Source organism: Lynx rufus, unplaced genomic scaffold (genome assembly GCF_022079265.1).
Source record: "Lynx rufus isolate CCGP_SWC_20201006 ecotype Redwood Valley unplaced genomic scaffold, mLynRuf1.p SCAF_19, whole genome shotgun sequence".
Classification (NCBI taxonomy): domain Eukaryota; kingdom Metazoa; phylum Chordata; class Mammalia; order Carnivora; family Felidae; genus Lynx; species Lynx rufus.
In genome coordinates, this window is record NW_025814833.1 from 35,020,516 (window position 1) to 35,308,873 (window position 288,358).

Below are 288,358 nucleotides of genomic sequence, written 5' to 3' on the forward strand. Positions count from 1 at the left end.
CCCTCTCAATATTTGCTCTTAGAGCAATGAGCATTTGCTAAAGGTCCGTGAAAATTCCCTCTAGATCAGATGTTATCACAAGAGATTTAAGTTTAAAGACTGGTTCGCTCATTTTATTGCTATATGCCTTGGGGCAATTTACTGAATCCCAATGGCCACATCTGAAAAATGACAATAAGACCATTTATATCTTAGATCTCTAAAAGGTATTCTAAAATGCATCAATATGTCCAGGACAGTGCGTGACACAGAATAGTGTTTAATACGTGGTAGCATGAATAACAGTATTAGTGGTAAGAGCGTTATCATTCTTAAATGGCCAAGTGACCTTAAACATGGTTCTTAGCTACCACCTATAAAAATACAAAATCCAATGTTTTTCTCCATATGGAAATTAAACTTAACTTTAAAATTCCTGATTCTTTTGCACACGGTCACTTATTTTTGATACAACTGAACGTAACGCACCCCTACCCAACACCGCGCAGCTTGAACGTGGCCCCGCCGGGACAAGGGGAGGACAGGGAAGCGCTGACATGCATCTCCAACATTCCCAGGCTGCAGTCCGGATTCCAGGCACTGGGATACGGCAGGGCGCGCGCCAACCTCTCAGGTTATGGGGAGGGGGGGTTCTCTGCAGAGTCAGGGACTCCGAGGAGCTAGTCCCAGGTTCAGGTGCTCATTTGTCTGCCCCAGTCAGCACGTCCCCCTCCACGAGGAAGGGTGAGGAACCATGCAGGGAAGTGTTTTTCTTTTTATGTTCGCACGTAAGGGGTAGGAGTATCGAAATTGACAAGGGGAGGCGACAGGCAGGACCCCAGCTGGTCACCGGCAGCTCCCGGCCGCAGGATGGTGGCGAGGGGGACAAAACCCCAACGCTAGTCCTGCCCTTCTCATCCCCTTACCACTCGCAGATCGTGAAGAAAATTTTAAATAAAATTTCTGACTCTCAATGTATCTTGAAATACAGAAATTATCAGTAACTTTCTGAATCAACTCAAACTGCATTCACAGTCTAGGCACAGACAAGCTTTGAATCTGGCCATTTCTCTGGTCATGGACATATTTAAAATCGTTTGATATTTAAGCTTAGTTCATACTCTAAATTCATCCGGAAAGCATCAGATAAAAATATGAGTAAGAAGTGAATACATCTGTATAGGACTCACAACATTCAACACGCACAGAAACCAATTTGTAATATTGGTAAACATTTAAAAAGAACTATCGATGGCAAATTAATATTACCATGACATGCGCTTCAAAATAAGTAGGTCAGGGGCACCTGGGTGGCTCAGTTGGTCAGGCGACCGACTTCGGCTCAGGTCATGATCTTGCTGCTTATGGGTTTGAGTCTCACCTCAGGCTCTGTGCTGACAGCTCAGAGCCTGGAGCCTGCTTTGGACTCTGTCTCCCTGTCTCTGTTCCTCCCCAGCTCGCATGCTGTCTCTCTCTCTTAAACATTAAAAAACATTTTTATTAAATAAGTAAGCCAAGGGATTCTGGTTTGGTAGCTACAGCTTTTTTTTTTTTTTTCATGTTGTTTATTTTTTGAGAGAGAAACAGACAGAGTGTGAGTGGGAGAGGGGCAGAGAGAGAGGGACAGAATCTGAAGCAGGCTCCAGGCTCTGAGCTGTCAGCACAGAGCCCGATGTGGGGCTCAAACCTACAGACCGTGAGATCATGACCTGGGCCGAAGTCGGATGCTTAACCCACTGAGCTACCCAGACGTTCCTCGTAGCTACAGCTTTCTATAAACATCAGTTCTTTTATCAAGTTTAATATTGATTTATAAATCTAAATACATTTGGCTGTGACCTTAGTCTCATTGGTTCATGATATAAACAGGAAATTTAGAATTTATATTAAAGGAGACATACTTCTTTTTGAGAATGTTCTCATGGAAATGAGAGAAATACCTGAAATCTTCCATATAAATTCTCTTATAACTCGGGTATCTTTTTTTTTTTGGTGTAGGATTTACAACGTAGTTTCTAGATAGAGAATTCACCTATTCTCCATTGCCACATTTGCTATCATAACTTATGAGGATTAAGCTAAAATTGTTAAGCTCTTTTGATTAGGATGTATTTATCATGGAAATCTAAATCTGCCAGATGATCACTTCAAACAATTTCACACTCTTTTCCCAACCATACTCATGAATTGAAACATCCTTCGAGTACCACACTATGATTTTCATGGGACACACTTTGAAATCCGTACTAAATTTTAATGAAGGATACAGAGCCAGACAGCAAGAGAAACTGTATGCCTACATAAATCTTGAATGGAGTTGGGAGGGGGACAGTGAAACAATGACCTGACGCAGAATTTTATGAATTACTTCTCCTGTAAAACACTGACTTACACTTGCATAGTAATGTGTGGCCTGAAATCATTACTACAGTATTGATTTCTAGTCACTAGAAATGATAGAGTGACATCTTTTTTTTTTTTTTAATTTTTTTTTTCAACGTTTATTTATTTTTGGGACAGAGAGAGACAGAGCATGAACAGGGGAGGGGCAGAGAGAGAGGGAGACACAGAATCGGAAACAGGCTCCAGGCTCCGAGCCATCAGCCCAGAGCCCGACGCGGGGCTCGAACTCCCGGACCGCGAGATCGTGACCTGGCTGAAGTCGGACGCTTAACCGACTGCGCCACCCAGGCGCCCCTAGAGTGACATCTTTAAAAAAATAATGAAAATAATAATTTGTCTGTGCATTTTTTTATTTAAAAAAAATTTTTTTTAACGTTTGTTTATTTTTGACAGAGACAGAGACAGAATGCAAGTGGGTTAGGGGCAGAGAGAGAGGGAGACACAGAATCCAAAGCAGGCTCCAGGCCCTGAGCTGTCAGTACAGAGCCTGACGTGGGGCTCGAACCCCCGAAACCGTGAGATCATGACCTGAGCCGAAGTCGGACGCCCAACCGACGGAGCCACCCAGGCGCCCCGAGTGGACATTTATTTTAAGGTGCAAAAAATACTGACATATTTTAAGTTTGCACATATGTATTAAAGACATTATTTAAGTTGTTTTTTCACTGGTTATTTTGAGTTTTCAGGAGTTTACAACAGTAAATATGGAGAATAGTGATTTCCTGTTCTCAAAATTCCATAATTCTAAATTAAACATAAAGGAGAGCAAAAAAAAAAAAAAAAAAAAAAAAAAAAACAAACAACAACAACCAAAAAAACAATGGGTCAAAGTCATTTCTTGACACTCTTAGTGCCTAGCACATTGTTATTGTAATTATAGGGACAAGCCAACTGTTCCCTGAATAGAGAACTGAGGCAGCCTCCACGGTGAATGGATCTTGCCTTGGAAACGAAATCCTTAATCCAGAATTTTACTCTGCCTGAGGGCCGGGTTGTATTTTCGCATGACGCACAGTAAGAAACACATGGTCTGTGGCCGGCAGCGAGTTGTCATTTAGTGAATTCTGATTACAGAGCTATAGCTGGTACCCTCGTGGACTGAAAAGAAGCACCAGAGCTAGACCTAAATTAATTAGATGTAGACAAGTGCACAATCCGAAAACGCCATCTTCAAGTACAAGTCAAGTGTTTTCATGGTCTCTACCTCGCTACCTTTGTGCACGCCCACGCACCATGATGCTCTGACACCGAAAACTATTACATCCTGACAATAACGGAGTACTGAGCCAGGCATTTCAGTAGCTAATATAACTGAACTTCAGGGACCATATCAAAATAATGGACTTTCATAATTGAAATCAACAGCTGACATTCCAAATGTTTCACAAATTTAACATAGGAAAAACTACATGAATCCTAAAAAATAAATATCAATAAATAAAGCTATTCACTACACCGGACTAAAATTAAATCTTGGCCCAACCTTTGCCACTTCCATGATAATAAGTACTGATTAGGGCATTTTTATATCAGATTATTCTAATCATAAAAGAATACCTTTCAAACAATCAGAGGTCTTCCCAATTGCATCCCTTAAAATATCTACTACAGTTTAAGAAAGAAAATTTACTGGGGCACCTGGGTGGCTCAGTTGGTTAAGCCTTTGACTTCGCTCAGGTCATGATCTCATGGTTCATGCCTCGCATCAGGCTCTGTGCTGATAGCTCGGAGCCTGGAGCCTGCTTCAGGTTCTGTGTCTCCCTTTCTCTCTCTCTCTCTCTCTGTGCCCCTCTCCTGATTGTGCATGCTCACTCACTCTCTCTCTCTCAAAAATAAAAATAAATAAAAAGAAAGAAAATTTACTGCTATGCTGTAGAAGCCAAATATACATTTAAACATACTGAAATGTTGGGGCCCGTGGATGGCTCAGTCGGTTGAGTGTCTGACTCTGGACTTCAGCTCAAGTCATGATCCCAGGGTCATGGATCAAGCCTCATGTTCAGGCTCTGTGCTAAGCGTGGAGCCTGCTTCAGATTCTCTCTCTCCCTCTGCCCCTCTCCCCACTCGTGCTCTCTCTCTAAAATAAACAAAAAAAAACATACTGAGATTTTTTTCAATTTTTACTTTAAATAAATATAAGTTTATTAGAGGTATTTCATTGCCATTGAGTGATGTCATTTGTCAAAAGCCATACTTTGCTACATACATTAAAATCAATTACCTCCACTATCACTTACTTATTATCGCTTATTAGCGACGCTAAGTGTAAGTAAGAATTTGAGAATTTTTATTCTTTTTAGTGATTCATTGATAATTCACAAAGGAAATGCAGATTTTATGAGTTAAATGTTAAGCACAAAAAGAATACACCTGTCAAATACACAAGATTAGATATAAGGTCCAAAATTGTCAGCAAATGAATTTCAAGAGTCTATTACATTGGCATTTAGGCCTGTAGTACACTAAGATTCTGGCTGCTTAAGACAGTAAAATACGATTATTAATCCATCAGGTACCAATTAGGTTTGACAAATGACTATATGAGACAGCCTTTTCTAAAAACTTGGGACCTGGGGCGCCTGGGTGGCTCTGTTGGTTGAGCGTCCGACTTCGGCTCAGGTCATGGTCTAGCACTTTGCGGGTTTGAGCCCCGCGTCAGGCTCTGTGCTGACAGCTCGGAGCCTGGAGTCTGCTTCCGATTCTGTGTTTCCTTCTCCCTCTGCCCCTCCCCCACTTGTGCTTGCTATCAAAAACAAATAAACGTAAAACAAATTTTTTTAATAAAAAATAAAAACTTGGGACCAAAGAGACGAATTGTCGAGAAATCATTGCCTTTCTCATTCCAGAGGTGTTGGGAGAATAAAAGACCCAAAAAGGCACTTTCAGATTTTCAATGTGAGGAAATATTACAAAAAATCAAAAAATATATATATGAAACTGGGTTACATTTCCAAAGGCTCATCGGTACAACCAAGGCATGCATTTTATTATTCTCTGTCATAGGGTAGTATAACCCATTTGTCCTACAAAGGGTCTGGTATAATAAAAAGTGCCTGAAATTTGAGATCAAATACAGTTGACTCCTGAACAATGTGTAGGCTAGAGAGACTGGACCCCCACACAATCTAAACTCTGTGCATAACTTTTGATTTCCCAAAAACTTAACCACCAATAGCCTACTGTTGCCCTCAAACCATACCAATAGCACAAATAGTAGATTCACATACATTTTGTATGTTATAGGCATTGTATATCATATTCTTAGAATAATGGAAGCTAGAAAAGATTAAGAAAATCATAAAAGCCATTTATGATACTGTTCTGTTTGTATGAAAGAATCTTTCAATAAGTGGACCCACACAGTTCAAATCCATATCATTCAAGTGTCAACACTGTATGTAAGTTCTGCCTACAGGTTTATAACTTACTAAATGTAAAACATCAGACATCTTACCATTGCTGAACTTCATGCCATGTAAAATGAAAAGATCTTATTAATATGGGTATAGAAGATAAGGCATGAAAATAATCTAGCACAGTATTTAGCACCCATAGTTGGAATATAACATACAGTTATTCCCTTTATCCCTTTCTGCTTTTTATATGTATGGATAAGTGCTCAATGGATCATGCAACAGATCTTGAGAAGAATCTTAAATCCTGCAAAAATTTAATTCTGTTCCACGAGATGTGTGGTGGTTCAATATTTGCAGATCAATGTGATACATCATATTAACAAGAGGAAAGATTAAAACCATGAGATCATCTCTATAGATGCAAAAAAGCAATCAACAAAATATTTGTTCATGATCAAAATTCTCAAGAAAGTAGGTTTAGAGGGAACATATCTCAAGACAATAAAGGCCATACATGAAAAACCCCCAACTATCCTCATACTCAACAGTGAAAAACAGAGATTTTCCTCTCAGATCAGGAATAAGACAAAAGATGTCCACTTGCAAAACTTTTATTCCACGTAGTACTGGAAGTCCTAGCTGCATCAATCAGACAAGAAAAAGAAAAGACCTCCAAATTTGTAAGGAGGAATGAAAACTATCACTATTTGTAGATGGCATGATACTATACACAGAAAACCTCAAAGACTCCACCCAAAAACTATTGGGACTGATGAATGAGTTCAGTAAAGCTGTAGTATACAAAATTAATATACAGAAATCTGTTGCATTCTTATATACTAATAAGAAAGCAGCAGAAAGAGAAATTAAGAAAACAATCCCACTTACAACTGCACCAAAAAGAATCTGAGTAAACTTAATCAAGGAGGTCAAAGACTTGTACTCTGAAAACTAGAAGACACTGATGAAAGAAACTGAAGATGACATACACAAATGGAAAAATATACCTTGCTCATGGACGGGAAGAATTAATATCATTAAGATATCCATCCTACTCAAAGCAATCTACAGGTTCAACGAAAGCCCTATCAAAGTACCAATAGCATTTTCCACGAAGTAGAACAAATAATCCTAAAATTTGTATGGAACCACAAAGGACCTCAAATAGCCAAAGCAATCCTGAAACAGAACAAAACTGGAGGTATCACAATTCCAGATTTCAAACTACACTGGAAAGCAGTAGTAATCCAAACAGTATGGTACTGGCACAAAGATACACACAGAGATCAATGGAAGAAAATAGAGAGTCCAGTAACAAACCCACACGTACATGGTTATTTAATCCACACCAAAGGAAGCAAAAAATATATACACAATGGGGAAAAGGTGGTCTTTCCAATAAATGGCATTGGCAAAACTAGATGGCTAACGTGCATAAGAATCAAAATTTCTTACATCATATACAAAATATGAATAAGGCCACTTTCCTACATCATAGACAAAAATAAACTGAAAATGGATGAAAGACCTAAATGCGAGACCTGAAACCATAAAACTCGTAACAGAAAACATAGGAAGTAATCTCCTGGACAATGGTCTCCGTGGGCACTGGGTAGAAAATAACCTATGTGAACTACACCACAGTGAAAAGCTTCTGCACGGGAAAGGAAACCATCAGAAAACAAAAAGGCAACCAAATGAACGGAAGATGGTATTTGCAAGTAGCATATGTGGTAAGAGATTAATCTCCAAAATGTATAAAGAACCCCTATAACTCAACACCAAAAACAAACAAACAATCTGATCTTTACAAAGGGGCAGAGCTCCTCTTCCTTTTATCCACCATCGTGGTGTGTGCGATGGACCGTCCCTCGCCATGTCCTCTCAAGACTTCCAGGATCAAGTAGTTCCCAGCCAAGAAACAGAAGCAGAATTGTCCCATCCCCCAGTGGATCTGGACGAAAATGGAATAAAATCAGGTGCAACTCTAAGAGGAGACCTGGGACAAGAACCAAGCTGGGTCTATAAGGAGCCACATGAGATAGTACACAAATTTATGCTGCACGAAGGTCACTTGGTTGGATCACATCACTCTGTAAACATCACTATCACCTGACAACAGGCACGTTTTATTTTTGTTTCAAAATACATAAATAAAATAAATAAATAAAATGGGCAAAGGACCTAAACAGACATTTTTTCCAAAGACATAAAGAGGGCCAACAGACACACAAAGAGGTGCTCAACATCACTCATCATCAGGGAAACACAAATCAAAATCACAGTAAGATATCACCTTATACCCGTCAGAATAGTTTGTATCAAAAAATAAATAGGAGGGCACTTGTTGGGATGAGCACTGGGTGTTATGTGTAAGTGATGAATCACTGGGTTCTACTTCTGAAATCAATACTACACTGTTAACTAACTTGAATTTAAAAAATTAAGGGTTTTTTCCCAAAAAAAAAAAAAAAGAAGAAAGAAGTGTTGGGGCACCTGGGTGGCTCCGTTGAGTGACTCCTGATTTTTGTCTCAGGTCATGATCCCAGGGTCATGGGATCGAGCCCCATGTTGGGCTCTGCACTAAGCTTAGAATTCTCTCCTTCTTCCCCGAACCCCATTCTCTAAAATAAATAAAAATTAAAAAGAAATAGCAAGTGTTGGTGAGGATGTGGAGAAAAGAACCCTCCTGCACTTCTGGCGGGAATGTAAATTGGTGCAGCCACTGTGGAAAACAGCAGGAAAGTCTCCCAAAAAATTAAAAATACAAATGCGATATGATCTAGTAATTCCACTACTGGGTGTTTACAAAAAAACAAAAAACCCAAACACAATTCAAAAAGATTTCAAAACACCATTCAAAAACAATTCAAAAAGATGTATGTTACCACTATGTTTACTGCAGCATGATTTACAGTAACGGAGAAATGGAAGCAACCCAAGGATCAGTCAACAGATGAATACCCACACACACGCTGGAATATTGCTCAGCTATAAAAAAAAAACAATGAGATCTTGCCATTTCCAGCAACATGAATGGACCAAGAAGGTATTAAGTGAAATGAGTCAAAGACAAATACCATGTGATTTCGCTTATATATGAAATCCGGGGGGGGGGGGACTTAAAACACCAACTCTTAAATACAGAGAACTAATTGTTGCCAGAGTAGAGATGGGGAGGGACTAAGGGGCAATAAAGATAAAGGGGATTAAGAGGTATACATTTCCGGCTATTAAATAAGTAAGTCGTGGAGATGAAAAGTAGAGCATAAGGAATACAGTCAATAATATTGTAATAATGTTGTATTGGAACAGATGGGGACTACGTTTATCATGGTGAGAACTGATTAATGCATAGAATTTGGAATCAATATATTTTACATCTAAAACATAAGACTGTATGTCAATTATTCTTCAATAATATAAATAATAAATTACATAAATAAATATCTGCTTCCAAATGCGTAGCCTTCCTGGAAAACATACTAAGCTTTGTCTTTATGCGTTTTCATGGTCTATCATGATTCTTGCTCTTGTAGGCATCTTTATATCTGCAGTATCAATATTCTCCTGGGGGCATCATTGGAGCCATGCTTTCCATGCTAGACCATCCATCCTTTCTCCCAGCGTGTCGTATACTTCAAACGTAAAAACGAACACAGAAAACTTTTTGAAAATCTCAAGTACATCACAATACATCCATCTTGAGAAGACACTGCTTCTCAATTGTGAATTTGATTTCAAAGTGAAAACAGTACAATCGCTGGTCATTTGTTCATGTGTGCAATGTGGAGAAAATCTTATTGCCTAATTTCTGCAATGAACAGAATTACACAGACACAGATTTTTGGTCTAATAAGCTAATAAGAAATAATTTGTATTCTAGTAATTAGTATTGCTTTGAGACCACACAATGACTTTGTCTTTTTCATTTTGAGAAAATCACTTTTATGCATAATTTTTGTATGCTTTCAAATTAAAGTAAACCCATTCAAACTTCAATGTTACTCATCTTATTTTTTCCCTAACCCAAATGTACTTCAAACGGTAACAGGCAATAACGAAAGTACAATGATACGTGTAAGAGAATCCAGAGATATACTTTATGAAGGACTCATTGGTAATTAAATGTTTTATCTTATTCTTAAAAAGAGTCACAGTAATGAAAGGCTTATTATGGTTGATTACTACTACTGCTAATGAATGATTAAAACAATTACACCTTACATTTAAATATCACTTAATAATATACAAGACTTTTGTACATATTGTTGCTATTTTGTCAGAGCAGTACGAGTAAATGTGAAATTTGAAATACTATCCATATTAAGTTACATGAGCACAGACTTTAAGACGGCTCGCTATTGTTTTCAAAATAACATGCAAATGTACGGTCATTGCATAAAAGACCAGGGTTCCACAATGGAACATGCACTTTCTGGCTTCGTATCCTTATCCGTACTATTTCGTCTACTTGAAACCGTTGCCTACGCTTGTTTAAATCAGCCAAAAGAGCATCAAGGCACGCTCCCATGGTAGGCATCCTTCCTCAGACATCAGTTCCGCAAGAGCATTCAAGTGCCTGCTTCTAACTTTTCAGAGTGCTTTGTTGCGGTTCTCACGGCACCTTATCAAGATAGAATACGTGTCTCTTGCCACTATTGTGGCGGTATCTCTTTTCAAAAGTATCTCTGTTCCCTACTTCATCCTCATACTGCAGTAACCAGAGCAATGTTTGAAAACCCAGATATGATCACATTACTTCCTACTGAAAACCTGATGATCACACATCTTTGAACTCTCGCCTCACTCTCTGTACTTCAGCCCCATTTGCCCTCTTTCCATTCCTCATAATCAGTCGATTCTTAACCACCTCAAGGACTTGAGGCATACGAAGCCTACAAAAAAAAAAGGGAAAAAAAACAAAATGGAAGGAAACGGAGTATGTAATATCTTTAGAACCGCTGTATCAACATTGGACTTACTGGAACCATTTTTCTCGTCACTTGAATGCACTTAATCGAAAGTGACGTGGAGATCTCTCACGACAGAGTCCATTAACTGAAATTTAATGGAAACTATATTCAATGAACATTTTCTTTTTTCAATCAAACCCAAGCTCTGACCGCTGCACTAAATTAGAGGGCCAGAGCCCAAATGGTGGGGGTGGGAAGCACACAGAGGGGGTCAACAAGGAAAAAGAGTGTAGGATGTACCGGGGATCTGCCAGGTTATCCATGCAGGGATTCAGTATCTCAGACACAGGTGAACGAGGTAGTAATCCCCTGTTTTGAACTAACCGTCAAGGTAACAACAAGATATCTGGATGAGATGGTAAATGTGTGTGATTACCACTGCTCCTACTCCTCCCTCCAGGGCCACAAAAAGTTGTTACTAATGGATGTCGCGTTGAGAGGAGCTCAGACTTGGTCTCGAGAGTTCGTCACAAACCACTACCCGAGATGATCGTATTACCAATCGAGCATCATTGCATTCAAGATTAAACCTGTTGACATCCTGTTTACAAATATAGGAACTGAATTAACTGACATGGATCAAATAACCAAGTTTCACGAAAGAACATTGAATTTCAGAGACCAAGAATGAGGCAAGGACGGATACCTTCTTCCTGTTTCCTCTTGTTCGCCCTGCTGCTATTGACTTTAATGTCCCCGCCATCCTTTCTAATTGTGACATATAAATTCCTCTCTCTATACTGACTGACCCACTTGTGGTTTCGTTCACAGATACTGTATTCTCAGGGCCGGGCTGCAATCCTATCCCACAATCCAGGCAGCGGCCGTGTTTGTCTATATGCCTAACTGATGCCTCATTTGAACATAATATTTTCATAAAGTACACTTTTCACTTTGAACTGGAGGCTTTAAAAATCAGTGTTTTGACACTGGCATAGCGTGTTGGGGATTGATGCTTCATCCTAGAATAAAAGAACAGTCAAATACATCTAAAAATTTCTATAAACAGCTAGTGTATGGAATTGGAAATCACTTCACACAAAATCAGGACGTCTTGGTAAAATAAAAAAGTATATACACCTGTGATATGCAACATTCAACAACACATACCAGGATCTCCACCTCTGGGTGTTATCCCCATGACTGCATTACATTACACAGCAACGGTAAAGGGATTTTCAGATACAATTAAAGACCCAAATCAATGGACTAAGCTAAAAAGGAGATGATCCTGGGACTCCCTGGGAAAATGGCAAGGTAGGAGTACCCTGAGCTCACACCGTCCCACTGACACACCCAGATGACACTCACGTCTGTATAAATAGCCCGGAAAATGACCTGAAGACTGGCAGAACAGACTGCCCACACCTCAATGTAGACAAGAGGCCATACTGAAGAGGGTAGGTCTAAGAGGGTAGGAGGGGCAGAGACAAATCCCCAGAACATCTGGCACTGAAAATCAGAGATGCCAAACTTCCCAAGTCCTTACAGTCAGTAGGGCTTCAACACCTGGAACTTTCAAACTCAGTGGGCTCGGCTCTGGGAGAGCCAGAAAGGCAAAAACCAGTCCCCATCCTTCGAGAGATAGCACAAAAATAGTCCCATGGAGTTACAGCAGAGAAGCACCAGTTTCAAAACCTCCTGGGGGATACTGGGGAGAGATTTGTTTGTTAATCTCAGAGCATGCGCTAGAGGGGCAGGGATCATCAGGAGACTTTTCTAGGAACAAAACAGCTGACCGATGTCATTTCCGTCCCCTGGCCCCCAGCAGAGACACACTGAACACCTACAAAAACTAGCTCAAAACCACCGAGTGGGCTAATATCATGCCCCAACTGCATTTTCCTATGGACGCAGCCCTTCCAGACAGGCGTCTGGTCCACGTCTGCTGTCACAGAAGAACCGCACGAATCACGCTACCACCACACTCCCCGCCTGGGCACACCCGTGTGCAGATCAGGCCCTCCACCCAGGCCCGCCTCATCCGAGAGGGCTGCGAGTCCCAACGTACACCTTGCTGGCCACCCACACACCCTGCCGCCACATCCTCCTGTGGACCTGCCCCCGAACTATGTGCCTTTAGCCAGAGCCAATCCAAAGCAGTGCCACAGTCCTGACAGTGTTTAAGCAGCCTTCACAGGGGCCGGCACAGCTCCAAAGTGACTCCTGCCCCTGAGAAAAGGGAAGAAAACCACAAACGTGAGCCCGGGTGAAGCCCCAGGAAGGGCCTGGGGCGGGTCTGGAGGCAGGCCCCACCCACCAACAAAAGCCTTCCAGAGGACAGCAGGAAAGCACCAAGCAGACAGGAGCAACTACATCTATGGCAAATGCTTGGTCTGAGTCAAGCCCGACGTGGCGCCAGAGTGCCTCGCTAATAACACAGGCACCAAACCACACCCACAAAAAGCAAAGACAGTCGTTGCAGAAGACTGGGATACAGGGAAAAGCGGCTCAGACACAGGGACTTAGACAGAATGAATATGGGACAGAGGAATATGCCCTAAATGAAAGAAGAGGACAAAGATCACAGCAAGAAACCTAAATGAAATGTAGATAAGTAATACACCTCAAAGAGAATTATTTTTTTTTAATTTCTTTTTTTAACGTTTGTTTCTTTTTGAGACAGAGAGAGACACAGCATGAACAGGGGAGGGTCAGAGAGAGAGGGAGACACAGAATCCGAAACGGGCTCCAGGCTCCGAGCTGTCAGCACAGAGCCCGACGCGGGGCTCGAACTCACGGACCGCGAGATCATGACCTGAGCCGAAGTCGGCCGCTTAACCGACTGAGCCACCCAGGCGCCCCCACCTCAAAGAGAATTTAAAGGAATGGTCATAAGGATACTCACTGGACTTAAGAGTGGGATACGCTTCACAAAGAAAGTAAACACCAGAAAGAACCAATCAGAGATGAAGAACTCGGTAACTGAAATTAAACATGCACTAGATGGAATTAATAGGAGACAAGAGGGAACATAAGAAACGGAACAGCAAATCGGAGGACAGAGTAATGGAAAGCAATCAAGCTTAACGGCAGAGAGAGAAACAATAATAAAAACTAAAAACAGACATAGAGAACTCAGTGACACCATCAAGCACAATGTCTCAGAAGGAGAAGAGAGAAAAGGGGTCACAGGATATGTTTGAAGAAACAACAGCTGGAAACTGTTGCAAATCTGGGGAAATAAACAGAAATCCGGATCAAAGAGACACAGAGAACACCCTCCCCCTCAAAAAAACAACCCAGTCAGATCCATACCAAGACGAACAGTAATTAAAATGGCAACAAGAAGTGATGAGAGAATTTTAAAAGCACCAACAGAAAAGAAAAACAGTTACCTACAAGGGAAATCCCAGAAGGCTATAAGCTGATTTTTCAACAGAAATTCTACAGGTCAGAAGGGAGTGGCAGGATGTATTCAAAGTGCTGAAGGGAAAAACATCTGCAGCCAAGAATACTCTAGGCAGCAAGACTATTATTCAGAATAGAAGGAGGAAGAAAGAGTTTCTCGGGCAAATAAAAGTTAAAGGAGTTCATGACCACTAAACCAGCCCTACAAGAAATGTCATTTCCACTCTTTGAGTGGAACCGAAAGACTGTTAAGTAAGACAATTAGGGAACACAAAAAGAATAAGATTAAGTACATCTATACAAATCAGTCAAGGGATTTAGAAAATAAAAGGATGTAAAGTATGACAACCATACACCTAAACCGTGGAAAGAAGAGAAGTAAAGGTGTGTTCAAACTTAAGTGACCATGAAGTTAACATAAAGCCATGTGCAGAAGATGTTATGTACAAACTGAATGGTAACATGTATCCAAAACCAGTTACCGATATGCAAAAAAATAAAGAGAAAGGAATCCAAGTATATCACTAAACAAAGCCAAAAAACCCTGAGAGAACAGATCAAGAGAAGAAAGGAACAGAAAAGAACTATAAAAGCAACCATAAAACAAGTAACAAAATGGGCAGAAGTACATACCTATAAATAATTACTTTAAATGTAAATGGACTGAATGCTCTAATCAAAAGACAGTAACAGAGTGGATAAAAAAGCAAGACCCATCTATAGGCTGCCTACAAGAGACTCATTTTACACAAAAAATACACATTTGGATTGAAAGTAAAGGGATGGAAAAGCATTTACCATGCAAATGGGAGTTAAAAAGAAAGCTGGAGTAGCAATACTTACATGACACAAAATACACTTTAAAATAAAGACTGTAACAACAAACAAGAAGGACACTATAAAGTCATAAAGTAAACAGTCAAGAAGAAGGATAGAACAACTGTGCACCCAACATGGAAGCACCCAAACACATAAAGCAGCTAAGAGCTAATAACGAACATAAAAGTAGTACCAGATAGTAATACAGTACTAGTAGGGGGCTTTAAAATCCCACTTGCATGGAGTGCCTGGTATTCAATCAGTTAAGCATCCAGTTCTTGATTTTGGATCCCAGTTCATGAGCCCCGCAGTAGGCTCTGTGCCGACAGCATGGAGCCTGCTTGGAATTCTTGACTCTCTCTCTGCACCCTCCCCCACTCATGCAATCTCACTCAAGCATTTAAAAATAAAAAATAAAACAAAATGCCACTCACATCAATGAACAGATCATCCAACTAGAAAACCAACAAGAAAACAGTGGCTTTGAATGACACATTGGAACAAATGGATCTAAGAGATATATTCAGAACATTGCAGCCCAAAAAAAACAAAGTATGCATTCTTCTCAAATGTATATGGAACATGGTCCAGAACAGATCAAATATTGGCCCACAAAAAAAATCTCAACAAATTCAAAAAGATTGAAGTCCTACTATACATCCTTTCCAACCACAGCACTGAAATTAGAAATCAACCACAAGAAAAAAAATCTATAAAGAACATTTATACATGGAGGTTAAATAACGTGCTCCTGAACAATGAGTAGGTCAACCAATAAATCAAAGAGGACACAGAAAAATACAGAGCCAAATGAAAATTAAAACACAAAATCTTTGGGATTCGGCAAAAGCTGTTCTAAGAGGAAAGTTAAAAGCGATATAGCTCTATACCAAGAAGAAAAATCTCAAATAAACCACCTAACCTTATACCTAAAAAAAGCTAGAAAAAGAAAAAACAAAACCAAAAATGAATAAAAGGAAAGAAATGATAAAGATCACAGCAAAAATAAAACCGAAATTTCAAAAACAACAGGTCACATCAGTGAAACCAGGAACTGGTTCTTTGAAAAGATCAACAAAATTGATAAACCTTTAGCCAGACTCATCAAAAAGAAGAGGAAGGACTCAAACAACATTGGAAGTGAAAGAGGATAAATAACACCTGAAACCACAGAAACACAAAAGATTATAAGGGATGTTAGGAAAAACTATATGCCAGCAAATTAGACAACCTAGAAGAAATAAATCAATTCCTAGAAACATATAACCAACTAAAACTTAAGCAGGAAAAATAGAAAATTTGAACTGATTACCAATAATGATTGAATCGGCAATCAAAAAAAACTCCCAACAAAGATAAGTCCAGGACCAGACAGCTTCCTGGGGGGAATTCTACCGAACATCTATGAGTTAATACTCATTCTTCTCAAACTGCTCTAAAAAATAGAAAAGAAAGCTTTCAAACTTGTATTATGAGGCCAGCATTACCCTGATATCAAAACCAGATAAAAACACGCCAAAAAAACAAAACAAAACAAAAACAGAGGCCAATATCTGATAAACATAGATGCAAAATTAATCAACAAAGTATTAGAAAACCAAATCCAAAAACACATTTTAAAAAAATCATTCACCACAGGGGCACCTGGGTGGCTCAGTCCATTAGGCGCTCAACTTCGGTTTAGGTCCTGATCTCACAGTTTGGGAGTCCGACCCCCACATCGGGCTCTGTGCTGACAGCTCAGAGCCTGGAGCCTGCTTCGCATTCTGTGTCTCATTCGCTCTCTGCCCCTCTCCCACTTGTGTTCTCTGTCTCTCAAAAATAAATGTAAATATATATATATATGTATACATACATATATGTATGTATGTATATATATGTGTACTATATATATATATATGTATATATATATATATATATATATATATATATATATAAAGTCATTCACCACAATCAAGTGAGATTTTCCCCTGTGATACAAGGGTGGCTCGATATTTCCAAATCAATCAACACGATACCTCATATCAATAAAAAGTAAAAACCATATGATCATTTCAATAGATGCAGAAAAAGCATGTGACAAAGTAGACATCCACTCATAATAAAAAAAAAAAACCCTCAAAAAACAGGTTTACAGGGCACATACCTCAAGATAATAAAGATCTTTGATGAGTAAAAGCCCACAACTAGCATTATACCGAATGGGGAAAAACTGAGAGCTTCCCTTTAAGGTCAGCAATGAGACCAGGATGTCCACTCTCACCCACTTTTATTCAACACGGTACTAGAAGTTCTGGCCACAGCAATCAGACAACACAAAGAAATAAAAGGCCTCCAAATTGGTAAGGAAGAAGTAAACCTGAAGGGGCATCAAAGAATCTACCCCTGAAATCATCGCTGCACTGTATGCTAACTTGGATGTCCATTTTAAATAAATAAATAAATAAATAAACAAACAAACAAAAATTTCAGAAATGTTCAATAAAATTATAAACTCCTAAAAAAAAAAAAAAGTAAAACTGTCACTATTTGCAGATGTCATGATACTCTATATACAAAACTCTCAAGACTCCACCAAAAAACTACCAGAACTGATAAATAAATTCAGTAAGGCCGCAGGGTACAAAATCAATATACACAAATCTGTTGCATTTGTATACACTAAAAATTAAGTGGCAGAAAGAGAAATTAATAAAATAATCCCATCTCGCCCACTTATCATCGCGCCAAAAATAAAATAACCAAGGTGAAAAACCTGTACTCTGAAAACTATAAAACACCGATGGAAGAAACTGAAGGTAACACAAACAGATGGAATGATATTCCATGCTCATGAACTGGAAGAATGTTGCTAAAATGTCAATACTATCCAAAGCCAACTCCACATTTAATGCCATCTCTACTAAAATACCAACAGCATTTGTCACAGAACTAGAACAAACAATCCTATGATTTGAATGTAACCACCAAAAGACCCCCAGACAGTCAGAGTGATATACTACAAACTTTTAGCAGTCAAAACAGTATAATGCTGGCACATAAACAGACACACAGATCAAAGGAATAGAGGGCCCACAAGTAAACCCATGGTTATATGGTCAATTCATCTTCAACAAAAGAGGCAAGAATATGCAATAGTGGGCGCCTGGGTGGCTCAGTTGGTTAAGTGCCCAACTCTTTTTTTTTTTTTTTTTTAGTGTTTATTTTTAAGAGAGAAATACCCAGAGTGCAAGCAGGGGAGGGGCAGAAAGAGAGGGAGTCAGAGAATTCAAAGCAGGCTCTAGGCTCCGAGCTGTCAGCACACAGCCTGATGCGGGGCTTGAACTCATGAACCACGAGATCATGACCTTAGCCAAAGTCAGACGCTTAACGGGCTAAGCCACTCAGGTGCCCCAAGCGCCCAACTCCTGATCTCGGATCAGGTCATGATCTCCCAAGTTTGGCTCCTGGGATTGATCCCTGCATCGGGCCCTGTGCTGACAGTACAGAGCCTACTTGGGATTCTCTCTCTCCCCCTCTCTCTCTGCCCCTCCCCCTGCACACACATTCTCTCTAAATAAACATTTAAAAAGTATGCAACGGGAAAAAGTCTCTTCAACAAATGGTGTTAGAAAACCTGGACAGCTACATGCAAAAGAATGAAAGCAAACCACTTTCTTATACCATACACAAAAATGAACTCAAAATGGATTAAAAACCTAAACGTGAGACCTGAAATCATAAGAATCCTAGAAGAGAACATAGGTAGGAAGTTCTCTGACACTGGCCATTGCAGTATTTTTCTAGATAGGTCTCCCGAGGCAAGGGAAATAAAAGCAAGAGGAAAGGGAAATAAAAGCAAAAACAAACTACTGGGACAAATCAAAATAAAAAGCTTCTACAGAGAAAAGGAAACAATCTGGGTGACTCGGTCAGTTAAGCGTCCAACTTCAGCTCAGGTCACGATCTCACGGTTTGTGAATTTGAGCCCTGCATCGGGCTCTCTGCTGTCAGTGTGGAGCCTGCTTCGGATCCTCTGTCGCCCTCTCTCCCCACCCCTCTCCTGCTAGTGCTCTCTCTCAAAAATACACATTAAAAAATTTGTGAAAAAAAAAAAAGGACAGAAAAGGAAACAATCAAGAAAGCTAAAAGGCAACCTACTGAATGGGAGAAGATATTTCATAAAGAGATATCTTGATAGAGGGTTAGTATCCAAAATATAAAGAACTTCTACAACTCAACACCAAAAAAAAAGACCCCACAAATAATTCAATTAAAAAAATAGAAGACATGGACATTTCTCCAAAGAAAACCTACAGATGGCCAATAGACACATGAAAAGATGCTCAACACCACTCATTACCAGGGAAATGCAAATCAAAACCACAATATCCTCTCACACCTGTCAGTATGGCTACAGTCAAAAACAAAAGAAAGGCACCTGGGTGGCTCAGTAGGTTGAGTGCCAGACTCTTAATTTCAGCTCAGATCATGATCCCAGGGTCGTGGGTTTGAGACCCATGTCAGCATGGAGCCTGCTTAAAGATTCTATCTCTCCCTATACCCCTTTCCCTAGCTTGCAAGCTCTCTCTCTCTCATGAAAACACCCATAAGAAACAACAAGTGTTGGCCAGGATATGGAGAAAAAGGAACCCTCTTGCACTCTTGGTGGGAATGCAAACTGGTGCAGCCACCGTGGAAAACAGGAAGGAGGTTCCCCCCAAAATTAAAAAGAGAACTACCATCTGATGCAGTAATTCTGCTACCAGGTATTTACCCAAAGAATACAAAAACACTTATTCAAAAAGAGATATGCACCTCTATGTACACTGCATTGTTATTTACAATAGCTGAATTATGGAAACAGCCCAAGTGTCCATTAACAGATGAATGGATAAACAAGATGTTGTGTGTGTTTGTGTATGTATGTATATATACACACAATGAAAGATTACAGAACCATAAAAAAGAATGAAATCTTGCAATTTGCAACAACGTGGATGGATCTGGAGAGTATAATACTAAGTAAAACACATCAGAGAAAGACAAATACCATATTTTATTCACATGTGGAATTTAAGAGACAAAACGAACAAAGAAAAAAACAGACAAAGCAAAAACTACAGAGAACAAACATGGTTATCAGAGGGGTGGTACATGGGGAGATGGGTGAAAGAGTTTAAGGGGATTAAGAGTACACTCAACATCATGAGCACTAAGTCATGTAAAGAAGCGTTTAATCACTATGTTGTACACCTGAAACTAATGCTGTATGTTAACTATACTGGAATTAAATTTTTTTAAAAACTGAAAGCAAAAGAGGATATAGTCCGAAATGGGCCTGATTTGACAGTTGGAAGCCCTTCGAAAAGGGTCTAGGCTTTCCCTTATGTCATAGATGCTCTTCTGCTCACTTCCAGCACCACACCGTCGTAAGTTTTACGGCAGCAAGAAAGTGCATTGTGCCCACAACCACGTGAGCATGGGGGAGAGAACCCGGAACCTTATCTGAGACCCCCAGCCCTAGCCAAGACCTTCACTGCAAACCCTTAGCAGGGGACCTAGGCAAATTGTTCCAGACTCCTGATTCACGACGCTTTGAAATAATAAAGGAGTATCGTACTAAGCATAATGTCTGTTGTAACTCATAAAGCTGAGCATAATATACCAAAAAAAAAGTGTTCTTTTCCCCAAATTATATGTATGTGTGTTTAAAAAAAACATCTAGTGCTATGTGTAGTGAGCTGAACAGTGGCCCCCCAAATAAGTCCATATTCTATCCCCAGAAAGTGTAGTTTGACCTTATTTGGAAAAGGGGTATTTATAGATATAATTAAGGATCTTGAGATGACATCATCCTAGATGTAGGATCAGCCCTCAATCCAATGACTGGTATCCTTACAGGAGGCAGGAAAGGGCACTTTGAGACAGAATGACACAAGGAGGTGAAGGCCACGTGAACACCTAGAGCCAGCAGAAGCTGGAAGAGGAAGGAAACATCCTCTCCTAGGGGCTCCAGAGAGTGTGTGGTACTGCTTACACCTGGACTTTGGACTTCTCACCTCTGTAACTGTCAGATACGAAGTTTCTTTTACGTTCATCTACTAAGTTTATAGTAATTTGTTATGGAAGCCCTAGAGAACCAGTATGTTCTGTGTGTAGCTACACGAGAGGTGGGTGGAAAGGGAAGTTGAATGCAGAGTCTACCCTCTAGGAATTCCTAATCTAGTACTACATCTATGACAGACACCAAAATGGCATGTGCCCAAAGAGAGATAGAGAGAAAACGGTTCTGGTGTGAAAAGAGGGAAGGTCTCCTTCCACCCAGGACCAACAGAAGGTCTCCTGGAAAAAAATAATGGTTAATGGAAGTCGATATTTGGGCATAAAGATATTATGAGAAGCACTTTCCAGATAGGACAACAGGGAGACAGAAAAGTAATAAGCACCTGTGAAATCTCCTCTTTTTTGTTAGAGCAACCTACCACCAGACATCCATTAGACATTAGTTGCACCTAGCATGCCCGCAGTCAAAGTTTCAATATCATGTTCTCATCTGAAAGTTCAAATGTTTGGGGTGCCTGGGTGGCTCAGTCGGTTGAGCGTCCGACTTCGGCTCGGGTCACGACCTTGCCATCTGTGAGTTCGAGCCCCGCGTCGGGCTCTGTGCTGACAGCTCAGAGCCTGGAGCCTGTTTCAGATTCTGTGTCTCCCTCTCTCTCTCTGCCCCTCCCCCGCTCATGCTCTGTCTCTCTCTCTCAAAAATAAACATTAAAAAAAAATTGAAAGTTCAAATGTTCTACGTAAATTCAAACAATTCTAACAAAATCTAACTCTACGATTTCATATGAATCTAAGAAAGCAAATTCTTCTCTTTTCCAACTATTAGTCACTATCGAGTGCCATTAGGCAATACCAAACACACATATAAACTTGAAACTCTATAGCAATGAGAATATAGTAAATAAGATGAATGTACTTGCCTGATGTTGTGTATGTACACGTACGTAACGATACCAGTCCAACACTTACTGACCTTTGTACGTTCAATCTTTATATTTACTTAATTCAAAATTTTTCATTTAAAATCATGCCACATCATATCACTTGATAAGTTAGAATCAAAAAGTAAATTATGGGTTCATTTTTATTATTACAGCCACCCACCATTTAAAATTAATAAACCAATCTTCCCATGAAAATTGAATTCTAAAAATTATTATTGCTGTGGTAACAAATAGGAAAGAGAAAGCATATTGCCTGGAGCTTTGTAAAACACAGGTGTCAAAATTAAAACAGAACTAGTCAGAAGATCTAATATAATCATTGGTTCCATCCATGCACACACACACAAAAAAAACCATTTTATGATAGTATACTTTATGAAGATGAGACTTACATTAGACCAAAGTTTTCCACATATTAATCCAGTAGTGATTTCAATTGGTAAAGAAAAAAATAAAGGATGGAACAAGCACCACACACAACATGCACAAACAGGTGATTCTAAAAACACTTTGAGTCAAGCCGCTAAACTACTTATCTTCACTTTCTTCATCAGTAAAATGATGATTAAACAGACACACAGTTTCTCTGTTACCCTAAATATGGTGAAAAGGAAATGAGATTATGTGTGTACAAGTGCATATAACTCATGATTGCATTGAATGAGGAAAGATAGGGGCGCCTGGGTGGCTCAGTCAGTTGAGCGTCCGACTTCGGCTCAGGACATGATCTCACGGTTGGTGAGTTCGAGCCCCGCGTCGGGCTCTGTGCTGACAGCTCAGAGCCTGGAGCCTGCTTTGCATTCCGTGTCTCCCTCTCTCTCTGCCCCATCCCCACTCATGCTCTGTCTCTGTCTTAAAAATAAATAAAAAACATTTTAAAAAATTTAAATGAATGAAGAGAGATAAAGAGTCCAATAGGAGAATCCGTTAAAAACACAACCACTTTGACACATTTCGACCCTGTTGATTTTCCTGCAACAGTGAACAAGTAACACATCTAGTAGGTTTGTACCTCATATCAAATATTGTCCTCCTTTAATGTTAACTAAAGTCTTCCTTATCTATGGTAAAATAGCTTTTGGCAGTAAGTGAGGGACGTCAATGAAAATGGGCATAATGCAGATAAAGCTGGACATTCTCTTCCCCGTTTTCAAGCCTGTTTCTGGGTACCTGGGTGGCTTGGCTCAGTCAGCTAAGCAACCGACTCTTGATCTTGGCTCAGGTCATGATCTCAAGGTTCAGGAGATTGAACCCCATGTTGAGTCTGCACTGGTGGTGAGGAGCCCGCTTGGGATTCTCTCTCTCCCTCTCCCTCCCTCCCCCACACTCTCTCCCACAAAATAAAGAAAGAAACATTAAAAAAATAAAGCCTGTTTCAGCATGGTGACACAGGGAAAATCAAACTCAAATTGCACTCCAAAACCTGGTTGAGAGCAATATACAACTTTTCAGATGTTTCTATCAAGATGCAGTGAAGGTAGTTAGCAGCGATCACAGAGCCAAACTTCCTAATTTTTATTTCACTCCTCCCTTTATTTTACACCCCATACGGAATCAAGGCTGCTCTCATCTCTTCTTTACTTCCCTCAAAACTGTTTACTTGGCTTTATGGGTTCACATCTCCATTCAGGGTTTCTGACTGCACCATCCTGCTTCCCAGATTTCATTTTTCCTCAACCTGTGTCTCCATATACATTTTCCGTTGAACATTCTTCTCATATCCTGCTGTAAAATATTTCAATTTTGTCTCTCAAAAAATTGTGCCCAGCAGACAAGGTAATACAGAAACATCGTTTCCTCCTCCTTAAAAAGTAGAGCACCTGGGTGTTGCAGTCAGTTACGCATCCAACTCTTGATCTCGGCTTAGGTCATGATCTCACGTTTTGGGAGTTCAAGCCCCACATCGGGGTCTGTGCTGATGGTGTGAAGCCTCCTTGAGATTCTCTCTCCTTCTCTCTGCCCCTCCCCCAACTTGTGTGCTCACTCTCTCTCAAAATAAACTTTCTAAAAATAATTTCATAAGTAGAGCATATGTAATTTTTCTACTATAATATATATATGTGTGTGTGTGTGTATTTTCCTAGCATATACAGATGTCTTGGGAAGGCGACTTATCTCTGTCAACTTGAACTTCCTAAAATCCAACTGATGACATAGAAGACAGCAAAACAATGCCTTGCATCTGCAGCTCACCAAGTTCATGCGTTAAAGGATGTAAATTCCACCTCCCCGTCCTCCCTTTCCCTTTCCAAAGGGGTAAGCCCCTCCAGTAGAGGCTATATTTTACCATTTAAGCAAAGTTAGCAAGTTGAGAAATACACTTATATGTGCACGGTAATTTTTCTGTATCAATATTATAATTTTATTATAATACCTATTAATATATGACATATAACAAAGTTATAATTGAAATGGAAACTGCAATTTTAATTAAATTACCTTGAAACATTTTTGAAATAAAAAACACCTTGGTTTATCATATACAAGTAAATGTATTCCAGAGACTTAAATTATTATTGGAATAATGTTTCCAGAATTCCGCATATGTAAATTTGGAACAGAGGGTACGGAACCAAAAGGAAAATAAATGAAGGGTTCGAGCATATAACATTATAAAAACAAGTCATGCTTATAAAAGGCATTATCACACAAAGTTCAAATACAAATAAATCTAGAGAAATGATCCAATAAAAAGACAATATGACGACAAGGAAAACGGAATGGATGTGTATCTCCTGTTTGTGCTCCCTTATCCACTCCTGCTCTTTTTACGGCTCTATATCCAGGTATGTTGATCCGTGCGGATTAACGTCAATGGTTTCCATTGCCCCCAGCTTCTGGTGGGGTTTGGCACACAGAGGCACTCGAAGTGGTGCAGGTCAGAACAAAATGAGAGAGGCTTATTTTCCTCCCAAGACGTCTCCTTGCCAGGTTACTATGGGTCGGCTACATCCCTCTGTGAAAGATCACAGGTCCTGTTGAGCACTCCTCCCTACAGCCTAGGCCACTCTTACATGTTAAGTCCTCCTTGTGGTTGAGAGCTCTCTGTTGTTACTACCCTCTGGGGTACTGCATTATCCCTGCTTTCCTTAAACTAGATACACTCAAAATGTAGTTCAAAGAACCCCTGGGACCCTACAACATGTGAAGAGACTATATGAAGCCAAATTTATATTCATAAGGATGTTGTTACTTACCTTTCCCACAACAGACTGAATGCACAAGTAAATATGCAGCTATACCCTCTTAAACCACACATTAAAAAGATCTGTAAAGCTGTAAAACAATACAACTCTTCTCAGTAATCATGGTTTGCAAAATGTAGTTATTTTTCATAAATTACATTTATATATTAACATATAATGGGTTTCTGAAGGCTTAAATGAAACAAGGATCATGCAAATACTTGATTTTAAAGTTTAATATGTTAAATATGGATAGATAATGGACACAGATAAAAGTTCATTGAGGTCCTCAAAATTTTTAGAATATAAAGTGGTCTGGGGTCTAAAAACTTTGATAAACACTACCTAAGACACAGTGCTCACCTTTACAAATAGACCCTTTTTTAAAAAAAAAAGTTTATTTTGAGAGAGAGAGAGAGAGAGAGAGATAGAGAGATAGAGAGAGGGAGGGAGGGAGGGAGGGAGACCAAGGGAAGGGCAGAAAGAGAGGGAGAGAGAGAATCTCAAGCAGGCTCCACACTGTCAGTGCAGAGCCCAACGCAAGGCTGGATCTCACGAAACAGGAGATCATGACCTGAGCCAAAATCAAGAGTCAGATACTCAGCCGACTGAGCCACCCCAGGCACCGCTATCAACAGACCCTTTTATTTAACCCTCCGACCTTTGGCTCAGTGGAGTATGACATGTTCCTAGCCAGGACACTGAGTGAGATATAAATTGCCAGGAAACTTCACTAACAGTTAATGAAAAAAGTTATACAAGGAAAAGCTATCATTTTAGACCCCACAAACTTTTCCTGAAAGGTTTAAAACATCCAATATTGTCAGAGTGTAAGGAAACAAGCATTTTCACTTTTGTCGGGGGGGGGGGGGTGGGTGTTGGGAGTGTAAACTGGTACAAATTTGTGGAAAGCAATTTTTCAGCATCTCTTAAAAGTAGAACTGTGAATACTTTATGACTTAATATTTCAAATTCTAGGAATTTATCCCTCAGAAATTAAATTGGGAGGATTAAAAATATCATTACAGTAATACCCACTATAGCAGCTTGTAAGAGCAAAAAAGGAAATAAAAATACAAAGGAAAGATATGAATGTTCGTTAAAAAATTAGATAAACTATTGTATAACCACATAATACCATGGAAGTGCTTTAAAGTAAACACAAGTTAGATTTATACGTACTTAGTTTACAATTATAACTATGATATATTCAGAAGCCGAACACTGCATATAGCATAGATCATTTTCATGTACAGATGTATAAATATGCACACGTGTTTATCTTTCTGTATAAATATGACAGTATCTAGAACAAATTATTTAATACCCAAGACAGGAGGACTAGACGTGGAGATTTTCATAAAAGGCTTTTGTTTTTAATGAAAATACAAGAACTTGGGAGTGGGCGGGGGAAGCAGTCCGAGGTTATTATTTTTTTTTAATGTTAATTACGATTTATTTTGAGAGGGAGAGCATGCACGCGCGCCAGCAGGGGGGAGGCAAAGAGAGAGAGAGGACAGAGGGAGAGAATCCCAAGCAGGCTCCATGCTGCCAGCACAGAGCCTGAGGCAAGGCTCGGTTCCAGGAAATGAACCCTGAGATCATGACCTGAGTCAAGATCAAGAGTCAGACACTTAACCTAGTGAGCCATCCAGGCACCCCTTAGGTTATTTAACATATGAACAAATAACCCACCAAAAATCAGTCTGAGGATATTGATATATTATTGATTTTATTGAGACTCAGATGATTATGGCTTAAAAATAATTTTATGCTCCTTTACCTTTCTACAGATTTATAATTATGCTAGTATACAACAAACACACACACATTTTATTTACTTAGACCACAAAGACGAAGGAAATACCGAAAGAAGTTAATGATATTCAGGGTTCTGCTGAGGACTAGGAGTTTCAGAGGCCACGACAGAACATCTTGGAAGGTCAGGGAAGGACGTGCAATTGGGTCGGATTACATTACGTACAAAAAGCCACGCACAGATAGCGTCGGGACAATTTGGGCATGTGCTGGTGGGGTAAACGGGAATTAGGGGCAAGCTGAGATTAGTCCAGATGGCCTCTTACAGGAAGTCACCTCTCAGCCATCACAGGTAAGTTAAGTTGTGTCTGTTGTACGCTCTTAAGGACGGTTAAGAAACATGTTCTGGTCTCTACGGGTACTCATAGAGATGTGAGGTCCATGAGGGGCGGTGTAGTGCAGAACACCTAGACTCCAGATTCAACTTTGCCACCTGGAACAGCAGCTGGACAAGAGACAGTGGGCAAGAGATCTGTAACGCTCTGGGCTTCAGGTTCCTTAGCCGTCATCTGGGGACCGTGATATTACCGACCTCACGGGTCTGGTACAAGGATGAAATAAGTCCATGTATGTAAGGTTTTCACCACCATGGTACCTCAAACAGAGTAAGGCATCAAAATGCGAACGTTGTTACTGTTATCAAAACACAATTTTCACTTTTAGGGCAAATGAAAGCGTAGGCTCGTTCTTATCCCCTAAATTCTGCACAGATGAAGCGCTCTCCCTCATTTGTGCATCCCGAACGACCCGAAGCAGGGCTAGCTCCCGTAACAAGCCACGTCTATCCCTCTGTACTCTTCCATGTTTTCTCCTCTTCCTCTGCAGATCATTTAACCGTACAAAAGGGAATTCCTTTCGCCTTCTATTAGCATTTAAATGTTTGCTTTTTTCATTCCGGTAACTTTCTCGAAAGTGACCTGTCTGTATTAGCTTATCGTACTGAGGGACACTAGGGTACTAAAACCTGGTACCCAGAAAGCTGAGGGGGACAAAGTGTCATAGGAGGGCCGTTTGGTAATTCTATTTTGGTTAATCAAAACAGTTTCTTCAACCTTAATAGATCTAGTCAAATATTCTTCCAAGACTAAGAGGATTTTTAAATCTTTAGAATTTACCCTGAAGCATTTTAATAAAATATGGTGTTTTATTAACAGTTTATAGAGCTCTTAATTATTTAACAGACTTACGCTATTTGGTTCTATGTGTTTTCTCCATCATTATATAACGCTTAGAACACTGGAAGATCGATACATAGATTCATGCCCCCACATCCCAGCCCCTATTCGGACAGTGTCTCCAACAGGTGACAATTACGTAACTCTCAATAAAATAGAGACTTTGGTGTTCTAGAAGACAATGGAAGAAATTAGATGGAGAAAACACAGTCATTCCCAGATTTCAATGCATGTTTTAAATCATTTCCATGGGAACCAACATTTGGCACAAAGGCCACTGTTATGAAAAACAGTTAGAAGGCAGCTTCTACCAAGCCAGATGGTTAATTTTTAACAGGGGACTATAACAAGGAGGAGCTGGATTATATAACCCCTAAAAACCCTTGATAAGGGATTCAAGTGGACCAAATCACTGGGCTCTCTTCCAGTTCTCTGCCAATGTTACTCTCCGTGGCAACAACATCATCAACCACAGGAGAAAGCACTACTAATTGCAAGGTGTTTAAAAAGTTAAATGCCACAGGTAAAGAAACAGGACTAAGTATTTCTAGACCAACCAGGGAAGTTAAGGTCAAGAACCCTGAAGTTCCCTAAATGAAGTTATGGGAGCAGAAGCAGCAAGGCAGAGGGAGAAAGTGTGTTGGCTTAAATTCCCACTGCAATTAGAATAAAACTCATTATCCAGGTTAACTGTCAGTATACCTTCAAGCCAGCATCGTGTAATGTCACTTTGTATTGTATAGAACTGAGCATTCTCTGATTTTAGCACTAAAAGCAACCCTAGATATTCAGCAAGTTGCTCAAAATCACACAGCAAGTTATTAACACAGCTGGGACATGAGCCTCGGGACAAAGACGTATAGATAATCCATCCAATGAGATTTGTCTGGACACACTGCTCTGCTGAGGAAAAGCTGAACTCTGTCCTTAAGATAATTCTTGGAACAACTATTTCCCAGGGTCTTTTACCAGATTCTCATGAGACTACCTAAACTTACATTACCTGTAGCCACATCGCCAGTCCCAGACTTTAAATTGAGGTGGGACATTATTTTTCCCGTCCTCGGAGGTTATCTTTGGTTACAAGGGTTACATAATATGAGGAAATAACTCAAGACATACATACATACATACGCACACACACACACACAGACACACACACCTCACTCAAATAAACACATACCATAGTATATTACTTTTCGGGAGCAAGACATCAATACCTTGAGGTTCAATTCTTGAAGCTACGACTTTAAATTTGTTGTGATGTTGAGAAAAATCAGTTTCTGTATCCTCAATTCTCCTAGGTATAAAATTCATTTACTGATGACTATCTCAAAAGGGTATTATTATGAATCTAATAAATCCCTTAATTACGAGAAAACATATTACAAAATATCTAACTTGACAAGAAACACATTGTTCGTATGGCTTCATTAACTGGTATACGATATTTTTTCTCATTATTTCTTTCTTATAATTTATTGAGTTTATAAAACTAGTATAACAATAACCATATTTTAGTATAAAAGTGAACATAAAGAAGGTGATGTTTAACATAGAAATGAAATATGCGTGTTGGCCAGTAAAAGTATTTCTCTGCAAATTCTTTATCATGTAAGAAATATTTTTAGAAATATGATAAATATGAGCACTCCAACATTTGTGACTCAAATTTGTTTACTTCTACAGTAATTTGAAGAACAGACATTTCTTTTTATTTTTCTTCTCATTCCTGAACGACTTATCTGTAAATGTCATTGAAAGCCTCATTATCTTACTTTGGATGACTAATCTATAATAGCAAAGAAAAGGCCCATTTTGATTACTTTGCCTATTAGAGAAGATACTTAAATCGATAACCAGTTTTGTGAATATTAACTATAAGAAAATACTTTGGCTTACTCCCTAAGCTCACTCAAAACGCCAACAAGACAACTTTATCCCCGTGACTGTCTACTGATGCAACAAAATTGGCCCCAATATCATTGCTTGTTCATTCCTAGTGTTCTCAGTGGGCTCTCCTGGAACATTCCAGCACAGCAGGCATTGTTCCGTGCCTCCGGCCATAAGTTAACGGAGAAAGCTGTCAAGATAGACCCTACTTGGGAAAAAGCATCAATGGAGCATCCAAAGGTGGTTCCTAACTCCTGTGAAAACATGTCTTGGGAGCCAGACCTATCTGCTCCATGGGACTCATTAAGATATATGGGGCCACATTCGGTCTCAGCATCCTCACACTCACCAATGTGGCCATCACAAGTGCTACAGGCATGATTCTGAAAAGAGACAGCAGTCTCTGGGAAAGAAACTACTCTCCAATCCACTGAACCCCCTTCCCTCGGTCTTGGTGTCCTCTCAGGAGATGTGCAGATATTGACAGGGTTTCGGAGTGTGATCCTAGTGGCCAGCTGCAAAGATGGATGCAACCAAGCTCCAAGGGAAACGGCCTCCAGAGCCGCCTCTCAACTACTCCCTTTTCTTGCCACCGCATTCCTAGCACTCTGATTCACACAGGGCAGATTCTTTACTCCTGCCTTGCCAGCTTCCTAAGTCACCATCGAAGCCTCCTACTCCTCCTGTCTGCACATGAATTCCTGGGGCTGGGAGGGGGTGCCTCTCCATCACGCATGCTCCCGCCCCCCCCCCCCCGCCCCCGAACAGGGCGCCTCTCAAACCCCACCCTTGTCATTTCTCTTGGCTCTAAGCCATTCTCAAACCCTATCACTAGGCCATCGGAATCCCCTGCCTGAATCCATCAGAGGCTATATGTGTGCAACGCATTTATGAGTATGTTCAAGCAGCAGCCTTTACCGTAGCAGTCCATACCCTGACCGCACAATCCACACCTCCAACACAGTGTTCTCTAAATAGGATTTTACTCAAATGCAATCTCACATTCCAAGACTGACTTACCCTAACTTACAGCCGGGGCTTAAGGCCAGAAGAGGTGCTCCCCTCACCGACTCTAAAATAATATTGTCACAAGCAGTTAGAAGGCAGTGGTTTCATGGAGAGGTCATAGTTGCTTTGATCAGGGAAGTAACCGTGGAGACGGTGGGAAGTGGTAGACTTTTTGATATATATGAAGGTAGAGCCAGTTAAGACATACTAATGGACTGGATGTGGGTCATTAAAGAAAGAGAGGAGTCAAGGATGATCCCCCATGTATGGGAAGAACGGGCTTGCCATTTGTTGAAATATAAAAGAAAATGGGAGTAGCAATCTGGGTGGTGGAAAAGAACATTTTGGTCCTGAAAGGTGCGAAGTTTAAGCGGCCTAGGAGATACCTGATTTATCCACAAAACTGGATGAGATCACCGAGCAGGTGAATGGGAATCAAAGACCAAGGAAGGAGACCAAGGTCATTACGTTTAAAAGCCACAGACGCATTATTTGCAATAGCCAAGACTTGATGACAACCTAAGTGTCCATGGATGGACGAACAGATAAAGAAAATGTGATGTATACGCACAACATAATTATGCAGTCATCAAAAAAGTGAGGAAATCCTACCGCTTGTGACAACATGGCTGACCGTGAAGGCGTTATAGTAAGTGAAATAAGTTACAGAAAAACAAAGACTGTAAGATATCACGTGCGTGTGAAAACAGAGGAAAAGAGATCAGACTTGTGGTTACCAGGGCTGGGTGGGAGGAGGGGGCGAGGGTAAGGGGGAACTGGAGGAAGGTAAGCAAAAGTTAGAAACTAGGAGATAAATAAGTACTAGGGATTTACTGTACAGCGTGATAACTATAGTTGACATTGCTGTATGATATATAGGGAAATCGCTGACGGTAGATCCTAATAGTTTTCGTCACAAGGAAATTTTTTGTTCTTTTTTATTGCATCTACAGAAAATGGATGTCAGCTAAACCTACTGCAGTAATCATTTCACGGTACATGTAAATCAAACCATCATGCGGTACGCTTTAAACTTATACAGTGACGTCTATCAATTATTTTTCAGTAAAACTGGGGGAGGGGAAGCTAAAGATAAGTGGAAGCCCCAACATAAGGGACTAAGAGCGAGCATCCACTGATGTAAGACCAAAATGAAACGTAGCTGGCATCCTGGAACCCATGTGGATATAGTGTATCAAAAAAAAAAAAAAAAAAAGGAGGGAGTGGTCCATGGAGTCAAATGCTGGGCTCAACGACATGAAATTGAGAAATGAGTAATGATTTCACAAATGCCGACATCATTGGTAAATTTGGTAAGGGCAGTTCTGGTAGAGTGGTGGGGGCAAGGACCTGACTGCAGGGGGCTGACGAGTAGGAGACGAAAAACTGGAGACCATGAATATGGATGCTTCTCACACAAGAAGTTTTGCCACAAAGGATAAAAAAGAAATAAGGCAGTGACTACAAGGGGATCCAAGAAGTGTCGTGTTTGTTCACTTGTGAACTGTGATGGAAGAAATTAAAAAAAAAAAAAAATAATACGTGTCCCAGGGCTGCAAATCAATCTGCAGCTAGAGAAGTATCCGTGGCGTACTGAAATGAAATATTTGGCATCTAGTGCCCAAGTGGCAGGCTAGATAAGAGCACAGAAATTTCCTCATAGTCAAAAGGCCAGAAGACAGAGTATTTGATTGCAGATGGGTAGATAGGGTAGAGCGTGTCTACAGAAACTCTCTTCTGACTGCTTTCGTTTTCTCGCTGAGGAATGAAGTAAAGTCATCAGCAGAGCATGACAGGAGAGGAGGAGGAAGTTTTAGAACTAGGAGTAGAGAGGAAAAGGTATGAAACAGAGACATAGAAAAGAGGGAAAGTGACTTGCCTAGGGAAGTACAGTAGGACTGCTGTCCTGAATAAGACAGGTGGGAAGTGAGAGCTAACTGGCTAGAATCACATATAACCTGGGGTATGCCTGTGCATGGGGAAACGTGCAGGACAGTATTGCTTATGTGGGTACAAAAAAAAAAAGACAATTGGGAAAACAGACTGTGGAAATGGAAATCCAATAAAATGTTTATAAACCATTCATAGTAACAAGGAAAACGTTAATCTAAAGGTGAGTGAAAAGGGACACAAAAGTCCCATAAGCTATATGAGCTTAAGTATGGGGAGAAAATAGAAAAACAAAAGCCTGCAAGGGAATATGCCCAGATGTCATCAGTGACCATTTTGATGGGCAGATTTAGAACTATTTTTTCCTAACACTTTTCTACACTAAGCTTGCTTACTTGGACAATGGAAAAAATGACCAGACATATTTGAAGGAAACCAGTCAAAATTCTCAAAGAATTGCTACAATTACTTGAAAGTGTGAAAGTAATGTCTAGACAGCAAGCATTTTTGTCTAAACTTGCAGGTCAAGCTTTCTCAAGGGTCATCCTCGAACCACTGGTATCTGAAATACTCTGGATACTTTTTAAATTGCAGATTCCTGGGCTAGAGCCAAACGCTACTGAATCAAAATCTCTAGACGTGAAGCTCAGGAATCTGGACCTGAACTAAACGTTCAACGAGGGATCTTTTTGCCCTTGTCAGGGCTAATCCCTCCACCTGTGCTCTGAACCTCTTCCCCCTTTACAGGAACCTGTCACTATCAACTATCCCCAAGGTCTCTGGAAACATGAATCTGTTCCTCTCAACTAGATTTTTTTTTTTACGTGAGGACTTAAATTTAATTAAGAATCTAAAAAAAAAAAAAAGGTGTTTGATTCCACGTTAGAGTTACAGACTAATCTCATTCCTTCTTTGCGGTAATTATCAAAATAAACCCATCGTTTCTATTTCCTCATCTGCTACTCCCAAATCACTACAATTTGGTATCTTCCTCCATTATTCAACTGAAAAGCTAATGCTATTAACGTTGCGTAAGCCAATGGACATTCTCCATCCCCATCCTGCTTGACCTCCTGGTAACATATGACACTACTGAATGCTCTTTATAACATTCTCTTCCCCAGGGCGCCCGGGTGGCTCAGTCGGTTAAGCATCCAACTCTTGATTTCGGCTCAGGTCATGATCGCGTGGTTCACGGGATCAAGCCTGCATGGGGTTCTGTGCTAACTGCACAGAGCCTGCTTGGGATTCTCTCTCTCTGCCCCTCCCGGGCTCGTGTGCGTGTATGCGTGTTTCATTCTCTCTCTCTCTCTCTCTCTCTCTCTCAAACATAGATAAACTTTAAAACAAAACAAAAAACATTCTCTCCCCTGGGTTTTCACGTTACCATAAGTCCTTGGTTTTTGTTTTACCTCTCTGGTCCCGGTCGCTCTCATTCGTAGGCCTACTCTCATCTATTCAGCCTTCCGATTTTGGAATGTCTTAAGACTTGATGTTCTTTTCACCCTGTACTTTCTCCTCAGGCAATCACATATTCACTCTGGACTTCAGTTACCTCCTATGAGCAGGTGACTCTCAAATTTATATCTTCACATACCCTAGTACGTTGATAGGTCAGGTAACAGATCTGTAATTTGCTTCAGAATGATCCAAGATAGGAGCATAGTGTGTGTAGATGAAAGGTATAAATGAAACAAGATTGATCACGAACTGATTATTCTCGAGGCTACAGCTTGCATATATGGGATTCTACAGCTCTATTTTTATAGATTTGGGGGAGTTTCATAAGAAATAAATATACCTCTAGCTTTGATGCTGTTCTCAGCTCAACAGCCCTATATCCAACTGCTTAATTCACATCTCCTCAGATAATATTAGTAAACATAAATAAAATTTTCTATTTATTTCTCACAAGAACTACACAAGGTGGTTACTATTATTCATGTGTTACAGATGAGGAACTGATGACACAACAATACTAGATAATTTTCCCTGGGTCCCCCAAATGGAGGTTCCAGGATTCAGATTCAGGCAGTCAGCTGCAGAGCCCTACTGAAGTAGCTCAAAGGTACTTAAAAAAATTTTTTTAATGTTTTTATTTATTTTTGAAGGAGAGAGAGACAGAGCATGAGCAGGGGAGGGTCAGAGAGAGAGGGAGACATGGAATCTGAAGCAGGTTCCAGGCTCCGAGCTGTCAGCACAGAGCCCGATGCGGGGCTCGAACTCACCAACGATGAGATCATGACCTGAGCCGAAGTCGGACACTTAACCGACTGAGCCACCCAGGCACCCCAAAGGTACTTTAAACTCAACCTGTCAAAAATGACACATGATCTCCCCTTCCCCCCTCCTGTCCTTTTCCACGGTTCTTTATCTTTGTGAAGGTTACTTCCATTTATCCCATATGAAAAATCGGAAACGTAACTGTCAATTTGATGTTTTCACTCTCAGTTATACCTATGAAAAAGCTACAGAATCTTCTACCACAGCACAATTTCAGACCAAGCTACTGTTGCCTCTTTTCTCCACTGCTGCAGATTGGAATTTTCAAAAGGAAAATCTGATCACGTGACCCCCTGCTTAAAACACTGCAGGGCTATAAAACGAAGTTAAGATTTAGACTAAACTCCTGAACGTGGCCTTTAGTTATCTGTAGGATCTGACCCCCTCCATCCTTCACTTTCACTCTGCACTTAGGCAAACTGGATTTATTTAAGCTCCTTTAATGCACAATGGTCCCCTGATAAAGTTCTTTGTCCATGCTCTCACCCCTCATCTAGAAGGCTCCATCCAACCTTTGCTGATAACTCTGCCTTATCCTTTACATCTCAGCTGTAGCTGCTTCCCTCACCCTTCCCGGTATCGGTTGGTCCCTCTTATGTGCTTTTATAGAAGCACATTCCTTCCAGCCCTTATCATCAGTTTTCTTATTTCACCGTCTGTCTCCCCATCAAGGTTCTCAGCTCTATGAAAGCTGGCATCGTAGGTGCCACAAAGCAGGTGCTCAATTTGTTGATCGCACGAATGAATGAATACACGATGACATCACTAGATGCACACAAAGTTTCAGAATCCCTGTTGTACAAATGCCGTTCCTCTCCCTTGCTCCCATATTCCTTAAGACTGCTTACAGGAGTAACAGCTCTCCTTGATTCAGGCCCGTCCTAGTCCATAAAATGAACGTGTAGAAAAGCAAAATCTATATGAAGGCATCTGTCAATATCCAACGTTGAAGAGAGTGGAGAGCAACAGAAACTGTTGCTCGTAGATTGCTGAATGGAGGAGAAGTTGCTACAACTATTTTCAAAACTGTAGGACAGTTTTGGGATCCGATGAGCAGGCCACTCCGTGGGTGCCCAATGACTCCGGGTTAAGAATTCCTACTCTAGAAAAATGTGTACGTATGCATGCCACAAATGCACGCAGGTATATGAAAAGCAGCATTGCTCCAGAATCAAACATTTGAAAAAAATCAAACGTCAGTCAACAAGATAAACTGTAGGATACACACATCACGGAATGTCACTTAATCAAAATGAACAACGCAAAGCTATATAATGGCCCCACGACATAATTTCAGACTCTCATTTCTATCAGCAGATACTCCATCTGGAATTGGTTTTGTTTTTTGTTTTTTTACAGCTTTGAGATACAATTCACAGCACATACGACGTGTCTGTTTAAAGTGGATGGTGCGGTGGGTTTTAGGATATTCAGAGTTGTGCGATCATCACCACAATCGATTTTAGAACATTTTCCTCACGTCGCCAAAATAGGATTGTGCCCATTAGCGGCTATTTCTTATTTCCACCAATGTCCCTGGACCTTGGCAACCAGTGATCTGCTTTCCGTATCTACAGATTCATCAGCTCCGGATATTTCCAAATAAATAGAACACCTACTCAGGTCAATAGGTCGCTTATCGCGGCTAGCTTCTTTTACTTCGTGTAAGAATGATTTAATTCCTGAAGCCCAAAAGCAGGAGACACTCAGTTTGGGCACTTAAGGATACATGCATAGGTAGTAGAACAGGAAAATAAAACATCACAGAAGTCCCAATAAAATCATCTGTAGGATTTAGAGTTTTAAGGGTTAACGGAAATTTGTGATCCGGTAGGGAAACATGAGAGACCTCTGAGCTGCTGTCAGTGTTATTTTTCTTGTCTTCAGTTAAGACTACACGGAGTGTTTAATTTAATAGCTATTTATTAAAGTAGACATTTATGTTTATGCATGTTTCTGAATGATGGATATTGTATCATTAAAGATTTAAACAGTAAATATTTAATCAGAAAAAACTATGCCCAGAGCCTCATGATCTGCTCATTTTCAGTGTAATTGAGTCAGAGTCCCACAGCGTCAATCTAGCGACCTTGTTGAGCCTACTGGATTATTATGAAGATCCCTAAACCACTATACTGTCACTTATTGATTCATCTGGCCATTCATTCATTTATTCTCAGGCTGTTAGAAATGGGAGGGCTGCTGAACATCTTCTAGTACAATTCCTTCACTTCGCAACAGGGAAATTAAGATCCCAAGATAAAACTGCCCAAGGTCAAATGTTAACTTTGTGGGAGAAGCCAGCAGCGACTTGCAAAGAGCTACTATTCATTCTCCCCTGATATCCGTTCTCTCTTTTTCGACAGTCATCGAATTTTTGTCTGAGAACGTGGTCGCGCAGATAGAGACTAAATTTTCTAGCCTCCCTTAAAGTTACATGGGACCAGGTGATGAAGTTCTGGCAAAATAAAGCGTGTGGGAATGCTGTACCTTGCGACGGCTTCTAAGAAGTTCCTGTAAGACAGCTGGGAGAGCCACCTTGTCTTCTATCCTGCGGCCTGAAATGTAAATGCCATCATCTTAACCCGCAAAGATGCACAAACCGAGCACGCGGCCGGAGGACGGTGACGTTCCCGAGGACCTCTTGGAGGACAGATGCCACATCAAGCCAGGGTCTGCTTCCAATGGAACGTTATGTGGAAAGAAATTACGCTCCCTAGCATTTAGCCCACCGACTTCCCTGGTTTTCCTACTACTTACCTTCCAAATAATCCTTACTAATGCAGAGACACCAGATACATACTGAATAAATTAAATTGGCCGATTCTGTGACGTACGCGACCCTGTTCTTTCTACCACACCATGCTCATCATCCTTGTCCTACCCTATCTCCTTAAAAAAAATCACAAAAACGGAACTCCCTATGCTAGGTCACCTCTCGGTTTTGAACATGCGCTCTGGTTCTGTTATCAAAATCGGATATACGAGGGATAAGATACTTTAATTTAAAAAGACGGTCCAAACCAAGCTCCAAACTCATAAGTAACTTCACTGTGGACGTGGAAGGTGTGTGGATGATGTAGAGATAGGGGCCAAGTTACTGTAAATAAGTCCAGAAAGTCCAGCTGATGGCTCCTCAGATATTGTTTTCAATAAAAGTTGTTCCAAGTGAACGTGCAGCTTTGAGGCTGTGGCAGTTACGTCTCACAAATCTATCTTCCAAGAATGCTGTGGGGGCTGTTAAATAGTTTCCTGCTCAGTGCTTTAAGCTTTTGGGGGGGGGGGGGGAATGTGCCAGAAATGTAAAGTGTTATTAGGATCACTACAAAGTGAGACATGAAAAATAAATGCACATAAACATCTCTCCTGGCCACCGTTCAGTAAATCCAGGCTGCCAATTAGAAATCAGCTGTATGTACCATACAGGTACCCGAGGTTCACGATGCAAGAAAAGGAGCTTGAGAGACGTGATGTCAACAAATAGGGGGAAACGACAACTTGGAAACGCAGGACGCGCTCACACTTTCAGACTCCTGGTTTGTGTGGACTCCTCTGCAGAACTGCCGTAGGTCCCATTTGAGACTGAACCCACAGAGACCCAGAAATGTGGAGAAGGCGTAGGTGCGTCTCAGGTCACTCTGGCCTCAGCTGCTGGAGAAGGACTGAGCGGTTGGGAAGCAGCAGGAGCTCTGGATTTTGCAGAAAACCTACACTTAGAGAAGGATGTGCAGCAGGTGCTCCAAGGAGCTGCCTAATGACTGTCAAAGTCAGGTTCCCGAAGCAGTGGGGTTTCATTTGTTTTTAATGTTTATTCATTTTGGAGACACAGAGAGTGAACAGGGGAGGAACAGAGAGAGACAGAGGGAGACACACAATCTGAAGCGGGCTCTAGGCTCTGAGCCGTCAGCGCAGAGCCCGACGTGGGAGAACCGTGAGATCATGACCTGAGCCGAAGTCGGACACTTCGCCAACTGAGCCACCAGGGTGCCCCAGAAGCAGTGGGCTTTAGGAGACCCTACGGTATTAGCCTGGCCTTGGTGTTTCAAGCTGAAAGGGGAGGCTAACGGGAGGAAACAGGGTGGCAGTGAGCCAACATCAACGGACCCCCTAACGTCTACACAGCTTCTGATCCACATGCACACAGTCCCCTTGAGAACCTTAAAGCTGACTAAACCCAGGCCGCTCCTCTTTGCCATCCATAACATGCTCAAAAGGCAAGTCCCATCCCGTGACCCCAACCTATCCTGTCTTCTCCCAATCCTGCTGTGCCCTTCTGGCCTCTCCTGACTGACCTTAGTCCTTCCTTTGTGCTCTCGACACTTAGAATGCTCTAGAAGCTTAACTTCTTAATTGTGGATTTCCTTCAACTTCCACCTAAATTAAAACTCAGCTCTCCGCTCAATCCACCTTCACATCCTGCAGTAGTAGCAAGTGCCACTGGGACAAGAGGACAGATCTGCGTCTACCTCAATCTCCAACACCATTTCGACCGCTGTAAAAATCGCATGCCAGCTATACGCACACCACTTTCTGTTCTTCTGTGTTGCTTTCATCTGTAGTTGCCACGGTCAGTCCTGTAGGTTAAGACTTGGCTACCTAGCTCCCTCCCTACCCCAAATCCTGTCGGTATCTTGGGTGCCTCCACACTTATGGCCACAACGTATCTAATGCCTTGGCCTCAAAGTTCCTTACCGATTACGTCCCCGGTGACTTCTGGGCTCCTCTATACTTCCATCACCACAACAGGACTTTGTCATCAACCCAAACTCCTACACCTTTCATATCACAAATCTCTTCTCCACCTGCTAATTCCAACCCCCCATCCTCTAGCCCTTTCACTCCCTAATTGTCCCTAGATGTGCACCTTGATTTCAGAGAAACTGCCTGTCATCTTTCATTCCCTTTGTCTCTCAGCCTATAGATAATGCCTGAACATGCTCGTTTCTCTATCCAACTCAGGATCCATCACCAATCACATAAAAAAGTCTCTAACCATTGTCTTCAACTTCCAGAAATACTCAGTTTCTTGGAGACACCAGGTTTTCCTTTGCCTCATTGCCTTTGTGTTTGCGATTTTCACTGTTGATACTTTCCCAAATTCTCTGCCTGATTAATTCATACTCATTCTTTAAGACTCAACGGTCTCCTAGGGATGTTTTCTCAGTCATCCTGCCCTCTCCCTTCTCCTCAACCACGCTGGGATAAACATCCTCCTTCTGTGTTCCCTCTGTGCTGTTCTGTTATTGCCCCTTTCAGAGTGCTTATCACACTCTATTAAATTTCCATTTAGGTGTCTGTCTCTCTCGAAAGACTGCAACATGCATGAGGTTAAAGATCTTGCCTGTCTCAACCGTAACTGTATCTCCACATCCTAGATCCATGACGGGCACAAATATTCACTGAATGAATCCCGAAACACCAAGATTCCTCACGTTTCCACGTCTTTGGACTTTTCTCTCAGCCTAGATGTATCATGCTTTGCCTCCATCCACTTCTTCACCTGATTCTTGCTTTCTCCTCAGTCATCAGCCCTGGTCCCATCTCTTCCAACAAGTCTCCTCTGATTTCTCCATCCTTCTCTGGTCCCCACAACAACCTGTATGTATTTATTATCATCATGTCCACCTATTGTTGATGATAGACTCTTCTGTCTCCTTAAAAGTTAGTGAATTGCTGAAGAAGGTCCATGGCTTCTTCCTATCTTTCCCCATCAACTAGAATGAGACCTACCCAGAAGAAGGGCTCAATGAATTCCAATTTAGACATAGAGGCAAATTGTAATTTCAAGTTCTTCCATCTAAAGCATAACTTTTAACACCAATCAAAAGCTCCCTATTACCAGCCTTCTCTCTGCAGGGTCTGGGTAATCCACAGGGGAGTGGATTTCTTCCAAACTGAGAACCATATCAATGATCTTGATCTGAGCATTTGGTTGTTTCTCAATGCCCAAGTTGGTCTGCAGGCGTTTTCTCCCCATTCCTGAGTATTTGCCTGGAGAGTTAAATCCCCACAGTTCTCTCTTCAGCTCCTGTGGATGTTAACGCTCAGGCTTGCCTACATGTTTGACTTCTCACTTTCTTTTGTCCTCTTATCTGTCCGCCTGATTTCTGATACATCATCCCTAGACCTATACGCTTAAAATGAAATCCCCGAGCTCTTGAACTTGAATCCAGTTTGCAACTGAATTTGCTTTGACTCAAACATCTGCAACACTGATCTGCATTTTAGTAGACACAGCATTATGTGCAGCTTGATGCCATTAAATATGTTTTTCAAGAACACATCCCATAACAGATCTCTTCAGGAAGACCTCACCTCAGGTCTCAACGGAAAGAACAGTTACCAAAGTCTCTGATGCCAGAACCCATGTTTGCTCCAATAAGGAAGAACCTCAAAACCTGCCAAATTGACCGAGGTTACACAAGATCTCATCTGGGAACCAGATGGAAGACATGAGCCTATGGTCACAGTCCCCAAGGTTTTTAATAGGTGTCCTCTTCCGGTGCCAGCGGTCAGCACCAGTCCTGGCACGGCCTTTGGGTCGTGAATTCCTGTGCAGCCAGCAATATCAGGCACCTACTTTAGCCATGAATGCTCTCTAGGGACTTGCTAAAGATCTTGAACTCCTTCTGTTCCGCTTGATTCTGTCTCTATCATGAGGAGAAGGGAGGGTGTTCTGTGCATCGTAGGACGCTTGGTATACCACCCCTCACTTTTATTTCTCCAGAGGTTACCAAATGGCCCCCGGAAGGCAAACCGCCCAACTGAGAAACACTGCCCTAGCAGAAGGTGTCTGTCCACCAGGGTGAAAGCAGGTAGCCACCATTCTGTAGTCTGGCCCCGGGAAAAGGGAAAAAAAGGGAATCCAGGCAAATATACACCTAGCTTCAAGGGAGGCTGGGAAATGCTGCTACTAGATGGGACATCTGAGAGAGAGAGAGAGAAAGGGAAGGGAAGAATAAATATTAGGGGGTAAAAGGAGTACTTAGCAGAATGCTACACGCGTATAGTAAAACAAACAGTATTGTGCTCCCCTCTGCTCCTAAGAGTTATAATGCCTTACAAGGGAGCAACGACTTAAACTGCATTCACATACCAGGGTTTTCCTCTTCAGGTGCTTACTCAAAGATCACAGAAACATATGGGAGAGCTGTGACTAGATAAGGCGCTGACTTTCATTCACGCTTGTTCTTTTTTGTTTTTATTTTTATTTATTTTGAGAGAGACAGAGAGAGCACGCGCGCCCAAGCGGGGAAGGAGCAGAGAGAGGGAGGCACAGAATCCCAAGCAGGCCCCGAGCCCCGCATGGGGCTCAATCTCACAAACCGGGAGATCGTGACCTGAGCCGAAGTCAAGAGTTGGACACTCAACTGACTGAACCACCCAGGTGCCCCTCATTTCACTTGTTGTTTAGGAAAAGGACAAAAGTATAATTGTAAATGTAATGAGTAAAAAAGAACATAGGAGGGAAAGGGCAGGGATAGCCAACAAGGAACCACAGTATAATTCAAGTTTGAGAATACTTTTTATGATCACGTTGGACTTTTCCTTAGATTATTCTCTTCGTTGTCAGGTTATATAGAAGTATTTAAAGCACACCATGTTTTAGCTTTGTTGAATATTAAAATATTGACGGGCCATATTTTAGCACGCTGCTCTGACAACATTTAGCCTTTCCCCTGCATATTCTATTGAAAATTGTTGATCAAATTACCAATCTGCACTATTAAACCGCGTTTACTTAAAATATATACCAACACACAGCTCATTATTCCCTGATTAAATCTGCAGGGACTACTGTCACTTGCATCTAAACTCTCCAAAGTCAGTTGAGCTCATTTTCCAATAAATGCAGAGTATACTTGAAATACCTGCATGGAAAAACAGCAAGTCCACAGACCACATATTCATGCAGGCTCTTGGAAACCTTTCTCCACATTTCTATGTCATGCCCATCCTCCCTGTGTCCACCCCCCATGATTGGAACCTTCCTAGAGAGCAAGGTAATTCTAATTAGCACTCTTTCTAGAAGATTAACAGATGTACCTCATGACTTTCTAGTCTAATAAGTACCAGAGACTCTCTACACCGACTGTTACTTTAGATGATTTTGAAAACCAGCAAAATGATAGCTTTTTATCACCACCGTTTCCTGGTTAAGAAATGGAGTCATGTAGACCAGACTGGTCACAAGGACATGATCCAACGAACTGAGGAATGGTGAAATGATCTGGGGGATCTGTGGAAAGCTTTCAGAAGGATAAAGAATCCTATGTACTAGTCTGCTGACCCCACGGAAGATGGGACCATGTTTCCCATGCTGACTACAGTATCGCTTCGCATAGTAGCCATCAATAAATACGTTGTTGATACGTGACAAGGAAGGCAGGCAGGCAGACGGATGTGAGCCAAGTATTAAAGGATGGCTCACCAGACAAAGCAAGAAGGCACTCCAGCCCCTGGAACTGGCACAATGACAGTGGCACTGAGGCCCACAATTTGCACATCAAAAAAAAGGTACCCAGCTGATAGAAGGAAGGGAAGCCCATATCCAGCCATTGCTCTGCTTACCGTGGACTCTCCTCGGGGGCTGTAATAACTGCCCAGCATGTTACATCTTTTTCCCAGTTTGTCAGACGAGAGGGCGTGCGTTTTTCTTATTTACGCAAAAGGATCGTGTAGGCTTCTGTATGATGTGTTATATATGATGCCGAATGCTGCTCCAGTGGGATTTAAAAGTACAACGCATTCCAGGAAGAGCTTTTAGTATAGCAGAACAAGGCACATGAGGAAGGAAGAAAACAAAGCTGGAGAAGCAGGTTTGGGATCACTTTCAAACCATAAATTTTATCATATAGGTAAGTGATAAGAGACAGAGTGCTAGAATGACCAGCTTTTCATCGTGCCTTCACTACTTTCTACGGCTTAACACTCATCGTCTTCAAGATAGGGTGAGTAACAGTACATCCCCCATATGGCTATTGGGATCGTTGCAAGGGACCGTATGGACGACTGCTACAAGCAGTGTCTAGAATTTGTTTAATGCTCACCAGAATCATAGCTACATAAACGTCAGCATTTTTCAAAGACTTGTCTGACTGCAGTATAAGGTGTTTAAGAGAAGATCAGAGGCTTGAAGACCACTGAGGGGACGAGGATAACGGTCTAGGACAGAGATGGTGACGACTGAATGAAGGAAGCAGCTGGGAGGAAGGGAAGAGGTGGTGGATGGGAGAGAGGTGAGAAAGCCTATTCACAAATTGCGTCCAAATGCCAAAAAAACGATCCTCTCCAAATTCTAAATGCCAACTCCACAAAATCCAGTATCCATTAAAGATTTCAAAATACCCTTGCATAATTGGTATGTGGAGCCGAACTAAGCAGGGCCTTGAAAGCCAGATTAAGGAGTTGGGCATTCATCCTGAAGATCAGTATTTTCAAAAGTGTCATTTTTTAAACCACCACCATCAAAAATCACCAGGGGACTTATTAAACATGCAGATTCCTGGGTTTCACTCCAGGTCTCAGGGATCAGAGTCTTTGTGGTGCGTCTGCTTATTATAAAGGACCCAAAGGGATGTTAAAGCGCACAAAAGCTTGAGAACAACCAGGGGAGGCTCTGATGCTCTCTATGCTAGTAGGTAATATTCTAATTTGTGTTTTAGAAAGGTTACCATGGTGACGAGGAGTGGGGAGGGAACAGGGTAAAAGGTGGGTGGAAGGGTGAAAAAATTAAGGGCAGGGGCCACTGTTATTTCCCGCATGCTGCATTTCTCAGGACAGACTCCAATAATGGCACTGGCATTTACAAGTAAGCTTTATAGTTATGATGATTCTAATGACGGAATTTAATTCACAAAAACCCACTACGAACCCTGGTGGGGTTTTCAGCGCCCTTTCCTTAGTACATCTGGGAGTGGAAAGATGAAAGCTCTAGACACGGAACGCCTCAGCACGTTTTATTTTTTCTGGAAATATAATCTTTCATTTCAAAAAGAACAGGCACTCGAGGCCGAACTAGGAAGCTAACCGCAACAGCCAATTTGGCTTCTAACACCTCCCTGACTCGTACACTTTTGCAGTTGGACGTGCTGAGGTGCATAAATATTTGTACGTTTTGAAAGAGCTAAGCCAACTGCTCTTAGTCGAGGGGGCCAAGAGGAGCGCACTGAAAGCTCTAGAACTGCGGAAAGCGAAACTTGTTGCGGTTTTGGAACCTGCGGCAACTGGGATCTCCGGGGGGCGGGGATGTCCCGATTGCTCAGCCGGAATACTAGAGTTAAGAGCCTTTGCAGTCAGTGAGACCGAGTTTTAGCTCCGTGCCATGACGTAAATGGTTCAAAATCCTCAAGCCTCTGTTTCCTACTTGGAAACTGTAATGTTACAACAGCAAGAAAATGTTGTCAACGTGCAAAACGGAATACCAAGGACACCTGCCCTTTGTGGATTCAAGGACACAATCCTGGCACCATGTAAGTACTCCAAAAGGCCACTTATTATGGAATATTAAAATCCATGTCTATGCAGTATCCAGTAGATGAGTGGCACGAGGGAAGCGTTTACTAATTCGGTTACTACCAACAGTTATATTACAACCAAGGTTAATAATAAACACTAGATAGGGCTTGGCTTTCCTTAGAGCATTCTATTTCTGTAGACTTACCTTCCTGCATTGAAGAGCGCACTATCCTTTTCCTTTGGTGGCTAACTCCATTAACAGGAGCCCTGAGCTGAGATTTACAGGGAAGGGAGAGAATACACTTCATTTATACATGGAACTTACCGAACCCCTCCCGTGTGCCAGGCCCCGTGGTAGGTACAAAAGACAAAGAGCTAAGTCACGTTTCCTTTCCCGAAGGCACTCAGCCTAAAGAAGAGAAACGTAAGGGGGATCATGGACACACACGCTCTGCAATCTACCAACACTCCGAAATCATAGCCAAGTCAGCGTTCTTGTGTATTCGTCCACGCTTACTACAGGGCAGGCCCTGTTCTAAGTGTTGACTATATATGAACTCATTTCACATCGACAAAAACATTACTGAACATGTACTATTACCATCATGCACATGTTGCAGATGAGGGAACTGAGGCCCACAGATGGTAAGCAACATTCCCAAGGTCGCACGTTCGGGTGGCAGAGCTGTGATTCAAACTTGGGCAGGGTGTCTCCAGAGTCTATATGCATAAGCCATTGCTGTCCATTCTACAGTTCATGTGGCTCGAGTCCAGAACTTCAACTGGATTTTTACAGGTTTATGTGACACAAAATATGATTACAAACTCAGTCTTGGGGAAGAAAACATAGAAACTAATAAGTACAGCAATGTGACATGTGCTATAATCAAGATTTATGGCAGGTGCTACGTGAGAGAACACAAGGGAGAAAAGACCCAAATGTCACTGAATGAGTAGAAAAAGGAGAAAGTGGGAAAAGAGTATTCCAAACAACGGGCAGTGTTAAGCATGCCATTTTAGCAAGTTTCTCGTAATTTTGTTCTCGTAATTTAGACAGCAGGACAACACAAACACAGGCATGCCGTTTTATCCTGATTTTCCAAACATTATTGATATCCATAGACTTCGGTGATGTCACTGTAATTTAACTTTGGAAGCAATGGAGTCAAGGGGTCTGTGGGATGAGAGTCTGGACTGGGCTATGAGACCACGTGATCACCCTTGGTAGCAGGTTTAACCTTGGCAGGAGTCCCAGAAGCCTCTCATAATCCAGCGTCTGAGCATATGTCAGTCCTTTACTATTTAGGGTTGTTGCTGCATCAGATGTTTTTGGTCAATATTTATGTTGCTCTTGTGTTCTACATAATTGCTTCAAATTTCCACGTTTTGTACGTAAAGAATTCCCAAATGCAGAAATGAGGTAAATGCAAGGATGTCGTCAGTTCATTGTAAGGTATACCCAAGAAGCAAGCTACGGTTTAGGGGTGCCTGGGTGGCTCAGCGGGTTAAGCGTCCAATTTTGGCTCGGGTCATGATCTCGTGGTTCGTGAGTTCAAGCCCCACACCGAGCTCTCTGCTGTCAGCACGGAGCCTGCTTCGGATCCTCTGTCCTCCTCTCTGCCCCTCCCCCACTTGTGCTTGCTCTCTCTCAAAAAAAAACAAATAAACATTAAAAAAAAAAAGATATGGTTTAGATTTTTTAGCCTTTGTTATTTATGAATCTGTAAGCTTATATGGCTATAGTCCTCTATCAAATAATAAGGAGCCCGCATCTCCTCAAACTTGGTAGTCTGCATAGTTTGCAACTATGTATCCATACAGGGAATATCCTTCTTTCCATCTGATATCAATCAATGAGTTGGCATCAATATGGATTTGTAGCTTCTTCATTAATATGCCATTCTAAGGCCCTACTTGGAAAATATTTTCAAAGGTTATCTTAAAAAGTACAGTAGGGGTTGGGGCGCCTGGGTGGCGCAGTCGGTTAAGCGTCCGACTTCAGCCAGGTCACGATCTCGCGGTCCGTGAGTTCGAGCCCCGCGTTGGGCTCTGGGCTGACGGCTCAGAGCCTGGAGCCTGTTTCCCATTCTGTGTCTCCCTCTCTCTCTGCCCCTCCCCCGTTCATGCTCTGTCTCTCTCTGTCCCAAAAATAAATAAACGTTGAAAAAATAAATAAATAAATAAAAAATAAAAAGGCAATAAAACCATCGCATTCAAACATGAAATAACCACACTTCCAAAAATAGAATAGCGAGGAGGATAGCATGGCTTCACGTTATTACAAATCTCTTCAATGCTTCCTTTAAAAGCAGGTTCGACTCTCTTCCCTGCTTCTGCCTTCAGCCTATTGCAATATCATACCTCAAGTAGCCTTTCGAATAGTCTATTTTTTTTTCTTTTAATTGAAATCCAAGTCAATTCACATACAGTGTAGTATTGGTCTCCGGAGGAGAATTTGGTGGCCCATCACTTACATATGACACCCAGCGCTCATCCCAATAAGTGCCCTCCCTAATGCCCATCGCCCCCCAGTATCCCTCCAGCAACCCTCAGTTTGTTCTGTGCGGACTACTCTATACTCGTGAGAGAAGGAGAAAGCAAAAGGAAAAAAAAATGATTTTGAAGTTTTCGTGGACACCCTAAAAATATCTCCGGGCCCCCAGTGGTCTCTAGACCACAAAGTGCAAATCAATGCCTTAGAATATACTGCCTCCTGACATGAATGTTCGATGCTGGCATAATATTAATTGTGCTAAGAGTTCGGTTTCGGCTCCAAGGCGATAGTACGAACTTACTCCCCAAGTCAGTGGCCGAGTGTTTGAATGCACAACTTCTTTTGCAGCCTAGGAGATCTAAAAGCTCCCAAATGAGCACACAGTAAGCAAAACAAACTGTTCGAACTGCCGCAATTTGCCGGCTCCCTCTCCGCCGAAGATTCCCGACTGCCTGACTTCAAAGGGAACACTGTGTGAGGAGAGCATCTGCGGGGAGAAGATAGCAAGGCAAACGTGGCAACGAAAGAACCATCGGCTTGAAACGTTTTTGTAAAATGCCAAGACGCTTATGCGTGGGGACACGGTGTCACCGGAAAGCATAAAAGAACGCTGGAGCACGACAGTTAGCCGTGACTTCAGAAGGAACCCCTTAACCCTTCGGAGGTCTCTTCCACCAGCCTCTGCTTCAACTGCCGCTGCCGTGGGACGAGGCTGGAAGAGAAAGCGCTGACATTTAAAAATCAGAGTGCAAATCTGTATTAATACCCACTTTGGCTTGGCGGTAGATTCGCTCTCATGCTGGGCAAGAGATGCTCGGCGCTAAAGCTGGAGGAATTTACCGTCAACTTGGGCCAATGCCAGAGCTCGGGAGCCCACGATCCACTCCAAGTGGCCGGCTGAATACACCAGAGCTCGAACAGTGTGGATACAGCGAACAGAAAGCTTCCTACATTCGACATTCAACAGAGCAATTGGGAGACCCTGAAACAATTAATGTTAGAAGACATTTAAAGACCAGAGGAAAATACTCTCCAAAGTCTAACTTCCGTGGATGGAATTAAATGAAGGCTGATCATGAGTTGTGCCTTCAGCCTTTATAGCCCAAATAACTTTCCAAAGTGGGTTTTACCTCCCTGAAACTGGTATTTCTACACTTCCAAGTTTTTGCTTAACTAAGTTTAATAACACCAACTGTTTACCGAGGGTATGATATTTGCCAGACGCTTTGCTAGGGACTTTGTTACATTAGCTCTACTCTTCACAAAATCCCTGACGAGCAATTGCCATTTTTCCTATTCTATGCCTGAGTAAACTGAGTCTCAGAGCCCATAAGTGCCTTTGCCTTGCTAATACAGTGAGAAGACAGAGGAACTGATATCCAAATTCCAAGCCACGTCTCTTACCTCCGAAGCCAGGATATCCTATTGCTTCTTCCTTATTTCTGTGCATTTAAGAGGATTTTCAGGTGGGCTTTAGGTAATTGCCTTAGTTTATACTAAAATTCCTAGCCCTTCTGGACTCTGAAGGTATAAATGATGAGAGGCAAAAATAAAGTTCTTAATGTGCTTTAATGCTTCAGGCTATAAGACTTGACCTAGGCTCCGGAGAGCTCCCCAACTCTTAGCCACGGAAGTTCCTTCAATTCAATTGGTCAAGATCACTTGAACATGCTAATGAGAGCCTCTCTCCACATTTTCTAAGCCACGGGTCTGCTTGGTGGTTGAAAACAAGAGAAAATCCATCTCTCACAATCAATATTTGACTTCCAGTCTTTATAAGCTGTGGGTAGGGTCAAACTTGCTCGGAAGGCTCTAGGAGAGAATTATTGTGGCTTCTTCCTAGTTCTCTCAAATGCCACCGATCCCCGAGAGAATCCCTCATGTCCTTGGCTGACGCAGGTGCATCACTCCAATCTCTGCCTTAGTTGTCCTGTAGCCTTCCTCCTGAGGCTCTGTGTGTCTTCATTTGGAGATCTCTCCTGCGTGTGTCTATGTCCTAATTTCCCTCTTCTTTTAAAGGACAGTCATTGGATTAGAGCCCATCCTAATCCACTATGACCTCACTTAGTTTAAGGAATTACTTCTGCCAACACCTAATTACGTCACATGCTGAGGTTCCAGGTGAAAGGTTTTGTTTTGTTTTTTTTTTTTTTTTTTGAGAGAGAGAGAGAGAGAGAAGCGTGCACACGGGACAGGAGCAGAGGGAGAGAGTCAGTCCCAAGCAGGCTCCACGCTCAGGGCAGAACCCAACGTGAGGCTCTATCCCACAACCCTGGGATCGTACCTGAGCCAAAACCAAGTCTGACGCTCAGCCAACTGAGCTAACCAGGCACCCGCCAGGGGAAGGGATTTCTGAAGGTAGCTATTCGACCCACTACAAGCAATTAGCAGAAAAGAGCAGAGAGGGAAGTCCCATTTTAAGGATTTGTACGGCACTTGGCTTTCGTAAGGCCAAGGAGTGAGCTCAAACATTTTGTGTCATTTCACTCCTACCCTTGTTTGCAAAACTAGTTGGTGAGTAGACCTCATGTCAGTATCTCTCACATTAACATAATTACCCTATTTCCTGCTTGGGCACATGCCTTTGTGTGAAAACATTTTCTTGGAATGCTGGCTTACTGTTTCGCCACTCTCCGTTAGAACGTAAGCCCTCCGATGCAGGAAACTTACCACTCTTAGTTGCCGCTATAACCCCAATACCCCAAGAAGAGTGCCTGGCATGTAGACATGCAGTAAATGCTCAGCGAATGATTGGATGGATGTGTAGGTGACTTCTGGCTCTTAACAGCTGACTGATTAGGGTTTTCACAGTGCCGTTCCCTCACTCGTTCGCTGAACATTTAGGGACTGCTTTACTATTTTGCCAAGCACTGTATTCAGCACCGGGTATATAACAATACAACCGCAAGCCTAAGCAGGCTTATATTCCCAGATCTCCTAGAACATTAAAGAAAGAACCTTCAGGGCACCTACAAGGTATCAAGAACTGTACTTGGTCCCATGGGTACATATACTACCATAGACTTAGCCCTCGTCCACAGACAACCATTGTATGTAAGATTAAAGAGTTAAGAGAGTGTATGAAATTATGCCTATATTCAGAGTCCATAAAGAAAAATAAGAATAGTCTTTTATAAGTTGGTGAAAACAGAACTACAAGTAAATGTTTTGACTAGGCAGAGGGGGAAAAAGGTAGAGATTCCAGGCCTACAAGTCTGATTTGCGCAACGGGATAAAATACACTAAGAAATGAAGCTGAGTCAGATACAATGAATTTCCATATCTTGACGGAATGATATTAAAAAAGGTACTTATTTTTCCACAGATGATTAAATAATATTTTACAGGATAGAGTGATGACAAAATCAAGTTCCCCGGTGATCCTCCTGGACCACTAGGCTGAATAAAGTCAACATGATAGACTCTAAAGAAGATACACGAGGGGTACCTGGGTTGCTCAGTTGGTTGAGCGTCTGACTCTTGATTTCCACACAGGTCATGATCTCACAGTTCGTGAGATCGAGCCCCACGTCCGGCCCTGCGCTGATGGCCCAGAGCCTACTTGAGATTCCCTCTCTCCTTCTCCCTCTCTGCTCCACCCATGTTCATGCATGCTCCCTAAGTAAACATACAAAATAAAATTAAAATGATACATGAAAGTTTCACCTTTAGCTTGCTTGCATGGAATAGATTTTTGATCAATTACAGTAGACCAAATGGAGGAAACTTCTTGTCAGACAGAAGCTCCTTTGAAAAATCACAAAGTCAACCACAATGTCCAATAGTGTTCTCGGCTGTCTCTCTAAATCCAGTGCAAGCATCCATAACAATAACAGAAAACCAGGCCCCAGATCACCAAACTAGTAATCTCACTGTGCTTGGGACCAGTCAGATCACAGCTAGAACATGGTTTAAATCAGAGCTCTCCCTTTTAAGATGTACATACACATACTGGACTGCATTTAGACAAAAACAACCATGATGCTACCTGGTTGGAAAACTGTAACAGAAAAAGTTAAAGAAAATGGACAAATATACTAAGTGGAAATAACACAATGGCCGATTATTAATTTTATGAATTAGAGGGCTATTATGTGGAAAAGAAATAGACCTATTTACAGTTGCTCAAGAAGTATGGGGCACTGTGATCAAAAGGAAAGCGCTATTAGAGCCACTAAGATCTAGATTTCTGCCTCGATCACTTATTGACTGTTACCAGAGATGAATTACTTAACTTCCGTGAGCTCTCAGTTTCTTAATCTATAAATAAGAGTCATGATTACATACGCTTCCCGCATTCACAGGGTTGTTGAGAAAATCAGAAGAAAAATAATTCTACAAAGAAGGAGGCTATTACGTTGAGGACAAAGATAGATGTGAGGCAGGGTTTTCTTTTTTTATATTCCAGTGTGGTTACCATACAGCGTTAGATTACCTTCAGGTAGACGACACAGTGATTAAACGTGATGGAGTTTTAGTCAACAATGGAGGCATATTTGAACAATCGGACTTGCTCCAAGTTTATACGTTCCTTCAACAAAAATTCTTAAAACTTACTATGTTAGGAGCACAGTCCTGGGCACTAGGGATGCCACAGTGAATAAAGCAGACCAAACCCTTGCCCTGATGGAGCTAACGTCCTGGCAGGGGAGAGAAACAACACCGTCACGTTATAACAACAACGTCTGTAACGTAATACCAGCCAGCAAGAAGAGCCATGAAGAAACAAACCACGGGTGAAGGCCTCCGTGGCAGAACATTTTATATCGCGGGGTCAGCAAAGGCTTCTGAGGAGGTACGATTCCAGCACATTCCCACATGACAGTGTGAGAAAATACCCGAGGGAAGCGCTTTGCTGGGAGACACGCTGGCAAGGGTATCAAGCTCGGGGATGGAAACAAGCTTGGTTGTGTTAGAGCAACAACAAGGCCAGCGTGGCTGGAGCAGAGTCAGTGAGCGCAGAATGGTAAAAGCGAAGGTAAGGAGGTGTGCCGAGGGCCACGTCATGCCGGACTCTGCAGGCTGGTGAGGAGTGCGGACTGTGTCTGAGTAGTCGAAGTGTTGAGGAAGCCATTGGGGAATTCTGAGCTAAGGGGAGATATGATCCGATTTAATATTTTAAATTCTCAAGTGGCATGGTTGGAGGAGGGTAATAAAGATCGCGAATAACATCTATGGCTTTATCTTCCTCAAGTGAGTGCGTTCACTGGCATACAAGCTCTGCTCCTTGCAGTTGTCAGGGCCGGTGTGAAGGTGTGGTACTCTGTAGCGGCCAGGGTCCAGACTACGTGTGGCTCCTGTGGCTCACACATTCTTAGCTCGTCGCCCTCATCTCCATGATTGGGAGCATCGTGTACAAAATGTTATGAAAACAAAGAAGCCAGGGAATTAACTCTTCCTGAGAAGCTGGGGGTTGTTTCACAGCGTTGATTTAGATTGGATCTCCTAAACAGAACTTCATCAGGTAGGACATACAAAGGAAGACAATGATAATCCTAGGCATGCCGGTACATAATGGGTACGGAGGAAATAGCGTATTTTGGCCACAATAAAAGGCATACTGGGAAGGCACAGCAGGTAGTAAGCAAGGCAATATCCATTTATTGAATTTCTATTGTGTTAAAGGTTCCATGATGGGAAAAACTACATACAAAATTAAGACCTTTAAAACTTAAGTGAGGAGACACGCACGCACACATCTTACCATATAAGACAGAAATTGGAGCAATGAGAGAAATTTTATCGCATTTTCAGGCTGTAGACTTCCTACATGGGATGATGATTTTTTTATTCCCTTAATCGAGTCACATTTTTATTCTCAAGAAGTAGTTCTAGCTTATTCATGTAGATCCTGAACAACAAACTTATTCCTAGGTGTTCCTATAGACTTTATATATGTTTCCTTCACGTTGGGCTCTCTGAACCCAACTGCCTCTTGAAAATTATGTAATTACGCAGTCAGTGACCGTTTTGTGCCAGATAATATTCTGGGTGGTAGAGATGTAGCAGTAAGCACAATAAAGGAAGAAAAAAAAACTCACCTTCATGGAGCTTATATTCTAGCAAGGGTTCTCAGAGAAATGAACGTAATGGATAGGTTAACATATGTAGTATGTGAATAGTGATCAATTTTAAGGAGAGAGATAAAGGAGGGAAATGGGAAGAGATGTCAGGGGTGTGTGTGTCTGTCTGTCTGTGTGTCTATTTTTCAACGTTGATCAGGCAATGCCTTCTTGAGTAGAAAATATCCCAGTATTGACTTAAAGGACATGAGGGATTTAACACTGTGGATAATATCTGATTTGAACAGTATATTTGAAACAGTGCTTTTAATAAGACAGGTACAAAATCCCTGAGACAAAAGTTCGACTGTGCAGTTCAATGAAGACCCAGGATGCCAGTGGACTTAATGCCAAGCGCGTTGGGATGGAGGGGCAAGCATCAGGACGCAGGGACAGAGTAAAATTGTGACAAGACTCCAAGGCCCTCAAAAACTATTATAAAGACTTGGGTTATTACTTTGAGATGGGGAACCAGAGGATTTTCAGCAGAGGAATGACAGGGCCTCAGATATGTTTGTAAAGGATCAACCTGGCTGCCGTTCTGAGAATAGGCTTTGAAGAGACGTAAGAGTGAAAGCAGGGCAGTGGGTAAGGCTGAGGGAGGAGCAAGTTTAGAAGAAATTTCTGGAGTACGATTCAAGATAGTATTTGGGTGCTCTCATCATTACCCTTACTGTCTACTGGCAGACAGTCATTAGATGTTTGTAGAATGAAAACAGACGTTCGTGAATGGATGAGTGTGTTACAGAGTGAATGAATTAGCAAACATATTAAGAGGAGATGCCCTAGTTTTGGCAGTAACTCATGAGCGTTGACTGGTCCGCAGCAGGAGTCAGAGTCAGGTGATATGCATCTGGGTATGACAAACCTAATAAAGGGATTAAATAAAAGGTGGAGACCGTAACCAAGCCCAGAAGAGACTGTCCTCGCCAATATATCAAGTCAGAAGACTGTTAAAAGAGAGGACCAAGAGCGCACAGTAGAAATGTTGCGAATGACTGGATGAGTAGTGAAGCAATAAAAATAAAGGCACATAAAAGAGTGAGGCTGAACTAGAGTCCCTCCGATGTGGTTTTGACCTTGAAAAATACTTTTGATGTGGCACAACATATCATCTAAATTATTACGCGCCAGTCTTAAAACAGCTAAAACGGAGGCAAATTTTGGACTTAAAAAAAGAAAACAATACAGGGATGTTGCTCTCTCTTCCTGCTTAGCAGGTCTACCCTCTTTCAAAGGCATGTCTGTCTCTTGCAGGTAGTAGGCCAAGGTAGTGAGGATTTGCAACCTGGGAAGAGCTCAAGATCCATGTATTATTGAGAGAAAAATACCCAAAATCCTTTAGCTTCTAATTGACATTTCAAGGACAATTTTAAGAACTGATCCATGAGGACGAAGGACTGGAGACCACCCCATAATGTGCAGAAGATAACCTTTCTACCTACCATGTTTGTTAATGAGATGTATCGACCTATAGCGTAACAATTACATGACCTAGAAAGATGAAGTAAAAGAAAGCCCATTCTTTCTAGCCCAAGAGCGTAAAGAGAAGAACAGAGACATGCGTGTCTCAGACTCTCCTCTCCAGTCCTCAACACTGAAGGAAGAAATATAAATAAGTTGAGGCAAACACTGAGGGCAGATTTTTCCAACCTACTTGGGATAATGAACGGAGACAGATGTGCTACACGGTTGGCCTTTTGCTACTGGTTAACAGTGTGGAGTGGTGTGGTTAGGCCGAGAGAGGTTCTAACGTCAAGGAAAAAAAAATGTAAGAGGGGAGAAAACAATAAAGACACGAAAGTATGTTTTTCATTGATTTTTGTCTTCTTTCTCTAGAAACAGATATAAATTCTCCTTTGAGAGAGCTCCTTTGTTCTGGGATTCGGGGAAACCAATGACGACCCTTTTAGTTTCGCTGAAGTAAAACTAGATTCCATTCTAAAATGGAAAGCTTCAAACAAGAAAAAGCTGAAGTGTTCGGATAATACAGTAATAGCAGAGCAGTATCTCTGCAGATAATATAAATTTAGTTTTACTATCTAAATCTTAGGATTTGAGTCCAGCATACTAGAACAGATAAAGCCTTATATTAGAGCAACCAGAAAATGCTGGCAGGCCAGGGACTAAGATGAGAAGAGGAATGTACGAGAACCTAGACTATGTGTGCAAATATGTCTGATTTACACTTTTAGGACTCTCATGCATTTGGGCTCATTTGTATTCTATATAAGTCTGGAGTAAATATAATTAAGTATTATAATCTGACCCCATCTGAAAGAGAAGAAAATTAAGACAACGATTTGTATCCGCACAAATGTCACATCGGTAAAGGTGACAACAATCGATACCAGAAGGAATATTGTCATCAGATGGCTACAAGTGATAATGCAAATTAAAATCAGGTAAATCACAACAAAGAAAATCCCAGGCCCAGGAGGGGTCGGTGGTAAATTCTAGCAAACATTAACAGAAGAATTAATACCAATCCCTCAAAAGTTTTTCCAAGATCTAAAGGAGTAAGGAACCCTTCTTCACTCTGCCAGATCTGGCTGCTATGACAAAAATACCATAGTATAAAGAACAAAAATTGGTTTCTCACATTCTGAGGGCTTAAAGTCCAAGATCGGGATGCCAGCCCAGTTGGGTTCTGGTGAGATCCCTCTTCAGACTTACAGACCAGCAACTTCTCACTGTAACCTCACACGGCAGAGAGAGGAAGCAGGCTCTCTAGGAGTTGCTAAAAGGGAACTAATACCTTTCATAAGGGCTCCACTCTCATGACTTCATCTAATTCTGATGATCTCCCAAAGATTTCAGCTCCTAGTACCATCACAAGAGGGGGTCGTGTTTCCACACAGGAGTTGCGGGGGCAACATTTAATCCATCACACCCTCCTACAAAATTCAAACATATCACGAGCAAAGTATGAAAAAATTCCTGTTTTAATATATGCAAAAAAATTAAAAAATCAACTAGTAGCAAACCAAATTCAGCAACAATTACAAAGAATTATATACAGTCGACCAAGTGAGATTTAACCCAGGAATCCAAGTTTGTTTTCATACCCCAAAATCAAGCAGTATCATAACAAACACCAAACAAAATATAAATATGGTAAGAACTTCCTCAACCCAATAAAGGTCATCTACAAAAAACCCAAACATAACATCATGCTTAACTGTGAAGATCTGAAATATCGCGCATCGAAAATACGGAGGCCTGTAGAGGAAAAAACATGCCCACACCTACTTTCTTTTACATGGACAACAAAACATCACCCTGGATATAAAAGATTAGGAGATGCCCAAGTGATTTCTTTGGGATCAGTGTACAAGCATGAAAATCAGGTGCTACACCCCAGGAACCTCCACACAGAAATCCCCAAAAGGAGGCCTTCTGACCCACGGCAAACAGGCTATTTACCCCCTCGAGAGTAGTGAGGGCTGTAGAATTTCAATAATTGAACTCACTGGCTAAACCAGCATTACCACACAGCTGCAAAACCCTACAGAAATTACAGACAGGCTATTAAACTAGGATTTATGAAGTCAGCTTTTGTCCAACCAAGTGATTACAATTTAATAAGTTCGCCTACTTAGCTCTGAATTGGACACAACCGGTCAGAAGAATGTGTGAAAAATAAGCTTATGAGAAGACTCGTGTCTCGTATCCGAATAGGCCATTTACTCAATTATCAAACAATTCTTTAAAGTCCAGTTATAGGCACTTTGGGGAATGTAAAACGGTATTAAATGTGGGCTCTGCCCTCTGGAGGCTTATTGTAACCTAATACGTGAGCCAAATTCGTACACAGATACCTATATCCAAGCATCATGGAGGCACAAATATAATACCGTGGAGGTCAGATTTGGGGAAAAGTACTTACTACTAGCTAGGGAGAAGGCATTAAAAAAAAAAAAAAGTAGCACTTAGGCAGACTTTACAGTCTGGACAGAAAGGAGGGCAGAAATGCACAAAAAACGTACATGGAATAGAATGTACATCACTTTGATTAAAGTGTGTTAAAAGCGAGGTAAAGAGGCTGGACGTAAGAAATATATAGGTCAGATAACGAATAGCAAAATACCTCTGAGCTGGGATTATGACAATATGTGGAGACTAGCTTTAATTGGATTCAATTAGCCAAATACTTCCTGTGTGCCGGACATGGAGAACTGGGGGACACAGATACAAGAGAGGAGGGCAGATATTAGACAACTGTAATACTCCAATGTCAGTTAACGAGGGCCAGAACGAGGATAAAGATTAGAGAAGTCAAAAGTACCCAAGGCAGGTACTTCATCTGTCCTGTGCAATTGTCCCCTCTCTGCACCTCAATAGCTAATTTGAGAAATCTGAAGTCTCTTTGTGTATTTTAACCAGGTCAAAATAAATTTTAGAATCCGTTCCTAAGATTTCCAAGAGAATAGATAATGAGTACCATCCTTTTGTTCTCTTCAGATTGGAAGAAGAATGCTAAATTAAGGGTAGCACAACTCCTCGTACAACAAACCCTAGCCTTCCGGGAGCCTAAATCATTCATTTCATCTTCTGGAAGTTTTGAGGATAATATAGTAGACACAGTTTACAAATCCACCCGTTCATTCCATCATTCATTCAGTCAGTATTTATCTTCAAAGTGCTGCATGACTCCAAATGTTCTATGCGGTGGGATAGGAGGAAAACAACCCAGATACCTTTCCGTCATAGAGATAAATAGTCTAGAGAAACAAACCGAAAATGAACGAAGATTACATCAGTTTGTATAAATGCTACAAAGCAAAATAAGTCAAGATGCAGGCAGAGAGAATGATGGCGGCGCTACAGATAATTCAGATGTTCTTTTCATGATTGATTTTAATGTAGGATTTTTCACCTTTTTAGATGTACAGGTAAAGTTTTCATGAAAAATTACAAATAGAATGCATGCACACCGTACTGGTTCAGTTACCTAAACTTATTTGATGATTATCATTCCACTAAGTGATTTGTTGTGTGACCAAATCATTCACATCAGTAAGTTATTTTAAACATTTTATAGGCACAATCAACATGAATGGTTTGGAGAAGTCACATTCTTTACTCTCTATACTAACAGATAATGTTCTCATACAGGATTGCATCTTTCCCGGGCTACATTGCACACTGCATTCTCTGTTCACTAAAGAATCCCCTTTTCTTAGTCACTTTCTCTAAGATGTTGAAAAGAGATGTAGCTAGACTAATCCAACAACATAAAAAAGAAAAAAACCTTCACATATTCCCTGCCCTGTATCCAAATTTCTTGTAAATTTCCCCACCTATCTTTCCATAGTTAGTACTGCCACACTCATTATCTCCCTCCTGAAATAATTATTTCTCTCCTTGTTGATTCACCTTTCCCAAAAGGACTAGATTAATATTCCCAAGATGACTCTAATCATGTTTCTTACCTCTCGAAATCCATGATGCCTCCTCATTGCTCATGGAGTTACCGACATGTCTCCAACAGCAATTACGTAGTGTGTTGCTAAACCTCCAGTACCATTCATCCAATGCAGGTTGGCTGTCACACTATGTTTACTCTCAACTCAAGTGACAATTGATAATCTGTGTTTTTATTGTAGTGGTTCATCTCTCAACTCTTCTAAACACAGTACGAGGAAAGAAGAAAGGCTTAAACTGATAAGTATCAATCTCAAGATAAAGAAGAGGAAAACAAAACCAAACAAAGATGAAAAAGAAAAATCAATGAGATAGGGAAAAAAATGTACAAAAAAAGAATTAGCAAAACCCAAAGTTGATTCTTAGAAAAGACTAACACAAATGATAAATCCTTAATAAGATCACTCAAGAAAAATAAATAGGCAAGAATCACCCATGTCAGTAATGAAAAGAAAAGTCTATACAGGTTCTATAGACAGCAAAATAAAAATATATCAGGAAAATCTTTATGAAAATATAAAAATTTATTAAAAATATTAAAAGAGGGGCGCCTGGGTGGCGCAGTCGGTTAAGCGTCCGACTTCAGCCAGGTCACGATCTCGCGGTCCGTGAGTTCGAGCCCCGCGTCGGGCTCTGGGCTGATGGCTCAGAGCCCGGAGCCTGTTTCCGATTCTGTGTCTCCCTCTCTCTCTGCCCCTCCCCCGTTCATGCTCTGTCTCTCTCTGTCCCAAAAAATAAATAAACGTTGAAAAAAAAAATATTAAAAGAATACATTCCTAGAAAAGCTCAATAAACCAAAACTAACAAAAGAGAGAAAATGCCAGGCTAAGATGGCTTTACCAGTTCATTCTCCAGAGAATAGAAAAGATATTTCCCACTTCATTTAATGAAGTCACCATTACTCTGATAGAAAATTTTACAATAACACCAAAAAAAATTATAGGGCAGTCTCTCTCATAAACACAGATGCAAAAATCCTAAATAAAATATAAGAAATGCAGTATTATATGAAAGGGATAAAATACAAGCAGACTAACTAGGAATGAAATATTACTAACATTTTTATTTATTTATTTTTTTTAATTTTTTTTTTCAACGTTTATTTATTTTTGGGACAGAGAGAGACAGAGCATGAACGGGGGAGGGGCAGAGAGAGAGGGAGACACAGCATCGGACTAACTAGGAATGAAATATTACTAACATTTTTAAAAAGATCCCAATATACATATATACACACACACACACACACACACATATATATACATAGCGTGCTTATAGGCTGTGACAATGTCCTTTATCCACAAGTTGATCTATAGATTCAATGCAATTTGAATAAAAATCCCCTTGAAAATATTTACAAAATTGACAGGCTGATTCTACAATTTATATGGAAATGCAAAGGGACAAGACAATCTTAAAAGAGGACTGCTGGATGACTTACACTATTGTCTATAAAGACATTTTACAGCTACAATAATGAGAAGTACGCATTTGGCTTAAAGACAGATAGGCTAAAAAGGAGAAACCAGAAACACATTCATACACACATACAGTCATTTGATTTATGATACAGGTATCATTGCAAGGCAGTATAAAAGGTATTGTTTCTTCAATGAATAGTTCTGGGTCAATTTACTATATACTTGGAAAAAATAAGCCTTTATCAGTACCTGAAACTATACATGAACGTCAATTCCATATGTTTTCCAGCATGAAAAGTGAAACAAGTCTTCACACACACACAAATATATACATATATTGGAAATTATCTTTGTGGACTTGAGGTATTCAAAGATTTTTTAAAAAAATTTTTTAACGTTTATTTATTTTTGAGACAGAAAGACAGAGCATGAACGGGGGGGAGGGTCAGAGAGAGAGGGAGACACAGAATCGGAAGCAGGCTCCAGGCTCCGAGCTGTCAGCACAGAGCCCAACGTGGGGCTCGAACTCGTGAACCATGAGATCATGACCTGAGCTGAAGTCGGACACTTAACCGACTGAGCCACCCAGGCACCCCGAGGTATTCAAAGATTTATGAAGGCTATAAAACAGTAGTGGTAAGAGATAATATTCATAAATTGAACTTTTATCAAAATTTATCAATGGGAATATGAAAAGGCAAGCTACAGCATTGAAAACAATATTTCTAACATTTCTGGCAAGATTCATGTACGGGATATATAAATACTCTTACAAGTCAATAAAAAAAAATTAAACTCAGTAGAGAAATGAGCAAATGAATTGAACAGGCATTTCACAAAATATTCAGGTTGACAATAAACATGGAAAGCTGTTCAACATCTTTTGCCATGAAAATGCAATTCAAACTACAATGGGATACCATCATATACAGTCACCAGAATAGCTACAATTAAAAAGATAGCCAATATCAACTGATAGCAACAATACAGAGCAACTAACATTCTCATGCACTTCTGTAATGTGTTCATTGGCCTACTGCCTTTGGAAAACTTTTTGTTAGTGTCTACTGAAGAGATCCTACAATCTGGCAATTGTAGTCCTAAATGGATAGCCAAGATACATGTGTGCACGTGTGGATGAAGACACGTACAAGAGATTACATAGAAGCACTATTATTTTTAGCATATGAAATCATTTGTTGGAAGACCATTGCAGTTTACCATAGGGAAAGACTTGACGGCAGATGAACAGGAGCATTATTGTAATAGCTCCAAACTGGATACAACCCTGATGGGGAAATAATTTTCATATAGTAATCAACGGAGTACTATACATCAACGGAAAATAGATGACTCCATGCTACATGTAAACTATGGATGAAACTTGGAATAGAAGAATGAGCAAAGAAAGAAGTACAAAGTAGCAAATATTGTATGAAAATGTAATAATGTCCTTTTGACATTACACACACAAACGTAACATCAAAAACAGACAAAAATAGTCAATGGTATTGACTACAAAGATAATGGTTATTTATGGGGAAGATAGGCGAATATCTACTAAGGGTAGGAAGGTATCTTATGACATTCTATTAATACTTTATTTCTTAATCTCAGTTATGCGGGGGAATGTAGAGGTGAACTTTGACAGCTATGTTACGAGTGTGGATTCTTACAACGGCCTCAGTCATTCTTTCATGTGAGCTCATCTGTGGAAGAATTCATGAGCTCCATTGGGAGAATTTCCATTACTTGGAGGATTTTGTTTTCCCTTTTCTCATATGTCTATCTCTAGAGAACTCTGGAACGTATTCTCACATTTCAAACATTTCTCTGATAAATGGCATTATTGTGATTGTTCTCCACGGAAGACTAAGACACTGGGGACCACAATACCTCCACTTACCCACTGCATCTCATTACTCTAAACAGTACCCGTTCACTCTAGGTCATGGCATACATAAGTTACATACAAATGTTATCTTTTTAATTAAAAATTTTTTTGAATTGAATATTGTTTTTATTAAAAAACAGATGAAGGATGGTACAGCCATTATAGGAAACAGTATGGAAGTTCCTCCAAAAATTAAAAATAGAACTACCATATGTTCCAAAAATTCCATTTCTGGGTATATATGCAAAGGAAATGAAATCAGGATCTTGAAGAGATAACTGCACACCCATGTTCACTGCAGCATTATTCACAATAGCCAAGATACAGAAACAACTTGCATGGAATATATATTTTGTATCCTTATATCAATCCCCATAACTTAAATCCTAAAATCAGGATTTTGGTTATTGTTTTGAATATTTATGATTGATAAGCAATTACATGTATAAGATAAACAGAAATGCATTCATTTTCCTGCACAATATTTGTTCAGTGCTTATTATGTGCGTTAATCTTCTCTAATTCCCACAACAACCCTGTGGGGTTTTATTCTCACAAGTGTGTGAATGTGGAAATTGAGAGAAAGCTTAAGCGACTTGCTCAAGGTCTAACAGCTGCAGTGTAGATATAAAAATTGTAGACCCTGCATTCATCTCTCTGCCTTCAGAGACTACTCTTTCCACTGTGATGCACACATTCTCTCTCTCTGTGCTAAGAGTGAATGGAACAGAGGAGTACCCCAGGAAGAGGTGATCAAGGAAAGCCTGGCAGAGTAGGTGGCTCAAGAGGAAAATTTAGAGAGTTAGAGCAAGCCAACTGAACAACTGACAAAAGAGAAATCCACCTACAGACAGACATTAACTTGTTCCGGAGTCGGCTACGTTCATAATGTAGGTTTGGGCAGTAGGTTTCCTCCCCAAATTAATACAGTGAAACCCTACTCCTCAATGTGATAACATTAGAGAAGGGAGAGCCCTTAGGAGGTGATTAAGATTAGAGGAGGTCATAAAGGTAGAGCCCTCACGAATGGGTTTAGTACCCTTTTAAGAGTCAGGAGAGTTCTTGCTTCCTCCGCTCTCCCACCACGTAAAGATACAAGTCAGCAGCCCAGAGCTCAGAAGAGGGCCCTCACCAGAACCCAACTATGATCTTGGACTTCCAGCCTCCAGAACTGTGAGAAGTAGCTTTCTGTTGTTAATAAGCCCCCCTCCCCCAGCTATGGCATACTTGTTATATGCCTGAACAGACTAAGACAGGCATCATAGCTAAAGTTTAGTGTGGAAGGGAAGGCATCTGATTCAAGGTAGGGGTGACATCATAAAGAATACAACTATATTAAGGGCTTTGAATGTCACCCTGATGGTGAAAAGCCAAATTCAGATGGTCTTTTAAGTGATCACCACCACATTAAATGACTCCACACTATTTCAATAATCCGGATGCTGAGTGCCTTTAAAAACTCAAATATACTACTACTATATCCAAATATTGACCAATTATTACAATTGTTCCAGAGTACCCACCACTCTTTAGCCCCTTATCCTCAATAATGATGGCCTACACTCGACGACCTGCCCACTCCACGCCTACAATGAACATGGAAGATTACTAACAACTCCATGGGCAATTATCTCCCAAATTATGATCAATAATTTTAGATTGGGCCTTAATGCTTTCAAGTAATCCTAGTATTTTTTTCTTTTTTGCAGTCAGTTCTTTCTCCCACCTTTCTAGACTAGTATTCCAAACTTTTTTCCATCTTTTCAAACTTCCCACACCCCCTCTCCACTTCTCATTCTCAGCAGATAATTCTGCTTCCTATTTCACCAGGGATGTTGAAGAATTAGAAAAGAATTTCCAAATGCTCCCACCATCCACATACACCCACCTACCTACATCTGTGCCTATGTAGTCTGTGCCAAATTAGAGACATCTCTACGGCAATTGTTCCCTATTTCTTCTACAGAAACAATTGGCTCTCTCTGATGGATCATTCTAATCAGCATTAAGACACACACACACACACACACACACACACACACACACAGATCAGTTCTCCAAATTAAAAATATACCCTTCGTAAGCTCATTTTTCTTTTATTTACAGCTCTAGTCCTTCTTATATACAGCACAATTTGAAAGCATTGTGTATAAGGTGAGCGCAATCTCTTCCCCCCATCCTTTCTAGAACCCATTTAATCAGGTATTTTTCATCTATCATTCTCTGGATGGTCGCACCCGATGTCCTGACTTTACCATTCAAATGCTGACTTCCAAATATATACTTTCGAGCACTCTCCTGATCCTCTAGACGCATATGTCAAACGTCATTCTTAACATCAGTACTTGAATGTCTAATAGACGACTTAATATAACCAAAGGCCCTGATGTTCCCTTCAAATGAAGTCCTTTTGCAGTATTCCTCATTTCAGATAATGGCAAATCTTCAAGTTGTTTATGCCAAAAAATTGTTTAGTCATCCCTGACTTCACTCACTGTCACATCTCACATCTAATGTTGTACAAAATTTTGTTGACTGTAACTTCAAAAATACATCTAAGATCCAATCATTATTTATCACTCTCTGTAACAGTACCACCCTAGCTCAAGCCAACAATCATCATTTCTTAATTGGATTATTGCAATAGCCTTCAAATTGATTTCCTGCCCTCTGTTTTTGGAAGTCTTTTCTTTCTACGCTCAATACGATAGCTAGAGTAATCACATTAAGTGTAAGGCAGGATAGGTTATTTCTCAGTTTGAGTCCTGCAAAAGCAACCAATTCCCCATAAAGTAAAAGGTTAAGTCCTTACTAAATCCCACAAGAGGCATATTGGCCTCTGTGTACTTTTCCAACCTCCTCGCCAACAACTCTTGCCATCCCTCACTACTCTCCATCTACACTGGCTTTCCTACTATGCTTCCGCCACAACGAGCAAGCCCATACCTACATGTCTTTGTCCTTTCTATTCCCTTCCAATTTCCTCCCTGCAGATATCCGTATGGCAACCTCCCTCATTCCACTCAGTTCTGTACCCAAAGGTCACCTGCTCAGGTCATCTGCTTCCAGTTAGGATGTAGAAATCTGTAAAAACAACACTGCTCCCACCCCAACAACTAAAGAGAGCCAGGTAGTCTATAAAAATCATAGTTTAAAACCAGAAACAAAAACAAAAGCAAGCAAACAAAATATCAGAAAGCTGAGATCCAAGAAACCTCAATGAACTAAATTCCAGAAAAAGAAAGGCACTTCATGGAAGAGAAGAGGTCCGTGATTATTTTTGTCCATGGTGGAATAGTGGTGAAAGAAAATATTTTTCCATAGACTGGGATAAAAAACCAGCCAAAAGTTTACTAAGCTGTAATGCCCATACATTGGCTGGGGTGATCAATTAGAATTTCAAAGATCCCTCAAAACAGAATGAGATTGAATCCATCTGTCAAATCTTTCCCAAGAGTCTTCACGGAGTACACAGAGGTGTCTTCACAAAAGCTAGGGTAATAGCACAAAAATTAAGAGAGATCCTTTGTAGCTACTCTAGTTCTTAGTAAATCTGAAGCAAGGCAATTTTTTTTCTGAAGACTGTTGGCTGGGCAGATCCCTAAAATACAGAAAGCCTGGAGCAGGAATGGAAAGCAAGGAGAACTCTGAAATTACCCTAAAAGGTGGCAGCCATGCTGGAGAACAGAAAAAGATCTCGGACAGTCAGGAAAACACAAAGGGAGGTAACCCATATTCATGGATAGGAAAACTCAACACTGAAATATTTAGTCTCCCTGCATTTATCCACAGATTTAATACAATCCCAATAAGAATTCCACCAGACATTTTTGAAGAAATTGGCAAGAGGATTCAAAAGTTCAAAAAGCAGAAGGACGTAGAATAGCCAAAACAGTTTTGAAAAAGAACAAAATTGGAACGATTATCTGATTTAAAAACATATTATAGAGCTACAGTAATCAAGACACTGCAGTACTAGCTTAAGGACAGAAATAAAGGTCAATGGAACAGAATAGAAGGTACAGAAAGAGACCAATGTATGTTCCATGAATACACCAAGTAATTTTAATTGGGAAAGGAAAATCTTTTCAGCAAATGGTACCAGAACACATGGGTATCTGTGTGGAAAAAAAGAGAACTTGGACCTTGTACCATAAATCACAATCCAAACATAAATCCCAGGATCATAAGCCTTCTAGAAGAAAGCATAGAACACTTCCCTGACCTTCGTGTACGTTAGATTTCTTGACAAGTTAGAAAAGCACTAGTTTTAAGAAAATGTTTAGATAACATGGGCTTCATCAACTTTAAATCTCCTTTTCAACAAGAAACCACAATAAAATAGGCAAACCCCATACTGAGAAAAATAATACATATATCTGATAAAGACTCTTATTCAAAATACATACAAAACTTCCAAAAGTCAAAAACAAAAAGGCAAATAATACGAGAAAAATTATGCAAATAAACAGCTATTTTTTAAACAAATGGCCAATAAACACACGGAAAGGCATTCAACGTCATTAGTCATAAGGAAAATGTACAATTAAAACCACAATAAACTGTCACTACATACTCTCTAGTACAGCTGTAATAAAAAATTATCCACAATACCAAATATTTGCAAGGATGTGGAACAAGTGGAATTCTCATGCATTGCTAATGAGAGCATAAAATGATGATTTTGGAAAACAATTTGGTAGTTACTCGTAAAAGCTAAATACACATATACCCTACGATAAAGAAATCCCAGTTGTATTTACCTAAGAGAAAGGAAAACATGAGTCTACAAAAAAACTTTAATTGCTATGATCAAAGCAGTCCTATATATAAAAGCCTAAAACAGGGGCAGGGAGAGAGCCTGGGTGACTCAGTTGGTGAAGCGTCCTTAAGCGTTTCAGCTCAGGTCATGACCTGGCAGTTCATGAGTTCGAGCCCTGCACGGGGCTCTGTGCTGACAGTGTGGAGCCTGCTTGGGATTCCCTCTTTCCCCCTCTCTCTGCCCCTCCCGCACTGATGCTGTCCCGGGTGTCCCTCAAAATAAACAAATAAATAAACCAAAGCAAAAAAAAAAAAAAAAAAAGCCGAAAACAGAAAGAACGCAAATGTCCATCAACACAAAAAAAAGTTATGAAAAACTCACGTTGAATGCTATCCATCCATGTGAAATAACCAACTGGTGCAACCTGCACAACTCAGAGAATCTCACCCACGTTATCCGGAGCAAAAGCAGCGCGGTAACTACAGGCGCATGTACACGTAAACATACCACCCAAACGCTGCACACTTTCACTACCATCAAGTCCAAGAACAGGCAAAACTCTGCTAGAGTCATAGATCAGAATAGCAACTGCTTGGGGAGGGGGGGGAGGGAGAAGCACTGACTGGTGCTAGCAAAGAGATCTTACGGGGACGTGGAAACGTTCCGCATCTTGCTTCAGGTACTTGGGGCATGAGCATATACAATCGTCAAACTTCTTAACTGTAAAAAACTTAAATGCACATGTTAATTCTTGGAAGTTAAGCCTCAAGAAGTCAACCCGTTGCTTTTATCCTTGAACCACTTATTCAAAATTTCAATGTCAATACTTCGTAACCCCTTTCGTCATTTCTTTCTTCAGGCCTTATCCCTTCCAGATAGGTTATATGTAATTACATATTTCTTTTCCATCCTCCCCCTGAATATTCATTCCAGGAGGCAAGAAAGTTTTGTTTTCTTCACGGATATATACGCAAGCCTAGAACATTACCTGAAACATAGCAGGTGCTCAATAAACATTTGCTGAATAAGTGGATGGGTTCTCAGTAAACTGAAATTTGTTAAAAACATCCATTGCAATGAATCTGTAACATCATCCCTATGCAGTCCAAGAACGGAAGCGCTTAGAGGGGCCTCGGTAAAGGGTCTAGTGTTTTACCGATCGCTGTCACATCCAGAATGGGTACACTGCGTTTTCTTTTCCAGACACAAATGGCTGCAATTTTTGTAAGCATCGGTGTCTCTGGATGGCATAACTATTCACCATCTATCTGGCACTGAAGTTTGGTTGAAGGACGTGCATCAAAATTATGGGGTCGATTACGGAAAATAACTCCAATTATCTCATGTTATATTGAATAAACAATTATAATGAACATTTCATTATTCAAGTCATGAGTTGGTAAACGTCTAGGTGAGATCCGCCTAAGGCCCCAGAGAGAATCAGTGAATAGTATTTATGCCAACTCATGTGTCTGAATGAGAGAGGTTGGGGAAAGCAGACCTAGGGGTTCTTTTCTTCTAAAACTTTGTCTTTATTAGATGTTAGCTTTGAGCCCATGAGAAGAATATTTGCACATTTTCACACGGATATCAGTATGGAAGTGGCCCAGGACACCCCAATAGATTCCCCAGCAGTTAAATCACAGACTTCCCTTTTAGGAACCACCTGTGACCCTGCCATCCATGGTGTCTCACTATTAACATGTCGATGTACTTCCCGCCAATCTCGTATGAGTTTTCAATAAAATACGAACATCTAACTATTGGTACACTGATGACCACGGTTTTAATGGTCCATTGTTTTCCACTTCTGTAACTTGATCTTTTATCCTTTTTTTTGAAAATTTTGTCACTTCCTTTATTCATTCATACTTTAAGAAACATTGTGCTGGAGAGTACAACTTATATGCCCATAACTTCATGTTCAGCTTAAGATTCAAAGCAGGTCCCAAGATCAGTACATTCCTTTCTTTTTCTTTTTCTTTCTAATTTTTGCGACATGCCTGGAGGGAGGAGAGGGACTCCTGACAATAGCAGATGGGATTACTCCGGAGTACTGATTCTTCAAAGGGATGATACGCTTTGTGTCAGTCTCTTTTCTTGTGAGTGACAATTCTGATCATGGTACAAACCCAACCAATCAACACTGCCAATGATATTGTGTTAATACAAAGAAGAGCACTCCTGGGATGCCTGGGTGGCTCAGTCGGTTAACCGTCTGGCTCCTGCTCTTGGCTCAGGTCATGATCTCACAGGTCATGAGTTCAAGCCCCGTGTAGGGCTCCGCACTGTCAGTGTGGATCCTATCTCTCCCTCTCTCTTTGCCCCTCCCCTGCTGATGCTCGCTGGCGCTCTCTCTCTCTGACGTTCAAAATAAACCTAAAAAAAAGAAGAAGAGCACTCCCATGGGCTGTTCCCATTGAGAGCCCCAAAACCTCACCGCATACACACAGTAACAAAGCTCTTTAATAACCATGGAACTAAAATGAAGAGTCTGAAAGGCTTTGCTTTGCAGAGCAAGTTTTTTCCTTGTATGATTAACCTGTGCTTCTATTAGAGCTTTCTGTAGCACAGCGCCTCTGACAGAAACAGTTAGGCTTAAGGCTTCTCCTATACCCCTTCTATTATAAATCTTGGCCCCTAGAAGACATGAAATTTCAATATCCTGAAATTTCTCAGTTCCGTGACCTCTCCTTATCCAACGATCTCATCTTCCACACAGCGTAGACCACTCACGTCCACATACCTAAGGATTTGCTCAAACCAACTATTGCAATCTCTCCATAATGTCAATTTCACTCTCTACCACGTCCTATCTTTCCAGGTTGTTTCCTCCCGTGCCATGATGCCAACAAAATTCCATCTCCACTTGTTCATGACCCTTTGATGTCATTTCTCTTCTCCATACCCAGCTTGTTATTAGTTCATTCAAATTTCTGGTAGATCATAAGAAGAACCCCCTCACGTGTTCCCCTCACTCCCTCCCCCCGCTTTACTCACAGTCTTCTCAGAGTAAAACCACAAAACTACTTCAATCTAACGTTTCCTACAAAAATGCAGGAGAACATGGTTGGGGAGCTAGCCATGATGACTGGTCTCACGTAAGATTCATGCTCATTAATCTCAAGTGAGTCTTCAATGCTGCCTCATAATTCTAATACATTTCCTAGTCCATTCTCTCCCAACTCTGAGGAAATGATCTCGTAACTTTTTCTTCTTCCCTCAAAACTCCCAAGGCCTACTTTCTCATCCTTTGCAACCAACTCGTGACTTTGCTTCCTGTTTTCACTAATAACATTGAAGTAATCACAGAATTTTACTACAGCGCTCCTCTCTGACTTCCTTCTACACACACACACGTGTATATAAGAATATACATATATATACATATATACATATATATATACGCATATACATTTGCAGAACAGTGTCCATAACTCTAAACCAATAGATCCTCATCACCATCTCACTTTGAATACCAAACAAAAGTCATAATATATACAAAGGTGAACTACTGATCCCTTCAAACCTGCTCCAGCTATAGTCTTCCTCACCTCGGTTTCCAGCAACATTTTCCTTTTTCGTTGCTGTACCAAAAAAGCTGAAGAATCCTCTTTGACTTGCCTACTTTTCTCCCACTCCATGTCAGTTTGTCAGGAAATTGTGGTGTTGTGGGTTCAGTCGTGTCTACCTCAAAAGATATGCTGAAGTCCTTACATCCTCCCAGTACTGAACAATGTGACCTTATTTGGCAATGAGGGCATGGCAGAGGCAATTAAGATGAGGCCATATGGGAGGAGGATTGGGCTCCAAACCAGTTTGACCGATGTCCTTTTAAAAAGATTTCCTTAAGGACGCCTGGGTGGCTCCGTCAGTTGAGCATCCCGCTCTTGGTTTCGGTCCAGGTCATGAGCTCGCGGTAGCGAGGTCAAGTCCCACCATCGGGATGGGGACTGTCAGCCGGGAGCCTGCTTGGATTCTCTCTCTGCCCCTCCCCCACTTGCCCGCGCACGCACGCTCTTTCTCTCTCAAAAATAAACTTAAAAAGAACAAGGATTATTTTACAAAAAGATGGCCGTGTAAAGACACAGAGATACACAAGGAGAACACCATGTAATGACAAAGGTAGAAAACTGGAGTTAGAGAACTGTAAGCCAAGAAAACCAAAGACTGCCAGCAAACCAGCCAACCACCAAAAAAGTCAGGCCTAGGCAAGGAAGGACCGATCCCCTGTAGGTTTCAGAAGGAACATGGCCTTACTGACACCTCGCGTTTGAATTTCTAGCCTCCAGAACTGTACAAATCATAAATCCTGTCATTTTAAGCCCCCTAGCTGGTGGTACTCTGCTACAGCACTCCTAGCAACTAATACGACTGCCAACGTCTCCGTTCAAACTCCGTCTGCAACCCCGTCACCTTTCACCATCTCCACTGCTACTTCCCATCTAATACTTCCCTGCTGGGATGTATTTAATGACATTCACCTATGACTAGAAACGTTGCTTCTACATGAGAAGTCATTACGTTTCTGAGGAACGTCAGTACCGAATAATTAGGAATTCCATGCCAGCCAACAGTATCTAAATATCTACCACAGAAAAAAATAACTTGAATAAAGATCAGCTGGGGCACCCGGGTGGCTCAGTCAGTTAAGCATCTGACTTTTGGCTTCAGGTCAGGTCATAATCTCACACTTTCACGGATCCGAGCCCCGCGTCGGGCTCTGTGCTGGCGGAACCTGCTTGGGATTCCCTCTCCCTGCCCCTGCCCCACTCACGCGGTCTCTCAAAAAACAAATAAACTTTAAAAAGAATAAAACTCCAGTTTATGGAAGCAATACACAAATTGCAGCTTAAATTCATGCATTTATACTATGTGCAACACAGCAAAGGTTTGTTGTACTTGCCAAGGGAAGAAGTAAAAACTTGACGGCGGATGGCGGTGGGTGGATTAGAGACAGACTGTGATCCTTCGCCAAGTGGTGAAAATGCAGGTAATTGACTTCTAGGCAGCTAATCAGTATCTTCTCTCCAGCACAGTGAGCTAATGCTGGAAAGGTCAATATCACTGCTTTCCACATCTTTGCAACTGCCCTTGTCATATTTGTCACATATTTTGCTTAATGCCTAAAGCTGTCCTCATTCTTCTAATTTTTGCACTCTTTTCTTCACAAAATTTCACCGTTTGGGAGTTCATAGTACTCTTGCACTCAAATTGCTTTAAAAAATAACATTAGAGCACAGAAAACTACCTCAGGGCAAAATAAAGGCTGAATATGAGAGCACTTTTAATTCCATGGACAAAGGTAATGTGTATGCTCTCTCTTTACTCCATTCACACGCTGTGCCTATACCAAGTAAAACTTTTTGGGCTTATGCAAATATGATATATGACCCCAATGTGTCCCATATATTCTGACTGGAAATTGTTGCTTGAGTAACTAAGAATGTGTGCCTGAAAATCTAAGGGCAAAATGTCATTTCTTATAATGTATTTAATTTGTTTTTGGTGAAAAGCCTTCATGGCCCCAATTCAACACCCTCCCCCCAAAATACTCATCTTGAAAACGATCTAGGTTTTTAACGGCTGTTATGGCAAAATCATTAACTGACTGGGCATTACGTGAGCTAAGTTTGTTTTGTTCCATGCTACCCACACATCACGTGACTCTAGTGCTTTTAAGAAAAAAAATTCATTTCTGAGAGAGAGAGTGGGGGAGGGGTAGAGAGAGGGCAAGCGAGGATCTGAAGCCGGCTCTGTGCCGACAGCAGGAAGCCCGATGTGGGGCCCAAACACACGAATCGGGAGATTATGACCTGAGCCGAAGTTAGACGGTCAACCGACCGAACCACCGAGGTGCCCCTCCCAATAGTACACTGAAACCTTGGTTTACAAGCATAACTCATTCCAGAAACGTGCTTGTAATGCAAAGCACTCACATATGAAAGCAAATTTCAAAAACCGCTGGCTCAGTTGTGACCGCGTGGCATTCGGCATCACATACTACTTGTATTATAAGACATCGCTTGTCCGTCAAGTTCAAATTGGTTAGAAATGTTTGCTCGGCTTGTGGAACACTCGCAGAACGAGTCACTTGCAATCCAAGGTTTTACTGTACTTCTGACAAGGTTCAGAGATCTTAAGACATCCTGCACTAGCCAACAGCTGGTTCTTTCAGCAGAGGGCACAGTTCTTTCAGAGAAGGACTAGATCAGATCAGGGTAGTTCCAAGCTTTTCTTACTTTGTTCTTACAAAAAGAGTAAGGACTTTTTAAGTTAAGAACTTTGAACTTTTTACGGAAAGTTCAATCACACTCAAGGTAGCAAAGAACACAGGTAGCAGGTCTTTAAATTGATTATGCTCTAATTGCATAATAAAATCCATCAACTCATTTGAGTGAGGGCATGCTCTCTGGTCCCATGCTCCACTGGGCAACCCCATCCTTATTGATAGAGTTGTCCAATTTAGAGAATGAAATGCAGGAGGGACAGCTAAATTTGAATTTCAGATAATCAAATAATGAGACATGCAATAATTGGATGCAGTATTTGGGATATAGTTTTACTGAAAAGATTTGTTTGCCTGAAATCCAAACTTAAGTATCCTGTATTTTACCTTAGCAACCTCATTACTAGAGGATGAGACATCTATTAAAGAATCACACTGTAGCTCGCTATAGTCTGCCAAACCACTTCAATAATCCCTCGCGACATCACTCCCACGAGGCACATAACCCCCAATCACCAAGGGTTCTATAAACATGCAATCCACTCAACACCCACTTACAGAAACTTGTAGATCACTTACTAAGTGCTGGGCGCTGGGGACACAGGATAAATAAAGCCCACTCCCCAACTTGGAGAAGTACACCCTCCAGAGGAAGAGGCAGACATGTAAACAAATACAACACAGCGTGCTTAGAATAACAGCATTAGCAGATTCTGAGGGGCAACGTGGTGGGGGTGGGGGGATTAAAAAAAAAAAAGAACATAATTAACAAACTGTTTCTGAAACCATAACTAAGACTCTGAGTTTGTGAAAGTCTGTAATAAGAGAAACAGATGCGTCCGACTTTTCTGTGAATGAGATCTACATGTAATTGTTAAAGCACCTCTCTGAATCTTTAAATGCTGGGACATTGCTGGAAAGCCCAGGCCCTCGACTAAAGAAAATGACATTCGCCTGCGTTAAAGACAGATGGTTTAGGCCTCTTTAATCCATGCAATCTATCTAAATATATCTTTATTCCCAGTGTCTATGCACACTGCTGGTTTATGGTCCTTGGTTGGAATGTTAGCCAAGTCATTTTGTGCAAAAAAGGAAGTGCGTAGGCTAAAGCTTGGATGAGCTCACTAGAAATTACTTTCTATTTTGGGTCTCTAAGTGACTGCGGTTTGGGGATCATAAAATAAGATGGCTTTGTCTTTGGTCACAGCCTGTGTAAGCTTTACATACAGAAAAAAAGAGAAGGTTGTGTAGACAATAGAGAGAAACAGAAAAAGAAAAGGCCTATGAAAGAAGTCTCTTGAAATCGCTTTTCGTTAGCATACGAGCCACCTGGTAGGAACATCTTGAATTGATCAAGCCCTACTTACACAGGAAAACATATTTATGTTGATTATCATTTATCTTGATAGCTTGAATTATTCTTCCCTATTTTGGTATTAGATAAATATAGATTAGCTAAAATAACCTATAGACTACTACTGTTCCAAAGAGGTGACAACAAAGAATGCTAAAATTATTTCAGTTGCTCTTTCGTTTGCAGTGACATGGAACACGTTGAATTAATAATCGGTATTTGTATTTCTATTATTAGTGGGGAATCTAGACTGCATCATTTTCATCAATCATAGTTAACAGGGTCAAAATAACCTTCACCACAAGTCATTCTACAAAACGAAAGCGTCACTATACAAATCTGGTAAACTTCTCTCATGCTCTCGCCCTGTCTGTACTTCTGTGTACCTCCTCTTACAGAGGCACTCATGACCCAAGGGGTTTCGGTTAGTTTTGGAGAGGTGACCGACATCAACTTGGCACCTTTAGAGACACGAAGGTGCTTCTAGGCATTCTGACCCTAAGCTGCAAGAAACATCTGGTAACCGTGAAGAGGTACCAGTATCCTTTGAAGGGATGACAATTCAGTGAGCTGCATACTCAATCCAAATACATACAGGTCAAGGTCCCCAAAGCCTATCTCTTTCTCCTTATGTTGACTCCGACATCAAACTCTAATCTTGATGAGGCACTCTCCATCAGACCTGCACATAAGACCAGTGTGGTTGCTAGGATTAAATACATCACCTGAATCCTAAATACAAATTATTCTGTGTGTTTATTTCATAAGACACCTCTCTGAAAGACTGTAAAATTGATAGGTCTTTGTGGTCACGGACTGACCTGGTCTTTCTGGTACTTTTTTTTTTTCTCTATGGATATCTATCTTTTCTTTTCTGAAGAATGAAGCAAGCGTGTGCAGATATATTAGACGCAAAGAAAACAATTTCGAATGTTTAATTTCCAAAAGACAGAAGCAAATTTAGTGTTTAAATCTTTACTAATATTCAAGAAAAATAATGTATTTTGTTCAATTCATTCATTCATTCATTCATTCATTCAACAATGTTTATCTGATGTCTACGAAAGTGGCAGGCATATTTTCAAATCAAAACAGTGAACAGGGTCGCCTGGGTGGCTCAGTTGGTTAAGCATCCGACTCTAGATTTCAGCTAAAGTTATGATCTCACAGTTCATGAGTTCAAGCCCCGCATCGAGCTGTATGCTGACAGCATGTAGCCTGCTTGGAATTCTCTCTCTCTCTCTCTCTCTCTCTCTCTTTCTCTCTCTCTCAAAAAGACAGTGAACAACATAGACAAATATCACTGTGCTAATGCAGGCAATATTACAGATGATAAGTCACTGGACTACAAATCGGGATTCTAAAATACCGTTTTACAATAAAAATCAAAAATTTTTAAAACAAATACGATAAGCTTAATTTATTATGTTCTGAGTACCAAAAATAAGCCTGGGATTGACCAGATGGTGTAGAAGATATTATCATATATTTTAAAAAATTAGAGAAGACAAAAATAAAACCACGTGGGACCTTTAGGAGAAGGCAAGTTGATTATTTTTACTACATAATGCTTTAGACGGTACTTCTACTAGGATTCCTACGTTCACCCATTTGCCTCTCAATACCCTGGCTCCTACCTGGCTGGTTAGGAAAAAGGTCACCTTTCCCCCTTATCTAATGGTATATACATAGTCACAAAAAAGGTGAAAGTGAGAAGTTTGAGTTGCAATGGGAGCACATGACAGGATAAATAAAAGATAAGCGGGTGGGGGGGGATGCCTGGGTGGCTCAGTCAGTTAAACATCTGACTTTGGCTCAGGTTATGATCTTGCGGTCTGTGAGTTCGAGCCCTGCGTCAGGCTCCGTGCTGACAGCTCAGAGCCTGGAGCCTGCTTCAGATTCCTTGTCTCCGTCTCTCTCTGTGCCTCCCCTGCTCACACACTCTCTCTCTCTCTCAAAAATAAATAAATGTTAAAAAAAAAAAATGAGCATGGGAACTTCAATAATTACAGCTCAAGAGAAGCTACAGAAACAGATATGGAGATCTCTGGCTATAAGTAAGTGACTCAGACACTTCATACTTGACAGTAAAAAAAAAAAGATACAGAAAATTAAATGCAGATGATGAAGTGGCCTTTATGTAATTATATATGTATGACATGAAAGTATGTTGGAGAAGGTTAAAACATCACTTTCAAAGGGTCCAAAGGCAGAAGCAAAGCCATCATGGTCATCAGTAAAAGTTTCCTAGAATTCTATATAAGAATTCAGATTCAAGAGTTTCCTAGAGTTCCATAGAAGAATTCAGATTCAAGAATGGATAGAACGCTCTTGGTTTTGAGAGCACACGGTATACACTGTATGTTAGCTAACTGGACAATAAATTATATTTTAAAGAATAAATCATGTGTTCAATGAAAAAAAGGTACAAACTTCCAGTTATTAAATAGATAAGGCACAGAGATAAAAAAAATATAGCATAGGGAATAAAGTCAATAATATTGTAATAATGTCGTATGGTGACAACTATACTTACTGTGAGCAATGCAAAATGTATAGACTTGTGGAATCACTATGGTGTGAGCCTAGAACTAATATTGTACATCAACTATACTTAATTTAAAAAAAAAAACATCTGAAAAAAAAGGATAGAATGCTTCAGCAGAATTTGGGAACAACAGAATTCTCTCGCCTAGAATGGCATTAGCTACATCACGTATGCAGGGAAGTACAAGGTGTGTTTGAGATATATGGAGCAGGCCATTTGGTGGGAACACAGGGACAAGGGGGGAAACAGTACAAGATAAAGCTGGAAGCTAGAACTGAGAATCATACTACCAAGGACCTCAAAGCTGGGGGTAAACATGGATTAAGTTGATGAACAAAAAGTAACATTGAGATTATGGCCAAGTACCAGTATATACGATTACCTGTGTCATACTGGGAATTTACTCAAAGTTTTCATTTTCGTGTTATGTAATGAATTTCCTGATAAGACAGGTCTAATACAGTCACATGGTCTTTAACAAAGGAGGAAAGGCAACTAAATGGAGAAATGATAGTATCTCTTTTCAATAAACGGTGCTGGTACAGCAGACATCCACATGCAAGCAATGAATCTAGACATAGACCTCACATCTTTCACAGAAATTAATTCAAAATGGATGACAGAGCTAAATGTAAAAGGCAAAACTATAAAACTCCCAGAAGATTACGTAGGCTAGGCTTAACCTGTAAGGTTTTATGTATTATTGAGCTCCATTCTAGGACTGGCCAGGAGTACAGAAACAATAAGCTTCTAAGAATCAAAATCCTCTCCCTCCTGCCCTAGAAGACAGAGAAATAGTGCGATGAAAATTCTTCAAGAACGGGCGCCCAGGTGGCTCAGCTGGTTAAACATCTGGCTCTTGGTTTCAACTCAGGTCCTGATCTCGAAGTTTCGGGAGTTCGAGCCCCACGTCGGGCTCTGAACTGACAGTGCGGAGCCTGCTTGGGATTCTCTCGCCCCCTCTCTGCCCCTCGGCAACCCATGCTCTTTCTCCAAATAAGTTTTTTTTCTTAAATTCTTCAAGGAGATGTGCACCTTAGTGGAATCCTGTGTCAGTCTAGCTAATTTGAATATGCCACTTGAACAAAGGATCAAAAACTCCTGGATGGTTCACATAATTTTTTTCATTTGTTCACTTTGTCATTCATTTATTGAGTATGTAGGCTACTTGTTATGTACCAATTCCAGTGCTACATGACGGAGAGAAGGAGATAGATCAGATAAAGCCTTTCCTGAGGGAACTATCAAGTTCATAAGCAAACTTGTAAGTAAATAATTGTGGGAGCCAGAACACCACAATACGACCATAGGTGCGTATTCATTTAGGCTCCAAGATCTCTGAGAAAACTTGAGATGGAGATGGAGATCGAGATCGTAAGGTTAAAAATAACTGAAAGGACTTGAGTGAATTGCCCTTGGGAAATGTGGTCTGTTCTTTAGTAGGCAGATAGGGAGGTTTTGCTTAAAGGAAGCCAGCTGTATATATAGCACAGTGCATTCACTCCCTTCTTTGTCTTTGCTTCTATCGTAAAGATTCTGATTGGAACACATGTATCCGCAAGATTGCTCTCGTACGCAAGATACGTACGATAGCTGAATCAGATGTACATTGTGGACATGCTTTGCTAAGCTTCGGTTAATCATCGCTGATCCGTTTTTCCTGAAAATGTATATAAGAAGGTGTGCAGTAAACCTCGGTGCCTCGGGCTGTTGGCTCGGGGAACCCTATGCCTCGCTATACCGTCGTCTCTTTTTCTCCGTTCCTTCGCCGCCCCAGGTCCGCGGCCCATTGAGGTCGACAAATAATGAAAAATCAGATGTGAAGAGTGCCAACGTAGGAGAAATACAGGATCCTGTGGAATACGACCAAAAAAGGTGGAGTGCCTCCGTTTGCAACTATGTGCATGGAACTGGAAGGCATTATGCTAAGTGAAATTAGTCAGAGAAAGACAAAAAGATCATATGACTTCGGTCATATGAGGACTTTGAGAGACAAACGAGATGAACATAGGGAAAGGGAAGCAAAAATAATATAAAAACAGGGAGGGGGACAACACATAAGAGACTCTTAAATATGGAGAACAGACAGGGTTACCAAAGGGGTTGTAGGAAGGGGGATGGGCTAAATGGGGAACGGGCATTAAGGAATCTATTCCTGAAATCATTGTTGCACTATATGCTAACTAACTTGGAGGTAAATTTAAAAAATTAATCAAATTTTTTAAAAATGGGGGGGGGGGCTTGGGCGGGAGTACCCAATCCACACCGGAGAAGTCATGGAAGGCTTCTCGGAGAAAAGCTGGATGTGGAGCTAACAGGGAATATACTTGGCCCTTCCTTCCACCAGAGCAGAGAGAAAAGGGGAGCAGGTGGCAAGAGGGGAGGCTGCAGAAGTTGGCAGCCCCAGATCACAAAGGGCCGCGTGTGCCTGGAAGCTTCTGAAGGTTCTCCAAAGAGCAAGCTATTAAAGACTTCTATGCAGGGGCGCGTGGGTCGCTCAGTCGGTTGGGCGGCTGACTTCGGCTCAGGTCATGATCTCACGGTCCGTGAGTTCGAGCCCTGAGTCAGGCTCTGTGCTGACAACTCAGAGCCTGGAGCCTGTTTCAGACTCTGTGTCTCCCTCTCTCTGACCCTCCCCCGTTCATGCTCTGCCTCTGTCTCAAAAATAAATAAACGTTAAAAAATAAAAAAAAAAAATAAATAAAAGACTTCTCTATGCAGGAAGAGGACACTATCTGGCAGTTAAAAAAAAAACCCTTTCCAAAACCGTCTTGTGGAAGGGACTCGATGAAAGAGGACGCAGATCTCCACTGAGGACAGGAAGACCATTTACAGGAGATTAATTCATTCAATGCTCAAAGGGTTGAGCTCAGCAGCACTTTGATTCTGAAAACCACTCACCCTGCTGCGTGAAGTTAGGGTGAGAAATCAACCTAAATGGTTTTGTGGATGCAAACCGGTCCCCACAGTATCTCCTGGAGGAATTTTTATATCCAGCAAAAGGTATTCAGGGTCTTGGGCAACAGACGCCTTCCCTGAGCTAGTCTTCGGCATTCCCTTCTGTCTCTCTTGACCTCTGTCCTTCTGAGGGTGACCTCTAGGTACCTCCTGCCTGCATTAATTCCTCTTTTCTGAATTCAATCCCCACTTAATTCAATGCCTATGCCTCAAATTGAGCCATGATCTGGTCCCCCACATACATGAGAGGTTGAGAAACACCAGCCTTGTGAGCACAAAAGCACTGGGTTGGGATGAGGTACTAAATCGCCAGGCGGGAGCACAACAGCGGAGGGTTAAGAGTGGTGAAACCCAAGAACGACACCCCTTCGCGAGACAGAGCAGGGAATCTCCTGAGGACTCACTGCGGTTGGTGTGCCATGGGTGGCCAGAGCCAGAGAAGAGATGCCTCCGTGCAATCTCCAGACAAACCAGACAACAAGCCCGCCAGTTTTACCGGCTCAAGGGAAAACATTTGCGAGGCATTCCAGAACCCACGGGGCCACTTACTTTTACCATGGACTTAAAACCAGTAAACCTGCACGGGGTCGACATTAGCACACGCCTAAAAAATCTTTCCGAAAGGTAAAGTTCGTCTTGTTTACCGCAGGAACACCTATTGCATCCGGATTCAGAGCGGCCTCGCTAGAAGATTAAGGACTGATGTGGAACCCACCAAAATATCGTGGGCAGTGATCCTGTATCTTACGTGAACAGGACACTGAAGTGGGCTTTGCAGGGAATGTTCCTCAACTAAGCAGCACCGTCCAGGTGGGCTCTCTGTGGGAGACAAAAGGCTTCTATTCATCACCTATTAAGAATGCCTGTTGTCCGGGGGTGGGAAAAACCTGTGACTGCAAAGTCCCCTGTTGGCCTGTGACTGCAAGCCAAGTCCCCTGTTGGCCTGCTTCCCGATTCGATTCCCAGCGCCACGGTTGAAGGCGGAAGCTGAAAATGACGCGGACGGACAGCTCGTAGGGCGTGCTGACAAACCTCTCACATGGGTCCCAGGGCCGTTTAGTTTTTAAATCCCATTCCCTTCACTTTATTGTCGAAGCACTCTCCTTTAGGACTGAGAAGCTTCGGCACAACATACACCCCTAATATCAGCTTCCGTCTCCTACCCGCATATCTCAAGCGTGTGGGACACGCACGGTTCCTTTTACTGCTTTTCTTAGAATTCGTGTTTCACATAAGCAACGTTGCCGTGCTCTTGTCTGATTCACGTTCAGGTAACAAAAAACAGCAACATGCCTCTGTTTAAGAAAGTTGAAGAAAACGCGAAGATAAGGAGTGGTTCAGGTTCTGCAGGTCACAGAATGCAAAACAAGGCAGAATATTGGAGGGCAGGGGCACCCGGGTGGCTCAGTCAGCTAAGCGTCCGACCGACTCTTGGTTTCTGCCCAGGTCATGATCTCACGGTGCCTGGGATTGAGCCCGCGTCAGGCTCTGCACTGACTTGGGATTCTCCCTCCCTCCGTCTCTGCCCCTTCCCCACTCACACACACACTCTGTCCCTCTCAAAATAAACAAACTTAAACAATAGCAATTAACACAATATTGGAGGGCACAAACTTGCAAATAAACAAATGTCACAGATACTCCAGAAAGCTAACCGTTAGTAAAATAAGGCTACCGCCTAAGAAACGTGCAGTGTTGGGGCACCTGGGTGGCTCAGTCGGTGAAGCGTCCGACTTCGGCTCAAGTCATGATGTCACGGTTTGTGAGTTTGAGCCCCGCGTCGGGCTCTGTGCTGACAGCTCGGAGCCTGGAGCCTGCTTCGGACTCTGTGTGTGTGTGTGTGTGTGTGTGTGTGTGTGTGTGTGTGTGTCTCAAAAATCAACAAACATTAAAAAATAAAAAGTAAACAACGTGCGGTGTTGGTTCACATTTTACCAATATGTTCATTCTAGACCCTGTTCTGCATTCCACTGTCAACGACCGTTCATGAACAGGCACTGAGCAACCATTTACGCAAGTCTGCTTCAGACCGTGTCCTACATACTGGGAATGCACACACAGTCCCTGCTCTCGTGGCCCCGAAGTTAAGCAGGGCAGTAGAAAGAATGGCAACCAGACTACAATGTGAAGAACTGAGGAGGATGGGGTAGGGGATGCTTTGCCCAGGAACGAAGGGTGTCCTTTTTCCATTGGGCCGCTTTCGACCTCATCGCCCACCAGCCACCATTAAACACCAGAAGGTGAACTGCCATTCACCAAAGGATACTTGAGGTTTCCGAATCTTCTTTTGCACACTGGGTAACCAAGCACAACTGATAAACCGTAACGTGTCTGGTCAAGACATTTTAAATATTAGGATGCTTTGAGTTCAATAATGAGGATCACTGCATTCGCTAAATACTCTTTCTACTTTTGGTACTTAGAAGATGCTCATTCTTTAATCACGTGGTTCTGCTTCTCATCACATTGGGGGCAACTTGGGTATGCAAAACCTTTAGCACCTTGGCAAGCATACAGTCGGTGCTCAATAAATGGAGGCAATATTACTGAACTTTGAACCATGTTGCCATCACACATTACTACGAAGTAAAGGGACACATTTCACAAGGCACGTTAAGCAAATGTGCCTTCTTATTTTATAGTTACTCCCCACATATATAAAAATATTCATATCCCACAGATAAAACTCGTTCCACTGTACCCACATCTGCTCCAAAACACACGGCTGTCTTGGGTGGCTTAAGCGTATTAGTCTCATCACAACAATTCATAGAAGGAACAATTTGAGATAACAGTGAATTATATCCCCCTAGCAAGAACTCTGAAATAAATCTAAGGGTGCCCAGTGTATGTAGTATCTATTCCTAGATAACTGAAGGTTAGAGCAGTTATGCAACTGTGCAAGAGTTGGCCTTTGATGGATTCAACCCATCAAGAATCCATGTGCTTTGGAACAGATGTGGGTGCAATACCAAAAAAAAAATTTACAGGGTGGTTACAAAAGGAAAGTAAAGGTAGAACACATTTTGACAGTCCCAAGCAAGGCAATGGGCTAGCTAGTCCGGCTTTGTCTCGAGAGAGGGGGATGTGCTAAATAAAAAGATGAAGGAATATCACATATCCAGGTGAACATCAACTCAGCTTAACTAAGTTTAAGGAAGGAAAGGTTCCATTTCCAGACTGGAAATGCAAAGAAAGAGCTCGAGTTTTACTTTTCTCTGTCATCTCACGGCAAGTGGACTGAACACAATAAGGCAGAAGAAAGGTAAGGTAAGGTAAAAGAAAAATCAAAGATTATGTACAACGAACATCTCCCCATTTCCGCCACCTATCCACCCCTAGGAACCACTCTTCTACTTCTATGCGGCTGATGGTTTTCGATACTATATGCAAGTGAGATAGATTATATAGGTTTTTTCCTCCCTGTGTCTGGCATATTCACTATGAATGTGTGTATCAAATCATCATAAATATACAATCTTTGTTTAAATCATTTTTTTAAAATTTTTTTTAAGTTTAATTTTGAGAGGGAGAGAAAGAAACAGAGACAGAGAGAGATTGGGGGAAGGGCAGAGAGAGAATCAGAAGCAGGCCCCACACTGTTAGTATGGAGCCCAACATTAGGGCTTGATCGCACAGACCAGGAGTCAGGACCTGAGCCGAAATCAAGAGTCTGATGCTTAACCGACTGAGCCACTGAGGCGCCCCAAAACATTTTTTAAAAAGAGAAAGCTAAATCTCAATTTGAAGAGGAATATTTGGAAACAGCCCATTTACTGAGTCCCAGATTTATACCCAAAGGAAGAACATCAAGTTTTTCCTCTCATCTTTGAACTCCTAATAATAAAAACAGGTAGTATTCATAAAGCACTTCGAGTAGTGCTTTGGATATAGTGACTCATTTAGTCTTCAACAACCACCATATGGGAAGATATTAATCACATCCCCACTTTGCAGATAAGGAGACCAAGGCATGGGAAGATCAAGGCCACCGTTAGTTAATGAAAGAAACAGCAATTAAAATAGAACGTCCTTTGGTCCCTTAATTAGGTTCACTTCTTGTTACTTTTCTTTGTGTGCAAGTTTTTTTACCCTAAGGTGCCTCCCATAATTTCTTCAACTGTACGCAAACCTTGTTCTGGTTTTACCTTTCATTCGTATAACCTCCCACAGTGCAAAGTGCTACTATGATGTGTACAGTTAAAAGAGTGGAGTAATTACATTCTAATGTCAAGTATCCCCTTACTTACAGAAAACCAAGCATCAGTTTGGACTCGCTGCAAAAAGGGACTATCTCAAAATGGTGGTCTAAAACACCCATCTATTGCCACAGCATAAACCAGGTACTGATCTTGACGGAGAGAAGATGACAGTGTTGAGATGGGAGAAACAAACCTGCCGTAACGCATGCCTACTTCCAGGGCTATGAAGGGGATATTTCAAGGAAGCAACGCTGTCTATATAATTTAAATAATGCTAAGGACTTCGAACTGAAGGCTGTATTTAAAATACCTATGTAGGGGCACGTGGGTGGTTCAGTCAGTTAAGCGCCCAACTTCGGCTCAGGTCATGATCTCATGGTTCACGGGTTTGAGCCCTGCGTTGGGCTCTGTATTGACAGCTCAGAGCCTGGAGCCTGATTCGGATTCTGTCTCTCATTCTCTCTCTCTCTCTCTCTCTCTCTCTCTCTCTCTCTCTCTCTCTCTGCCCCTCCCCTGCTCATGCTCGCTCACTCTCTCTCGCTCTCAAAAGTAAATAAACACTAAAAAATTGAGTATAACTCAGCAATCAAAAAGAATGAAATCTTGCCATTTGCAGCTACGTGGATAGAACCGGAGTGTATTATGCTAAGCGAAATTAGAGAAAGACAAATATATGACTTCACTCATATGAGGACTTTAAGACACAGAAAAGATGATCAGAAGGGAAGGGAAGCAAAAATAATATAAAGACGGAGGGAGACAAAACAGAAGAGACTCTTAAATATGGAGAACAAACAGAGGGTTACTGGAGAGGTCATGGGAGGAAGGATGGGCTAAATGGGTCAGGGGCATTAAGGAGTCTACTCCTGAAATCATTGTTGCACTAGATGCTAACTAATTTGGATGTAAATTTACAAAAGTAAAATTAGAAAAAAAAGTTATATGTAACTAAATAAAATACCCATGCAAAGACTGAGTTTTTCTACCTTAAAGACACCACAGCAACACCAAACCAAGGTTAATAAGTACGATGCAGGACACGCAAACAACAAACAGACTAACAAAAGTCTTTCCAGGGCTTTCCTAAGGATTACCAGCCACCCCTTAATGAGAAGGCATTCTTAGTGACAAGAACTTCTCTACACCGTGTAGAGTCTGTGGCATAGAACTATAGACTTGGAACTGAATGGAATACTCATGATAGTCAACGTTGGGGTTGTATGCCCTCACATTACACGTGCTTTGCCATCTTGTGATGACCCCAGTTCAAAAGAACACTCAAATCATGCCAAGCATTAATTACTGAAGTTGGGGGAGGGGAGGACCTGCCTGAAGAGTGAGGTCAGATGCTAAGGACCAGAGAGCAAACCCAAGTAAGCCCAGACCCCTTTCAGAATTTGTTCTTCCATCAGGGAACGGAACAGATCTTCCTCCTCTTCCAGAAGTGTCCATTAGTGCTTGGTGAAGAGACTTGTTGAAAAGTCTCATAGCTCACTCTTCTGGACTCTACAAAAATAGGCTGTTAGAGACAACTCGTGGTACAAGCTATGGCTGGAGTTGAGGTCTCTGACCTACTGTCTCAGTTACCAAGAGACATTGAGGCAACAACGAGCTCACATTATTTCTTCATTTCAGCAGATAATAGAGCTAAATTTTTATTTAAAAGTAGACATGACGTGTCACGTATATTAATCAGTGGCACATTTCCTCGAAATACAAGGTAAATGCTGTGGTCAGATAACAAATGAGACAGAAATAAATAGGTTTAGTTCCTTGCCCAAGGCCATTCTGTATGTCAGTGACAGCCACAGCTTTGACACTTTGCCCTAGGCTCAGTCTCCAAAGATATGTTTCTGATCTTTAATAATTACAGAGTCGCTAGAGAAGAAACATTGTGCCTATTTCAAGATACTGAAACAATTACACAGAAAAACATTTTTCCCCCCCAGATACTGACATCTCCATTTAGAGCATCCAAACTCCTATTTTTCCCCAAAATGTATTGATCAACATTTGGTGGATGACACTTCCTAATCTATATGAAAATGTGGTGATCAGGTCCCGGGCATGGATTGAATTTTCACAGTAATCACTGAACAGGCTGAGTTAGAACTGTTCAGTTTTAGAGAAGCAGAAGGCTTTCTGCTGAACTTCGACTGACCGGTAATTTCATCGAATGCACTTAGCTCAGCAGCTAGATTAAGGTGCAAGTGAGGCCTGCACGTACGGTACGGTCCTCCTCAAGTTCTCTTCACTTCACTGTCAATACAAACACCTCCCCAAGGCACTTGAGGAGCTTTTAAGAAACACATGCCCATACCCTGCCCTTGACTTAGTAAATCAGGGGCTCCGGTGGAAGGGCCGAGGAATCTGTATACTCACCAAGCACTGCGTTAGCCAGGGCCCCTATACTCAGACTAACTCCTAGTTTTCCACATGCAGATCCTTAAATGTTTGTCGTTGGCCACAGGAATCCTACACGGGAGATGCAAACTACCCTTGCTACTGACAAGACCAAAGACGAAGTCTGAGATGTCATATTCATTTTGACTTTGGGAAGACACCAGGGGAAGGTCTTCATGGGAAAGGCAAGGTATCATCCTTTCTGTGTTCAAATGGTACTGCATGGTGGCTATGAGCAGTCTTCCGGCACTAGAATATCTGCGTTCAAATTCCGGCGATAAATCTCACTAGTTTGCGCAAGGGGACAAAGCAACCACTTCTCCCCTCTCTGTCACACTGTCTCCACCTGTAGAATGGAGACAATAATAGTATCTCCTTCCTAGGGCTGTAAGGTGACTCACATTAAAAGTTATCTTCACATTCTAACCACTTCAAAAATACTAGGTTCTGTTGTACATCGTTCATATTTTCAAAAAAGAGTTTTGTATATAAGCCTGTGGAATAGGTTCGGGTCCATCACCCCCACCACGGAGATGACCCAACTTAAAGACAGAGTAAATGACTTCTCCGCCATGGTGCTCTGAAGATTCATGGTACAGATGATAGTAAGCCCAAGGCTCATGAGTTCTGGTCTTTTCCTCTTCCTCACATGCATGCTTTCCTTTGACTCCCAATTCAAGATCCTCTTGGACTAGGAGTTATTAGTATGTAGACTACAGCCCACAGGAAGATGGAATTCGATTCCTTCATACATGACCTTTCTTTCACCAGCACATGAAGAACGTAGCTCAACTCCTGACACTGAATAGGGCAAAGTTTCAGTAAGTGCAGAACTCAGCTACGCAGATTTCTCAACCATGTTAGATCCGTTAAATGTTTTTGAGCTTCACAGTGGAAGAACCACGCTGCTATTAATCTACTGTCTTGTGACATCCGCAACCTGCATGACAACAGTTGACAGACGGTTGGCCAAGATGATAGGCAGAAGGTCTTGGGACTCTAGGTATTTCAAGAGGCTTTGGACCAGAAGTTTTTGGGGAAACAGATCTCAAACTGCCCTGAGTACTGACGGTTTTTACAGAGAGACATTTGGAAAAGAAATAGAAGTGAATATACCTGTCTTTAAACTAGAAAGTGGCAGCAAGTCGACACTGTCTTGAGCGTTGGTCCTGCCGCTGCGACCAATGCCATGGTCTTTAATAAGAGCCCAATTTGTGCCATGCACGAATTGGCTGGATGCCAAGGAGGGGCAAACAGTTCAAATTTGTTCCATTTGAATGGAGTCTTACAGCAGCATAAGTTCGCCAATTATGGGCCTCTCTCGGCCTTATTCTATTGTCAACCCAGTGCTCCAGAGGACTCGGAAATCACTGGATATGCCACCATACAGACTTCTGCCCAATTAACTGGGGACAAGAGAGCTGGCAGAAATGCTTGCCTCAGTGGGGCAGGAGGCCAGCGTGGGCCTGGGCTGTGTGCGGGGAAGGCTGAGCAGTAAAGGCTGAGCAGAGTTATTGATTCATTTTATTTTTAGATGCTTTAAAGAAAACTCAATCTGGTTGGTCAAGATTAATTCAGCAAGAAAATAATTAGCAAGAAAAGTACAGACCAATGTTTTCCTCCAGGTGCACATGGGCATATATCTACCTGAAGAGAATTAGAACCCCACTTGTCAAAAGACAACCTTTTTAGACTGTAAAATGTTTTCCAGTCTAAGTTTTCCATTAATACCCCTTCAATCTTACATACTAATTCTTATAATACTACCGAAAAATCTTGCCATTGCTGGCCAGTTTGCAATTTACTTATCTAAAATACTTTTTTACTTAATCACATATGTAAAGGGTCAACATAAAAAAAGTCACTTACGGCTTGTGTGCAGGCGTGTGCCCACACACACACACACACACACACACACACACACAACACAGAGAAACGCAATATTAACACATGCATCAACACGTACGACAGTGGAACAAAGCTAAGGACCAAAGACCGATCAGTGATAAATAGATGTGAAGAGGTGAAAAGTATAAAAAAGTCATTTGTTAAAGAGGAACATGCCTAAAAGATTAATGTCAGAAAACCAAAACTTTTCCCCACAGACCACTTTTCTACATAGCTCCACTGACAGTCTTCAAAGGGCTAAATGGATCAAACGGAATATGGCTAAAAGGAAATGGAATTCATTATTTTGTTCAAAGGAAACGGAGAGTAAACAATACTAAAGGCAAAACTGTAAGGGTGAGCAGTAAAAAAGAAAGCATCACCTAATTATGCTGGTCGAGACGTGAGGGAGGGCAGGACGGGGACAGAAGAAGCCCCATGTGGTCCACTGTTGCTTTTCCGCCACTTCCACGCCTGACGGCAGCGTGGCCAGCGACACCTTTTCCAGCCCAGCCCCAAATAAATCCACACATGTCACAGCGAGACACAGCGACCTGGATAACCACACGCTATAATGGAGGTTAAAGAAAAGCAAATGTTCCACTTCACACGGCCAAATTTGCTTAGAAGCACCTTTTCAAAGACAACAAGCCCAGCTGTAACTTCTTTAGGACACGTACAATCTTTAGACGAATTAATTGACAGCCTGGTTTCTGGGCTTCAGATTTTCGGTTACAAAGAGGCAGCATAAATTCGGGCCAACTCAGTATGTCAGCGTGGCTGATACCTTAAGTAGTCCGGCCACTGACTACGCTGTCATATGAGCCATCAAGAATGAGGTACTTCCCAGCAAGCTTGAACAGGAAGCTACTGCAATTCATTTCTCAAATAAGATCTAGGCAAAACATATATACCTGCTTTAATGGCAGTAAACATTTGGAACCGCAGCTTACAAATGAGCACGGGAATAAAGTACAGTTCTAAAACAGCCACGAAAGAAAAAACAAGGAAAGAAATTGTTAATTACTTGAGTGGCCAGAAGCCACCGTGGCACTTCATAAGGGCTTTTAATTCTGACCTTAGTCGTAAGGAAGGTAAGAACAAACATCTATTTAGGAATTACTCTATCTCAAATAGGAAAGGTCCAATGAATGGTTATTACTATTTCATTACCACCTTTACTGTCTCACTCAGTCCTTATAATCACACAGTAAAGAGGCAAGTATAACGATCATGCCCGTTTTTTGTTTATTTTTTTAAGTTTATTCACTCTGAGGGAGAGAGCATGAACACGCAGGATAGGCAAAGAGAGGGACGGAGAAAATTCCAAGCGGGCTCCACACTGTCAGCACAGAGCCCGATGCGTGGCTCAAACTCACAAACTGGGAGATCATGACCTGAGCTGAAACCAAGAGTCAGACGCTTAACTGAGCTACCCAGATGCCCCAATCATACCATTTTAGATAGGTAAACTGTGGTGGCTCATTTTAAGTGACATAACCAACTATTGCAGCTAGAAAATTGTGAACTCCAGGCCTATCTGGTACCAATCATCTTCCATATGCACTTCGGACATCTGACCTCTGAAGCTATAGAACAGATTTGTCTTGTTTTAAATCACTAAATTTGCGATGCCTGCGTGGCTCAGTCGGTTAAGCGTCCGACTCCTGATTCTGGCTCAGGTCATGGTCTCATGGTTCAGAAGATCGAGTACCACGTTGGGCTCTGTGCTGACGATGCAGAGCCTGCTTGGGATTCTTTCTCCCCACCCCCCCCTCCCCCTGGCCCCTTCCCCACACTCATGCTCTCTCTCAAAATAAATAAACATAACAATTTTTTTAAATAAAATAAACCATTATATTTGTAGTAATTTGTTATAGCAACAATAGGAAAGTAACATTGACTGTATCACTAAGCCTCCTGAAAGTGAAACAAACCATATAAAATGACATATGCTAAATTTCTACTGAGCTGAGAGCTTATACAACAGATTAGAATCAGACTATTAGAAAAATTTCAAGTTAATCAATACTTATAAAAACACATTAAGTATCTTTGCATATAAATGGTTCGCACAAAATTCATTAACAGTTTAGTTACATTCAGATTTCAAATAGGAAACTAGATCCCAGGAAGCTTAACTACGTATAAACACATAGAAATATGATCAAACTCACTCCTCCACAGAGAAATGAAAACTGAAAAAAGATTCTACTTGGAGACTTTATTTTTATGAAGTTTGGAAAATCAAGTCCTGGCATATCCTACCACAAACAGTGTCTTGAACAAAAATTTCCTCTCTTACAGATTTGGAGGTGATAAGTTTGAATCCAGTCTTAAGAAGGCTAAAATTATGGGGGTGCCTCGGTGGCTCAGTCAGTTGAGCATCCAACTCTTGATTTCAGCTCAGGTCATGATCCCAGGATCATGGGACTGAGCCCCACATTGAGCTCCACACTGAGTATGGAGCCTGCTTAAGATTCTCTCTCTCTTTCTCTCACTCTCTCTCTCTCTGCCTGTCTCCCACGCTTGTACTCTAAAATAAAAAACAAAAAAGGGCTGAACTCACGGTGGCTGCAGGGATGAAATCCTTCTTGAGGTTCCAGGAATCGAGAATCCCTTTCCTGGCTTTTTCCAAACCTTCTAGAGACCACACACACTCTTCTCCATGAATCACATCTGCACATCTCTTACTCTGATTCTAATCTACTCTAACTCTGATCTTCTCCCCCTCTCTTACCTTTATTGTTTGTTTTGTTTTTTTTTTTTTACATATTCTTGAAATGTATTTGTAGTTTTTTTAATATATTCTTGATGTCTTGCAAGACATACATTGAGATTATTTTTACCCCAGTCTTGATTTGCCTTTTCAATGCCTTTTTAATGATGCCTTCCATTAAGGTGAATTTGAATTTTTTTTTTTAAGTCCGGCTCATCATCTGTTACTCTCTTAGGATTATTCTTTCTGTGTTCTAAGAAATATTTTCTTGTCCAAAGTGGCAAAGATATCCCCCCTAAAGTTTTGTCCTAGAACCTTTAGAATGTAACTCTCATCTTCATTATATTTGTAATTCATTTCAAGTTAATGTTGGTGCACGATGTGATCTAGGACTGATCACTTTTTTCCTTACCAATATCTAGTTGTGCCAACAACCATTCCTTAAAACGACTTCTCTCTCTCCATTAAACTACACTGGTGCCTTTGTCAACAAAATATTGAACAGACATGTAAGGGCCTATTCAGGGACTCTTTGTTTTACCAACATATATGTCTGTCCTTTAGGTCAACACATACCTACCACTACCACCACCGTCACTCCTGCTTCTGTTTTAATCACTCGAGATTTTTAGTGACTCTTAAAATTGGCATAAATTCTCCAAACTTGTCATTTTCCAAGACTGTTTTATCCTGGATTTTCTACCTGCACACACATACACCATTGTAATCTTGACCATTTCTACCAAGGTAAGCGTTGGAGTTTGGGTTGTAATCGCAATTAATCTACTGGTCACTTTGGGATTGACAAGCTAACAGTAATTAGCCTCTAATGCATGAGCACAATATCTGGATTTATGTAGATTTTCCTTTATTTTTAACGTTTGGTAGTTTGGGGGTAGAGGTCCTACACGCTTTTTTCGGTCAGATTAATCGCCAAGTATTTTGGGGTTTGAAGCTATTATAAATACTAGTATTGATAGTATTTCAAGGTATCATTTTCCTTTTTGAATTATGAGTAGACACAATATATTTTATATGTTGACCTTGTCTCCTAAACTCTTTCGTAATTGCAAGTGATCCTTTGACTTTTCAATATCCAAAATCATATCGTCTGAATAGAGGTTTACTTTCTCTTACCCAATAGTTATGCCTTTCTAATACCTCCAATATAAAGTTGAACAGAAATGGAAAGAGTGTTCAAGTATGGTGTTTCCTGTAGGATTCTTAAAAATTTACTTTACCAAATTGAGAAAAGGTCCTTCTATTCATGTCTTATCGAATGGATTTTCATGAAAGGGTTCTGGATGTCAATTTGTTAAAGATCAATAGATATGACCATATTTCTTGGCTTTATTTTGTTAATGTGATTATTAATTTTCATGTGTTAAACTAATCTTACATTTCTGGGGTAGATCTGATTTGGTCATGATGTATTAGGCCTTCTTTTTATGGATAGATTTGATTTACTAATATGTAATTAAAAATTTTTACATCCATATTAATGAAGGATGAAGAATCTAACTTTCTATACTTATCCTTTCCAAGTTTCGGTATTATGGCTATACTGGCCTCATTACAACTTAAAAAGTGTACTCCATTTTAGGAGAGGATTTGTGTAAAAATGGTATTATTTCATTTATTTGATAGAGTTATGCAGTTAGGTCTCGAACCAGATGTTATAGTAAGCTTTGATAATTTCCTTATGTCATCTTATGTGCCTAAGAAAACCTTGAAACCAAAAATCTTACAATATTTTTAAAAAGAAAAAGTAGGGACGGGGGGCCTGGGTGGCTCGTCGGTTAAGCGTCCTACTTGGGCTCAGGTCATGATCTCACAGTTTTGAGTTCGAGCCCCGCATTGGGCTCTGTGCCGGCAGCTCAGAGCCTGGAGCCTGCTTCAGATTCTGTGTCTGATTCTCTCTCTGCCCCTCCCCAGCTTATGGTCTGTCTCTGTCTCAAAAATAAATGTGAAAAACAAAAGAAAAGGAAAGAAAAAGATAAAGTACAGGTCAATCACACTCATGAAATTGATTTAAAAACAAAACAACACAAAAAACAAAAGCAACTTCAGTAATCTATAAATTAGACCATGACCTAGTTGAAGTAATTCCCGGAATACAAAAGTTTGGTTTAACACTACATAATTAATTTGTTCACCACACTAATAGAATAAGTTGAAATAATAACTCAAATATAGAAAAATTAATTTTTAGCCCACTTATACTTAAAACAAAAATAAAACTTTTAGCCTAGGAGTGAAAGATCTGCCTTAACGTGAAAAGTGGATCTACAAAAACCTTAAAGCAAAGATCGTACTCAATGGTAAGATGTTCCAAGTTTTGTTTCCCTTTGAGATCAGAAACAAGAAAACCACGCCCACCACAATTATTTCTGCTCACCACTGCCATAGAGTTCTTAGCCAGCCCAGTGAAAAGCAGAAAAAGGAATTCGATTTTTTTTTTAATTTTTTTTTTCAACGTTTATTTATTTTTGGGACAGAGAGAGACAGAGCATGAACGGGGGAGGGGCAGAGAGAGAGGGAGACACAGAATTGGAAACAGGCTCCAGGCTCCGAGCCATCAGCCCAGAGCCTGACGCGGGGCTCGAACTCCCGGACCGCGAGATCGTGACCTGGCTGAAGTCGGACGCTTAACCGACTGCGCCACCCAGGCGCCCCAAGAATTCGACTTTTTTTTTAAAAAATTTACTATTTATAAATGGTATTACTGTTTTCAAAGGAAACTCAAAAGTATCTACATTACTACATTTAACAACAAAGCACGTTTAGTGGATGATCAATCAATTTAGGAAATCATTTTATTTTTGCATACCAGCTATAAATGATTAGAAAATACAATTTTTAAAAGAGAACTTTTAAAAGACCTCAAAAATGTGAAGTACCAGGAATAAATCTAATAAGTGCCAAATCCTAGAGAAAATTATAAATTTTATTGAGATATATTAAAGAAGACCTAAATAAAGAAGTGTTCCACAGGGTACCTGGGTGACTCAGTCAGGTGAGTGTCCAACTTCAGCTCAGGTCATTATCTCACAGTTCATGAGTTCGAGCCCCACACTGGGCTCCGTGCTGACAGCTCAGAGCCTGGAGCCTGCTTCGGATTCTGTGTCTCCCTCTCTCTCTGCCCCTCCCCTGCTCACACTCTCTTTCAAAAATGAATAAACGTTAAAAAAAATGTGAAAAAAAAAAAGAGTTCCACTATATTCCTGGATTGAAAGACTCGATATTATAAAAATGATCTAAGTGATCTAAAGATGTAATACACAATCCCTATTAAGATCACAACAGATTTTACTGTTTGCAACTTGAAAAATCTAATTCTAAGTGCTTAAGAAAATGCGAAGTGTCTAAGCACTGCCTCTCAAGCAACTCATGTACAGGATGCACTAGAATATATTACCTTTACAGCACATTGTAGCCACCCTAATTTGGAAATGACCCAAATAATTATCAAATGGACAAACAAACTGATGTATTTGTATCGAAAATCTTATTTATATATACTATATATACATACATATACACATGTAAATATATGTATATACATTTATATATATAAATACACACGCACACACAAACACACACACACACACACACACACAAAGTGTGTGAACCACAGCTGTATTAACATGTTTTAGCCTCACAAAAAAAAAAAACACTGCATAAGAGACTTACTTAAAATTATGATTTCATTTATATAAAAGTAAAACCAGCCAAAATTCAATTATATTTTAGGGATGCATGAAAAAACAGTAAAAGTGTCAAGATACAGAAGAGAAAAGATGATCACAAAAGTCAGGATCACAGTTATTTCTAGGGCTGAGGATTATGATCAGAGAGGGAAATAACAGAGTGTTCTAATACACTAGTATAATGTTCTATTTTCTCGAACAGAGTGGGGGTTACAGAGATTTCCACCTTGTAATTGAATATTAACTTAGACATATTTTCCATACATGTCTATATGCAGATTATATTTCAAGTTAATGCAAGTTGTTTTCATATAAAATAACTACATGATAAGGTATGTGATCTTATAAAAGGAGAGAAGAGCCTGATAATCATTAAAAATATCTATTCTCCCTAAATGAATCAACACACTCAATGTAATTCCAATTAACATTCCAAAAGCTAATTTCTGATACTGCAAACTGATTCCAAAGTTCATATGGAAGAAAAATGTTCCAGTAATAGCTGGAGCAATTGTAAAAAGAACAAATTGGAGGGACTATTCCTATCAGGTGGTGAGCTGTGGAACGCACATCATATAATTATAATGATCAAGACACAATTGTACTAGCACATAGAAAAGTGAAAAGACCATTGGAAATGGAAAAGACAATCTAGAAGTACACCTAACGGTATTTGGGATCTTGATAGAAGAGTATGGCAAAGAAGCTAAGCAAAAGTACAGCACAATGAAACTGACGTGCTTTGAGCCTTTTCTCCAGTTTACGGAGACTGAACATAAACATTGTCACGAGATTAACACTGCAGCATTATTGACGTTAGCCAAGATATGAAAACAACCTAAGTGTCCATTGATGGATGACTGGATAAAGAAGATGTGGTATATTATATATACACATGATAGAGTATTACTCGTCATAAGAATGAGATCTTGCCATTTGTGACGAATATATAAACCTAGAGTGTATTATGCTAAGTGAAATAAGTCAGAGAAAGACAAATACCATGTGAATTCACTTATGTTTGCAATCTGAAAAGCAAAACAAAACAACAAGGGAGAAACAGAATGTATACAGAGAACAAACTAAAGGTGGCTAGAGGGGAGGAGGTGGAGGGAGGATTGAGAGGTGCAAAGTTGCAGTTAGAAAATAATTAAGACACAGGGATGTAATGCAAAGCATGAGTATGGTAAATGATACTGTAAAAACTTGGTATGGTGACGGATGGTAAACAGACTTATGGTGGTCGTTTCCTCATGGGTATAAATAGCAAATCACTATGTTATACATCTGAAACTAATAACTTATTAATTTTACTCCAATAAAAAGTGATGGACAATTGGATACCCACATACTAAAGAATGAAACTGGATCCGTATGATCTACTACTTACAAAAATTAACTCCAAATGAATTAAAGACCTAACCAAAAGACCCGAAATCATAAAACTCCTGGAAAAATACAGAGAATAAGGTCCTTGACCTTGGTCTTGGTAACGACTTTTTAGACAGACACAAGTACAAGCAACAAAAGCAAAAATATACAAGTGAGGCTACATCAAATTAAAAAGTTCTGCACAGCAAACGGAACAATAAAATGAAAAGGAAACCAACAGAATGGGAGAAAATATTTGCCAAGTACACATCTGATAAGGGGTTAATATCCAAAACATATAAAGAACTCTTGTAAGTCAACACCGCACCACCCCCCCCCCCCCCGCAAAAAAGACCCAAATAATCTGATTTAAAAACAGGCAGAGGACCTGACTAGACATTTCTTCAAGGACATCCAGATGGCCAACAGACACATGAAGAGATGCTCAACACAACTGACCATCAGGGAAATGCAAAATCAAAACTACAATGAAGTATCACCTCACACCTTTCAGAATGGCTAAAATCAACACAAGAAACAACAGATGTTGGTGAGGAGGCTGAGAAAGGGGAACCCTCTTACATTGTTGGTGGGAATGCAAACTGGTGCAGCCACTGTGGAAAACAGTATGGAGATTCCCCAAAAAGTTAAAAATAAAACTACCCTACGACCCAGCAATTACACTACTACGTATTTACCTAAGGATACAAAAATACTAATTCAAAGGGATACATGCACCCCTATAAACACGTTTATAGCAGTTATCTACAAGAGCCAAATTATGGCGACAATCCCAGCGTCCACTGACTGATGAATGGATAAAGCGGTGGTGTATACGTATACACGTACACACACAGAGGAATATTAGTCATAAAAAATAAAATCTTGCCACTTCCAACGACATGGATGGAGCTAGAGAGTATTATGCCAAGCGAAAGAAGAGAAAGATAAATACCTTATGATTTCATTCGTATGTGAATTTAAGAAACAAAGCAAATGAGCAATGGAAAAAAGAGAGACAAACCAAGAAACAGACTTTTAACTGTAGAGAACAAAGGGAGAGTTACCAGAGGAGGAAGGTGGGGGGATGGGTGAAATAGGTGATGGGATTAAGGAGGGCACTTGCTGTGATGAGCACCGGGTGATGTATGCAAGCGTTGACTCACTATATTATACACCTGAAACCAATATGAAACTTAAGGAGGTGGATTACAAATGTAAACATTAAAAACAGTTTTAAAATAGAATACAGGACTTTCCGATGGTAATGGAATTCTTCAATAAAACGTGAAAACAAAGAAACTACTGATAGAATTGAAGCCCACTAGAACCAGATTTTTGTATGAAAATCAACAGTGTAACAAAGTTTAAAGAAAAATAGCCTTGGCGAGGACATTCATACAACCTAGGAAATTTAAGGAAAGGTTATCCAATTTTTCCACAGAACAGAGAAGTAATCAACCCAATGGCAAATAAGTAAAGGATATGGCCATGCAATTCATACAACTCAGACGTAAAAATGACAAACAACAGTAATATACTATTTTACACATACTGTATTTTGCTTCAAATGATGGATCTTTAATAAATCGATGGTCATAAAGGCACGTGCAGGTTTTCAAAAATGCAGGCAAGTGACAAAACCAATAAAATGCTGATGAGTTTTATGCTTTAAAGAAGACTTAATATAAATGGCTTTCAGCGAGATACTGGATGAACTGGGTTATACACCGACACTTAAATATTATACAACAATTAACATCTGTCTAGGGACGCCTGGGTGGCTCCGTCAGCTAAGTGTCTGGCTCTTGACTTGAGCTCAGGTCACTATCTCAGGGTTCCTGGGTTTCAGCCCCATGGGGGGCTCTGCACTGACAGTGCGGAGCCTGCTTGGGATTCCCTCCCCGCTTCCTCCCCCCCTCCCTCGCTCCTGTGCTCTGTGTCTCTCTCAAAAGAAATCAACTTTAAAAATAAACGAGTATCTGATCTGTCTCACTCTCTTTTATGTAAAAATATGTAAATATGTAGTATTTATATGTACGTTAATTGTTGAAATATATCTGACATAAAATTGGGCAAGTTTAAGGTGTACAACTCGCTAGTCTGATACATTTGTATATTGTAATAATTACCATCATAGCAATAATTAGCACCTTCATCACATCACATAATTATCATTTCTTCCTAGTGGTTAGAATTACTAGTCTCTTAACAAATTTGATTCTAATAGGACATTTATGTATATAAAAAAATACTAGAATTGCCTATAAATACACAATACAATAAAAGCGTGGATTACATAGACACAGTACAGGAGTACAGGAAATCAGAAAGAGAAGGTAAACAACGGAATTGTTCAGATTTAGAACATAACTTTTTTTTTTACCTCCTCAATCATTGCAAACTAGATGTTAAAAACTAAAATGTCATTTTTAGGAATAGAACCAAAGAATCATGAAGGGTTTTCTATGTTCTATGTCAAAAGACTGTGGCACTATTTGATTTACTACGTTACTTCGATTAAATAAAAAATTTCAGAGCGAAACAATAAAGTTTAAGAAGTAGGAACTTCTGCTTGGGCCATAATGGAGTAACAGGGACCAGCTGAATGTTCACCTTAAACAACTAAAATACAAGACATAAGCGAGTATACGCTGCATGATTCCACTTGTATACATTTCTACAAAATATACCAGATCACTGATCGCCTAGGGAGGATGATAGAGGCAGGCTGGACTACAAACAGACTTGAAAACACTTAAGGGACTGGAGATCCTGGTTATCTTTACTGTGGTAGTGATTTCACGGGTGTATAACGTATGTCAAAATTCAAAGTATATACTATAAATTATGCTAATTATCAGTGAAGCTATTTAATAGGTAAGCGATTTGATTTTACCCTTTCTATACATCCCATCCTTAATTTTTCATAGTGGAGATTATAAAAATAATACCCTTTCTATACATCCAATTCTTAATTTTGCATAGTGGGGATTATAAAAATAATATAAAAAATATACATTATAAAAATACCATTTTGAATTATAACTTAGTATGTATGCAACATTTAGAAAACTGAGATTTAATAAATGCTTTATAAATTCTTGCTATTATTACATACTAGATATTGGCACATATCTCATTTAATCTCAAGTTACCCTAATTTCTGTAAGAGGGGTGTTTGTAGGCTCATTTGACAGATGACCTAACAGAAGTTCAAATCAATGAAGTGAAATATCTATTTATACGGTTCACATCTGGCAAAAACACAATTTGAACATACACGCACCTGACCACAAACCCCTTGCTAGTCTCCATGGCTTTTGCATACATTTATTGATGTCTTATTGTTCAATACTCTGACTTGATAAATTATAAATATTAATTTCTCTATCACACAGGCACAGTCATCCTGTGCAGGATGTTCTTTATGGGAAAATTCCCAAGCCTAGCATTTCCACACATGTCTCATGTATAGACAGCCCTTGGCCATCAACACATAGGACAGATTTTCTTGCCTCCAAACCCTGGGAAAGCCCAGACACTACAATGAGGACAACCGGAAGTACTTCCCTTCATCTCCTTGAAATCCCATACCTAGTGTTCTAAGAGTTGAAAAGTCTGTTTGGTTTTCTAAAATCGTGTCACAGATCCCAACGATCCTGGTTACTGAATGCGTCCTCACTGGATAAATTAAGTTTTACAGACATTTATTTGCTTTATATCAACAATACTCATTCTTCTGTGCAAAGCCATAGATCTTAGGATATAACATTTGTATTTCGCGCGGTAGCGCGTCTGACTCCAAAACTCAACTTTCACTCAGTGTTGTTTTGGTAGTTACTATGCAGTAACTTAATGTTCATTCATTAGTCACTTAAATACTGAAGCACCTACACTGAGTTTACAATGTTGAATACGATATATTCCCTGATCTCACAAAGCTTATAGTCTAGGGCAGGATCTACGAATTAAGGACTGCTAGCATCATAGTTATTGCAGTGCTTGTTAAAATGTAGGATTCGAGACCTCACCCGGACCTTAGCTAGCAGAATCTCTAGGGATGGGCCTCAAGAATTCATAGATCTACAAGCCGATAAGAGCTCTCAAGTGATTTTGATGTAGGGCCAAGACCATGGGTTAATGTCAAACTCATAAAATAGCACAGCACTAGATCAAGTATTAGCCCTTACAGCTGAAAGATAATTTGGTCATCTTCCAGTGTCTCAGAAGCTTCATTTTACACACGAGGCTCCTGAGATCCAAACAGTGGCTTGTCCAAAGTCACCTGTCCCCCGGGCACACACACAACTGGCCAGTCCGTCTCACCCTAGACTGACTACATATTTTACTGTCCACATTGGTATGATGTTGAGTGTGGAGGAGGTGAACTATTAGAACTACCCTGGGACGACAGATGTAAATTGGAACTTTCTGGGCAAACCAAGACCCAGGACCACATTACCTAATCCCCAACGTTTCATCATTTTTTATTCACATACAGGTTAACCTATACCCAAATGTTTTCCTTCTCTTGGAATCAGTTTTGTATTCTCACGTATAGCCATTTATAAGTCCCCCCCCCCCCCGCACCTCCTATACATTTCAATTTAATGGAACTGTATTTCTCCTCTTCTAAGAGACATGACACTTCCCTTCCCCTGTCACCTCCCCGCTTCATGGTAGAACATGGGTTTTAAGAATTTGGGCTGTGTAATCCTATAGACCTGAGTTTAGTCAAGATGTGTGACCTTGAGAAACCTACTTCGTCTTTCTGTGACTCAGTTTCCCCACTGAAAAATGAATTGAGAGCATTAAATATGTTAATGTAACTCAAGTGATCAGAAGAGGGGTGCCCGGCTGGTTCAGTCGGTAGAGCATGCAACTCCCAATCTCGGGGCGAGGAGTTCGAGCCCCATGTCGGGAGTAGAGTTACTTTAAATAATAAAAATGAAGAAATGATCAGGAGTATATGGCACACAGTAAGAACTCAGATGTTCATCATTATTGCTATTAAAACTTGCCACGTTGATATTTTAAAACACTTTTTTTAATGAGAGATAGATGTAGGAAGACTAATCACAACATCAGGTACTTTATTTTTTTTTCAATGTTTATTTATTTTTGAGACAGAGAGAGACACAGCATGAGCAGGGAAGGGGCAGAGAGAGGGAGACACAGAATGTGAAGCAGGCTCCAGGCTCTGAGCTGTCAGCACAGAGCCCGACGCGGGGCTCGAACTCACCAACCGTGAGATCATGACCTGAGCCGAAGTCGGACGCTTAACCGACTGAGCCACCCAGGCGCCCTCAACATCAGGTACTTTAGAACAGAGGTCGTTTGTGTTCCCTCAGTGGCTTCAAATCAGGCCAATCTAAGTCTGAATACTGATTTAACCATTACTTGTATGTACCTGGTCGAGTTACCTCACAACCCCAGAACCTCAGTTTTGTCACCTATAAAACAGTGACAATTCTACCATCGGTCTTACGGTCACGTTGCCATGTTTAAAACACAAGCGATTTCCACTGCACCGTGAATAGTAGGCACACAATATCGGGTCCTATTACTGTTAAGTACTGATCTTTAATAAACATCCTATTTGATTGTTTTAAAAGCACAGAGAATTATAAAGACACAGCTAAGAATGTTTGATAAAGATCCTTATTCAAAACCTAACAGACGAGGGGCGCCTGGGTGGCTCAGTCGGTTGGGCGTCCGACTCCAGCTCAGGTCATGATCTCGCGGTCCGTGAGTTCGAGCCCCGCGTCGGACTCTGTGCTGACAGCTCAGAGCCTGGAGCCTGTTTCAGATTCTGTGTCTCCCTCTCTCTCTGACCTTTCCCCATTCGTGCTCTGTCTCTCTCGGTCTCAAAAATGAATAAACGTTAAAAAAAAAAAAAAAAAACCTAAGAGACGGGTGGCTTTTGCACACATTTATGCTGCTGCATTCTCATAAATGCAACTCCCGGCTCACCCATTCCAAAATTTTTGTAAACCAGTGAAACTGGACAACAACATAGTATTCAGAATGTATTACTCAAAATAATATAGCTAAATGTTCACTCTCATGTGTGCAAGGATTTCTTTTCTTTTTGAGACACTTGATACATAATGTAAGATTCATTTTACAAGTACAAACCAAAAAAACGTGTTCTGAAAATGACTAATCCCTCTAGAACACCGCATATCAGAATAATCTACTTGCAACCAACTTTCTATCCTCTAAATATTTTAGCAACACCAGTGTGATAATGAGAACTTAACTAGAAATTATAAATTTTTGAAATGTGCATTTTTTTAAATTTGACTACAATCCAAGGTCAATGAATGAGATCATTAACAAGCCCTCATTACTTAGCAGTGACCTCTAATGGTATTCATTTTAAATTTGCCTTTGGGGATTTTAATTGTTCTTACGCAGCTGTGGTTCCTCATTATTTGAATATCATACATGTCGTTGTAAACATTAAAAATCTTATTCAGGGGAATATTTCAGGAGTGACATTAGAATGAGACCATGTATTTGAGGGCATTGGAACGGTACACTGCTCCCAAGAGCGTGCCTGCGTGGGGTCATATACGAATGTATGTATGGCTCCAATCCCATACAGTATGAAAAAGACCATTTAACCTTGAACGTTGAGAAAGAAAAATTACATTTTTCTAACTGTATTGGTTATTATCAGCTTGGACTATGAAACTCTCACTTATTATCCATTCTATAATAATACATGAGCTCAGAGTTTTTTGTTTGTTTGTTTGTTTGACTCCAAGGTTGGGGAGGAATTTATACAAACAGATTTGAGGGTTATAGCATAAAACCTTTTTGTAGAAAGGTTAAGTGCCCCATATGGAAATTTAACCAACATATTTAAACCCAAGAGTTGGTCTTCACTAGCTCGAATTCTTACATACATGAGCATTCAGAAAGGTCATTAGAGGTCTTAGGATTCATGCAGGAGTATTTCTTTCCTAAACTTGTATTCCCAAGTTTATGTATTGTTAGAATCTTTAATGATCAGTTCCCTCAAACTGACATTACCTCAACGATTACTTGCATGTTTCAAGCAAGGTCTCATAAGACGAAGTTTAGATTTTGGATAAAAATGCTTGTTTAGCCAGTATCAATATTTTAGGGCCATTCTACCCAATCCGACATATGCACTAGCAAGTGCAAGCAGAGTTCAAAGTCCTTGCCATGACTGTTCTGCTTAAGCTACTGAAGACATTCATGAATATTTCATAGGAGTACATAGTCTTAGGAATTTCTAATTGCCAACATAATTTCTTGCAAGGTAGAATACAGAAGTGCTATGTCAGAAATAGAGGGCATTTTTAGAGGCTGCTAGAGCATATATCTGCTATTTCCACTCTATAACCTTGAGCTATTAATTGGGATAAACAGAGGTGTCCTTTATCCAAATAATTCCTAAATGCCCACTATGTACCAGGTGCTTTAAGTGCTGAGGATAGAAAGAAGAAATGGATATAGTCAAAAACTTTGAGGTTGTGTTGATCAGTTTTCGATTTCGTTAAAATATTTGCTACCTCTTGTTATAAACAAACATTCCCAAGTCATGGGACTATACATCAATCGTACTTCCTCTTCACTGGGGACAGAATCCCCCGGAAAGAAGGTTGAGACAATTATCGACAAGAAAATAGTGTTGGGAATGCTCGGCACCTCCTAAGTTTTAGAAATGTTGAACGGATTAAAAGATGTTTCCTCATCTGCCTACTGCTCTTTGGCAGTCTGTGTCTTCATCTTAATTCTAGGAGCTCTCTGGTTCTTTTCCTCCCTCACCAGTCCCGGTACAAACATGACTTTTAGCCAAACAGCTTTGGCATATTTCCTTCTTGGGAATTCCAACTTGGGACAGATGTTTCCTCAGCTTGTCTTTTAGACTCTGGGCTGAAGTTCAATCCAGATTGCACAGTGAGTAATATCACCCACAGAACATTCTAGTACCCCAGTAAAAAACGATCAACAGGTCATCACCAGAAAGCAAAAAAAAAAAACAAAAAAACAAAAACACAACAGCAAGGACACAGAATTATGTTGATAAATTTACTCTTTGCCGTAAAATTTGTTCCACTTTTTAATCCAGGCTTGTATGCAATATGAGAAACCTTGCATCTGGAGGTTTTGTTAGTAAAATTTCAATTAGGAATTATCATGACATTATGTGCTTAATGCATTCATAGTAAGTCATGGAGATCCTGGGATATTAAATCTATCATACAGTCAATGCTAAATATTAAGTGGGAATAAAAACTTTAGTAAAGATCAAATCTCAGGTAGGTCTTATATTCATTAAAGCAAATGATATGAATAATCATTTAAACCTCTGAAAACAAGTAAATGAAATATCATATAAAAAGATGTATTAACCCACCAGTTTGGTGAAAAATTAAACACACAAAAGATAAGCATGTTGGTAGGGCATTAAAAAGGGTTTAACCTTTTTGGAGGAAAATTTTCAATATTCAGATTACTTAGAACTTGCACATACTTTGACCCTGCAACTCAACTTCCAGTATTAGGTCTAAAGAAGTTTAACACAGGGGCGCCTGGGTGGCTCAGTCCATTGAGCGTCCAACTTCGGCTCAGGTCACGATCTCGCGGTCGGTGGGTTCGAGCCCCGTGTCAGGCTCTGTGCTGACAGCTCAGAGCCTGGAGCCTGCTTCGGATTCTGTGCCTCTCTCTCTCTCTCTCTCTCTCTGCGCCTCCCCTGCTCACACTCTGTCGCTCTCAGAAATAAACTTTTTTAAAAATTTAAAGAATTTTAACACAAAAGATTATGATAAAGGAATAAATACCACCACAGTCATCAAATTACAAGGCAAGACAGCAAAAGAAGGAACAGAAGATCTATAAAACAGGCAACAATTACCAAAGTAATTGTATATACTTACCTATCAGTAATTACTTAAATGTAAATAGATTAAATTATCTAATCCAAAAACACAAAGCTATAGTAATCAACAAACTATGATGCAGGTATAACAGACCCATAGAACAGACTGGAAATCCTAGAAATAAAACCACACATGTGCAGTCAACTAATATTTGCAAAGGGACCCAAGAATAGTCAAGGGATAAAGATAATTTCTTCAATAAACAATGTTGGAAAATTCGGATGATATTTACAGGCAGAAGAATGAAACTGTACCCGTATCTTACACTACTCACGAAACGTAACTAAAATGGATTAAAGACTTAAAAGTAAAACCTGAAACTGTAAACCACCTGGAAGAAAACTTAGGAGAAAAAGCTCCCTGACATTCGTCTCAGCAATGATTTTTTGGATGTGACACCAAAAGCACAAGCAAAAAAAAGAAAAATAACAGATTACATCATTCAGCATAACGAACAAAAACACAATGGCAACCTACAGAATGGGAGAAGATACTTGCAAATCATACTTGGTAAAAGGTTATTAGGGAAGGAACTCCTACAACTCAACAACAAAAAACAAATGAGAAAACAAGAACACAAAACCTAAATTTAAAAAAAAAACGGGCAACAGACACGCACAGATTTGTTTCCAAATGAGACAGACGAATGGACAACAGATGGGTGAAAAGGTGCTTCACATCAACTCATCATCAGGGAAATGCAACTGAAACCACAATGAGATATCACCTCACATTGCTCAAGGGGCTATTATCAAAAAGCCACAAGATAAGAAACCCTGGCACCTAATAAAACACTGTATGCTAACTAACCGGAATTAAAATTAAAAACTTTAAAAAATAAAAATAAAACAATGTTCAAAACAAGAAGTCCTGGGTGGTGCCAGGGGGGTACTCTGACTCTGGTTTCCGCTCAGATCACGGTTTCCGCTCATGGTTCGTGGGGCGGGGTGTGGGGAGCAGGGGAATCAGGCTCCACGTCCGGAGGGGGCAGAGAGAGAGAAAAAATCCCAAGTAAGTTCAGAGCCTGCTTGGGATTCTCTCTCTTCTCTCTGTGCCCACCCCCCAAAATAAATCAACATTAAAAAAATTTTTTTTGGTTAAACAGGAAAGTCCTGGCATGATTTGAGAAAAGGGAACACTTGTATACTTTGGCAGGAGTATAATTTGGGAAACAAATGGAAAACCATATGGAAGTTCCCCAAAACATACAAGAGAATTGCCATTGGATCCATCATCCCACTTTTGGGATACATCTAAAGGAAAAGAGATCATGATCTCTAAAAGATATCTGTATCCACATGTTCACTGCAGCATTATTTACAATAGGCAAGACATGAAACCAACCTGAGAGTCATCCACTGATAAATGGATGAAGCAATTGTGATATATAGAAAACGTGAAATTATTCAGCTATGTTAAAAAAAAAAAAAGGAAGTCCTTCCATTTGTGGCAACATGGATGAAACTGGAGGGCATTACACTAAGTGAAATAAAGTCAGACACTGAAAGACAAATACTTATTATCCCACTTTTCCGTGGGATCTAAAAACAGGGCAGCTCACAGAAACAATAGGTTAATGGGTCCCAGCTGTGGGAGTAGGGGGGCAATGGGTAAAGGTGGTCACAAGGCACCAACTTCCAGTTACAAGATGAGGAAGTTCTGAGAATATAACATACAGTATGGCTACTATAGTTAATACTATGTTGTATACTTGGAAGTTCCTAGGAGATGTTAAAAGTTCTCACCCCCGACAAGAAAAACATGTGAGGTGATGAATGTGGTAATCATTTTGCAATATGAATCTATATCAAATCATCACACTGTTCACCTTGAACTTATGTAATGTTTCATGTCAATTACATCTCCATAAAGCTGGGAAAATAATCTCTATTTCAAAGCAGGCTTTTATTTCCCCACTGAGGGAATTAATCCTAAAACTTCTTTAGTGATTAGTTCCCTTTCATTGCACTCTAGGAAAAAAGTAGGACTTATTGGAGAAGAGACAAAGTATAAATACATTACAAGCTACTGCCTGGTTCTAGGCTCTATACAAGTCCTTGACCTAGACAAAGGATCTATTGTTTTGCTGCCAATGTTATAAGTGGAACTTTACGCACAACGAAATTAGTTAATCCTAGCCCATTTGATTCTTGCTCTTAAAAAAAAAAAAAAAAAAAATCAATGGTGAGCTCATTAACAGCCAGAGTCTGAAAAACATTCATATCCTTCCCATCCAACCCACTCACTTAATAGTGAAACATCAAGCCCAGAGAAGTTTCTTATGCAGGAAGATACAGTGAATCAGTAAACGACCTGAGAATTGAATAGGTGTGTGCAAAATTTTTTTCCCCAAGTTTATTTTGGGAGAAAGAGGGAGAGCACACAGGAGGGGCAGAGAGAGAGAGAATCCCAAGCAGGCTCCGCACGGTCAGCACGGAGCCCAATGTGGGGCTCAAACCCGCAAACCGCGAGGTCGTGACCCGAGCTGAAACCAAGAGTCATACGCTCAACCGACTGAGCCACCCAGGCATCCCTCTTTAACTTTATTTATTTTGAGAGAGAAAGCATGCACGATCAGGGTAGAAGAGAGAATCCCAAGCAGGCTCTGTGCTGTCAGTGTAGAGTGCACGTGGGGCTCAAGCGCACGAATCATGAGGTCATGACCTGAGCCGAAATCAAGAGTCGGACCCTTAACCGACTGAGCCACCCAGGCACCCCTGTGCACTCACATTCTAATCAAATGCATTTTTCCCCACCATGCCATGTTACCCATATTTCTCACTAATTTTAACCATGCACCAACTTGTGCGCAACACAAGGGCAGATGCCTGGTTTTAGTAACTTTTACATATTATAGCACAGTGTGGGCCACAACGCAGATGTTTGCTAAAATGTTATCTAAAGACATTATTACCGCCAGAGAACAGTAACTGAACGAGGCGACGGAAAATCTGAGAGAAAATCCGAGACTGAGGCCTTCACTACGTTGCCAGCTCAAGAGGCCGAAATGCGAGAGCCGGTGAACAAGGTGGCCAAAAGAGCAGAAAACGCATACTCCAGGAACACAAGAGCTCCTAGTTGACCGAGCCCGGGACAGTAAGGACCCAGTTGCTTTTTGCAACCTGCACATGTTTGACCCCTAGAGCCCTAATTCTCCCAGACTGAGATCACGGCCAATTTAGGTTTTGAAGGGAATTTTCTTTTCGCTGGCAAATACTTAACCCACTTAAGGAGTTTCCTAAGAAAATTAGAAGTTGCAAAGATTTTTCTCTCAAGGTAAGCCACTCGGGAATTTTCCACCATGATGCCAACGCCATAGGTTGGCATGGTAAGAAAAATGACACTAAGAAAAGTGGTCTTGGAATTTGGGTACGCAAGCAGCCATTACATGAACAAGCCTCAGGCAGATCATGATCAAGTTACCTGTAGCCAGAAAAATAACTGAGGTAGCAGAACCTTCACTGAAGCTCTGTAGGGTCACACAGCTTCCTTTCAGGAGAAATTTGGCCTTGGCCTTGATTGCTTTATAGAGCTTGCTATGGATTAAGTAATGATACGGATATTGCTGCTGCTAATAGGTTCACATAAGAGGCCTAGATGGTTTATTATTTCAAAGTTCAGTAATTAAGCTCTAATAAAGACATTTAAGGTCATTTCCTAGGTTCCAGGCATTTCCCTCTGTGGAAAATAGATGGGGATTTCCAAAAAAGCCTGAGTTGAGACAGATACGTTGATCTTCCTCAAAATTACACAAAGGAAATGTATATCCTCATCTCTTCTACTCCTCATCTTCTATTGCTAGTGGCAAGTTTTAAAAGCATGCCAGTCTCTTGATGCTAAGAAACTGAAGTTTGCGGCAAAGCCTATAAACCACGTTCGCATGAAATTCAAGAATACCTGTGTCAATAAGGTATCCAACAGAAGAAATATGCACCTTTTTCGCCCAGTGTTTTCATTTAATCTCTTTCGAAGTAAACCGTTTCATTAATACAAAAAATAGACCAACATAATACACACGGTATAAATTATTTGGATAGAGACTCCTGCCGTTACATAAACTAATTAAATTTCCAGTGACATATAATCTGACAGAATGGTGAAACAGTGCTTGCAGCAAACATTCCACAAGCATTGGGCTCAACTGTAGATCATTTGACACTTTGGAAATAAATTCCTTGTTAAGTTGAAAGTGATAAATTTGGTTTATAGTAATTATACACAGACCATATAATTAAAGTGTAATAACATTTCAACTCTTAAAAATGGGTTCTATTTGGGATTTCACATAGTAGCAACTTGAAAATAGCATAAAGGGTGCCTGCGTGGCTCAGTGGGTTAAGTGACTAACCTCGGCTCAGGTCATGATCTCAGTTTGTGAGTTCAAGCCCTGCATCAGACAGCTCAGAGCCTGGAGCCTGCTTCAGATTCTGTGTGCACGTGTGTGTGTGTGTGTGTGTGTGTGTGTGTCTCAAAAACATTAAAAAAAATTTTTTAAATAGGATAAAATATAAACTTATCTTTAATCATTTTCTAAAAATTTTTAATTAAGGGGAAAACATGGTTCTGAAGTTAAAATAGATCAATAATGCAATGCAAATCTCAGGTGACTGAATAAGGTATATAAAACAGAGATACATTTTTTAATACTATGAAAATACCTCATTCCTGCCTCAATCACCTATAGATTGCAGAGAGGGGAAGAACTACATAAATAGCAACTAACCCAAAAATAATTCACACTTATATTTTGGGAATTCACAACTTTTCAAGTAAAACAGTGAACGGCTATTTAAAGAAAACCCTTAGGAATAATGTCAATTTAATTCAACCTGAGGAACATTTATTGAATACCTACCAGGAGCTAAGGCAGCTCTGGTGGTATAAAAAAAAAAAAAAAAAAAAAAAAAAAAAAAAAAAAAAAGATCAAGGTTTCCACCTGGGAGAATGGCAGTAACGAAGGGAAGTCAAATGTGTAAACAAGTTTTAAAAATGTGAAGGCTGTTATACCCTCTGTGCACACAGACCCAGGAGGGCACAGATGAAGAATTAATTCAACCTAGTTTCAGAGTGTCGAGGGAAGGTACAGAAGACAACACTGGCGATCAGACTTCAGCAAGGAGTTCACCAGGTAGGGAAGCACGGACGGAACATTCCCAGAGTATGACATCATGATCAAAGACCTAGGAGAACTCAGCGTGCTTGGCGAAGAGCAGGAGATTAGGACATTGATTCTCCAACTGCAGTACAAGAATCAGACCCAGGAGAATCTCCTCTGGAGTTAAACTAAAATTCTTAGGTCCCACTTCCAAAGATTCTGTTTCAACAGCACTGGGATGCAGCCTGAGAAACTTTTAAGATCTTCTTAATTTGTTGCCCAACATTTTTGATTCAGTAGATCTAGATTGGTCCCTGGACCACATGGCAGGAACACTGGCTTCAAGTGTTGGGGATGGGAGGGTAGGGGGACTCGAATTGAGGCTTTAAACCTCGATCGTGGCAAAAATGTGGAAGACGTCCTATTTCACGGGAGGGAGTTTGGTCATTTGTAGACAACAGGAAGTTATGAAAAACACAGCGGCTTAAAAGGACAACCAGCTATTTAATTCAATTCTGCAGCCTGGCTTAGCTGGACGTTTCTTCGGATCTTGGCCAGGCTCCCTCGTGGATCTGTGGCCAGATGTGGGTCACGTAAGCAGTTTTGCCGATCTGTGCTTTCTCTCCAGTCTCTGGTGCTTTGATTAGGGCAAATGGGCTGACTCAGCTCTGCCTTCGTGTGGTCTCACATGTCCTAGGAGGCTAGCCGAACCTTGTTCATGTGACAAGAACGGGATTCCAGAAGAAAGAGTAGAGGCACTTGAGGACACTTGAGACCTAGGGCTTGTAACTGACACAGCATTAAATCTGCCACATTCTATTCGTCAAAATAAGCCACAAGTCCACCCCACATCTAAGGAGTAGGGAGGATTACCTCTTGATGGATGTGAAGAGAAACAGAATTTGCCACTCCAAAATAAGCCTCTTTGGCCTAAGGATTATCTTGAGCTTTTTTTTTTTTTTTTTTAAAGTTGTTTAAGTTGTTTTATTTTTTTGAGAGATGGCGCAAGCACGAGCAGGGGAGGGGCAGAGAGAGAGGTAGAACGAGGATCCAAGCAGGCTCCACGCTGTCAGCTCAGAGCCCGACTCGGGGCTCGATCTTATGAACCATGAGATCATGACCTGAGCTGAAATCATGAGTCAGACACTTAACCAACTGAGACGCTCTGGCACCCCAGGAGCTGATTTTTTTTTTTTAGCGTTTATTTATTTTTGAGACAGAGAGACACAGAGCATGAACAGGGGAGGAGCAGAGAGAGAGGGAGACACAGAATCCGAAGCAGGCTCCAGGCCCCGAGCTGTCAGCACAGAGCCCGACGCGGTGCTCGAACTCACGGACCGTGAGTTCGTGACCTGAGCCGAAGTCGGAAGCTTAACGGACCGAGCCACCCAGGCGCCCCGGAGCTCGTTATGGTGGCTTGGGCCATTTTGGGGGAATTGCTCAGTTTTCCAGAGTCTGTCTCCCCCACTGATACTGGAGGTATACATGTTATTAGACTTCTGTTTCCCTCCTAATTAACCCACCTTTTACCACAGGGGATTCTCAGCCAAGAGTCCTGAAGGAAAATTAATTTCCTCCCCCACAGGTGAAATTTTAAAGTCATGTTGTAAAGAGGCCTGGGTAAAGGGGAGCCACTGATTAGGGCTCATCATTGCCCATCAATTCACCACTGAAGTTACCTCCTGTCCTGGTTTCTCTTTATTTTCATGAGTAAAGCACCTAGCAGAGCCTGTGGCACAAGATAGTAATTTAGTGGATGGCTACCACTCTTTCCTCCCCATTTTACACAGAATAGACATGTTAGCACAGCAGTGTTTCAGGAAGATTCCATCGACAGTGCCACTGCAAAATCTGAAGTAGCGGGGGGCCTCGGTGGCTGAGTCGGTTAAGTGTCCAACTGGGGTCACGATCTCATGGTTCATGGGTTCAAGCCCTGCATCTGGCTCTGCGCTGACAGCACAGAGCCTGCTTGTGATTCTCTCTCTGTCTCTCTGCCCTTCACACACACACACACACACACACACACACACACTCTCTCTCTCTCTCTCTCTCTCTCTTTCAAAAATAAACAAAAACCAAACAAAAAAAGAGAAAAACTAGAAGTCGTGAAGACCAGAGCCAGAAAAATTATCTCCACACTTTAGCACCATCTATGAAAAGGAGAAGAACGCAGACTGAAGCAGTGTCAATGGAAAAAGAAAGGAATTGACAACTATTCTGTAGGTATATTCAACTGGCCATCATAGCAGAGGGGTGGAGACAATGAACTCTGGACTGTGAACACAAACCCTGGATCCAGGAAGATCTAGGTTTATGTGCAAACCCTGCCATCTTGGTCAAATCACTTGATGTTTCTAACCTTCAATGTCTTCATCTCTAAGATGGCACTTGCACCAAGAACAAGGTGCGACACATGTACAGTAAGGATTGGGGCTCCAAAGAGACACAAACTCCCTTTGACAATGCTCTATGCAAGGATCCGAAGCAAAGACGAATGCCGCTCTACAGAACCACAGACATAATCTATGTAGAGACCACATTATTCACAGAAATCACCACCATCGGGCCAGTGTGGATCCGGAATATGGGTGCATGCCCCCTGTATCGCTGCCTCGGAAAGCACACGCAGCCAGACGTACACATTGGTCTCCCGGCAGCCTACTAGAGGACAGAATGTTAACAGTGGCAATTAGAGAAAGACCACACAAAGGAAGAACAGCTACCCTACCACACACGTTTACAAAAATGGAATCCCACTATACGTACTGTTGTGTCAACTTTCTACTGTGTACCATGAACACGTCAACGTCGATACAAATACTTCTACCCAATCATTTTTTATAGCTGTGTGAAAAGTCCACAAACTTGCACCATTATTTAAGTAGCCCCTCTTTGGGAAAAACCTTATTCGCTCCATTTTTTTTTTTACACCACTGTCTCCCATTACAGAGAATACCATGCACACCTGATCGTTCACAACAAATATTTAGGAGCAACATTCCCGAGTCAGAGAGTGTGGACAACTGCAAGCTTCCTAAAGACACACTCTAAACTGTTTTAGTGATTTCAATTCCTGGCAAAGGAGTTTACCGTCCTGGAATCTTCACCATCACTACACGGATCAGCTATATATTGCTACGGAATGAATTACCATGAGCGTAATGACTTAAAACACATATTTGTTACCTCACAGTTTGAGTTTGGCAGGAGTCTTCATCGGGGGGAGCTATGTCCTCTGCTTCAGGCTCACCAGCTACGATGACCATCTCAGCTGGGCTGCATTCTTATCTGGAAGTGCAATGAAGAATCCATCTGTAAGCACTCCCAGACTGGCGGCCAAGTTCATTTCTATATGGCTAGAGGTCCTCTCGCCTCTCAGCTCCGAAGGTCTCCCGACAGTTCCCTGCCACACAGCCTTTTTCACAAGCAGTTAACAACATGGCGTCTTCTCTGGTCAAGGTCAACGGTAGTACAAAATAGAGTCAGTCTGCAAGAGTCTTCTGTAACGTTATGCAATCGCAGGAAAAACATCCCATCATCCTTACCACATTCTCTTGGTTAGAAGCAAGCACAAGTCCCACTCAAACTCTAATGAAAGGTTTTCTGCAATGGTGTGCACACCAGGACGGCCATCACTGGAGTTCATCTTAAAGTCTGTTTACCCCCAGGTGTCATTTGTTTTACTTTTTACAATTTTCACACAAACTAATCATGGTTTCCATTTGTGGCTTGGTGTCCACTCATTTCGCCTTAATTTAAATAGGTTTTAATGGGAAACGTGGTCAACCTTAAATGCTGCTCACAAATAAGTAACCTAGAAAGCCCACAGCTCCAGCAGAAATTAACCATAAATTGCCTAGAGCAATTTCTGGGCTGCATTTAAAATGACCAGACATCAAAATAATATCAAGAGAAGTAGTTCACATTGATGAGAACGCTCTCTGGAGCAAAAGAGCTGGAGTTGGAATATGGACTGTGCCGTTTACAAGCTAGGAAACTTTGTGGCCAGCTACTTAGCCTGCCGGAGTCTCAGCATTTAGAACTGTAACATTTGGACTACGTTAATTAATGCTTAAACTTACTGAGCACTTTCTATGTTCCGGATTCTTTCTAAGCACTTTCATAGGAATTAACTCCTTTAATTCTCACAGTAACCTTATGAAATAGATATTCTGAAATTATCCTAGGGCACAGGGAAAATTAAAGGAGTTCATTTAAGTAAGGTCACAGAACATAAGCAGCAGTAAGTGTCGTTCTTGGGATACTTGCAGTGCCGCGATCACGTCGGTGCTCTGGGTGATACCAAGATGATAATATAATGCTTAACCCTAAGAAAACTGAGAGAAGATATTCACAGGAAAATAGCAAAGTCGGTATGGGGGACAGTTCATTCGGCAGCATTAAGTGGCACCTGTTCTGGCTAAGTCCACAGCAGCCGGGAACTTCTGGAAACGGCGAGCCACAAATCTGTTTCAAAGAACGGGTAGGCAGGGGCACCTGAGTGGCTCAGTCGGTTGAGCGTCCGACTTCGGCTCCGGTCATGATCTCACGGTTCATGGGTTCGAGCCCCACCTTGGGCTCTGTGCTGACAGCTCAGAGCCTGGAGCCTGCTTCGGATTCTGTGCCTCCCTCTCTCTGTACCTCCCCTGCTCATGCTTGGTCTCTATCAAAAATAAATACTAAACATTAAAAAATAATGAGTAGGATTGGGTTCTAGAGAAAAGTAGGAGTGGGAAATCACAAATGAATGCAACAGCTGGTTCAAAGGCCAAAAAAAAAAAAAAAAAAAGCCAAGGGTACTTTCGGACAGATTAAATACAACTGTGCTCTGTAGAGAGCCAGGTGTCCAGGAAGGAACGAGGGGAGGCTGGACACGAACGTTGACATTAGAATATGGGTGGCCTCCTTCGACCGCATTCACCTGTAAATACCCACTCATCCAGGGATCTTTCTCGGATTTACTCAGTGAACAAAACGACGATTTTTCATAAGGTAGACTGTGTATTTCAAGAAGAACACAAAATTCAATGCTAAACCTACCTTCCAAAGGAGGAAAGAAACAACAGAATGCCTTCAAGCCTTCACTGCCTCATTTACTATTAATCTATCCCTCAAGACTCAACTCCGACAAGATGCCTCCCCAGACATTTACAAACTCCTGGAATATCTACTATCCTTTATCACGTGAACACACAGTACCGATGGGACTCAGGGCAGGCCTCCCCCAAAAGAGGCCACATTCGTTATTTTGAATCCGTTACTTAACAGCCAGTGCAACAGGGAACACTCTGACCCTCTTTAGAGCCCCTGAATGCCGGAAATTCCACACGGGAAGGATACTCTCCCTGCACCCGGAATGGAGAAGACATCCTTATAGCCAGATAGGGAGTTCAGGGCCAAGAAGGCTATATAAAACAGGATTTCTTCATTCATTTGCTACGGTTTTGTGCCAGTCTCAGCCTACTGATACTAACGCTATTTGCCAGAAATGCCTGGGGACACCCACCTCGGAACCAGTGACCCTCCCACAGACATCTCCCCTTTGCAAACCATTGCTACAACTGGACCAACCTTTGTGATTTTTTTTTATGTTTGTTTGTATTTGAGAGAGGGAGAGAGAGAGAGCATGAGCGGGGAAGGGGCAGACAGAGGGGGGAGTCAGAGAATCTGAAGTGGTCTCTCTACTGATGCAGTGAGGCCGACGTGGGGCTTGAACCCACAAACCATGAAATCGTGACCTCAGCTGAAGTCGAATGCTCGACCAACTGAGCCACCCAGGCGTCCCTCTTTTTTTTGGGGGGGGGGTGGGAGAGGGCAGAAAAAGAGGAAGAGCAGAAAGGGGGGGAGGGAGGGAGGGAGAGAGAGAGAGAGAGAGAGAGAGAGAGAGAGAGAATTGCAAGCAGGCTCCACACTGTCAGCACAAGAGCCTGACACGGACCTCGAACACTTGAGTCGTGGGATCACGACCTGAGCCAAAATCAAGAGTCAGAAGCTTAACCAAGGGAGCCACCCACGCGTCCCTCAACCCTTTTGATTATGATGACAACGTGTCCTTCAGCAGCAACCATCAGGAAATGTGAAAAATAGAGGTTTCTTACTTACAAGACCTGAAAATTACACAGCACACCTACGGCCACACGGCAAGATCACAGGCAAAGAGAGGCACATGAACCTGGGGTCTGGCTTCTATTGAAGGTGGGGCCTAGGGTTTCAGGGCCCCCCTCTTTATTGGTGAATGTAAAACACGGGAAGAACAAATGGTCAGTTACTGACATCGACCAAGAGCCCTAAAGCAAAGGAGCCTGGGTCGGTGGAGGCAGCCGCACTCTTGACCTAGTTTTGTGCCTGGCAGTGTGTTTCCTGGGGACCGCCGTCCTTGAAGTGGACACCTGGGCATCAAAGCTGAAGTCAGGCACTTGCATTTACCAAAAAACAAAACAAAACAAAAAAACCTGTCAGGGCTTTACACTTGCAGCTACCTCAAGCCCAAATCCCTTCGGCCAATTCCTCACAAATATTTGTTTCTTTGCTTAAAGATGTAAAACGCTGCCTCCTTTGGTCTCCTCTGAGCCCATGTTTCTGTGGGCTCCCATATATGTGCCATTAAATTGGTTTGATTTCCTTCTCCCGTTCATCTGTCTTCTGTCAACTAAGTAGTTAGACCAGCTCATCAAGAGCCAAGAAAAGTTTTCCTCCCCTATAGTACACTGCATGATTAAGTAACTACCAAGTGTACAAATCAGGACCTTTTTTTTTTTTTTTTAAGAGAGCGAGCGCACAAGCAGGGGAAAGGGGCAGAGGGAGAGGGAGAGAATCTTAAGTAGGTTCTGTGCTCAGCACAGAGCCCGACACGGGGCTCCATCCCACAACCCTGGGATCATGACCTGAGCTGAAATCAAGAGTCGGCGGCTCAACCGAGCCACCCAGGCGCCCCTAAATTACAACTTGCGATACGAGAACAGGCTGCTGGCTGAGCAGAGACCAGGATTTACAGCAGGAAATGACAGTACTGCTTATTGAGCCCCTAGTACGTTCCTGGCATGGCACTAAATACGTTCACACATCGTGCATTTAATCTTCAGCACTACCAGGTGCCGTAAGCCTAACTTCAGAACCCAGTTTCCCTGCTAGGATGACTCCAACGGTTATGCTGAGAAAATACATTTTTTGCTGACTTATCTAGAATTAGGAGTACAAAAATTAGACCGTACGACTCCTGGCTTTGTACCACAGCAACATACACAACAGCGCTCGATTCACGAAAGCCCAGTGGTTTTAAAGGAGGTATAAAAACCTAGGTGCCAGACAAGACCAATCACAAATACTGCAGCTAATGAATCTCTCCTATAGCCAGCCACTCTTCTAGGCCCATCTATTAATTCGTTTAATCCTCACAACTACGGGAGGTCAAGTACTACGATAAACTTCATTTCATGCATGCAAATACTGGTCTTCTGTCCAATGAAAAAGTTTCACTCCATCTCAGTCTATTGCCCTTCCTTGTGAATTTTGCCAGGATATTCCTCCCCATCCTCCACGCCTAGCCCATTGGGTCCCAAGAGTCAAATTATAGAAAGAAATGTTTTATCATCAGCACTTTTTTTAAGTTTGTTTATTCAGAGGGGGAGGGAGCAGGAGAGGGAAGGAGAGAGAGAGAGAGAGAGAGAGAGAGTGTGTGTGTGTGTGTGTGTGTGTGTGTGTGTCTGTCTCACCAGGAGAGGGGAGGGGAAGGGCAGAGAGGAAATCCCAAGCAGGCTCCACACCCCCCAGCACAGAGCCTGATGCAAGGCTTGATCTCACCAACTGGGAGAGATCACAGCCTGAGCTGAAACCAGAAGTCAGACACTTAACCGACTGGGCCACCCAGGCGCCCATCAGTACTTTTTATGTGTAACGTACACACACCTTCTGCAGGTCAAAGTTGCTCAAATCACATGGATAATAACTACCTTCAAAATATTAGGAAGATCACCTAACTCTGCACCTGAGTCTATACATCCAAAAAAGATCTGTGCAATTCTGTTTGACCCACAAGTAGGGAGATCACGAGTGTAAAGTTAGATTTTGACTACCAAAGCGTTTAAAGCAATGTAAAGTCCTCAACACGTATAAGGATTAATCAACGGGAATCTTGCTAAATGGAACATCTCGTTTCTCCCGGGCACCTTTGTTTTTCCGTAAGATCTAGGTTTACCTCAAAACGATAGCCCTGTCTGTTTTGTTCTTTTTACTGCCATTACACTGGAGGAAAGTTTCTCTCCTCTCCTTTATCTGGGTCTCTCGGCTTCTCTGATCCTTGGTAATAATTAGTTTTATTTTTGGTGCCGTTCACATTCACTGAAACCGGCAGCCACAGAAAAGCTGGCAAGGCCAGGGGAGCGTGGGAGCAGAGAGACTACGAATTCATGTTTATATTGCAGCACAGCAAGCAGCAGGAATCCAAGAGGTCACGGGAAGGACTTGAAGCCAAAGTCTTCCAGGACACAGCCTCTTGGTGCTCAAGGCCCCTGAGGATGCTCGGCTTGTGAATCTAGAAAAGCCGCACCCGCACGCATTCACCTCTGGAATGAACGGTCCCCGTCGCTATGCTTGAGATTCCCGAATGTTTTCCTGTGTCCTTTAGATCTTGATGGATCTTCTGTATTAAGACACCAGGTTGTCAAGATGCCAACCATCCTTCTTCGGAGCTTATCAGCAGGTGATGAGAGAGACGCTGCTAAAAATAGCAGTCAACAGAAGCCCGGGAATTACAAACAACACTGGACCCTCCATCATGTGTTTTCCTTACTCAAGACAGCTATACCGACTCTGACAGATCACTTAGAGACTCTTGGGATTGGAGAGTGACAAACTCTGTATTGCTTCTAAAGTAGATGCAAGAGTTTCCTTCTGGGGGTTAAGTGGCTTTAAGTGGATTGAAAATACTTAGGATTCAAAGTTCAGTAAGTGGGTACCGATTTTAAAGATATGAAAACTGAGGCTCAGGTTAAGAACCTTCCTCAATGGCACACAGCTAACGTGAAGGTCATAACGTTCACGAAGACCTGTCTTCGATTCCAAAGCTCTGGTCTCTTTTACCAAAGTAGTCCACAGAAAAATAGGAACGTGTCCCAAAGACAGCAATAAAAATAACTGAAGGGGTGGATGATGGGATTCGTGAGGAGTTCTTAAAGAATCTGATGGTATGCCGGACTATGAAAAGTTAGCATAGGATAATGTACGCTTCTATAGATTCCCAGTAACTAAAACAGAGGACGTTGTTTTAAGGTGTAAGGGGGGGGGGGAACTAAACATTTCAAGATCTAATAAAAACATGCTATGTAAGCACAGAAGCCCTGGAGAAAGGAACCACTTCTACTGTTTATTCCTAGAGTACTTGAAGCAAAATATGGACAGATCCCTCTTAAACCTGCCCAAAGAGATATAGCTGGAGCAGATGTGCTCTCTATGGTCCTTTCCGTTTTATGATCCCATGATTCCATTAGCTACTATTTTGCAAATTAAAAAAAGTCCACAGTGGTTTATGAGATCTCCATTTGTGCCTGACAGTAGGGTAGGGAGTACGCGGCATAAAATTGCTTGCCTGTTACATGCGGTTAACATTAACACAGTATAATGAAATAGGATATGTTGATCCCCTTTTGATTTAGGAGCTCTAGAAATGAAATAAGGTGTGCTCAAGGAGCGTTGGGGAAACGATTTGTCTCCCAAATGTCAGATAGTTAAGAAAGAGCCCATTCAGACACACTCATTTATATAAACCTTGTTATTCCATGCCTCACATCCAAAGTCAGAGATGAATGGCGTAATGGTTTAACGAACCAAGATTTCCCTCAAATCATAGGTCACAGGGAGTTAAAGACATTAAAACTACTGTATTACTTACAAATACCTTCTTCCACAACGCCATCTTAATAGTATTCTCCTCTAGACAACTCTATCAGCCTGTGTTCGTTTATAGATGAACTTACCTCCCTGCTTACTCTGTCCATTTCATCCGTTGAGAGGATGCCTTTTGCCTTTCATAGTTCAGAGCTCCATCTTCAAACTAAGCTGCTCCCTGCTCTAACGTTTCTCTTTCCCATAAAGCCTGTAAAACTAATGAACACCTTCACAGGCCATGGAATAGGAGACGCAGTGATCGTGTGAGGGCCACATACATCGTCTGTACAAGAAGGAAACAGCAAATCAAAGGCTCGACTCGACTAAAATAGTGGCAAATCTTAACGCTCGTTTAGGTTTCATAACATAAATGTATTTGGAAAGACCATGAGAAGCATGTGGGAAAAAATACGGTGTAAGGACTCTGAGGAATTAAGGTGACGAGCAAATGAGGCTGCCTGCACCCCCATTCGAGTATCTGGCGGACCAGCCAGTGGAATAGGGAGTCAAGGAAGCATGCCCCAGCACTAGAGGTTTAAAAAAAAAAAAAAAAACAAAAACAAAACAGTGGCATCGACCTGTCTCGTACTGAACAATTCCTGCTAAGCGAAATTCACAAAGGGTCACTTTAACACTGACAAAATCCAAATCATCACAGAATACAGAACTATAAAGCCTAAAGGAAAGCAGATAGGTGATCTACACTGAGAAATCAAGCGTGGATGGATTGCTTGAGAAGAGAATGAAGTGAGCAGGGAGAGGGACCTAGGAAGCGGCCCTGAGGAAATTCACTACGAAAGAATTAGAAAAACTATGCCTTGGCACTGAGGAGGAGTAAGAGCATACTCGTGAAAAACACTTATTCCTGAAAACGAAATCACGTGAGTCATTAACACCTTTCATCAAAACAAGCAAACCCTCTCTGCGGGAAACCAAAATACCAGCACGTAAGCTTCAGCAGCAGCAGCAGAACAAAGAACCAAACGATTACTGCAGAAACCCCATCTAGCGGTCCGCGCGCGGTTTCTCAACAGGTTTCTGTAGAGGACACTAGAACAATCATAACAGAAGCGGTATGCAAACATTGCAAGATCGCTTTCTTGAATGAAGACTTCAGCGTTACAAATTCAAAGGGCAAAATCAAAACAGATGAACACCTACACATAGCATGGCTCAATTTTTGAATTTTAAGGATAACGAGGCTTCTAGTCACCTGGTAAAAAGAATAATAAAAACACAAAAAACGATTACTTACAAAGAGACACAAAGTTGGCTCCAGGCTTCCTACGGCCTGATCACGTATGCACACACGTGTATCGCATTAACAAGTCTGCTACCGCCACCACCAAAAATATGTCCACAGTCGCAAACACTCCAGATTTTCTGCCAGCTTCTATGGGAGTTATTTCTTAATCTTTGTTGCCAGATTCACTCCTACAATCTACTCTTAAAATGCTAGTCTCTGTAGGGGCGCCTGGGTGGCTTGGTCGGTTAAGCCTCCGACTCTTGGTTTTCGGCTCAGGTCATGATCACGTGGTTCGTGGGCTCAAGCCCCACATCAGGCTCTGCACACACAGTGTGGAGCCTGCTTGGGATTCTCTCCCTCCCTCTTTCTCTGCCCTTCCCCTGCTCCCACTCTCAAAATAAACAAACTTAAGACAAATGCCAGTTGGTCTAGAGTTTCGCACCGAGGCCCTCTGCCCACACTACACTCTCCAAGCTGGTTGCGGTGACAGTGTATATGTAAGTCCTAAATCGACCCAACTACCCATTAGACACCCTTAGATGCACATCCTGTGGGTTTCTCAAATAGTATTCCTGTTTTACTTCCACTAACCCTTGGTGTATTCTTCTGGATGTGCAGCTTTCCCCATTTATTATTTTTCCATATGTAAATCAGTACACCCGTTAAATACCCTGAGACTTTTCACTTCATATGCAAAACACCTTATAATGACCTTAAATATTATACGGCCTGCTTTGAAAGCTTACTAAATACATCTATAAGCCTATGTAACACACGTAGACGTTAAACAGGGTGGAAGGAAGAAAAATGGGAAAACGTTTGCCCCACAGGAAAATAAACTACGATTTAATCCCAAATGGAATATTAAAGAGTGATCAAAAGTGAACGAAGTGTCACCTCATCTAACAAGAAAACCCTCAGCAAAAGGATAGAGGGTATTAGCAGCATGGTACTGAAGAAAAAAATGTGAGTCCCAGCACGAGTCTCCATTTAGAAAGTAAAAACTGTCATTATAGAGTATACGATTGAACATATTCTGCCTATATATGTGTATGTATACGCACATGCATGTAAACACTGTAAATAGGTTGATCTAAAGGCACAGGCAGGAGGATAGGATAGGGCACACATTACGAGATGTTACGATCAAAATTCTTCTGCCTCTTATGTTGAATGAGAGCTTCATAAGTATTTATTCATATGCGATTCATAGATCGAACCATGCACACATGGGTCAATGAGAATTTTTCAGGAAGTAATGACTTAACTCTGCATACCTCAGGTCCAAAAATAAAATCAGTCCACTAAGAAGTACCACTAGGGGGGCACCTGGACGGCTCAGTCAGTTAAGCATCTTCAGACCCTCGATGTCAGCTCAGGTCATGATCTCCCGGTTCAGGAGTTCGAGCCCCGCGTCGGGCTCTGCACTGTCCGTGCAGAGCCTTCTTGGGATTCTCTCTCCCTGCCCTTCTCTTGCGGTCTCTCAAAAATAATTTTTTTTCAGGTATTACTAGGGCCTTTGAAGTACCCAACTAGATCACAAAACCTTCCTTCCTTAGTTATCCTAGATTTTGTGTTAATTGCTCTAAATGTTCTGTATTGCTAAAATATTTCTTAGTTGTTTTACTTTTATAGAAACTATGTCATACTAAATATATTCTTGCATTGCTTAATTTTCCCCTCAATATTTTCAGATACATTCATACTGATGCATTAAACTATATAGTTCATTGTCTGTTATGTAAGCATCCCACACAAGCACTTACCCATTCTAGTTATTAGTAAACATCTGTCTGGTTTCACGTTGCATGCTTTTACAAATAACTTGTTTTGAACATTCTCTATGGGTCTCTGGAAGCACCTGCACAAGGGCTTTTTGGGAAATTTTATATCATATACATACACGTATGTATATGCGCGCGTGCACACACGGAATCCAGAGCATATAGAACGTGCTCGTCTTCAATACGTAACGCCAAAGAGTTTTCCAAAGTTGTATCAATTCATATTGTCACCAGCATCGGTTTTGTGTTGTATATATCTTCTCCAAGTTTGTGGTTTCGTTTTCCATTTCCATTTCCTTTACGGTGGCTTTTAGATAAATAGAAATTCTGTATCTAGATGTATGTAACCAAATTTACGAGACGTTGGAGTTTCTTGCCTTGAAATCTTTCCGTGAACCAAGAGCAGGAGTAAACAAATGATAGCCCAATGGCCAAACTTTGGGATTCTGCATTACTATGGCCAAAGAATGTTTTACATTTTTAAAAACCAATAACATAGATTTTATAATGTGTACATTTTATGATTTTATTCTTAAACTCTTTATTTTGAGAGCAAGTGAGAGCACACGGGAAGGGCAGAGAGAGGGAGCTGTCAGCACAGAGCTTGATGTGGGACTCGAACTCATGAACTGCAAGATCATGACCGGAGCCAAAATCAAGAGTCAGATGCTTTAACCGACCGAACCACCCAGGCACCCCTGTTCTTAAACTCTTCGGTGAGGTAACATGTGCCTGTGAACTCAATAGCCAACTCTGTGACAGACACATTTGGTAAGTGCTGACCATATGGATGTCACATTAAGTATGTGGCATCCTGAAATCCTTACCTTCTAATTGCCCTGAATTTGGTCCCTACATTGGAAACTTTAGTATTATTAAGCAACTCAGTGAAGGGAGCAGAAGAGGTACTGTAAACAAATTACATAGATTTTCTTTCTACTTTCTAAATTTAATCCCTTATGCTGGATTGATAGGTCCTAACTGGATATAATCTGGCCTTCATTCCTTCTCAACGCACGGTGGTCCTAGCGATTTTAAGGAACACAGAGCATATGGAAGAGCAAGGTTCACCTTTAGCTTAACCGCTGTGTGACCCTGAACAAATCACTTTACTTTCCCAACCAGTTTCATCATCGGTCAAATGAGATCATTAAACCCTTTTCATGAGGTTATAATTACCTATGTGAAAATCGGAGTGCCTGACTCCTAGCACATACTTGAGAACAGACAGAGTCACCTCTTCAGATGCAGCTATTTCATTAATTCCATTCACCACGACTCATTTGTAACCTCAACATGTTTAGAAGGAGGGCATTTGTCATGAGCACTGGGTGTTGCACGTAAGGGATGAATCACTAAATTCTACCCCTGAAATACACACGCACACACGCACACACGCACACACGCACACACGCACACACGCACACACGCACACACGCACACACGCACACACGCACACACGCACACACGCACACACGCACACACAAGGCAGGTTTCATTCTTTAGGAGACTCCGTTAAAGGAATCAACAAGAATCAAATTACATTTCATTCACATTTCAAATCGAGATATCACAAGCACTCTCCACAGGGTTTAAAAGCGGTCTTCGCCAGAATCGCGTGGTAATGGTGTCCTAGATGGTATAGTGATCGCCAGACAGCATTATTCATGTTCGTGACAATTCCAGAGCAACAGCCTGGTGAAGGCCGCTTGCATTACTAACAGCTGTGAGACTCCTTATTTTAAAAGCATTCAATCAACAAAACCTGCCTTTGCACTAACCATTTCCCATCACAAATCTCTCTTGACGGACTATAATGCATCTCTCATTAGGATGTTCTGTCCTACGCAGCTTGCAGTTCAGCCATTCCCAACTACTTTACTTCAGATTAAAAATATACTACCTCTATGTTACTGACCTTCAGAGATCAGAAAACAAACCTAATTCTAGTCCACATAGAACATCAAGTTATATAATACAATTCATCAGAAGACTACATGCTGTTAAAAAAGTTAGCTTGGAAAACAAAAAGCTTGGTCTGAACTTACTTTTAAGTCGTTGTTACAATGCTTGCGTGTGAAGTTTTATTCAACTTTTTTTTTTTTCTTTTGGAAAGAGCTAGAACCTGTGAACTACTTCCCCAGACAGGTTTGGGCAATCACCACCTAACATAAGCAAAGCTATTCGAACATCTCCATTGTGAAATCTACTTTGCTGCCTATAGGCCGCTATACATAGCACTTTCAATTAGGGAACCTGGCCTCTTCTCTCATTGCCCCACAGGACATGATCTAATTTTAAACTCCAATCTTCATTAGTACACCATAGTCTCAACCCTTAATCTCCTGCCTAATTTAATTCTGTTCATCTACTCATTTGACCTCTATAAAATTAACTTTAAGGTTTTTTGCACAGTTGTAAATATCTTGCCTGGATAAGTGTCATGGAGGTTAAAGCTGGAGGACAAGATGATGGAATCAGGGGCTATTAGCCCAACAAGTCACAAACCTCCAAGCCTCTGGCCCTCGGGTCACTATTTCTCTACCTGGATCAGCCTTCTTTTCCTCTTCCCCTGCAAAACTTAAACATCTCTCCATCTCCAGCCAACTCTGACATTCCCATGGCGATTAGCTTATGTAGGTGGTTTTCCTTTATCCCCCACAAAAATCCTTCAAAGCAGAGACCAGTCATTTCTTTTCTTCTCCTACAGTTTGCACAGTAGGAAGAGGGGGTGGGGGCTACTGTGTTACATAAGAATTTGCTTAAAACAGAACGTGCTGTGAATCGGGAAGTAAATCTAAGAAAGCAGCACACCTCATTGGACTCCCAGTACCTAATGCCTTTCGCTTTCGTCCGCACGCTCCCTTCGTCCTCCACTTTGGCACGCGATGCTTCTACCATTTATCCTTAATCCTAAAGGTTCCATGCTCCCCGAGTCTTCTTTACTGAACTGTTCTCTCCTTTGCCCTTAGGAATTTCATCAACTGCTTTTTTTTTTTGTTTTTTGAGTCAAATGGGAGCTCAAAGCCCAGTTCTGCTCTTTACCAGCCATGTGATCATAGACCACCTACTTACCAGTCCTTTTCCTTTCACTGACCATCAAAAGGTTTTACACTTACCTAATGCCACAGTTGTAACTTCCTCAAAAACACGGATCCATTTAAGTCCCCTTCACCTAGCAGAATATTCAGTACAGTTAGGCAGTCAGAAAAGGTTTACTGAGCAAGTAAATCCCCTCAGGGTGCCACGAGGGATTCGTTCATTCACTCACTCCGGGGACATTGTGTGTAAAGAAAAAAAAAAAAAAGGTATTTACAAAATACGGACAGCATTTTCAAGTGAGATGGTCCTAGGTTCAGATTTTGGTTTGGTTACTTATCCCATGTGCCATTTTTTTAAGTCATCTCATCTCTAACCCCTCAACGTGGGTCTTGAGCTCGTGACCCCAGGTCAAGAGCACCATGCTCCACGGACTGAACCAGCCAGGTGCCCTCCCTCCCCCGTGCCATTTCATACCGAGTTTTTCACGTGTCCAGTTTTTTTTTTTTTTTCAACGTTTATTTATTTTTGCGACAGAGAGAGACAGAGCATGAACGGGGGAGGGGCAGAGAGAGGGAGACACAGAATCGGAAACAGGCTCCAGGCTCTGAGCCATCAGCCCAGAGCCCGACGCGGGGCTCGAACTCACGGACCGCGAGATCGTGACCTGGCTGAAGTCGGACGCTTAACCGACTGCGCCACCCAGGCGCCCCCACGTGTCCAGTTTTCTACTCGACTATAAACTCCTTAAGACAAAGAGTATGCATTATTCATCTTTAAGTTATTCCCCTTTAAAGGTTATCATGATGACTCACAAATCTGAATTCCATAAAAGGGTGCTTAATGAAAAGCCAGTGCAAAAGCAATGTAACAAGAATAAACTGCTCTTATAAACAAGACATTTTCATGATTTCTGTGCCGGAAGGCTCCTCCAACTCCCCACTCTAAGTCCCAGCAGTTAGAGATGGCCTCTAAGGAAGGGGTGATTAGAAAAGATCCTTGACAAAGAGCGTATTCAGGTTTATGGAAACCAACAAGGGATCTTGAGGCACCCAATGCCAGCATTTTTGAGAAGACACTGCCCCTCTCGGGCCTAAAGGGGACAGAAGAAAAAGTCACAGCTGTCATCTTGAGAAAACTACAGCTGGAAAGCGAACTACCCTAGAAGAACCGGATCTTAGGTTAGGAACGAAGTCACTAAATAAACTGTGGACAAAAAGGAAGTGCTAGACGAATAATGTCCAACTTCTCAGTCCCTCTGACCAATGATCTCCTGCCAGAGTCTCTAACCGGCCAAACACTGATGACAATAAGGGAGCCAAGTGGATGCAGTCTATAAAGGTCGGCCTCTCAGGGTAGACAACAGGATTAAGAAGCATAACGAGCGAACCAGAAAAGTCAAGTAGAAAATAGGGAGCACATCGCGTCGTACCCTAGCTCTGTGACCAACACTGCCAACCATTTAGCGGCCCAAGCCACAGTTCAGGCTCTTATAAATACTTGGGCTTCCCCGTCATTCCCCCACAGATTATTCAAAGGAAACTCCCATTCATTTTACTTTCAAAATCACCCCTGAATCGGCCCACTTTGCTCCATCCCCACTGCCACCTTGGCTCAAGCTACCCTCCTATCTGGGCTTCACGGCTCCGTCGGCCTCTTAACTAAATTGCCTGCTCCTGCTCTGGTCTCCGAGACGTTCTGCAGGCAATGAGAATTGGTAACAGGGAAGACTGAAGAGGTGGGTCTTGAGGGGCCTTGTAAATCGAAGGCCTGTGGCGGTGATCCGGAGACAGTGGTCAAGACCCTCTTTGTAGTAGTAGCAGTAAGGACTGCTGGTTCACAAGCTCCTCAGGAGACTCCTGGGTGAAACCTGAAACCAGCCCCTATACAGACTAAGGGAGAGATCGAAGCAAGAGGCAGCCACTCCACATGGGTGGGCAGCAGGTTTAATAAGCAAGGAAATGAGCTGACAAGGTGTGTCTTAGGTGGCTGCGACACAAGTAGATCTCAGCACCCGCCTGCCAAATCTTAAGAGTTTTTCTAGAGGCCTCAACTGGGTCATGTCTCTTCTCGAGATGGCCTCAATCCCACAGCACTACCATAAGGCTACGTCCTCGGGACAGCTTCTGGGGAGGCCAGCACACTGCACATTCCAAAGACAGATGAGGGGGTGACGAGCCTCTGATTGCTGGATCCAGCTCGCAGGTCCATACCCAGTCCTATCCGTGACGTCTTCCAACAGGCAAGGTGGGACTAGGACAATCAGAGATATTAAATGGATAAAAACCATAGCGGGCTTGGTTACTGACGACTGAATAGATGCCACAGCGAGAAATGAGAGGTCCCGGGTCCCCGATATGGGCAACTGGATAAAGGAGAGGCTTTCACGGAGATAGAGAATTGAGAAAAACGTAGAAATGTGGGAAAAACCCTTGCAAGTGGGAAAAATCAAGAGCTGCATTTTATCTGCGTACATACATTATCCTTGACCTCAGAGTAAATCGCATGGATTACGCAACTTGGCAGAATTCGCAGAAGAGAGGGCTTTCAAATAATAGCTAATGTTTAGCCAATAGTTCTTAACGGGAATTTGACCTTCATAACTTTTGGAAATTGCGGCACAAAACCGCAGATATCTAGCTCCTCTCTCAGCAGCACCACCGCCCAGAACTTCCCAGCCTGCCCACTCCCAAATTCTTTCAGATCCCAAACAAATCTTACTCTTTTACCTCTGGGCGTTTCCTTACACAAGCATCTTCCCCTCCCTGCAACACCACTGTTCTTAGCCCGATTTACTCTTCGTCCTGTAATACCCAGCCCCAATATTATTCCCCACAGAAGTCTTGCCAAACACCCCCCCCCCACCGCCCCCCGCAACAACCGAAGCCTTAGTTTAACTGGCTACCCTTTTTACCTAGTTTAACCCTAGTTTAACTAGTCTATCCTTCTGCCCAACAGCACTTTGTTTACCACTACCTGTCTTAGCACTGGTCACATGGTTTTGTAATTGATGGTCTACTTATTGGTCTTTCCCATCATGGTCTAAGCCACTTCAGGGAATGACCACGGTCTTGTTCACGACCACGTTCTCGGCACCTGAGCTTAGTGCTGGATGTGTGGTAGTTTGACACGTGTTTATCAAATGAAAGCCCATTCTTGCTTTGGAATTTTGCTCCTTTAAGTACCACAAGGAATTACTGTAGAGTTCAGAAGGGGCTTTTCTTCTTTCTCCCACTGGGATTTTGTAGCAACTATATAGTCACCATCTCTGCGGGCCCAACTTGCTGGGGGAGGTCAGGACTAAACCTTAACGTGCCGAACCTAGCAGGCTGCAGGATTCAGGACAGAAGGGAATCAGCCTTTCAGCAGCTAGTCTCATCTTGTAGACAAAACACACACACGCGCAGGGGTGAGGGAGGAGATGAGGAATATTCCATGAGCATCACGTGCCTGACTCAACGGAAGCACATTCAATACATTATCTCTTATCCTACAAGCACCCTCCAACGGGGGCACCTTTGCCATACCTGTTGTACGGGAGGAAACTCGGAAGGCTCAGACTCGATACGACTTACCCCGCATCACCCAGTAAACAAGAGGCAAAAAAAAAAAAAAAAAAAAAAAAAATCAAAATTTAAACCCAGTCCTGACTTCAGATTCTATATTCCTCCATGATGGAGGTTATCAAATCCTTTTCCACAAAGAACCAGATAGTACTTCTGCTTTTACGGGTTACGTGGCCTCTGTCGTAACCACGCGACTCCACGGTTACGGCACAAATGGAGCCATAGACAGTACGTGGATGAAGAAGCGCGGCTGTATCACAACAGAACCTTATTTATAAAGACAGGTGGCTGATCAGCCTTGACCCTGATAACGTGCAGATATCTGCTCTATTATGTTTCTCCACCCTGGCTACACGGAAGGATCACCTGCGGAGCTTAAAAAAAATGCACATGTGTAGATCACACCCCAGAACAGCCGGTCCTGGAAAAGGCTCCTGAGACCAACAAACCTCAGTAGGACCTTGGAAGTCCTGGATGGTTTCTAAACTACAGATGGGGAAATTGAGGTCCAAATAGGTTAAGAAAATTGTCCAAGGCTACTGCTGTCAAATGGAAGGGGCAACGGGCAACTGCTTCTTCTGCCCGTCTTCAAATTTTTGTCTCGATGTTCGGTCTCCACAGCACCCGGCAGCGTGTGAACGGTGAAAGGTTCATGCTCTCACGTCGGTTACAGTGATCACGAATGTGCCCTAACCAGGTGAAAGGACTGGATTCCAGGTCAGGTCTACTTTTGTTTGTGGAGGGGAGAATTTCAGTGGAAAAAAAATACCGCCTTTAAGAGGATTTCAGGGGCACCTGGGTAGCTCAGTCAGCTGAGCATCTGACTTCAGTTCAGGTCATGATCTCGCAGTTCATGGGTTCGAGCCCCGAGTCGGGCTCCAGGTCTTCTGTCCCTCTCTCTCAGCCCCTACCCCACTAGTGCTCTCCCCAAAATAAATATTAAAATAAAAAAAAATATTTCAAGGGGCACCTGGTCGGCAGTGTGCAGACTGACTCTTGATCTTGGGGTTGTAAGTTCAAGCCCCACGTTGGGTGTAGAGATTACCTAAAAATAAAGCCTTAAAAAGAAGATCTCCAGGAATCACTTTAAAGGACATGTCAAACATCTCATTATTCTAAGACAAACTTCTTATGCCCAATTAACATTTCCTTTTAAAATACTGGGAATGTAGAATTGTCAGCTCTGAATCGCACTCTGAAAACTTGAAACAGAAGTACCAGCTTTTGCTAGAACTAAATAGATCATTACCTCTCGAATAGAAAAGCACCTTTCACACAAAACCAGTGGCAGTGGATGATAAAGAGGATTCTGTTCGAGGTGAGAGGATACTCAGGACCTCTGGGTCAGTAAACCATGGTCGTGGAAGATTAGTATGAATCGTGACAGATGCAAAACTGCTATTAAAATCAAACACTTGGGGCGCCTGGGTGGCGCAGTCGGTTAAGCGTCCGACTTCAGCCAGGTCACGATCTCGCGGTCCGTGAGTTCGAGCCCCGCGTCGGGCTCTGGGCTGATGGCTCGGAGCCTGGAGCCTGTTTCCAATTCTGTGTCTCCCTCTCTCTCTGCCCCTCCCCCATTCATGCTCTGTCTCTCTCTGTCCCAAAAATAAATAAACGTTGAAAAAAAAATTAAAAAAAAATCAAACACTTTAGGGTCCTATTTGAAAGTTGGAGTGTGCTCATCAGATTTAAATGGATAGTGAGAGAACCTGACAGTCAGGTATTCTAAAATCTACAACGGTTGCATAGACAGGTCTAGGGGGACCAAATTTATCTCAAAAAAAATCCTTTCAAATTCTTACTAGTGTTCTTATACACCTCAAATTCTCCCTGAAATTCAACAGCTCAAAAATGTTCTTACATAACCTCAGCTTATGTAAAAAAATGAGAAATATTGTGATGAACACTTAAAAAAATCAGCATCCAAAATGTAACCAAGAATGTTAGTTATGTTCATATACAAGTATGTTTGTTGTGTTTTTCCAGTTTTTATAGTGATTTCCTAACCATTTATCTTTACAGAGTTGATTTTTATTAAATGCAGATGGTTTACAGTAATTTGCAAAGTGTAAAAACTCCAAGTATTTGTTAGATGGGTCATTTTGATGTACTGAACAAGTAGCACAAAAGGTAAACAGTGTTTAAAAATTTTTTCATTTTTGAGAGACAGAGACAGACAGACACAGAGTGCGAGCAGGGGAGGAGCAGAGAGAGAGGGAGACACAGAACCCGAAGCAGGCTCCAGGCCGAGCTGCCGGCACACAGCCCGACGCGGGGCTCGAACTCAGGAACCGTGAGATCGTGACCTGAGCCGAAGTCGGATGCTTCACCGACTGAGCCGCCCAGGTGCCCCTAAACATTGTTTATTTTAACTAAGGGAGAAAACCAGTCTGAAAACGGGACTTTACCAATTCACAAGATAAAAGACCTCGGACTATTCCCCAAAGCTGTAAGGAACAATTTGAGAGCATCAGACACCCGCCACCAGCTTGAAACCCCCCCTTCCCCGCTGCAGCTCCTAACAACCAAGAGGCTACCGCTTAGCACTTCTGAGCAAGCGGCGCTTTCAATCCGGTAATTAGAGAGAGCAGGGGACTGGCGCACCTGCAGAATCAATCACACCTAGAGGGAACTAGAAGCCTTTTAAGCCCTTGCTCCTGTAATTGGCCAAATCGGTCTGGAGTCAAGGGAATCCAGTTAAAAACTACCAACAATCCGGGCTACTTCAAGGTTTCCTTCACTTTACAATGTTCACTTCCCCAGCTTGTAAAGCACAAGTGATATTCTATCGGTCAATGAATGACTTACTGAAAAGGTCTATGAAACTGAAAAGGTGTATCAAACGTCTACACTTTTACCTGCTAAATCCCATTTTAAATGTGCAAGGCGACTTTTTGAAGGACCCTTAGGGAAACCTTGACGAACAAAGGTTCTCTCAACGAGAAGAGCTGCCCATCCTCTCACACAGAGATTCTTAACCTTTCTGGGTCACTGGACCACTCGAGAACATATGGAAAGTCCTGAAACTTCTTGAAAGGGAAAAAAAACCACAAAAACCAAAAAACAAACAGGACAGAGGAGCAAAACCTGGCAGGCGATTTTAGGAAGCTGAAAAACCTCACCCCAAAGTCTCACGTTTTTATTTTAGAAAGAATGTCTGCTCGAATCACTTCTGAGATGTATTCAAGCTGAAGGCAGGAAATGCAAATAAATAACATCCCATTATATCTATCAGGTTAAAAGTACCTGTGAATGTGTTGCTTTGGTTATACTCACTGACCTTCATTCATTTATTCAACAAATATTATTGAGCGCCTATGTACCAGGGTCTGTGTTAGGTACCGGGAAGCAGTAAACAAAACAGAGACCCAGATCTCTTGAAGTTTGTATACAGAAACGTGATTCAAGCTGTGTACGGTGTATGTACCAAGGGGAAAAAAGAAAAAAAAAAAAAAAAGAGAAACCATCTTAGACAATACCAGCATTACTTTTAGCTGGGATTCTTGACCTTGGCTGTATATTACAATCACCTGGGGCACTTTAGAAACACCTTAAGGACTCCGGCACATTGCTGCAATGGTGCCTCCCTTCTTACACCTTCTAAACAGCTGTATACTCGAATACATTGTATATACCGTTGCACTTTATGCTTGGGGCGGGGGGCGGGGGGCGGGGGGGGGGGGAATGGGTGGGGGGTGGAATTGTTTGGGCACAGCAGAGACGGAAGGGTTTAAATTGCACACAGGATTAGATGGCTAGCAGAAATGGGCCAGCGCATCAAACCATAAGGACTTCCAGGGGCCACTGAATTTTGTGTATCTTAAAGGTTAGGGAGACTTCACCGGGCATCGGGGTCACACTTACTTCGGAATTAGCTGTGCTAATTCTGTGTTACAGAACACTAACACATCTCACCTGCTCTGAGTACAGCTGAAGCCAAATAAAGTAGCTACACGTTTGAGGCAATCCCCCTAGAAATTTCGCTCCTTTGAATGAGCAAGTTATGCCACATTGGTTTTCTTTCCTGCTTTTTTTCCCTCTCCTCCTCTTTTTCCCTTCCTCCTTTTTTTTTTTTTGTTTTGTTTTGTTTTTGTTTTAACATTTTGAGATAGAGCACGAGTGGGGTTGGGGCAGAGAGAAAATTTCAAGCAGGCCCCACACAGTCAACACAGAACCCTAGGCCAGGCTTGAACTCCGGAACCACGAAATCGTGACTTGAGAATGCTTAAACCAACTGAGCCTTTGAATCAGCCATATTAATTTAATTGAACTCGGGGTAATACTTCCCTTACTCAACCTAGTGTAATCAACAGTAAGCCTTGCAACTAGGCAAGACTGTCACCATTCTAGAAGCATATACTAAAGTACACTGGATTCTACGGCAGCTTTTTGGCTCTGAATACAATCTCTACTGGGTCGTGACCTTTTCACCTGGTTACAAGTCAGACTTCAGGAAACAACTCATGAACCCTCCTGAAGGGAAACTAATTAGCCCTCTATGCTTTGTGTAGTTCTCAGCTGGAAGAATTATAGGCTTCAAAACACAGCCCGAATGATTTAAAGACCGCAGGAAACGATGGGACTCTGTGAGCCTTGGGAGCTGTTGCAGGCCTCTTACAAGTTTGCTTTTAATCTACAACGAAAATAGGTAATGCAAGAACTTTCAATGTACACTATTTAAGTGCACTTTTCATCACCAAGTACTTGTAAAACTTCACGATTTGAGTTATTTATATCCTACACGAGCGTTTCTTAACCTCAACCATATTGACATTTTCCCCGGAAAACTCTTCGTTGTAGTGGTGCCGTCCTGTGCGCCATAGGAAGTTTCATGGTACACGTGATCTCCACCCACGAGATGCAAGTAGCATCCCTCCTGACAGGGCAACCACCGATATCTCCGGATATTTCCAATTGTCCTTGGGGGGCAAAACTGTTCCCACCTGAGAACCACAGCTGTATACCGTTCTGTAAAAAATTCAAAATCGCTTGCAAAAACAATACTACAAAAATAAGACTCAAGCATCACTACTAGGGAAGTATTTATGAACAGAGACCCAAAACCAGTGGAAGAGAGGTAGAGAGGTAGGAAGATAATCAGGACTAAAATGTCTGATGTATAGATACATACACGTATGTATATACACCCATATGTAATCTAACCTGTTACAGGGACTTTAGGCAAATGTAAGCAAGCAGTCTTGGTGATGCTGTTATCTTCTTCACGTCTGATTTTGGCGTCAACATATTTCCAGGAAAGGTAGGCAGGCAGAGGAGATGGATGGGAAGCGGGAGAGGGCAAGGACAAGCTGAAAGCTACAAACATGAGGTGCAGCCTGGGAGCTTGGACAGGAACCCACGAACACTGCGTCTGTTCGCATCATCGCCTGCTACCTTGACAAAGTGGGTGGTCTTCAGGAAAAGCTGACGCCCTTGGCCAAGAAGCGACACACTCACCTGATCTAGGAGCGAACGGAGATCAAGCAGGATCGAAAGGAGGAGAACGCAGTACATAGCCTGCCCGCCGCCCCCATATAAAGGGCACGAATCAGCAGGTGAGTCAAAAGGCCCGTGCACTTCAAAGTCACGTGCCTCAACCTCTCACAGGTGAAAACCCTCACTCACTGCTGCATTTCTTGCACCCACCGAAGTCATGCAAAATGTCTCTGATGGCCCAAACGAAGCAAAAACATATACAGGGAAAGGAATGCGTGAAAAGTAGTTCAGCTTAGCCACGCTGACACATTCCAAAGCCACCACATCTTCTCACCTGATACAAGTCTGGTAGAGAATATAAATTTATCGGGGCGCCGGGGGGCTCAGTGGGTTAAGTGCCTTCGGCTCAGATCATGATCTCCTGGTTCGTGGGTTTGAGCCCCATGTCAGGCTCTGTGCTGACAGCTCAGAGCCTGGAGCCGGCTTCGGATTCTGGGTCTCCCTCTCTCTCTGCCCCTCCCCCGCTCACTTTCTCTCTCTCTCTCTCTCTCTCTCTCTCTCTCTCTCTCTCTCAAAAATAAATAAAGATTAAAAAAATTTTAAAGCGTATAAATTTATCAATTCATCTGGAATAAAACACAGCCAAGGGGCACCTGTCTCTGTCGCTCTCTGCACCTCCCCCACTCGCTCCCACTCTCTCTCAAAAGTAAATAAACATTAAAAAAAAAAACTTAAAAAAAAAAAACACAGCCAAAATTTAGAAGACCTCCATGGAGAAAAAAATTAAATAACCTAAGTCACTTAGGTTGATTTATCGGTAGTTCTTCAAAAATCCAATCATTTCTAAAATCAGGCTTATCGTGGACATCAAACATGTCTAAACCACCACGCTGATGTGTTTGCTATTATTACAAAATATAAGCACTTTCACAAAAACATAATGGAAATACTCTGTTTATATGTAATGCTATCTTGTTCCTTTTTGAGAACGACAGCTTCTATTTGAATTGGTAGAATATTGCTTTTATGGGTGTAATTATGACTTATGTATACCTTACCACCAATTCCAAGCATATGCCTGCTCTGTATCTTTATTTTAGAACATGGTTCTCGCCATTATGCTGGGCTCTAACAAAAATTTTATCATCACGCGTATTTCGCCACAAAACAAATTGCGTTTGCATTTTAAATTTATTGAAATGTAAATAATACCCTGTCGTGTAAGTGTAAACTACAAAATAAAATGTCATCTCTTCAGTTTTGAACCTTTTTCAATTATTGTATTTTTTAAGTACACTCTCCTCCCAACATGGGTCTTGAACTCACAACACTGAGATCAAGAGTCACATGCTCTACCAACTGGAGGATCCAAGCGGGCTCTGCACCGGCAGCACGGAGACTGATGCAGAGCTGAAACCCACAAACTGCCGGATCATGACCTGAGCCTAAGTCCTAGGCTGTTGAGTGAGCCACCCAGACGCCCCCCAGTTTTGAGCATTTAAAGTAGCATTCACAATAACGTCAGATATTTCATCTTTGACACAATGATCTTCCCAAAGCCTTGCCTTGATTCCATACATTCGGTTTCTTAAAAGTGGTACTGTTACTGAAATACGCTCACTTTTTTATCTGAAGTATCTGATGATACTGATAGGAAATGCAACTCTTTGAACTGTCTGCAAAGACAGTCTGTTAGTGGGGCCAACACACTATGAGCTATCCTTTTATTTCATCGGTAGGCGTAGTTTGAACTTTGAAAAAATTAAGTTCGAACAGCGATCTCGTTCTGAAGGACAAGTCAGGTTTCAATGAGTAACCTGTAAGCACACCTTTTGCAGCCGCGTGATTAGCAGGGGCGCATCACCCTCTGAACAGTCTCCTTAAACGACAGCTAACGTTGCAAGTGGTTGCTGATGCTTCTTCGGCAGATTTGTGATTGCTGGTTTTCACATGATCACTCACGCCACTATGACCCCAATGAGGGAGTGGGAAATACTGATGAATATTCTGTTTTTATCATCGGTTCTCTTGAGAGATAGAACTTGAGTTTTTAATTGTTTCATTAAGTATGCACTTTTGCTTTTTGTTGCTCATCGCTATGGAAAAGGTAGGTGGCAAAAACTTTTAAATAACAAACAGTCAAACGACTGTCAAGCCGTATCTTATAAAAATTGAGAAGCCGCAGCAGAAAACCTGTGTGGATTATTCTCTACAAAGACGGTGGTGTGGCTGCTCAGCCCCAATTTCCCCCCTATATTTCTTGGACACAACCTATAATTTCTCATGTTTCCCACTGACCCTAACAAGTGAGGATCCAGCAGCTTTATGAATTTTGCAGTTCTTGGAACAGACAACATGACAACTGAGTCAGTTAACCTCTCCCAACCCCCATCGGAGACTAGGAAATAGTCACTGCAAACGTTTTGCATACGGTCTTTAAAAATAAGGGGCAGAAGATGAGAAAGGGGCTACTGCCGTTCACGAGCATCTCACCCACTGCTGGAGGAGATGAAGTCAGAAAATGGAAATGGGGGCGCCTGGGTGGCGCAGTCGGTTAAGCGTCCGACTTCAGCCAGGTCACGATCTCGCGGTCCGTGAGTTCGAGCCCCGCGTCGGGCTCCGGGCTGATGGCTCAGAGCCTGGAGCCTGTTTCCGATTCTGTGTCTCCCTCTCTCTCTGCCCCTCCCCCGTTCATGCTCTGTCTCTCTCTGTCCCAAAAATAAATAAAAACATTGAAAAAAAAAATTAAAAAAAAAAAAAAAAAAAGAAAATGGAAATGGAAATTTCAGATCGGCCAAAGCTGCCCTGACATATTTTAGTGAAACTATGAATATTAATACTTCATTAAAACTTAAATATTCGGGAAAAAATATCAGATCAGACCGGATACCAGGAGTAAACAGGGACTCTCCCAGGCAAACTGGGACTTACAAGCATTCTACATTTAGTAATTATGACTCACTTTTGGCCTTAAGTCTGATTCAAAGCACCCCCCACTCTCCCGAATTAGGCTGTGGGATCTGCCGTGGAGATGAGGTTTTCACTCATATGGAAACGGAAATGAGCCCTCCTTCCAAAAGCCACCAAAAATCCGAAGCTTCCTACCAAAAGCCAAGTGAGTGTGCTACCCTTAGAAGTGAATCCTCCAGCGTCACTCAAGCCTTCAGTTGGCGGCGACCCAGCCAACATCTGGAATGCGACTTCGTGAAAGGTCTTTAGTCCGAACTACCTACCTAAGCCACTTCTGAATTGCTGACCCATAAAAACTGTGAACTTAATTTTTACCGTATCTAAGACATTACATTGGAGGATTATGTCTTACATAGCAATCAATAACAGATTCCTCCATGGCTGGGCAAGGAATAGGGGAATTAGAGGAAGAGGAGGAGCAAATCTTGCATTGGCTGATGTATCTTTTTAATGTTTACTTATTTTTGAGAAAGAGAGAGAGCGCGCGCGCATGTGCACACAAGCGAGGGAGGGACAGAGTGAGAGAGAGGGAGGGAAACACAGAATCTGAAGCAGGCTCCAGGCTCTGAGCCTTCAGCACAGAGCCTGACCCGGGGCTCCAACCCATGAACTGTGAGATCATGACCCGAGCCGAAGTCGGACACCCAACCGACTGAGCCACCAGGTGCCCCGGCTGAGGTATTTATAAATCCAGCCTCTACGATTCCATTTCGTAATATGTGGCCACATGCTGGCTTTCTTGTGGGGCTCATTAGTCATTCTTCAGAGCACCGGCCATCGACCTCCGTAATGGATTCTCTCATTCGGGCTACGCGTTCTCTGGATGACTTCTTGCAACACCCTCTAAGCTCTTAGGAGGGCAGAAGACCTATAGTTTCTCCCCGTTTGGGTCCTTTCACTCAGTAAGCAGCTTTCTTGGGCATAGTCGCATCTGGACCTCAAGATGACTCGAACCGACTACCTTCTGAGCTGTCCACCTGACCCAAAGGAAAATCACCCATTCTGACACACCAAAAGATAAATCCGTAGTCCGGCCAACTGCCCATCTTTCTCCTTGCACTGCCATTTGGAGCTACTAAATCAACTCTTGATTTCTATGTTTGTTTATGCCCCCCAAACTCCAGAAGATGATGGCCAGAAGGTAATGTCCAATTCCTCCAAGAACTCTTTCACTGTACTCCATCTGAGTGGGATCATGACTTGGGCATATGAACTTCTGCAGTTCAGGAAGTTTACATCCAGAGAATGTCATGCCAGTCTCCTTTTACAGACACACCCGATCCGTACAAGTGGTTTCTTAAGAAACCCTCTTCCAACTCAAGTTGTTTGTTTTTCATTTATTATCTTTCATTTGAGACAGAAAGAGCACACAAGAGCAGGGGAGAAGGGCAGAAGGACAAAGAGAGAGAATCTTAAGCAGGCCTCACACTGAGCTTGGAGCTTGATCCCACGACCTAGAATCATGACATGAGCCAAAATCAAGAGTCAGACACTTAACCAACTAAGCCACCCAGGCGCCCCCCGCAACTCAAGATTAGAAGGTAGTTTTTTAAAAGCCATTCTAGGGGTACCTGAGTGTCTCAGTTAGTTAAGCATCTGACTCTTGATTTCGGCTCAGGTCATGATTTCACAGTTCATGAGACCGAGCCCCGTGTCAGGCCCTGTGCTGACAGCTCGGGGCCTGCTTGGGATTTTCTCTCTCCCTCTCTCTGCTCCTCTCCTGCTGGCACGCACTCTCTCTCTCCATAAATAAATAAACTTTAAAAATTAAAAAAAATCAAAGCCGTTCTAGTTGCTATTCCTAAAAATTCCCTTCAAAGAGCCCATTTACAATGTTTATTATTTCCCTTACGTAGGAAAGATGGAGAAGAGGTCGCTGGACCAAGTTCACTAGGTTTTAGTATGTCCTGAATGATTATGACCAGCACTACTGTTCTCAGCTTTAGGATTTTAGCCAAAATGCCCAGATAACTGAAAAAGCACAATTTATTATCCTGTTCCATTCTAAATGTAAAGGTAAGATGTCTTTTTTCCCACTGTGTCCTCAAAAATACAGATGGAGCTACCAAGATCTGATGATCACAGAGGTCAAGAACTATCAATATTTTAAAATTAAGTACTCCGATAAGGCATCCTACAGCAGTTACTTTGGAACATAAAGGCTAATTTCTTTGACATTGCTTTAAGTCAGTAATGACTTCTTTAAACTTTTTAAAAATACTATTTCTTGCTAAAAGTAGAAGGCATAACAAAGCTATTATTTTTAAAAATAATCGATCTTCTTCACAAGCCTCTGGAGGAGAATGCCTCTGGTGTACAAGCTCAAACATTAGAAATGAGGGATAATCTGAAATAAGGAAAAAGACGGAAGCCACGATGGCCAGATGAAAAACTACAATGAAAAAAAGGAATACCTGACTCACCTGGTGAAACCAGATGATGAGCCACTTTGGAACATGGACTGTGGGGCTGAAATGTACCACCTCTATGAATCTGTGCAAATTACCTAAATTCTCTCAGCATCAGTCATGTCATTTGTCAAAACGGAGACGATAATTTGATGAACTTCACTCGTGGAGAGAATTTGGAGAACTAAATGAGATATCACATATAGAATACTTGACAAAGGTATGAGAAACTTGAACAAGTTCTTCCAGGTCATGAAAGGACGGGATAACATGATAAAATTCTACGATAAATATATGACCAATGTGGAAGACATATTGATTCCAAAGATGCAAACTACACAGATAACGGGTGATTTTGAAAAAAGGAATAAAACAGAGAGGACAAAGTTAATAAGCAAAGATAGCATAGAGAAAGCTGTACATCTAGAGACAAAGATCTTTTTCCTGACAATGGAAAGTGCTCAAACTGTATTAAGGAAAATAAATAAAATTAATTCCATACCTACATTTACCTTAGTGTATTTTCTTTTTCTTAGTGACATTGCTAGACTTCGATTCCAAAGAATCCCATGAATATCCATTAAGGTAACACAAAGACAGAAGAAAAGCCTGCCAGAGACTGATTTAGGTCGACCCCAGGCTCCTCTAGGATATGGAAGCAAAATGTGTGACAGTTTTACTCAGAGAAAGTGTTGTTCATGTGTGAGCACATCTGTAAGCAAGCTATCACTCAGGAATTATGCCAACTTGGTACTCTTCATGAATAAAATACTGGAAGGTCTTCCCAAATAAAACTATTTGCAAATGTACGCTAGAAAAAAAAAAAGAGAAAATATCAAATTTTTAGAAAAATGTGAAAAAACAGGCTGCTGTATAAATATATACTCTAAATACTTTAAATCATTGCTTCTAGTGTGATTACTAAATTAATTTTCTTTTGATTTAAAATGAGAAAATGATACTGTGAAAACCAAAAACAACCTAGAAGTTAAATTGCAAAAATGGATTCCACAATCCCAGGTGGTATTTTCAAAGACTAAGAAAGAAAGAAATGTTAAGAAAGAAGAGGGAAGCAAATGCAAGAAATTCCAATTCTCACAAAGGAGTTATTTCGGACAAAAGAGTTAACGTTATTCTTAATGGGGAAAGAGTAAAGTTCTACCTATTAAAATCAAGAAGAAGGCAAAAATGCTATCACCGTTACTATTTAACATGAAGATTACTTTGGAAGTTCTAGCCAATCCATTAAAACAGAAATACAAAGTATCACTAGAAAGGAAGAAAATTGTATCATTACTACAAATGATGTGGTTACAGAGCCAGAATTTGAAAAAAATTGAAAAGCTACCATAAATCAGAAAAGTTTTCAATTGGACTTTAAATTAAAAGCTCAAAAATTAATAGTGCTCCTGTGCATAGAAGTAGAAGAGTTAGAAATAATATGGGGAATATCCAGTTCATAGTATTAATTAAAAAATAAAGTACCTAAGAATGATCTTAACAAGTGTAGTACGTACGTGAGAAAGAATAAACTGTAAGGAGTAAATTTTTGAAAATCTGTATAAATGAAGTGATCCCATGATTATGGACAAAGATATACATATCATAAATCAATTCCTCACACACAGATGTATGTATTTGATATAAACTGAATGAAAATATCTACATAGTTTATTGAGATAAATTTTAAAATAATTCTAGAGAAAAACTGGAAAGATAATTTGAGAGAAATAGCTAATATTTTTAATTTGATATATCTGCAGATATCGAAGCATATTATAAAGATCAACAAAGCAATACAGAAATGGCACAAGAATCAACGTTTTTATGGGATAGAATATACAGCCAAAAAATACACGCTAATATATATGTCAGCTTTTACTACATGATAAAAGAAGTATCATAAGTTAACATAAAGAAAAAAATATTTTCAAATGGTAATGAGACTCTTTAGTTATTGGAATGGGGTTGAGAGCAGGAATAAATTAAAAACTCTACCTCACAATGTGTGCAAATATAACTTCCAGAGGAATTTTAGCGTGAAATACTTTTAAATCATATATTTTTAGAGAAAGTGGTGAATATTTATCTTACATTTGGGGGAACTTTCAATGCTCAGATGCAATGCAAGAGACTGCAAAGCAGTAAAACAGGAACTTTAAAAATGGATAAACTTAAAACATCTGAATGTAAAAAAGAAAGACCAACCAAAATCCAAAGCAAAACTGAGAACTTTGCCTTGTATATGGCAAATGGGTAATATTTCAACTTATAACATCCACACGATACAGTATTATGCACCTGGTATGTTTATGAACAAATGTTCCCTAAAAATATTTTCCCCTAGGAAGTTATTGTTATAATTTCATCTGCAGAATGCTAACTGATGCAATAGTGTCCATCAACTGTTTGGAAAATGTACAGATATGGAGACCGCACGTAAGTATACCAAATATCCCTAGACAATGGGATCATAAGTAAATTTTAGTTTTTGAGTATTTCTCTGTATGTCAAATTTTTTAGTCTTTTTCATAAACCATACACGTTAAAGGTGAATTTATGTTCACAAATTTATACACATCTATTAAAAATACTTAAAAACCCCATCAATAAATGGAAAAAGAAAATGAATAACCATTCACAAATGAAGGTATGCGGTTATCAATCAAATATATGGGAAAAGATCCACCCTACCCCAGAGGTTGAATAAACAAAGGACTCAAGATCTTTCCGAGCAGTGATTAAATTAGTAGTGATTAAAAAGTAGTAATTGTGGATGCCAGTAAGCATGTGGTGAAACATGTTCTCCCATACGTTAGTGGGGGGGGATTGTGCATCAGTACAACTTCTCCTAACAGGTGTCAAGAAGCCCAAGACTGTCCATGCCCTTCAGCCAAACCCTAGTCCCTACAATTGGTGAATATACTGCCTTCCAGGGCAAAAAGGTTTGCAAATATAATTAAGGTTACGAACCACAAAATAAGGGGATTATCCAGATTATCCAAACGGACGCAATAATCATATGAACACTTACAAACAGAGAACTCATTATTTTTACCTGAACCTTCTGCATAGAATTGCAAACATTTTCATTTCCTTGTTCTAATTTCTACGTGCTAATGGGATGCCAACTTTTGTTGTACATTTCCCATGTAGTTTCTTTCAATTACATTTTAATCTAATTCTTTTATATTTTCAATCCTTCAAAAATATGTTTGTAAGCCTCTATTAACATTACTCACAGTAAGCCATTGTTCATACCAAATAACTGCATAGCATAAATTCAAAATAATCATTTTTTACCAAGGATACAATTTGTTCCTCATTTAAGGATCTATGCTCTAATGCATCTTGTACCATGCCTAGAATTAGATTTAATTGCTTTGATGGCATAATTCCCATTTTACATTTGGATAGTTTTAAGAGAAAATCTGATATGTACTTCATCAAGATATTCCATTTGGGAACAGATCCATAAATACTGTTGGGAAGAACTTCCTAGACTTAGAATCAAACTGACATGAGACAGATTACCAGGAAAAATCAAGTTTAATAGGCGTGCACACAGTGAATCCACACAGGCAGGAGATTCCAAAGACAATGAGGCGACACAAAGCTTCCGGGAGCAAAAGAAAAAAAAAAAAAAAGAGGGGGAGGGGTTTGAGGACACAAAGGGGAAGAAGGCCATTAGCGGGAAGGTGAAAGGAGATGTTGGAAAAACCAAGCTTATTAGGTAGATGAGTGTGTTAGGTACAGGGGAGACTCTGTTAATAGCTCTCTTCCTGCTACGGGCTGTCCTTTCCAATGTAAATTTCAGCAGTTGTGGGGGAGGCCGAGAGCTTTTCCTGCATCTGCTGGGTTTTGATTACTTTTAACTTGAAATAATCTTTATGCCTAAGTGGCCCATCTGGGGCAGCTTGCCCTACGCCTATACAATATAATCGTTTTTTAATTCTTCCAAAGAATGTCATTACTATCACCATCTTTCCAAAGAAGAAGATCAAATAAGTCTCATGTGGCACAAATAATGCTTCTAGATTTTGAACAAAATTCTAGCTTGCACACCTTTGCCTTTGCCAGATTTTTAGAATCAATCATTCACACAGCCTTGCCCTCAACAGAATTTTAGTTTATTTAAATAATGCTGATACATATTTTTATCTACTTATGTCTCATTCAATATTCTTATAAGAATAAAGCTTTTAATTTTAGCAGTCAGTCCCTACCTATCTTGTTTCCAATGTAAAAAAAAAAAATCAGTATCCTGTTTCATACACGTTATACCTAGCACGTATAAATACAAATTTAAGAAATATGCATTTTTGCATAGAAATGTTCCTCGCTGTAATATGCAAATTTTGCAAATAGACTATTTTATAACACCTCGGGATGCAAGGAAAGGCAAGAGAATTAGTGCTTGCCACCAGTAAAAAAACATGACACCTCTTCATGAAAGCATTATTGCAATTATACCATTTGAGAGAAAGGGTTTAAGAAGTTAATTGATTGGCCTTTTTTTCTCCCTAATGATGAAGTTCTGGGGGACGGTGGGAGGTCCGGAGCCACCAAGAAAGAAATCTTGAAGCCTTCTTTGGTGCAAAAAGGTGATTTTATTAAAGGAGGGGGACAGGACCCGTGGGCAGGAAGAGCTGCACTGGGGTGGTGACGGGTAACTCATTATATACCTCCAGCTTGGGAGGGGGTCAGGGACAGAGTAAGTCTCTAAGGAATTCCGGAAGCCAGGTTTCCAGGACCTGGAGGGGCTAGCTGTTGCTAGGGAAATTCCACTTATTACCGGTTAGTAAAACCCCAGTCACGAGACCCTTCAGCTGTGTATCAGGGGCCGTAACCTTGGGGGTATGATTGCCTGCACATATCTTGGGGCGGTGGAGATAAAGGAAGTAAACTTACAGGGTCCTCGAGGTTGGGATAATGTTGAGCTAAGGTTCTCTTTCGCCCCCCCGCAAAGCGTCACCCTTGAGGCAGCTGAGCTCCTAGAGGGAGGTCACTCTCCAGAGGTCACTGTCTCCAGGACTTGTCAAAGGGCTGTAGGCAGTAGGGGAATTTCATTTTTCATTTGCCTTACTTTCCCACATCACCATGGCAAGCACTTAAACCCTTCTCTGGGGTGCCTGGGTGGCTCAATCGGTTGAGTGTCGGACTTCGGCTCAGGTCATGATCTCGTGGCTGACCAGTTCGAGCCCCGAGTCGCGCTCTGTGCTAACAGCTCAGAGCCTGGAGCCTGCGTAGGATTCTGTCTCTCTCTCTCTCTCTCTGCCCCTCCCCCGCTCATGCTCTGTCTCACAAATAAATATAAACATTAAAAAATGTATTTTTTAAACCTTTTTCCTTCGTTCTGGGGTAGCCAGGAGTGTCCGAGGAATATCGCACATTCCACGGTGAGGGGTCGGGGGTGCCAGCCTGGATCTTGCCCTCAGCTTGCCCCAAGCTCCCTCATCACCTAAGCGCGTTTATATCCTAGCAAATCCCCCCAGCAGTAGGAAGCAGGGTCTGGTTCCAGTGTTGCCAGTGACACAACAAGAAACTTGGTTGTCAATGAAACACAGTTACCGATGAGGACGCGTAAGGCAAGCTGACAGGCCGCAAACACACGCCCCTCCCGCTGCCCCAGGGGGGACACGTGTGATAGTCCTCTGCACTCCTGGCTGCCCAAGATCAAAGGAAAGGGGCAAACAAATGGTTAACTGATAGAGATCACAGTCCTGCGGGACCTAAATCTCCATCACCCCTCCACAGTGATGTGCGAAAGAAAGGCAGAAGGAAATGGCAGATAGAACTCAATTGCCTTATAACCTGCGGCCCATTGACAATTCCTTGAGGCCAGCAGAGTAAATGTTTCTCCAGGAGCTCCTTACCGTCTTAATGCTAATGCTTTGCTACGGGGGAAAAACCACCTTCCCTTGACAATAGCTAGGCCTCCACAATCCTGGGAGTCTTCTTTAGCATATGAAAATCTCCCTGGAAACTTCCCCTGGACTTTACCTCCCCCAACCCCATAGTATGTAACCAGTGTCTCTTCATGGTCCGGTCCCCATGCTTCAATAAAATCACCTTTTTCTTCAAGAATTCTTTCTTGGCCGTGGGCTCCAGACCCCACGAACCCCACTGTCACTGCCCCCCCCCCAAAGAAAAGCTCATCAGTTGCCTTCTGTTTTAAGAACAAGACATAAGAAACGTTTCCCTGAAGCCTGAACACTACTGGTAACACGCCTGCTTCTTGGGTGCCCATGTCAAGTTACAAGGTCACCAATGCCTCACCAACCAAGACTATTTATTAAAATACTCTGGGGAATTTTTTGATAATACAGTAAACTGATCGCCGTTTAAACTGTTTTAAGAATGCTTTGGGGCGCCTGGGTGGCTCAGTTGGTTGAGCGTCCGACTTCGGCTCAGGTCATGATCTCGCGGTTTGTGGGTTCGAGCCCCGCGTCGGGCTCTGTGCTGACGGCTCAGAGCCTGGAGCCTGCTTCGGATTCTGTGTCTCCCTCTCTCTCTCTGCCCCTCCCCTGCTCACACTCTGTCTCTCTCTCTGTCTCTCCATAATGAATAAACATTAAAAAAAAAAGAATGCTTTAGGGTATTTTTATTATTCTATTTTATTATCATAAAAATTATTATTCATTATTATAAAAATAAAAAACAATTCTGTGAAAAATAAAATTTTCTCTTAGGACTGAATTAAATTGAAATACAATTTAAACCCTGAATAGAACTCTAGAAATCACCTAGTTAAAATCCTCCTCATTTTTCCTATTAGAAAACTAGCCCAGGGGTGCGTGGGTGGCTTGGTGGGTTAAGCGTCTGACTCTTGGTTTCAGCTCAGGTCATGATCTCCCAGTGGCTCATGGCATCGAGCCCTGCGCCAGGCTCCACGCTGACAGAGCAGAGCCTGCCTGGGATTCTCTCTCCCTCGCTTTTCTGCCCCTCCTCTGCTCACTCTCTGGCTCTCTCTCAAAATAAACAAACATTAAAAAAAAAAGGGGACGCCTGGGTGGCTCAGTGGGTTAACTATCCGACTCTCGATTTTGGCTCAGGTCCTTATCTCACATTTCCGTGGGTTCGAGCCCCACATCAGCATGGAGCTTGCTTGGAGAACTCTCTCTTCCTCTCTATCCATCCCTCCTTCGTTCTGTCTCTCTCTCTCTCTCTCTCAAAATAAATAAATAAACTTTAAAAACGAAACAAAAACAAAGAAAAATGGCCCAGAGGAGGGAACAGACTTGCCCAATGCTTCACACTTTAAAAGCAACAAAACAGGAATACAGTCTTATCACCTGACTTCTAGGCTCATCATCAATGCCTCTTGATCACTGATACAGTAGGTTGGCAAAATCAAGTGCAACATTTAGGAAAATGCAGGGATTTTTATCAAATTATAAGAACTAGTACTTGAAACAAACAGGTTTTCTACAATCTGAATGTCCTATTTTCTTACTTTCTCTTAGTCTAATGTGTTCTTAATTTAATCTGAGGAAACAGTATACCACAGGGATGGATTTAGTAAAAATTTTAATGAATGACAGTAGACGCCAATAAAACAAAATAAAGTAAAATCCCAAAATAACTTCAAATGTTGAAAAGTACTTGGATAAAAGAGGAAATTTAGAGCTGAAATTTTTTTTATAGAATTTCAATTAAGTTTGACAGCTGTTTCATTACCAGCTTTTATTCATTGTAATAATACATTGTGAAATGATAATCCTTTTCAAAAAAAAAAGACTCCTATAATTTAGGTAATAAGATCCTCACATAAAATCTGAAAAATTTTTAATATCATTATTTCCTCACTTCTGCAGTGACTTTCATGGAGAATGTTAAGAAAAAATATATAACTAAAATGTGGAAAGAATAAGACAATTTAACTATAATGAATAACCAAATTACATAATAACTGGTGGGAGAATTTGAGCTCATTTATTGAATCACAAAGGTTTTCCAAGGTAAAAGGCAATTAATTAGTCTGAATAGTTATAAAAATAAGATTTAACCTCAGGTTCAAGCGAATGCTTAAAGAAACAGTATTGGCAGCACAGATTTATGATTGGATGGAAAGTACTAGAATAAATGCACCAATTTTAACATCTGAAACAACAAATCACTACACTGGAACCACAGCAGTGTAGACATAGGAAGACACAGAGAGCATAATTTTATGGACCAGAGTGGGAAATAAAGACAACTTACCAAAGAGAAAGCACGAAAACAGTGTCAAAACTAGAGAACAGAAACATTCATTAAATTAAAAGAATAGCATGAACTTTAATCAATTCAGATACAGTAACGCAATTGTCAAGTGTACTACAATCAGATCCCTACTTTAAGTACGATCTGAATTACCAACCAAAAATGAGAAAAGAAATGGATCATAGTATTTCTGAAGATAGCTTTCAAGCTATCAGTTAGCAACGTTGAGATTCATTTTTGAACAAGGCAACACTTTATATTAAAACCATTCTCCTGGGGTGCCTGGGTGGCGCAGTCGGTTAAGCGTCCGACTTCAGCCAGGTCACGATCTCGCGGTCCGTGAGTTCGAGCCCCGCGTCAGGCTCTGGGCTGATGGCTCGGAGCCTGGAGCCTGTTTCCGATTCTGTGTCTCCCTCTCTCTCTCTGCCCCTCCCCCGTTCATGCTCTGTCTCTCTCTGTCCCAAAAATAAACATTGAAAAAAAAAAATTAAAAAAAAAAAAAAATTCTCCTAAGGATTTGTTAAAACTGCTCCTTAGTCAAGTCATAAATTCTAGATCTTACCCAACTGTACACAAAATTTCAGTTTGCTCAGGGATGTGACCAACTCACCACTGGGGTTTCCTATACTTCACCACTGGGGCTGGGAGAATGACCGCCATGACTATGGCTCCCAACTGAAAAGCCCTAGTTCTGACATTATGCAGTGAAATCATCAAAAAATGTCTCCAGGGGCGCCTGGGTGGCTCAGTTGGTTAAGCGGCCGACTTCGGCTCAGGTCACGATCTCGCGGTCTGTGAGTTCGAGCCCCGCGTCGGGCTCTGTGCTGACACCTCAGAGCCTGGAGCCAGTTTCAGATTCTGTGTCTCCCTCTCTCTGACCCTCCCCTGTTCATGCTCTGTCTCTCTCTGTCTCAAAAATAAATAAACGTTAAAAAAAATTAAAAAAAAAAAATGTCTCCACATTTAGACCAGATTTTCAATTCTTCCTCAGTGTCACTGTCTTTGTTCTGAAGTGATGATGCAATTATTTTTAAAAATCCTTAAGTATTATCACTGGTTTAAAAAAAAGTAGAAAAATAAAGATACAAGTATTGATGAGTAATGAGAAGCCTAGAGCTCATTATTCAAAATGATAAAAGAAAATCGTCATACATGCCGAAAGCTGTGATGCTCCACGTTTAGATGCTTATTGTATTAAATTGAATAAAAGGAAAATAGGACATGAAAAATGCAATACCCTATGCAAAAATTAACACAGAATCAATCATAGACATAAATCTTAAAATGTGAAACTATAAAACTTTGAGAAAAATATGGGAGAAAATCTACATGTCCTTGGGTTGGGTGATGAGTTTTCAGATGCAACACATAAAGCATGATTGATGAAAGAAAAATCATGTAAGTTAGACTTAATTACAGCTAAAAACAAACAACAACAACAAAAAACAACCTCGGGGCGCCTGGGTGCCTCAGTCAGTTAAACATCCGACTTCAGCTCTCGTTACGATCTCACTGTTCGGGGGTTCAAGCCCCACGTCGGGCTCTGTGCTGACAGCTCAGAGTCTGGAGCCTGCTTCAGATTCAGTGTCTCCCTCTCTCTCTGCCCCTCCTCCTCTCACGCTCTCTCTCTCTCTCTCTCTCTCTCTCTCAAAAATAAATAAACATTAAAAGTTAAAAAAAAAAAAACCTTTCTGTATAAAAGATGATGTTAAAAGAATGAAAAGACAAGTCAGCCTTACAGAAAGCACTGCCAAAACACGTATCTGATAATGGACTTTTAACAAAAATATACAAAGGACTCTTAAAACTCTACAATAACAAAACAAATTTAGGGACCCTGGGTGGCTCAGTGTCTGACTCTTGATTTTGGCTGAGATCATGATCCCTGGGTGGGGGATCAAGCCCCACGTCGGGCTTAGCACCAAGTGTGGGGCCCGCTTGGGATTCTGTCTCCATCTTTCTGCCCCTCCCCCACTCATGCTCTTTGTGCTCATGCACACACACTCTCTCTCTCAAAATAAACAAACATTTAAAAAAGGATGGGGGGGGGCGGAGAGGTGCCCGGGTGGCTCAGTTGGTTAAGTGTCCAACTCTTTGTTTCAGTTCAGGTCATGATCTCACGGTTTGTGAGACTGAACTCCATGTTGGTCTCCACACTGACAGCACAGAGCCTGCTTGGGATTCTCTCTCTCTTTCTCTCCTCTCCCTCTCCCTCTGCCCCTCCCCTTCTCTCTCTCTCTCTTTCAAAATAAATAAATTTATAAAAATCAAGAAATAAACAAAGGGGGTGGCAAAGATCTGAACAGACGCTTCACCAAAGAAGATACACAGATGGCAAGTAAGCCTAGAAAACTTTGCTCAGTATCATCTGTCATTAGAGAAATACAAATTACAACAACGAGATACCACTCCACACCTGTTAGAATGGCTAAACTTAAAAAATTGTCACCACCGACTGCTGCAAAGTACATGCAGTGACTGGAAGTCCCATTTATTACTCACAGGAGTGCCAATGGCACGGCCACTTTGGAAGACACTTTGGCAGATTCTTAAAAAGCTACACTTAGTCTTATCATACAATCCAGCATCTGTGCTCCGAGGTATTTACCCAAATGAGTTGAAAACTATGTGCACACAAAAACCTGCCCAATGTTTATATGAGCTTTATTCATAATTACCAATAACTGGTAGCCCCCATGATCTCCTTCAATAGGGGAATGGATAAAGAAATTGCAGTACAACCATACAATAGAATATTATCCAGCAATAAAAAGGAATGAGCTATCAAGTCGGCCAATGTCACTGGATATAGCTTGGGCTTCTTACAATGAAGACATTTCTTCGGAGAGAGGTCTAGCCCGACTGAGATTCTCTACTCTCATCTTTGTAGGAGTATGTCATGGTCTTCATCTCAAGCCTAAAGAGAACTGGAGGACATGTGGGTCCCGCAGTGGGGGACCACCAAAAGCAGGAATCGAATTGATGTTCTTGGAAATCTAGAGGGCTGAAGATGAGCTAATTGCTTTCATGGCAGAATCAATGGAATGTTCTCGAACTGGAATCTGCCTACACTACTAGGTTGCAAAACTTGCCCAGCATTCCACATGGGCCAGGTGTGGACCCCCGGTGAGAGGAAACCAGAGAGTAATTACAAAATACTTAGGTTGGATGGTCACCACTAAATGGCAAAATAAGAAATGAAAAGTATAATATCTGAAATGGAAAGAGAAAAAAAATAAATGTATTTATTGATCCAAGAAGCTCTGTCAACTCCAAGGAGGAAAAATACATCAAGAAGCACACCATAGTCACACTGCCAAAAAGCAAAGACAAAAAGCAAATGTGAAAAACCACCAGAATAAAGAGATATATAAACAGTGATAGAAATGAAGAATGATTATCATCCAAAACAAAAGGAAGCCGTTAGACAATGTAGCAATACAGTTAAGATCCTGAACCAAAGGACAGAGGGGGAAAAAAAACCCCAAAAACTACAGGATTATTGCAACATGTTCTAAAGTAATCTCTGATAAAGTTCAGCACTTCACAATGAAAGCAAAAACTCAGAAAGTTAAAAAAAAAAAAAACAAAAACTTTCTTGATGGGGAAAAAAACACTCCCAAATCCTCTAGTAAGTATTTTATTTACTAGCCATTAACTTTGGGATCTAAAATAAGAAAAGAAGCTCACTGTCAAACCCAGCACAGCAGTTCTTTGCCATCAGTCAAAGAAAGGAGATGCTTATGGATTTCAAGTGAAGCAACATACCCGTCATAATCTGTCACGATAGGATGGTCTACACAGAAACACCACAGCTCAGAGCCTGGGGCCTGCTTCGGATTCAGTCTCCCGCTCTCTCTGCCCCTCCCCCACTCATTCTCTGTCTCTCAAAACGGAATAAATGTTAAAAAAAAAGTTTTTTTAAATAAAAAAAAAAAACGAACTTTATAAAACCAGTAAGACAATTCAGCAAGGTTACCAGATAAAATACTAATTTATACCAATGAATCGTTTTCCTTTACAGCAGCAATAATAGACAAATTATAGTTAAGGAATTAAGGCACCATTCGTAACAGTAACAAAGTTATGAGGTATCTAAAAATTAACCCAGTAACTTCCTAAGACTCATGTTCGGAAAGTTGCACAACTCCAGAAATACCTTACAAATGATATGAGCAGAGGTGCCTGGCTGGCTCAGTCAGTAGAGCATGTGAGTCTTGATCTTGGCCCGAGTTTTGAGCCCCATGCTGGGTGTACAGATTATTTTTTAAAAAATAAAATGTTAAAAAAAAAAAAAAAGATGTGAACAAATGGAGAAAAATGCCTTGTTCATGGATTTGATGATTTAATATTGTAACTATAACTCTCCCTCAACATAATCTATGAATTCCATACAATTCTAGTATTAATTCTACCAGAATTTATGTAGGCATCAACAAACTCATTTCTTTCTCTTTACTAATCCTATATTTTGTTAATCTTCTTTTTTAAAAAAAGATTTTATTTTTAAGTAATCTCTACAGCCAACGTGGGGCTTGAATTTATAATCCCAAGATCGAGAGTCATATGCTGTACCAACTGAGCCAGTCAGGCGCCCCTATTTCGTTAACCGTCTTCCGTGAGTTCCTGGGCCCAATTCCAGTGTGTCTGTGGAGGCTTCCCCACTATCAACATGCAATTCTTGGGCACCCTGCTAGTGTCCAAAAGGTCAACTCAATTCTAACACTATCTACTAGGAGACGGCATCAGATGTCACAGGTAAAGGACTCAGTCCCCCAAGACCACCCTCCACTTCAGAGGCCAATCACAAGCCCAGGTTGATAATGATGCTTCTCAATGACCAGCTACACCTTGAAGGTTCCAAAGACCCCCTGCAACTAAAGATGCTGCTCCCTACACCACATCGCTCCTGTGCTTCTGACCGACTGGCTAGAAATCAAAGGTTCCCATCACTTCCTCTTTGGATTCGACTGATGAGCTAGAGGAGCTGACAGAACTCAAGAAACTCATTTACTCACTAGGTTACTAATTTATTACAAAGGATATTAAAGGACACGAACCAACAGCCAGACAGATACATAAGGCAACATCCCAAACAAAAGAACTTCTGTCCTCAGAGAGTTCGGGGCCTAGCATGGTGGTCCACAGAAATGTTCTGGTTCCCCAACCCGGAAACGCCCACTCCTTTCCTTTTGGGTGTTTATGGAAGCTTCATTACATAGGCATGATTGATTACATCACTGACTGCTGCTGATGGATTAAACCCCTAGCCCCTCTCCCCTCCCTGGAAATCAGGGGGTGGGACTGAAAGTTCCCTCTGGTCATGGTTGGTGCCCCTGGCAACGAGGCCCCATCTTTGGGTGCCTTCCAAATTTCATCTTATTAACAAAAACCCAGTCAGGGTGGAAAGGGGCACTATGAATAACAAGACACCCAGTTCGCTTTTATGGCTCTAAATTATTTTCAGGAACTAAAAACAAGAGGCCAAATATTATGACAAAAGACGCTCCTATCACCCTTGGCACTCAGGAAATTTCAAGGGTTTTGCAAGTTATGAGCCAGGAACTATGGAGGAAGACCAAATCTATATGTATATATAGATTTCCCAGAAATCACAATATATTTATTTACTATACAGTATTAGTATTTTGTTATACTAATACCCAGTAGATATTAGAATGTAATGGAGAAGCAGGTTGTCTTATTAAGAGCACTGTTGTTGTTGTTTCTTTTAATGTTTATTCATTTTTGACAGACAGAGACACAATGCGAGTGGGGCAGGGGCAGAGAGAGAGGGAGACACAGAATCCAAAGCAGGCTCCAGGCTCTGAGCTGTCAGCACAGAGCCCGATGCGGGGCTCGAACCCACAAGCCATGAGATCATGACCTGAGCCAAAGTCGGACGCTTAACCGACTGAGCCACCCAGGTGCCCCAAGAGCACTGGCTCTTGAACCACATTATCTGGGTTCAAATCTACTTTCCCTAGTACCTAGTTATATGACCTGTGCAAGTTACTTAACTTCTCTCTCTGTGTCTGTTTCCCATCCAATTGTATGGGGATGATAACAGTACCTACCTCATCCATTGTTGTGAGAACTAAATAAGTTTTGACAGGTAAAGTACTTAAAATGGTATGTAAGTATCAACTATTATTAATTTCACTACCACTGTGGCACAGTAACAGAAATCGTGTAGTCCTGGCACATAAACACAAAGTAATAGACGAAAAGAGAGATCAGAAGCAGATTTCTGATGAAGGTCATGTCGCACATCAACAGGAAAAAGTTATTTAGTACATGGCACTGAGAAAACTGACCCATAATATGGAATAATGACATAAATGTGAAAGAGAAGTTAATAGAGGTAAGCAAATGAAGGGGTTTTTTTTTTCACCTTAATATCAGTGGAACTCTTCTTCAGCAAAACCCAAAAACCACTAAGCATAATGTTTACAAATAAAACCTTTATTTAACTATATCAAAATGGAAGATTTCTGGTCAGTGAAGGGAACCAAAGACAAATTTACCAGCCGGGTGAAGGGCTGAAAGAAGATGTTTGTAGCATATGAAACTCACAAGGAATATTTAAAGTATACGTGGATCGAGGCGCCTGGGTGGCTCGGAGGGCTAAGTGTCCAACTCTCGCTCTCCGCTCAGGTCATGATCTCATGGTTTGTGAGATTGAGCCCCACGTCAGGCTCTGTGCTGACAACACAGAGCCTGCTTGGGATTCTCTCCACCCCCCCTCGCACGTGCACTCTTTCTTTCTCTCTCAAAATAAATAAATAAACCAAAAGGTAAATAAATATACAGGGAACTCGTGCAAACTGACAAGAAAAAGACATAAAATGTAATAGAAAAATGGGCAAGAGATACAAGAGACAAACCGACGGATGATAACAGATACATGGAGAGACATGTCAGTCTCAATGTACAGTCAAACGATGCTACACCACCTGAGCGACGCCAATCAGACTGGCAAAAATGAAAAGTGGGATAATATCATGCCTTAGAGAGGGTGTGGGAAGAACACTGTCACGCCTTATTGAGAGAAGGGAAGCGTGAACAGCCCCGCCGGAGGGCAAGCGTGAAAGGGTCTGGTGACATGAAACGTGACTACGCCCAAGGCCCCGGCAATCCCGTCCCTGCTGATATGCGCTGGGGAAATCTCCGTGCGTCTCACATCTGCTCGTTAAACTACACGTATGAGCGTGCTTATCACTGTGTTGGTTGTGGATCTGGCGTACGGATGAGCCTAAGTGTCCATCACCTGAGGGAAGACGAAGACGGTGTTGGGATGCCAGTCGGCGCTCCGAAGCAAAGAACTGTACACATAGCATGAATGAATCTCAAAAACAAAGTGTCGAATAAAAAAAAAACTAAAAGCAAAACAAGTTACACAGCACAGTACCATTTGTATTATGGTTTTCCAGAGCAACCGAACCAACAGCACATACAGAAATCTGTATGAGAAGAGATTTATTAGGAGAGCCCGGGTGGCTCAGTCAGTTAAGCATCCGACTCTTGGTTTCGGCTCAGATCACGATCTCCCCAATGTCAGTGGGGAGCCCACTTGGGATGCTCTCTCGCTCTCTCTCTCTCTCTCTCTCCCTCTCTCTCTGCCCCTCCCCTACTGATGCTATCTCTCTCAAAATAAATAAAATTTTAAAAACTCAAAAAAAAAAAAAGAGATGTATTGCAAGAATTGACTCACGGGATTATGGGGGCTGAGAGGTCCCACGATCTGCCATGTGCAAACTGGAGAACCTGGAAAGCCAGTGGTTTGATTCAGCTGGAGTCCACAGGCCTGAAAACTGGAAGGCCTGGGGTATCAATCTCAGTCTAAGTCAGAAGGCCTGAACACCAGAAGCACCTATGACAGAGCAAAAGATGGATGTCTCAGCTCAAGCAAAGAATGAATTTACCCTCTCCTGCCTTTTCGGGCCATCCAAGCCCTCAGTGGTTAGCAGGACTCTCCTTTATTCAGTCCACGGACTAGTCTTTCAGACTGCAATGCTACTCTCTTCTGGATACACCCTTCTAGACACACCCAGAAATAACCTTACTTAAGTTTTTAGGAGCCTAGTAGCCTAGTCAAGTTAACACATGGAAATAATCATCACTCTATTCATACACAATTTTACAAATACAAACAAGCGTTGTAGCAAATGATTAAAAACGAGGGCTTGTGTGCTGGAAGGGAATGGGTCAGGGATCAGGGAGAGAGAGGAAAAAATACATTAGAGGAAGGGGAGAGCTTTGCATGATCCCGTGCCCTGAAGTGAGCGGGAGGATCGGATCCAATCGCTGCACCTCAAGAAAGGTATAACTGGCAGGTACGTGAGAGAGAGAGAGACCACTGAGAATGCCCACCCAGCCACCCCCACACATGTTATATATTCCCCGTGCTGTTATTTATCCTACACATTCCAAGTTTTCAGCTACGCGCTCTGCGTAAAAGCAGAAGCCTGACATTACCGCGACAGGTGGGTGTTCGTACACTCTTTTTACTAAAAACCTCGGCACTCAGAAAAGTCAACTGGCCCAACGTCTCTCAGAGGAGAAGAGTGGCAGAGCCTGGCAATTAACCTGAGGCTGAGCACTTCTCCATGAAGCTACTGTCTCCCAGGACAAAGACAGCTCGATATGATTCACTTGTTTACTGGTGTTACACTCAGTTTTGAGTGTATGGTCTTCCAAGCGCCTAATAACGGGCTGTCGTCTCACATCTATGAACCCAATTCATCGTCAACCTTTTCCTTTCACAACTGTTTGGAGAAATGGGCAAAGTTGTTCTTTCACATTCCTATTTTATCGTCAAGGAGGCTGATGCCCAGGGTTGGAGAAAGGAGTCAGAAGTCTTAAGTCTGAGTCGTTTGATGAGGAAAATCAGTGAAAAGTAATGCTTTCAAAGTACGGAACACCGGGGCGCCTGGGTGGCTCAGTTAAGCGGCCGACTTCCGCTCAGGTGGTGATCTTGTGGTCCGTGAGTTCGAGCCCCGAGTCGGGATATGTGCTGACAGCTCGGAGCCTGCTTCGGATTCTGTGTCTCCCTCTCTCTCTGCCCCTCCCCTGCTCACACACACTCTCTCTCTCTCTCCCTCAAAAATAAATAAACGTTTAAAAAAATTTTTAAAAACACAAAATATGAAACATATTTGCTCATGAGCCTAGCAGTGGATGTGTATGCAGTACATAGGATGTTCAATTAATCTGTTCCATACATTTATTAAATTTGATAACTATGTTCCTTCCTATCCTGAGGGAATTGTTACCAGAAAGTGCCAGACAGTGAACATTTGATCAGTGCTGCTAAATCCACACCCATAATCTGCCTGTTCTTCAGATCAGCAGCTTCTAATCAAATTTGATTGTCAAATACAATTCATGTGATACTTTCAGGTTCATTTCACTACAAATAAATTTCAAGAAGTGTTTTCTGGTGAGACTAATTGTCCTTTACAGAATCACCCTCTTGACAGACAGCATTACACATGCAATTTCATCAGTAACTACTAACATTTGGGCAGTTAACATTTTTCTCAGCTTAAATTTGTACATTTTTCAATATTTTATTACCTACAGTCAGCCAAAAGAAAGAAAAATGAACTTGCTTCACTATTTACACTTCTGGAGCACATTCTCGAATGTATGCCATTTATTCCCATAAATCCTAGTAGGACAAGATATTAACAAATTTGGCCTGCCTAAAAACTTGAATATAAAGATGATACGGCAAACTGGAAACAAGGCTGAGAATTAGCCAACAAAAATCATACTAAATGAGACAGTCCAAGTACAGTAAAGAAAATCATATTACTTTTATTTTTTTTTAATTTTTTTTTTAACGTTTATTTATTTTTGGGACAGAGAGAGACAGAGCATGAACGGGGGAGGGGCAGAGAGAGAGGGAGACACAGAATCGGAAGCAGGCTCCAGGCTCTGAGCCATCAGCCCAGAGCCCGACGCGGGGCTCGAACTCGCGGACCGCGAGATCGTGACCTGAGCTGAAGTCGGACGCTTAACCGACTGAGCCACCCAGGCGCCCCAGAAAATCACATTACTAATTCGTCATTCATCATTCCTTCTGATGAAATCTGCACTAATTTACACATATAAAAGCTGTCATTCATTTATCTTTTATGTAGTTATTCCTCACTATGTTCCCAAGAGAATTAACGACATTTCAGAATATGCGTATAGTATGGCAATACCAAATACACGTAAAAATAAGTTGAGACAAAATTAACGGTGTAGTAAAGCAAGCTAAAGTCAAGCCCGAAGTGAGGGTAATACACAAAATATTATGAAATCCAGAACTAGGTGTGTCTGAAATTCACAGCAGCCAATATCAAGAAGAGATATGATTAACCACAATATTCTCCATGTCCACCAAACAAAAACTAGTTTCCTAGTTTTGCGGAAGACAATGCAACCAACCGTCCTCAAAGAGAAGGCCCTGTGTTGCTAACAATTATATTTTTCCATATATAAACTGTTCGAGTTAACTTTTTTTTTTTAATTTTTTTTTCAACGTTTATTTATTTTTGGGACAGAGAGAGAGCATGAACGGGGGAGGGGCAGACAGAGAGGGAGACACAGAATCGGAAACAGGCTCCAGGCTCTGAGCCATCAGCCCAGAGCCCGACGCGGGGCTCGAACTCACGGACCGCGAGATCGTGACCTGGCTGAAGTCGGACGCTTAACCGACTGCGCCACCCAGGCGCCCCATCGAGTTAACTTTTTTTAAGTTTACTTATTTTGAGACAGAGTGCATATGCAAGCAGGGGAGGGGCTGAAAGAGAGAGAGACAGAGAGAGAGAGAGAATATCCCAAGCTGGCTCTGAGCTGTCATCCTGGAGCCTGGAGACCGGGGGTGGGGGGGGTAGGGGAGGGGGGGCCTCGATCGCACAAACCATGAGATCAAGACCTGAGCCAGAAGTCGAGTCTGACACTTAACTAAACCACCCGGGCACCCATTTATGAGTTAACTTTTAAAAAGGTAGTTTGCCTCTGATTATTTAAATTTTGCCAATCTATCCATATTTCTATTTCTAGGAATTAATATGAAAAACAAAATTCTAAATTCCAAACAATATGTAGACACAAAGATATTTATCACAGCATTATTTACAATAGCCAAAAAACTGGAACCAATCTGAATACATAACAATAAGATAGTACTCAACTATATCCATGCACTAAACAGTTTTCTGTCAGTTAAAAATGTTACTATAAAAATATAATACTTAAAATATTCAGGGGCACCTGGATGGCTGAGTTGGTTAAGCGTCTGACTTCAGCTCAGGTCATGATCTCATCGTTGGTGAGTTCGAGCCCCGCATCGGGCTCTGTGCTGACAGCTCGGAGCCTGGAACCTGCTTCAGATTCCGTGTCTCCCTCTCTCTTTGCCCCTCCCCCTCCCCTGCTCACACTCTCTCTTTCTCTCTCTCTCTCAAAAATAAACTTTAAAAATGTTCATAAAAAAGTAAAAAAAAAAGTATGTATATTATGACCCCAAGTTTGTCTTTAAATTATATATTTAAGGATAAACAAAATAAAAGGTTAAACCAAAAATTATATAGTGGTTATCTCTGGGCTATACAAGAAGAGATCTTTTTTTTTTTTTAATGTTTATTTGTTTTTGAGAAAGACAGAGACAGAGTGTGAGTGGGTTAGGGGCAGAGAGAGAGGGAGATACAGAAGCAGAAGCAGGCTCCAGGCTCCGAGCTGTCAGCACAGAGCCTGACGCGGGGCTCGAACTCACGAGCTGTGAGATCATGACCTGAGCCGAAGTCGGACGCTCAACCGACTGAGCCACCCAGGCGCCCCAAGAAGAGATCATTTTTATTTTGACCTTTGGAATTTTGTCTTTATGAAATTCTTTGGAATCAACATGAATTATTTCTGCAATAAAAAAGTAACTTAGAGGAGGGACACCTGGGTGGTTCAAGCCCCGATTCGGGCTCACTGTTGTTCAGCAGAGCCCGCTTTGGATCTTCTGTCCCCCCTCTCTCTCTGCCCCTCTCCTGTTCGCTCACTGATGCTCTCTCACTCTCTCTCTCCAAAAAAAAAAAAAAAGTAACTTGGGGCACTTGGGTGGCTCAATAGGTTGAGCGTCTGACCCTTGACTTCCGCTTGGGTCATGATCTTGTGGTTCCTGGGATGGAGTCCCACATCAGGCTCCACACTGACAGCACAGAGCCTGCTTGGGACTCTCTCTCTCTCTCTCTCTCTCTCTCTTTCTCCCTCTCTGCCCCTCTCCCACTTGTGTGTTTTCTCTCTAAATAAATAAATAAATAAACTTTTTAAAAAAAAGTGACTTAAAAATAGTTTAAGAGATATATAGTATTTTGGAGACTTTCTTACACAATGACAGTGGTACCTGTCTTCTGCACCTAAACCTCTTGGCGATCCCAGGTAAAGGACCACACAAATGGCAGAACAAAATCCGAACCCAGGTTTTCTGTTTTCCCATCCTGTTTATCCACCTCTGTAACACCAATGGTCAGGTATGCAGTTTAGGCCTACTAGAAATAATTAATGAACATCAGGCATTATCTTCTCTACAGTATATGGCCATATTTAGTTTTTTTCTAAGTAAAAATTGTAGACTGATAACTGATTGATTGATAGTAACTTTTTATCAAAAGACTTTACTTTTTTTTAAGTACATTTTTATTTATTTTGAGAGAGAGAGAGAGAGCAAGAAGGGGAGGGGCAGAGAGAGAGGCAGACAGATTCCAAGCAGGTTCCATGCCGTCACCACAGAGCCCAATGTGGGGCTTGAGCCCACAGACCGTGAGATCATGACCTGAGCCAAAGTCAAGAGTTGGACACTTAACTGAGCCACCCAGGAGCCCCCAAAGACTTTATTTTTTTGAATCGTTTTACGTTGACTGAAAAATTGAACAGAAAGTACAGAGTGCTCCCATATACTTGCTCTCCGTCTACTCCATCCCTCCACAAGTTCTCCTATTTATCAGCATCGTGCATCGGTATGGTGCATTTGTTATAATTAATAAACCAATATTGATATATTATTATTTGTTGTTTTTATTTTTAAGTAAACTCTACCCCCAATGTGGGGCTCAAACTCACGACCCCAAGTCAAGAGTCTCATGCTCTACCCACTGAGCCGGCCCAATGCCTTCTTGATACATTATTATTCACTAAAGCCCATAGTGTGATTCAGGATCCATTCTTTGTGTGGTACAGTTCTAAGGATTTTGCCAAATGCATGATGTCATGTATCCACCACTGGGATATCATATACAATGGTTTCACTGCCCTAAAAATCCCTTGTGCTCCACCCATTCGTCCTTTCCCCCAGTACGCTCCAACCACTCACAATCGCTGATCATTTCACTATCTCTATAGGTTTTTTGTTTTTTTTTAATTTTTTTTTTCCACGTTTATTTATTTTTGGGACAGAGAGAGACAGAGCATGAACGGGGGAGGGGCAGAGAGAGAGGGAGACACAGAATCGGAAACAGGCTCCAGGCTCCGAGCCATCAGCCCAGAGCCTGACGCGGGGCTCGAACTCACGGACCGAGAGATCGTGACCTGGCTGAAGTCGGACGCTTAACCGACTGCGCCACCCAGGCGCCCCGTTTTTTCGTTTTTAGTTAAGTAATCTCTATGCCCAACATGGGGCTCGAGCTCACAACCTCGAAATCAAGAGTCAAATGCTCTACCAACTGAGCCAACCAGGCGTCCCTTACCTCTGTAGTTTTGCCTTTTCCAGAATGTCATATAGTTGGAATCACGTAGCCTTTCAGACCGGCTCCTTTCACTTGGTAATATGCATTTAAGTATCCTCTGCGTCTTTGTCTGGTTTGATAGTTCGTTTCTTTTTACCACTGAATAATATTCCACTCTAGAGAGGGAGGGGGAAAAGAAGCCTCCACCTCCCCGCACCTCATATCCCACTCTCAGGGGGCCGGAAGCCTGAACTAAGGACGATGAGCACGCAGTCTCGCTTTCCCTACTCTTGGGAGCCACTTGCCAAGGCACTCAGGAGTGTTTCCTTTTCATCCTGCCTCTGCTCCCAACACATTGAAGATGGATTAAAAATAGCGCTGGCAAAGGTTTCCCAAGCAAACATAAACCACAGAGAGGAGTAACGGAGTTATTTGCAAGGCACAAAGTATTCAATGTGAAACACACTGTCGTGTGATAGCACAGCCGTGACTTTTTACGTGGCAAATGTGTGACACTGGCATCTGTACAGAAACGGGAGAAAATGACAAAAGTGTAATTGCTAGAGCTTTTTTTTACACACCCCTACCCTGACAGATAATCAGACCAAAGGGGGGGAAAAATGATACAGAACAGCAGTCAGCAATGCTTTTCTGTAAAGGGGCCAATACTAAATATTTCAAGCTTTGCAGGAACTAGGCTACTTGGCCACTGTAACACGAAAGCGGTCCCCAGATAATGCATAAATGAACGGGCATGGCTGAGGTCCCATAAGACTTTATTTGCCACACAGGTGGCTACCCGGGTTTACCTCACGGGCCATAATTTGCTGACTTCTGAGAGCGAATACCTAAATAACATAATTAATACGTATGAACAAATACAGTGCAAACACTGTCGACCAATTTTATAGAAAATACATATAGGTGTTGTATTTATAGGAATATAAAAATGTTTCCATAAAGGCATCTATGACACAGTTAGATGAAAAATCACTTACTGGGCCCCCTGCTAAAAAAAAAACACAGTAAATCTGGAAAATGAGAAGGCCAAATTCTTGAACCCCAATGTGGTAAAAATAAAAACAGCACATTTAAAACAGAACCTACCAACATAAATGAGAAAAAAACAAAATGCCCTAATGAATAAATACTGAGTTAAGGAGAAAACCAAAATTAAACTTCCAGAATATTCAGAATATGAGTATCTGTTTTCTCATAACTATGCCAGCAATTGGGTATATCAATCTTTTTTATCTTTACAATATGATAGGTGAAAAACTGTATTTGTTATTGTTTTAATTTGCATTACTTTATTTATTCATGAGGTTAAACATCTTTTATGTGTTCATTCTGCATGGGTATTAGAGGACAAGATATAGGAGAATACTTTCTCGTTGGATTTGAACATTAACACTCAATGGTGAAAAATTAGATTGGGAACTGATAATGCTCTGAAAATATAATCAAGGTGTTAACACGTGAAATGGTTAAAAGCAGTACAACTGTTAGGAAAGAAGACAGGAAATTATTTTATCTGTGACTTTTATGATCATAATTAGGAAATAAACTGAAAAACTACTAAAATGAATACTAGCGATTACAGGCTCCACATGTTTCTTAATCATGTATTTTTTTAAGAACTGGAGATTCATCCAAAGAGAAAACATTGTAGTATTTGATCCAAAACTGCAAGAGTGATTGATTAAACATCACAGAACAGATGACCCTGAAAGAGACCACACTACTCGTTCATTCCATCGTTCATTCCCGTGTCAGGCTCCAGCCACACCGGCCTTCTTCTCCCGTTCTTTCTGTTCCTCGCAAACATACATGCCCCTTCCAGTCTTCACATCATTTTACTTTCCTATCCCTCTAACCCAAACCTCTTCTTCCCCTCTGTTCTTTGTCTGCCTCCTTACTCATCTCTTCGCATCTCAGCGCATCCCTTCACAATGCTCTTTTGATCACTGTGCCTAAAACTGCCACCACACCACCACCACCGCCGTTCCCGAGCCCAGCGATTCTCAATGTGTCTGTGCACCAGCAGCACGAGCATCACCCCAAACCTACTGAATTAGAAACTCAGGGTGGGCGCCAGCAATCTGGGTTTTAACAAACCCTTCGAGTGATTCTGATGTGCCCTCCCTTTTGAGAACCCCACTGCTCTATTCCACTGTCCTGTTTTAGTTTATCCCGAGCATTTGTAACAATCTGAATGTCTTCTGGGTTATTTAGGCAGGTGTAGGTGGAATCTAAGTGATCAGCAGGACGCGCGGTGAGCCCAGCGTCCTCCTACGCCGACATCTTCCTAGTATCCTCACAATCTGAATGTCTTGACTATCTAATTTTTTAACTGTTTCTATCACTGGAATGTCAGTTCCGTGACGCATGCATCTTTGCTTTGTTTCTGGCTATATTCCCTGTGCTCAGATCAGCACCTGCCTGATACATAGGAGGTACTAAAAAGGATGTTGAAAAGTACACTAACACATCACCAAGGGCTGCCTCTGGGTGGTGAGATCCTAGATGGGTTTTACTTCCCTTACAATTTCTCTAGGGTTTAAACTATAAGCATGTATCATTTTATAATTACAAAAACCAACTTACATCACAAAATGATATTGAATTTACCATCATTACGATAAGCTTCGGAATAGTATCTTCGGGGGTGAGTAATTTAAAATCCAAGCCCTTACTTTCAGTTGCACTTGACTGTCTTACAAGCAAATGACCTTTCAAATAACATCCTTGTGTTCTTACTTTTTCCCTCTACAATTTTCTAAAATGTCTCTTCTTAGAGTGTACTATTTAAATTATACCACTTACTCCAATCTAGGTTGTATAAATAAATCTTGAGCCCTAATGTAACAGCAATAACAAAATCAGAATATCTAGGACAACTCACAATAATCATTCCATTGTTTGATACAAATTCCTCCCCTGTTGAGACACAAGAGTTGAATTTTGAACTACCACTCAGGACAGCTGTTTAACTGACATGAAATTCGAACAGTTCTGAGAGAAGCTAGTTTTAGCAGAATGGTAGGTCTTCATTCTCACGGCCATAATTCTCTGCTGTGACTACTGTGAACATGACTAAATTAGTGTCACTCTGTGCATGAGAATTTGTTTACATATCTTTTATCTCTCTTTTAATAAATGATGGACTACATCTAGTCCTAATTCCATCAATTTCCTGGGCGGCCTTGGGCAAGCCACTTGACCTCTCTGGACCTTGCTTTCCTCATTGGTAAAAGAAAGAGATATTATTAAATGAGCTCTTAAACCCTTTCTAGCTCAAAACGTTATTAAGATCCACATCAAGGGGCGCCTGGGTGGCGCAGTCGGTTAAGCGTCCGACTTCAGCCAGGTCACGATCTCGCGGTCCGTGAGTTTGAGCCCCGCGTCGGGCTCTGGGCTGATGGCTCAGAGCCTGGAGCCTGTTTCCGGTTCTGTGTCTCCCTCTCTCTCTGCCCCTCCCCCATTCGTGCTCTGTCTCTCTCTGTCCCAAAAATAAATAAACGTTGAAAAAAAAAAAATTAAAAAAAAAAAAAAAAGATCCACATCAATTATTCACATTGGGATTTCACTGTGGTGGCTGTCACTTGCTTATGATTTAGCCAGTATCAATTTAAGGGAAACTATGATTTAAAAAAAAAAAAGTCAGAAAGAGGTATTACTGACCCTTGGCAAACCTGACTTCGTTATACACTTGATATACGCAATTCCTCATGAGACTAGAGGTAGAGGAAAAAAATCAGGCTGGGTGATAAAAATCAAACGCGTGCCGAGTTGACTACCCTGTGCCAGGCACCGTTTCATGTGTTTCACATCCATTTACCTATTTAACCTTCTCGACAAGGCTGTGAACTAGGTTTTAGTATTATCCCGCTTTACTGGTAGGGAAACTGAGGGGCGAAGTGAAACTGCAAGGTCATAAAATTGGTAGGAGACAGAACTCGGATTCAAACTGAGGCAGCTGACCCCCAGAGGCCATGCTTCTATTTACCAAACCCCGTGACCCCTGACCAGGCCGGCCTGCGTAGGCTCCTTTAAAGTACCACAGATGACTTTGTGGGCAGCTCCATGGTGATGCTCTCTTTCCCCAGCAGTCACACTAGCCGTAGCCACACTTGGCCTTAGGAGGAGCACCACCCACGGCTTTCAGAATCAGCTCTCCTCACCTACCCACCTCTTGGACTCCAGGCCCCTTTGGTGAAGTTCCTTTGGGCAGAGATATGGTAGACTACATCATTTGTAACCCTCAGAGAATCCAGTGTTTACTGAGCATCTAGTCAGTGCCGGGCGCACGTTCGGGTCTGGGGGGGGCTACATGATGAATATGATGCCGACTTCGCTTTTGAGAAATTCACGGATGAGCAGGGGAGACGGACGTGTAAACAACCCGCACAGATACGTGGCATAAAAATGACATGACTAAAGGGCTGTACGCACACACAGGAAAAAAAGTCAGTCACTCGGCTGAGGGAGGACAAAGCAGTACGGATGTGTTGGTAGCAGGCCCAGTGGTCAAGACCCTGAGCGTTGGAGGCAGGAAGAATGTAGTCTGAATTCTGGCTTATCCACTTATAAGCTGGGTGATGTTGCAAAAAAAAAAAAACAAAAAAACAAAAAAAACAAAACACCAACAAAAACAAAAACAAACAAAAACTCTTACCGATGCCCAGCACAGAGTGGGTATTAAATAAATGGTAGCTACTATTCATTTCGGGTAAATCTTCACATGGAAGACAACAGGTGCGGCAGCCCCTGCGGAAGGAACATGAAAGGGCAAAGGAGACAGCATTCAGTTAGAGGAAAGAGCAGGAGCCACGGCCTGGAAGAAAACAGGCATGCTTATTAGAGAGAAGGAAAATAATTCCGTAGGACTGCTGGGTATTACTGAGGCTCGGAGACAGAGTGAAGAGACATCATGAGAGGCCGTCCACAGTCACACTGGGAAAGACCTTGAAAATCAAGATCAAAGGATTTTGAACTTCAGCTTGTATGAGAAGGGGAATAATAGGAGGACATTAAACATGGAGTGGAGTGGAAAAACGACCTATCACCTCGTCTATATTGTAATGCCTCAGGAAGTGAGTGTGATCATCCTTCAGATTATTTGGTTATCCTTGAGTAAGTCTCTTTCAGAGAGACTTTAATTCCCAGGGAAGAAACTGACGAGACAGCTGCCGATCAGCAACGGTTAATTCAGTCCACATTCCCTAATCACAATTCTCACGTTGGCCAATAAAACATTTTCTGAAATAATCGTAGTCCAGCGGTAAAAAATGCTCTGCCGGTTCAGCATTTTTTATTCAGTAAGAGGGGGAAAAAACATTTAACTAGTTAGCCCATCTTGAGGTTGGAAGTTTCACCGGATTTCTGACACCTTAAAAAAGCCCCCCCGTTTTTCCTTAGCGTAACCATCCAAACTTCTCCAGAAGATCCCCGAAGGCCGTGCAAGCATAGCACAGATCCTGGGGAAAGTCTATGTTAGAAGCTTACCTCATTTTGGCATACGCCCCACCCTCGTCCTTTGACTCTAGAATCCCAACAGCTGGTGCGTGATCTGTGGCGCTCATCTCGAGGCCTGTTGACGTGGCTGCCGCTCCCGGAATCCACCAGGCACGGTAGGAGAACAGTCGCTACTCTTTGACAAAACGTGTGTTGCCTCTTTTAAGATGAAGTCTGGATTTTAACTCCGGCCACTCTTTGGTAGTATTGCGAAATACGGCCACAACTACAGCACAACACGACCGAGTCCAGGAGGGACCGGGATGCGGTCCCTCTCCATCCCCCGCCTCCATTTTCACTTCTGTAGAGGAAGGTGTTGGGCTTCAGAATCTGAGAGAAGCCGTTAGTTGCTGACATTCTCAACTTCCGTTTATAAGCTTAGGGTGCCCTATCATTTTGGAAACAAGGTGTTTAATGCCCTGGGAAGAAGTCATAGCAGAGAAGTGTTACATCACCACGGGAGAATCACGGACAGCTAACAGCCAGCCTTTCCTGAGCATTCACTGTGTCAGACTCTCCTGGACATTTTTAATAATCCCAGATGAATCCTGCAGCCCCCTACTGATAAGGTGGAGCGTGATACAGAGTGTATATAATTCCTTTGAGACAAACTCCCCAAATAGATTCCTTGCTGGAAAAAATATTGGGATTTCTCTAGTGACTGAAGTCCTAAAGTCTGTTTTACGACAACAGCCTTTCCGTCCAGGATCGCCAAACTCTGCTCTCCCCCTAAGTCCCTTGAGTATGTCCGGAAACTGAGTCACCGAGAACCTCTATCCTCACTATCCTGACTGCTGGCACATTAAAAGCGCCCTGAGCAAAATCAGCCTCCATGTGTGAAACTGTAACATAAAGAAACTTACAGAAAACCATCAAATCAAATCTATCCTAAATGCAGCCATGACATTTCTTGAGGCAATTTACTGAGGGTGATTCCAGGAGTACCAGAAGGGGTTAGCTTCTTCCTCGTTTTCACGAACATACCCACCCAGTGAGGGCTCTTACTGCTATGGTGAATTAGAAGGACTGTGTCACCTGAACCCTGGAAGATCCGGGTTCTAGTCCTGACTAGTAAGACTAATTAGCCGTGTTGAATGGGAACAAGCCACTTTTAAGTAGCGGGGCCTCAGGTGCCTCATCTATGAATTGAGGAGGCTAGACTGGATCGTCTCCCATGTTCCTTCTGGCTCTGAGGTTCCATGATTATCAAGCAAATTTTTTGCCTGTTCTTCTCCATGTGTCATACATACCTTCGTCTGTACTTCTCAAGAACTCTTTCAATTTGAAAACAGCTTGCAATATTCATTTAGAAGATACAGACTTTTTAATTAACCAAAACGTTCAATGTCCTATTTTGACATCTACAAAGACGGACATAATTTTAAACTCATTTGCTTCGTGTCTGACTGTTCTATAAAGCATTCCAAAGCTCGTGGTCACGTGGGAAACGAAAGCTACAAGCATGCGTTAATGAGCAACGTATCCAGGAGGTGGGAGATTCTTCAATTAATCTGTTTTCCAGGCTGTCCTCTCAGATTTCATTCTATTAAAACCAGCCATCTTTCTTCACACAAGACAACTTTCTCCCCCCGACTTTGTGGCACGGTCTCAATTTCAAGTATCTTTTCTCCTCGTTTCCATAAATTAGCAAAAGAGCCTGAATATTCCAATGCTCCAGTATTCAAACGGCTTCTATTAGCACGTGTGTTGCTCTCAAAAGTGAAACATAGATCTTTTCTATCGTCACACTGTTAGGTCTGGGAGTGTATGCAGATGTGGGCTATTACTTGGCAGAGAAGGCTCTTACTATCAGTGGAACAGAACCATACTCGTGGTCTAAAGGATGATGCAAAACTTTGCTTTCCGTTTCCCCCCTGGCTGCCTTGCATTCAAAACGAAGACATCTTCGGCAGGCAAAAGAAGTCGTCTTTCTTCCCCGAGTACCCGCCTATCTTCTCTTTTTTACCCGCCCGCTTCTTCCCTGGATCCCACCTCAGCAAGGTCAAAGCCGGGGGACCTTCATTCCCAACTTCCCCAGGGGAGACGTGGCTCCTTACCATGTTATAGCCCACTCCAGGGCCAGCTAGGACTTTCAGAACACACAACGTGCTGTACATTACTTTAGATGTACATTTAGATGTACTTTAGATGTACGTTTGCTTTAGATGTACATTTGTCCCTCGTAACGACCCTCCAAGTTAAGTGCAATTATCTCCCTCATCTTACAGGTTACAAAAGAATTGAGGCAGAGAGATGAAATGGCTCACACAGCTAGCACATTCTGGTGCCAAGATTTCAACCTTGGCAGTCTGCTTCCAGAGTCCAGGCTTCTAACTGCCGTACTGCCTTTTAAGACACAGACTGGAACATTACGGGATCAACCTATTTCATGCAAATAGTCACTACCTCATGTAATCTAATTTTAAGGTGTTAATAAGCTTAAAACCAAAGTCCTTTCTCCTGGAGACGGGGAAATACAGGCACAGAGGGGGGCAATGGGACACAAAAACCTGTCCCAACACATTCATACGTTGTTTAAATTTTAGTTTTGCAAACTTTGGTCAGTCCAGAGGAAACCCCCTCGTGTCCCCCAGGACCATGACCTGATATGTGCAAGCGGCTTAACTGACTCACAGTGCACTTCGGCTGTGGCCTTGGTGGGAGGGCAGGACGCGGCAAAATCCACTGTGAGAAATAATAAGCCCACCGACCCAACCGAAGGAGGGTTGCGGAGACTGAGAGCACAGTGAAGCTAGGCTGTAATGACCGTTCTTGCAAGAGCGGGTGTCGGATGGACAGGCACGCTTGGGGCACTTACAGCAGACTATTTATCTCCTAGCGTGAAGTCCCTCCCCTGGTTCCTCATTGGCTGAGCACTACGGCGGTTACAGCCTTCCCCGGGAGTCTCCGGTGCGCGTCTAAGGCAAAAAGTAGTCTGGTTGGAACAAATGTGTATTCCCTGAGGTGGTGCAGAGACTTTCAGTCCCGCCTCCCTCTGTTCTTTGGCGCATGCTCATTGCAAAGCCCATGAAGCGGAGAGGGAGAATAAGAACCAGGAAGTGAAGTGTCTAACGGTGTGGGATTCCACGGCGGGGGTGGGGGGTGGTGGGGGGGGTGGGGATCGTACATATTTCCAATAGGTTGTAAACCTACTGTTAACTACACAGCCCAGCTTTTAGCCGGTATTTCTGAAAATGAATCATCTCCCTTACTTCTCACATCTGACAGAGGGAGAGGGAAAACAAAAACAGGATTTGGGGTTTCCCGGGTGGCCTTACTTACATATTGAAGGAGAAATTGATAAAAAAAAAATACCGTCTTTACACATCACTGATCACATACAGATTCCTTTAAACTTGGAAAAATTGGACCAACGAAACAGCAAGATGCCAATTTACTAAGACCTGTTGATGCAGGGCTCAAACTCATGAACCATGAGACCACGACCTAGGCCAGAATCAAGAGTCAGACGCTTAAGTGCCTGAGCCACCCAGGCTCCCCTCTAAGACCTGTTTTTTAAATGTTCCAAAGAATTGTGGCAGAAGGAAAACCACTCTCCCTCTACCCTTCTAATTTTTGGCTGACACACTCCCCCTCACAAGATTCAGAGGACAAAAGCAAATAGAAGAACCCCCACCTTAAATACCATCTTCAGAAAGACAAATGGAAGATTTTGGAGCGGGGGCGGGGAGGGGGGGCGGAAGCCAGTTTGCGGAGGTGACCAGGCAAAGCACACTAAGTCAGGCTACAACTGTTCGGCAGATTTAAATCGCCGCCTTCTCCACTGATCCGAGTTTCCCCAGAGTCACCCTCCTGTTCCGGGTGCGGAGAGGGAGACACCCTCACCGATGGAGATTTCCTTTTTAAATGTCAATGTCCCCTACAGAAAGGCAACTTCCCCTTGGTTTTCAGAGCTTTCCCCAGGTCCGCTGTGTTTAAAAACTAATCAGCCTAAAGTAAGCCTGCTGCCAAAGAGACATATTTCGGGGGGGGGGGGGGGGCAAATTCTGTGCCCCTTCATAATAAAACATGGGAGAAAATTAATGCAAGGACAAGTAACTGTTTTTACATCAAGTTGAAGCCTTCCAAACCGTAAATCAACAATGAATAAAAGCCAAGTGATAACATCTGAGTACAGGCTGCGTCTCCCCTCATTTTCAAACATATGTAACTCACAATGAGAACATAACACACAGAAAATTTGAAGCTTCTGAATACACGAAGCTGTGAGTGCTTGAATTTCCACCTCTTTCTTCTCTAAGTCTGAACAAACAGAATATTGTTTCTGTCGGTTCCCAGTATTAAGGCCGGAAAAGATTTAATAATGCAGTAAGCGGGGCTTTCCCACATCTTTAAATGACACTTTAAATCAGGTTTTACTGGAAGCTTACATTTTTTCCCCCAGAATCCCTTAATACACAGAACAAGAAAAAGAAAGAATTAGTAAGATAGGCACCATACCCTTTACGAAGAAAAAAGAACAAAAAAACACTTTGGGAATAAAAAAAAATTTATATGTCAAAGAATGCATCATCTATGCCTATTTATTAATGCATGACTCCCATTCAATTCTATCTACGAAGAATGTGTTTCTCTTAAAAAATATATAGGCTGGTATGAAAAAAAAATCCTCTTTGAGGACCAGAACCCCCAAGCTATGCATCTATAACCAGTCTGTACAGGATGTGGGCCAGCAACAATGTCCTCACTATAGCCCTCTGTTCCTTGTATCTATGTATGTAGAAGCCCTGAGCCTTAACTTTGTCGGCCACAGGTAACTTTTGCTTGTTGATTTTTTTTTTAATGTTTTATTTTATTTATCAGACCGAGCATGGATGGGGGAGGGTCAGAGAGAGAGGGAGACACAGAATCCGAAGCAGGGTTCCGGGCTCTATCAGCACAGAGCCAACGCGGGGCTCGAACTCACAGACCATGAGGTCATGACCTGAGGGGAAGTCGGAAGCCCAACCGACCCAGCCACCCAGGCGCCCCTTGTTTGTTGATTTTAAATAGATGCCCTGGTGACCCTGGGAGAGAAACCCTTAAAGGAGCCGGTCACCATTTATTTGAGGGGCGGGGGGTTCGAAAGAATTCTGAGCAGAGAACTGCGCAAAGCATGCCAGGATCCTTTGCTCTCCAAGCCTTCACAACATGAACCTGTGCACCAAACTGGGCTCAGGATCGCCTCAGTCCCGAGAGGATTTCTGAGGAATCGTAAGATACAACAAAACACAGTGCCTCCTCTCAAGGAGCTTGCGGTCTAGTTGGGGAGGTAAGACATTTCCATAAAGAATTCCAGCACATGGTAAAAATATAAAGGCTCCTGATTGTGCTGGTTTGCTCAGGGGAAGGAAAAATCTTTTGAGTTAATGTCTGTTGCATAATCACTGCTCAGTAATAACGAGTCGACTAATAACAGCACTGTCCCAGATGCTTTACATAGACCTTCTCGTTCAATCTTCCCTGCAGCACAGCGAGGTCAGTGCCCCCTACTTATCTCCATTTCAGAGATTGGGAAACTGAACCACAGACGGGTTGAGTAATGTCTCAAGGTCACACGCTCTTAAGTATCAGAGCCAAGAGTTGAACTCGGGCAGTCTAACTCTTCCGAGTCTCAGCCCTTAATACCTCTACTATCCTGCTTCTGTAAACATAATAAATACGTGTGTTTGGTCTTAATGGTAGGGTTTGGAACATAAGGCTGGCAGCAAGCAATTCCAAGTGGAGGTTTTAACATTAGCAAAGGCGTATAAAAGGGAAAGTGTGAAGGCATGTAAGAGGCAGAAAAGAATTTCATTTCACTGGAATATGGGATGCATAGGTGAAAAATTGTAATGTATGATTGAGAAGGAGACGGCAGATGGAGCCCGGATGGTCTTGGGGCCATCGTTCTCCATCATTCTTGAATAAAACTGAGCCCTCTTTGGCTCCCTTCACCCCGGCTCACCACATGTAATCTGCTTAAAGTCCCTTGAGTTCTCTTCTACATTTTTTCTTGAATTCATCCATTTCCCCTGCCTCTGGTGCAGGGCCTAAAAGCCACCTGCTTGGATTACTGAAAGTATCACATAACTGAAATCTTTGCAGGCCTTCATATCCTACGAGAGCAAAGCTCCTAAAACCCTAATGTCTCCCCTTGCAGAACAAAATCACGACAAATCTTTCCCCAGTCGGCTCTGTCTTTATTCCGTGCTTCTGCAGTTGGTTGTGCGAAGGTCATACTGATTTGATTTTCATGAGGTGCTCTGTTAGGCTCTGGGAAAGGATTGAGATTCCGCACAGAAGTTTACGGTATTCTTCAGGGAGACGCAGTGATACAGGCTCAGGAGCTGAGCTATTTCACTATCCAAATGCCAAAAGGAGGCCCAGAATTGGAGCCCTCGCCTCAGAGATCTTTCCACAGCAATGCCCTGGCCCCCTTAAACCTGGGTACCTTTGGAGCACCTAGAAACAGGACATTTCATATGGGCATTCATATTCTCATGATGGACAGTGGGGAAGGTGAAGCTCGTGTCTTTGACGCAGACAACAGTGGCTCTGACGTGGACAAGTGGGAACCAGAGCAGGAGAAGAACAACAAAACAGGCCAAGGCTCCCACACCGGTCTATGGATACATGTGAGGCATAACCATGGACTCCTCAAAATAACAGGAGGATTTATTTTAAGAGAATTATTTCATGACAATTTTGTGGAAATTCACACTGTCCAAATTTGAATTAAAAAAGCATGACTCTCTGGAGCACCTGGGGGGCTTAGTTGGTTAAGCGTCCGACTCACGATCTTGGCTCAGGTCATGAGCTCACAATGCACGAGACGGAGCCTCACGTCAGGCTCCGCACTGACAGCGAGGGGCCTGCTTGGGATTCTCTCTCTCCCTCTCTGCCCCTCCCCTGCTCATGTGCTCTCTCTCTCCCGCAAAATAAATCAACATTAAAAATATATACGTAGGACTCTCTAACGCTCTTGGATGCCGTCACCAGAAAGTGAATCTTAACTTAGACCGAGGAGAAGGAAAACTTCTCTACTTTCCCATAGCTTCTCTACACAGAAACAGGAGTCGCTAATCAGATTATGTCAAGGTTGGAGCCATTGCCAAGGCCATCTTTAATAATGGCCCAGGTCACTGTGTTAGAAAGCTGTACAGGTGGATATGGTTTTCTTTCTTCCCTCCCTTCCATCCATAGTTGCTGACTGGTAAACTGAGCCGGGCCTGGACCGTCGGGGAATGAATGGCCACCTTAACCTCTTTTTCTTCTCTTCTACATCTCGTCATCAGTAGTACACTGAGCAAGGAACGGGTGCCCCTGGAATAGGCCTAGGGACCTTGATCTCCTTTGTCTCCTCACACAGAAGCTATAAGGACTCTACTGCGTGACCATGCGCAGTCTACTGGTGATACCATCTGGAAGAAGCCATCTCAGTGCCCAGTAGCACATTCATGTTAGTCTTCCTCAATTACGAAGTTCACAATTCCCTTCAAGGATGCATAGCTGGATTATTGGCAATCGGTAAAGCCTTCCAAATCCAGTATCAGTGAAATGCTGTCACCCCAAGGTGTGGACCCCTCCTCTGAAGGAAGGCTTCCTCAAAGACCCATCTGCCTAGGTCTCAAGCTACCCATCTGACGTACGTGAGACGCCTGTCTAAACACGATAAACAAAACCCCCAGTGTTCCCACTGCTGGGCATCACGTACACACTTTCCTAGCTGCAAAGTTCCTGTTTTCCACAGTTGATTTTATAGCCTCCTCTCGGTTTCCTTCTGGGTGACGGTCGGCCTTCCCATGTCAGCCAATCACCCTGGCAACCCGATTTCAGTAGTTGAGATAATATCAGTGCCCTTTAGTAGCTCATGTAATCCCAGCCTTGGCGTATACGTGATAAAGCTGTGACTTTTGTAGCTCTTGTCTGGACCGATGTTTCAATTAATAGAAATACATCCCAAACAAGAATTTCAGTATTTCCCCATGCCTCTCTCGAACATCTGACGGAGTCCAAGGGCCAATTTCCTAGCATCTGCCACTTGAATGCCGTTGCCGTCTCTGTGTCCGTCACCCCTCCCGTCCTCCCTACGAACTCCTGATATGTTGCACCTCCCAACACACACAGCACCTGCTAGTGGCTGGGACAGAGGGACTCGGTCCCTGGCACTTAAGTTATTTTCTCAAGGGAGTCTAGCAGCTCTCCTCCGTCCTTAAAAGATGGAAAATGCAAATTTGCTCATTCATTTGGCATCTCTCCACCCAACACCAGCTATGTGCCGGGCACTGTTCTAGGCAATGAGGCAAGAGCAGTAAAGAAAGCAACAAAGGATCTCTATCCTCATGGAACCTACACTCCAATGGATAACACGACAAGTAAGATTCTTAAAACAAAACAACAACCGGTAATGCTTATTCTTTTGCAAGTGCTAACACTTCATTTTCGCTTCGTGAGTGACTCAGCGAGGCAAGGGGACTTGCGGAGCTGCCTCATACAACCTCTGCGACTGCCTCCCCTGCTGGCCACTCGGAAGGAAGCAGAGCCAATTCTAACTGGTATCTCACAGAGGCTGCACTTCAGATCATGAGCATAAGCCATGCGCACGGTTACCCAGAGAGGTGCCCGATTAGAGAATTCATCCAGCACTCTTCACGTAATCCCAAAGTGGCACTTGGGGTTTCATTTTCCGTTTCCTTTTGTGTGACTGTCTCTCAGGAATCTCACCACGAGGAAGAGTTCTGGGCCACTAAGCTGGATTGGAACACTCCTGGATTCTTGACCTAACACCACCCAGTTACTCTCAAATCTCATCACCGTTTCCAACAGACCTTATTTTGCGGTCAAAGTTGGATAAAGCCTGGAAGATCTGGGTTCCACTATTTTCCAAATTTTTCTTTTTTAGGTTCTCAACCAACTTGCCCTCTACTACCGCCTTCCTTAGACTTGCTCTCCCAATTTACCCTTTTCCATTTCTTCTCGAAAAGCTCCCTCCCCGCCGCAGTAAGCTTTCCCATGGACAGACGAGACTAGAAACTGCCATCCCCTAGCCACCTCCTGCCATTAGTTATTGACCTCTACCATCTTCAAGGCCAAAGAGCATTTATTCATTCGTTTCCTGAAAACACATTTACTGAGTGGCCCCTACGTGCTACGTACGCGTCTTGATGCCGGGGGTACAGGACTGAGTAAACCGGGACACATCCGTGCTCTAAGGGAACATTCTAGTGAGGGGATATAGAAGATAAACCGAGTACATCAGGCCACAGAGATGGGAATGTGTTCTAAAACGGCTAAACGCAGAGGGGCGCCTGGGGGGCGCAGTCGGTGGAGCGGCCGACTTCGGCTCAGGTCACGATCTCGCGGTCCGTGGGTTCGAGCCCCGCGTCGGGCTCTGGGCCGACGGCCCGGCGCCCGGAGCCTGCTGCGGATTCTGGGTCTCCCTCCCTCTCTGCCCCTCCCCCGCTCGTGCTCTGTCTCTCTCTGTCTCAGAAATGAATAAACATTAAAAAATTTTTTTGTTATTAAAATGGCGAAACACAGAGGCTCTGGCCCCAGAAAGTGTTAGGTAAGTCTTAACCTCTGGCGGAAGACATTTCTCCACGCGATTTTCTGATACTCCTGTCATTTCCCTGCCCTTTGTCTTCCTTTCCCCAAAGGGCATGCCAAGTGTCCCCTGTGGCCTATGCTTCCCTCCTACATTGTCCCGCACTGCCCTTGTCGACCTGCCCTCATGACATACACTTGTCTTGGTAGCTCCTTCTCCAGTTTCTCTGAAAAGGTCATTTCCAGCCTGGACCATTGAAAATGCAAGAGAGAAAGGCTCACGGAGTTCATCTCTAAAAGCTGTACCAATCAGTAGCGAAACCTCCAGCCATTAGAGCACCCAGCCCCTCAGGGAAGCCTGGCATTTGAAGTCTCACTTCTTGAGCTGGGAAACGGATCTTTGAATCGGGCTTCTCTACTTTTGGAAGTACCGGCCACAGTTCCCTTCCTATTGGCTTCCCTGCTCCTAGGACACTTTTATTAAAAACCTCTTAACTACCTACTGTCTGTTTGTTTGTTTGTTTGGGAGCCCAAATATTTTGTTACTTTGTTTCCTTGGGTCCTAGGTCTGACTTAAAATGTTCCCTTCTCTCTCAAAGTTGAGATCTTCTAGGCAAGCACAGCTTTTGCGAACCAAAATTCTATGTGGAAGAGTAAAATTTTATGTATGCAAAATGATGTAATTGCCAACAAATGTAATTACCAAAAGCATAATTATTAAACTGATGGCTGCCCATGAGAAATCCCAATGCTTCATACTGGGAAATGGCATGACCTTATTTCCACTTCCTGGTCCTCTCTCCACGTCTACATGCTGGGGAAGATGCCTGTGTTTTATGCCTATAGCTGCTCTACCATATAAGGCAACCCAGCAGCTCAGGGACAGTATCACTAAACTATAAAAATTGATAGAGCTGAACTTCCGGTTTCAAAAAACTCTCACTGTTAACCCTCTCATACCCTAGATTAGGTCAGCGTTTCTCAAAATGTGACTCCGCATTGCCTGCAATAGAACTGTCTAGTGTGCTGATCAAATACATGCCGATTTGATCTGATTTGATTTGGGTCTCACTTAAGACCTTCTGAAAAAGAAGACGGGAATGGGAATCTGTATTGTTCCAGTTCCCAAGGTAATTCTAATGCACAATAAGTTCTGAGAACCAGGGGGCTACTGGATAAAGTCTAAGCAAATTTGCTTTAGCCAATCAGACCTTTCTTCATGAGACGAATACCTGCCTCCTTAGCCTTATTTCTCTCATTCTCATACACGAACACTGACTAACACATTCGCACTTTCTCATCTCCTTTGTGCATCGCCAGCCACGTGAAGACCAGGAAGCGGGCCCTCACCAGAACATGATCAGGCTGGTGCTGTGATCTTGGACTTCCCACCTCCAGAACTGTAAGAAATATGTCTCTGCTGTTCACAAGCTACCCGGTCTCCGGTAGTTTGTTATCGGAGCCCTATTGGGCTAAGACAGGTTTCAATACAAGTGTTGGAGGGAGGGGGACACAAACATTTTGCCTGTGGCACTAGTGATCAATTCCCGTGCCTTGTACCTTCTCTATGCTGATAAATATCAATTGTGCATCTCCAGTCCACGTCTTTGTCCTGATTTCCAGAGTTTTATAGCCATCCTCCTGCCAGACATTACCAGTGAAATTACCCGCATGCACCTCAAACTCACTGCGTTGAAACTAACCGGAAAATCTGTCCTCCCTCCGCAGTACTTATTTTCTTCCCAGTGTCTCCTTATCCCAGTGAGAAGCCTGTGCATCATCCTGATCTCTGCCCTCTCCTGCCCATCCTACACAATTTTCAATAATTACATCCTGCCAATTCTACTTAAGTAATTTTGAAATTACAGGTCTCCCCCTCCCACTGCTATCTGAAAGCAGAGCGTTCCTATGAAAGCTTTCCTAAGTCAAAATGGCATAAAGCAAAGAAGCAATTACCAGTAATTTACATGGAAAAATTTTGAGCATTCCCAGACCCCTTAAAAAATCACCTCTCTTAGGCTTTCCTGATACCTTAGGACACATCTTGCTGACTGACGCACAAAATGAATCGAGATAAAGCACGGGTGCTCGCAGACACAGTTCAAAGCTCTGGTGGCTTGCTGCTGAGAGGCTGAGTACAGTTTGTGAGGAAGGAGCTGGGCGGTGCCACCGTCACTGCTTGGGGTGCAAGCTGCGTCTATAACGGCTCCAAATGCTGTATACTCTTCTTTTGTTCGTAAAAGCAAAAATCTCGGATTCCTTTCAATTAGCAAAACCAGGTACGAATGCAGGTCTTTCGTAAACGGCAAGTGGCATAACACGAACTTTTCAAAAGCGGGTGATGCCCGTCTTGCCTTCGCCATTGCCACTAGCATAGGTTACGACACCGTCACCTCTTGCCGGAATTAAAGCTAGTGTGGTACTATCTTTAAGCATAAAAAATGAAATGAAACAAAAAAAAACTTGTTCTTTGTAACAAGTTACGCAACAATATATAGGTTTGCAAACCAGGTGAAAGCCTCCTGTTCGTCTCCTCTCATTTCATCCTCTGCTGTTAACAGGCAACAGTCTATTAACTAGTCTTTCTAACTTCAGAACTGCCCAAGTTCCATCCAATCTTAACCCCCAAAGCCTCAGAATGATCCTTCTGGTGTTGCAATTAAGTCCCCTCATTCTCCTGCTTACCCACAGGATAAATGTGAAAATCTTGTCGCAGGGATCATATTTACTTCCCGCATAATCAGTACAGATCTTAATACGATGATTATCGGTCCTCATTGACCTCCTGATGTGGGCATGTTAAAAAGGGTCATAACCTCTCGGTATCATACAGATGAAATTCTCCATGTGTTTTCTTGGAAAGGCAAAGAGAGGGAGAGAGAAACTGACAGCACCTTACCATGTACCAGACTCTACGCTAAGTGCTTTCTGCATGAAATTCGTCACTTAATCTTCAACCCTGGGTGGTAAGGACTATTGCTACTGACACTTTCCAAATGAGAAAGCTGAGGCTTACAGAGATAAACTAATTTATCCATAGCCATCAACCTAGGAAGTTCAAATACCGTGATTCGAACCCAGGTCTCCCGAGATCTGGAGGCTACAAACCAGACCGTACTGTAATTGCACTGAAAGCAATTCTACAATTTTGAAAGCAACTTTACAATTCTAGACACTTATTTCCCATCAGAAACGCACAAGGTGGAACCTGACTCTGTCCAAGGCCACAGCCCATGCTTCGTCCGCGATCCCAATCAAACTGTGGAATCCTGAAATGCTGCACACGAAGACGTTTCTCCTGAATCATTCAACCATCTGACAAACCAACGTCTGCTTCTCTTATACGATCACCTACCTCCTACTACTGACGGCCTGCATTTCTTCCTGACATTTGAGATTCTAATCACGTGTCCGCTTTTTCCTGGCATATCTGCTCGTGCTAATGCCAACCCCGACATAATTTCCTCCCTTGCACTGTTTCTTCATTGCAGCTACTTTCTTCTTGGTGTCCCTTTTTACCTATCAAGTCCTGAAATCTCAATATTAATTAAAGATTATGATTTAGAGGCAAGTGCCGAGCGCTTACTGTTCTTATGAAGTAGCGGGATATTCTGGCGCAAACACATGCACATGAGGTGCTTGTATCTCAGAACCAGATGTTCAGAGATACAAAGTGAGTACGCGTCCAAGAATACGGAGCTCTGAAGCCAACCTGTTTTGTTCAAAATAATCTCAAAATTACGCAAGAACTACTAAGCTATGGGGCACTAAATGCACACGCATAGTCTTCTGTTAGATGCTACAATACACAAAAAGGCCCTCGTTTCAATCGAATCTGAGCTCAAGCTATGGTCAAGGTGCTAGACTTAGAAAAGAATGACACAGACGGATCGAAGGGAGCAAAGAGCAAGGTAGGAAAAAGAGAAAAAGCGTGCTGTCAGGACAGATGCAGATGAGGGAGGTGCTACTTCTGGTTCTTGGTATCAGAAAAAGTTGCAGGTGTCAAGACCGGAAGCAGTCCCAGAAGGAAGCACAAACACTTCGTGGAAAGAAATGAGGAAGGAAGCATTCCCGGCACAATCACCTGATTCAATAGGTAGGCGTAGGAAAGCAAGGGGCACGTCTGGGCCTGGCGAGTACTACAGTTTGGCCTGAGCACAGGACACATCCGGGAAAAGAAATGGGAGGCATGCCCGCGCAGAAGAGTGTCACGGGAAGTCTTCAATTCCGTACCCAGGAAGTCTTGGAATTGTCAGGTGCCGCAAAATGCAGAACACAGAAACGTGAGTGAAGCTTCACCAGAAAAATAAAGCTAGAGCACAAGTGACTTAGGACGCCAGAGGCGAAAGGCAATCCGGAAAATGTAGACGAGAGGCAATTTCTTCAGGCGAGAACAACTCGGACCTGGATCCCTACGACAGTACCCGCTGGCCTTTCTGCCCCTTTTGTGCTTCACCCCCCCCCCCCCACCACCAGAGCAGCACGACTTTTCCTTCGCAAATGCTTATCTGAGGTTCTTATCCTCATCCTAAAAGCCTTTGCCATTCCATGAAGACTCATGATGTGACCCTGATGGGCCCGACGTTGGTATAGGTATCCCACCATACTTTGTGAGACTAGGCTTCAGCCACACTGGTCTTACTTTGGTTCTTCAAGGAGAATAAAGGTCCTACCTCAGGACCTTTGCACACGCTGTTTCTTTTGTCTGTCATGCTCTCTGCCCTTTCATTATGTGGCTTGCTACATTTCTTCCATCAAGCTTCTGTGAACCCTACCTAAAGCGGAAACCCCTCGTTTTTCTCTGTTCATTCCCTTCTTTTCTTAAGCTCATTCAATACAACTTAATTTTTATTTGTTTTCTACTTATCCTTGGTCTGTCTCTCCCCACTAGATCTTCGGTGGCATGAGGGCAGGGCCAAGTCTGTCTTATTTGCTTACACAGTCCCAGTGGTTAAAACCGAGTAGGCGTTCAATAAACATTTGTTGAATAAATGTTAACGATTTACAACTGTGTGGCAGGCACTGTCACAGGTACTGAAGAGATAGCACTAATAAGACAGCATCATTGTCAAACAGCTAATGGTCTAGGAAAGGGAGACAGATACGGAAAGACGTCGTTGCAATGGAGGCAAGGGTAGAGTCGAGCTGACAAACTAACATATTTTTCTTTTTTTCTTTAGGTTTTTCTAACTGTTAGGCAAGGAATAATGAGGGTCAGAGAGATGTTTAAGTAGAAAAAAAACTATAGCAAAAGCTATATGAGGTTTGAGGACGAGAAATCAAATGATGACTGAACTTTTAAGCCTGGGTGACTGTAAGGATGGTATTGTCATTCTCCAAAGTAAAGATTCTAGAAGGAAAGGAAAAGAATTTTAAAACAGATGTTCATTCTTTTTTTTTTTTAAGAAAAAACGTTTATTTATATCTGAGAGAGAGAGAGAGAGAGAGAAGGGGAGGGGCAGAGAGAGAGAGAAAGAGAGAGGGAGACACAGAATCTGAAGCAGGCTCCAGGCTCTGAGCTGTCAGCACAGAGCCCAACGTGGGGCTTGAACTCACGAACTGTGAGATCATGACCCGAGCCGAAGTCAGATGCTTAACCAACTGAGCCACCCAGGTGCCCCCAGATATTCATTCTTAATTTTCACGACCTTCTCCTCACGTTGAAAGTCGTTTTTTAAGCATTGCGCAGGTTCTAAGTCTTGTTCAAAACAGAAAAATTCTGAAGTTTCCACTTGAGAACACCAATTTTCCAAATAAGCAGTTTCATCAATAGTGTCCTAAGGATAGACACGACTACAAATAACAAACACTGAACTTGAGGCAGCAAGTGGCCTCAGCCTACCCATTCTCTGTATGGTTTCATCACCAATTCTGTCTTCGTCACCATACCCAGAGATGGGGAAACATTTTTAAAGGGGAGAGATTTAATGGAGGGAGAAATATGCATAAAGAAAACCAAAATTAAAGTACGTAACTGTACCCTAAAAAAGAAATACAGGCGATTTTTGTGAGCTTTAGGCATCAGGAACATTCCCTGCTGTTCTGAAAAAATGAATTCATGAGCTAGATAGGACTGTAAGCGATAAGGTGGCTTTCCAGAACCAAAAGAAAAAGCTCAAATATTATTTTAAAAGAAGTAGAAAACCAATACGCAAATCTGATGGTTAAGTTGGCTTGAAGTTTCTGCGAACATCGCTTTGAGCCAACTTTCTACCCTCCGAACCTTCCCGCTGGCTATGATTTATGTCCATGAACAGTATTCGTGTACACATGCCCAATTTTCTGTGGCTACTAGGAAAAAATGGCCTCCGAATATGGTATACTTAGGGGCTGCCCAGAACTTAATTAAAATTCCCAACTGACTAAGCTGACTTCAAATGCTGCCATAACTAAACTTCCTAAAGCTCTTCTGCAGAAAAATATGACATTAATCCTGAGTCCAGCCACTATCCATCTTACTTGAACACTCCGAGCGCCATAATTCATATTGAAGCTGTCTCTACACTTGCAAGTGTTTTCCAAACAAAATTTATGTTTAGGCAAATGAGCAAGCCATTTGGAACAGTCTTAACTGATTAAATGCATTTGTACTGGTAGAAAATGCTTTTCCGAAGAGTCACGGAGGCAAAACAACACCTTCTTCGAGCAAACCTGATGTGATTCACACACATATTCAAAGGTTTCAAAAAGTAGTTTCCATTTGCCTAGTCACTTAGGAGGTTTTCACCATGCAACTAATGGTATTGCTGGGGGGACGTTATGTTATTTAAGAGTTTAACAACAATAAGGAGGTAGTGTATGTCTATAGGAAAAAATAGATTTGGGAAGCAGATCGACCCAGACTCAAATGCCACCTATTCGCTGTATGATGCCTGGCATGTAACGTAACTTCTTTGTGCCTCAGTTTCTTGTGTTTCCCAAAGGGGTTATACCGCCAATGCCCTATCAGTGGTATGGGAATCCGATGAGATACGGTACATCAACTAACTAGAATAATGCCTGACAGGAGGCACACAGAGGACAAATTTTAGATCATTTTTCCGGTACTTTGCTGGAAAGAAACAGCCACGCAGATGTTAAAAAATATCTATATCCTCTTGCAACCCTTACATCTGCCTGTACGACACATCTCTAGGTCACAGCCTAGACACCCTGGAGTCTTCGTTCGTCATCCTCCCTTTTACTTCTGTTCATATTCGAGTTAATTTATCCCTCTATTCTCAAATCTACTTTGTTGTAGCCCCCTTTATTTTCCAAGAGAGAGCTAACGTTCTTTTCCTCCAGAGCGTCTTCCTCACATCGTGAGAAAGCACTTCTTCACCCGGTTCGTCCCATCGCTATATACATCTGATCTACCCCCAGCCCTGACAGACGCTCAACTTTTTCAGGGTGGAGCCAGCATGTAACTGAATTAATTCCCCAATGTGCTAAGTTAATGTCAGTTGATGAGGCCAGCTGGTATGAAACTGGTGTTAGAGCTGTAGAAAAGGGGACAGAAGTAGTAGGAGAGGTAGTCGGAGAGACTGGCATAGGCTTGACCATGTGAGGCTTAGATTTTATTTTAATGACAACGGGAAGGCAGTAGAGGGATGGCAAATCAGACTTTCAGTTTACAAGGCCAACTCTTGTTAAGTGGAGACACCAATATCAAGAGAGTACAAGAAAGGAGGCCAGTTACCAGGCTATTCCAATAGCCCAGGATAGAGATAACGATGCTTTGGACCAGGACGGCAGAGGTCGTTGTAGCAGAAATGGGCGAATCTCACATACAGTCAGCACCATTTGCTGATGGATTGTATACAGGAGTGAAAGAAAAAAAGTCAAGAATGGTTCCCAGGGGGCACTTCACTGGCTCAGTTGGTGGAACATGTGAGTCTTGATCTCAGGGTCACGAGTTAGAGCCCCATGCTGGGCATAGAGCCTATTTAAAAAAAAAAAAAAAAGAGGAATGATTTCCAGGTTTGTGGCCTGCACAACTGGATGAATGATGCCATCTGCTGAGATAGGGAACATTCTGAGCACTTCTTCCTCCTGTATAGAAATTGCTTTATTCATCTTCTTATCCCCAGTGCTTAGTACAGGGCCTGACACACAAGTAGCACTTGATAAGTTCAAGAAGAAGTTGGTCTGCTAGATTTCCTGTAGCAAAAAGCATCCATAAGAGTTGAAATGTTTTCTAGGGCATATGTGCTTTAACTCAACTGAAGCGCAGACCCATTGTTTACTATACCACGAAAAGAATGTGGGTTTTCTTTTCTGCGGAAATCAAAACTATAGGTGTCTGGTAAGTCTTGGGAACGTTCTAGAAGGCCAGGCAAGATTCTCTCTTCATTTATGCATATCAACGCCATGCATCACAGTACTATACTGACATACCTACCTAGGACCTAGAAAATCCTGAAACCACGATGAATTTCTCCAAGTAATGGTCTGAGACTGCCAGAATGATCTGCTTATCACATGGGATCAGTTTAGGAGCGTAAGCTTATTGAGGACAAAGCCTGTGAGTGGCTTACTTATCTCTACACACAGCAGAGTGCCTTGCATATACTAGGCACCAGCTGAATATGTGTGGAGCTGAATGGCAGAAACATTGCTATATAGTTTTAACACATCTAGTTTAGTACAAAAATAAGTATGTGTAGGAAAGGGGTGAAATTAACTAGGATACATTATAAATCGTGAAGACGACTCACCCAACGAAGAGATCTAAGAGTAAATTACAGTGTCTTCTAGTGCCATCTACTGCTTAATCCTTGAGGTCTGAGTCTGATTGATTTCTTTCACCATTTTAACGGTGTGCATCTTTAAGAGCAAGAAGCAAATAACTTTCAGTACAGCCATTATTTTGACACCCACCTAGGGTCATAAAAGCCCTTACGTCACTAGGTATAGGGTAGGGTTCCTCAACCTCACCACTATCGACACTTTGGGTTGGGCGATTCTCTGCTGTGGGAAGCTGTCCTGTGCGTTGTGTAAGATGTTCAGCAGCACACTGGCCTGTACCCACTAGGTGCCGGGAGCACCCCCATCCCGGTTGTGATATCCCAGAATGTCTCCGGATATTGCCAAGTGTTCCCTGGAGGGCAAAATCAACCTAATTGAGAACCACTAGTATACAGAAAAGGAGTTAATAATCACACATTCATTCATCCACTTTATAAAGTATTTGAATGCCTACCAAGCATTAAGCTAGCCCCTGGGAATACCACGTTGAATGAAAAAAATATGCTCTCCGCACTGATGGAGCTTCCAGCAGAAGAGGAAGAAGAGGCAATCAACAAACATGCATAGGTTCAAATTGCAATAAGGTCTATAAGAGTGAAGAACGATCTAGATAGGGTGGTCAGGGACAGATTCACCGAAGAAGTGGCATTTAAACTGTGACCTGAAGAATAAGAAGGGGCCAGCTGGGGAAGAGTGGGGGGGGGGGGGGGAGAGCGTCTGAATCGGAGAGAACAACAGCATGCGTGACAGCCTGGGTACGAGCCACGTAGCGTGCCAGTCCCATTCCCTGCATTGTTTCATTTACGTAGGGTGCCATATGTCAGCGATGCCCACAGCAATCCCGTTTGCACCTGGGGCCTTCTGTGGATGATGAATTAGACTGCCACCCTACATTTAAATATTCCAAACATTTGATGGGGACTTGGGTTCCTGTCTCTATACGACATATAACAAAACCAAGCCCCATGCCTGGGTGGCTCAGTCAGTTAAGCGTCCAAGTCTTGATTTTGGCTCAGGTCACGATCTCATAGTTTGTGGGTTCAAACCCTACATCGGGCTCTATGCCGGCAGTGTGGAGCCCGCTTGGGATTCTCCCTCTCCCTCTCTCTCTCTGCCCCTCCCCCACTCGCTCACACACACATGCTCTCTTTCCCTGTCTCAAAAATAAACAAACTTAAATTAAAAAAAAAAAAAGGTGAGCCCCAACTAGGTTAAGTCATGTGTTCAAGGTCACAGAGTTAGTTAAGTGACAAAACCAGGCTATAAAATTGGTGTCCTGACGTCAGAGTCGATGCTCTTGACTACTTTGCTTCGATGCCTCCCCTAGGGAGAGGAAGGATAGAGATGGAAGTACTAAGTAGACAGGAGATCATAATAGTGGGAGCGATCATGCAACACACAATACATATCTGGAGAAATTATATGCATGCAAAGAGATCGAGGGAGGAATTGGGATCATTTGAGCCTGATAGCATGAGTGCTCTATCAGGACCTGTGATGGCAGAAGATCAGAAGCAACTTCCTCACCAAAGCAGTCCTGGAGGGCTTATTCATGAGGCCCTGGGTGATGACGGCAGCCCTGGGCAATGAAAGCAACCTCGCCAAGGAGTCAGTAACAAAGGTCCAATTTGGGGCTAAGACACCAGGAGACACGGGACCCCAAGTGAGTTCCATCCACTGAGATTATTTCCACGTCTGCACAATAGACAAAAGGGAACAAATTCTACCAAAATCAAGGTTTGTCAAGAGACTCATAAGGTAATGGCTGTTGAGTGTGCTGTGTAAACTAGGAAGCACAATTTACCATCCAGGTAAAAGCAGCTTTTTAGAGGTATACTCAATCAGCTTCTTTATCTTTTCAATACCTCGAATTCTTCAGTTGAAGGGATGACAGCTCTTGGGTGCCTCGGGGGCACAGTCAGTTAAGCATCAACTCTTGGTTTCAGTTCAGGTCATGATCTCACGATTCATGAATCTGAGCCCACGTTGGGCTCTGTGCTGACAGCATGGAGCCTGCTTGGTATTCTCTCTCTCCCTCTCTCTGCCCCTCCCCTGCTCATGTACTCTCTCTTTCTCTCTCTCTCTCTCTCTCTCTCTCTCAAAATAAATAAATAAACATTAAAAACAAGAAATGTGAATACTTCTGTGGAGGAATAGAGATATGACATTTTGGAATGTCTTGGTTGAACCATCTGGTCAGAGACACTCATCTGGATCACCAGTAGCTTGGCGGACTTGTGTGCCATTACGTCAGCATTTCCCCTTCAATCCCTGTGGCTCTCACAGGCGCACCCACAAGAGAACGTACTGTACAGCTCCCATAGTTGTTTCTACTTGGAGAAAAGGCTAAACACAAGAAGAAGAAATCACTCTATTCTACAGAGAAATTTCCAAATATTGAGTTGACATTGCAATGGCGCTTTTTCATATCCATCTGTGCTGGTCTGCTGGTACAATCAACACTTATTGTCTGGGATTTCAAGCAGTTTAAAAAATATTTCTATAAATACAGTGCTCCTTTGACCTTTAATCAACCTTTTGGTAGTTACTTGGTATAACAGAAAAATGATGGAAAATGCTTATTCTTTTACCTCATTATTGTTTTTTCACAGTGAGTCATACACTGGCTATGTTTTTTTAAAGAGTAGAATGGAAAGAAAACTTCTGAACTTACTTGGAAAGTGGTTTTAAGTGACTCTTTAACTTCCATGCTGTCTTTTGAAGCTAATTTTTTAAAGTAAACTCTCTACGCCCAACGTGGGGCTCGAACTTATGACCCCGAGACCAAGAGTCTCATGCTGTACCGACTGAGCTAGACAGGCACCCCTTAAGCTAACATTTTTTTAAAAATTGTATTAAGATATAATTTGTATACCATAAAATTCTCTCCTTTCAAGTCTACAATTTAGTGGTTTTTAATATACTTACAGAGTTTTGCAACTGTCACCAATATCTAATGTTAAAACATTTCATCGCTCTCCCAAAAACCTTCATACGCAACAGCAGTCACCACCCATTCCCAGTCCCCTCTCTCTCTTCATCACATTCAACCACTGTGCAATCTCCTTTCTATCGGTACACATTGCCTATTTTGGACATTTCATATGAAGAAAATCATATAAGAGGAACCCTCTTGCACTGCTAGTGGGAATGCAAACTGGTGCAGCCCCTCTGGAAAACAGTATGGAGGTTCCTCAAAAAGCTAAAAATAGAACTACCCTACGACCCAGCAATTGCACTACTAGGTATTTATCCAATGGATACAGGTGTGCTGTTTAGAAGGGACACATGCACCCCCATGTTTATAGCAGCACTATCAATAGTAGCCAAAGTATGGAAAGAGCCCAAATGTCCACTGACAGATGAATGGATAAAGAAGATGTGGTATATACACACAATGGAATACTACTCGGTGATCAAAAAGAACGAAATCTTGCCATTTGCAACAACGTGGATTGAACTAGAGCGTGTGATGCAAGGCGAAATAAGTCAGTCAGAGAAAGACAGATATCATATGATTTCACTCATATGTGCAATTTGAGAAACTTAACAGATGCACCCGGGGAAGGGAAGGAAAAATTAGATAAAAACAGAGAGGGAGGCAAACCATAACAGACTCTTAAATACAGATTACAAACTGGAGGGTTGCTCGAGGGGAGGTGGATGGGGGGGATGGGCTAAATGGGCGATGGGCATTAAGGAGGGCACTTTTTTGGGACGGGCACTGGGTGTTATATGTAAGTGACGAATCACTGGGTTCTACTCCTGAAACCAATACCACACTGTATGTTAACTAACTTGAAAATAAATTTTGAAAAAATATGGCTAAGCATGTGTTAATATTAAATGGGAATGCCCCTTGTATATATAGAAAATTCTGGGCCAATTTATCCAGTAAAAATCAATTCATGTCACATAAATTAATTAATTAATTAATAAAAGAAATCTCCTCCCCAAGTAATAAATATTCCATCCCCTAGTTAACAGCTGTCGATAAAACAAACCCAAACCCTAGGGCGCACAGCTCTCCCGTGAGCTTGCCCCCTCTCGCATCTCGGAGAGCATACTCTCACTTTAATAACCTTTCCTCTTTGCTCAAAAATAAATAAATAAATAAATAAATAAATAAATAAATAAATAAACGGAAAATGAAGAAAATCATATAATATGTGGCCTTTGGGGTCTGGCTTCTCTTACTTAGCATAACATTTTCAAGGTTCATCCACACTGTAGCACGGATCAGTACTCCGTTCCTTTTTATTGTTGTAATATTCCGCTGGACAGACCCTATTTGCTCATCCATTCATCAGCTGATGGAAATTTGGGTTGTTTCTCCTTTGGGGCAACTATGAAAAATATTTCTATGAACATTCATATACAAGTTTCAGTGCAGACGTCTGATTCCATTTGTCTTAGCTATGTACCTAGGAGTAGAATTACTGGTTTTCCCCCAAAACTTTTAACAATGGTAATTTGAAACAATTATTGTGGAGAAATGGATTATTATGGTAAAATAATTGGAATTCTTCTTATACAACTACTCTAGGCAGGCAAGCATTGGTATTAGAAATATTTAATTTAAAGGTTAAGAAGATTGAAAGATTATTTCTCAGATTTAATAGCTTCCAATTAAGCTATTATCAACTTTTAACAACTCAAAGAGCTATTTTCTTATCGTAACTGGTCATTATAAGTTAGTTTTTTTCCTGCCTGTTTTATCAATGCTATTCCTATTTATGAATTTCATTACCGTCAAATTATAAATTATACTAAGAAGCATTGCTTTGTCAGATCCTAACTCTTAGACCATTTATATGTTTGATTTACAAGGTTTAAAATAGCTGTATTGTTATATTTGTGAATAATTAAATGAGCTAATACTGTGACAGAAAATATAAAAACAGATGAACATACAATGTGCCTGCAATTTCATTTCATTCACTAGGAAAAAATAATACGGTTTTGCTATAAAAATCACAAAATACTTCACTGGCTTTCGTTTGAAAATGCAAGCGTTAGGATTAAAAGGATATTCTTTTTTTTTTTTTAATTTTTTTTCAACTTTTATTTATTTTTGAGACAGAGAGAGATAGAGCATGAACGGGGGAGGGGCAGAGAGAGAGGGAGACACAGAATCGGAAACAGGCTCCAGGCTCTGAGCCGTCAGCCCAGAGCCCGACGCGGGGCTCGAACTCACGGACCGCGAGATCGTGACCTGGCTGAAGTCGGACGCTTAACCGACTGCGCCACCCAGGCGCCCCTAAAAGGATATTCTTGAATACAACATTAAATACATCTAACTGAAGCGATTCATGCTCTAAAATAACGGCACTGCGGGCCTCGCCTAGGGTAGAAGGAAGAGTCCAGAGGAGCTGAAATCCGAAGACTGAAAGCAGGGTGTTGTGGGGGTCACTCCTGCACTCTGGCCCACTTGAATCAGCAGCAGCCTCATGAGGTACCCAGTATGTTCTTAGGAGCTAATTAGGCCTCCAGCTACAGTGTCTACAAGCTAGCCTTTCCCTAATCAACTGTAGGCATGGGGAATTTCAGAGCAGACCATGTGATGAAACATTTGAGAACTTTCTGGTGTTATAATTGACATAGGGATTTAGTCACATCTTCACAGGCTGTCTACCAGCCCTCGTTGCTACAGATGCAATATCTTTGCCCGGATGAAGGCCAATACCTCCAAAAGTGCCCTGGATCACATCCCTTCTTCCCTATTAAAGGACATCACTCCAGCAGTTCTCCCCTCTTACTCTTGCCTTTCCCCCTTTCTAGTAGACTATTCCCATCAGCACATAATCAAACATACTGTCGTTTCTCTGATTTTGCAAAATAAACAACACAAACCTTCTGACCTTAATTCCCCTGCCAGTTATCTCCTCATTTCTATGTTTCCATTTGCAGCAAAACCTTTGGAAACATTTCTCTACACATCCCGCCTCTAATTCATCTTCTGATTTCCCCTCTTAAACCCCCTACAAGTCAGGCTTTCACCCCTATCTCCACCAAAGTTGATCTTGTCCTGTTCAAAATGACCTTCATGTTATAAATCCCAGGACCAATTTTCAATCGTCATCTTATTTGACCTATAGGTAGATTGGATTATAACAAACACCCCCTCCCTTTTCATATTACACTTATTTTTTTAGATTTTTTAAAAATGTTTTTATTTTTGAGAGAAAGAGAGAGACAGAGTGTGAGCCGGGGAGGGGCAGAGAGAGAGGGAGACACAGAATCTGAAGCAGGCTCCAGGCTCCGAGCTGTCGGCACAGAGCCCGACGGGGGGCTTGAACTCACGAACAGCGAGATCATGACCTGAGCCGAGGTTGGATGCTTGACCGACTGAGCCACCCAGGCACCCCTCTTACTATATTTCTTCACTTGGCCTCCAGGAAGCAGACACTCTGGGCTTTTCTCCTCTCTGACTTCAAAGCTTCCTCTACCAGTTGCTTTCTTCTCGTTGAACTTTTTTGACTGTCATGCTCCAGGGCTCAGTCAGCTGATCTCTTTTCTATCACCACTCTTCCCTTGGCTTTAAACACCAAATGTCTATCCCCAGTCCACGCTTCTGTCCTTACTTCCATGCTAGGATATTTTACTTCCTACACCAACATCTTCACTGGCTGTCTAACTGACATCTCAAAATGAGCATGGTCACAACTTAATTTTTGATGTTCTACCAAAACTTACTCCATCCCTAGTCTTCTGATTCCAGCAGGCCAAGGATTCCATCCTTCTCAGGCCAAAAACTCTGGAGATATCCCTGATTTCTCTTTCTTTCCTTCTCCTTCTGTCTCTAATTTTTCAGTACCTTGAACTGCTTGTCCAAACCACCATAATCTCTTGTCTGGTTTACCGCAAAAATCTCTTAACTACTCTCCCTGTTTCCATTCCTTCCCCTTAGCCCAACCTACCATCATCTTACATGGGGATAACTGGTTTCCTTACTTCTCGCTCTAGTCCCATGGTCCATTGACACTTCAGCCAGACTGATCCTTTCATCTCTGAAACTAGAACATATCATTTCCGTATTCTCAACTATTCTGATTGGATGCCCACTACACTTAGAATAATCCAAATTCACCATCAACCATTCTACCCAACCAATCAAAGGAAAACAGGGATTTAGGATGCAATTTCTATGGGTCTTTCTTTTTATTTTATTTTTATTTGAGAGAGAGAGAGAGAGAGAACGTGAGTGGGGAGAGGGGCAGAGGGAGAGAGAGAGAATGTTAAGCAGGCTCTACTCTCAGTGTAGAGTCCGACATGGGACTCAATCCTATGACCCTGGGATCATGACCCGAGCTGAAATCAAGAGTCTGATGCTGGGGCTCCTGGGTGGTTCAGTCACTTAAGTGTCCAACTTCAGTTGAGGTCATGATCTCACTGCTCATCGGCTCAAGCCCTGCGTCCGGCTCTGTGCTGACAGCTTGGAGCCTGGAGTCTGCTTCAGATTCTGTCTCCATCTCTCTGCCCCTCCCCTGCTCGCTCTCTCTCTCCCTCTCTCAAATATAAAATAAAACATAAAAAAATTAAGAAAAAAAAAAAAGAGTACAATGCTGAACCCACGGAGCCACCCAGGAGCCCTGTCCTTCTTTTTCTTTTAATGCTAAATGAAGACAGGATCTTTTTGAAGAATGTCAATTACAGCCCCTCATGTGAATGGTAAGGTCAGCACTAAATACTCTGTCAGACACAAAAATGCAAAGAATGTGATCACTGCATTTGACCAAGTAAAATTTGTGATAAGAAAAAAACCCTGAAAGGGGCACCTGGGTGGCTTGGTCGGTTGAGCATCCAACTTCGGCTCAGGTCATGATCTCCCCATTGGTGAGTTCGAGCCCGCGTCGGGCTCTGTGTTGACGGCTCGGAGCCTGGAGCCCGCTTCCGATTCTGTGTCTCCCTCCCTCTCTGCCCCTCCCCCACTCATGCTCTGTCTGTCTCTCTCAAAAATTTTAAACATTAAAAACATTTTTTTAAGAATAAAACCTGAAAATAATAGCAGTCAAAACGAATGTAATTGATTGGATTTACCCACTGACAGACTGTCACATTAGATTAAAATAAATTAAAGAAACAGACATGTCACACAAAGTTCAAAAGTAAAGCAAAAATAGGAAAGGGAAATGCTGACCAAAAAAGCTGTAAAAAATATAAATACCAAATGCAAATAATTTACATAAGGGATATTCACAGAAACAGAGACAGAACATAATGATAAAAGGAACAATTCACCAAGAATTATTAAGATTAAAAAAATCATTAAAACCACTAAGCTTTATGTCCCCGGCAGAGCAGTCTAGTTTCGTAAAGATGGCCTGGTTGCTGGTTTCTGATTCTACTCTGACTCTCCAGACCTTAATGTGATGCAGCTCCTGCTATTGCTAATCTCAACTGCTTCCCCTTCCCATTTGGTTTCTCTGCACTGATATCACTGGCCAACCAATTCTCTGTATTCAATTTGCTCTCTGTAAAATACTTCGAGTGTCTCCGTTTTCCTAGATGGGCCGTGACTGATACACGAATATTCCTTTTTGACCAGAGACAGAACATACGCGAATATGTCACGTCACATCTCGAAATCTGCTGGTTTTCCAGAGGAGCTTTGCTCCTCTCTGCCATTTATTCTCTGCTTTTCTCTCCTTTGCTGTATGCCCTAAGCGGTAACTCCTATAAGCTGCATGACCTGGGCTCTTCTGGCTCCCAGTTAGGTATGGCTAATGGGAGGTACTGGCAGGAGACCAGAGAACATGAACAGTGATCACGGTAACTTTCCTCTGTCCCCTCTCTGCCTGGGTGGGTGCCATAGTTCTGGCAGGAGCAGTGACCTTCTAAGACTTCAGCTTCTTACAAAGCACCTGTATGTTCACAGCGACCATCCCATTTCCACTGCTCTACACCTCACTGGTTTCCAGCAATGCTTGTTTCCTCCCTTTGTCCCATGAAGTTCGGAGACTGTGATAGTCCCTTCTCACTGTTGATAGTCCCCAAGTGCCCCGACCTCTCTCAACTTACTCAAGAAAATTTTTGTCAAAATCTCAGTTGAGTGTGCCTTCTGTTTTCCAGGTCTTTTTTTTTTTTTAAGTGTCTTTATTTATTTTGAGAAAGACAGAGAGAGAGGGAGGGAGGAAGGGGCAGAAAGAGAGGGAGAGAGAGAATCCCAAGGAGGCTCTGTACTGTTAGTGCAGAGCTCAGTGCAGGGCTCAGTCCCATGACTGTGAGATCATGACCTGAGTGAAAATCAAGAGTTGGGCCCTTAACCGACTGAACCTCCCAGGCGCCCCTGTTTCCTAGATCTTGAGTGCCACTGAAGCATAGCTGATACATAAAGGACTTTAATTTTCAAAGAATTGATATCCTACAGACAAAAACATCTAACACAATTAGATCAGAAATCAACGACAGAAGCTCAACATACACATATAAGTGTACACCCCTAAATAACTACTGAGATAAATCACAACGCGATTTCTAACCAAATGGTAAGAAAATGACTATCTATCAAAACATTTTATATAATATTTGGTGGCATTTCATACAGAAACATTTTATTTAGTTTTACCTATTTATCTCATAATTTACTTCTTCACTACTCTTTCTCGCATCTCAGATGTTCCTTCCAGAGTATGTCTTCTGCTTGAAAAGATTACTCACAAGTTTCTTCAATGAAGACCGTTTGTATACTCTCTCAGTTTTATGTCACATGCCTTTATTTTTCCCACACGCTCGTAAGACGGTTTGACCAGGCGTGTACAGGTGTGTGTTGTTGACTGGTTTTTCTCAACTCTCACAAACATTAGTCCATCTTGTTTTCTTGGTCGTGGATTTTGATATCTTTGTCTCTGGTTTTCACAACAATGTGTGTATTTCTTTTATATCTCCTACTATGTTTTCCTGTGTCTCCAACAGCCGAGGATTCATGACTTTCAGCAGTACTCGAAAATATTCAGGCCTTATAGCCTCAAAAATTACTCCTTTTCTATCCTTTCTATTCTTTACTTCTTGGTGTCTGACTTGATATACATTAAAATATTTCTTACAACAAAATGACAACAGGTTATATCTGCATGGGTATTTCGGTACATTTGAACTATTTCATGATAAAAAATAATAACTGCCCATGGCTGAGGATTAATTATCAAGTGCTTAAATGTTTCCGAATGGATGCACATATCACAAAGGCAGAAAATGTAAACCAGGCTATTAAAAAGATAAAACCTACATAAGTATAGCTTTCTTCCAAATCCTCGCTAGGATTTGGAGACAAACTCAAGCTGTACTGAAAACCTACACACAATGAAACAAATGTTTGCTTTAGATGCTAAGAAGCAAGTCCCGTGTTTCTCTGGAAAACTTTGGAACGTATCTTAAATTCTTAGTATTCAAGTCATGGAACACTTAGCGGCAAAGCATTCACCTTAGCTGACGGTGGCATCAGTTTGTGGCTTGATTCGCAGAGAGGAGTTTTCATTTAGATGTTAGTTTCAACCATCAAGTGTTGAGACTGTACCTAATTCAACTCAACTCCAGCTGGAATGCAGTGGCTCTCACACTCTAATATGCGTAAGAATGCCCTTGGAGAGCTAGTGGAAGCAGTTTCTTGGATCCCATCACCAGAGATCTGGATATGATAGCTGAGACTGGGGGCCAGGAACTGGCATTGCTAAGAAGCCTGCAAGTGAAGCGTCTACTGCTGGTCAGAGGACCACAATATGAGTCATACGGGTTTCATAAATGAAAAAAAGTAGGTGACGATTGGTTGCTTGGGGAAAGCACTGAAATTTACTTTGCTCATGTTATTATCCGGTTCTCTTTTTCAGTGACTTATATGAGGAGTATTCTGTTTTTTCTTCTCAGGGAGAGGCCCTTAAGCTGATAAAGCCCTCACAGTCTTGCTCATGACCAACTTTTCAGGCCTCATTTGTCACTCTGTTTTCCTATGCTCTCCATATTCCAGCCACACAAATGCACCCTACTTTCTCCTAATTCCCACGTACCTTCACACCCAAGTGCCGTCACCTATGCTTTGCCCACTGTCTTAAAGGTCCCTTCTTCTTTCTTTTTTTATATGTTTATTTATTTTTAACAGGTGGGGGAGGTGAAGAGAGAGGGAGACAGAAGCCCAAGCAGGTTCTGTGCTGTCAGCACAGAGCCCGACGCAGGGGTCGAACTCATGAACCATGAGATCATGACCTGAGCCGAAATCAATACTCGGATGCTCAACCCACTGAGCCACTCAGGTGCCCACAAATGTCCTATTTTCAACCAAACCTTCATCCTTCAAGATTCAGCTGAACCATTTCGAATCTTTCATAACCCTCTCCTCCTCCATTCCACATCTGGATCACAATTTATCACCTTCGTTATACTCCCAGAGAGCTCTCGTATCTTTACTACCATCCAAATTACAACAGGAGTGGATACTTATGTCGCTGTCCATCCAGCGGTGGGTTTACCTTCTAGTACTGGACCGATACTCCAAGACTGTATACAACACCCATCACAGAACCTAGCACAGCGTAGATAATTAATAAATGTTGGCTGAATTAGAACTAAAAGACATGACGACTTAGGTACACGTTAATTGAGCATTAGAATTCTGATACAGCAAATGGTAATTTTTATGAGGCCCCACTTTCACTTTTGAAAGGATCTCATCCAGGAGGATAAATTACACGGTCACCTGATCACTGTCCCAGGTGTACTCTTTAAGGTTCCTTTACAGCAGCAGGAGCTGGCCAAATTCTGTATCTGGTTTTCATTTTACCCCACTGGTCCCATCATGTAGTCACCTAGATGTCACTTGATGCATATCTGATTCAAGTGTACAAATGACAAAGTCCATTTTCATACCTTTAAAACCATTTTTCACTGCTTTCTTAACGTGAAAAGATAGATCATACGAGGAAGACGTCTCACAAGAAACACAACTGAAAAAGCATATGCTCAGGGCCCCTGGGTGGCTCCGTCGGTTAAGCGTCCAACTTCGGCTCCGGTCATGATCTCACGGTCTGTGAGTTGGAGCCCCGCGTCAAGTCTGTGCCGACGGCTCAGAACCTGGAGCCTGCTTCGGATTCTGGGTCTCTCTCTCTCTCTGCCCCTCCCCCATTCATGCTCCATCTGTCTCTGGCTCTCAAAAATAAATAAACATTAAAAAAAAAAAAAGAAAGAAAAGATCAATCGAAGCAACCATGTGCCCCTGATCCTTGGCCAACTGCAGCAGATACGCAAATAAAAAAGCACGCTATTCACGAGAGGGAAAATCCCTGATACGCTACTCTAGTACCTGACATCTAGAAAGGCAATGGGCCACCCACTCATTTTTAATACAGATCTCTCAAAGCAGGCATGAGAATGATTCTTTCTTTTTTCTTTTTTTTTCCATGTTCATTTATTTTGAGAGAGAGCGAGTACACGTGTGTAGGGGAGGGGCAGAGACAGAGGGAGAGAGAAAGAATTCCAAGCAGACCGCACTGTCAGCTCAGAGTCCGATGGGGGTGGGGGGGCTTGACAGCTGAGCCAGCCAGGTACCCCAAGAATGATTATTTCTTTTATCAACTAAGAAGGGCTCCATAGGAAAATCTGTTAGCCAAATACGTGACAAGTGACAGTGCTTGACAAGTTTGAAATAATCTGTAGTTGCACAATTTTAAATGATCAGCACATGAGCTTGGCTACTAAAGAGGAGGACTTTCCTTTTGCACAACGAAATAAAGAATGAAGTTACTGGCACACAGCATGGCATAATGGAAAAAAAAACACATCATAAGAGTCAGACAGACCTAGTTGTATACCTGTGCGGCCTCTGAGCCTCAGTTTCCTCATCTAGAATATGAATGACAGCACCGACCAAACAGGGTTGCTAGGAAGAATAAATGAGCTTATATTTATGAAAAGTCTAGCACACAGGGAGTATTCAGTGAATACTCACATTATTTTATTGATTTCCAAAAATCATATTCATGTGTATGCCATTTGATGACAAAATAAAACTAATACCCCCACAACGTGTGCACACATGTGTATATTCTAAAACGCAAGCACAAAGAAATTGAGAAACCATTTAACCCAAACATCCTCAACCCTGGATACACGTCGGAGTCATCCAGACGGATTTTAAACAATCTGTGGTTAAAAGGTGTCCCAGTTCCTCCTTCCTGCCTCCAACCCCCACAATTCTGACTCTCAAGTGATTCTACTTGGGCCACAGGTGAGCGCATGCCTCTGATGCAGACCTCATTTTTCCAGATGGGAAACCGAGGTCTAGGAAATGACGGATCTGGTGAAGGTGTCTCCTCACTTTGGAACCTTTCGACTCTAGAATCCTCCTGCTGGTAACAGAGAGCACAGTATTACCCTGAGATTAAAAGGAACCTTGCCCACGTCACTGGTGGTAAGTAGTCTGCTGATTTGCTTTTGAGCCATCCGCTTTAAACATTAACACACTCCACGGGTGCTTGGGTGGCTCAGTCGGTTAAGTGTCTGGCTCTTGGTTTTAGCTCAGGTCATGATCTCACGGTTTGTGAGTTCGAGCCCCACATGGGGCTCTGTGCTCACAGCGCGGAGCCTGCTTGGGATGCTCTCTCTCTCCCTCTCTCTCTGCCCCTCCCCTGCTCGTGCAATCTCTCCCTCTCAAAATAAGTAAACTTTAAAAACAAAGAAAAAACCCTGCATACATTTTGATGTATTTTACAATATGAAAATATTTAAGTATTTACTCATTCACTCACTCAATCGATGAATATATTTGAAGGCTTACGTGAAGCCTGCACTTTAGCCAAAGAGCCAGACATTAGCCACATATGTAAAAAAATTGAAAATTATAAATGTGATAGGTTTTTGAGTTCGAGTCCCACATCAGGTTCACTGCTGACAATGCAGAGCCTGCTTGGGATTCTCTCTCCCTCTCCCTCTCCCTCTCTCTCTCTCTCTCTCTCTCTCTGCCTCTCCAACTCCCCCTCAAAATAAATAAGTAAACTTGAAAAAAATAATAAAGATTAACACACTCCCTATGAGTTTGGTTTCTCCAATTTGCAGAATGGCCCAAGCTTTGAGAGGTTCCAAGAGCAAGCACCCCTTTTTAAGCCTCGATGCAGCGTAAAGTCAAATAAATGATCTCGCTCCTCTCATTACTGCCAGGCTGTCTGGACGACAGGGTAACAGCATGATCTTCCTGTCAGCAGGGCTTTACTGGACCCTTCAACTGCTTATAGTCTAGGGATGCAGCAGAGGAAAGAAATATCTACCTCCTGAAGGCAGGTAAGCAACACCGTCAACGTGAGCATGTCCCACCTGGGCCACATGGAAGGTTAGGTCACCAGCCCAAACAGCAATGGCCGCTCCCTGCGTACTTACCACAGGCCGCCATACTGGCACTCCTCTTGCCGCAGCACCCAGGCCACGATTAAAATGTTGGTTTGTTCATTTAAAACAGGAACAGCAAAGGGGCACCTGCGTTAAGCGTCTGCCTTCAGCTCAGGTCGTGATTTCGTGGCTCCTGAGTTACAGCCCCGCATTGGGCTCTGCACTGACAAGGCAGAGCCCGTTTGGGATTCTCTCTCTCTGTCCCTCCCCTGCTCTCCTCTCTCTAAATAAATATACAAATAATTTTAAAAATAGAGCAAATAAAACAGGAACAGCAAACGGATTTAGAAAAATAAATACTTTCATTTCACCTCTGGAGTCCAGCCACATCAATGTTGGGTCTATTTATCTGCATGATGTCAGGACATGTATATTCGGTGGGCGCACAGAATAAACTTTACCGTTACTGTCGCTGTACGTGCAAATTAAGGTTTCACTTTCCTTTTGATGTTAGTATCTCCCAAGTCTGGAGTCAGCAAACTCTTGCTGTAAAGGTACATAAAGTAAATCTTGTAGATTGTGCAACCACACAGGCTCTGTCACAGCAACTGCAGCATAAAAGCAACCAAAGAAGATACAGAGAGCAATGGCATCACTGTCGTCCCGTAAAAAGTTACTTACAGGGGCGCCTGGCTGGCTCAGGTAGTGGAGTATTATGTAAATTTTGATCTTAGCGTTGTAAGTTTGGGCCCTGCTTTAGATGTAGAGATGAGTTTAAAAAAATTAAAAATCTTGGGGCACTTGGGTGTCTCAGTCAGTTAAGTGTCTGACTTCGGCTCAGGTCATGATCTCATGGTTGGTGGGTTCGAGCCCCACATTGGGCTCTGTGCTGACAGCTCAGAGCCAGGAGCCTGTTTCAGACTCTGTGTCTCCCTTTCTCTTTGCCCCTCCCCTATTCTCTCTCTTTCTCTCTCTCTCTCTGAAAAATAAATAAAACATTAAAAATTTAAAAAAAAATTTTTTTAATGATTATTTTTGAGAGAGAGAGAGAGAGAGACAGAGTGTGAGCGGGCAAGGGGCAGAGACAGAGGGAGACACAGAATCCGAAGCAGGCTCCAGGCTCTGAGCCGTCAGCACAGAGCCCGACGTGGGGCTCGAACCCACGAACCGCGAGATCATGACCTGAGCCAAAGTCGGACACTTAACCGACTGAACCACCCAGGTGCCCCTAAAAAAATTTTTTTTTAAATTCTTTTTTTTAATTTTTTAAAGTTTATTTATTTTGAGAGACAGCACAAGTGGGGGAGGGACAGAGCGAGAGGGAGACAGAGAATCCCAAGCAGGCACCGCACTGTCAGTGAGGAGCCCGATGTGGGCCTTGAACTCATGAAACCGTGAGATCACGACCTGAGCCGAAGCCAAGGGTCGGCCACTTAACCGACTGAGCCACCCAGGTGCCCCCTGAGAAATTTAAAAGCTTCAAAAAAATAAAACGTAGATAATAAAGTAGGTTTATAAAAATCTATTATAAAAATGGGCAGTGGGATGGATTTGGTCTAACTTGGCCATAGTTTGCTGACTCTTGTAGTAAAATGGGCTCCATAGTCACCATTTTTAATAGCCACATAATGTTCTATCTAATGGAGACACTAACTTAATTGAGTATGACTCTACTGCTGAGCATTTAGGTTTTTTTTCCTTTCTGTGGATGGGTGTTAAATAATGTACTATTATAAAAGAGTATTTTAGTGATAGTTTGGCTCAGTTTTGATTAGTTTTCTTAACATAAATTTAAGTGTGAGTAATCCAATGACTAGGCCAAATGCTGTTGATATTTATATTCTGCCAAACTGCTCTAAATGGGTCAATTTTTTTTAATTTTTTTTTTTTTTTTGAGAGAGGGAGTGTGAGCACAGGAAGGGCAGAAAAAGAGGGGAACAGAGGATCCGATGTGGACTCTGCAGTGACAGCACAGAGCCCGATGTGGGGCTCGAACTCACGAACAGTGAGGTCATGACCTGAGCTGGAGTCGGACGCTCAACCGACTGAGCCACCCAGGTGCCCCCAAATGGGTCAATTTTAACATCATCAGTGATATATACGTGTTTCAGCACAATTTTGCCGATATCAGATTTTAGTTTCACTAGTTTAACTGATGCAGCTTATTAGTTGGGAAAACTATTCCAAAACCTACCTTTTATGGGTAAGTTATCTATGGCTGCAAGATGCTAAGTGGTCCAGAGCATTAAGTCATACATCCTAATAATGGAAGGGCTAAGATATGGACTAAGTCCTTTGAACACCATTCTCTACTTCAACATGCTTTCTCACAGAGGCCACTGCTCTCAATGAACTGTGAGAAGAAGACCTTAGAGAATGTTTTTCCTTCTTTGTCTTAAAACTGTGCCATACTAGTCATTCTGATTGGAATACCATTTATTCCATTTAGAAATGGAATTTAGAAATACCACACACCCTGAGATACACAGGAAGACAACAGGGACGTGGCCTCCCAGGGAAGATGGCAGAGTGGGAAGGTGCTAAAGTAACTCACCTTGTCCCATGGATACACGATAACACCCACATCAGTGTAAATAAACCAGAAAATGACCCAAACACTGGCGGAACAGACTCTCCACGGCTAAATATAGAGAAGAGGCCTCATCGAAGAGGGTAGGAAGGGCAGAGATGCTGTCAGAAGCTAAACAGACCCATGGGACTGTCCACAAGAGGGAGGGATGTCATGGGTGCAGAGAGGGTACAGAAACAGACCCTCATACCAAGCACCGCAGGCACATGAACCTGCATGGGGAAGACGAATCCCCCTGACATTTGCCTTTGAAAACCAGAGGGGACTAACTTTATGCAAACGGCAGGGCTTAAAACCTGAAACTTTAATGTTTATCTGAGAGAGAGACAGACAGAGAGAGAGAGACAGAGAAAGAGAGACAGAGCGCAAGTGGCGTAGGGGCAGAGAGAGAAGGAGACACAGAATCCGAAGCAGGCTCCAGGCTCTGAGCTGTCAGCACACAGCCCGAGGCGGGGCTCGAACCCACGGACTGTGAGATCATGACCTGGGCCAAAGTTGGACGCTCAACTGACTAAGCCACCCAGGCGTCCCTTAAAACCTGAAACTTTAAAAATCAGAGACTGGGGCACCTAGGTGGCTCCGTCAGTTAAGCGTTCCACTCTTGGCATTGGCTCAGGTCCTGATCTCACCATCATGAGATTGAGCCCCGCGGCAGGCTCCTCGCTGAGTGTGGAGCCTGCTTGGGATTCTCTCCCTCTCTCTCTCTCTCTCTCTCTGCCCTTCCCCTGTTCGTGCTTGCTCTCTCTTTCTCTGAAAATAAGTAAGCAAGAAATTTTACCTCAGCATGCTGGGCTGTGGGAGAGACAGGAGGGTGAGAGAAAACAGAGTTCCCACCCTTTAAAAAGAAAAGCACAACAAGCAGCCCCACAGAGACGCAGCACAGATGTAGCAGTTTGAAAACCGGGTGGGATGTACGGGAGGGAGATTTATTCACTAATCTGAGTGTGTGCTGGAGGGGCAGGGATCTTTAGGGGACTTCTCGAGGAACAAAGGAGCTGACGGGGGCCATTACCCTCCCCTACCCCCTAGCCTGGACACACGGACACCTGCGGGAACCAGCAGAACATGAACACTCTCCACCTAACTTGCTAACAGCATACCCTACCCCCACACTCTCCTGCGGACCCGCCCCCTCCAACAGGCTCTTGGCCGGAGCCCATCCAAAGCAGGGCCACAAGCCTGGCGGTGTGCGAGCAGCCCCGACAGGGCCGGCCCGCTCCGAGGGAACTCCTACCCTGGCGAGACGGGAAGATACCCGCGCACACAAGTCTGGCTGAGCACCCAGTGGGGGTCTGAAGGCAAGGCCAACAAAAGCTTCTCAGGGCAGAACACAGGGGGAGCACCCTGCAATTCGGGGCTACTCCATCTCTACCCAACAGCTGGTCTCACTCGACACAGACCCAAGGCGGCCGCACACGCACCCACTAACAACACAGGGACCCAATTCTGCCCACAGCAGACAAAGAGAGCCACCGCCAACAACTGGACTGGAGGCAAACACAGGACAGCCACAGTAGGAAGGCACAGGCAATACACACAGAAGGCACCACTAGAGCACCAGGTTCTGGTGAACAGGTGATACTGCATTACAGGGCACTAGAGGCACTCTTCCTCACGAGGCCACTACTTGAAGAGGGAAGTAGAGAGCAATACAGGTGTACCTCAACAAGCAAGAAAAATTTCAAATAAACAGCCTAACCCTATAGCTAAAGGAGCTAGAGACAGAACAACAAACAAAATCCAAACCAGTAGGAAGGAGGAAATAATAAAGATTAACACAGAAGTGAATGAAATTGAAACTGAAAAATAAAATAAAACAGACCAATGAAACCAGGAGATGGTTTTGAAAAAGTCAACAAAGCTGATGAAACTTTAGGTGGACTCATCAAAAAAAAAAAAAGAGAGAGAGAGAGAGAGACAGAGAGAGGGAGAGAGAGAGAGACAGAGAAAAGACTCAAATAAACAAAATCTGCAACGAGAAAAGTAACAACTGACACCACTGAAATACAAAGAATTATAAGAGAATCGTATGAAAAATTATATGCCAATATATTGGACAACAACCAAGAAACATATAACCTAGAAACATGTAACATATAACTTGATTATAAATCTGAGTCAGGGAGAAATGGAATATTTGAACAGACCAATTACCAGCAATGAAATAGAATTAGTGATAAAAAAAAAAACTCCCAAAAAACAAAAGTCCAAGACCAGACAGCTTTACAGATGAATTATACCAAACATTTAAAAAAGAGTTAATACTTATTCCTGTCAAACAATTCCAAAAAACAGAAGAGAAAGGAAAGCTTCCAAATTCATTCTATGAGGCCAGCATTACCCTGATACCAAAACCAGAAAAAGACACTACAAAAAAAAAGAGAGAGAGAGAGAACTATAGGCTCATGACTCTAATGAACAGCGATGCAAAAATCCTCAACAATCTTCAAGAAAATGAATCCAACAATACATTAAAAAAAATCATTCACTGGGCACCTGGGTGGCTCAGTCAGTTAAGTGTCTGACTCTTGGTTTCAGCTCAGGTCATGATCTCACCACTGGTGAGTTCAAGCCCCACATCAGGCTCTGAACTGACAGTGTGGAGCCTGCTTGGGATTCTCTCTCTCTCTCTCTCTCTCTCTCTCTCTCTCTGTCCCTCCTCTGTTTGTGCTGCCTCTGTCTCTCTCAAAATAAATTTAAAAAAATCATTCACCACGATCAAATGGGATTTATTCCTGGGATGCAAGGATGGGTCAATATTTATAAATCATTCAACATAACACATTCCATCAACAAGACACAGGATAAAAACCACGGGATTATTTCAATAGTGCAGAAAATGCATTTCACAAAGTACAACATTCATGATAAAAATCCTCAACAAAGTAGGTTTAGAGGGAACATACTTCAACATAATAAAGGCCATATATGAAAAACCCACAACTAACATCATACTCAATGGTAAAGAACTGAGAGCTTTACCCCCGATATCAGGAACAAGACAAGGATGTCCACTCTCATCACTTTTATTCAACACATTACTGGAAGCCCTAGCCACAGAAACCAGACAAGAAGAAAACATAACAGGCATCTAAATTGGTAAGGAGGAAGTAAAACTTTCACTATTTGCAGATGACATGATACTACATAGAGAGAACCCTCGAGACTCCACCAGTAAACTACCATAACATCAAGGAATTCAGTAAGGTCACAGGATACAAAATCAATATACAGAAGTCCATTGCACTTCTATAGACTAATAATGAAGTAGCAGAAAAGAAAATTTTAAGAAATCCCATTTACAACTGCACCAAAAATAATAATATACATAGGAATAAACTTAACAAAGGAAGTGAAAGACCTGAACTCTGAAAACTATACAATGTTGATCAAAGAAATTGAAGACGACAGAAATAAATGGAAAGACATTCCATGCTCACGGACTGGAAGAACAAATATTATTAAAATGTCCACAGTACCCACAGCAATCTACAAATTTAGTGCAATCCCTACCAACATCATTTTCCACAGAACGGGAACCAATCCTAAAATTTGCATGAAATCATAAAAGGCCTTGAAGAGCCAAAGCAATCAAAGAAGAACAAAACTGGAGATATTGCAATTCCAGATTTCAAGATACACTACAAAGCTGCAGTAATCAAAACGGTAATGATACTGGCACAAAACAGGACCCATAGATCAACAGAACAGAATGGAGAGCCCAGAAATAGACCAATGATTACATGGTCGATTAATCTTCAACAAAGAAAGAAGGAATATGCAATGAAAAAAAGTCTCTTCAACAAATGGTGTTGGGAAAACTGGACAGCTTCATGCTAAAGAATCAGCCTGGACCACTCTCTTACGCCATACGCAAAAATAAACTCAAGATATATCAAGGACCTAAATGTGAGACCTGAAACCATAAAAATCCTAGAAGAGAGCACAGACAATAATTTCTCTGACATCAGCCATAACAACATTTTTCTCCATAAGTCTCCTGAGGCAAGGGAAACAAAAGCAAAAATAAACCATTGGGACTACATCAAAATAAAAAAGCTTCTGCACAGCAAAGGAAATGATCAACAAAACTAAAATGCAACCTACTGAATGGGAACAGATACTTTGAAAAGAAATATCTAATAGAGGGTTGGTACCCAAAATATATAAAGAACTTCTACATCTCAACACCAAAAAAATGCACAAACAATTCAATTAAAAAATGGACAGAAGACATGAACAGACTTTTCTCCAGAGAAGATATACAGATGGCCAACGGACACATGAGAAGATATTCAACATCACTCATCATCAGAGAAATGCAAATCAAAACCACAATGAGGTATCACCTCACATCTGTCTGAATGGCTAAAATCAGTAACACAAGAAACAACAGGTGTTGGTGAGGATGTGGAGAAACGCTCTGTTAGTGGGAATGCAAACTGGTGCAGGCGCTGTGGAAAACAGTAGGGAGGTTCCTCAAAAAATGAAAAATAGAACTATGCTACAACCCAGCAATTGCACTACTAGGTATTTACCCAAAGAATACAAAAACACGAATTCAAAAAGAAAACACCCCTCTGTTTATCGTAGCATTATTTACGATAGCCAACCTATGGCAGCAGCCCAAGCGTCAGCTGATAGAATGTGCAACAATATGGATGGATGTCACGTATATAATGGTAAATGAAATAAGTCAGTGAGAGAAAGACAAAGACTGTCTGATTTCACTCATATGTGGAATTTTTTTTAAGTTTATTAGTTTGAGAGTGAGAGAATACCAAGGAAAGAGAACCCCCCCCCTTCCACAATGCAGGGCTTGAATTCCCAAACCATGAGACCGTGACCCGAGCCAAAGCCAAGAGTTGGACGCTCAACCACTGAGCCACCCAGGTGCCCCCATATATGGAATCTTAAGAACAAAAACAAGCACAGGAAAAAAAGAGAAAGAGAGAGGAAGACACAAACCAAGAAATATACTCTCTCTTTTTTTCTTTTTAATATTTATTTATTTATTTTGAGAGAGAGCATGAGCAGGGGAGGGAGAGGGGCAGAGAGAGAGGGAGAGAGAATCCCAGGCAGGTTCCATGCCGTCAGCACAGAGCCTGACGTGGGGCTCGATCTCACAAACTGTGAGATCATGACCTGAGCAGAAATCAAGAGTCAGTCACTTAACCGAGTAAGCCACTCAGGTGCCCCAACACACTCTTAAGTATAGAGAACTGGTGGCTACCAGAGGGGAGGTGGGTGGAGGGATGGGGGACATGGGTGATGGGGACTAAAGAGTGTACTTAGCCTGATGAGCACTGAGGAATGTATAGAATTTTGAATCATTATATTGAACGCCTGAAACTAATATAACACGGTATGTTAATAACTCTACTGGGATTAAAATCATTAAAACCCAGAAAGAGCATAGGGACATACAGTCAAATAGTTTGGTAAGATCAATTTTCTACTCAATATCTGTAAGTAAGGTAGGCCTTAACGCTGTAATATGGGCTGTGAAAGGCTGCATTCCCAGAATTTAAGGGAAGGTACTGAAATATAACCAACCATAAAATTTTAAAGCCATTTCTAAGGACAGTGAAGTGGAAATGTTACGTTTTATTTTTTTTTTATTATTTTACTCAATAGATGGAAATGAATCAGTACTTAAGAAATGGGAAAGGAAGTCAACTCTTGATATGGAAATAATGTTCAACATGAGTCACTTTTACAATTGCCAGTCTTGGGGCACCTGGGTGGCTCAGTCAGTGAAGCCTCCGACTTTGGCTCAGGTTATGACCTCATGGTTCCTGAGTTCGAGCCCCGTGCCGGGCTCTGTGCTGACAGCTCGGAGCCTGGAGCCTGCTTCGGATTCTCCCTCTCTCTCTACCCCTCCCCCGCTTGTGTTCACTCTCTCTGTCTCTCTCTCTCAAAAATAAAGAACCATTAAAAAAATAAGGATCAAATTGGTGTGTGTGTGTGTGTGTGTGTGTGTAAAAGTAGTGCTTGGCACACAGTGCTATCTGTACAAGGATGTGCTGTAAACATGGCTTCCTCGGGATCAGAGCAAATAGGCTAAGACAGAATCTCTGAATGGGATCAGCTGAGCCCAGAGCACCTTCCGTCACCAACTCCCCTCCATCCTCTCGCTTCCCTAAGGTTTACATGCTGAATGCCTACAAGTGACCTGCTTCTGTTTGCAAGTTACTGTAAAACGTCTTCTCTCATGGTATGTCTCTTCTTCTCAAATATTCTTGACTCTTGACAAGGCCCCTTTGGTACCTCCTGAAGGAACTGGCTCCCAACTTGCAAGAACTGGAAAGGGCTCAGTGTTCTTTATTAAACCAGGAGCTCAATGAACAGCACGTTTATGAGGTAAAACCAACAATGATATCGACACCGTTGTTTTGATGCTCTGGGTTTTCCTGAAACCGTGTCAGGGTAATTACACCGCAGCCGTCAGCCCACAGAGTGTAGGGGGGAAATGACTAAGCAGGGAGGATGAGCATCCCCAAAATATAAACAGGCGGCGAGTCACAAGAAAAAGGCTCTACCCCAAATTCTTTGCCTGAAGAATTGGCCTTAATGCTAAAAACAGTTCTTCTCCTTTAGGACTCACTCACTTTGATTTATTTGAGGCAAGTCACAAAGTACAAACAGAGGAAGCTCAGGGGTAATTACTGGAAGGGTCTGATGGCATCACTGAGCCAGGTTTTAAACGTTTTAATGTCTATTGTGTTTGCTGAATCTTTTGTTACAAGATGCCAACAGAGGGACAGAACAGTGAAAACAATTCCGTATGGCCCTTATTTGACACACCGATTTTATGAGTGTGAGAGAGATAAATCAGCATTATATTGCTCTATGAAAGCATGTATTAAGTATGCAGACATAATTTACCTTAGAAAACATAATCTATGTTTGATTAACTAAATCTAATGATCTTTTGTAAGTACTGGCCTTTAGGCTTTCAATGTAATACCACTGGAAATCTACCAGGAGTATATAATTTTGATTTTAAAGGCTATTAAGTCCCAGAATTTATTAGTCAACAAGCTATTTTATTGAGCAACTATTATGTCCCACATAATATCTTTTTCTCCCAATACAAAAATAACTGTCAATAGCTTCAAAATACTGTTTCAGGCCTTATTCTATGGAACACCCCAGAAGTTATTCATTCCTGCCTCTTGAACAAAATTTAGAAAAACTATAGTTTTGTTTGTATTTCAGGTCCCCACAAGAAGCTGTCATCGAGGCAGTGTGTCTGAATGTTTTTACAAAAACAAAACCAAAACAAAGGATCGTTTTCACTGAAAGTGATGCAAATCATATAGCTACATTTATATTTGAGATATCTCCATATTAATATTTCTTAGGCTTGTATGATTCTATCACTGATGGTGTCGAAATTCTGCACCTTCTCTCACCCACGTCGTTGTTCCTTACACTCTCTCCAAATCCTCGCTCCAATTGTCAAGTTCTGTGAACCTTTATACAGAGGTCAAGGAAGAATAAACACCCAAACACCTATCGCGATAGAGAGTGAGCATTCTAAGACCAAGGGCTGTCTTTTTTTTTTTTTTTTTAATTTTTTTTTTCCAACGTTTTTTATTTATTTTTGGGACAGAGAGAGACAGAGCATGAACGGGGGAGGGGCAGAGAGAGAGGGAGACACAGAATCGGAAACAGGCCCCAGGCTCCGAGCCATCAGCCCAGAGCCCGACGCGGGGCTCGAACTCACGGACCACGAGATCGTGACCTGGCTGAAGTCGGACGCTTAACCGACTGTGCCACCCAGGCGCCCCAGGGCTGTCTTGTTCAGCTGTTTCATCCGGCTCAGAGCCCAGCAGTCACGTACAGAAGAGCTTATAACAAGGCATCTGTTATAACTGTGTCTTCCCCCACAGTCCATCTGATAAAGTCCTAACCCCCACTACCTCAGGATGGGACCATATCTGGACATAGGATCTTAATGGAATGAAGTTAAAATGAAGTCATTAGGGTGGGTGCCAATCCAATATGGCTGGTGTCCTTATAGAGAAGAGACTAGAACACAGACACTTTCAGAAGGAAGACCACGTAAAGACATAAGGAGAAGATCATCCATAAGCCAAGGAGAGAGGCCTGGTACAGATCCTTCCTTCATAGCTCTCAGGACAAAAAATAAGTCTGCCAACACCTTGATTTCAGACTCCTAACTTCCAGAGTCGTGAGAAAATGCACTTCTGTTGTTTAGGCCATGCCATCTATGGTACTTTGTTATGGCAATGCGAGTAAAGTCATATAGCACTTCCTCTGGCTCGTGGTGTTACCCGTTCCGTAATTTTCAGTGGGCTTCGTCTACATTTGGCCAGGTCATCGAACTCAAGCCTCGCCTGGCCTGGCCGTTCCTTTCATGGAAGCTCCCTAGTTGCTGTTTGCATGATCTTGAGAAATTCCACCTTAATTTTGCCCTGTGGTATTTATCCACTCCTCCTCCACGATCATTTGGCCCCTGACCTACCACTTCTCACAACCTTCTCTTCCTGAAATACCCAGTTTTAAGGCCCTTAAAGTACCCATCCCATTCCCAACCTCGGAAAGGAGAAAGGTAACTGCTGTTCGTGAAGCAGAACTCCTATTGGCAGGTCTTCCGCGAGGTCTGCCGTGTTCCCCTCACCCGGCTCCTCTAAAGCCGATACGAGGGACGCCTGGCTGGCTCGGTCAGTTAAGCGTCTGACTATGGCTCAGGTCAAGATCTCACCATTTGTGAGTTCGAGTCCCTCCTCGGGCTGTGTGCTGACAGCTCGGAGCCTGGAGCCCACTTCGGATTCTGTGTCTCCCTTTCTCTCTGCCCCTCCCCCACTCGCACTCTGTCTCTCTCTCTCTCAAATATAAATAAACATTAAAAAAATTTTTTTAAGCCAGTATGATACCCTCAGCTGCTCTGGATCATCTTGAACCTTCACGTGTTCAGCTCTCTCCTTTTGACCTCACTGCTTCACTGAAATGTGGGTTCCTGTGGGTCAACACAGTGCTTCAATTCAGGTATTTGAAACGTACCATGTCCAATAATGGTTTGATAATTGAGCTGTTGGGAACTGATCTCATTCAGAGACTGATGTGGTTCATTCAATACTCTAAATGAACATGTATGATTAAGATACCAGAAAACTGAGTCTAGGCATCCAAATCGGTAAAGAAGTAAAACTCAGCCAAAGAGGTGACGGACCTGTCCCCTGCAAACTATCAAACACTGGCGAAAGAAATTGAAGACGACGCAAAGACGTGATAAGACGTTCCACGTCCATGCACTGGAAGAACAAACACTGTTAAAATGTCCATATTACCCCAGGGCGGCTGGGTGGCACAGGAGGGTTAAGTGTCTTGACTCTTGATTCTGGCTCAGGTCACGATCTCACGGTTTGTGAGTTCAAGCCCCACATCGGGCTCTGTGCTGACAGCTCAGAGCCTACTTGGGATTCTCTCTCTTCCTCTCCCTCTGCTCCTCCCCTGCTTGTGTTTGCGCTCTCTCTCTATCTCTCTCTGAAAATAAATAAATAAACTTAAAAACAGTACCCTAAGTAGGAGATTTCTGTTCTTGGTTTACATGCTCGGTTCGTTGCCAGGTACTGACCTGCTTCGACCTGCCTTCAGTATTCTAAATCCATGAAAGAAACGAAGCCCTGAACTACTCAAGAAAGTCAGAGATCTCACCTAACCAAAATGAGTATTTGTCTTTGTTTCCTTTAAATTCTATTGTAACCGTTCCTAATGTCAGTCTCCCCCCCCTTAATATGCTTCCTCTTTTGTAAGTGAACAAAATACACACCAGCCCTGAAGAATGACAGTAAAACCACAGTACCATAATTGTGATGCATAAAGAAATCTTCCTTTTCTTTGACTCACAAATGCCATAGGACTCATCGATAAGCTACAATTACAACCATATTTTCATGGAAAACGTGTTGAGCTTAAGAAGATCAAGAAGTAGGTCTTTCCCTCTTAAATCAATGGATGTTTTTACATATGTAGCTGAGAAGTCAAGGCATGAACAATCAGCAAAACACGTGGTACCTCGTTAAGCAACATACAATGAGAAGAGTTAAAATCTCCGATGGCAACTTGGACCTGGGAAGGACTGTAATTTTTCTGTAGATCGAGAGATGCAGACATCAGTGGGTCATGAAGACGTTTTAAAAAATACACAGAAATGTGACTGAAAGCAGTAAATTCTAATGTAGTATATAGATGAGTAGAATAAAATGTTTATCCAGGTTTGCAGCCACAACACTTGCTCACAACTAGTAACTGTTATTTAAGGGGTGAGACTGTGGGATGGTAACAGAGCCCGTTTCTTATTACCAAAGGGAAGCGCCGAAATATTTCATAAGTGATCGTTTCCAAACAAGTCCCCATCCATAAACTGCAGGTGCTGAAAAATGTGAAGATCGTAAACCCACAAGACGTGGGAGCATTCGTATTACGACGCTGAATAAACTCACAAATTTGTATCGTTAAACTAGGTTTTGAATCTTTCCTTTTTCATGCACGCTGAGGATGCAAACTAAGCATGAAATACTGAAATAGAAACTGCACAAGTGGTGGCAGAGAACAGACTCCTTGCAAAGAATGACCGTTTCGTCCGCTTGATCAGCACCAGACCTAGGCTCCTCTCAGTTGCGGAAGCCCACAGCCGCCAGATCCTACTGCCCAGTAAAGCCTCACGACACTCGGACTGAAGACTCTCAAAGTCTGTTACGCTCACACTCTTCCCTTTCAGCCGTGTGCTGGTACTTGAGGCAGCTGAATGCTTCCCGACACCTTTCAAGAGCCTTCCTTTCATTTTCTCTACTCACCACGAGTCTCAGAGTGTTATTTCCAACTGTTTGCATGCCACTCAAGTTTAGGCTTCTATAGTATTTCTGGCTGTTACCCGATCTCCATTAACTTCACCTTCCAATCTCTGTTTCCCTGCTTTTCTAGAATCTGATCGATATCATCTTTACCGAGATGGCCTTTGTCGTTAGTAATGTTGATTTTGTTCTTCCTACCGGCGCTTTTGTGTGAAGCCGTTACATTGCGATCGATCCTGGTGTCTATGTCAAAGGTCACCTGGATTTTAGGAATGCTCCGGGAGGCTAGAGGATCCCAGAGAGCAAAACCTGCCAAGCAGTTTACTTCTTTTAGTTAAAGCCCTTTCTCCCTCCTGCGCTGTCACTAAGCAGTGGCCTGGGTGGCAGAGGAAGCAGTGAGCATCCGGGTTTGCTTTGCAGGAATGGTGGGGTCTCTCTTAGACATGCCATGACCTCCTTGTTGTTTCGATGCCCAAAGAGAAGGGGTATCATCAAGGAGCAGGAGATCTTCCGCGTTGTGCAGCTACTCCTCATGAGGGCTGATGATTTTGCTGAGCTCCTTTCCATTCAAGAAAATTGGAAGCAATTTCTGAAACTCTGGGGTACAAGTGGAATCACTGACTCTCTCAGTTTCATTAACGTGGCTCTTGTCGAGTTTGGCATCCTTCAGAGACTCCTCTACTAGCTTTAGGGCCCCACAGAAGACGTCAGCACTCAGCTGGGCTCAGGAAACAGAAGTGTAGAAACCCATGTCCGTATAGAATGAATCAATTTCAATCCTGGCAGGAGCAAAGAAACCCAAGATACATTGTGCCTTCTCATAGGCAGTCTGGAGGCAGCGTACTGCCTGCCTGTGGCAGGTTACATCCTTCCTGTGCTTGCATTTGGCCTCTTCCATCAGGTAGCTCACCATACAACTATCAAAAAGTTCCCCATCCAGGTGGGTGTTACCAGCTGTGGATTTTCCTTCAGAGATGTCATCCTGGACGTTTAGGATAGATACACCAAAGGTGCCACTAGCTAAGTCAAAGATCGGCATGTTTCTCTCTTTTAAAGCTTCATTTTTTGTTGTCGTTGTTTTTAAATCCAGGCCATAAACTACGGCTGCCGCAGTAGACTCATTAACGATTTCCAGGATATTAAGATCAGTGATGGTCCGTGCATTCTTTGTGGCCTGACACTGTAAATCATTTAAGTAGGTTAGAACAGTAATTACTGTATTTTCTGGCTTTTTTTCCACCCAAGGAGGCTGCAGCAAACTCTTTCATCTTGCTTAGAACCACGGAAGAGATCTCCTCTGGGGAAAAAAACATTTTTTCCTTTATATTCTACAATTACTTTGGGTTTTCCCTTTTCACAAATCATTTGGGAAGGCCAGTGCTTCACTGCGACTGAACTCTGGCATCACCAAACTTACGACCAATCAGCCTACTGGCATCAAAGACGGTAGCGAAGTTCATCATCTCTTGGCTCTTAGCAACCTCATTGATGAGGTGATCACTCTGTGAAAGCCACATCGTTTGGACTGGTACGTGTGCCTTGGTCACTGGCAATGATCTCTACTTTTCTGTGCTGGAAGACCCCTACACGTGAATAAGTGGAACCCAGTTCAATACCCATTGGCAGGTCTTGATTAAAGAAAGCAAAGGGGGGAACGAGGCAGAAAATAGTTTAAAGGAGACCTATACCCTCTATGTTCTCCACTACTTCTCCTTCACCGTATTTCAATCCTTATGCGGGTCAAACTCACACATAAACGGGTTTGGTTTACAATTCATTCAGATGGTAATGTGTTCCACTTGTACTCCATTGTCTGCAGGCTTTCACCGCACTTGGTAATAGATGTCAAACTACAAGGTGACCTCCAGAATTCCGAGAATGGTATCAAACCATCAGGGTAATCAATAAGGCTTCAAAGCTTTGGGGTCATTTGTGGTTTCTCTCATGCCCACATCTAATCTGTTCCCAGGTCCAGTCCATTTTTCCTGTTTGCCTGTGTCCTTCCACACTGCCACCACTCTAGTTCAATGTTTTATTACTTCATGCTCAGACCACCACGGTAGCATCATCACTAGTATTTCTCCTTTCTCTGATCTCATGACCTATTCAGCAGCATCATTCATTCATCCATCCATCCAGGCATTCATTCAGTAAAAATCAATTATAGATCTAACATTTGCTAAATACTGCGTTCGACGTTGAAAATAAAAGGATCAATTAAATAGGGCTGCTATCTTCCATGAATACCATCATGCTGATCTTTTTATTTTTAAAGTTTTTATTTATTTATTCTGAGAGAGAGAAAGAGAGAGCGCACGGGGGAGGGGCAGAGAGAGAGGGGGAGAGAGAGAAGAATCTCAAGCAGGCTCTGCACTGATGCTGACCTTTTAAAATTTGGCCTTTTAACCTAAATGTGAGACAGGAAGCCATCAAAATCCTTGAGGAGAAAGCAGGCAAAAACCTCTTTGATCTTGGATGCAGCAACTTGTTACTCAACACGTCTCTGGAGGCAAGGGACACAAAAGCAAAAAATGAACTACTGGGACCTCATCAAAATAAAAAGCTTCTGCACAGTGAAGGAAACCATCAGCAAAACTAAAAGGCAACCGACAGAATGGGAGAAGATATTTGCAAATGACATATCAGATAAAGGGTTAGTATCCAAAATCTACAAAGAACTTCTCAAACTCAACACCCAGAAAACAAAGAATCCAGTGAAGAAATGGGCAAAAGACATGAATAGACACTTCTCCAAAGAAGACATCCAGATGGCCAACCGACACATGGAAAAATGCTCCACCTCACTCACCATCAGGGAAATACAACTCAAAACCACAATGAGATACCACCTTACACCCGTCAGAATGGCTAACATTAACGACTCAGGCAACAACAGACGTTGGCGAGGATGCGGAGAAAGAGGATCCCTTTTGCATTGTTGGTGGGAATGCAAGCTGGTGCAGCCACTCTGGAAAACAGTATGGAGGTTCCTCAAAAAACTAAAACTGGAACTACCCTACGACCCAGCAATTGCACTACTAGGTATTTATCCACGGGATACAGGTGTGCTGTTTCAAAGGGACAGATGCACCCCCATGTTTATAGCAGCACTATCAACAATAGCCAAAGTGTGGAAAGAGTCCAAATGTCCATCGATGCATGAATGGATGTGGTGTATATATATATATACAATGGAGTATTACTCGGCAACCAAAAAGAATGAAATCTTGCCATTTGCAACTACGTGGATGGAACTGGAGGGTATTATGCTAAGCGAAATTAGTCCGGCAGAGAAAGACAAATATCATACGACTTCACTCCTATGAGGACTTTAAGAGACAAAACATATGCACATAAGGGAAGGGAAACAAAAATAATATAAAAACAGAGAGTGGGACAACACATAAGAGGCTCTTAAATATAGAGAACAAACAGAGGGTTGCTGGAGGGGTTGGGGAGGGGGGATGGGCTACATGGGTCAGGGGCATTAAGGAATCTACTCCTGAAATCATTGTTGCACTATATGCTAACTAATTTGGACGTAAATTTAAAAAAATTAAAATTAAAAAAATAGAAATAAATGTTAACAACACCAAAAATAAATAAACAAATAAATAAGGCCTTTTATCACACTAACCCTTGCTCAAAAACTTGTTCCCCATCACCTATCAAATAAAATTAATAAAACAGATCTAAGAGACCTCTCCAACTGGTATGGCGTGTGGAACCAGGTGGACACAGATTCAAGTCCTGATTCTGTCACTTGCAGCTTTGTTGGCTTATTAGTGATTAGGCATGCTATTTAACCTCTCTGGTCCTCAGTTTCCTTAGTCTTAAAATATATCTATCATTTTGGCACACAGTAGGTGCTCATTAAAAGTTCTTTTGACTTGCCTCGTATATAAACGATGGGCATCCCCAAACACAGATTCATATAGAATGAGACTTATAACAGATTCTAGATATCATCAAATAAAGCTCCCTAATTTTACACTTGGGGAAATGAGTGGCCCTCCGTGACACAGGGATTTGGGAGCAGATGGAGATCTGGCATCTAGTCCTCCTGACCCCCCATCAAAGCACTAAATGGGAGCAGCCAGAAAGTGTTCTTGGAGGAAATTCAAGGGTAGGAAGGCAGAGGACATTCCCAATCAGAAGAGTGTTAAGGTTGACAATACAGATTTCAAATATGTAGCCATGTTCTCAGTTTACAGGGAAAAGGCTATGTTTATTTCTCTCCGAAGGGCAGAAGTTACTGATGAATCTGAAAAACTGAAAGCACGACAAATACTTAGGTGTATGGTAACTTACACAGTATCCTCTCCACTAGACGTACAGATGGAACGGAAGACAGTAGGCAGAATCACAGGGGAGGGAGTCAATGAATAACAGAAGGTGAATCGAGGGCTGGTCTTTGGAAGTCATTGGATCTAAGCCAGTCAGATGACAGGTTAAGAAAACTAAGGCCCAGAGAGCTCAACGGATGGATCAAAACTGCATGGACACTTACAGACAGTGATGGGACACCTGGCTTTTTAAGTTTTTTGTTTGTTTGTTCGCTTATTTTGAGAGATTGAGAGAGAGGGAGAGAGAGTGTGAGTGGGGGAGGGGCAGAGAGACAGGGAAAGCGAATCCCAAGCAAAATCCGCACTGCCAGCGCAGAGCCCAACGTGGGGCTCGAACTCACAAATCCTGGGGTCATGACCTGAGCTGAGCTCGAGAGTCCGATGCTTAACCCACTGAGCCACCCAGGCGCCCCTGGGACACCCGGCTTTTTAACATCTTGCCATCGTTCCATTTTATTTCACTGGGTGCTCAAACAGGAACATTCTTCTCACTCAGCATTTGTCGAATGCCTCGCACGTGCAGATCACGGGGCGGAGCCCCCAAGAAAGGCTGGTAAGTTACACGCGGGGCCGAAAGCAGGAAAAGAGCAGCAGGAAGGACAGCTGTCCCGTTGCTGCAGGCGGGCGGGCGCCTCCAGCTGCAGATGAAAACATGTCAATGTCCGTAGTCACTGCCAGCCTAAGCAGGGCGACTCCGAAAGGGGTTATCACACTGCCACTTAAAATGAACACTTAATAAGTGATATCGAACGCGCGTTGAAAACATTCATACATTTAATGAATCATCTAATTAAACACTGTATGTGCAACAGTATGCAGCAGACTGAGAGAAAACCTTCAGAGTTATTTTGACGCCTAAATGCAATTAGTAAGTGATGTCTTAAAAACAAAACCCTCTTGCATTTCATAAAGCTTTTTTTTTTCCTAACGCAGAAAATGTTTATGTATCCCTTGTTTTCAGGAATAAATTACATTTATTCTAGCTTTCAATGCTAAGTAGTCAGCCAAACTACAATTTATACCAGCCACCGTGTTGCCAGTCGAGGCTTAGCCGAGCCCGATCTCCTACGGAATGATTACGTGGTAATATATTCATGTCTTCTGCCGTGTTACGAGGCCAAAATAATTCCATGTTAGCAGGTTCTATCACTGGGAGGAGACTACATTTTCTTAATCACAACGGGACACCCAGTTCATTTATAATCTTTCTTTAATATGCTTTCCTTATCCTAGTATCATGTGATAAACTTACCCTTTACTCTCTTTGGCAGCTATCAATGAAATATCTTTTAGTTTGTATGTCAGCTAGCTTTCAGCCAATATTCAATGTAAAGTGGACAGCTCAATTTAAAATTTCACAACTAGCTTTCTCGACAAGTTCACGGCGTGCGTTCAAGTTCGGAAGTGTTTAAGCTACAGCAGCCTGGACTGGAGCTACCCTCACTCTTCGAGCGCCTTCTACTTACTTTGGAACTTCAGGAATCCACAGGATATGAAACACTGCCTTTCCCAACAGCATGCAGTCACTGTGGAACAAATCATCTCTTTCATAGCCTCGATTCCCTGCGAGAGTTCATTTAGTCCAAATGCAAGATTTTCAGATCTCCAAAGGGCAGGACTGGTGAGTCAAAGCCTTGAACTATAAGTAATGCTCAATTTCTTCAGCTGGGTGATGTGTACACAGGTAATTACTGTATTACTCCTTTTACCAGTTTGGTGCTTCTTGACTAACAGAACCATCTCTCTGAGGTTCATGGATGTAATCAGTTCTTCAAAAAATAACAATTACCGTAAGTATTGCATTTGGGAACGTAAGAAATCGAGGCAACAAAACCAGATTATCAGGATTAGGCCTTCATCCAGGACCTGTCATTACTCCCCACGTTCTCAAGACTAAATTCTCTATTGAGGTCCAGTAGATTCCGCTAATACACGATACGGTTGGATTGCCTTCCACCCCGTGCGATTCTGGGGCCACAACTCTATTCCATTCATTTCCTTACATTACTTAGCATGTGTTGGCTGGCTAAGAGTCAACTTTGCTTTCCTTCCAATTCACCTATTCCTCGGGCCTTTATACATTCCCCCAGCAGCCATGTTATCCCTATCGTGAAAATGATGATTTAGCCTTAGGGAAAAAAAAAATCAGGTTAAAGACGATAAATTGCTTTGGAAGATGAGGATAACGGCCGAAATATATTATAGAAAATTACTGCAGCCATTCTGAGTCTGAGAAGAAAATAAGTCGACTTTTCTTCCCCCTTTCCACCGCAAAACGTGGCTCTGGAAAAGCTAAGGAATGAAACAGAGGGAGGCCAGTCATCCAGCTCTATCCAACCCTAAATAAGAAAGGAACCATAGGAGAAAATTTGATCTGTGACAACTGTCAATAAAGAATGTCAAGACGCTCCAAGAAACCTACAGGTGTTGCTCTCGGTCAAATACATGTCATGTTTTATATCTAATAATGTGGCGTGAATTGAAATGCATTTATGCACATAGATGGTACATTTGATTACAACTCAAAAGCGGCATAATACCCAATTGCTGCACATTAATGCCTATTCAGAAAACAGAATTCTGAAGCATTATTCTCTAGCAGATGTACAGTGGGTAGGATATAGAATATCGAAAGTGATTACCTTGCATTAACCAGGCTCACACATGCATATCCATTCGACTTTCAGAGACTTTGCGAGTCCAAAGGATTAAGGTACAGACGTCAATTAATAAAAGTAAAATGCGATGAAATATTTCAACTTACTCTGTAAATGTAAATTGCTATAGAAATGTTAATATATTATTATTCATCTTAATAAAGATTATAGGGGCGCCTGGGTGGCTCAGTCGGTTAAGCGTCCAACTTTGGCTGAGGTCACGATCTCGCGGTTCGTGAGTTCGAGCCCCGCGTCGGGCTCTGCGCTGACAGCTCAGAGCCTAGAGCCTGCTTCGGATTCTGTGCCTCCCTCTCTCTCTGCCCTTCCCTCACTCTTGCTCTATCTCTCTCTCAAAAATAAACATTACATATTAGAAAAATGTTAAAAACATAAAGATTATAGTAAATCAATTTCTGAAATACCAAGCTTACATTTATATACATATATATGTATACCTGAACATACACAGATATATTATATATATATATATATATGCAATTATTCTTAGACACGATCTAAACTGCTACTACTTGATAAAAGTACTCGTTTAAAAATATGTGGGCCCTAAAAATGCGTTATAGCCTATAAGGGCAGAGAAAAATATGGGATCAGGAAGGGCACATAAAAGGCTTTAACTGTATAGTGATGTTTTATTTCTTCAGCTGGGTGATTACTTTCTGTGTGTGTGTGTGTGTGTGTGTGTGTGTGTGTGTGTGTGTGAGATTACTTTCACCCAGTAATTTCTTCAGCTGGGTCATGTATTGTTCCTTTCATCAGTTTGGTATTCTTTACTAATAGATAATATCATTTTAAAGATAAAGGGTGCTCCATTCTTAACACATATGGTTGTCTGTGAGAGAGAAAAAAATAAAAAGGAAAATATCTAACTGCTGCTCAGCTACAGAACAAAATACAAACACACACTTTCACACAAGCACACTTACACACACGCGTACACAAGTGCACACACGTATCACCACGTGGTGCAGTGAGATAGGAACAACTGAAACTCTACTTTGGGCCCTACCACATCTGAGAGGACCGACCTTGTACAATTCGCTTGACTTTGTACACGTCCAGTTGACTTGCCTGAAATTAAAAACAGAGGTTTCACTTAAAATATTGCGATTTTTAAATCAAAAGAGATCTCTGGTCTCCCTAGAAAACAAGGGGATCCAGTACCCCCGGCCAGCCTTTCCACACAGGGACAACTGGGAGAAACAGCGGACGAGTGGCCCTCCAGTGGAACGTGCGTTTAATAACTCACCACAAACCCTGACACTCCCTGCAATAAAGTTGACAGGCCTAGCACACTCCTTCAGCTTAGCTGCTGGACCCTTGTAAGCTCTCCCTTGCAATCTCCCGCCTTGCTTCTAGCAATCTCAGTCCTCCTCATCTCTCTCCTGCACCTTCCTCCCCTCCCTCCTGTGTTCTCCACCCCTCTTATACCCCCTGCTTCCCTCTTGCAAGCTCTCTCTTCCTGTGCACACACTTTCACTATTCTTCACCCCCTTCTGCCTTCCTACCAGTATTCTCCACCTAACCCAATGGTTCCCGACCTAGATGCTTTGCCTAGATGTTTCTGCTTCAGGGAAATTTTCAACGCCTAGAGACATTTCTGGTTGTCACAACGAGCCACAACAGTGCTACTGATCTCTGTTCCACCAAGGCTAAGGATGCCACTAAACACCCAACAATATCCTACAATGTAGTAGGGACAGTTCCCCCAACAGAGAATAATCTGGAGCAAAAAGTCAACAGTGTTGAGTTTGAGAAACCGTGCTCTAGAGATTATCACCCCATACTAAACATCTCTGACCTCACACATTTCTAACAATTTCCAGCAGAAACCAGGGAAAAATCTTCTCTCCTTCTGGATGAACTTACTTAACAAACCACAAAATACAGAAACAAAAAAGTTTTAGTGTGAGTATTACAAAACATTTCAAATCAAAAATAAGATGTCTTCGGTTGCAACACTGAGGTCTCATTTATGTTTCCTAATATTTAAACATTTAAATGTTTATGGTGGGTTTTAATATATGCTGGAGAACCCTCATAGTAGAAAGAGTGGAAGGAAATATAACAAATGCTAACCACAGTTACCCCTAAGCTATAGTATTACATATTGCAGCGGAGGAAAAATAATTTCCCTCTACTCTTGGAGGTTCTTGGCTGAGATCCTCTGTAATAAAAGATAGATTAACAGGAGAAAAACAAAATTTAATAACATGGATACCTCCTGTATACATGCTAAACACCCAGGAAAACTGAATAACTCCAAGAAATGAACCAAGATACCAACCGAAATATCATTTCCAGCCAAAGACAAGAGTGAGGGGAGAGAGCCAGCTATGGGAGGGGACCGGGCAAAGCACAGTAAACAAGGGTGAGGTCGTGATATAGATTTAAGTCCTTGCCTTCCCCTTGATAAAGAGTTTCTAGAGATGTAGGGTCATTTCCTCTTCCAGGTACAGGGAGGAAGACATCCTTAGAAATGGAGACTTCCCTTATAAATGTAAATGTCTCTTACAAAAGAGTAACTTCTACTCATTTTCAGAACTTTTCCTTGTCTGCTGGTGCTTAAAAAAGTACTCAGCTCAAAATAATCCTTATACTAAAGAGCGTATTTTGGACTGACACATTCTTCTCCCTTTCGGTATGATTTTCATGATTTTACTTGCTTCATAAGTTTGTTTTTCAAATTTTCTACAATGAAAATACGTTACTATTAAAATCTTAAAAATTAAATATCATTGAAAACACCAATAAAAATACTACCAACAGCAAAAACTTTTATCATCAGAAATCACAAGTTATTAATATGAAAAAGATATCTTAAAATCTGTCACATAAAACTTACAAAATAAGAGACACTTCTGATATGCCAACATAGGCTTTTGTCCTGAACCACTGACTAAAAGTTAATTTTTTAATGTTTACTTATTTTTGAGAGAGAGAGAGAGAAAGAGAGAGAGAGAGAGAGAGAGGGAGAGACAGAGTGTGAGTAGGGAAGGGGCAGAGAGAGAGAGAGGGAGACACAGAATCTGAAGCCGCTCCAGGCTCTGAGCTGTCAGCACAGAGCCTGACGCGGGGCTCGAACCCACAAACTGTGAGATCATGACCTGAGCTGAAGTCAGACGCTTAACTGACTGAGCCACCCAGGCGCCCCACCAAAAGTTAATTTTTAAAACTCTGAACTGTGAGAAATTTGAGCTTGTTGACATCATAGATTTCCATGGTTAACTCAATTTGCAAACAGTGGCAACAAGAGCATTTAAAATCTGTCTTATTGGGGCACCTGGGTGGCTCAGGCGGTTAAGCATCCGACTTCGGCTCAGGTCATGATCTCACAGTTCGTGGGTTCGAGCCCCACGTCGGGCTCTGGGCTGGCAGCTCAGAGCCCGGAGCCTGCTTCGGATTCTGTGTCTCCCTCTCTCTCTGCCCCTCCCCCACTCGTGCTCTGTCTCTGTCTCTCAAAAATAAATAAAATGTTAAAATAAAATTTTTAAATCTGTCTTATTAAGCAGCGGGAGTGGGGGTGCCTGGCTGGCTCAGCCAGTAGAGCATGCAACTCAATCTCAGGGACATGAGTTCGAGCCACACATGGGGTGTAGAGATCACTTAAACTTTTGAAAAAGAGGGGCACCTTGGTGCCTCATTCTGTTAAGCGTCCAACTCTTGACTTCGACTCAGGTCACGATCTCGCAGTTCAGGCTCTGCGCTGTCAGTGTGGAGCATGCTTGGGATTCTCTCTCTCCCTCTCTTTTTGCTCTCTTTCTCAAATAAACATTAAAAAATTTTTTTTAAATCTGTCTTCTCAAAACTTAAAAATGCAAACACTTTTGAGATATCAACTGTAGCTTTTATTCTGAACAAATCAGTATTGTCAAATTCCTCAAATTACGCTAAGAATTGCTGAAATGGACCGGTATGGATTTTGTAGGTTGTGATACACTTACGAATTGTTGGCATCTTGGAAGCTGTGACCAAGGTGGGCACGTGAACTTCATAGCTTCCCAAGGTTAGCCCAATTTGCCATCTCATTACCAACTATTCTCGCATCTACACACGAACTCACTAAAGAAATACTTCAAGGAAATCTCTAATTACACACCGCGAATGTACAAACAGACTTTCAGGTCAACAAGCAAATGTCTTCTACTAAAGGCACTACGAAGCGTTGTTCTCTCTGCTCTATATTCTCTCTCATCCTGTTGATTTTTGATGTCCTTAGGAACTGCGGAAAGATTTCACCATCAGCGACGAAGCTGAGGTTTTCAGGATGGTAAGAAAGTGTCATCATTTCATAGAAAATAAACGTCAAGTTGGATGAAAACCCATCTTGTTGGTTTACACCGTTTATCGTAATCAATTTAGTATCACTTCCAGCAGTGTGGCACAGCACTGGATAAACAATATGATAACTGCAATTCCACTGCTCCTTGAATTAGTAAGCAAGTTACAGTGCATATCCATCATGCATAATGAGTCTGAAGCATGGCTTGATTACATTTCATTTGCATAAGAATTTTCTATAATTTTTTTAAACTGATCATTTTTAATTCAGAGTAGATTTAAATGCCACACAACTGCTGTCCTCCTCCCGAAATGCTAAGCAACCCTCTTACATAATACAAAAATGCTAATCGATTTTTTTTTCATGCAGATCCTAGCTTGCTAATGAGTTTTCACCTTTCTACACGCTGTCAAATCTCATTACACTGTCACCTTTCTAGGGTTCACAGTTGGAGTCCACATTTATACGGTTCAATTCTAATTGCCACATTCTTTCGTTGCATTTACAAGGCAAACATCTTTTAAATAATCCTTGGATTGTCCAATTTGAAGGATAATTTGCTCTCTTTGCGTTTTGTAGTTTGTAAAACCCCTACTATTAATTTAGAGGAATATTAATTCAAACGTTCTCTGATAAGCCAAAAGTCTGAAGAGTAAAAATGAACAGGAATCAACAGACAAACAAATAATAGATCTACAAGTTAAATTACAATGAGATAAAACGTAGAGGGGCGCCTGGGTGGCTCAGTGGGTTAAGCGTCTGACTTCGGTCCAGGTCATGATCTCACAGTCTGCGGGTTCGAGCCCAGCGAGCCCCGTGAGCCTGTTTCGGATTCTGTGTCTCCCTCTCTCTCTGTCCCTCCCTCGCTTGTACTCTCTCTCTCAAAAAAAAAAACATTAAAAAAATGAAATGTAGAAATAAAACTAGCTTATTAAATATAATAATTTAGAAACATATTACCTATTTGGGAACTATTATGTTAAAATGATTATCCATAAGATATTCAGAGGAGAGGCATTTTCTTGAACTGTATATATACTTCTTCCAGTAGAGCAAGATCTTGAAAGATTGCCATGCGAAACATGTTGGAATCTTTTAACAGAAAATTTCCAAGAGCAGACTTTAGAAACCAAGATAGCATGTGAAGGCAAGTGACTCGTTTTGAAAATACACCATATACTGACAATGACTTTTTTTAATGCTTAATAGGAAAAAAAAAAAAAAGAATGGGTCGTATGGGAGAAGGAAGCATTGGTGGAAAAAATGAATTTAACGTGCTTAGAGAACTCTCAGATCCAAGTGTCTCAGCAATGCCAAGAACCAGCCCCTGGCCAGAAGTAGCAGTTCCTGATAGATCTCACTACTACGCATTGAAGTTTCTAGTCTTTGCAAGAAAAATATATATATTCCCCCATCGAGGTAACTTTTTTTTTTCCCCTATGAAGACACTGAAATTTTCATGGAGGAAAATCTGCATGGTAAAAGGATTTGCTGAATCATCCTGAGGCATTTTTTTTTCCGTCGGTAAATTCCTAGCTTAGATGGTAACCATGAGGACACATTTGTTTAGGAGAAAAAAATTCTCTTTTGTTCACTTGTTCGGGCGCATGCCTAATTCCTAAAACCTTCTAATTCACTTTCATTCATTCAGCACATAAAACTTCTGAAAAGAGAATACAGAATATTCTTTGAAAAGTGGCTTATATGAAATTTTAATAACCTGTTTCACATCTCAAAACTCGCAAGACTACGGACATTTCCTAGAACACAAGATTTATCCTCAGCTCAAGATCCAAAGTCACCTCTGAATTTAGCACAGTAAAGACGAACCAGCTCTGTCCCCTTCCCTAAAAATCAGTACTGTTTGGAGGGCGCCTGGGTGGCTCAGCTGGTTAAGTGCCCGACTCTTGATTCTGGCTCAGGACATGATCTTGTGGTTCGTGAGTTCAAGCCGTGCATGGGGCTCTGCACTGTCAGTGCAGAGCCTGCTTGGGATTCTCTCTCTCCCTCTGTCTCTGCCCCTCCCCCCTCTCAAATAAAGAAACTTAAAAAAAAAAAGCCATTACTCTTTGCCATTAAAATAGAATTTAAATACACGACCACTGAGACATTCCTTTGATAGTGGGATTAGCAGTGATTTCCAACAATTGTATAAAGCAAAGAATGCGTTCTTTTAAAGCAATGACGAATAAAGACTTGACCCAGCCCTAAAATAGTGCAAAACACAGGGAGGGCAACCGACCAGGAATTCTGAGAGTTTCTGGAGCCCTCACGCACCGAACGGAAGGGACCTCCCCTAGTGCCAGGACACCCAAGTGTCCGAAAAATAACCCTGTCTAGGTCACAACAGTGCCTCCATGTCAGTACTGCAAGCGACGAGACCAGACCGGCGTTTACCAAGTACAAGCCTCTTCTCCCGCCCATTAGCTACAACCGAGGAAACGAAATCCAACGTCAAGGTGAGGGGAAAGAAATGATACTGGATTCTGAAAGCTCAAACCGCGAGACTCTAGAGGCCAGCCCAAGTCTAGCAAATTCAAACTTCAGAGGAAAGAAATGTTTGCACACTCCTCTCTCCGCCCACCCGCCACGCACCCAAAGCTAAAATCGCCAGGCTCCAGGCAAGTGGCAAATTTCACCCAGCCCTGCCCCGCTTTGCCCACTCCATACTGAACGTTCTGGAGCCTCCTGGGCAGCCCGCCCCGCTGCCTCTCTGACCTGACTCCGAGAGGCTTGAGGTCTGGCCACGCGCGGCGCCCGGCGTCTGAACCGCAATCCTGACCTCGCTCCTGACCTCGAACCCGGCCCCGCCCCCGCCCCGCCCCGGCCCCGCCCCGGCCCCGCCCAGAGTGAGTCTGCGCCTGCGCCGAGGCCGCGGGGCGCCGATCCTCCCGTCCCCGCGCGAGCGCTCCCTCTGTTCGCCTGGCTCGGCATCTCTTCCCCGGGCATCTCATGCTTCTCCGTTTGTTCCAGTTCTCTGCCATTCCGGTTTCTCATTCTTGCTCCCGATTCTTTTCTTACCTCGCTCTCTTATTTGCCCGTGTCCGACCAAAGCCTCTTGGTTTATTTCTATCCCTCGTTTCCTCCCTTTTTTCTCCCCGTAAAGGTCCTTGTGCGTTATTTTACGTTCTGTTTAAAGTCACATGTTCAGCCTATTCTCTACATTTCCCTCTCTTTTTTTTAAGTCTATGTATTTATTTTTGCAAGAGAGAAGGTGAGAGCAAGCGGGGGAGGTGCAGAGAGAGAGAGAGAGAGAGAGAGAGAGAGAGAATCCCAAGCAGGCTTCCGTCTCTCAGCGTGGAGCCCCGAACCCGTGAACCGCCAGACCGTGACCTGAGCCGAAGCCGGTCTCTTAACTGACTGAGCCGCCCAGGCGCCCCTACATTTCTCTTGCTGTTTAGTATTTGTTCCTTCTCAGATTTCATTTCAGTGGCTCATCTCTCCCACACGAAGCTTTCTCTCATGTTCTCTCATTTTCACATATTCTTTTGGCCTCTCTTGCCTGTTTATAAATTTCTATTTTCTCAGTCTCTCGTTTTCACTCACTCTTGCTTTCTGCATTAGCACAGTTTATACTTCATTTTTGTATTTTCTTCTGTGTTTTCTCCTGCCTTGCATTATGTTCCTTTACTAACTTAGGTTTGCCCTAGTTTTGTTGGCATTCTCTCCAGTATTATTTTCCGTCACTTTTCTCTCACATACGCTTTCACGCTTTCCCTGCAGTGTTTCTCCCCCATTAAAAAAAAATAATGTTAGGTCTAACAGATTTAAGTAAGAAGAGAGCCTGAGTGGCTTAGGTCATGATCTCATGGTTCGTGAGTTCGAGCCCCACGTCAGGCTCTGTGCTCTCCTGTGCTCTCTCTCCATCTACTTCTGCCCCTCCCCTGCTTGTGCACCCGCACTCTCTCTCAAAATAAATAAACGTTAAAAAAAAAGTAAGACAAGGTTTAGTGCTCAGATGCCTGCTGGTCAGTGAAGTGACTGGTTAGTGGTCAATGCATGTGAACCGTGAAGCAAAGGCTATGCAAGCCCGGATGAAATGAGGACGAAGACAAGCCCATTGAGGGACAGTGACTATGTTTTATACTGGGGTGTGGCCTACTAAGAGCATCTCATTAGCTGTCAACAATCACACGACTTAGTTACAGAAATTTCTGGAAACACCAAGGGGCTGGGGAAGTTCTCAATTCGAAGTTCTCAACCAATCCCACTCACAAAGTGGACTGATCTCACTGAGGCTTCTCATTGTCCTACAGGCCCCAACTAGGCCACAAAGAGATCCGACCCTTTTCTATTTTTGTTCACTTAAAAAATCCAGAACATGGGAAAACAGAAATAAATACACTGCTTAGGGATGGGAAATATATCATTGCAAGCATCCTTAAGCCATGAGAGTAACTAAAAAAAAAAAAAAAAAAAAAAAAAAAAAACTGTAATAGTTAAAAAAGGAAAGCTTAAAACAAGGTACTTAGATACATATATTCAAATTCCAAGAACCAGATGACGGGGAAAGAATGAAAACACAGATCCTGAAAATATAAGTTAAAGGATCATGTGAGAAGAATGTGTCAGAAGCATCTAAGTTTTATAGATACTGAAAGGAAAATATAGCGTAGACCCGATTCTACGTTTGACCCGGAGGAAGACAAGATATTCAAAGCAGGGTTTCAGCGAGGTCAGAGGACGGAGGCCGCAATAGAGAAATTCAAATACAGGAAGAGACCCTTCATAGCTTCATCTTTATGCTTAATTGTATGAATCAGGCTGAACCTAACTATGGAGATCAGGGCACCTGTCCAGAATCCAACAGAAACAAACCTGAATCTAAGGAAGGAGAGACTGTACTGAAAGAGACTATTACAGTAGGGACAATACCCCAACCTCAGGATCTGCAAGAGTCAAAAGCGAACAGAGAAAGGTTTTTCTTATCTAAGGAGGAGCGGGCAGAGCTAAAAGGAACTTTGTGGATAAGGGCAAGTGGTGGGAGAGAGCAGATTGGAAAAATCAGGAAATCTGTGGTCAACCAATTCTCAATTCTCAGAAAGAACTGTTAAGAGGGAATATATTATCCCTTGGTGCCTCCTTAAGCTTCCGGGGAGTCAAATTTCAGGAGCCTATGGGGAGGACTAACTGGTTCAGTCAAGCCAAATCAGAAGGTAAATAATGGCCAGTCATGAGCACCTGTTCAGCAGTTAATCAACACTACTCTCTCTACCTGGAAGCCTCCAATGGCGAATCAGTTCTGAGCAGAGAACTCAGGCTGGTCACCCCATTTTCAGCATTTATTTCTATTTAATTCAACAAATATTTTGGGACCTATTGTATGTCAAAGCTGTGTCTTGTTTTTCTGTTCAAGTCCACCTATGGAAATTGACATAGGCTACCGAAGAAAATGCAACATTGGAAAGAGCATTAGTGATCAGGAAGGCCAAATTCCTTTACGCTGCAGATGATAAAAAAGGAGGCTAGAGCTAACCATACTAAGTAGTAGCAGAACCAGAACTGAATTCTAAGCAATCTTAGTCCTTACACGTAAACACACACACACACACACACACACACACACACACACACATTTGATTATACCTCTGAAAAACTGCCCTGGTTACTGAGAATGGATATCCTTCTTCTTTTAAGATTTTTTTAAAAGATTTTTTTTTTCTATTTTTAAGTAAACCCTACACCCAGTGTGGGAGTCGAACTCACAACCCGAGAACAATCGCATGCTCTACCGACTGAGCCAGCCAGGTGCCCTGAGAATGGATATCCTTTTGATAAGAAAAGAATTATAGCTTGGCTATATGGTTATACTTAATTTGACTTTGATTATATATTTTATTTCAATTATCTCTAAAATTGTAAAGTCAATGTATCTTGGAACACCTATATCCACAAGAGAACAATATTACTGTTTTTTTTTCCCCATGCATTAGAGAAAATGGTCATAAGTCCAGGGAAACAGCAGGAGAACATTAAATTATGCTGAGGTCAGAGTTATGTTTTGGGTTTTAATTAGTCATGACATAACACAATCAGAGAATAATTTGTTGTTACTGTCATTTCAACAAGATAGTTTTTCATAATGAATACTGCTCGATATAACCTAAGGTGAATCTGCTCAGAAGAATTTGTTTTGCTATTAATATTTATTCGAGTACACTGCAGAATTCCCACTTTCTACATGTGCAAACGGAAGTAAACAGAAAGCAGCGACGGGCATGATGAGATGATGAATTAGGTGGAAAGTAATAAAATCTGAGAGGAAACATTAACAGTGATTAAACACATTGTTTGCTATGCCTATAGCAGTGGAAAACAAGAATTCAAGAAATTCTTTTTATGACACATCTTTTTATAACATGAAATGTGGGGAAAGGTATGATAAAAGTAATATGTCATTGAAATCTGCCACTAGTATGGTCCCTTGTTCTATTTGTTTTATATTTTCATATTCTTAGAAACCATTTATTTCTAGAGCTTCTAATGACATTACACTACATTATACATGCTGTGATCTAGATGTTAAGATTGAACAAATATAAAATAGCTATTCCAAAGATGTATGAAGTTGGCAACAGGCAACCTCGTCTCCTTAAAGCAAAGAACAATTGCCTAGAGAGAAGATAATTGCGTTTTTTCTAACTGCAGACAATAAATAATAAAATAGAAATCACACTGAATAATAAAATGTACGATTTTCACTATCAAACATGTATTATCCTTAATGTGGGCCATATGTTGCAGATTTAACACTATGCTTTTCATAACTACATTTTAAAAATAAGGAGATGTGTTTAAGAATGGCAAAATAGATGGCATGTTATATTTTCACTGTGGTGCCCCCTCCTACCACTGTTATTATAACTTAACAAGTTTAAACCAGAAGACTATACTTTCCCTTTGATTAAAGAATTTTAATAAATAGATATATACATACATATATATGTACCCATACACACACACACACACACACACAGAGTTATTTTTTTAATAATTTTATTTATCGTTTAATTTACATCCAAGTTAGTTAGCATATGGTGCAACAATGATTTAAAGAATAGATTCCTTAATGCCCCTTCCCCATTTAGCCCATCCCCCCTCCCACAACCCCTCCAGCAACCGTCTATTTGTTCCCTCTATTTAAGAGTCTCTTATGTTTTGTTGCCCTCCCTATTTTTATATTATTTTTGCTTCTCTTCCCCATGTTCATCTGTTTAGTATCTTAAATTCCTCATATGAATGAAGTCATATGATACAATTTCGCTTAGCATAATACCCTCCAGTTCCATCCATGTAGGTGTAAATGGCAAGATTTAAATTTTTTTTTTGATTGCCAAGTAATACTTCATTGTATATATGCCACATCTTCTTTATCCATTTATCTGCCAATGGACATTTGGGCTCTTTCCATACTTCGGCTATTGTTGATAGTGCTGCTATAAATATCGGGGTGCATGTGCCCCTTCGAATCAGCATTTTTGTATCCTTTAGATAAACACCTAGTAGTGTGATTGCTGGGTTGTGGGGTAGTTTTTTTGTTTTTTTTTTTTTTTTTTTTTAATGTCTTGGGAGAACTTTCACACTGTTTTCCAGAGTGGCTACAACAGTTTGCATTCCCACCAGCAGTGCAAGAGATCCTCTTTCTCCGCATCCTCGCTGACATCTGTTGGTTGTTGCCTGCTTTCCGGGGTAATTCTACCGAATATTTAAAGAAGAATTAACACCTATCCTTTTGAAGCTGTTCCAAAAAATAGAAATGGAAGGAAAACTTCCAAACTCATTCTATGAAGCCAGAATTACCTTGATTCCAAAACCAGACAGAGACCCCACTAAAAAGGAGAACTACAGGCCAATGTCCCTGATGAACATGGAGGCAAAAATCCTCAACAAGATACTAGCCAACTGGATCCAACAATACATTAAAAGAATTATTCACCATGACCAAGCGGAATTTATAGCTGGGCTGCAGGACTGATTCAATATCTGCAAAACAATCAATGTGATTCATCACATCAGTAAAAGAAAGGACAAGAACCACATGATCCTCTCAATACATGCAGGAAAAGCATTTGACAAAATACAGTATCTTTTCTTGATAAAAACCGTCAAGAAAGTAGGGGTAGAAGGAGCATACCTCGAGATCATAAAAGCCATATATGAACGACCCAACGCTAATATCATCCTCAATGGGGAAAAACCGAGAGCTTTCCCCCCTAAGGTCAGGAACAAGACAGAGATGTCCACTCTCGCCACCGTTATTCAACATAGTATTGGAAGTCTTAGCCTCTACAGTCAGACAACACAAAGAAATAAGAGGCATCCAAATCAGCCAGAAGGAAGTCAAACTTTCACTCTTCACAGATGACATGATACTCTATATGGAAAACCCAAAAGATTCCACCAAAAAACTGCTAGAACTGATTCATGAATTCAGCAAAGTTGCAGGGTATAAAATCAATGCACAGAAATCGGTTGCATTCCTATACACCAATAATGAAGCAACAGAAAGAGAAATCAAGGAATCGATCCCATTTCCAATTGCACCAAAATCCATAAAATACCTAGGAATAAACACAACCAAAGAGGTGAAAAATCTATACACTGAAAACTATAGAAAGCTTATGAAAGAAATTGAAGAAGACACCAAAAAATGGGAAAAGATTCCATGCTCATGGACTGGAAGAACAAACATTGTTAAAAAGTCGACACTACCCAAAGCAATCCTCATATTCAATGCAATCCCTACCAAAATAACACAGCATTCTTCACAGAACTAGAACAAACAATCCTAAAATTTGTATGGAACCAGAAAAGACCCCAAATAGCCAAAGCGATCTTGAAAAAGAAAACCAAAGCTGGAGGCATCACAATCCCAGACTTCAAGCTGTATTACAAAGCTGTAATCATCAAGACAGTATGGTACTGGCACAAGAACAGACACTCAGATCAATGGAACAGAATGGAGAACCCAGAAATGGACCCACAAACGTATGGCCAACTCGTCTTTGACAAAGCAGGAAAGAATATCCAATGGAATAAAGACAGTCTGTTCAGCAAGTGGTGCTGGGAAAACTGGACAGTGATATGCAGAAGAATGAACCTGGACCACTTTCTTACACCGCCCACAAAAATAAACTCAAAAGTGTATGGAAGACCTAAACGTAAGACAGGAAGCCATCAAAATCCTTGAGGAGAAAGCAGGCAAAAACCTCTTTGACCTTGGCTGCATCAACTTCTTACTCAACACATCCCCAGAGGCAAGGGAAACAAAGGCAAAAGTGAACTATTGGGACCTCATCACAATAAAAAGCTTCTGCACAGTGAAGGAAACCATCAGCAAAACTAAAAGGCAACCGACAGAATGGGAGAAGATATTTGCAAATGACATATTAGATAAAGGGTCAGTATCCAAAATCTATAAAGAAGTTATCAAACTCAACACCCAGAAAACAAATAATCCAATGAAGAAATGGGCAAAAGACATGAAGAGACACTTCTCCAAAGAAGACATCCAGATGGCTAACAGACACACACACAGAATTTTAATAGAAAAAGGCAAACAGTAATTAATTTTACATACACAAGTCGATTTAATAGTTTTAAATTATCTAACCATTTAAATAATTCAGAATAAGGTTTAAACTCTTTTTTCCCCCATCCAATGTGTATATCAGAGGAGAAAGAACAAGTGAACACCAGATAGCAGGAACATGTACATCTTTCTTTTGAAACGTTTCCCTTTCTTTTTCTTTTTAAGTTATCTCTGCACCCAATGTGGGCCTCAAACCTACGACCCCAAGACCAAGAATCGCACACTCCACTGACAGGCAGGCGCCCCAGGAACACATCTTTGAAAGCCAGAAAATCTGGGCTGGGGTCCTGGCTTCTACATGGCTCCAGGCAAATAAGAATCCCTCTGCACCACACCAGTTGGAAAATGGAAGTTATACCTGCCATTATAATGAGTACAAGAAGATAATGTGAAACAATGCTTTGTAAATTATTGAGATAAATACATATAAAAAATTACTTCCTTAGCTACCCTCTCCACATGGCCCTCAGTGAGCTGATTGCCTGATATGGCCTACAAGGAAGATGTGTGGTCTGGATGTGAAAGTGTGATTCTATATTTATAGTTATAAATGGCCTCAGTTTCTTCGGCCTTCAATGTAGCCTACAACATGATGTAGACAAAAGTGTCGTTTTCAGATCCAGACCCCTGGGTTGGAATCTGAGCTACTCCTCTCTCTGTCATGTGACTGTGACCACAGGCATGTCACTTCAGCTTTCTGAGCTTCAAGTTACTTATTAGTATGATAAAAACAATATTACCTACTTCCCAGACTTGTTTGACGATTGCACGACATAATGCGTCTTAATTTCTAGCATCGGTCTTGGCACATAGTAGGCACTCAGGAAAAGGTAGTGATGTTATCAATATTGCTATTTATTACCCTCATTTGGCAATTATGTTTCCTTCTCTAAATGCCAAAATTTAAGTCCTGGGCATTTTTGCCTGAGATGTTTCCATGATGAATACTGCTCAATGCAACTTAAGGTGAATCTGCTCAGAAGAAATCTGTTTCGATATCAATATATATCAGAGGATACTGAATATTTCATGCTTTCTACATGTGATGGGAATTTTTCTGCTTCAGATCCTTTCTTCTTAGACTGTCACTTATAATAAGGAATCTTTTCACATCTCAGTGATCAATATTACAAATAGATGTCGTGCCAGTGAATATATATTCACTAGCTAGATATAGATATAATACAGATATAGATAGAAAGATACAGATATAGATATAGATATCAGATATAGATCCATTGAACACTATGTTAAAGGGTGAAGTTTCCAAGCAATCCCTAAACGACGGAGATATTTGAATACAATGTAGTAACATCCTCCACTAATGTGACGAAAACCCTGGCCAGAGATCTGTGATATCCTGTGAACTTGGATCAGCCATAAAGAACACCCAATGTGCAGCAGTGGAAATTTTCATTTTCCGGCTCCTTGTTCTCTAAGCACTTGCTTGCTTCTCCAAACTGGACCGAGAGAGGGAAGAACTGGTTAGATTTGCTCTCTTGGGGAGCAGTGATTCAGAAGCCACTCAGTCTACAGACTGTATTTATTCACTCCTCTGTCTCCATTTACTGCTAACAATGGCTTTATCCCACAGATCATCTCAGATAATTTCTAAGAATTTTTATATCTGTTGCACAAACTGAACAATTATGGGGGGAAAACATATACCTTGAATAGATATTGATGAGTATAAAAATACCATAAAAATGAAACTAAACGGAGAAAAGGGAGATAGCAGATGTGGGGACGGCTCTATTTCCAGCTGGGCGGTCCAGGAAAGCCCCAATGATACAGTAACATTTGATGAGAAACTGACCATGGTGAGGGTGCGATCTGGAGAAGAGGATGCACCAAGGGCCAACATCCTGAGGTACAAATGTGCTTCGAGTGCTTGAGGGACAGACGGAAGAGCAGGATGGTGAAAATAGTGTAGACCAGGGGGTGAGGGAAGGGGCAAATAGGCCTCGTATGCAGATTTTTCCATGAACGATGGATGTACACGACTTGATGGGAAAACTAGTAAAGCACTCCCAAACACACACAAAAGAAGACGTAAGTAAATGAAAGGATGCCATGTTTCTCGCTAACAGAAGAAAAGAATAGCACATTTTCCCAAACTCATATGGAGTTTCAGTGTAATGCCACTGAAATTTCGACAGGCTTTTATAGGAACTTGGTAGGTGGATTCTAAATTTTATTTAGAGAAATGGCGATACAAGGAGCACCGAGTCACCCAGATATTCCTGTAGAAGGATAAGGTGGGTGGATGTGATCTACAAAACACCAAGATTTTTATAATATTTAAATTTTTTCATGTTTATTTATCTTTAAGAGAGAGACAGAGCATGAGTGCGGGAGGGCAGTGAGAGAGGGAGACATAGAATCCGAAGGAGGCTCCAGGCTCTGAGCTGCGAGCACAGAGCCCGACGCGGAGCTCGAACTCATGGACCCTGAGATCATGACCTGAGCCGAAGTTGGACGCTTAACCGACTGAGCCACCCAGGCGCCCCTACAATATTTCAGTAATTAAAACAGTGGGGTGTAATAATTGTTCTGGCCCCACCGCGATCTCTCTGAATCGCTCTCCCATCGGTGCGTTCCACCCCCAGCTATACCGGCCTCTTCGCACGGTCACCCCCTTCACGCTTTGGCACTTGCTGTCCCACCTACCTGGTATTTTGTATCCTCAGATATCTGTGTGACTCACCTGGTCACCTTTTTTAGGTCTCCACTAAGCTCAGTGAGCCTTTCCTAGACTCTCCTCTAAATGGCAGTCCTCAAGCCAACTGACACGCCCTATCCTCTGTCTGCTCTATTTTGCTCCACGGCACGTGTCGACATTTGATATGCTTATACCTTTGAGTTATTTATAACTTGATTGATGCTCTCCTCCACTAGACTAGAAGCGCTAGAAGGCCAGGTACTCTTGTGTTCGTTGATAGAATCCGATGGTCTAGGAAAGTACTTGGCACGTGATGGATTCTTAGTATGGGTTGAAGGAACGAATGGGTAAATGAATGATATTGGTGCAGTGATAATATTTAGCTGAAATACAAAAAGCAAAACCCAGTGCCAGGGGCCAGAATGTAGTGCCAGAGCATGCCCTTGTGGTTACCTGGGGCTGCCTGCCTGCGACACAGCGGCACAGGGTGGGGGTGGGGGGCCAAACCTAGGCCCAAACATATATAAAAATTTGATAGATGACAAAGGTGACATTGCAGATCAGTGGGAAAACCACAAAAATAAATATAATACACTTTGCTGGAACAGCTGTTTATCCACATCAAAGAAATGCAAATGGATCACTACCTCAAACCACATATAAAAATCCACTTAAGATATATGAAATACCTAAGTATGAAATGTAAAACTATCTTTGAATTAAATATGTACTTCATTTTATAACTTGGGTAGGGAAATTTTTCTAAAACCAGGCAGAAAACAATATTCACAAAGGTAAGCATGCTAAATTAAATTACATTAAAATTTAGAATTTATGGGGGGTGCCTGGGTGGCTCAGTCGGTTAAACGTCTGACTTTGGCTCAGGTCATGGTCTCGCAGCTGGTGAGTTCGAGCCCCATGTCAGGCTCTGTGCTGACAGCTTGGAGCCTGGAGCCTGCTTCGGATTCTGTGTCTCCTTCTCTCTCTGCCCCTCCCCCGTTTGTGCTCTCTCTCTCTCTCAAAAGTAAATAAACGTTAACATTTTTTTAATTAAAAAAATTTAGAATTTATGTTTTCAAAAAAGCACATAAAACAACTGAAAAGAACAATCACAATTGGAAGCATACAGTTGCTACACATATAACCAGCAAAAAGTTAGTGTCTGGAATATTTTCAAAGTTGTGACAGTTAATAAAAATGACAACCCAGTTACAAATGAACAAAAATGTAGGGACGCTTTACATAAGAAAACACTCGAATTGTTTGTGACATGGTCAGTTATACATTGGTATAACCACACGAAAAGGCAACCTGGAATTATCCTTAAAATCATATTGGCTCATCTCCAACGATCTAGTAATTCAGTTCATGAGGATATAGCCTAGAGAAAGTCTTACATATGTAAGACAGAGATGTTCATAGGGGCATCATACATTTTTCCCTACCTTCCTCCCCAACAACACAATCAGGAAACTAGAAGCACCCTGAATATCCATTACCAGGAGAAGACATATATAAATTGTGGTAAATATTCAGAATGAAATACCACACAGCAGTGAAAGTGCGTGAGCTATAGCTTCACACATTGACACGGGTGACTATTAGAAACATGACGTAGCAGTCAGAAGCATGAATAGACACAGACTGACAGCACTTTATTAAGTTTTAAAACAGGAAAAAATTAACAATACACTGCTTACAGATGTATATAAAAACTTGTTACGGGCGCCTGGGTAGGTCAGTCAGTTGAGCGTCTGGCTCTCGACCTCGGCTCGGGTCATCGGATTGAGCCCTGCGTCAGTCTCCAAGCTGAGCCTGGAGCCTGCTTGAGATTCCCTCCTCTCTCCCTCTGCCCCTCTCCCCCACCTTTGCGTTCTCTCTCTCTCTCTCTCAAAAAAAAAAAAAATTTAATTAATTAAAAAATACTGGTTAAAATTGAGCATGCATGAGAATACAAGATTTTTTTTTTTTTTTAAATAACAGTTACCTGTGGTGGCCCCTGGGTGGCTCAGTCAGTTAAGCGTCTGACTTCGGCTCAGGTCATGATCTCACAGTCCGTGAGTTCGAGCCGCCCATCACACTCTATGCTGACAGTTCAGGGCCAGGAGCCAGCTTGGGATTCTGTGTCTCCCTCTCTCTCTGCCCCTCCTCTGCTCACACTCTGTCTCTCTGTCTCTCTCTCAAAAATAAATAAACATAAGAAAAAGCAAGCAGTTACCCCTGGTAAGGGGTTGCTACGGGGCACAATTGGTGCAGAGGATAAAGATAGTTTAAACATTATCGGTAATTTCCTGTTCTTAAAAAATTTTTTTTTTCAACGTTTATTTATTTTTGGGACAGAGAGAGAGCATGAACGGGGGAGGGGCAGAGAGAGAGGGAGACACAGAATCGGAAACAGGCTCCAGGCTCCGAGCCATCAGCCCAGAGCCCGACGCAGGGCTCGAACTCACGGACCGCGAGATCGTGACCTGGCTGAAGTCGGACGCTTAACCGACTGCGCCACCCAGGCGCCCCGGTAATTTCCTGTTCTTAAACTGGGTGGTGGATTCATGGGTGCTCATTTGATCATCACATTTCACGATTTACAAAAGCAATACAAATTATTTTGTGCATTTTGAATATCGTCTAGTGATGCGTTTGTTTGATAAAATGGCTCAAAACGGGGATTTCTGTTCAGCAAAAGATGAACAAAGTTAACAAATGGGTAAGAGGTTAGGAGATGAAACGTTCATTGTCAGAATCCGATCAAGGATTAATATCTAGACCGTGCAAGATATTCCAATTAACAGCAAAGCAAAATCTGAGACCCCGATAGGAAAATTGGACAGACATACGAATAGCCAATCTATAGAAACGCGAAACTGAATATACAACACCAGTAACCAAAGAGATGGAAATTAAACAATGACCTATCGCTTTGACCTCCATACTATTGTAAACAATGTGAAACTCCGATATGAGGTGTTGGCAGGTACCACGCCCTCGCGTGTGCATCCAAGCGTACTCTCGTGTGGCCATTCTGGGGAGCAAAATCTGGCAGTACTTAGCGGAATTAAGTATATACGCTCTGCATGATCCGCCAAACCCCACTCCTGGAATGTCACTCTAAAGAAACTCACGTTGCAGGACCATAAGAGGGTATGTACATGGGGCGCCTGAGTGGCTCAATCAGTTGAGCGTCCAACTCTTGATTTCCACTCAGGTTGTGATCCCAGGGTCATAGGGTTGAGCCCCACATTGGGCTCCATGCTGAGTGTGGAGCCTGCTTAAGATTCTTTCTCCCTCTCTCTCCCTCTGCTCCTGCCCTCCACTCGCTTGCTCTCACTCTGAAATAAATAAAATGAAAGACATTTTAATTGAAAAAAATGAAAGGTTATGTACAAGGATATTCACCACAGAGTTGTTTGTGGTACTGAAAGGTGGAGGCAACCAAGGTGTTTATCACCAAGAGAGTGGATTAAAAAAAAATGCATATACGTGCTATGGAATAAATACAGCAGTAAATTAGATTTTTTGGAGCCATTTGGGTAGATCTTAGAAACAGCTCTGAGTGAAAACATCCAAAGCCATAATACTCATAACATCTTTTATATAATTTTTTAATACAAAAATACTGTAGTCTTTTTTTTTTTAATGTTTACTTATTTATTTGAGCGGGGAGGGGCAGAGAAGAGAGGGAGAGAGAGAATCCCAAGCCGACTCCCAGCTGTCAGCACAGAGTTGGATGCGGGGCTCGATCCCACCAACGGAGCCCGATGTGGGGCTCAATCCTATGACCCTGGGATCATGACCTGAGCCGAAACCAGGAGTCTGACACTTAAGTGACTGAGCCACCAAGGCACCCCCAAAAAAATACTGTATTCTTGACAAAAACACAGGGTCTTGAAAATATAAAACAATGACATCTTGCACATTCTTTCTCTTTCTATGTGTTTTGGCTTTGAGCCCACAGGTAACCTACCTGTGAAAACCACCTCTTTGCAAGAAATGGACTGATTCATGACGGTGGCTTAGCCAATAGAGGGGGAGAATGTGTTAATTACTCAACTGTTGGCCCCTGGCATAGGAAGAAGGGAGCAGAGGGCTGATGTAGGTTTGTCTTCAGTGGTCGCTGTTCTCAGAAAAGGGAAGCAACAGAAAATTTCTGGCATTTCCCATAAATAGACTTTGTAGCAATTTTGTTGAAAAGGAAAGGAGAAAACATCTTTGAAGCTGTAAACAAACAGTTCATAAAATATGTTATAGACCAATAACGCATTGTATTTATAGTACAGTATTTTCTCATGTAACCTTCCCAACGACCCTGCGAGATGGCCGGGGCCGGATGCAGATCTATGTGGCTCCCGTTGGATTTAGTGAGGCTTAAAAAAATGAGACGCTTTATATGAAAGTGATCTGTTAATTTCACTTCTTGGCCAATGTATCAATCACGATTGTATTATAAATTCAAAGCTCTGCTGCACTTTGTTTTATAAGTATTGTATATTCATCTGCATTGATTGTGAGGCCCTAAAACAATGCTCTAAGTTAGGCAGCCATTCTTAGTCCTAGTTTACAGAATTAAAAACTGTGTCCCAGAAAAGCTGTCATCTAGCTAGTAAATTACAGAAGAGGTACTAAAAACATCTATCTTCTGACCAGGCCAGGGAGAAACTCTAGAAAGTACTGAATCAGAGAGCAGGTATGTGTTAATTTCATGAAGCGCTTTTAAGACAGAGGAAATGAGCGCAGAATCCCTTTCATGCTGAATTCTCAGTTTGCTGCAATGTATTAGAGGATTTGAGGGACTGACTTAACTTCCTAGAAACTCAGTAAAGTTACCAACTAGTGAAGGTAATTAGTAATAAGTGATGTGCTGCTTTAATAGTACCATCACACATCCTGAGTGGGTTCTGAAATATTAAATTAAGAATGATGATATTCTTCAAGCAGATATGCAAACCAGAAAAAAAAATGTTCTATTTTGTGTGGCAAAATTTCCCCTTGGTTCATGTTTTATTAATGAAAATTAGCTAACGATGGCGCTCATGTATTTCTAAAAATATTATTCTAGAAAGACTTGGCAAACGGATGCTGCACATGCTCAGTAAGTGACTATTTACCACCGATGACAAGATAGGACTTACACTTTCTTCAGTAGTGCTAGCATAATTAGCTATTGAGAGGGGTTATATATTTATCGGAACCATTCCTACATGTAATTCAAATGTCCCCGTTTTGAAATTTTCTGTCACAAATAAACCCAGATGGCTTTTTGAAATATTTATTCAAAGTTCTGAATTTACATGTAAATTCGTTTTGACATTTTTTGGTCAAGACTGGCTACCCACACGCCTAGGTAGATACACGTTTTCTCAGAGGCCGCCACAACAAAAGATGTTTCCTTTAAACTGGAAGGCAGTTCCAAGTCGTATTATAAGTAATACATGAACTGAGGGATTCAATAGGAATCGCCGTGCCATAGATGGTCATTTTTATTTTTTTCATTTCCGTTGGCAGAAAGCGGCCTGCCTTGTGACTTCATAATATTGCTCTGATTGTCATTTATAAGATCAATCTCTGTACCACTACACGGAGGCTGCTTAATTTCTGTGTCAGACTGACTTGCTTCTTGAGATATATCCTCGATTCATTTGAATTTTATTAACTTGCAATCCCAAGTGCTTTGTCCGACCAATTACTTAGTTATGGTATGAATCGGAAGGAAGAGCGCATAGGGTTCATAGCTAGGGAATCACATTCAATGCCACTTTCCAACTCTAGCTGACGGTAGTGTCTTTAATGCGGCTAAATCAAGAGGTGAAAACAGAAGTGATTGCATCCCGATCACTTGATTTACTTGGGCAGAGGGTAAGGACTCCACATGGACCCTAAAATATCACGATGAGCTGCCTTCTTAATTTTGCCCTGCGATAAAGCGCCGAGGAATAAGGGGCCAGGGAGCCTAATTGTCATTTATTGACATTCTAAACCTCGGGCGGCTTGGATTTCATTCAAGCTATAAATGTGACTATGTCAGGCTGAATGTTTATTACATAATTTTAAATACACTTCTCCCAAGATATTCCTCTTCGGAGATGAATTTGACATAAAATATTCATGATTATAGTGCATGCCCAAAAGAAGGTAAGGTCTAGGTAGCAACAAGGGAGTAGAGAAAAATCCAATTACCTAGTGAGAATAGGCTACCTTCAGGGCTGCATAATTCAAAGGGATGTCATTACCATAGATTATGATATGAATGATGCCCCCTGTGTTTGCACGGTAAATAAAAACATACAGGCAGGAATATAAATGGGCTGATTGATAATAAAATGGTAGCTTGCATCTGTAACTCCATTTTCTCCAGGCTTCAACAGACTGTCAGGGCAAGCTGGGTGGGTTAACCATACCAACCCAAATTTCTTATCCTCTTACCCTATCCACTCCAGAAGGACCTCAGCCTCCGGTTCAGATCCCCACACTTTCAAGTATTTCTGGGAATTCCCAAAGGGGCATCTCACATTTTTCTCATGAACAAGTCCAGGCTGCTATGTATACCACCAGCATTTGCTCTCAACTTTTGCCAAGTTCGCTGAGCATTGCTGCCTCTGACAGGTCCTGCCACTCTATCCCGATGGACCTGGCGGGCTCTCACTAGAGCCCTCAGCCTCGTCCCGGGCACCGGTCCCTCTCAAACGCTCCCACCACCTCCTGCTGGGCTCTGCCACCGGCATACTAGAACCCTTACGTGATCAAAATTGTGGTGAACGGGAGAGAATGTTCAAGTTCACCGTATTATATTCTGTTAGAGAGGACACACATCTGAGTAGTGAAGCAGCCCTTTGCATGTAAGTCTACAGTAATCTCTCTGCCCAGAACTCTGACATCCACCCAAAGGCAACCGGACCAGAGAAATACTGAGTAACAGCTTCCAAACTGGCCTTAGAACCACTCCTCCCCTCCAACAACTAAGGCTAAGGCAGTGCCTCAAGTTTGCTATACCTGTTTCTCTCTTCCATCTCCATGTGTTTTTCCTCCGGGGACCCCCAGGCAACCGTGCAGTCTTCCAACAGGTCATTGCCACAGTTCATCATTCAAGTCCAGAGAACTACTCGAACCACTGCTGGCCACTGCCTTAGGGTACACAGGCTGTGAGTCCAAATGCAGGTGTATGCCATACATCAGAGGTTACAAAATATTTTCACACACACTCGGTCCTTTAGTCCCCACAACAACACTGCGAGGTAGACCAGGTTTGGGTATGAAGGAAACAAAAGTTCGAATAGGAAATGTCATTTGATCGATGTCACCTGAAGAGCTCGATAACATTAGGCAACTAGAAACTTCCCTCTGCAAGACTCATTAGTTTGTTGATTCGGCTCTGGAATCATCTGGAATCATTTCATTTGGAAGACTTCCTGCGGAACTAGGGCACCAAAGTCAGAGATGCGAAAAATTGGAATGTTCTGACCCTGTCAATCTACCCACCGTATCATCTACAGAGTCAAGTCATAAGAGCAGTCATGATCACATCACCGGATGCAACAGACCCTGTTAAGGCAGGTAAACTTGGACCAACCAGGTTACCGGGCTGCCAACCTTACAGAGAGTAGTTTTGGTAGACCGGTGAGAAAAGAAACCAGCCTGCAAAGATCTGAAGAGAAAAGAAGGACAAAAGCTCATAAAACAGGACTAGATAATTTAGAGAAGCTGGAGCCATTCATTTCAAGAAGCTTAGACTGTTGGAAGAATAAAGGACAGAGACGAGGGTGCATGTAGGGCAAAAAGTCGTTCCTATTTGGGAAAGGAAATGTTTGCGCTTGATGACGAAGAAGTAGCCGGGGGAGAAGACGGAATGTACAAAAGAGAAAGGAGACCTTCTTAATTGAGTCAGGCCCAAAGATGTCAGGCCCAAAGAAGGCAGAAGAGGATAGACAGAATACATATTGTCACGGGTTTAGCCTAGGGGTAAAGGTACCATAGGACAGAGAGAAAGGAGAAATGGAAAGGCAAAAGGGAATTTCAACTTCAATAGTTGCTGGAGTTTTCAATAGTTTGCTAAATCTGTTTACTTTAATAACTTCATGAATATTCATAAGTAAAAATGTAAAGTGGGCAGCCCCCCATCTTAAGAGTCATTATGGAAAAGTAGAAATAGCCACAAGAGTGGATTTGGAATTCAAGTCCAAATTTTGATGCATGTCTTGACCCCTACAACATGATGCTACCGGCCTAAAAGACAATTGTGAGGTCCAAATGAGATAATGAGCGTGTATATGTTTTGTAAACTACAATGGTAAATATTCACTATTTTTATTCACCACACTTTTTTCTGAAGCTTTTTTATACTTTGTAAAATGCCTTTAAGCAGAAGGAAGTCATATAAGGATAAGGAAAGACAGATTAAAAGATACATATTGAGAGGCGCCTGGGTGGCTCAGTCAGTTGAGCGTCAGACTCTTGATTTCAGCTCAGCTTATGATCACACAGTTGGGAGATCGAGCCCCACGTCGGGCTCCACGGTAGGCATGGAGTCTGCTTAAGATTCTCTCTCCCTCTCCCTCTGCTCTTCCTCTGCTTGCATGCTCTCTCTCTCGCTCTCTCTCTCAAGAAAAAATGAAGGAAAGAAATTGAGATGGAATGAAATACAAAGAGAGTCTGAGACTGAGAAAACCAGCCAAGACTCCCAACTTTAATGTCAAGCAGAGAGGACTCCAGCTGCCATAAATTATCAGAGAAATGGACACTTCCTCTCTAAATTCACACACAAAATACTAGACAGCATTCCTCCCCAAATTCAGCAATGCCATAAAGGAACACGTGTCATTCAACTCTCAGTACTCAAGACACATGCAAGTTTCTTCAGCTAGTTCAGAGTACGGTGTCCAAATCACCAAAGTGTGACTTTTGAATATAGTTCACATCTGTTTCTGGTAGGCTGTATGGTTGTTCACCACTAAATCCAGCTCAGTAACCAGCACAGAACAGGCACTAATAGAATCTTTGTTTAGAGAAGGAATTAGTTGCCTACAGCAGCCTTACCACCACTCATAGCAAAACCGTTTGGAGAAAATCAGAGAAATAGCAAAAGAAAGAACTATAAATATTTACAATGAGAGTCCATTTTGCACCGCGTTCATTACCCTGTGTGTCTGTCACTGGCCCTAGTCTGAGACAAAGATAAACCCAGACGATGGTTATTTCCTGTTACTTTCCTCCTCACCTCCCAACCCGCACTCCAGTCCCTAACATTGTGCTTAAGCCATAGCAGATGCACCATAAAAGCATGTCATATTGAATTAAGGGAACTTCCCTTTGACTGGGTTCAAATAGTTTATCTTCTAATGCTTTAGTGACTGTTTAAGACACATCATAAATGTAACAAAGCAGACCAGGGTACTGCTGGCACATTTCTGCGTCTCCCAGAATAATCTATGCTAACAATAACAGCGGCAACAGCGATAATATCGTATGCCATTCATTGATGGCCAACTACCGTATACATATTATCACCGATCCTCACAATTCTACAAGATGGGCATCCTCAGCCCTGTATTACAGATGACAAAATGAGATGCAGACAGGTTGAGTGCCCTTCCCCTGCCCCCAAAGATAACCACTGTGATGGATTTAACATGTATCCTCTTTATCCATATATCCTGTAAACTGTCTTTTTGTGTACATATATTTTTTTAAATATATATATATAGTATATATATATACTGCACCTCTGTGTAACTCTCTTTGGGATACTCAGCAAAATGACTGGGTCCCCAAAGAGTGTGTATCTCTATTGTACTTTGACGAAATGCCAGCAGGTTTCTTTCCAGAAAATGAGTCACCAGTGCGGACATCACCAGTGGGGCATGAGGATTCCCTTCTCCCCACATTCCCATAAACATCCGGTATGATCAATCAAGCTTTGTGTGTTTCTTCAGTCTCATGGATTGAAAATATGTCAATTTTTTTAAGTTTATTTATTTATTTTGGGAGAGAGAGCATGTGAGTGGGGGAGGAGCAGAGAGAAAGGGAGAGAGAGAGAATCCCATGCAGGCTCCATGCAGAAAATATACAGCCCGATGAGGGCTCGAACTCACGAACCGTGAGATCATGACCTGAGCCCAGATCAAGAGTTGGATGCTTAACTGGCACCCCAGAAATATGTCACTGTTTTTTTTTTTTTGATTTTCATTTTTTGGCTTCATAGTCTTGTTAGCCTTTTGGGTTTCTACTTCTGTAGAATGGCAGTTCATATCCTTTGCCAATCTTTCATTTGAGGTTACTGTTTTACATTCTTATTGATTTGGAAGAGTTCTTTGAATAATCTATATACTCCCCTCTGTTTTAGACATTGCAAACATCTTCTCTCATTCTATCACATTTCTGTTAATATTGCCCATCGTATCTTTTTTGAAAGAGAAATCCTTAATTTTAGTAAGTCTGCTTAAGTTCATCAGACTTTTGCCTTGTATTTGGCACTTTTGGAGTTGTGTTTAAGAACTGTCTTGGGGCACCTGGGTGGCTCAGTCGGTTAAGCGTCCAACTCTTGATTTTGAATCAGGTCATGATCTCACAGTTGTGAGACTGAGCCCTGCATTGGGCTCTGCACTGGGCATGGATCCTGCTTAAGATTCTTTCTTTTTCTTTCTTTCTTTCTTTCTTTCTTTCTTTCTTTCTTTCTTTTCTTTTCTTTTCTTTTCTTTTCTTTTCTTTTCTTTTCTTTTCTTTCTTCCTCTTTGCCTCTCTCCCCTGCTCATGGTCTCTCTCTCTCAAACACACACACACACACACACTCTGTTTTAGTCAAGTTGGGCTATTATAACAAAGTACAATAGACCTGGTGGCTTATAAACAACAGAAATTTGTTTCTCACAGTTCTGGAAACTGGAAGTCTGAAATCAGGGTTGTAGACTGTTGACTTCTCTTTGTACCTTCACATGGTGGAAAGAAATCGAGCTCCCTAAGGTCTCTTTTATAAGGGCACTATGTCCTTTCCTGAGGGTTCCATTGTCATGACCTCACTACCTCCGAAAGATCCCTCCACCAAACACCATCTCTCTGGGGATTACACCTCAACATATGGGATTTTAAGAGGACACAAATATTCAGTCCATAGCAAATTCCTTCTCCAAACCTAGATAATAAAGATAATCTATAAATTCTTCTAGTCACTTTATAGTATTACCTTTCATTACATTTAGGTCATTAATTCATCCGGAGTCCCACATTATATATGGTGGTGGAGAGGAAATAGGCTATTCCCCCCCGCTTATAATGAGCTTATTTTCTTAACATCATTTACTAAACAATCTTCCTTGTGCTCGTTTCGGCAGCATTTCGTGAGGCATTCCACATTGAAAACAAAAACAAAAACAAGGGGTGCCTGCATGGCTCAGTCAGTTAAGCATCTGACTCCTGGTTTTGGCTCAGGTCATGATCTCACGGTTCGTGGAATCGAGCCTCACGTCAGGCTCTGTGCTGGTAGCGTGGAGCCTGGTTGGGATTCTCTCTCCCTCCCCCTCTCTCTCTGCCTCTTCCCCACTCACTCTTTGTCCTTCTCTCAAAAACAAATAAGTAAACTTAAAAAGAAAAACAACAAAAAACAAAAACAATCTTATTTTCCTCATAATTCATTGTGTTCCCTTTACTGCACACTGAGCTCCCAAATAAATGGTATTTAGAGTCCACTGAATTCCATTTAAAAGCATGATAACAGTTTTATTATAAATATTCACGATATATTAAGAGTGAAACTCCCACAACTGTGTAAACTCATAGATACATTTAAACCATCAACTTAAAATACTTGAGAGGGTAGATCATCTTTCAAAATTCTGTGAGTGGGTATGGGAGGGGAAGAAAGTTCATCAACCATGGTGGAAATACCTACTTCCCCTCCATGAATTCTCAGAGGTGCATTTTATAGGAGTGAGCCAGAAGCCTGTGCTCGTTCCTCATCTTGTCGTTTCTTAGATTTTATAAGTACATTTTTACCCTCCTGACAACTCAGTTCCTAGGGAGCCGAGCAGTAAGTTGTTCATAATATGCCCAAGGAAGTCTCACCAAATCAAATGAAAGGATATTAAAGAAAAAAAAAAGAACTAGAAAGAGCCTCACGTCACATGCTTCCGCATGCCCAGCGCCTGAAAACAAGAAGGCTGCCCCCTGCATCTATGGTGCTCTAATCCACATGTCAAGTCTGTCCACAAGGGGACTGCTCAAAACCACTTGACTGCCTTTGTTTACGTCTCTCTATCATGGTTTTGATGAGGCAAAACCTTTTTAAAGTGTCCACAAAGGAGAATTTCACACGATTATATTAATGATTCCGTGTACCTTTAGGCTACGCTTCTACAAGCCACCATTAATAACGTCCTTCATTTACCGTGGCTTTGATGGTCGATATAATAGGTGTTTGAAGAATACGTCCGAAGGAGAAATTGAGTGTGAGCTCTAAGAGATTTTTCCATCAATCTGGAGGAGGCATGACAGAGTTGTCATTTTGCATTCCATTTTGGACACCGCCCATAGTTTAGATGGCTGCTGGGAGAAGTGTTTCTGGTAGCCCACTTGTACTCCAATACTGTCAGACCATGAAATCACTTACGTGGTATCTGATATGAGAAGCATTGAGTTATAGCTCCTTGTTAGTGTAGTAGCTGATATACTATCTATAAGCCAAGAGTCGGGGGGGAGTTTGACTACTAGGGAGTGTTTCTTTTTCCATAAGGATGCAATTTCTTAAAAGTTGTGTCTACTATCTCATAACCAGTGCCTCAAATCCTGAGTGAATATTATTAAGTGAGTTATTTTTCATTTACGGTAACTAATGGAAAATCCTCCATAAAAAAAGTGGGATCATTCTACAAGCCCCTTCCAAAGGCATGAGGGTTTTTGCACAAGGAAGTCTCAAGCAAAACAAATTCAGACTAGAAGATAGCAGATTCTGGAAAGATAGTCTGATCTGATTCCAAACCCAGATCTTGGTGTTCCCCAGTATATGAGATGGAAATGCAGTAAAATTAAGTTTCAAAAGATCTGATGTTTTTAACTCAAATGTCTTCATATGTCCCCCAAAGCCTAACTGAAAAGAATGTCTATTCCCTTTATTTAACTCTTTCTCCCTTGTCAATACCTATATTTTGCTCAAACACTGAAATATTCCTAATTGTTAGGAGAAATATTTAGATGTTGAAGAAAAAATGAAAAATAAATTACTAAAGACTAGAAGGATGATTTAAAAGTGCAGGGGGGATAAAAAGCTCCGAGAAATCTCATCCATTGCATTCATTGTATATTGTGCTTAGCCCAATACCACACGAGGGCACTTACTATTTTTAGTAGAGAGGAGAGATAAAGTGTGCCCCCCCAAATCAGGTAGATGAGTATGTACAAATATATATATTTACATTCATATACTTTTGATTAAATAAAGCCACACGCTGCACATACATACAGTTGACCCTTAAACAATGTGGGGGGTAAGGGTGCCAACCCCTCACACACACAGTCAAAAATCCTGGTATAACTTTCGGCTCCTGCAAAACTTAACCACTACTGTTAGGCTACTGTTGACCAGAAACCCTACCGATAACATAAACAGTCAATCAACACATATTTTGTATGCTATATGTATTATATGCTGTATTCTTACAAGAAGGTAAGCTACAGGGGTGGTTCAGTCGGTTGAGCGTCCGACTCTTGATTTGAGCTCAGGTAATGAGCTCAGTTCATGAGATAGAACCCCGCGATGGGCTCTGTGCTGGCGGCACAGGGCCCGGTTGGGATTCTCTCTCTCTCCCTCTCTCTCTCTTTCCCTCCTCCACTCATGCTCTCTCTCTCTCTCTCTCTCTCTGTCTCTCTCTCTCTGTCTAAATAAATAAATAAATAAACAGACAAACATATTTAAAAAAGAAAGTAAGCTAGGGAAAAGAAAATCTTATCAGGGAAATCATAAGGAAGAGAAAATACATTTACAATACTGTATTTATCAAAAAATATCTGCCTATGTCAACTTGCACAGTTCACGCCCACATTGTTCAAGGCTCAACTATATTTCTAAGGAGAGGAAGAATGGGTTGTAATAACAGGATTACCTTTGTGGCCTCAGTCTCCCCATCTGTGAAATTAAGGCATTGCAAAGTATGATTTTCAAGGATCTTTGGTTACGTTTAAGTTTCCAAAACAGCAAACTACAATCTTTACCTGATTCAAATAAAAAGGTGCTTGAAGATTAAATACTGGCTGCTAGGACATTTTTCAGCATTTTTAGAGTTAGGTTATAAACTCTGTAAGAAAAATCAGAGAACACTGATAATTAATAAGCTGCAGTGGAAAGCTGTGTGAGAGCCTGTACTGTGTGAACTATTATTAGATTTTAAAGACATTGGGGAAATCCACCTGCCAATTTGGACAGATGCCCTTGAATTCATGCGCTTAACATGAATTTTTATCCCTAAGTAGCTAGGTATAGTGCTGTATAGCAAGGGTCATTGAAAAGGCTCACCATCTTGTGCCATAGTCTTTAGGGATGAAAAACGCTCCTCACCTAATACCATTGGATGCATGGGAACCAAGAAAACAAATGTCTTACAGGCTACTATGCCAAACGTCAAAACCATTTCACTCCCTTACAGTCAGTCCACTTTATCCTGAGGAATTGCAAAATTCTCACAAATGTACCAATCCCCGAGCTCCCACTACCTGCCGAAATACACTTTGGATTTCACAAACAAAGCAGTCTACCGTTTTGGACTGGCTGAGTTTCTCAGTAGAGTTAATAGGGTACCCAAGACCCATGAGAAGACATAGTCCATCAGGAGCTACCCATGAGTAAAAGCATACGTTGAGTTTGTTGATCTTGGAAGCATGCAGAGATGCCATCGGCCCGATGTGTGAGTTAGTTATCTGGTTGTGAAGGTCTGGGGCGAAGCACACAAAAGCAGTGTAGGCCTTAGTATGTCTATACTCTAAACCAAGAAAGGCCAGGGCTAATGTGAGGTGCGTGGGGCGCTCACCTTAAATGTAAAATCAAGGGAGGGAGACGCCACCAAACTCGGTAAGCAGGGTAATAATGTTTCAATACAATATTTGAACTATCAAAAGTATTTTTAGAACATGAGAAAAATGCCGACTTTCAAATATGGATACCACTCAATCTGGCACCATCTTAAATTTTGCATCTCAGTTGAGTGTCTCACTCACCTCCGCCAGGTTCCAGCCCTGAGATCATGCCTGCAAAGTGAGTCTCTAATGCTGCCTGAAGTTTGAGGCAATTGCTGACGACTTTCCTCCTCGTCTGACACTAACCTATGTAGATACGGCACTGCATCATAGACTCATTCAAAATCCCTCTTGGTAAATGAGTCTACATACTCTACAAGAACTAGTTTAATCACAATTTCATTCAAATGGCTATAGAGTCAGTTTGCAACACTGTTCCCCCCCCCCCCCAAATAAACAACACTTGCAGAGATTCTGAGGAACCAGTGACTCCTAAGGAACAATGTTTTGATCAGTCAGGTGAAAATGAATCGGAAACACTCTACAGGTATCTGGAATCTTTGTGTTTCGGAGAATAACTATGAGACTGAGGAGCAGTGACGAGGGTGGGATGGTCAATGAAAGCAGCGCTTGATCCTAGGTCTGGTGGCTTCTTCATGGCCAGGCAGAAGGAAGCGATGCGGGATCAGCATCAAATGGACAAGGCTCAACGCGCCTACATGTTGGCATCTCGCTCACGGATTTGATTACACTTTCACAAAAGACCTCAATTGTGCTATCGTTGCATGCCCGGAAAGATACCATGCTTTCAGGTTTAGTACATTGCTCTTTATTGTCAGAGCTGGACTCGAAGGAAAATACAAAGTGACATTTGCATGAACTGAATTCCAGTACTCAATAACACTTACATCTTAGGGGTCAGGATGGAATGAACAAAATGCTATGGGAGCACCAAGGGTGGGTGGAAATTTCTTCTACGCTGGGGAAAAGGAAGTCAAGGAAGACACTGGAGGCATAATAAATGCAAGAGGCCTTAAAAGACGCACAGGCCTTCTTCAGATGAAAGAGAAGGATTCCAGGCAAAGGCAACCACGTAAAAAATGGAGTTTACGATGATGAGTAATATTCGATCCTTTCTCCTCTCAGTGAGTTCAGCTGAGGGACACTGATACACAACACAAGGTAGAAAATTCAAGGAACTCTAAGACAGACGTAGACAAAATACCGTGAAGAGGGTCAGGGAAAGAGAAAAGACAACCAGCACGAATTGTGCAACGTGGGTCAGGAAAAGTATCACAGAAGAGCACGATACCTGAGCTAAGCCCTAAGGGATGACAGAAGGCAGATGGGCACAGATGACAAGGACACGAGGGACAACCATGGTCAGAAACACACAGGATGTTAAGGGAAGCAAAGAGTTGTTTAATTTGGATGTAGTATTTAGTATATGCAAAGGAATAAGAGGAGATAATGTGAGAACCTTAGCTTGGAACCGGAGAGCTGAGGACAGAAAAACCTAGATTTGTATTTTTAGACAGTGGTTAAATGGGGATGTGAGTCAATGGTGGTTTTGTAACAAGGGCATGATCACAGTCGTGCTTTGATAGATAAATCAGATCACGGCGTGTAAAGTGGAATAAAGGGAAGAAAGACCAAAGGCAAGGAGATAAGTAAAGAGACTTTAAAAAGTCCTGCTAAGGGAACTTCACCTTAATTCAGGACATGATCCTTTAAGACAAATAGAATCTGTCTTCAGGCAACTCTGAAGTACAGAAGCTGCTAGCAGATAACTTACCCAAAAGAAATCCTGGCCCTTGAATCTAACCTCAACTCACTGTCTTAAGTCAGAGCCATTGCTCTAACCCTGAGTTTATATGATGGCTTGATGTGTATTTTGATAATTTCCCTTCTGAACTATGCTGATTCCTCAGCAAGCTTTGTTAAATGCCTGGCATTATTTACATATGGAATTCAAAATGGTTTCCTTCCATGTGTATTCCTCCAGCTATCGGTCCGCCTGACTCTAATGTCAATATTACTTTCAAAGGTTCTCCATTGGCTTGCCAGTTCAAGTCCAAGCTTCTTGGCCATAAATACAAAAGGCTCTGGGACCTGGCCCTTGGTGAACTCTCTACACTCAATTTTCACCAGGCTCTGTCCCAGAGTTTACCTAGCAGCAGTGCCAAAGCCTGCGTGGTTCTCTCCTTACAACAAGCTATTCCTCACCTGGCCTGTTGTCCTTATTGTTGTTTCTGCCTGAAAGATCACACTGCACAACAGCCAATTCTTCCTCCACCGGACTCACCGTGGCTCCTCTCGGAGCACTTCCTCAGGGAAGTCCAATCCACAGATGATTTCGGATTCATATGGATGTGCACCATCGATGCAATGTCATCTATGGTCTGATAGAAGAGAACTGGTCATAACGCCATGAAGAGAACAGACTATGAGTTTGGCTCCTCCTTAGATTAGTAGGAAAGGGAAATTGAATAATAGCCTCTGAGTCAATCCTACCTCATCGCACCTACCACCTTAGGGGACAGTCTTAACCTTCTAACTAAGGCTTCAACAAAGGATCGGAGCAAGTTTTTTTTGTTTGTTTTCAGGAAGCTGGGTTGATTAAACCATTCCAGCCTCTCCACCCTACACTCCATCGCTGTGGCATCATGTGAAGACTAAAAAGCATATTTTGCCCAGTGTTAACCTTTTTTGCTCTCATTTATCTTTTCACCCTTGGATTCCACTTCAATGTCTATAGCCCCATTATTTAAATATGGGCCAGGAGTCTGTTTTAATTTAACATAAACATTTTAATCGTAGAAACTTTGGTAAACACAATACTATGCGATAAAAGTTTGGATGTCTTCTGAGTATTTCTGTTGCATAAATGTCCAAATATTTACATGGGATTACATGTGTATAAATCCACTCTTATAGCAAAATATTATGCACTTTATTTTAAATTTGTCATTTGGGGGCACCTGGGTGGCTCATGTGAATTTTTATGAACACTTACTTCAGTCTTACAAATACTTACAATGTACCAGTCCGTACGTACTGCTTCTCAATCTTCAGTCCCCTAGTGTTGTGGAAACATAGGCTTAAGGAAATTTCGAATGGCGAGAGGCTCTTAGAAATCTAGTCCGAACTTTGCATTTTAGATACAGCTATCCACTGCTTTTTGAAGGTTTGCGTTATGCCACTTAGCTTTTATGAAAGACCTACGTTAGAATCCGGTTTCACTAACTGAAAGAAATCCAAAGAGGACTTTCACTTTTATGAAAAAAGGCAAAAAGTAAAAGAGCATTCAGTACACACAGCTCTCAGCATCAAGCCACCAGAGCTTTGAACTGGGTCTGTGAGCATCTGCGCTTTATCTTGATTTATTTTGTGCATCTGTTTGTAAGGTATGTCCTAAGGTGTCCGCAAAGCCCCAGAGAGGTTATTTTTTGGGTCTGGGAATGCTTATAAATTTTTCCATATAAATTGGTGGTAATTGCTTCATTGCTTTCTACCATTTTGGCTTAAGGAAGGTTTCCTAGGAACACTCTAAATTTCAGATAGCAGGAGAGACCTGTATCTGGAAATCGAGGCACAGATCTAAGAAGTGACTTGCCTAATGTCACACAGTGGCACAGCAATGACAAAACGTGTATCTCCTGATTCAGTCCAGTAGCCTCTCCATTGTGCCCCACTCACCACTGCCACCAGTTAAGCCCCGTACAACCCAAATGGGACTGAAACCACAAATCATTTTCCTCAAAGGGCTAGTTCCCCCAGCCTATAAGATTGGTTGGCAAATCCCGTCGCTTGTATGCACTAATTCTCTAAGACCTGTCGCCTAGATCATCTGTCCTCTCAAATACTTCTCAGGACCCCACAGGGAGAGTCAGTCATGTTTAACAACATATTATAATTTTCTCTTTGGGACTTAGTCTACCCCTCGTCTTTGAATATTCATAGGCAGAGACCATGTTTCATGCATGCCACAACAACCATATATTAGATTCCTCTGGATACTGTAATATCTTACCAAGAACCTGGTGGCTTAAAACAACAGAACTGCATTCCCTCGCACGTTGGAGATCTACAGTCTGAACTCATTTTCACGGGGCCATGGTCAAGGTGTTGGCCAGGCCCTACTCCCTCCAAGGCTCCAGCAGAGAATTCGTTCCCTGCCTCCTCCAGCTTCTTATGGCTGCCGGCATCCCTTGGCTTGGGTTCACATTGCTCCAGACTCTGCCTCTGTGGTCACCTTGTGTTCTCCTGTTCATGTTTGAATTCTCTCCACCTCTTGCTTACAGGAGCAAGAATGTGATTGCATTCAAGACCCCATCTCAACATACTCAACTTAATCACATCTACCAAGTCGTTTGTTTTTCCATATAAAGTGACAATCACAGGCTCCAGGGATTAGGACATGGAAAATATCTTTGGGGGGGGGGGTCATTATTCAGCCTACTGCAACATCCACTTCATCAAACAGGATCTGACTGATAGCACAAAGAGTCTGTAGTCATACAGTTCTTTGACTACTTCGCCTATTTTTAAACCACAGTCTGCAAGGTCAAGCTTCTCCATGGGTCTAGGGAAACTGTTAGCACTCAAGGTAAGAAGCAGTCAGAGATGCAGATCTCCACTACCTAGGTGATGAATTGATTTCAGAGCTCAAACACAGTTAACTGAGTATATCCTGAGAATAAGGGGAATCCGTGAACAAAACCTCCTATAATAGCAAATACTGTCCGGCCATGACAATTGTTTGGAATAAAGAATTCTTATTTTCTACTGATTATAAAAGCATTGCTTGCATATGGTAGGATAAAGGGGAAAAAGAAGAGAAAAATATAAACCAAAAAACGCAAATCATTTGTCATTCTTTCATCTATAATCACTGTTGGCCTCATGTTTATTTCTAGCACTACACTCACACACACACGTGCACTTAAATAAATACATTTAACATTTGGTCTATGTGCTCCAAATATTATAAATTATACTATTTTATATACATCACATTTTCTTAGATGGTTTAAGTCATATTTCTTGCAACATTTCTGTAGCCTATTTTTATTCACCAGGCATTCTATCATTAGCATTTTCCTATGTCATTAAAAACTCTTTGTAAACATCATTTAATAGCTAGATAATGGTCCATCATGTGGATGTACCATAATTTACTTTACCATTCCCTTGATGTTATGCGATTGGGCTATTTGCAAATGACTTTTTACGGCACTGACTTAGAATACAATGAAAGGCACCTGTCAAGGTCAATGCAATAGTGGTGGAAGTTGATGAACCTATTTTCAAAGACTAGGAGATGTATTTTTCCATATATCCTTGCTGAACAGAGTATTGAAGTATTGACGTTTAGACTAAATAGCTCAGTTACGTATGGGCCGGTGCTGTGCATGGGGAGGTTACTACTGAGTGGTTAAGTTACCTCCAGCAGACAGGGACATGCAGGGATTCTGAGACTTGGAGGAAGAGCAGAAAGAATGATTGGGATCAAGATCGTTATACTAGGGCACCTGGATGGCTCAGTTGATTGAGCGTCCGACTCTTGATTTCGGCTCAGGTCACGGTCCCAGGGTCGTGGGATTGAGCTCTGCATCGGGCTCTGCGCTAAGCATGGAGCCTGCTTGAGATCCTCTCTCTCTCTCTCTCTCTCTCTCTGTCCTTCTTCCCTGCTCATGCTCTCTCTCTCTAAAATAAAAAAGTAGATTGATATACCTTAAGAGCCAGAGTAATTCCGCGAGGCAGGTAGATATAGTTTGTGCTTTCTTTTATCCCCATCGATTTTCTAGTCCCTGTGCCCTTTCCCAAGTGTTAGACTGACTATCACCTTTCAGAATTCAGTAGTTAAGAGCTCCTAGTGAGTCACTTTTGTCACAGTCACTCAGCAGTGGTCATTTGCTTTCAATCTCCTCGGTACTTAGGATCTTTAAATACAGAGAACTGTCACAGTGAGTGTTATTACTAGCAGAACTCAGTAATTATTTGAAAGGAAAATGAAATTTAAGATAAATAAAATTGGAGATAAAGGTGTCTTTCCATAGGATAACCTGAAGGACTGGGAAGGAATTCTGAATTTCAGAACATTAACAAACACATTTGCTCATATAAGCCAGGAAAGGTGTTTCGCCTTACAGCGTAAATGATTTCTACCTTCCCCACAACCACTGGCCACCCACTCATTACGTTATGTTTAATACCAATTATAATGACATTGATTGTTCATTTCATTGAATTATAAATTCCACCGAGGAGGAGGAAATTGAATTAATCTCCTTTGGTCACGAAGCAGTTTTGCCTAGACATTTCAAAACGTAGCTAAATGTTTATATTTTCTTTGCACTTGAACTTTTTCCCCCCAGAATTCATACTTTTTATACACGTGATTTCAGTTCTGTTGTCCATGATAGTCCATTATAGTTTAACAAAGGGTGTCTTTTATTTTTGCGTGGTCAAAATTGGAGAGCCACTAAAAACTAGGGCCAGCACGACACTTTTTTCTGCCTTGCTGACCCATTCATGTTCTCTGATTGTAGTGCTGGGATTGTAACATATCAGATTCTTAAAAGGGTTTAAATGTTCATTCAGTGCAAATAGCCTTTTACTACTAGGAATGCTTTCTGACTGTACCACAAAATGGTTCACAAACATTCTCTTGGACATTTCCACTGACCGAAAACTCATCAAGTCTTGAAGTGGTCTATTCCATCTTTGGAAACTTATGAATAGTTCGTAAAGGCCTTCTTTTCCTTATTTTGACCAAATTCCTCTCCCCAAGGCTTCTTTTAATTAGTCCTAGTTTTATCAGATGAGGCCACAGAAAAAAGGCTAGTTCTTCTTCCACAGGTCTTAAAACACTGTAGTTGTAATTCTACGACACTCTGGTACTGATACAGAGTGATTAATAATGATAACTAATCATTACATAGTGCTTCAAGTATGCCAGTGACTGTTGGATTCTATTCATCCTCATTTTTACAGAGAGGAAATTGACACAGAGAGAATAAGTAACTTGCCAAAGGTCATGCAGTTAGTGACTGGTGGAGTTGAGATTCAAACTGACGCTCTAAGACCACTGGACTATATATATATATATACTGATTATGTTACATTACGTTACATTATGCTATTTTACATTATGTATATTATGCTGTAATATACTATTGTGCATTCTAAATGGATTAAGGAGCTACCTTTAAAGCACCAAATCATTAAAGAACATACGAAAACAGGTATATATAGATTTCTTCTTTTTAATTCATTTTTTCTTTTTAAATTTTTAAAAGAGAGAGAAAGCATAAGCAGGCGAGAGGAGCAGAGGGAGAGAGAGAGAATCTTAAGCAGGTTCCACTCCCAGCACGGAGCCCAACGCAGGGCTCGATCCCACAACCCTGGGGTCATGACCTGAGCCAAAATCAGGAGACGGGCACTGAATCGACTGAGCCACACAGGCACCCCGGTAGATATACATTTCTGATCTCCCTTCACCAGAACAATTCTCAGAATCTAGGCCAGATCCCAAGGGGGTAGATTAGAATATCCGTTTCCGGATAAATGACTTATAAGTACTGGCATGTGGGCACCTGAAGTCCACAGGTGAGCGGTGCAATGCACTTGCTCAGAATTTCCAAATGTACTTTTACTGTCTCACTCTGAAACATGCAAACATCCAAGGGACAACAGACATTTGAGAAAATTCTCCAAAGGAAAGATAGAGACCTTTACACACAAGCATACGAAAAATACTAAGAAACAAATAATTTAAGGAGCAAAACATATTATTAAGAATCTTATTAATAATCATTAACTATCTCAGATAAAGTATATATTAAATCCATAAAATAGGAAAAGAGGATATTGAAAAAGAAACATCCCCCAAACAAGGAAATGGTCTTCGAAAATAAAAATATATATCCACATTTTTAAAAATCTCAGTATAAACCGGGCAATAGACACCAGCATATCATGCAAAAAGTGGAATTTAAAACAAAAATCAGAAACACAGTAGAAAAAAAAAGATAAACAAATTAGAGAATCAATTTAAGATATCCAAATTGTAATGAGTTATATAGAGAGAGAATAAGAGAGAGGGAGAGGGAGAGGGAGATGGGGAGGGAGGAAGGGAAGGAAGGGGAAGGAGGGAAAAAGAAAGAACAGAGCAGACATGTATTTAAACCACAAGCACAATCTGTAGAATTGAAGAACAAGAGGTTATAATTTGTAAAGTCCCGTCTTTTCCCCAGCACACTGCAGGCTAAAGGCACCATACTGAGGCGTATCATGACTTTTCAGAACTCTGGGGATAGAGAGAGAAGTCTAAAAGTTTACAGACAGGTTAGAACAATAGGTTACACACAAAGAATCTGGAATTACGGTGCCCTCAAACTTCTTGACAGCATTACTGGAAGCTAATTTGATAATGAAGCAATGCCTGCAGAATGAGAGAAAATGACATTCAACTTAGAATTCTATATCAAGGAAAAAATATCAATCAACAGTACAAGGAAAATGTATTTTCAGATGAGCAGTGCCTACAAATTAATCTCCTTTGCACTTTTAAAAATAAAGCTATGGAGAATTTGGAAGACCAAAATAAGGAAGGAAACCCACAAACAGAAAAAGAGGGACTTTAGCAAACAAGAGAGCCAACAGAGGAAAATTCCAGCATGATGGCACCTCGTAGGTCGGTCAAGGCAATTGCCTTAAATATAAATCAAGTCACTTTTCTCCCCTGATTAACACACTGTGATGTCTTCCTATCACACTTACACGATGAAGACCCTCTCTTTTTTGTTTTTGTTTTTTGTGTTTTATGTTGGCCTGTTTCTCCAACTTCAGCTTGATTTACCCTCCTTCTTTCTGTCAATGCTGCAGCCATATTGACAGAAACTAGTCAGAAAAAAGCAACTTTTGCTAGTTCCTTGAATACATCAAATGGCTGCCTTTTGCAATCTATCTCCACTTACCTGAAATGCTTTTCCCTCTTAACCTTCACATAACTGGATCCTTTTTTCATCTAGCTCCAATCCCAAATACCATGGTCTTAGACTTCCTACCTGTTTGTTTATAATTGTATCTCCATCACTCTATCAGCCTTACTTGGCTACATTTTTCTGTACAGTATTTAGTATTTGACATTATTTTATGGATTGATTTATCTTATTTAATACTTTAGTGATTTTCCCTCCTTCTAAAATGTAAGCTTCATGAACGCATGGGCTCTGCCTGTTTTATTCCTTGATATATACCTCTGTTGCCCAATCAGTCCCTGGCACAAGGCAGAGGTTCCATTGAATATTTGTGGCATGAATCAAATTTACCAAGAGGTTAATGACGTTGTTTTGGAGCAGAAGGTTATAGATGATTTTTAAAATACCTTTATATACCTGTTAGCATTTTCTAAAATTTCTATAAGCATTTAACACTTTCATAATTTTAAAAAATAACAATATACTAACGTTCTAGACTAGAAAATATCCAGTGGAAATTGTCCTCAGAAACCGAACCTATGGGGTTGTAGCAGTTTCTGCCCACCTAAATGTCATGGAAATTAAACATCTTTCTAAAATGAAAATTCTACGAGGATTTGTGATGATAACTTAATACTTTCCACTCCCTACTGGATTTTCAGTGAAATGACCTAAGGGATATAAAAACAGGGCGGGGGAATTTATATCGGAGTTAGAAACGGCTCTATTCCTTCCCCAGGTTTCCAAATTTCAATGACTGGCGTCACCCCCTTGCTTAAGCCCTCAAGTCCCTTCCTCTCGCTTCCCATCCTTTTAGCCCAGTGTAAGTATGTAGTTCCTAGCCCAGAATAAGTTTCCTGATTAATCTCCTTTCCGCAAGTATTTTCAGAACAAAAGCCCAGCTGATCCAATTCCAAACCATAAATCAGAAGCATATGAACCATATAGGCACAAATATGTGAAAGGTATTGTGAAAAGTAAATGAAAAACCTCTTTTATTAAGATATAATTGGCATACAGTACTGTGTAGGTTTAAGGAATACAGTGTGCTGGTTGGATACATTTATATATTGTAATATGATTACACCATAGTGTTGGCTCACATCTCTACCTCATCACACAATTTTGTTTTTGCGGTGAAGGCAATGAAGACCTAGTCTCCTAACAGCTTTGAGGTTTATAATATAGTATTATTGAATCGAATCACCAGGCTATGCATTAGATCTCCAGAACTTATTTACCTACCGGTTATAAGTTTGCACCGTAAGCAACATCTCCCGAACTCCCCCACTCCCCAACCCCTGGTAACTATCATTTTACTCTTAGTTTCTCTGAGTTTGTTTTTAGATGGTTTAGATTCCACATATAAATGATATCAGTATTTGTCTTTCTCTGTGTGGCTCATCTTTCTTGGCATAATGCCCTTAAGGGCCATCCATGTGGTCGCAGAGGGCAGGGTTTCCTTCTTCCTCGGGGCAGATTCATATTCCACCTCCTTTATTCCTTCATGCGTCGATGGACACTTAGGTTGCTTCTATATCTTGGCTATTGCGAATAGTGCTGCAGTGAACAGATATCACTTTGAGACACTGATGAAATATATGCTCTCACAATCCTTTACACCCGCCTCCATTAAAGCGGCATAGTTGCTTGTAAGTCAGTGCCACAACACGATGGGTCCCTTTCTTCCTGATAGGCAAGGACTCTTCCGTATAAGCAGTAGAAAGTACCATGACCATAGACAACTCGCAACTCTTTTGCTCTTTTCCTATGAGACTGGTCCTCTAATACACAGGAAATTAAGCTTTCTCATCTAAAGAAAAATCAGGAGATTCGTATAATATAATGTAAATCATATTATATATATGTAAATATGTAAGGCATAGATATAGATGGAAACATTCATAAAAATAAAATGTCTGTCCCTTCTGGCCATTGGAGAGAAACGAGGGCAAGCTCTGTTCAGCGACTCTGGTGGGCAGGTGGCCAAGGTAAGACCTGGTCCAGTTGGGGGCCTGGTTTTCTGAAGTCTCTCCTCAGTGGGAGAAGGCTGTACAGCCTTATGAACCTTAAGACCTCTGCAATGAGAGAAATGTCCTATATCCACGCTACACAGTATAGCCCTTTGTCACATGCTGCTATTGCCCCTTGAACTGTGTCTACTGTGACCAAGGAGCTGAATTTTTAAATTTTAATTCAATCTAGTGACATGAACACAAAAGAAAAGCAAAACTAGGAAAGTAATCTCTCTACTTGAAAAGAGGGAGTAGGCAGGCTCCGTCTCATAAGGCTGGATGCACTCTCCAAATGATCTGGGTGCTAAAAACAGCAGGCGCTCCCCAAGAGAGGTCATGGTGGCACTGAGGAAGGAACCCCAGACAAGCAGTCAATAGACTCAGGTCCCAGCTCAGTCCCGACAGCGGCAAACCTGCCCGAGTTGGGCAATCCCTTTCCTCTTTGGACCCTGTTTCCTCTCATGCACGGTAGTGGGATTGAACTATTTATTTTTCCATGGTGAATTCAGAACAGCTTAAGTGCAATCACCATCATAAAACAGGCGTAGCGATCCATTCTTTGGAGAATGGTGAGAACCGGTGCGGTACAGAAAACAGTCTCAAGGCAGCTAGGGAAAGATCGTGTAGCAGAGACACTCAAGAGACATCATGTGGCATCGCAAACAGTGGCCGTTTCAGTTAGAGCTGCCACGTTGAAAGCTACTGTGAGTTAATCTTTTTCCTAGGGGTTGGATGTACTTTGATCTGATCTAATCCTCACAATTCTATGAGCTGAATTATCATCATTGTCTCCATCTTGCCGAAAAGACAGCTGAGGCTCAGACAGATCGGGTTACCCGCCTAAGGCCCTACAGTTAGGAAATGGTGAAACTGGGAAAATCTGTCTTTCTACTATAATATGCTATCCTTACTGGCTGCTAGTTTATGAAGCTTATTATATACCAGCTAATAGAGTCGCCTATTTCCATAAACTACCTTGTTTACAAGAGTCTCATCAACAACTCTGTCGAAACTAGTCTGAGCATGCCTCCACTCCAAGCTTTGATTGCCTGTGACCTATAGGAAGTACCCTTGCTAAGATTGGCCTTCATTTTACGGAGTAGGGGGAGTTTCCCTGCACTTTCCAAACTTTCTCTCTCTTTTCACTTTAATCTCAGTTCTGATCTGAATTCACCCTTCCATGTGGTGTATATGTGTATATATATAATGGAATATTACTCAGCCGTCAAAAAGAAAAAAAGAATGAAATCTTGCCATTTGCAATGACGTGGATGGAGCTACAGAATATTATGCCAAGAGAAATAAGTCAGTCAGAGAAAGACAAATACCGTATGATTTCACTTGTATGTGGAATTTAAGAAACAAAACAGATGAACATATGGGAAGGGGTAACAAGAGAGAGGGAAACAAACTATGAGAGACTCTTAACGATAGAGAACAAACTGAGGGTTGATGGGGGGACGTGGGCGGGGGATGGGCTATGTGGGTGAGGGGTATTAAGGAGGGCACTTGTTATGATGAGCACCGGGTGATATATGTAAGTGATGAATCCCTAAATTCTACTCCTGAAAGCAATATTACACTATATGTTAACTAAAAGTTAAATTAAAAAAAAATTAACGTTTATTTATTTTTTAGAGAGAGACAGAGTGCAAGCAGGGGAAGGGCAGAGAGAGAGGGAGACACAGAATCCAAAGCAGGCTCCAGGCTCCCAGCTGTCAGCACAGAGCCCGACACAGGGCTCGAACTCATGAGCTGCGAGATCATGACCTGAGCCGAAGTTGGACACTTAACTGAGCCACCCAGGCGCTCCTTAACTAACTAGAATTTAAATAAAAACTTGAAAAATAAACAAACAAACAAACAAATAAATAAAATGAATTCACCTTTCAGTCTCATCTTGACAAAGTGTTTGACTCGCAGTGATTCAGAGCACTTTCCACTGTATAAAAAAGCAATTTTTTAAATGACACAAAATATTCTCTTGGCATCGTGATTTAAAAAGAATTTTTTTAATGTTTATTTATTCTTGAGAGAGTATGAGCAGGGGAAGGGCAGAGAGGGAGGTAGACACAGAATCTGAAGCAGGCTCCAGGCTCTGATCCGTCAGCACAGAGCCCGACATGGGGCTCGAACCCACGAACTGTGAGATCACAACCTGAGCCAAAGTTGGACCCTCAACTGACTGAGCCACCCAGGCACTCCGGCATCATGATTTTTAATATCAAAAGTCATCCGAGATTCTGAAGAGAGGCAAAGTGGACAGATGGTACAGCCGTCACTTAGCTGACACAAAGTGATTATATCTATAATTTAGAGGGCATACCAAGCCCCCTCTGAGGGAGACAGTACCATTTCCACACTACTTTGCTTCTTAATATTCATCTGAAACAGAGCACTAGGGTATATCAACCTGATTTTCCTGAACTTACTCTGCGAGGGCGCCCCCTAAATCCTGATTCCAGAGAAGAAACATCAATGCGAAGCTAGAATTCTTAGCAAAGTATGGGAAAGGTCGTGAGGAGACAGTAGAAACTGTCATCTTCCCTTCCTCTGTGTTTTAATTTTAAGTTCTATGCCCAATCTAGGGCTAGAACGCACGACCCCGAGATCAAGAGTTGTGTGCTTCACCGACTAAGCCAGCGAGGCACCCTACTGTCGTCTTTCGTTCTAAAAGTCAACCTACATGAGGAGTCTTAAGCTATGGTGGCAAAGGAACACCAAGACTGAATGCTTTGTACATAAAGCCCATCCACTTGATTTCACTTATGGTGGGGACAGGGAAATTTGAAATAGTACGTTCTCATTCTCTCTCCTACCCCCCCATTTCTTCCCTTCTGTCCCCTCCCCTCTCGATGTAGAATATGCTATCGAGAGAAAGGCTATATTTCCTCTGCCCACCAACATCACTACCAAGTGTTTCCATGCTAGAAGTGGATTCTGAACCAGTTCTCCCAACCTACGGGTGAGGCACAAACAATAGACAGACCTGCCTGGTCAAAAATTGACATTAAATTTGCCGTGGTCTTTACAACTCTTTTTCAGCTTGTTTCCATAAATATGCTTTACTGAAGAGTTTCAGGTTCACCTTTAAATTCACACCATTGACATTCCATAATGGTTTACATTATTCAGATCCCTACTTACATCCTACAGACATTTTATTGAGCACCCATCATGTGCAAAGGACAGCCTTAGTGGACTTGAGGGATATCAAGAGGAAAAGCCCCAAATTCTGGTCTAAAATAATACAGAGTTTATGAAAATGCCAGCATCCATCATTATGATTCTTTCTGAGAGAATGAGCCTCTTTTATGCCTAGCCACCACCACCGCAACCACAAGCCACCACTATTTCCAATTCTGTGTAGGTTGGGATGGGAAGCGGAGAGGGGACCTCAGATTTAACTGTACACCAGAGGACTACGAAGCAAAAGAACATGCCCAACTACAGAAAAAATGTGAATATCTCCCACCTCCATTGCCCTGCTCCCTAGAGACAAGGAAAGGTCATTGACAGGTCTAGTGATGCTGTGATGTTTATTCCAAAGGGAATATTTCTGTGACTTGGTAATCAAAGGTCCTATGATTGTGCTTTTTAGTTAAATTGAGCCATAGAATAATTATGGAAGATGAATTTCTAAGAATTTTTATAAAACCCTATTTTAGGGGAAAGCATCCCTCATACTCGTCATTCTAATGAATGGAAGCAAAACACATAGGAGTAATTCTATGTTCACATGGTCTGTGGTCACAGATACCTGAAAAGTTTGGGTGAGCTACAGTTATTTATTCCGCAAAAGCAGCTGAACCAAAAGCCAACTCATGAGAACAATGTTATGAGTTAATGTGCATTACACAGGGGAAGGTAGAGAACAAATGATAAACACAAGGTAAGCTCAGATCTTGGTATCCCAACCTCAGATTTTGATATTGCTTGCCAATGAGAAATACCTTTTTTTGTATGAAATTATTCTGTGGCTTCTGAAAATATACCAGCCATGCCAATATACCACACATTGCCCACCAGTACCATTCTGCCAGAAGTTCTTTCCCTAGGAAACTGTAATGTTTGGTATTTCTAAGTGTACTCGAGAGCTGTGCTACTTCTCCTGGCCAAACATACAAGTCAGTAAAACCAAAGAGCAAAGGCTTAGTATCCTAAGTATATATAGAGATTATCAAATCAGTAAAGACCCAAGTAGGTAAGTGGACACAGGAAAGTAAACAATCTCAGAAAAACAAACAAAAAAAAAAAAACAAATACCAAACATACATCATGACCCAACGATGAGACAGAAGTCACGATCCATTCGTTTAAATGCTGGGATTCCCCCACTCCTGGTAAGAGCTTTGAGCAGGGTAGAGGGCAGAGAAGTGAATACTCTTTTACATTACTTTTGGAAAGCAATTTGGAAATACATCCGAAGAATCGCAAAACTCTTCATCGCTTTTGAGCTAGTTGTCCCATTTCTGGAAATCTATCTTGAGGAAATAAAAGAATACGAACATGAAGATAATCTACAACCTCTCAAAATTGCAGGGATCTAAGTGTGCAACAGCAGACGATCGTCACTGAAATATTATGCAACCACTGAAAATCAGTTTGGAAAAGCCTAGCAACATGAGGGAATCCTTGTGATACAGCACAACTAAGAATTCCTGTGCGGTTGGTAAGAGATAAAGGAAGGTCAGGGTGTGTGTGTGTGCGTGTGTGTGTGCGTGTGTGTGTGTGTGTGTTGGGGGCAGGAGAAAAGCTGGTGAAGCATCTTAGGAATAGTGGAAAGGGTCTTGAATGCAATAGGATGCAAAATGAAAACAGCGCAATGGTACATTTGAAGCTGAAGGGCAAGTCTGATAGGTCTTCCAGATGGCCTACGTAGGGATGCCGGTGAGGAGAGAATATCGTTGGCCCTGTGTATTTAATTGTTTTAATGTTTCTTTATTTGACGGAGACAAAGAGAGAACAAGTGGGGGAGGGGCAGAGAGAGAGGGAGACAGAGAATCCCAAGCAGGCTCCACACTGTCAGCACAGAACCTGACACAGGGCCTGAGCTCACGAACCACGACACGAGATCATGACCTGAGCTGAAATCAAGAGTTGGACGCTTAACTGACTGAGCCCCCCGGGGGGCCCCAGAAGAGTGATTTTTAATGAGCAATTGGATGTGGGGGAGACGGTCGAGAAGCAACGGTCAAACACAGCTTCAAGAATGTCATTTTCCAGCTTGAAAGCATTCAACTGCCTTTCCCAGCTTGTAGCAATAAGTTCAAAGGGCTCAGCCTGGCCCTCCAGACCTGCGAAGACAGAGCCTCAACCCACTGGTCTTCTCTTGCTTCTGACTTACCACGTTACCAGCCACCAGTCCCGGCCATTCTGCAAGTATTGCCGCCATTGTTCGCGCCATTTCACGGGCTGGGGATTCCTCTCACGTGCCTACTTTGCCCAGCTTCAAAATCTGCTGTGAAGACTCCCTAATCATCCCCGAGTGGTGAGCTCTCATTTCTTTGAGTGCCCACAGCGCTCTGTCTGTATCCCTTTTGTGTCACGTATCTTAGGCTCTTCTCGCCAGGGAAACCAGTTACCCTAATAACCCGTAAGTCAGGTCAGGCCACTCCATGCACAAAACTCCGCTGTGGCTGCCATCCCACTCGGGTGAATGCCAAAGTCCCAACAATCCCCATTTCGACGTTTCTCAACCAACGCCAGCTACACATTAGATTCACGTCGGAAACTATTCTTTAAAAATCCATGCCCGAGCCTCACTCCAGACCAAGTGAATGGAATCCTTGGCGGTGCTGGTTTTTAAACCTGCCCAGGTGATTCCAAAGTGATGCCAGGGCTGATTGCGAACCACAGAGCTAAAAACCCGAGCTAAAGCTGCAAGAGGGGCCGATTAACCGCTGCTACTTCACTTTGTGAACGAGAGGCCCATTCTGGACTAAGGGTTGCGTCTTACTGTTAGCATCTTCCTCCGGTCCTTGCCTCAACATCTAGCTTCTTCGGACAAGTAAATCAACACAGAAGAGCTTACCTAGAACACGGTCCCCGTCGGAAGCTGTCAGTTTCAGTGGTTTAGAAACATAAGTTTTCTTCTGAGGAACATTATGAGTATAGCTGTATCTGCAGAAAAACAAAGCCTATTTATTTATTTATTGAAAAGTTTATGTATGTATTTTGAGAGGGAGAGAGGGGGTGGGGAGGGGCAGAGAGACAGAGATAAAAAATCTAAACCTGCACTGTCAGCTCAGAGCCCGACACGGGGCTTGATCTCACGAACCCTGAGATCATGACCTGAGCTGAAACCAAGAGATGACATTTAACTGACTGAGCCACGCAGGTGCCCAAAGCAAAGCTTTTTTTTTTTTTTTTTAAGTTTATGTATTTATTTTGAGAGAGAAAGAGACAGAGGGGGAGAGGGAGAGAGGGAAAAAGACAGAGCAGGGGAGGGGCAGACATAGAGAGAGAGAAAATCCCAAGCAGGCTCTGCATCATCAGTGCGGAGCCCGATGCGGGGCTCGAACCCACAAACTGTGAGATCATGACCCGAGCCAAAACCAAGAGTCAGATGCTCAACCAACTGAGCCACCCAGGCATCCCCGAAACGGAACCTTTTCAAAACAAATATTTGATTCAAGTTTATCAAAATTACAGTTGCCACAAAGCCAAATTGGTGAGGGGAGCAAGTACCCCGTGGGAGAGAACCAGCACCCTCTGCAAGGGGCTGAGGCAGCCCGCGGGGAGGGGCAGCCTAGGCAGGTCAGCCAGCGTGCAACTGGTCTCTTACCCTGTGTCCTGGCCTCTGTGGGGCAGCGGGGCACCTCGGCCCCACTCCCGCGTTCTAGGATTCTCTCGTTGTGGTCTTGTCTTTGGAGAGCTGTTAGCTGTTCTTGTGAGGGGGACTGAAGTCAGGAACTACCTATATCACCCTCTTGGTGACATAACTCTGAGAATAAAAATGCGAGAAACATTGGCCAAAATGAGGCAGTGAAATGAATCTGATGAAATGCAGAATAATTCGGCAAATGTAAGCCAAATATTTAAGTACTAGGGACAGGAGGTTTGGCGTAGAAGCAGCATATAGAAGGGATATTTAGGGGGTTGGGTGTCAGTTAAGAATACAACAGTTTTCAAACTGGAGCATGTGTTTACAGTCAGCAGGAGGGCTTGTTAAAGCAGTTGGCTGGGGCTCCACCCCCTAGAGTTTCTAATTCAACGGGTCTGGGGGCCAATCTGAGAATTTGCATTTCTAACACATTCCCAAGTGAAGCTGATCCTGATGCTGCCGGTCCAGGGACCAGGGCTTGAGAACCACTAGTGTAGTATGAGCGTTAAAAAAAAAAAAAGTTACTGCAAATGTAGGCAGCAGAAGCAAAATTTGTGCAACGAAATAGGGAATAACGTAAGTATTCTCCATTAGTTCTAATAGGCATCCACGGAATGAGCGTCACACCCAGGAGTATGACCAGAGATGAGAAGGAGTAATGGTGAAGGGACTTGTGACCACGTCATACAAGGAACTTGGGGAGGAACAGGACCGTGTAATTTGGAAAGGGTAAGATTTAGGTAACACACAAGAACATTGTTCTTTTTCAAATCTCAAAAGGGCTATTGCTTGGACAAAGGGCGTTTATTCTAGGTGGTCTCAAGGAGTAGAGCTAGAATCCATGGCCAGACATCTAAGGAGACAGACTTCAGTCTGAAGTAAGACAGATACTTCTAGCAGGTCAAGCTACCCTGTGTTACACTGAGCTGCTTTCCAAAATGTTGAGCTCCTATCAGTTGAGATATTTAAATACAGACCATATTCAAGTACCATATATGGAGTTAGAAACAAATGGCCTCCCTGGCTTCTTCAGACCTGAGAAATTCTATGAGTACGTAAGTATAGTTCCCTTCAGTTATATAGTCTGGCTAATATGAGACTACTGCGTTCAGAAAAATAAGGTCAAACTAAAAGACGGCATCCAAAACATGGTATCGCTCAATCATGGTTGAAAATATGAGACTAGAATTCTTTTTTAAAAAGTCTATACTCAATGCATTTTGAAGCTAAAGGGAGGAAGTGGATTCAATTCGAGGTATCGAGGCAAAACCCAGCCAGACTGCGAGGCAAGAAGGGAAAGTGAAGAGACAAGTGAATACGACACAGTGAATATGACACTTCTACATATAGAAGTTGGACTAAATGCAGGCAAGGAAGCAAGGCAGGTAAAAATTTACTCATTCCGTGGAAATTTACCAGCCACAGCAAATATTTCATCTCTCTTCTGACATGTAATATTAACTGCAGTTATGTATGAGCTCAAATTTGATGTCAACGATCTGGGAATTGATTAGAGTTAAGAGAACTCATGAGGATTGCAGGTCAGACAAATGTGTGTGTCATCGGTGCGGAAGTGGTAAATCAGTCTGAGGGGGAAAAAGAATAAAAATAATAAAGAGCGTGAGATCGAAGGTTGTCACTGTAAAAATACTACTTGACTAATCTGGGGACCCAGCCCTCAGAGGATGACAAGGATTTGGGGATACCAGGTCCATAATGATGCCTTGGGCAAAATGGTGAGGTCTGATCCCACAGCCTTTTCCAATTCAAAGGTAAGCTCTTTGCCTTCTTCCCAATCTTGGCCTTTTAGTCCTCTGTGTCTTCCTGTTCTTCCCTGACAATCTATGTTGAGAAAAGAATTGTAATGCCGGCCCTTATACTCCATTTTGAATGAGGGAATATGAATGTGTTATGATACACATGATAAATACAAGTATTTCCCTTATTTCTAATTCAATTTAGAAATTTTAGATCATTATTAATAGATTTTAAGGCATCAGGAGCAAATGTGTGAACAATTTGGGGGCAGACAGAAGTCTTTCCTCAGAGTCACCAAAAAACAACCTTCTCTCCACTTCCTCAATCAGCCTTAGAGCAACAAGGACCACATCAAAAGCACTGGGGAAATCTTACTGGAGTCAGTTCCAACATAAATCACTTGAATTTGGAAAACAGCACCAAAAAATAGCACCATTGGGTGCTAGGTCTTCTAAAATAAAAAAATGTTAATGTCTATTTATTTTTGAGAGAGACAGAGAGAGAGGGAGAGAGCAGAAGCAGGGGAGGGGCCAAGAGAGAGGAGACACAGAACCTGAAGCAGGCTCTAGGCTCTGAGCTGTTAGCTCAGAGCCCAACACAGGGATCGAACCCGTGAACCTTGAGATCATGACCTGAGACAAAGTTGGACGCTTCACTGACTGAGCCACCCAGGCACCCCTGACATAAAATTTTAAAAGAAATGTAGGTGTCATTTCCCAGTGACAACTGACGTTGTTCCAATTATTAATTGAAGTGTTTGGATTCAGTTGGCTAGCTAGCTCAGTTGTTGTTCAGAAGGTCACTGTGGTAGATCAGTACAAGGGGTTCAATTCCTACTCATGGCAATAAAAACCGCACGCTGTCAGAGCTGGAAAGGCCATTGGGAACCAGCTAGTTCAAATCCTTATTCTCTAGATGTTGAAAACACGGGACGCCTGAGTGGCTCGATCGGTTGAGCGCCTGATTCTTGATTTCGGCCCAGGTCATGATCTCACAGTCTTGAGATCAAGCCCCACACTGGAGCCTGCTTGGGATCCTCTCCCTCCTTCTCCCTCAGCCCCTCCCCGACCTGTGCTTTCTCTCTCTCTCAAAAGAATCGATACTATTAAAAATTAAAAACAAAATAGAGGCCTCATGGTGGGAAGGGAATTACCAACTTCACAGGATGAGTGAGTAGAAGAGACAGACTACGAACACCACACCGGGCTAACATGGTTGCATTTTGCATTCACACATGGAACCCATGCCCCTGAACAGAGGGTGACTGACCGTCCAGCTCTGCTTGCCACTTTCTCAGTCTTCGCACTGAAAATCCCCTGTCTTGGGAAAAGCCTCAGTCCCAGGGAAACCGGAATGGTTGGCCAGCTGTAGCAACCTGACCAGCTCTACCAAAAATACAGAAGATCAGAGAGGATTGGCCCAGATTGTACAGGCGTACCCGACAAAATTCACTATTGGTGCCAACTTCTAGCGGGTCAGGGGCTCTTAAGGTCATCCTCCTGGTCTTCCTCCTCTTCTCCCTCCTGCCTAAAATCTACATATTTAACCACTGAAAAGTTTTTAAAGGCATAAGAGCTCATAGGATGTGCTCGGCGTTAGACTAAACGTCGAGAATTCAGCAGTGAACAAAACAGATAATCTCTGACCTCGTGGGGCTTACATTCTGGTTAAAGAGACAGGCGAAACCCCCATAACTTTGCAAAACAGAATATATCAGCTGGTGGTAAGTGATACGGAGAAAAAGGAAGGAGGTAAGTGGTGGGGAAAGCGTTGTCTGGGAGAGCACTGCTAGTTCAGAGAGTCGTCAGCAAAGGCCTCTCTGAGGCGCTGTAGTTTTATAATTGACCGACTCTTCTCCTACATTTCAACTATCTAGGCATTTTCAAAGAGCACTATGATCAGATTAAACCTCAGTTTATATCCCCATTTAGTTCACTAGAGTCCTTCACGGCAGCGGCAGCAGCAAAATATTTTAATCCCTCCGTCGGGTCCCTATAACTGCTATTTCACTCGTGGCGTTTGCTGTGTGGGGGCATTCATCCTTGCATTGTTTACGCTTCCAGATGTTAGGGGAAAATAAAATTAAGCTCTACTGAATGACAGTACCTGACAAAGCGTCTGGGGACACAGTATACGTTCACTAAATGTTTGTGGAATGAATGAATGGACATATAGAAATTCAAAATCAAAGCCTTTGCTCTATTCACATGTCACTTTCTCAGTGAGGCCTGGTGTGATTTCCATACTTGCAATTCTTTCTCTCAAAAAGAAACACTAAAAATATAACTGAGAAGGAGGTTAGTACAGGAGAGACAAAGTGTGAATTGGGGAGGGGCAGAGAGAGAGGAAGACGCAGGATCCGAAGCAGGCTCCGGGCTCCGAGCTGTCAGCACAGAGCCCGACGAGGGACTCAAACCCATGAGCCGTAAGATGGTGACCTGAGCTGAAGTGGGATACTTAACTGACTGAGCCACCCAGGCACCCCCAGATGCTTTTTAAAAAAAAAATCAGGGGTGCCTGGGTGGCGCAGTCGGTTAAGCGTCCGACTTCAGCCAGGTCACGATCTTGCGGTCCGTGAGTTCGAGCCCCGCGTCGGGCTCTGGGCTGACGGCTCAGAGCCTGGAGCCTGTTTCCGATTCTGTGTCTCCCTCTCTCTCTGCCCCTCCCCCGTTCATGCTCTGTCTCTCTCTGTCCCAAAAATAAATAAACGTTGAAAAAAAAAAATTTAAAAAAATATATATATAAATAAAAAAAATAAAAAAAAAATCAATGTGTAAAAAGATCCCAGACTTTCTCTCAAATCCACCTCCTCTTCTCTAAATCAGCTGCCAGCACTTGGGCCATCTTTCATGTGGACTATTATGATGGCCTCCTAATGGATCCCGCGCCCATCTCTCAAATGGAGGTCCTGCATGACATTCAAAATAATCCTTCTGAAGGGAAGGCTTTATTATGTTATTTTGTGACATCCATATTTTTAGGGTAATGTCCAAGCGCCTTCTCCTAATCTCTAAGACCCAACTTAAGATACTTGCTACCTCTCTCTTCGGCTACGTGTCCCTTCCCTTACTTACGCAAACTTTAAACCCCATCTCTCATGACCTAAGCCAGCCCCCTTAAGCTTAACCCAAGCAAGTGTACAGGACTTGCCCAACTAAAGGCAAATCCATTCTTCAATTTTCTTAAGCTATCCATAAGCCTTGGAAGCATCCTTTTGCACACCCCACACCTAATCCATCCATGAACCATGTTGCCTCTGCTTTCGACATAGGCCAGATACAAGCACATCTCAATGCCTCCACCCCCATCTCTGGTCTGCTTCTACTCCTCTTGCCTTTCTACGGTCTGTTATCCACAGAGCAGCCAAGGAAACCTTTCAAAATACAACTCGGGGACAAGCTCTTCTCTTGCTCTTAACTCTCTGACAGCAACCATCTCACTTGGAATAAAATCCAAGTCCTTACCATGGTCTACAAGGCTCTCCATGGCCTGATTCCTATCCAGATCTCCCACATCACTGCCTGCCACTCGTTCCCTTCCTAACTGAGCTCCGCTCACCCTGGCATCCATATTTTCTTAGATCTTAGTGCCAGTCCCGCCTTAGGACTTTAAACATGTTGGCTGTTCCCTCTACACCACTCAAATCCCTACTCAAATGCCATCGCCTCAGAAACTGCATTTGAAAAGCCTGCTCCAGGAGCACCTGGGTGGTTCAGTTGGTTAAGCATCTGACTCTTTTTTTTTAAAGTTTATTTCTTTATTTTGAGAGAGAGAGAAAGAGAAGGAGAGCAGGGGAGGAACAGAGAGAGGGAGAAAAGAGAGAATCCCAAGCAGGCTCTGCGCTGTCAGCCCAGAGCCGGATGTGGGGTTCGAACTCACAAACCGTGAGATCACGACCTGAGCCGAAATCAAGAGTCTGGCGCTCACTGGACTGAGCCACCCAGACACCCTGACTCTTGATTTCAGCTCAGGCTTTTGATTTCGAGCCTCTCATCCAGCCCCGAGCTGACAGAGCAAAGCCCGCTTGGGATTCTCTGTCTCTGCCCCTCCGCCACTTGACCCTGTGTGTGTATGTGTGTGTGTGTGTGTGTGTGTGTGTGTGTGTGTGTGTGCTTTTTCTCTCTCTCTCTCTCAAAAATAATAAAACAAAATAAACTTAAAAAAAAAATAAAAGCCCTCTCTCCATTCTCTAACCTCTTATGTTGCTTTATTTTTTCTTCATGGTACTTACTACCATCTGACGTTGTAAGTTTATTTATTTATTTGTTTATTGTCCAGACCTCTGGCTAAAATGCGAGCTCTCCCAGGGAAGGGACCTTGCTTTGTTCACTGCTCTATCCCTGAAAACACTGCTCTAACCTGAAACACAGCAATGCGCCTAGAACACAGCAGACGACAGATAGTTGTTCTCAGTGAATGAATGCTTTCCTTCCTTTGCATATGTGTTTTCTCATACTAAAATGCCTTTCTTCACCTTTTGCAAAATCAGCAAAGCATTTTTCAAAATCTAACTCAATTGTTTCTTCTGTGTAAGGTACCTCAGTGACCTCTCTCCCACCCCACCTCAGAAAAAATTAATTGATCTTTTCTCTGACTTTCCTTGGTATTCCATCCACATCTTTACCGTACGCGATCCGTTGCATTGTACCACTTTGTTTCCTCTTTCTCAATCTAAAGCACTTACTCCATCCCAGGCTGGGAGCCCCTAAAGGGGACAGAGAATATGTAGATTTTTCTGTAGTCCCCTATTTCTTCTGCAGGACTGGCCACATACTTTGCAAGCCCTCGTGAAAAATGAAAATGTCAAAACGTAGGGCACCTGAAGAAATTCAAGATGGAAACAGCAGAACATAACCCAAGCATGGCTTCCTTCTGTCCATGGGGCCGCATGTGACTCCGCAGGTGACACGCCCAGAGCTGCTCCTGCTCCTCGGGTCATCAAAGGAGCTCTTTCCTTCAGTTTCCTATTCGCAAGTCTGTGCTCCTCGGAAGCTCTCCTTACCCGCCTCCCAAACGCTACAGGCAGAGGTAGCTGAGCCTTCCTCAGTAATTTCACAGTCCTCAGTGTTTACCTTTATGCACACTTATCGTACAACATTGTAATTTTCTCTCCCATTTTTTGGTACTTTTCTGTTTATTTGTCGCTGTAGCCTACTTTGAGTTCTACCAAAGAGCAACGTTGACTGATTGGCCACAGAGCCTGACACATAGCGACCCAGTAAATGCCTGTTCATCAAAAAAGGGTCTGCGGAAAAACCTAGCCCTCCATTGTAATCCATACGAAAAGAAGTTTTGTGCATATATGTGCAGACAGCTCAAGACAACTCTCCTAATATTGCTGAGCGAGCCCGGGGTGCTTGACACAAAGGACTACGTTTTCAGAAGACAAATTTTTTTTGCTCTCTCCATCCCGGCATTCTGAAGATAATAATACCAAGCCTTTGAACTTTGTGAATTCCAGATGAACTGGGTTTGTGCCACATGTATGTGTACTTCGATGAATTTCAAAATGGCACCAGCTAAAATACCGACGTGCAACATTTGGGATGGGAATTGAAAAGTAATTTAGCAGGAAAACAAGTCAAGTCCACTCCCCACTGATATTTAATGCTGTTTTGACTCCCTTGGCAGCCTCCAACACATTAACTTCTATCTTCTTTCGCTTCCCCTTTAGTATATGGTCTTATCCTTATTTTCTGCGAACCACGAGAGAGAATTTTCTAGTCTCCTATAGTTTTATTGTCTGGTAAAATAACTGCTCTGAACATAATCGCATGGTTTTCTTAAAGGTAAACAGTTGTTAAAATTCAGAACCTAATTGGATAATTAAAATTTCAAGAAAGCATGACAGCAATTTCCTTTGTATAAACTGTCTTTAAAATGATGCTCCCTAATCTTATTTTTACTGCTCATGGCATTTAGTTTTAGGCAGAGACACTATTATGAGTCGTTAGTTTACGCAGAAATGTAGTGAAAGGCCTGGTCACCAGAGGACATTATTAATTCATAATGCAGCCTCACTGAGCAGCTCCAAGTGCATTCTCGCACTGAAACACCACACAGGCCCCTTCTGCTGCCTCCACTAACCGAATCTCCTTGTACAGGTCTAAGAATTTTCTTACCCTGATTTTGTTATATTGAAGCTCCGGCCTTTAGCTAACTCTTACAGTAGCTAGATTAATAATTGAGAAATTATCTAAGCAGTTCACCGCGGTTCATCAAAAAACCCTGAAAAACAACCTCTTAAGGGTGGACTATTCCAATCTTGTGCCAAGAGAAGGGGGGGGGGGCGGTATTCTATAGCATCCATACAGATAGAAAAGAACAGACCTGGTCTGAAAAAAGGTGATCTATTAAAAATCTACACTAAACATCATTATTAATGATGCCACATGTGAAGCATCGTCCTTAAAATCTGGAGGGAGACGAGGAGATTCACCATCACCGCTTCTAGTCTAATTTGTACTGTAAGTGCTAGCCGGCGCGGTTAGACAACAGGAAAAATAATCGAAGGTGTAAGAATTGGAAAGGAAGAAACAAAACTGTCATTATGTACAGCTGATTTGGCTTACGGTCTACAAAGAAAAGCAAAACTTACCTCAAATTATGAGAAACAATGAAAATTTAGCATGGAGACTATATATAGAATCAATATATGATATTCACAAGAAAAAAACATGCATTTACATAGCATTTTTTCTGAGTCAGGTGCTATCGTGAGCACTTTAATGATCTTAACTTCAATAATCACAACAACCCAACCATGTGTCATCCCCTTGTGCACTTTAAGAAACTGAGGCCCAGGAAATTTTAGTAATTTAAAGAAATTTACACAAAAATAGTTGCAGAGCCAGGATTCAAACCCAGGGAGGCTGCATTCAATGACCAAGCTCATAGTCACCGTGCTATAGTCCATTGTACTGCTATATCCTTGAAGCAGAACTTAAAAAAAAAAACTTTTTTACATGTGTTCTATAATATCAACAAAAAGAAACCTCCTCAGAATAAATCTAATACCATATGATTTCACTCGTATGTGAAAATTAAGAAACAAAACAAACAAGGAAAGGGGAAAAAAGAGAGAGAGTGGCAAATCAAGAAACAGACTTTTAACTACAGAGAAACTGATGGTTACTGGAGGGGAGGTGGGTGGGGGAAAGGGTGAAATAGGTGATGGGGATTAAGGAGTGCACTTGGGACGAGAACCAAGTGTTGTCTGGAAACTAATACTACACATTATGTCAACTAACTGGTATTTATTCATTTAATTTTTTAAAATGTTTCAATGTTGTTATTTATTTTTGAGAAAGAGAGAGGGTGCGTGAGCGGGATGGGGGCAGAGAGAGGGGGAGACAGGGGATCCGAATCGGGCTCTGTGCTGAGAGGGGAGAGCCTACTGTGGGGCTCAAACTCATGAACTGTGAAATCATGTCCTGAGCAGAAGTCAGCCGCTTCACCAACTGAGCCACCCAGGTGCCCCGAGTAACTGGAATTTAAATAAAAAACTTTAAAGAAAAGATGGCCAAGGGGTACCTGGGTGGCTCAGTCGGTTGAGGATCCATCTCTCGATTTCGGCTCAGTTCATGGTCCCAGAGTCCTGGGATCGAGCCCCATGTTGGGCTCCGTGCTGAGCATGGAGCCTGCTTAAGATTCTCTATTTCTCTCTCTCTCTCTCCTTCTGCCCCTTCCCCCCCCTCTCTCTCTCTCTCTCAAAAAAAAAAAAAAAAAAAAAAGATGGCCAAGACTCTATAGAGAAAATTGTAAAATGGCATTGAAATACATTAGTAAGAAGAGCTAAATAATTAGAGACATGGACAATGTTCATGGAAAAAATGATTCGATATATAAAGATATTTCTCCCAAAATTGATCTATGGATTCTATTAAATACCAATTACAATTCCAACCAGGCTTTTCAGTCAAATTGGCTGACTGGTTCCAAAATTTGTATGAAAGAACAAAGGACAAAAATATCCAAGGTCCTAGTGAAGACGTAAATTAAGGTGGGTGTACGCACTTTGCTACTCAGCTATAGGTCTTAAGGCCGTGTGGTGTTGGGAGACAGAGATGGAAAGAGACAGACTGACCCATGGAACAAAAAGCGAAAGCCCAGAAGGAGCCCCAGCTCCCACTTGGCCTTGAGGCTTTTGCACAGACCTTTCCCTCTGCCTGGGATGCTCTCTTCACTTTGACATCTTATTCTCTCATCATCTTTGAGTCTTAACTCACGTGTCACTTTTCAGGGAGGCCTTTCCCAGCTACTCTATATAAACTTCACCTTTCCTCATTACCTCTCTTCTCCCTTCTCTGCTTCATTTTGTCCACTGCACTTATCACAATCTGCTAACTATGTGCTTTACTGATTTGCTTTGTTTATTTGCTTTCACCCTCAAAAATGATCCATGAAGGCAGGGATCTGGATGTCTCTTACTCCCTGCTGTGTTGTCAGGTGCCTAGAACAATGCTTGGTACAAAATAGCAACTATTGATTGAGGTAATGGATGAACGGTTGAGTGAATCTCTGACTAGTGTATAAAACGTCCGGTCTGTCTCAAACAACAGTCCCCCAATCTTGTTCTTGGATATAATACTGAGCGTTCTTCAAAGCAACTGTGCCTAGATGGCTTATTAGGATATTGCTTTTGTGTTTCGTTTTTATTGCTGAAGTACTTTTGGAAGAGTGGGGTATGGGGGCAAAACATTTCTCCCTTCTTCCCTTCTACGTTCTTTGACCGGTCCAATCATCAAATTGGCATAAGACAGATTCGCAAGAGAAAAACAAATTTTATGACACACATATGGGAGCCCCACAAAGATGTGAAGACTCAAAGGCAGTCAGGCAATTGAGGCTTATATGCAGTCCTGAACCAAGGAGAAGGGGGGTAGGGGTCTGGGCTTCAAAGAGAGGAAGATAATTTACAGGAAGAAGAGAAGAGCAAATGTTTGGTAAACAAGTATTTGCCATGCTATGCACACAAGTCTTTCTGATACAAGCAGTTATCTCTGGTAATAGCTCTCTTCTCGGTGTAGGCCCCCCATCTAACTAAATTCTTTTGGGCAGCTAAAGAGCAGAGGGAAAGCTTTTCCTGAGTCAGCTGCATCGAATTTAGCCTTCAGCTCAGAACAATCCACATGCCCAAGTGGCACATTTTGGGGCGGTGCATTCTGTTCCTCCTCAGGGGCAAATATATACTTTTCTCTCTCGGCTCAAGAAAGCAGGCAAACTCTTCGTATTTGGGGTGTTTGCTTTGAAGGGAAGGAGAATTTGCCACCCCAGAGTATGCCCCTGTGACGTAAGGGTTTTTTGGGGCTAGCTGTTTTGAGCAACCGCAGACACAGGAGAAGCTCTGAAAAGCCAGTAGAAGTGACCCATTTGTAAGGGGCGTTTACTCTGCTAAGGGAAATCTCCATTTATAAGGCTGTCCTCCTGTCTGTAATGGAAGAGGACGGTGATTCGAAATCTCTAGAAACACACCAGTGGGGAAGGAAGGCAATTACCTAAAGGTGCCGAACAGCCGTACCCTTGTTCATTGCGCTTTGCCTGGCCACCTCCCATAGCTGACTCCCCAGTCCCTAAATATCTTTCTTTTGTCTTTAATACATGGTATTTAAGGTGGTAGCTTGGCCCATCTGGGGGAGTTGCTCAGTTTTCCTAGGTCTCTCCCATGGATACAGGAAGTACCTATGTTATTAAACTTCGGTGTGTTTTTCTCCTGTTAATCTGTCTTTTTATTATAGTGAAGAACCTAGAAGGGTAAAAGGAAAATTGGTTTCCCTCCCCTACAGCTTCTTTGTCTAAGGACGTGACAATCTTGTTCCTGTGTCCATCAGATTCAAAATCCAAAATTACAGAGAACCTGGAAGATACTCACATACACAGGATTTCCTTTTGGCGTTTGTGTCCAGGTGACAGACTAGTGTTAAGACCAAAGCCCTCTGACCTGGAAGAGAGAGGGTACGCTTTACGGAAAGGAGATAAGCATATCACCCTTTCCATGTCCTCTTGTATGGCACACTCCACAGTGCATTATCGAGGACATTAAGTAAGGTACAGTCTGTAAACATGGATGTCTAAATCAACTGCAGATGAAATTATTTCTTTCTAGAAACCTTAGAGCTGTTTTTCAAATAGCTTTTGAACTATGCTGGTCCGCAGTTTCCTATAAAAATTACTTCAGTATGAGGGACACAAGCACCCCCATGTTTATAGCAGCACTATCAACAATACCAAAGTATGGAAAGAGCCCAAATGTCCATCGATGGATGAATGGATAAAGAAGATGTGGTGTATACACACACACACACACACACACACACACACACACAATGGAGTATTACTCGGCAATCAGAAAGAAGGAAATCTTGCCATTTGCAACTACGTGGATGGAACTGGAGGGTATGATGCTAAGTGAAATTAATCAGTCAGAGAAAGACAAAAATCATATGACTTCACTCATAGGAGGACTTTAAGATACAAAACAGAGGAACGTAAGGGAAGGGAAGCAAAAATAATATAAAAACAGGGAGGGGGACAAAACAGAAGAGACTCATGAATATGGACAACAAACAGAGGGTTACTGGAGTGGGTGTGGGAGGGGGGATGGGCTAAATGGGTCAGGAGCACTAAGGAATCGACTTCTGAAATCATTGTTGCACTAGATGCTAACTAATTTGGATGTAAATTTAAAAAATAAAAAGGAAAATAAAAAAAGATGTAAAAGATAAAAAAAATACTTCAGTATGAATTAGTGAGACACGACTTGATGTTATAAGCATAATAAAAACCAAGGGTGAAAAAAATCACCCTGAATTCATCCTGAAACAATAACTGAAATAAAGAAGGAAGGAATCTATACAAGTTAGGAAAAAGAGCAAGAATTTCTAAAACACAAGCAATATCAAATTCTTGCCATCCTGGCAAGGGAAAGGGTGCCCAGAGCCAAATTTAATTTGGTTTTAGTTGCAACTAAACTTTGTGCCGTTCCTTGCAACAAGAGATGTGGGGCTCATTAATACTCACTTCACGAGCCGGACCACTGGGTTCCTCTGCTTGAAACACTTAACGATTTCCCATTGCCCTCCAGATAAAGCCCCCGCCTAGTGCATCCAACATCCCGCTTCACCATCAGGCACCTGTAAGTCCTCGCCCTTCCAGTGCCCCTTATATTAAGTTCCCAGTCAGACCTGCGGTTTCCCACGCGAACCATCTTCCCTTACCTCTCCTCTCTGCCCACGTTGTTCCAATGCCTGGGATAGACCATCCACTTCCTTGTTTTCCACGAGGGAGCTAGCACATCTTTCAAGGCTCTGCCCCAGCGAGACTTTTCTTACCATCCTATCCCCACGGAAGGCCACGCTAACTCCTCTGCACGCGCCCAGCCCCCTGCGCCTGCCTGTCACAATGCTCATCACGCTTGTGTAACTGACTCTTCCTCCCTCTGTCATCCTGGAGCTGTGAGCTCCAGAAGGGCAAAAGTTGTCAGTCTTACCTTTTTATCCACAGTGCCTGGCAAGCAGTAGACGCTTTATGTATTCCTCTCAGCCTCACAACGGCAGCAGGCATCTTTCATCACTGAAATGAAGTCATCCACCACTGAAACACAAACGCACTCATTACTATAATATTAATTTGCGCCAAGGTTCAAAGAATTCATTAAGCCTGCTTTGGAATTGGAGAGACTTTTTCAGGAATCACTGAGAAATAAAACACGGAAAGGTCTGAATAGAAACCAGTAGTCCTGTTTGATGAATCTGGCTGCATTTTGGGTTTTCTCTGTGGGGTTTTGGGGAAACTTCTTCGGGCAAAATGTATCACGAATTATGCATGCTCTGCTTCAGAAATTAATGATCAGATCTAGGAATACTGCAATGTTGAGAATTTCAACTCTCCAAGCAATATTTCATCTTTACTCACAAATATATGCAGAAAACAAGCTGATATTAAATATTTTTTTTATCTTATGACATTGGGATACTGCTTTATTAGTATTTTTTAAAGAATGAAGAGTCTTCATTTTCATTTAACTTTTTTCCAACATCAGCCATGAAAATAAATTATGAGGGACATATAGTTACACTTGTCGTTGATCATTCTTCCTTTTTCCATTCTCTTTCTCTTTGGCCAAGAAATGAAAGATAAGGCAATAATGGAGGAAATGGAAACATATCTGTCCATCCAAAGGATTTGGATTTTTATAGGCTATAAATCACCTCCATAAAAAAATGTAAATTTCAATGTCCTAATTGAAACCTTCATCTCCAACGTAAAACTTTATAATATTAATTTTTATATCCTTCAAAAAATAGCTATAATGTGGTTATTAATTTCTATGGAAAGAGAAAAATGTATGGAACACACAATGGACAACTCATAAAGTGATGTATCGCATGGCAAAAAACGTTACAGTTACTGAATGTTAAAACTATATTTGTTGTGCCTTTCCAGAATCTCGTAGAACTGTGCTGGATGAAGAGGGTTGAAGGGGAGCACAATCTTTCACCCCAAAATATGCATCTTCGGCATATTACGTAGGGGCCAAGGGCAGCCCCCCCTCCATATGCCATTTTGTAATAAAGACGATTGTGATGAATGCCAACAGGCTCCTTCAGTGACCCGCCTCGAAACAGCCATAGGCCCTAACCAAATACAACCAGGCACAGTTCCTAGGATTACAAAAAAAGGGGGAGCTCCATCCAACCCCACACTCCCTCGCTCCACCCTATAACTGTGGCCCCTCGCCACCTTCTCTTGGCAGGCGGACAGTCTCTCCTTTGCTATCCTGCCCAAACTCTCTTGCGGTGTATACAGTAAACTTTTATGTCTTTTGTTCTGCCGTGGGTGAATTCTTTCCCCACCCGTGCTGCCGGCCGCCACCCAGAGAGCTCCACAGAAAAGCTCTTTAACCTTCCTGACAACTGCTTAAAGGCATTTAGATAGAGGACCCGCTTCAGGAAGACAGCTATCACTGCAGATAACTACATTATTTTAAAAATATATTTATTGGGGCGCCTGGGTGGCTCAGTCGGTTAAGCGTCCCACTTCAACTCAGGTCACGATCTCGCGGTCCGTGAGTTCAAGCCCCGCGTCGGGCTCTGGGCTGATGGCTCAGAGCCTGGAGCCTGCTTCGGATTCTGTGTCTCCTTCTCTCTTCTCCCCTCCCCGTTCATGCTCTGTTTCTCTCTGTCTCAAAAATAAACGTTAAAAAAATTAAAAAACTATATATATTTATTTTGAGAGAGAGAGAGAGCGCGCGAGCCCCAAGCAGGGTAGGGGCAGAGAGAGAGAGAGAGAGAGAGAGAGAGAGAATCCCAAGCAGGCCCCACACTGTCAGTGCATAGCCTGACCCCTGGCTCGAACCCACAAACTCCGAGATCATGACCTGAGCTGAAATCGAGAGTCAGATGCCAAACTAAATGAGCCACCCAGGCGCCCCGATAACTACATTATGATATGCACTTAGGTAGGGCAGATGAAGAGGAGCCTAGCAAAGCTTGTTTGATCAAAGTCCTCTATGTCCCATTGTTTCTGGGTGGCCCAGCAAATAAATATTCCTTTACCGGGATTTATTTTTTATCATCTCCCCGTGAATCGCAATCCTTCCCTTTGAAGTCCCAGACCCCTACCAACTTCTCCTTAGTTCAGGATGACATATATACCTCATTTTGCCTGACTACCCTTGGAATTTCCATGTCTGTGTGGATCCCACATACATATAAAATTAAATTTCATTTTCTTCTGTTAATCCGTCTCATGTCAATTTGATTCTTCCTCTGGCTAGAAGGACCCTGAAGGGAAGAGGACATTCTTACTCCCAGACAATTATTTTGAGTTGGTTATTTTTAAGAAACAGCAGACCTAGGAAATGGCTAGTAAAAGTTACCCTCGTGTAAGGGCTTTTAAGGGGAAATCTCTACTTGTGTGTCTCCCTCTTTGTATCAGAAATACAAGGATGACTCTAAGTCAGTCTTAATATTGTTTGCCATGCTTTTTCGCTCCCCACCACCACTATCTTTCTTTTACCTTGAGCTGGAGATGCTATTTAAGGTCAGTAGCTTGGGCATTTCAGCCAGTTGCTCCGTTTTCCTGGGTATCTCCCGTGCATGTTATTGTACGTGTTTATTTTCCTCCTGTTTGTCTGTTTTTTAATTTTTAAATTTTTATTTATTTGTTTATTTATTTATTTGAGAGAGAGAGAGAGAGAGAGAGAGCGTGAGCAAGGGAGAGGGGCAGAGGGACAGAGAGAGAATTTTAAGCAAACTCCACGTTCAGCATGGAGCCCAGCCCGGGGCTCAGGCCCACGACCCTGGGATCACGACCTGAGCTGAAATCAAGAGTCAGGCACTCAACCGAATGAGCCCCCCAGGCACCCCAATCTGGTTTCTTATTACAGGAACGTCTCAGTCAAGAACCTGGAAGGCTAGAGGGGAAAGTTTTGTCTTCTCCACTCCACAGCCTCAGTTTCAAAGGTGTAAAATGGGGATCATGGTAGTACCTCCCTAAATAGTTGTTTTAGGTTTTAAGTGAGAAAATGAAGCATTTAGCTTAATGGCTTAGCTTACGACGAGTGCTTCGTCACTGCTAACTGGGTGAAGAATGCATGTGTGAGAACTACGGAATGCTGAGAGGAGTGAGACGGTACTTTTGAGAAGTGACGTCTAGTTTGAAAGACAGAAAGGCACACGTTGCAAATAAGTGCTTATAGATGGTAAAAACTGCAAAATGATTGAGGACTAACCAACATAGATGGTACAACATGATAATCTACGCAGACGGCCGACCTTGTAAATATCAGCAGAATAACATGGAGGCGGAGCACCAGGGACAAACAAAAGGTCTCGTCTAAACGAGGCATTTATTGGGCCAAGTGAAGGATTCCTCAGGGTTGTACAGAGGAAGAAACACAGATGTCCCTCTACTCTTCTAGACACCCCCCCCATTATAGAAGAGAGATGAATAGGAGAATAACAAATTTAATTTAATTTTATACATACAGAGGCCCCAAAGATATGAGACCCAGTCGGTCAGGCAACTGAGGCTTATATGCAGTCCTGGACTGTGGAGAAGAGGGTAGTGGTTTGGGACATCCAATGGGATGAAGACAATTCACGGGCAGAGAGGCAGAGAAAATGTCCTATGTAAAAAAAAAAACAAAAAACAAAAAACAAAACGTTACTTTTGGTAATAGCTCTCTTTCTGGTACAGGTTCCCCATCTAAAAAGTTTTAGGCAGTTAAGGGGGAGGTAAAGCTCTTCTTGAGTCTGGGGCCTTTATTGTCTTCAGCTCTAAACAACCCACATGCCAAAGTGGCACGCTGTGGGGTAAACTGCCCCGAGCCCCATCAGTTCTCTCCTCTGAAACTTCCCTGAGAGTTTCACCTATTAAAAGCTGAGCTGATGGCTGTGGCGAGCAGAATCGGGTTAGTAGCTAAGCAGTAGATTGCTCTATATCTCTGAGAACAGT